Source organism: Anopheles stephensi, chromosome 2, assembly GCF_013141755.1.
Source record: "Anopheles stephensi strain Indian chromosome 2, UCI_ANSTEP_V1.0, whole genome shotgun sequence".
In the NCBI taxonomy this organism is placed as follows: Eukaryota; Metazoa; Arthropoda; class Insecta; order Diptera; family Culicidae; genus Anopheles; species Anopheles stephensi.
In genome coordinates, this window is record NC_050202.1 from 28,623,467 (window position 1) to 28,860,635 (window position 237,169).

At 46.0% G+C, this 237,169-nt stretch overlaps 28 protein-coding genes and 1 non-coding gene across 67 annotated transcripts; 15 read left to right on the forward strand and 14 right to left on the reverse strand.

Annotated features, from left to right (window-relative positions):
- The first annotated feature begins 1,839 nt into the window (after positions 1-1,839).
- On the forward strand, positions 1,840-3,447 carry LOC118507186. The gene is made up of 4 exons (XM_036045258.1): positions 1,840-2,709; positions 2,779-3,178; positions 3,244-3,370; positions 3,415-3,447. The coding sequence occupies exons 1-4, from the start codon at positions 2,571-2,573 to the stop codon at positions 3,445-3,447; spliced, it is 699 nt and encodes a 232-aa protein (XP_035901151.1). The 5' UTR covers positions 1,840-2,570.
- An 11,548-nt stretch (positions 3,448-14,995) lies between these two features.
- Positions 14,996-23,765, reverse strand: LOC118506061 (alpha-L-iduronidase). Of its 2 annotated transcripts, none has more exons than XM_036042714.1 (7): positions 23,340-23,765; positions 22,690-22,895; positions 22,521-22,616; positions 22,116-22,437; positions 17,632-18,483; positions 17,363-17,559; positions 14,996-16,344 (listed from the first exon to the last, which is right to left on the reverse strand). In XM_036042714.1, the coding sequence occupies exons 1-7, from the start codon at positions 23,678-23,680 to the stop codon at positions 16,241-16,243; spliced, it is 2,118 nt and encodes a 705-aa protein (XP_035898607.1). In that variant the 5' UTR covers positions 23,681-23,765; the 3' UTR covers positions 14,996-16,240. The 2 variants fall into 2 exon arrangements, with proteins under 2 accessions (XP_035898607.1, XP_035898608.1); XM_036042715.1 differs by having other exon boundaries at positions 14,996-16,393; positions 23,340-23,715.
- LOC118506064 (PRADC1-like protein) lies at positions 23,036-25,882 on the reverse strand. Of its 2 annotated transcripts, XM_036042718.1 has the most exons (4): positions 25,457-25,872; positions 25,290-25,383; positions 24,937-25,192; positions 23,036-24,055 (listed from the first exon to the last, which is right to left on the reverse strand). In XM_036042718.1, exons 2-4 carry the CDS (start codon positions 25,357-25,359, stop codon positions 23,761-23,763), a joined length of 621 nt encoding a protein of 206 aa, XP_035898611.1. In that variant the 5' UTR covers positions 25,360-25,383; positions 25,457-25,872; the 3' UTR covers positions 23,036-23,760. The 2 variants fall into 2 exon arrangements, with proteins under 2 accessions (XP_035898611.1, XP_035898610.1); XM_036042717.1 differs by having other exon boundaries at positions 25,290-25,882.
- Positions 25,883-27,091: 1,209 nt separating this feature from the next.
- On the reverse strand, positions 27,092-79,233 carry LOC118506060 (serine/threonine-protein kinase 10-like). 11 transcript variants are annotated; one of them, XM_036042702.1, is made up of 16 exons: positions 79,124-79,230; positions 74,909-75,960; positions 45,232-46,567; positions 43,921-44,119; positions 43,514-43,824; positions 43,271-43,414; positions 42,865-42,906; positions 42,018-42,093; positions 38,875-41,960; positions 38,528-38,773; positions 37,766-37,920; positions 37,514-37,682; positions 37,335-37,441; positions 37,072-37,204; positions 34,529-36,322; positions 27,093-28,572 (listed from the first exon to the last, which is right to left on the reverse strand). In XM_036042702.1, the coding sequence occupies exons 3-15, from the start codon at positions 45,553-45,555 to the stop codon at positions 35,273-35,275; spliced, it is 6,042 nt and encodes a 2,013-aa protein (XP_035898595.1). In that variant the 5' UTR covers positions 45,556-46,567; positions 74,909-75,960; positions 79,124-79,230; the 3' UTR covers positions 27,093-28,572; positions 34,529-35,272. The 11 variants fall into 11 exon arrangements, with proteins under 11 accessions (XP_035898605.1, XP_035898606.1, XP_035898595.1 ...); XM_036042712.1 differs by lacking the exon at positions 34,529-36,322 and having other exon boundaries at positions 27,092-28,572; XM_036042707.1 differs by lacking the exon at positions 27,093-28,572 and having other exon boundaries at positions 35,273-36,322; positions 74,909-75,957; positions 79,124-79,233.
- LOC118506063 (antigen 5 like allergen Cul n 1-like) lies at positions 31,529-32,808 on the forward strand. The gene is made up of 2 exons (XM_036042716.1): positions 31,529-31,975; positions 32,083-32,808. The coding sequence occupies exons 1-2, from the start codon at positions 31,688-31,690 to the stop codon at positions 32,572-32,574; spliced, it is 780 nt and encodes a 259-aa protein (XP_035898609.1). The 5' UTR covers positions 31,529-31,687; the 3' UTR covers positions 32,575-32,808.
- Positions 79,234-84,372: 5,139 nt separating the features above from the next.
- On the forward strand, positions 84,373-85,361 carry LOC118506066 (NADH dehydrogenase [ubiquinone] 1 alpha subcomplex assembly factor 2-like). Its single transcript, XM_036042724.1, has 2 exons — positions 84,373-84,901; positions 84,984-85,361. The coding sequence occupies exons 1-2, from the start codon at positions 84,654-84,656 to the stop codon at positions 85,183-85,185; spliced, it is 450 nt and encodes a 149-aa protein (XP_035898617.1). The 5' UTR covers positions 84,373-84,653; the 3' UTR covers positions 85,186-85,361.
- LOC118506065 (poly(U)-binding-splicing factor half pint-like) lies at positions 85,217-96,327 on the reverse strand. Of its 4 annotated transcripts, XM_036042722.1 has the most exons (7): positions 96,177-96,321; positions 95,398-95,587; positions 93,850-95,292; positions 89,168-89,875; positions 87,987-88,272; positions 87,152-87,655; positions 85,217-87,092 (listed from the first exon to the last, which is right to left on the reverse strand). In XM_036042722.1, exons 5-7 carry the CDS (start codon positions 88,100-88,102, stop codon positions 86,144-86,146), a joined length of 1,569 nt encoding a protein of 522 aa, XP_035898615.1. In that variant the 5' UTR covers positions 88,103-88,272; positions 89,168-89,875; positions 93,850-95,292; positions 95,398-95,587; positions 96,177-96,321; the 3' UTR covers positions 85,217-86,143. The 4 variants fall into 4 exon arrangements, with proteins under 4 accessions (XP_035898615.1, XP_035898616.1, XP_035898614.1 ...); XM_036042723.1 differs by lacking the exon at positions 93,850-95,292; XM_036042721.1 differs by lacking the exon at positions 93,850-95,292 and having other exon boundaries at positions 89,168-93,218.
- Positions 96,328-96,569: 242 nt separating this feature from the next.
- LOC118506067 (bifunctional peptidase and arginyl-hydroxylase JMJD5-like) lies at positions 96,570-98,615 on the forward strand. Of its 2 annotated transcripts, none has more exons than XM_036042725.1 (5): positions 96,570-96,964; positions 97,028-97,196; positions 97,269-97,398; positions 97,445-97,883; positions 97,966-98,615. In XM_036042725.1, exons 1-5 carry the CDS (start codon positions 96,677-96,679, stop codon positions 98,221-98,223), a joined length of 1,284 nt encoding a protein of 427 aa, XP_035898618.1. In that variant the 5' UTR covers positions 96,570-96,676; the 3' UTR covers positions 98,224-98,615. The 2 variants fall into 2 exon arrangements, with proteins under 2 accessions (XP_035898618.1, XP_035898619.1); XM_036042726.1 differs by having other exon boundaries at positions 97,463-97,883.
- A 117-nt stretch (positions 98,616-98,732) lies between these two features.
- On the forward strand, positions 98,733-126,859 carry LOC118506068. 2 transcript variants are annotated; one of them, XM_036042729.1, is made up of 7 exons: positions 98,733-99,357; positions 120,882-121,228; positions 121,764-121,935; positions 125,528-125,639; positions 125,757-125,941; positions 126,117-126,197; positions 126,686-126,859. In XM_036042729.1, the coding sequence occupies exons 1-7, from the start codon at positions 99,303-99,305 to the stop codon at positions 126,757-126,759; spliced, it is 1,026 nt and encodes a 341-aa protein (XP_035898622.1). In that variant the 5' UTR covers positions 98,733-99,302; the 3' UTR covers positions 126,760-126,859. The 2 variants fall into 2 exon arrangements, with proteins under 2 accessions (XP_035898622.1, XP_035898621.1); XM_036042728.1 differs by having other exon boundaries at positions 126,633-126,853.
- A 2,938-nt stretch (positions 126,860-129,797) lies between these two features.
- On the reverse strand, positions 129,798-131,615 carry LOC118506069 (B-cell receptor-associated protein 31-like). 2 transcript variants are annotated; one of them, XM_036042730.1, is made up of 4 exons: positions 131,456-131,615; positions 130,900-131,182; positions 130,520-130,809; positions 129,798-130,440 (listed from the first exon to the last, which is right to left on the reverse strand). In XM_036042730.1, the coding sequence occupies exons 2-4, from the start codon at positions 131,126-131,128 to the stop codon at positions 130,261-130,263; spliced, it is 699 nt and encodes a 232-aa protein (XP_035898623.1). In that variant the 5' UTR covers positions 131,129-131,182; positions 131,456-131,615; the 3' UTR covers positions 129,798-130,260. The 2 variants fall into 2 exon arrangements, with proteins under 2 accessions (XP_035898623.1, XP_035898624.1); XM_036042731.1 differs by having other exon boundaries at positions 131,504-131,607.
- A 969-nt stretch (positions 131,616-132,584) lies between these two features.
- LOC118506070 (ER membrane protein complex subunit 4-like) lies at positions 132,585-133,523 on the reverse strand. Its single transcript, XM_036042732.1, has 2 exons — positions 133,308-133,523; positions 132,585-133,175 (listed from the first exon to the last, which is right to left on the reverse strand). The coding sequence occupies exons 1-2, from the start codon at positions 133,361-133,363 to the stop codon at positions 132,713-132,715; spliced, it is 519 nt and encodes a 172-aa protein (XP_035898625.1). The 5' UTR covers positions 133,364-133,523; the 3' UTR covers positions 132,585-132,712.
- Positions 133,524-143,066: 9,543 nt separating this feature from the next.
- Positions 143,067-144,637, forward strand: LOC118506071 (general transcription factor IIH subunit 2-like). Its single transcript, XM_036042733.1, has 2 exons — positions 143,067-143,281; positions 143,384-144,637. Exons 1-2 carry the CDS (start codon positions 143,223-143,225, stop codon positions 144,588-144,590), a joined length of 1,266 nt encoding a protein of 421 aa, XP_035898626.1. The 5' UTR covers positions 143,067-143,222; the 3' UTR covers positions 144,591-144,637.
- A 2,626-nt stretch (positions 144,638-147,263) lies between these two features.
- On the forward strand, positions 147,264-157,372 carry LOC118506072 (cationic amino acid transporter 3-like). Of its 2 annotated transcripts, none has more exons than XM_036042735.1 (4): positions 147,264-147,444; positions 154,732-155,125; positions 155,198-156,223; positions 156,301-157,372. In XM_036042735.1, exons 2-4 carry the CDS (start codon positions 154,753-154,755, stop codon positions 156,765-156,767), a joined length of 1,866 nt encoding a protein of 621 aa, XP_035898628.1. In that variant the 5' UTR covers positions 147,264-147,444; positions 154,732-154,752; the 3' UTR covers positions 156,768-157,372. The 2 variants fall into 2 exon arrangements, with proteins under 2 accessions (XP_035898628.1, XP_035898627.1); XM_036042734.1 differs by lacking the exon at positions 147,264-147,444 and adding an exon at positions 153,148-153,284.
- Positions 157,373-158,017: 645 nt separating this feature from the next.
- LOC118506076 (cationic amino acid transporter 2-like) lies at positions 158,018-162,981 on the forward strand. 4 transcript variants are annotated; one of them, XM_036042744.1, is made up of 4 exons: positions 158,018-158,224; positions 160,669-161,043; positions 161,104-162,132; positions 162,198-162,981. In XM_036042744.1, exons 2-4 carry the CDS (start codon positions 160,689-160,691, stop codon positions 162,590-162,592), a joined length of 1,779 nt encoding a protein of 592 aa, XP_035898637.1. In that variant the 5' UTR covers positions 158,018-158,224; positions 160,669-160,688; the 3' UTR covers positions 162,593-162,981. The 4 variants fall into 4 exon arrangements, with proteins under 4 accessions (XP_035898637.1, XP_035898636.1, XP_035898635.1 ...); XM_036042743.1 differs by having other exon boundaries at positions 158,019-158,198; XM_036042742.1 differs by lacking the exon at positions 158,018-158,224 and adding an exon at positions 158,240-158,566.
- Positions 162,982-164,146: 1,165 nt separating this feature from the next.
- LOC118506074 (cationic amino acid transporter 2-like) lies at positions 164,147-176,928 on the forward strand. Of its 6 annotated transcripts, XR_004905484.1 has the most exons (8): positions 164,679-164,817; positions 170,614-171,052; positions 171,119-171,403; positions 171,476-172,202; positions 172,864-173,054; positions 173,123-173,398; positions 173,684-176,011; positions 176,153-176,928. XR_004905484.1 is itself a non-coding variant. In XM_036042737.1 (7 exons), the coding sequence occupies exons 2-7, from the start codon at positions 170,821-170,823 to the stop codon at positions 175,879-175,881; spliced, it is 3,909 nt and encodes a 1,302-aa protein (XP_035898630.1). In that variant the 5' UTR covers positions 164,147-164,394; positions 170,614-170,820; the 3' UTR covers positions 175,882-176,928. The 6 variants fall into 6 exon arrangements, 5 of the variants coding, with proteins under 5 accessions (XP_035898630.1, XP_035898631.1, XP_035898629.1 ...); XM_036042737.1 differs by lacking the exon at positions 164,679-164,817 and adding an exon at positions 164,147-164,394 and having other exon boundaries at positions 173,684-176,928; XM_036042738.1 differs by lacking the exon at positions 164,679-164,817 and adding an exon at positions 164,147-164,362 and having other exon boundaries at positions 173,684-176,928.
- Positions 176,929-180,794: 3,866 nt separating this feature from the next.
- On the reverse strand, positions 180,795-192,832 carry LOC118506077 (transcriptional activator protein Pur-alpha-like). Of its 11 annotated transcripts, none has more exons than XM_036042748.1 (3): positions 192,712-192,832; positions 190,251-190,498; positions 180,795-188,260 (listed from the first exon to the last, which is right to left on the reverse strand). In XM_036042748.1, the coding sequence occupies exon 3, from the start codon at positions 187,583-187,585 to the stop codon at positions 186,737-186,739; it is 849 nt and encodes a 282-aa protein (XP_035898641.1). In that variant the 5' UTR covers positions 187,586-188,260; positions 190,251-190,498; positions 192,712-192,832; the 3' UTR covers positions 180,795-186,736. The 11 variants fall into 11 exon arrangements, with proteins under 11 accessions (XP_035898641.1, XP_035898643.1, XP_035898639.1 ...); XM_036042750.1 differs by lacking the exon at positions 192,712-192,832 and adding an exon at positions 191,885-192,108; XM_036042746.1 differs by lacking the exon at positions 192,712-192,832 and adding an exon at positions 190,587-190,693.
- Positions 192,833-194,747: 1,915 nt separating this feature from the next.
- Positions 194,748-195,812, reverse strand: LOC118506079 (ORM1-like protein). Its single transcript, XM_036042758.1, has 3 exons — positions 195,528-195,812; positions 195,286-195,437; positions 194,748-195,220 (listed from the first exon to the last, which is right to left on the reverse strand). Exons 1-3 carry the CDS (start codon positions 195,696-195,698, stop codon positions 195,085-195,087), a joined length of 459 nt encoding a protein of 152 aa, XP_035898651.1. The 5' UTR covers positions 195,699-195,812; the 3' UTR covers positions 194,748-195,084.
- A 3,217-nt stretch (positions 195,813-199,029) lies between these two features.
- Positions 199,030-205,196, reverse strand: LOC118506081 (cationic amino acid transporter 4-like). The gene is made up of 4 exons (XM_036042761.1): positions 204,900-205,196; positions 204,434-204,686; positions 201,174-202,673; positions 199,030-201,096 (listed from the first exon to the last, which is right to left on the reverse strand). The coding sequence occupies exons 2-4, from the start codon at positions 204,573-204,575 to the stop codon at positions 200,699-200,701; spliced, it is 2,040 nt and encodes a 679-aa protein (XP_035898654.1). The 5' UTR covers positions 204,576-204,686; positions 204,900-205,196; the 3' UTR covers positions 199,030-200,698.
- Positions 205,197-205,323: 127 nt separating this feature from the next.
- Positions 205,324-207,153, reverse strand: LOC118506083 (lipoyl synthase, mitochondrial-like). The gene is made up of 5 exons (XM_036042763.1): positions 206,993-207,153; positions 206,485-206,835; positions 206,133-206,347; positions 205,772-206,046; positions 205,324-205,692 (listed from the first exon to the last, which is right to left on the reverse strand). Exons 1-5 carry the CDS (start codon positions 207,059-207,061, stop codon positions 205,415-205,417), a joined length of 1,188 nt encoding a protein of 395 aa, XP_035898656.1. The 5' UTR covers positions 207,062-207,153; the 3' UTR covers positions 205,324-205,414.
- Positions 207,154-208,926: 1,773 nt separating this feature from the next.
- On the reverse strand, positions 208,927-208,998 carry Trnaa-cgc. Its single transcript has one exon. It is a non-coding gene; the product is annotated as a tRNA-Ala (tRNA).
- Positions 208,999-209,042: 44 nt separating this feature from the next.
- Positions 209,043-214,233, reverse strand: LOC118506080. 2 transcript variants are annotated; one of them, XM_036042759.1, is made up of 3 exons: positions 214,112-214,233; positions 213,297-214,055; positions 209,043-213,001 (listed from the first exon to the last, which is right to left on the reverse strand). In XM_036042759.1, the coding sequence occupies exons 2-3, from the start codon at positions 213,808-213,810 to the stop codon at positions 209,142-209,144; spliced, it is 4,374 nt and encodes a 1,457-aa protein (XP_035898652.1). In that variant the 5' UTR covers positions 213,811-214,055; positions 214,112-214,233; the 3' UTR covers positions 209,043-209,141. The 2 variants fall into 2 exon arrangements, with proteins under 2 accessions (XP_035898652.1, XP_035898653.1); XM_036042760.1 differs by having other exon boundaries at positions 214,134-214,221.
- Positions 214,234-214,320: 87 nt separating this feature from the next.
- Positions 214,321-216,851, reverse strand: LOC118506082 (protein LTV1 homolog). Its single transcript, XM_036042762.1, has 6 exons — positions 216,523-216,851; positions 216,247-216,365; positions 215,971-216,150; positions 215,098-215,894; positions 214,756-215,016; positions 214,321-214,683 (listed from the first exon to the last, which is right to left on the reverse strand). The coding sequence occupies exons 2-6, from the start codon at positions 216,247-216,249 to the stop codon at positions 214,437-214,439; spliced, it is 1,488 nt and encodes a 495-aa protein (XP_035898655.1). The 5' UTR covers positions 216,250-216,365; positions 216,523-216,851; the 3' UTR covers positions 214,321-214,436.
- On the forward strand, positions 216,346-216,933 carry LOC118506085 (protein PET100 homolog, mitochondrial-like). Its single transcript, XM_036042764.1, has 2 exons — positions 216,346-216,481; positions 216,549-216,933. Exon 2 carries the CDS (start codon positions 216,566-216,568, stop codon positions 216,812-216,814), a length of 249 nt encoding a protein of 82 aa, XP_035898657.1. The 5' UTR covers positions 216,346-216,481; positions 216,549-216,565; the 3' UTR covers positions 216,815-216,933.
- A 192-nt stretch (positions 216,934-217,125) lies between these two features.
- On the forward strand, positions 217,126-219,366 carry LOC118506087 (testis-expressed protein 10 homolog). The gene is made up of 2 exons (XM_036042766.1): positions 217,126-218,017; positions 218,078-219,366. Exons 1-2 carry the CDS (start codon positions 217,230-217,232, stop codon positions 219,339-219,341), a joined length of 2,052 nt encoding a protein of 683 aa, XP_035898659.1. The 5' UTR covers positions 217,126-217,229; the 3' UTR covers positions 219,342-219,366.
- Positions 219,367-219,511: 145 nt separating this feature from the next.
- LOC118506088 (retinoblastoma-binding protein 5 homolog) lies at positions 219,512-221,503 on the forward strand. Its single transcript, XM_036042768.1, has 5 exons — positions 219,512-219,664; positions 219,730-220,157; positions 220,217-220,398; positions 220,465-220,584; positions 220,659-221,503. The coding sequence occupies exons 1-5, from the start codon at positions 219,646-219,648 to the stop codon at positions 221,416-221,418; spliced, it is 1,509 nt and encodes a 502-aa protein (XP_035898661.1). The 5' UTR covers positions 219,512-219,645; the 3' UTR covers positions 221,419-221,503.
- Positions 221,504-221,548: 45 nt separating this feature from the next.
- On the reverse strand, positions 221,549-227,440 carry LOC118506086 (inositol polyphosphate 5-phosphatase OCRL-like). Its single transcript, XM_036042765.1, has 9 exons — positions 227,067-227,440; positions 226,143-226,323; positions 225,528-226,041; positions 225,283-225,442; positions 224,993-225,171; positions 223,673-224,030; positions 222,852-223,605; positions 222,534-222,767; positions 221,549-222,065 (listed from the first exon to the last, which is right to left on the reverse strand). Exons 1-9 carry the CDS (start codon positions 227,142-227,144, stop codon positions 221,893-221,895), a joined length of 2,631 nt encoding a protein of 876 aa, XP_035898658.1. The 5' UTR covers positions 227,145-227,440; the 3' UTR covers positions 221,549-221,892.
- Positions 227,441-227,694: 254 nt separating this feature from the next.
- Positions 227,695-228,980, forward strand: LOC118506090 (mitochondrial genome maintenance exonuclease 1-like). The gene is made up of 2 exons (XM_036042770.1): positions 227,695-228,545; positions 228,611-228,980. The coding sequence occupies exons 1-2, from the start codon at positions 227,773-227,775 to the stop codon at positions 228,906-228,908; spliced, it is 1,071 nt and encodes a 356-aa protein (XP_035898663.1). The 5' UTR covers positions 227,695-227,772; the 3' UTR covers positions 228,909-228,980.
- A 61-nt stretch (positions 228,981-229,041) lies between these two features.
- On the forward strand, positions 229,042-231,434 carry LOC118506089 (probable tyrosyl-DNA phosphodiesterase). The gene is made up of 5 exons (XM_036042769.1): positions 229,042-229,168; positions 229,240-229,320; positions 229,390-230,452; positions 230,524-231,109; positions 231,182-231,434. Exons 1-5 carry the CDS (start codon positions 229,135-229,137, stop codon positions 231,308-231,310), a joined length of 1,893 nt encoding a protein of 630 aa, XP_035898662.1. The 5' UTR covers positions 229,042-229,134; the 3' UTR covers positions 231,311-231,434.
- Positions 231,435-233,739: 2,305 nt separating this feature from the next.
- On the forward strand, positions 233,740-236,275 carry LOC118506091 (neuronal acetylcholine receptor subunit beta-2-like). Its single transcript, XM_036042771.1, has 7 exons — positions 233,740-234,048; positions 234,132-234,329; positions 234,412-235,214; positions 235,290-235,458; positions 235,535-235,675; positions 235,759-235,925; positions 236,007-236,275. Exons 1-7 carry the CDS (start codon positions 233,940-233,942, stop codon positions 236,121-236,123), a joined length of 1,704 nt encoding a protein of 567 aa, XP_035898664.1. The 5' UTR covers positions 233,740-233,939; the 3' UTR covers positions 236,124-236,275.
- Positions 236,276-237,169: the final 894 nt, after the last annotated feature.

Here is a 237,169-nt window from a genome sequence, read left to right on the forward strand (position 1 = left end):
ATGATGCGACAGTAATGATAAGCCAAACAAAGAGCTCCCAACCGACCATTTTGACACCGTCCGTCTTACCGTTCGTATGCCGGACGCTTATGACGAAAGGAAGCTCTCCCCATGGACGGTCCGGCATGTCATGGCGGCGATAGACGTCAGACGTATGACGGACGCCCATCTCTCTTAGAAGCTATGCAACGGGAAATCGATCAACTGCGAAAACAGGATAAAATAAATACAAAACAAATAGCACTCCAACGAACAATGTTGGAGATGCTAGGTGGTGCTCGACCGGCAACGGAGCAGCATCCTTTGATGGAATTCAAACAAATTGAGACCGCCCAAGAGCTTGCGGAATTGAATAGCCGACTTGGGAGCGATGTGGATAACAGAGTTGCTTTCGAAAACTGGCTGAAAATTAAAAGCTCCTACACTAGCAAAGTGCAAGAAGGAACTATACTCCGACGCCTTCCAATAATTTATGTCCTGAATGTTACGGAAGGAACGGTGTATTTCGTTAGGCAATTTTATCGCTTTCAGAGCTTTGGAAAATGCGATGCACTTGGCAGTAGACCATTTGGGTTGCCCTAACCGCCCTAAAACCCATCCTTTTAAAAGTTTCCGCATAATTCCTAAATCTAATAAATGTAACCGATCCGATATTATTATATCTTGCAGGACTCGATATTCCTAGACACCAAAACCGATCAGATAACAATCAGTCGAGACGCTCAGTTTTTAGAGAGGAGGCACAAGTCGACAGAGGCTGAAACGTCTACTCCAAAGGTTAATTATGAACTTATTGTATCTAACCTCAACACCAGTCAGTCCAATGACATCGGCAGTGACGTTCAGGAGAAGTCAAATGATGTACTTGAGTCGGAGCCCAACGGGGGCAGTTATTTCTCAAACAAGAGTCCAAGCAAAACGGGTGGTTCTGATGATGGTGAGTGGGAAAGTGCAGAAGAGGAACACGCATTTGACGATGAACGATCTACTGATACAGTTGAACAAAGTTTGAAGCGAAGCACCAGAGGAGTTCTTGCTCGATAGTTGAAAGATTATGAGGTGAATTGAGCAGTTGCCATGACGATGATGAACCCGTCAGTAATGAAGAAGCTATAAGTGGTGCAGAAGAAGATTCACGGAAAGCAGCAATGGCTGAGGAATATGAATCGCTTCAAAAGCACGGAGCATGGTGTCTAGTAGAATTACCATCAGAACGAATACCTATCGGTTGTAAATGGGTATATAAGAAAAAGGAAGATAGTGAATGGTAATGTGTATGTGGCTATGCCGAAGCGTGGTAGAAGGAGGAGTAAGAAGCCAGACTCGGTAGGATCGAGCACCGATTCGGCCGAGTCCAAGCGCTCGAGAAGCGTGGTTTCTTCCTCTTCGGAGGAAAGTGATGATACGATGAGCGTGGACAGTACGGAGTCACGTTCATCCACCAGCGTGCAGGAGGAAAACCTGGCACAATTCGTCACCGTAAACCGGCGACAACGGAAGGCAGCCCCGACTACGAAGCCTTCCACGACACGAGCTACGCCCGCTGTTCCTGCAGGGCGTACATCGGCTCCGGCTCCCGTAACCGCGGCAAAAATGCCTCCGATCACGGTGAAGTCGCTTCCAGTTGCTGTCCTGCGTCCGGAACTGCAGGCGCGAGGTATCACACCAGAGTTCCGTATCTCCGGCGTAGGCACGTCGATTACCGTCCGATCTCCTGCTGAACAGCAGGAGGTCCTTAACTACCTGCAGCAGCAGAATGCGGAATATTTTTCGCATGACGCTAAAAACATGCGTCCCTTCAAGGCGGTGCTTCGTGGGCTTCCGGAAACGGACCTCGCGGAGATCGTCAGCGAATTGAAGGAAACCCACCTGCTCGACGTTTTGAGGGGTGTTCGAGATTAAGCGCCGCGCAGAGGGCATACAAACCAGGTTGTATCTGGTTCATTTCAAGCGAGGAATGTGCTCGCTTACAAAGCTGGAGGCCGTACGGACAATCCAGCAAGTCATCGTGCGATGGGAGCCGTACCGCGGAGGGAAGAAAGGCCCGACCCAATGCCATCGATGCCAGGCTTTTGGGCATGGTACTCGCCACTGCCAGATTAATCCTCGGTGTGCCATCTGCACGGCGGAGCATCTCTCGGAGCAGTATCCATCGGGTTCGGGCACAGTAAAGTGCTCGAACTGTGGTGCTGCTCATCGCGCCGATGATCCGCCGTATCCAAAGCGGGCAAAATACATCGAGATTCATAATATAAAATAAAAATAATAAATATTCTTTATTTTGAACACATCTAACCTATTACCGATATGAGCAGTGCCGTGGAATAACAAAAATTGCTTCAAAAAAGCTGTGTGTGTGGCTGATACTGATCGCTACAATCGGTGTCTTGATCTGTGCGCGTGACAGTGTTACAAACTACCTAAGTGAAAAACATAGTTAACAAGTGTGTAGAGAATTTGTTCTAGCTTTGCGTTAACTATCAAGTAACTTACATACGTTTGCGCTTAAGTGACGCAAATTGCTTCCATTTCTCAAGTACATTCCTTGTAGTAGTGTTCGAAGTGTAACAATGTCGGTCAAAAGAATGCGTCGAACCGGCCAAACCAGCAAGATTATCAAAGCTAATAACGCTAAGCTAGAGGCAGAAGTATTTGGCGAGAGTAGTTCATTCGGTGCTAACATCATTCCTGCAGCAACCACGTATGAAGGTAAGAACAAGATTGACTATATGAAAGCATATTTAATTGCAATATTAATATCCATCGTTTGCATTCCAGATCCGGAACCAATTAGCCATCGTTCGTTTGATGAAGAGGTTGAAGCAGAAGCAATTATCATCGACTGGTTAATTTCCGATGATTGTGACAATATAGAAAGCTACGATAACATCAACGATGCGGAAGATGAAATTGAATCATCCTTGGACAACGTGCAGGAGTTCCTAGATGAAGAAGAACCATTTGAAGAGGTTACAAAAAAGTGGGCATTAAAAACGTACCAAACCCATCAAGCACTGAATGGTCTGTTAGCCATTTTACGTGCAAGAACCAACTACACTCTTCCCAAAGATGCGCGTACATTACCGGGAACAAAGCAATGCGGAAAAGATATTGTTCCAATCGAAGGAGGAGAATTTTGGTTCCCGGGAGTACGATCGGTGCTTAACAGACACTTTCGGTAAGTTAAATACGTTTGTAAGATAAACTTCAATTACATTATATTTTACTCTTTGTTTGTTACAGTAACGTGCAACCAAATGTGAGTTCATTCTCATTGAACCTCTCCATCGATGGACTTCCCTCGAACAAGAGTACCCGCAAACAGTTTTGGCCAATACTGATGAGCATTCAGGAACTGCCTGAAGCGCCAGTGCTAATGGTTGGAAATTTCTTTGGATCATCTAAACCAAAAAGCGTCGAGCAATACCTGAGGCCGCTTGTAAATGAGCTGAATGAGATGATACAGAATGGCATTGTGATAGCCGATAAGCTCATCCAAATACGCGTTAGAGCTATCATCGCAGATTCACCAGCGCGTGCGTTCATAAAAGGTAAGTTAGAGTAGCATTTACATAGTGTAATTTGCGCATAACTAGCACAGTATATTAATTATCTTTTCTCTTTTAGGTGTTGCATACTTCAATCATAAACATGGGTGCCAAAAATGTACAGTAGAAGGTACAGTAGAACCTATTTTCCGGATATCGACGCTCCAGTAAGAACGGATGAAGATTTCCGTGCATTGAAATATGGTGACCATCATAGAGAAACATCACCGTTCATAGATTTGCTCGTCTTTGACATGATCAAAGGTTTCCCTACATCAGATTGCCTGCATCTGCTTGACTACGGAATAACCAGAACATATGTTAATTGTTTGAAATCAGGCAAATTGGGATTGCATCGCAAGTGGTCACCAGATACAATTAGTAGGATTAATAATGTTCTTCAAAACGTGGAAATACCTATAGACTTTCACCGCAAGTTCCGCACTATCGAAGACACAGGCTTGTGGAAAGCCAGTGAATTCAATATGTTTTTGCATTATGCTAGCTTCATAGTGTTTAAAGGCATACTAACAGAAGAAGAGTATAATCATTTCATGTTATACTACTGTGCAGTTACACTGTTCTCAACCAATGTGTAAAGAGAACATTGGCCTGAGGCAGATCGTATGCTAAAACAGTTTGTAGTACAGTATGGTGTATTGTATGGTGAACATCGTTTAACCAGTAATCTACACAGTTTGGTGCATGTTTACGATGATGTATGCACATTTGGAGCCCTTAAAACTTTTTCTACCCATCCTTTCGAGGATAAGTTACAGCATGTGAAAAACTCGCTTCGAAACGGGCACAAGGTTTTGGCGCAGGCTTACTTACTTTTATTTATTTATTTTCCAGCTGAAACTGCTGTATTGAATTTGAATGCTGCTTTGTGCTTTGAAATCTCAGTGTTTATGTTTATGTTTTCAGCTGTCACTTTCAATAAAGGATAACAATCACACGCACAATGCGACATTCATGCTAGATGACACGCACACAAGAGAAAGAAATCGCGACGAAACAGCCAAGGGGCGAAATGGACGAAATCGGCGAAAAGCTGTCGAAATTTGGAAATCGTCATAAAACGCGTCCAAGTGATGGCTTTTATGACGGATTTTTGCTTCGGGATTTTTCCCCCATTTCGCTCGAATTCTACGTACCCCTGGCCCTCAATCGTGCTAGCCGGGGTTAGCGTTACCGCTCACCTAGAATGTAAGCATCTTGATTAATGTCAAAACGTCAAGTAATTAAAAAAAATCAATCTGTGTCCGACTGTTCGACAAGAAAGTTGTTTTGACTTATGTGAAATTAAATCTCAGAAGTGGGATTCGTACGTGAAAACCTATGCAGAAATGGTGACAAAAGACGAAATGATTTGTGCCCTGGAGAATGCTGGAATTGCGGTATATTCGCAAATGTGTGGATTATCGGGCACTTAATAATATAACGATAGGAGATAATTATCTTCTGCCTCTTATCGAAGTTACGGCACGTTGCAGTTACCTGAAACCCGCAAGGGCACTTCACGACAATTCCACCCGAAAACCAGCGCATGCAACGGACATCCACGCCGCCTGCACGTGGCCCGTTGACTCGACAGAACGTCAATTCAGATTTTTTTTTTATTATTCAGATAAAAGAGATCTAAATGACATTAGATCATCAGGTTGAAGTCCACCGCACGAATGCGCGCTGAAAGTGTTGAAGCTTATTACAGTAGAATTACAGAGTTGACTAGTTCGGTTCTAGAGCTCGTACGAATCAGACGTGTTTTTGTGTACTCGCTAGTGAAAGATAACCAACACATATAAAAACAGTTTGTAAAGACCGACTTCGAGATGTCGGTGAAAAAAGTCTCAACAATAAAGTTGGACTTCTCGAATTTGCCGACGAAACCTCCAGCAGGACAGGTAATAGAGTTTATTTACTCCAAACTTGGACTGAAAACGGAGCAGCTCAACAGAATTCATCTGAGGACGTCATCAACATGCACGCATGTAGAAATAAAAGATCCGAACGTTGCTTTGGAAATCGTCGATAAACACGACGGTCGGCATGTAATCGAATGCCAAGATAAAACCTACACAATCGCCGTCTCTACGGATGACGGTTCAACGATCGTGAAGATTCACGACGTTTCAGTGAATGTGACTAACACTGACATTGCCAAATATTTGAGCAATTATGGAGAAGTAGTGTCAGTAACTGAAGGTGTATGGAGTTCAGCATTCCCTAGTGCTGGATTACCGAACGGATTTAGGTACGCTAGAGTGATAATCAAAAAACCAATACCTTCTTATATACGAATCAACGGCGAAACGACGCTAGCCACATATAGAGGGCAACAACCGACGTGCAGAAAATGCGACAAGACGGTACATCACGGGATGACATGTGTGCAGAACAGGAAACTATCTGCACAAAAGTCAAACATTAGTGAGAGACTCAACACATATGCAACCATCACTGCTACAAACACCACGAATAATGCAAACGAAACCACACCATCGCTAATTGTAACGGCAGCACCAACACAAGCACCTGGTACGGGAGGCTGCATCAGTACAGCATCCCAAAAACCGGGTACTTCGAAACTCAACACGAACACGACACCAGATAAGATGATATCACCAATACGACACACAAATACGGAGAACAATAGACAATCTCGATCGCTGTCCGCAAAAAGACAAGCTGATAAAAAGCTGACAGACCAGATACAAATAGTGACCAAGAAAGGAAGGACGCGGTATACGAACTTGACAACATCTGACGCAGAAATCAAAAAAGGTAGGAGAGAAAGCACATAGTGAAAAGTAATTGAGAAAAAAAAAGAAAAAAAATCAAAACCGTTATGATGTCCAATAATCATAACAGCAATAGATCATACCGAATTGCCTCTATAAACATAGCTAATATTTCAAATAGGACAAAATGTGAAGCTTTAATGACCTCTGCTCTAAAACTAGACTTAGACGTAATTTGCATGCAAGAGGTTAACGAACATTCGTTAATTTGTCTGAGAGGTTACAACATTACAACCAATATCGATGAAAGAGAGAGAGGAACAGCTATTGCCGTACGAGAGGAAATAGATGTCACGCACATTGAAAAGAGTTTGGATGGGAGATTAATATCGCTGTGTTTAAATGCAGACACAAGACTCACCAATATATATGCACCATCTGGCACACAACAAAAATACGAACGTGAGCAGTTTTTTCAACACACATTAGCATACTATTTAAGGTTTCCTTATAAGTATAGTATAATTGCGGGTGACTTTAACTGCGTAATCAACAAAAAAGATGCGTTAGGAAGCTCAAACTTCAGTAATGCACTAAGAAACGCAATATATCACATACAGCATATAGACACTTGGTATATCGTAAAAAAAGACGTTGAATTCACTTATATTACATCCAACACGGCCTCTAGGATTGATAGAATATATGTTTCGAAAAATTTGAAAGAATCCGTACGTATGGCTGAGATACAAAGCGTAGCTTTCAGTGACCATAGAGCGTACATAATTAGAATTGCAATACCCAACAGTAGCAATGAAAACATCCATAGACGTAAACTCTGGTCGTACAAAAAACATTTGACAACTCCTGAAATAATTAACGAATTCAATGAAAACTGGACTAAATGGACCAGATTCAGAAGAAACTACGGTAATTGGACAGAATGGTGGACTAATTTTGCAAAACCGAGGATAAAAAGTTTTTTCAAATGGAAAAATAGCATATATTATAAAGAATACAATAGGCAATATGAATCCATGCTAAGTAAAAAAAAAAAAAAAAAGATCACACTAACAAGCTCAGCCATCGAGATGGACGAAACGTGGAAAGGCCACGAACACACGTTTATTAAGCTATACAACATATGATAGCTTTAGACACATTCGTGACAGAGGCTTAGGTGACCCGCTGTCAATGTTCTGTAAGAATTACAAGCCAGAAAGTTTAGCGAAAGCTTACCATTATTGCATTCAGTTTCAAAATGTGGATGCAAGAAATGCGCCATATAGAGGGCGAACAATCGATCCTGTACCTACACCACGTTGTAACGTGCCACAACGACTGCCCAAACCAATGTATTTAAATTTTCCACCAACAGTTCTCTATCAGCCTCCGACTCGATCGGACGCGTCTAATCGTTACCTGCGATTAGTAATATAGAGATATCACACTTACAAACAACAATTATAGTGAAGGGAAAGGGAAAGCTTGCTCGGTCTTCAGCCATGGGCCGAAGCAAGAACAAAATAGCGCCAGGTGATGCAGTCCCGGTCGGGTATCACCACGAGCACGATAACTACGACATCCTCAGTGAAGACGAAGAAGCTCCAACAACGCTGGCCACATCGGTTCCATCAAAACAGCAAAAATCAAAAAGTCCACCAATTGTTGTCACCGGCACACAAAAATCCGTCGGAGGTAGTAAGCTACACCACCGCCAACAGCACACGCAAAGGTATTGTGGTGAACACGACAACACCTAACGACTTCAAACTAGCAGTGGACTTTTGAAAAACGACACAACCATTCGTTCTACACGCACGGTAGCTACCAGAGGACAAAACAACAAAGGTGGTAATCGTCGTGTTACCCGTACAAGAGACAGAATCTGTCAAAGCTGCGCTCGCAGAAGTAAACATCACACCTAGGGTGATTAAAAAGCTAGAGATAAAGAAAAAAAACGGTATGATGACCAATGTATGTATCTCCTCCACTTCCCGCGAGGATCAATAACCCTCAGCGAGCTGAAACAAGTTAGAGCAGTAGACCATCATCGTGTTTACGTTGAGTGCTACTCTAATAGAACACGGGCCCATGCAGTGTACTAACTGCCAGCGATACGGCCACGGTAGCGCCAACTGTTACCTCTCTCCTGTGTGGCGTGAAATGTGCCGGTAAACACGCATCAAAAGCAGGTCCGCTAAGACAATCTACTACCTGTCCAGATGGTAAAATAGCCCCAACCAAGGTGAAGTGTGCGAATTGTGGAGAACACTGTGGCGATCCGATATTCGATCCGAACTAGAGTTCCGGATCGGATTAGGATTATGTTAATCGGGCATCGAGCGGCATCGGCTGTCAAGCCGAGGATGACGAACAGGATTGAGCAGGTTTTACAACGGACGCCATCAATAGCGGTGCGGAGATAACGATACCGCAGCACCTATTTGTGGACGCAAGTCAAAAAGGCGTATTGCTGCGTGCTTTATTTACGAACGATCGACGCTTCAGGAGAAGCCCAATGTTCCCTGGTCAGTGCCAAGGCGAAGGTCGCCCCATTGAAGCCGCTTTCTATTCGCAAATTGGAGCTACAGGCGTGTTTATTGGGATCCCGGTTTGTCGCCAACGGACGGTACAACGGTACAATAAGAATAAGAAATGCTGAACGCGATCGGTCGCCAACGGACAACCGAAGAACTGCTGGCCGCGATCGGTCAGCAATAATTAGGTATAAAACGCGAATAACTTTCAATAAAGATTGTCATTTCACCATCACAACGAGTCTGAGTATTATTGGTCTTTAGTCGGCGTGACATGCGCCGAGTCTAAAGAAACGCGCCGCGAGGCTAGCTTCGCGCACGCGACATGGTGGCTCCAGAGAGGAACATCAAACTCTCACTCTAACTCGTTCTAAATCGCTGAATACAACGCGTTTAGGTGAAGTGACCCACGGACGGGACGAAAACGGTTTGGGACGTAAGGTGTGATCGCAGCATAAAGTGACGCCGGCCAATTTGTACGTGGCTCGGTACATTGAACAATTATTGACAGTTCGATAAATTCGACGCGCACCAGTGAAAAGTGCAATTTCAGCATCAAGTTATGCCGGCCATCTAAACCATCATCGATGATTCGATAAGTTCGACGCGCGACACGATTATTAAAATATACGCAGCAACATCATCCTCTCGGTGGCAAGAGAAGGGTTCTATGGTACTGTTGCATTGGCATGGATAGGAGCTGGCCCAAAGAACTATAAATCATTCGTTGCCCACATGGTGGCGGAAATTTTGGAACATACGAAGGTGTACGGAATGTGGTTTCATGGACCGGACTTCTTACACCGTCCTGAAGATACTTGACCAGTACGCAGTATCGTAAAGCACAGTCCTTTGGAAGAAATGCGTCGATTGAATGTGCAGGTGGAGGACCCGGTCAAGGAGATGCTCCCTATACTCATCGAACGTTATTCACAATTGGAGAGGTTGTATAGCGTCGTAGCATGGATTTATCGATAATTTGACGCAGGAAGGCACATGGACATCAATTGCTCAAGGGAGTTCTAAGACAAGAAGAATTTCATAAGGCGGAAGTTGCTATGTGAAAGCGGGCGTATTCTGAGTTCTGAGACACCAGTAATAGCAGATGGCGCACGGTAGCTAAGAAGAGTCCTGTATACTAGTTACTACCTTTTATAGACGAAGAGGGTGTTCTCCGTATGAGAGGTAGGGTTGGGGATGGCCGCAGAAGTACCGTGGCGCAAGTGGTAAAGAGCTGTGTCTATTGCAAGATTCGGCAATCGTAACCACACATTCCACCGATGGCCCCATTACCAGTTCGATTTGAAAGCTCGAGCAGAGCAGTCGCATTTCGATTCCGGTGATAAGAGAACAATCAAGCATCCAACGCAAAGGCTGCGTCGAAAAGCACGCTAAATGTGGACTTCTCAACAGTGCCCAGAAAAGTCCCTCATTTGGAAGCAGTGACGTTTATTATGGAGAAACTCGGTGTGGAGAAATCGGATGTAGTGCGTTTACACCTGAAATCGTCACACATCGCGTTCCTGCAATTGAAGGACGAAACCTTGGCGCGCCGAATCGTCGAAGACAACGATGGAATGCATTCCATAACCGCCAACGGGAAAGAAATCCCGATATCCGTAAAGATGAACCACAATTCTGTCATCGTAAAACTACACGACCTGTGGAGTTTATGACCATTACTCGTGGTCATAAAACGATAGGGTAACAATCGCCAGACATTGTAACATTACAGACCTCCTACACTAGCCGACGCCTGGCAGGGGTCAAACGCATCAGCATACCGAGTTAGGATAAAGGAGATCGTTGTAATGCTATTTCATGTTCTTTTTCCCACAGAATTTTAGTATATAAGACAGGATTTTTTGAGAATAAAATTGACTTGTAATCCAGACCTCAACGAAGAAGCTTGTGTTTCATTGTTTGGGTATCCATACATGTAAGAAAGGAAAAGCGCTAGTGGTAGTGAGAGAGAGAAATAACGGTAGCGAGATCAGGAGAACGAGAGCGAACTAGGAACGAGTAGCGAGAGAGAGAGCGCGCAGCTTTAAAATCGGGAGCGCGGGTTAAGCGCGGGGAGTTGAATTCGGACCGCGAAGCGAATAACATGTTGTGAACTGAAATCTAAATAAAGCGTTATTTGTCTAAACCGAATAAAGACTTCACATACAGAATCGGGAAAGTTTCACCTTTGCCTTCCCTCCGGATGTTGGTCCCGCACTTTGGTGTCTCCCCACTCCGTCGGAAGAATTAGGCGAAATTAAGCCAAGCAAGAACCACGGTTAGATACTTCTCCTGGTTATCCAGCACAAAAGGTTAATCGTCTCATCGAGCTACGGCATTCCCGTTGTCCACGCCGAGTTAGTGAAGTGCGAGTCCGCCGCTAAAAACTTCTCTTGGTTATCCAGGAAAAAAGGTTAGCCGCCTGATTCAAGCAACTCTGACAAGGCCAGGAATCGGTGCGGAGATCTCCGAATCGACCATTCCTTCGCGTGGCCATCGGACGACAAGAGACACTTGTCACACACAGAGGTCAAAAGCGCCCATGCCGTTATTGCGAGCTATCCGCACACTTTGGTATGACCTGCACGCAAAATCGTAAACTCGTAGCGCAGAAAGCAAACGTGCAAGAGAGGATAACCTCATACGCAGCAGTAGTGGACGGTAGAGGAGCATCATCATCGTTTGAGAGAGCAGTGCCAAAAGCAGCCCACGCACCAACACATGCGCTTAAAGAGACCCGTTAGGCAAGTGCTCCCAGTACATATCAAGTTTCTGATACGATTCCCTCTCCCCCTTCCACATGCGCTAAGTCCCATACGCATGTTCCCGATCCCACTGAGTCCCACAATTCCCGCTCTTCGTCTCTCAAAAGACAAGGGGATACAGTGAAAAAGACGAAATGGACTACTGTCCTGCCAAATAAAAAAAAAAACCTCATAGAGATAACCGAGTACGGAGTGAACAAAAAACAACGGTGATATGGATCCAAACATACCATCAGTTGGTCGTGGCGAGTGAGAAAGTCATCCTATTAAAATGGCGTCGTTTAATTTGGTAACTGTGAATCTGAACACCATACAAAATCAGACAAAACTAGCTTGTTTTGAAACCCTCATGCGTGACTTAGAAGCTGACATAATCTTCATGCAAGAAGTTGCTAATAGTAATATCGCATTAAAAGGATACGAAGTCATAACTAACGTAGACTACACAAAAAGAGGAACCGCGTTAACTATAAAACCACATCTCACAGTAACTAACATAGAACGCAGCCGCGCATTCAAGACTTATAAAATGTGACATACATAACGACATCACGTTGTGTAACATTTACGCACATTCGGGTACACAAAATTCTGAAAAGTAGAACTTAGTTTTTCAATAATACAATACCGTATTATTTGAGAGATTGCAAACAAAAACTAATCGTTGCTGGAGATTTCAATTCGATTATTAGACCTCTCGATTCAACAGGAAATAGTGGAATTTGTCATTCTTTAAAAAATCTAACACAAGCTCTAAATCTCAGGGATGCTTGGGAGTTAATTCATAAAAAAAGAGTTAAAATTTTTCTATATAACTTCCAATTCTACATCTCTCATAGATAGAATATACGTATCAGAAAGCATAAAAGAAGGTGTAAGAACTACTGCATATCACGTTAATGCATTTTCAGATCACAAAGCTCATAGCCTACGTATATGTTTACCGATATCAGTACAAATGTCACGAACAAGAAAAGCGTATTGGACCATAAGAAAACAGATACTAAACGACAAAAAAAAACATTACAGAATTTGAATTCCGTTGGATCAACATTACGAAGCGTAAGAAAAATTACTCAAGCCGGATCGATTGGTGGGTTTATTTTGCAAAACCCAAAATCATAGCTTTTTTTTCAAATGGAAAAGCAATGAATAAAATTAAGGAATGTCGACATCAACAAAACCGTCTTTATTCCGAGCTGAAGCGAGCATATGAAAATTATTTTGGGCAGTCCATCTGAAACGGTTAAAATCAATCAAATAAAAGCTAAAATGTCAACATATTTCAATCCATAATACCACTAAAAGAAAAAGTATCCGATTTAAAACATAGGAATATTGCAACTCATATCTTTCGACCTAAACCAAGCTTTTGACTGAGTTAATCGTACTTATCTTTACAAAACAGTGGAACAAATTGGAATTAACAAACATATAATCTCAATACTAAAATCAACAGGAGACAAAGCCACATCCCAAATACTTATCAATGGAAAATTATCCCAACCTATACCAATTCAAAAATCCGTACGTCAAGGCGATCCAATATCCATGCTTTTGTTCGTAATATACCTAAATCCCCTAATACAGGAACTTGAAAAAATATGTGCTGGTGAAAACGATTGCCTTACGGTATATGCCGACGATATTTCAGTAATATCGTCCGCTCCAGATAAACTTCACAGGGCAAAAGAAGCGATACTTAAATTTGGAGAAGAAGCAGGAGCAAAGCTAAATCTGGCAAAATGCAAAGAAACAGAGGTTGGTTATACAGCCAATCTTAACAATATTAAAATCTCTTGGATAAATACCACCAAAAACGTGAGAATTCTAGGAGTTAAGCTTCTGAACGACATAAGGCTAATGGGGAAAATAAACTGGGAAGAAGCAATACAAAAACTAAAATACCATGCTTGGAATAACAAAAGCCGTCATCTAAATTCGATCCAGAAGGTTAAAATATGCAACACTTACATTCTTCCCAAGCTCTGGTACATAGCGTCGATATTTCAACCGCTCAACTCTCACATAAGCAAAATTAAGGCAGAACTAGCCAGATTTGTTTGGGACAGAGGAAAGCTTAGAATTCCAGCGCTAACTCTATTTCTGCCCCTAAACCAAGGCGGACTTGGCCTGCACATGCCAGAATTAAAAAGCAAAGCTTTATTGATAGATAGGTATATTCGCGACAAGGACATCACTACATTCTCAAAAATGGCTTTAGAAAATCTAAACAATCCTCCCAACATAACCAATTCAAATATACCCTGCATTGCAGGGTTTCCGAGAAGAACTAACGATGTGCGAGCCATTTCTGGGCAATGGCTAGGATGAAGTAAACAACTGCCAGGTAGAACTGGCGATCTGTTGCCCTTTCTGGACTATGGCCAAGTTGATCTAGACACAGGCAAGGTTGAAGTGGACGATGGCCAGGTTGAACTGAAATGTCAAATTTGAAACGATTGCTGAAGCGTTCGCAAACAGTTGGGGTAACGCTTGAAAAATATTTAAAAAATGACCGGTAAAAAGCATATTTTTTGTAATTAATTGTTTTAAAGGATATTAATTGAAAGAGAACGCTTAAATTGCAACGTAGCTTGTATGTAATTATATTATTATTTACTACGGTTTGAAAATGTTTCAATGCTCAAAAACAAATATTTTTTTTAATAACGTTGTGTTTTCTTTCCAATGTATTTTTTTATTTTTCTGTAAAATATGCAAAACAAAAGATAAAAGAATTCGAGTCATTGACTATAAACATAAACTTCAACTGTCATCTTCTGTCAAAAGGTAAAATTTAAACAACATTACAAAACAATAATATTTGTTTTTGAGCATTGAAACATGTTCAAAGCGCAGAAATAATAATTTTATAATTACATACGAGCTGGGTTGCAATTGAAGCGTTCTCTTCAATTAATATCCTTTAAAAAAAATATTACAAATAATATGGTTTTTACCTTTTTTTTTATTTTGTTAAAAATAAAGCGTTACCCCAACCGTTTGCGAACGCTTCAGCAATTGTTTCAAATTTGACATTTCAGTTCAACCTGGCCATCGTCCACTTCAACCTAGCCTGTGTCTAGTTCAACTTGGCCATAGTCCAGAAAGGGTAACAGATCGCCAGTTTTACCTGACAATTGTTTACTTCATCCTAGCCATTGCCCAGAAATGGCTCGCACATCGTTAGTTCTTCTCGGAAACCCTGAAGAAGCAGTAATCCTAGAAGCGGCATATAAACCAATCAATCTGAGAACGACACCCACCAGCAAAACAATTTACATATATCTACTAACTAAGCTAACTAGACCTAGTATATGCGAAACGCATCCTTTGAAAAAGTGGGACAAAATATGGAAAAATGTGCATAATACACGGAAAAATACCTCACAATGAAATTCTCCATAAAATGAATTTATCCAACACGGAAAAATGTTCCCATTGCAACGAGGTAGAAACATTAGAGCACAAATTTTCTAAATGTGCTAACATATCGTCAAAATGGAAAACATTCATAAAGCTAACAAAAGAAATAACTGGAATCAGAAAGACAGTGGAATTCTTTAGTGATAATGGAACAAACTGAGTTAATAAATATTTGTCCCTGAAAGTTTAAGAAAAACCACATTCGATAATATCCATTAACTATCACATCACGGAATAAGAGCATCAAAAAATGACTTTCCTCACGATTTTTTCTGGCCATCCATGAATGAAGATGAATGAAACTGGATGAACCAAAGCGTGCATCAATTGTCAAAGGTCAAAAATAGTTCGACACACTCGTTCTTCCCTGGACGCTATCGACAGACGACAGTCGCAGGATTCCTTGCAGATTGACCTTACTTACGACACAATTCGTAAGCTAGAAGAAGCTTGGTGCAAACGTTAGCGCCATTGGGAATTACCTCTCCTCAACTGGACGCTTTGCCGCATTTAACACGTCTTTCCTATCCGATCGTGGATGGAGTTGGTGTTAATCATTTCCAACCAGCTCTCTTGTCTCAAGTCAAACCAAATTGCGCTGGTGCCCATATGCAAGCGGACTTATACATGTTAATGGACGCGATGGAAAGGGCTGTGGGAATGGTGTGTGTGGCCTGTACTCACATTGGTCCGAACGTCCTAGCTATCACCAGTCCGCTGACCGGTACACTCTCCGCATTCTGGAGCGCTCAACACCTTACCACTCCGGAGATGGAACATCTTTATCTGTTCACTACCACTGCAGGCAGTTTTGTTTGCACTTGTGTTCACGAGTCCGGAGACCAAGCTACGGATTACAGTTTCACAACTGTAGGTAATTGCAGACCTTCGAACAATGAGCGAAGGCATTCGGTATGGAAATGTATGATCGGCAAGTAGAGATCGAATAAGAAGAGTTCCTTTGCAATAAGAGAACCATCAAAGTACTCGAGTACACCATCGTGGAAGATACTGCTGATACTACCAAGAGTTAATAGTTGTTGCACCAGATCTTGTCCCATAATCACCCGCTTAGGTAGAAGAAATTCAAAAAGTAATGCAAATGGTAGATTTTGTAGGCTTCGATACAGGAGAAATGTTGTCACCCTAATCAAATATGGCTTGTAAGAGCATTGCAGAATGGTCAACGCGACCCGGATCTACTCTAACTATTATAGCTCGTTTGCCTCATAGTAAACTGCTCTTGAAAATGGTCCTTTCCTACCGAACAAATCTACAGCTCGCACCTTATAATATCCAGTCAAGTCAGAGCATACTGTTGAAGAGAGAAAACACCAGCAAAGTTTTGTTTCTTCTTAATATGGCTTCACCAATTGAGAAATAGATAGATAATATGTAAAAAAGAAAAAATAGGATAATATGCAAGAAAAGGCCCACAAGTTGCATGGAACACAGTCGTACGCAATGCTCGCGTGGCAGTGCACAGTGGGATGAACACATTAATGAGATAGGACAAAATGATTTTAATTTAACTAACGCTTTATATATAAAATGTGGATAAAACACTCGAGAAGGTCCCCCCCCCTAGAATCTTTTGTGTGCAGCACTGTGGCCTGTCATTTTTATTGCACTGTGGGATTTTTGTATGGTCATAACTCGTTTGATGTAAACATTGTGCATTGTTCCTTAATACTGTTAATAGACAGCGAGTAGAGCATGATAATATACATTGTAAAAAGTGATTTGAAATGCTATTATTCTTATTTTCCCTCCTTTTCGGAATATCTATGCCCGACAACAAGCATCCATCAAACCAATGTTCCGTTACAGTCCGGGAACACCGTGCATGTTGTAAACCTGATTGGATTGGTAACCAAAAATTATTACGCAGCGCCTGTAAGCCAATTTAAATGGTCAGGATGGAGGGAGGGGGATTTAATCGAATAATAAGCAATATTTCATTCGACTTTATTCAACCATTTTTGACCACACTGAAAGCACACTGTGAAGCTTTCGCAACGAGTACTGCGGATTGCATACGCTTAGGCGTAAATCCTACAGTGCCTAACAAATTTGGTCACGAGGGGGCCTTCTCGTGTCCTTTACCAAACCAATACGCGCGCGTAAATCATTCTCGTTGGTGCGCGAGGTGAAAGAGACCCCAGTGGCCCAAATCATCTTTAATCTGCAGAAGCTGATCTCTTTTAAAATCACTGCAGAATATGATGGAACGTTAGTTGATAAAAATGATAAAAAATCTTGCACTTGCACCTGTGGCCCCATACAACTCGTGGACCTATAATTCGGCTCCTTAGCCGCCAAACAGCACTTACCTTCTTTACAGGCAGCTTGCGTACCTGCTGCAGGCGAACGGATGTTGCGCGCGTATTGATAAAACATGAAGGGTGTATGCTTGGCAGCATTGATGTGACGCCATCTGCCCTGCGGTGTACCGGTTTCCTTGCGCCCGTTCCCCGCCACTCGTTCTAGCTTTGTAGCTTTGAACCACACTTCATACGTTTGAATACACCTGAAATCAGTACGAACAGAGCAACAATCAGCAATTTCCGCTCTCCCTCACACAAAACAAAATCCTACTTACCGATTTTGTTGCTTGTTCCCGATTGAGATATGCCAATGAACTATAATCTCGTTGCGAAACACGGTTCTAACGCGCACGTTGTGCACCCGGCCAGGAGGGGCGTAATCGGCGCTGCACAATCTCACGCTGACAATCCAAGGGCCGCGCAAGCTTAGAGAAATGTCTATACCTTTCGACAACGTTCCAAACTGTACCGTCCGACGAGTTTCGGCGTGCAACACGCTCGGAAGCTGCATTTCGCGCATTGCAGCCAGCTGGTCAGTCGTCGGATACGCTGGCCTGCCTTGCAGCTGCCACAATCGAAACGGATCGTTGCGTCCATCCTGGATCCCTTCCACAAGGCAGCTTACCCGATGAACCATGGCCGGGTGAGCACGCGCACCCCGAACCATATCGACCGGGATGGTTATGTTAAGGTACGATCGTTTTTCCCACAGCGGGGAACTATCATTTGAGCGTGATGCCACCAGACACACATACTGCGAGCCTTCATCCACCGACAGGACGTACGAGATGTTTCCGGGCAAAAACTGTGTGGCCGTAGCGACTGGCGCTAAGTTTGCCAGCAGTCCGAGCACGGAAAACACTGGCTTGGCGATGAACTGTACGTGCGGCGGCTTGGTAAGATTCATCTGGAACCGTGCAAAGAGCGTACGCTGCTCGAAAACGTACGGATAGTAGCTGAGAAACGCATTATCGTGCGACAGAAAGTGCAACCGTCGTCCCAGTTCGTTGGCCTGCGTTGCGATTGCTGACCAGTGCTGGGTGACGATGGAGAACAGCATCGCCGCGTACCGTACATCCGCCTGGAACGGGCGACCACTAGACCATCCGGCTACGGGATCGGCTTCGCTGCAACAACAACAACAACGCCAAACAGCAAAAACCATCGAATCAATGAAGCATCGTAACTATTATTGCTTTTTTAGTTTAATACTGGTTGCCTCCGGGGGCTTTACAGTAGCGTCAGATACAATGTAAGTAGCAAAGGACATGTTATGGGAGAAAGGAAGCAAAGGACATAGTATGGTCAAACAAATCACCTACAGCATGGAAGTCCGATTGCGCACGCCCCCAAGGATCATTCTAGGCGAACGCGCAAGCGGTAGGATGGGACATAAATGGGAATGGTCCCCAGGAGGGTAGGGGAGTCAATGTTATCTACAAGGAATGGCAGTCCCAGCAACTGACACCGCACCGAGTATGGAGAAGCAGCAGCACAGGGGTCGTTTAGGAAGCGCCTGATGGCGATTCTTGTACACTTCCGCCGTATCCTCGCCAACCTGCTGCAGACTAAACGACAGCCGGCCTAGTCCAAAAATAGGACGGCCCTGCAGCAGTACAAAGCCTTCAAGGACAACGGATCTCGGTCCTGAGACGCCATTCGGGTGCTGAGACCCAACAATTTGCTGGACCGCTCGAGGACTGAGTTGATATGTGGCTTGAAAGACAGTTTGCCATCGCACCACACACCAAGGTCCTTTACCAAAGTGACTCGTGGCGAGTGGTGAGCCACAGAACTGGTAACTATATAGCTGCCTACCATGATAGCGGCCTAACGAGATTACTTACTTATCAGGCGCTACAACCGCTTTGCGGTCTTGGCCTGCTGCAACAATCCTCGATACCGCACACGGTTTAGCGCCGTCGTCTGCCAATCCGTTATCCCGGCCGTTCTGGTGGACGCATCAACGCCATCACTCCATCTCAATTGGGGCCTACCACGCCTCCTCAGTCCGCGTGGAAGGCCTAAAAGGACTTTACGGGCTGGGTCGTCCGGTGTCATTCTCATGACGTGACCAGCCCACCGGGGCCTGGCGAGTCTAATTCGCTGCACGATGGTGAGAGCATCGTACAGCGCGTAGAGCTCGTCATTGTAGCGGCTCCTCCATTGTCCTTCAGTTTTGGATAGTCAGTCAGTTTTGGCCAGAGTCCTTGTCTCAGAGGTACGTATGTGAGCTCCGGGACTACAAATGTTCTGTCTGTACAGTCCCAGCTTCGTCCGTCGCGACAGGTATTTAGAGTGGAGAAGTTTCCTCAGGCTGTAGTATGACCGGTTGGCAGCCAGCACCCTTGCGCGTAACTCAACATCAATGTTGTTGTCGGTACTGACTTTTGACCCCAGATAGGTGAAGTTTTAGACGACTTCGAAGGTGCGGTCTGTACATCACCCCTGCATAAATCAGTGTTTGTTAGCAGGGCCACTGGTGGTGCCACCATCATTTTGGTTTTTGCCTCGTTAATCTCCAACGCGAGGTTCTGTGCCGCACGCTCGATACTTTGATAAATTTCTGCTACACAGGAGAGCCTCAAACCAATAGGAAAAGGATGTCTTGAGACGAGGACACTGGAAGATAGACGACTTGATATCGTCAGTATACAACGGACATCGTTGGGGAGGAAGAGACCTGGTGCAGTCCGAGATGAAAAAAGAAGACAATATAGAACCCTAAGACACCATCCAGAGGAGCCCCCGACTTGCATACGAAAGGATCAGAGTGCACATCGTCGACCCTTACCCTGTCAGTGCGGTCCTTCAGAAAGAAACAGATCCACAGAAACAGTGGATTAGGAAAGCAATCGAAAGCAGCTTTGATGTCCGTGTTAATGACGCACACCTGTCTACCAGCAATCAAGTGACATAAGATTCGACAGGGACAGAGAGCGTCTAGGCATGTGACCATGCTGGGGTTAGGTTGGGTGGACGATGGGAAGGTGTGAAGAGTGGATGATCACAGACTTGGAGCCCTTAGACTTAGCGCATCACTATGCGATCCAACACCTCTCCAGAGTCAATCAGCTCTGCAGAGGGAATGCCATCGGGACCGGGAGAGAAGGAACGGTTCAGCTGAGCGAGTGCGGGGAGTACTACGGGTTCCTCGATGAGAATGGAGTTCATGTGGAGTTAATGGGCGTCAGAAGGGATGGCCGTGAGTCCCGATGGGAGGGACGAAGCAGAGCCAGCTGGGTCTACCAAAAAAAACCCTTCAAAGTGATTGGCGAGAAAGTTACTGATTGCTAACTGAGAATGGTCATCGTACATGGAATAGTAGTACCTGCGGTGGGTAGATGCTGCGTATTTGAAGACGCGTCAGTGGTAAAGTGAGCTAGGCAAACGGTAGGCACGAAGCGCTCGTTTTTTAAATGGATTGGGTGGTGGAGTACGAAGGGGACAACAAATGGGGAGTAAAGATGAAAGAACAGATGTAAAGTTCGGAACCGGGCTAGGGAGTAGAAAAGGCCCACAAGTTGCATGGAACACACTCGCACACAAGCTTTCGTGGAAGTGCACAGTGGAATGAGAACATGACGAGATAGGACAAAATAATTAAATTTAAACTAGCAACTCAGTTGCAAAGGCTAAAGTCTGAATAGATGCCCCCTTCCCCCACTCAAGGACACTCACTTTTCGCTACTGAGTTACCTTAAATTTAGGTAAAAGTTAAGCCAAAATGTGAGAAATCGTTGTAATAATTAGTTATAATAATTAAAAATAATAAATAAATAAATACTTACACTTAAAAAGTCTGAAAAATATACCCTTTTAGGTAACTTTGTTGCAAGAATGAGTGTCCGTGAGTGTTTGGGGGGGGGGGGGGTTTGGGGAAGCGTGGCATCTATTCAGACTTTAGCCTTTATTTATAATTTATTAATTATTTTTAATTATTAAAAATAATTATTACAACGATTTCTAACATTTTGGCTTAACTTTTACCTAAATTTAAGGTAACTCAGTAGCGAAAAGTGAGTGCCGTGAGTTGGAGGGGCATCTATTCAGACTTTAGCCAATAAATAAATGCTTACAGTAAAACGTCTGAAAAATATACCCTTTTGGGTAACTCAGTAGCGAAAAGTGAGTGCCGCGTGTGGGGGGACATCTATTCAGACTTAAGCCGTTGCAAAAATGAGGGCTAAAGTCTGAATAGATACCCCTCCCCCCCACCCACGGCACTCACTTTTCGCTACTGAGTAACCTTAAATTTAGGTAAAAGTTAAGCAAAAGTGTTAAAAATTGTTGTAATAATAATTTAAAATAATTATAAAAAATAAACAAATAAAAAATTGTAGCAAAAAGTCCGAAAAAGATAAACTCTTGCGTAACTCACTTGTGAAAAAGAGTGCCCGTGAGTGGGGATGGCATCTATTCAGACTGTGCCCAAATATGGATCAGTATTGATTCAAATTAGAATTGAACTTATTAAAACCATTGTAAAAGTTTTTTTTTAAATCTGATAAAATGTCTAATGAATACTTTAACAAGCTTTCATGACAACTTATAATAACTTTTTATCAATTTTTTACTTAACTGTCGGTTAATTCAAATATTCCTTTTATGTCCTAAATACTCATGCACTCATTTCACCGTGAACTTTCACACCACTTGCACAACAGTTGCGCCCCGTACAACATGTGTGTGTGTGCCTATATTGTACTCCTTCGCCGGAAACAGCGTTATAATGATGGCACTCTCCCGTTATACTCACTCGTTGGCAAACTTAAGACGTCCGACGGGCGGAAAACGGTTCAGCACATCCTCCAGCAGCTCACGTCCACCGTCCAGCACTTCCGAGGCCCACCGGCCGCTACCCTTCCGATGAAACGTGATCGTGTCGAACGGGCAGCCGTGCGTAATGTTCGCACTGCAAGCCTTTACCGCGGACCAACAAAACGGATGATGTTGGACCGATTTGAACAGGCCCGCTGGCCCGTACAGTGGGAACAATTTCCTCTTTGGGGCTACCATTCCATACCTTTGAGCCGCTGCGCGCAAACCATCCCGGATGGCATAGACGTAGGAAAGGTAATCTAAAATTAGGTAACGTTTTTCTTTTGTTATAGTTTAACTAATGAATGAACCTACACACACACACACACAAACCACAGCTTACCGTTCACGGTGAAGTTTAACAAATTGTAGCTCCGTAAGTCGGGCTCGTTCCACGTTTCGAATCGCCACCTGCTTACATACTGCACACCGTACCGGGCTAATGAAAACGAGAAGAGGACAAAAAGCACATTTCAATGCGGCCGTATGTATTTTCACCACCCCGCTCTTACCTGCATATCTTCCCACCAGCTGCTGAACCATGTCCGTCCAAAAGCTCGGCGGATAAGATCGCGACACCAGCGCCACTGCTGGAGGATCGCTTTCTTTCGGTACACCCATCAGCTCGAACCCCGGATGCAGCCCAACGAGACGAAGATGGTCCAGGATGGCGTCTAGTCTGGTAAAGTTAAAATAAAACTGTTCCCGTTCGCGGACACTGCGTTCGCGGAATGAAACAAGAAGGTAACAAATGTGAGATGTGAGAGATAATGGTACAAAAAAAGTAAGTACATTTACAGAGGAGATGGGTTTTGCTGGATTTTCTTTCAAACTATAGCTTAGATACGGGTTTAACAATACCTTTTCATTAAAAGAGTCTATATTTTACAACAAAGGTTATCACAATCTGCCGTTACCGTTTATGTCTTTTCTGTTTTTTCGCAAAACTTCGCAAACGAATAGGGGGGAAACACATCTCTTTACCTCATACGAAACAACATGAATAGCCCTTTGCAAGGCCTGTTAGTCAAACTATAAACGTTAAGGATCAGAAAGGGGTTAGATTTTTTTTTTTTGTTCACTATTTTCTAGCCAATAATATTGCAACAAACGTCCCGAGGGTGTAATAGAACACGGCGAAAAAAAAAACACACACACTTACACTTCAAGAAGCTCAAGCAGCCAATGTATCCGCACATGGCTTAGGCCCCGGTTCGGCAGCGAACCAATCAGCTCCAAGTTCATGAACGAATCTTTCGACACCAGGAACGCGCCGGTTGCGTTTCGTGGCTCGGGCGGACATAATCCGGTACTGGTCCAGAACGGTTGCATACGTCGAGCGGTGACTAGCTGTGCGCGTGCAAGTTGCACGCTAGTAGTGGTGGTGGTGGTGGTAACCGGTGAACTACCACCCTCCACAATCGTATGCAGCCCCACCATCGATACAAGCCACGCTACTAACATTTGCTCCAACAGCAGCAGCAATACGCTCCACCACCACATTGCCTTCTGGTTTGTTTGGCGCTCAGTGTTGCGCCGTCTACGAGTGCGTGTTTTTATGCGCCACAGTGGTGTACCCGCACTCACCATGGCAACCAGGGAGGTTGGTTTATCATGTGCGGCTGTATAAAGGTGAGGTTGACGGGAATGTTAACGAGCGCGTACGGCAGACGCATCTTTTTCAGCGTCTGCCGGATAATGATACCGTTCTTGCCGTGCAAAAATCCTGCCGGAATGTTCGTGTCGCGATCGGTATTGTCATGCACCATCTCTATGTAGTAATCAAAGTCATCGATCTCCGTGTCGTACTCGGTCACGATAATCGCTGCACCACCGATCGCTTCCACGTTGATGGCTTTCGTTAGGAACGAGCAATGGCTACAAGGTACAAGGGGAATACATATAGCGTTTAGTTGAGGATGCGTTAAACACGCGAATAATGTTAGCATGAATTATTTTTTTAATATACATGTACAAATTGAGTCAGAATGAGTGAATGAATTAAATCTGAGCAATGAATCAGATGATACAAGTCATCGCGAAGAGTTATTACAACTCACTTGTGATTTAACTCTCCGTCAATTTGTCAAAGCGATATCAAGCTCACGAGAAAATAAAAAGATACTGAGTGAGTGAATTAAAACGAGATGAGTGAGTGAAAAAGTAGTGAGTGAGTGGCGAGCCGCCACGGAGACTTAAATCTTTCCTCGGGATTAAATTCTTACAGAGTGAGTGTAAGATTTAACTCACTAATCTAACTCATTCTCTCTGATTGAATTCACGTCACTGGCAGGTTCTTCCCATCACTAGTTCTCAAGCATTGTGAACTTGCGTAGAACCACAATGCATGTAGAGGTATGCAAAAAATGCAAGTTAAAATTCTTAAAGCCAGGCTACATGATGCGAGATGCCAAAAATATTTCGCTAAAAAGGGGGGGGATTTGCAAAATTTTTCCGTCAAAATCATCTCGGTTCATCTAGCCGCGTTGTTTAGAGCACTTCATGTTCTCTCTCTCTCTTCAACCGAAAACTACCATGGCAACGCATGGGAAGTGACAGAGAGGGCTAGAGAGAAGCGAAATCTTTCCGAGGTTTCAGCTCGAGGAGGCGAAATCTTTTTGACGGTTAGATTTCGCATAACCCGCTCTTTTAAGCGAAATCTTTTTGGCATCTCGCATCATGTAGCCTGGCTTTTAGACATATGCCAAACCAAAAACATGCATTTACAGTGAGTAGAGCACCCGTTCAAGCAAACTTACCCCCGCTCGACGAGTGCAATGTTGCCAACCAAATCATCGGCATTCTCGAATTTGGTCGAACACGCGTCGGCCGGTACTGCCGGTACCAGCTTGCCCTGTGGCGATTTGTACGTAATGCCGAACGTTCCGCCAAAGTCCTTTGCTGGCCGCAAACGGTACGTATATTCCAGCGCCGACGGTTCTAAAATTTCGAAAAACACATCACCAGCAATGATGTCCTGCGTCCGTACGCCATCGTTCATGTGAAGGTTGTTTGCTAAAAGGAACACAAAAAAAAATCACAGTGATGTACATGATGGCAAATAGTACGCAGGCCGGCAGATGGCACTGCCGGGTGTGCACGATGTACATACCACCGCACCAGACGAACGCCAGGAAAGCCAGCCAGCAGATCGTGCTAGCAGCACTGAATTCTAGCCCCATTTGTCGGCGCCATCGTCCAAGAACCTGAGGCACCACAACGGAAAGAGCGTGGCGCGTCATTACTCTTCTTTCCGGCAACCAGCGACCCTTAACCTACCGCAAACAGCACCGGGCACAGCACACTTTCTAACGCACAATTTCCACGCAGCACAGGGCAACAACATCAAGCGATGCGTTTTATATTTTGCCTTCCTGCTTGCCACGCAATGCATTCATTCGACGCCAACATGAACTTCCATGAGTCGATTATCTTACGATGATAATGTAATCCTGCGCGCAGATTACAGCAGCGAGGAGGCACACGACACTAACCGCAAGCGTCTTGCAAATGTTTCAAAACGGCAGCCGGATCAACGGACAACGGATTGGTAACAAGCGCTGCAGAATCGGCTACCGTAACTACGTTTCGATGCACTTCACCGTTAACCTCTCGTCGAACTAACGCCGAGCGCCGGAACACACCAAATGGTCGATTATTCCGCACTTTTTTTTTAGGGGGCCATGTTGATAAATAAGCTGTCATGTGTCAAACTGGCGCGTTTGACAAATCATGTTCGAAAACCCGCGCTGTCCAGATGTTCGAAAGCCGTTTTTATTTCGAATTTAATTTCGAAACCAACGCTTCATTTAAACGAACCGTTGCTAGGTGAATTAACATAATTTAGGAAATTAGTTCTTCTTTCCTTAAAATAACATTAATGCACCGAGCATTACAAGCGGAGCATTTGCTTTGTAAACATTTTCTTTCAATTTCATAAACTCCACAAAATATGCTTTTAAAGTAAAAATAAGAAATTTTATTATACTTCTTAGCCGATCTCCATTGCATAAGCTTGCAATTACAATAAACTTTTCCTTCGCTTTCCAACTATCGCCTACCTTCATCGTCATCATCATCGCCATCATCGCATTTCTTGTATTCAGTTTGCTATTACCGAATTAACCGTGCTGCTTTTACCATTCTCCTATGCTGAAACTATCTAAATACGGTACACATCTCTCTCTCTCTCTCTCTCTCTCTCTCTCTCTCTCTCTCTCTCTCTCTCTCTCTGCAATGATTACTCGCCGTTTTGTCTATATAATATATACGTGTCTAGCATCACGGAAAAACATCCTATTCGGTTGTGTATCACTCAGTTCAATGTTGGCTTTCCACGCGCCACCTCCACGTGGGATTTTCGTGCTGTAGAAGGAAGTGGTGGTGGTGGTGGTTGGTGGCGTGTATATTATTATATTTTCCTTTGCCTTTCCTTGATTCCTTCGTAAATGTACGTAAATGTTGTGTTAAACTTTACCGCTACACTATACACACTAGGATTCCTTCACACCGAATTCCGATCAACGCGCGGCACTCGGGGTAGCTTGCCGAAGGAGGTATGGTTTGCGTGTATTTAATGGGGTTCTTTTGTTTGTACAATAAAGTAGCAGCTACTTACAAACTAAAATGAAAAGCTCTTCAAATGTACATCAAACTGAACTTGTGAACCCGTTGTGACCATCGCGGGCAAACAATTCGGATCAGCTCGTTAAACGCTACCGCTCTCCCTTTACCGATACGGGGATTCGATATATTGCTTATACGGTTGCAACGTGAAAGACTTCACATTACGGGTAGGAGAGTCAATAGAAGCAGAGGCTGAATGAAATATAAAACCAAAGGGCACACACCACAACCCACATACGTGTGCGCTGTGTTCCGCCGGTTTCTCTCTAGAAATATCTACACGAAAGAAGAGATAAAAAAAATACACATTTATAACATACCAAAGGCGATGCAGCGGTCGACAGGCCGACCGTGCAAGGGAAACTATCGTTAAAATCTAAACGTTTAAAATAAAATACACCTTCCTGCTCGATTACGCCACAAAAATGCGTAACTATCATTTGATCACGGGGCCGTGCCGTGTACCGCGCGTGTTGGTGTATTACTTTTCAGAGGGTCCGGATTCAATCTTCGCCAACCAATTCAATGAAACACTGCCCGCTTGGGTTGTGAGACAAAATTTTGATACACATTTACTACTGGAAGCAAATTTACTGAAACACTTGCCCTAACTAATTACTACTGGAAGAAGAAATCGCACACCGCGATCATGTGCGATCACCACCCAAAAGGACGTCATCCTGCAAAACCTTTTTACAACCGACACACCGCTAGGTGAAAATATTTATAAAAAAAAAAACCACACAATTTTGGCAAACAACAACGGCAGCATATTTTTTTGCGGTGTAAGTAATATTATTGTACACACAAGCGAAACGTGGGAGCAATACTTTGCATGAGCCGAATTTTTAAAGTTTTAAAAACCCATTGAATCCCCCTCCCCTATTGTTCGTGTTACATTAAGGTTCAGTTTTGGTAGGTTTAATGCTTGTCGCTTCGTTACGCTACACATGTTGCAGCTATTGATACGTTCAATCCAATCCGTACGCGACTAATTAAGCGGGGAAAATTAATTATAACACTAGACAGTACCAACCATTTACAGTGCTTCAACCGCATGGGTTTCACTAGTCTGCTCCAGCGCCATTGAACGCCGATGTATCTTATATGGAGCCGCCGGGTGTCATGACGTCACTTCTGTTACAAACGCTACTACTACTACTACTCCATCCTGATATATCCTGTTATCCTTCGATGCAACCGTCCCTTCCTCCTCGGAAGCCACTATCAGCTCTCTTTACAGCGTTTGAGTTCTTTGCCACGGCACATATAAGAAAACAATTAGCTACTGATTTTGTTGCTCGGTTTTGTAGACACAGTTTTGCCATTACTTAACTTATGGCAGAACTTCAGGGGTGGGGTACAACTCTGGCCCGGAAAAGCAGCAGGGAAGTGCTAGCACAGGTGCAGCAAACAGTTGCCCTCCTCTATCGACCACACTACTAGCTGCTGCTGTTCCGGAAGCTGCTGCTGCTGCTGCTGCTGCCGCCGCCGCCGCTCGCACCAACGCCACCGCTCGTCGTTCCGGTGCCGCTGATACTGTTGTACCGTGCCCTGAAGCCTGCCGCCCCCTGTCATGCGCCCAATCCATCGGAATACGAAGAAATGCTGCTCCGCGTCGAGCCCCCGACCTGCAGCAGATGATGGTGGTGCAGGTGCGGCGGGTGCGGGTCGTGCGCCTGCGGTGATTGCGGTGGCATCGGCACTAGGCTGTTGCCGTACAACTGTTCCATCTCGTCCAGCTGCTGGGCAAACGTTTCCTCGAGGCGCTGTGCACGGTTGAAATGGGTCGCCCATTGATCGTACGCAACCGGTTCGATCGAACAGGAAAAGGAGAAAGGAAACACAAAACAACATTAGTCTTTAGGGAAATAAAGTAAAACATACAGTACGCATCCAATACCACACAGAGAGTAGACAATTGGGAAGTGGGAACGTTCAAACCTTACGACCAACAGAACGAAACAAAGTAACGAACAAAACAAAACAAATGGACGATATTGCTGTGCAGTCTAATACATGTGTGTTTACGTGTTTATAGACACGACAAGGAAGCACCCTCTGTAAACCATACGTATATAGAGACTAGCGTCTATCCATCACCGTAATGTAGTCTAAATTACCCGTAATAACCGTAAATTAGTCTTTTACTAATAATCCTAACCTCCTTTCTTAGCTGCGGCTCCGTCTGGAGATTGTCATCCGTTTTTAGAGAACCAATAAAATACCGCCTACGGATCCCGGAAACGCAAAATCAACTACTGACCTTCACGATGCTGTAAATCTGGGAGAAAATGGCGGACCAGCAGCTCCACTACCATCTCTTCATAGATTTTAAGCCGCTTATGCCAGCATGGCCAACATCACATAGAAGGATGAAAGTGGATGGAAAACGCTCAGGGTCCTTTGCTACCACCAAGAAGTGCCTACGCCGGGGAGATGGGCTTGCCTGTCTTCTCTTCAATCTGACGCTACAAAGAGCCATCCGTGACTCGGAGGCGGAAACTGCAGGGACCATCTTCTATAAGTCAATCCAGATCCTGGCAGAAACGCTGATGACCAAGACACCATTGGTTTGCGGCTCTCCTATGTAGCAGAAGCTTACCAAAGGATCGAGCGAGCGGCACTAACCCTCGGGTTGAAGATGATTTATTCTTGGCCTAACGACCTCTTAGGTCATGCCTGCCATTTCTGGCTTACTAGACTTATTGTTACCGCATAGTTGGATAGTCAGCCCTCACACTATCGCCCCAGATGAGACTTGAAACCCGGTCCTGCGGTGTGCATCTACCACCGGGCCGCCCCGGGTTGAAGATTAACCGGGCGAAAACGCAAATGATGGTGGCACCACCACCAGCGGTCCTGCTAACAAACACAGATGTACAGATAGATAGACCTTTGAAGTCGTCCTAAACTTCATCTATCTTGGGGTTAAAAGTCACCACCGACAAAAAGATTGATGTTGAGTTGAGGAAACTTCTACAATATCTGTCGCGACGGACGAAGTTGGGTCTGTACAGAACGTTTATAGTCCCAGTACTCACATACGCCTCTGAGACAGGGACTCTGTCCAAAACTGACGAAACCCTCCTAGTCGCGTTCGAGAGGAAGATGCTCAGAAGGATTTTTGGCCCCGTATGTGTCTGGAAGGACAATGGAGGAGCCGCTACAATGCCGAGCTCTTAGACTCGCCAGGCTCCGGTGGGCTGGTCATGTCATGAGAATGACACCGGCTGACCTAACCCGTTAAGTCTTTGTAGGCCGTCCACACCGGACGGAGGAGGCGTGGTAGTCCCTAACTGAGATGGAGTGATGACGTTGATGCGTCTGCCAGAACAGGAACAGAAATCGAGGATTGTTGCAGCAGGCCAAGTAGCGCTCGATAAGTAAGTAAGTGTAAAGCATCAGGCAGAAACCTGCTCAGAGGTCCAGCTCCTCTCTCTATGTCAATTTATTGATCAAACACCCATTCGTTTAGTTCATGTGAAACCCAATGTACAGGATAGTGGTGGGTATCTTCATCATCATCATCATCACCATCGTGCTGCGCGAGTTTTATCCCGAACGGAAATAGATGTAAATAGCGCACGACTTCCTCACAGAGTCGACTGCTCACTGCTTGTAAAAGATTTTAAAAATTGAATAGGTGACAGATGCGGATCACCCAACAGTGCGCTGTAGGCTTCTCCTTTGACATTTGCGAGGCAACCAAGGCTTTATCTGGTTATTATCCAGTGTTATCATCCATCTGATGGGCGAATTGTTATACAGGAACACCCAAAATGAACTGGTTCATGTGATGAAAATTACTCAAAATGAACGTCGAAGGTGAGGATTCCCAACTAACTTCACCACTAACGAGTTTATGAAGTCGGTTTTGGGCAAATGTCTACCGAAGAGACCCTACTGGATTTGACATCTCTCACCACGCCACCGATTCTCCCCCATTTGCACATGACTCCGTACTTCAGTGATAGCAGAGTGAGGTGCCAGAGTGACGAATGAGTATTTTATGCACGTTTATGAACATGTACATACATGCATAATGGTCCCACACCGATTACATCACGGCACAAAATGTGCACCGATGCATTCCGACTCAGGGGCACACGCACAATCGAGAGTGAGGTGCAATTGTGCTGCACCTTTCGCGCATGTAATCGATCATACAAGTTAAGTGGGTTGAGCCAAACGAATGAACCATAGCGCTGCCCATCCGCCAACCGAACATGACTCACAAATTTTCTACTTCCGCGGAATTCCAATAGGTCGAGATCAGGTGTACATGTTTAGTTTTGTCGATCACGATCACTTAGTAAATGAGACACTAGTTTGGACATTTCAATAATTTTATCATTTTCATGCCACTTTGTCATTTTCATAACAGAACTCATGACCCCTCCCTCCCACCGTTGTCACCGCATCTACCCACCCGATACGGAAGTGATGGCTTGGAATTAATTTGACAAAGCACGGCGGGCGCTTGGCAGCCGGATACGCAATTGCGATATGCACGGGTAGTGGTGAGTGGTGATCTTGAATGTTAAGTGTCACTATTCCGCTACCGTCGGTTATCCTTCGACACCTGCAAAGCCCCCTGCCTTAACCTTCTCGACGGTCTTGCGGCGCACGTCTCCACTATCAATCTTATCGTCTCAATCTGTCGCTGCACCGATGACGTTAGCTTTCGCGAACGCACCCATCCAAGGCACAACAGGGTGCGTTAGTTATCCCCGAAGGGTGTCATAAGTAAAGTGTGTTCCGCACACCTTCTCGTGGCTGCACACGTAAAAAGGAGAACTCGAAGTGGATCAGAAGCGCAACGCTGTCTCAGTACAGTGATAGTACCCGTTCAGAACGGATCGCGTTCTTACGATAGACAAAATGCAACTCCTGGCAATCTACTGGGCGTTGCTACTGATGGCGACTGGTCGCGGTAGCATGGCGTTCGATTACTGCGCTGCCTCGAAGGAGCTCTGTCCACTGATACCTGGCGCCCGTCACGTCGTGTGCAATGGGAGGAAGTTTTCGCCCGCTTGCAAAGATCCCAAACTGATCAAAATGAAGCCCGAGTATCGGACACAGATACTGGAGTTTCACAACCGATTGCGGAACAATCTTGCGTGTGGATACTTTCACCGGTACGCAGAAGCGAGCTCGATGGAGCAGTTGGTAAGTTCTGGTCAGCTATCTTTGCCCACTTTTTCCACAACACTATCTTCCCTCTCGATCGGTTACTCTTTCTCCCTCTCTCTCTCTCTCTCGCTCTCGCCACTTAGCACTGGGATAATAAGCTGGCCCGTATGGCAGAATACAATGCACGAACGTGCAGCTTTGAGCACGATCAGTGTCGGAACACGCGCAAGTTTCGTACCGTCGGCCAAAATCTCGCCATCAATTGGTTCTACGGCATGAACGTGACCGTGTCGCAGGCGCTGGAAAAGTTTCAACGCCACTGGTTCCTGGAGTATGGCAAGGGTCGCCAGAAACTGCTCGATCGCTACTCCAAACACTCGATGCAGGCCGGCATAGGACACTTCACACAGATGATACACGCAAATACGCAGTACTTGGGATGTGCGATGGTACGCTTCCGAGGGACCCAGCAAGGCTTTCCGGTGACACAGTACTATCTGGTATGCAACTATTCCGAGGGCAATCTGTACGAGCGGCCCGTCTACCGGAAGGGCAAACGGTGCAGCAAATGCAAGTACGGATGCTCCAACGACACGTCCTACCGCTGTCTATGCCGATCGTACGTGCGGAACTAGCCGACGGTGCGCACTTCAGAAGCGATTCTAAGCCAGAAGAGATCAGTGCGGGACGGCTTCGCTACTCAAGGGGTTTGGGGGCCAGTAAGGCACGGTGAACTTCAAACAATGGGAGGCGCATCAGTATCATCGCACGGTTTTACAACACAATTCTTGATAAGAGTATTCCATTGCATAGCCATAACAGTACTGAAATAAAGAAAAAGAAAACTCCGTCCAATATGAAAGACAAAAGCGTCCTCTTCATTACACTTTGTGTATCAAGGTAAAAACATCTTCTTCTTCTTCTTTCGGGACCTAACGACCTCTTAGGTCATGCCTGCCATTTTTGGCTTACTAGACTTATTGACTTATTGTTACCGCATAGTTGGATAGTCAGTCCTCACACTATGGGGGAACGGTCCAGACGAGACTTGATCTCCGGTCCTACCGTGTGAAGACCGGCGCTTCTGACGTATCCACCTCTGGGCCACCCTAAGCTATACAACATTCTGAAGCTTATTCATCAGGGTCATCGATGCGCTTTGTGTCTTTGTAGTCTCCATGAAACACGTTCTCTTTAGTACATTTTTTCCTTTCTAGTGAAACCTGGCATTCTCTCTTTCAAAGACACCCCCGGTAAATATTGATAAGGATTGATCTTCTTATAAGCTGATCGTGGGTCCGAGTCCTCATAGGGAGTCTCAAGAATTATGAATCTAGACGAAAATCAAGCTCCGCTAAGGTAAGTCTCGTGTTCGTCTACCAGTAGACCCTGCGTTTAGCACGTTTAGCAAGCTTCGCTCCAATGGCTTTAATTGCGTTCAGAAATGCGAATCGTGCAGCTGCCTTGCATTTCACAGAAGACCTAAAAGATGATCAATGTGTTGTGCTATTCGAGGGAGCAGCCACATGCTTTGGAGCCAACCTGTCCCAAACCTAATGCTAAATGGTTCGACCTTAGCCTAGACATCATATAAAAGATTGAACGATCTCCTTAGATGCCTTAGCACCAAAGACTCAAGGACACTTAAGGAGTAAACGAATATAAAAATGATCCAGATCATCTGGCTCCCACATAATCTGTCACCGAGCTATGCACAGAGATTTAGGGACATAAATCGGCTCGTGAGAGATAGGAAAAGTCCAACGTTAGAGGAAGGCCTTCTTCTGGTGCACTCTTTCTGGCCAATTGGTATGCTTTTTACTTGAAAATCGCTTGAGAGTTACGCGAAGAAACTAAGGTTTGCTTTTGCCAAGGTGTGCCAAGAGGGTAACCAACATTTTTTCACTAATTAGTCTGTGCTCAATGTAAACGACTGGCTTAGATTTAACGATTGTTAGATTTTTTTTTAGGATCTCTTACGTGATACCGGTTATTAACGGCAAAGGGAGTTTTCTCGTTTCTGCTTCAAATGTACAGCCTCCCCACCATACAACCATCGACGACGATGCCTATTATCTGCACAAGTTTATCACATCCCAGACGCAAACAAACAAGCGAGATAAATTGCTACCAGCACACAGCAGTGATGCACGGCAAATGCGTCCTCACTCTCTAAAGATCACGGTGTGGCTTGTGTTAGTATGATGATGCATGCGCGATGAATCCTAATGTTGCAGTTATGCACCGCTTATCACTACCGACACGTTTTTCGCTGCGTAAACAATATTCCGATTTCTAGGCTCATTATCATTCAAACGACGATTAGCACAAACACACACACAGTACCGTATAATGATCAGGTTGAAAACACAATAATAAAACAAACGAGTTCTTAGTTAATAAACAATATGAACCACTAGCACACACACACACAGAAATGGTATGAAACACAAATGAGGCCAAAAAAGAAAAGGAAAAACAAACAACGAACGGTAATCAACAACAACCAAATGCACAACACAAGTGTAGTGGGGCGGCACATGTTGTAGGTGCAAAGAAAATAAGTAACATCGAAAAAAAAACACCAACCTGATTGATTTAACGGACGATTGCATAGTGTCAGGCGTCAAAAGAATCGACCATCGTTTCGGAAGACGGTAATGGAGGTACAAAGAGGGGAAGGAGGGGGTTTTCGGTGTAATGGAAGCGCATACGGCCATACTGTCCTTAGCAATCCGTTAAAATGTGTGTATACTTCCGGAGAGAGAAACTAGACTCGCGCACGATCCTGTATCGTCCGGATTATGTTTCTACGGTACTGTGGTTTGGTTGGTCTGCGCATCCTTCGAAGACTCTCCCATACATTTTCTTATGTTTTTTTTTCTTCTTACGGGTAGAACACGAGGTGCTTCTCGGTAGATGTATTAGTAAAAGGGGGGGGTGCTCGTTTGCTATCGCCTTGAAGGTTAGTAGCCATTCCCCGTTCACGATGCGGTTAGTAGTAGTAGTAGTAGTAGCAGGTTAGTACGACCGAAACACATCTTTGGCGTCCTTCGAGGTTGCTCCACACGTTGGATTGCCTGATGATGCTGTTTAAGTGAGTGTGCGCGGCTTGGATTCGATTCGAGTGCTAGGGAGTTTTCGGGAATTAGGATAGGATAAACAAAAGGTCGAGTGTGTGGCTGTAGCGAAATGGTCGATCATCCGGACACAGCTATACACCACCCCATCCGGTTCTAAGATCGGGCCGGACATGCGTCATCGTTGAAACGCGGCAGGGAGTTTTTCTTTGTTGAATTTGCCTCTTTTCGGCTTTGGCACGTAGCCGATAGCTTACACCACCGTATCATCATCCTTACTCGGTGCTAGTAGCACAGGAGTCGAGGGTGATAGTTTCAAACCGGGTGTCGTAGTTTTGCGACCACCGCCGCTACCATTCGCCGCAGGAAGTGGTAGCCCACCGCGGGCAGAACTGAACGTAGTCAGGCGGTTAATGTTTGCGTCCGAGGCGGTTGTGAACGTGTTGTCGCCGAGACGACTCGGTCCCCAGCCAGCGGAGGTACGGCGCGGCATCGTGCCGCCAGTTGCCGTGTAAGGTTGCGGTATGTTGGAACGGTTTGTCATACCCTCGAACATGTTTGCCGGTTTCCGATTGGTGGCCTGATTGTTCACACGGATCGAAACGACACGATCTTTCGAGTCGGAGTAATATGCCACCGGGCCGGTCGGCGTTGTGCCACGCGGACCACCACCATAATCACCACCGTAATAGCTCGATCCAACCGGGGTGTTCGAGTGGAGGAATGATTTGATCGGTACGCGCGTCGATCGCGACTTCCCCGAGAGCATGTCTTCCGATTTGCGTCTCACGTGCACATTGCCGCTCACCACTGGATCGTTGGTGTGGATGTACTTGATGGCGGAAGGTGGACCACCTCTGCTACTGCTACCACCATTAACACCACCACCACGACCCGCACCCATCGACGACGCTGGCAGTTGATTGTCACCCTCGTTCTCCTCTAGCACCGAATCGTACGACGACGCGAGTGAAAGTTTGTGCCCGGAGTTGGGTGTGTTGGGCATGGACCGACTAAGATCCGGCACCGAGCTGTGTATACTGTTCCGGTTGGTGCTACCACCGCTACCGCCACCACCACCACCACCACCACCAGCAACGCCACCGTTTGCCATCGTGGGAAGCGTTAGGAACGTACGGGAGCGCGTGATGTTCAGCAGCCGGAGGGAAAGGGTATTGAGGGAATTGGTGCGATTGCGCAGCTCCGGCGGCACGGTAAAATCGCCATCAAACTCGCGGCGATCGACCGGACCCCAACGGTCCTCGTACTCGTCCACCATGCGGCTAAGATGCTTCTCAATCGCCTACACAACATTGTCCGCGTCGGCAGATAAGGCGTTGGAGCGGGGGGGAAGATTGGGATTGGATTCCGCATAGGAAGAGAGCAAAGGAAATGTTATCCAGAAGGACACATTATGTGTGTATGTGTGTATGTGTTGCGCACATGTGTTCGAGTGTTTGGTAGAGGCGTAAGAAAAAGAGGAAGGAAAAATATATTTCATTACGGTTAGTTGAACTGTACAGCGGAATGTTATTTGAAATACAAATCGGTTACGCGCTACGCTGCAAACGGATTATATGTTAAAAAAGCCAATTAGTTTGTTTTTTTCTTTAGTCTGCACATGCTACATTGCCATTTTATACACTATTCATCCGTGAACCGAACGATTAACGAAGCATATCAGATGCTGGGCGCCGCTGGGCGCAGTGTTTAGCATTTACATTATTTTAGTTAACAAACTTGTCACATTCGAGCTCTGTTAATGCCAGGTTTTTTTTTTCTATTCCTGACCATCCCCAGTAATCGTTCCGGGCAGCAGAATATTTATATTACTAAATTTTATCCTATGTACTGTTGCAAATACGAACGATGTAGCAATTTATCGGCAGTATGTCGTGCAGTGGAAACGCAATAGTTTGCCGTTAAATTTAAACAATTCGTTCACCGTGTTTCGGCGCTCTAAACCGATACACATCCCTCCCGACAACACTCTTTCCCAACTCCATTATTGAGTGGGATTCAGGTCCAAGGCCTCTACTATCGCGCACTTACCTGTTTTCGGGGCATCAGCTGCGCCTTCCATTCGCGCAACTCCTTTTGCAGTGCTTCGTCACACTCACGAAGTTTCGCCGTTTCGTGCTCAAGCAGCTGCTTCCGCTTTTCGTTCTGCAGTTGTTCCAGTTCCCTGGAGGTTGGAATAGAAGCGTGAAAGTGAACCAATAGATGAATTAGATCTTATAGGATCCCGAAGATTTCTTTCTTGTTGCACCAGTGAGATTTATAGGGCTGTAACGCACACACACACACACACTTACCTAATCGATCCCTCTGAGGTAGCTCTTAACTCTTCCAGCTGTTTGCTGTGCTTTGTTTCAAAGCGTAACTGCTCCTGGTTGTAACGCTTCTTCTCCTGCTCCTGGAACTGCGCACATTGGAGGAAAAGGGAGAGCATAATGGTAAAAGAGAACGATAATAAATAAATCGACACCAGTACCTTTTTCAGCTTGTCCCGCTCCACCTCCGGATCGGTGGTCATCGATATACGCAACGACTCACGGAACATCATATCGCGCGCCTTCCGTTCGGCACGGATTCTCTTTGGCAGTGCTCGCCTTTCGATCGTTTGACGCTTCAACAGTTCCTCTTCCTTCCGGGTGATCATACTGGGAGCGGATAAACGGTACACAACAATTTAGTAAGCCGCCAGCATGCAAGAAAAAGTGTAAGGGTCGCCTTCGTTTCTTACCGCTTGATTTGATCCAATTCCTTCTCGTGACGGATAATCATCTGGTGCCGTTGCATGAAACAAATGTCCTTCACGTGACGCTTTGCCAGTTGATGCTTGTCGTGAATATGTTTCTCCTCCAGCTCCCACAGCATCGCTTCGCGCGTTCTCATTGCCTGGTGAGGTCGATTATTTGTTGAAGAAAAAACGGTTAGTTAAAACATGTTTTTCTGATCGACTTTGTACAGCTTCCACGATACAGTGTTTAAAACGATCTAAAAAGAAATAGGAATCGAATCCGGAATCGGAATCGAATACGGAATCGGAATCGAATACGGAATCGGAATCGAATCCGGAAACGAATCCGGAATCGAATCTAGAATCGAAATCGAATCCGGAATTTGAATCGAATCCGGAATCGGATTCGAATCCGAAATAAGAATCGGATCCAGAATCGGATCCAGAATCGGAATCGAATCCGAAATCGGAATCGAATCCGGAATCGGAATCGAATCCGAAATCGGAATCGGATCCGGAATCGGATCCGGAATCGGAATCGAATCAGGAATAGGAATCGGATCGGATGGGATCGGTTGCGAAATTTATCGGTTTCCGCACCTACTCTTAGGAATCGATTCACTACATGCAACTATGCGATATCTATCTTCTGCTTGTGGCGATCGTCACACTATTTTCATTTACGAAAGATCTTTACATAAGTTATCAAAAATCAACTTTGTTTTTGTCAACCCACGATTTCCGCTAGCCTACGTAACCAATTACCGTTTGCTTTTGTTGCAGGTAACCCTTGTCGGTAGCGGACAGCTTTTCGCGATAGATTTCGCTGATTCGCCGCAGCGCCAGCTCGTGATTTTCGGACAGCGACGACAGGAACGATTTTTCACGCTCCTCGTGCTCAAACTCCATCTGTGTTTTTCGCTTGCGGAACTCATCTTTTCGTTTTTCCTTCGGCAGCAGATCGACCTCCTGCTTGAGCAACCGTATTTCCTGCTTCAAACTGTCCCGGAACTGAATTCACGACAAGGAAGAAGAATAAAAAAAACATTCAAGCGGACGATGTAAATACTTCGTTTGCAACTTGCTGCCACCGATGCTAAAAAAAATCTTACCAGCTTCAGGTCTCGCTCCTGTTCCGCCCGGATCTTCTTGGACGTGTTGCGCAGTTCCGCTTCCTGCTGCTGTTCGAACTTCTCCACCGTCTGTCGGTGCTGGCGGGCCAGCACGTCCATGTCTGCCTCGAACGTGCGCTCGAGCTGCAGTCGCTCCTGTTCGAACTTTTTCTCCTGCTGCTCTTTGGCGATCGCTTCCTTACCCTGCAGATCGTAGAACTGTTTCTTCTCCTGCTTCTGTAGCATCTTCAGCTCGCGCAGTTCCTGCTTGCGGAACAGGTGATCATCGTACAGCTTGTTGTTATCCTCATCACTGTAGATCACCTTGCTGGTGGTGGTCGTCACCTGTACCCCATCGATTTCAAACTTACGGGTCCGTTTGCGCGTTTTCTTCTTCAGATTTTGCAGGTGCAATTCTTCCTTGGTAAAGTTACGGTTAGCTTTTTGTCGGATGCCCGCCGTACCATTGCCGCCGGTAGCAGCCGTACCGGCAGCAGCACCTGTACCAACAGCACCAGCAGCCACTACGCCAGCAGCTCCAGCGGGTCCGGGTGCCGTTGCCGTCGTAGCAACACTGCTACCGCCGGCACTACTGACCAACGTGGACGATCCGGACGATACTGGTCCCCCGGCGGAAGGTGGTACTACCTTGTCGTCGTCGAGATCAAGCGAGGGAAGCGGCTTCCGTCGGAGTGTCACCTCTTCTTCCAGCTCGACCGCTGCATGCTCCCGACTATCATGACTAGTGGTGGTTGCAATGCTTTCCGCATCGCTGCGATCGTGGAGATGCTTCGCCAATACTGTTGGTGGAGTCGTACCACTACTACCCGTTCGTTGATGATGGCTCCCAGCGATCACTACGCCAGCCGCCGCACCACTGTGCTGATGATGATTCTGGTGGTGAATGGGCGTACTTGCCGAACGAACCGATCCACCACCATCAAGCGATCCGACGCTACTGTCCGGTGAAATCCGCGACTTTTCAATCTTTCGCTTATTCACAATTATACTAACATCCTCACGGCTTGCATGGAACTCACTGCCACCATTGTATCTATTACCATTGATAATACTCCCTCCACCCGTGGCGCCTTTGCCCGTTTGGCTAGGCAGCGAAATCGAGGAACCGGAGGGCGATCTCTGCTGCTGGTGCAGATGATGATGTTGAGCCTGGTGCTGCTGAGCCAGCTGCTGACGACCGCCTGCTCCCACCACTATGTCCACCTTCACATCGTCGCTCGATTCGCTCGGACCGCAGCTAACGTTCGACAGGTCACTGGTGGAATCGTGATGGTAATGATGGGGGGACGCGTGCGGATTATTGATTAGCTGCGGATGGTGCTGCGAGGAGTCCTTCACCTTGATCTCTTCCTCGCCCACCGTTACTACCGATACATGACTAGTGTCCAGCAGCAGTTTGCTGCTATTATTTAGTAGATTATTGCTGCTCGCATTAAACAGGTCACCGTCGCCGTACGCATCCACATCACGATCCGGCGAACCGGCGTTCAGATCATCCACCACCCGATCGCGCCGTTCGTCATAGCCGGAGGAGCTAACAATCAGCACCTCGCTTTCGTCCAGCTTTCGCGCAATCGCTCGCCCACCGGCTGCCGATTGTGAAGGTGTACGAATAGGATGATGACGGGGAGAAACGTTCTCCAGGCTGTCCAGCGACTGAAAGTCATCGTCCGTCGACGATTCGTTGACATGCGTTTTGTTCAGCTCGTTCGAGACGATAATCACCTCATCGTGGGCACCGGTGCCTGGTGGAGATATGACACGAGAACGGCGCTGCTGCGATGAGCCGAACGATTTCGTCGACGAGGCAGACGAAGAGGTGCCGGAAGATACAGCCGCTGCTGCTGCTGCTGCTGCTCCGGCTGCAGATGCGGCCGCTGGTGCTGGCAAGGGCACAGAGTTATCGATGATCACCGGTGGGTGGCTAGTGACAACCGTCACCTGTGCCACGTTGCTCGCTAGGCTGTTCGATGGGTCGGACAGCACGGTCGCATCGTTGATCGTGATCGACGTCGTGGAAGAGGACGACGAGCTGTTCATCAAGGTGGCATGATGCGGCAGTTGATTTCGTACCGCGGATGGCGTTGAGGTGGTAATCATTTTCACTCCCTCGTCAACCCCAACCTCCTCCGGCAGGGTGGAAGCATGCGGATGAACCGCTCTCGGAATGGCAACGTTGTTAGTACTAGATGCAGCAAATGCTTGATTTGTTTTCGGTGATGAAGGCCGCTCATGGCCGACAGTTGCTTTAGCGCTCGTTGGGGTGGTCGCCTTAGAATGCTCTCTGTCGGACGGTGGCGTCGGGGCATGCTCCTTGCGGGGCGACTTTGTCTGTTGCTCTTCAATCACACCGCTGCTTCCCATCCGCATCAGGGCGGGAGGTGGTGGAGGCATTGCACCGCCCAGCACCGTTGCATCCGGCCGATCGAGTGCCGTGGAATCACTTTCCGGCGGTGTTTGTGGAGTTTCCGGCGGTGTTGGTGGAACCACATCCTTGGACACGGAACCATCGAACGGCAGCAGCATGGCAGGCTGTTGCTTCCCAGTCGGGGAGGTTGGTGTTTGTGGTGGGGGAGGTGCCGGTCCTTTCTTGATGGCGGTAGAATTTGGCGGGCCGCCTGCAACCGCCGCCTTCCTCTGCTCAATACCAACCACCGACTCCGAATGCACGTCGCCCGTGGGGAGCAGGACTGAGGGTGATACTTCAGTGGCAACTTCTTTCGGCACCGGTAACACTGGTGTGGGTACATTTACCGCTCCACCGCTGATATTCGCCGAGGAAGAAGACGCTTTGATCGTTTGCTCTGGCGTTGCGGTGGTGGTGGTGGCGGCGACCGGCACCATTGACGGCGGCGACGGTTGGGATTTTTTGATTTCCGTTTTACTTTCAACGCTGGCAGGTGTTTTATCCAGCGGTATCGGGCCCGGCGGACCTGCCGCACCGACAGCAGCCGGTATTGGGCCAGTTTTTGCTTTCACGCTGGGATCATCTTCGGTGGTAGGAACGGGAGTAGACTCTTTCGAATCCCTGGACGATTTCGAGAGGGACGTAGGTGTATCTGGAACTGGTTCGAAACACTTATTGCAGCTGCTGCCGGTTGCATCGAACGGCCGTAACTTACGCTTGTCAGTTTCTTGACTCTGCAGGGACGAAGAATCATCATCCAAGTCGAGCGGAAGAGCAGAATTGCGGGGTTCCTAAGGGGGAGGGAAAAGGACGAACACAAAAATAAGCTAATGTACGTAACCCACGCTTATATACCGAACTTCTACCTAATGGTAAAACGAAATCCATTCGCTAAAAGAAAGCATATTTTTCACAGAAAGTATTCGATTGAACACAGCCAAAAACTCATACAATTTGCAATTCTATGAAATAAAACAGTTTCTATCAAGTGAAGTACTGATACTTTTTGAGTTGGAAGAATAAACAATGAAAAAACATGCGATTGCAGATAAATTTAAAACAACGAGACGATCAAAGGTAAGAATAAAACTTCTACAAACACGATAAACACCACTACGGAACTATTGCCAGACTAGACGTTTACGCACTACAGGCCGATTTTCCTTTCTCTAAGCAAGGAGTGCTTCAATCCCGGAAAGGGGAACGCGCGAAAACCGAACCCCGAACGGGATCGGAACATTTAACATTGGACGGATATATACACTCGCTCACGCAGACATTCGCATCGCACACTTCAGCTTGTAACTTACTTAACGTTAAATTTCAAATAAAAAAAAATCTACAAAAGGATGTGTGCAAGCAAACAGCGTCGCACAGATGTTCGTGGTAGCAACTTATCAAAAATTCAAAAAAATACTAACAAAACACATACACACACACACACGCAAGCCAACAAAGTAATGTCACGCAAAGTTGCACGCGAAAGAAAGGAGCCTTTTTCAAAATCGGACTGCCGGTTAGTGTTCGGGGCAAAACGCGCTAGTCTGACAAAACTTACCAACCCTCTGATAGAGCGATCTGCGCTTCGCTTGTCGTTTAGCTTTCTAATCATGGTTACGGTATCATGTCAAAAGTATCGTTTGGTTAGCGTTATTCAGTTTTTTGTTTTTGTAAATTCGAGCACACAAGAAGGCTCATTTGTATGGGACGCGATGAGGTTATTAGTAGAGTATTATTGTTATTGTGGCAGCGTGCGAAAGAAGGGAAAAGATAAGGATGATTTAAAGATATTAGATTTGGTGCAGAAACAAGAAAACTGCAACAACAGCATTTGGGAATGTTAGGGTTTGGTGGTTCTAACCCACAGCAGCCTAAACACGTGGTACATCCATCAGTAGGATGCTGCCCTTTTTAAAGCAAAGGTACCAGGTGATGAACAGTCACGATAAGGATCGCCCCTATACGCACCTCCGCTTCCTCGTCCACCAGTTCCTCCTCCACGACGTCCGCTTTATACTCGAGCAGCAGGTCTTTGATCGGTTTCGAGTCCAGATTACCGCTTATAAACGGTAGTCCCATAAGCACGTCCGTTGACGGCCTTTGCTGAGGATCCTGTTGTTGATGTAACGAGACAAAAGGAGATAGCATTAATACGGAATTTGATGGTTTTTTTTTCTTGTTTTTTGCACAGCAGATCGCTGCCAGCCTTACCTTCACAAGCGCACGTGCAAGAAAGTCGTTAAAGTGTTTCGACCACTTGGACGGTGCATCCAGCTTGGGGGGTTCGCTTTTCTGTATTTTGAGCAGAACGCGCATCGGCGACATCTCGCTGTTCGGTGGTTCCATCTGCGCGAACTCGATCAGCGTAATACCGAGCGACCAGATGTCGACCTTGAAGTCGTACGGATTGTCCCGGAACGTTTCGCACAGCACCAGCTCCGGTGCCATCCAGTACGGTGTCCCGATGAAGGTGTCGTGCTTCTGCATCGTGTGCTTGTTTTTGGCCGAAACGCCGAAATCCGCTATCGAATGGGATGGACATTTCATTCATCATTATACCTTCCCACACACGGCTTCCCCTCGCAACTTCGTTTGCAGCTATAGCAAACCCAACGTACCTAGTTTAACGCCACCGTCCATCGTCAGCAGCACGTTGCCGGCCTTCAAGTCTCGGTGTATCACCTTGTTCTTGTGTAAATGGTTCAGTCCGGCGCACATGTGCTTGCATACGTAAGCAATCTGCGCCTCGGTGAGAGGTTTCTCCAGCTCCACCATAATACTATCTAAGGCACCACCATCACAATATTCTATCAGCATCTGCAAAGCGGGCAAAAACAAGGAAGCATGCAAACACGGGGAACGATTAAGTTTCTGAAATGCTTTTCAACCATACAACAAAATCCCTTCCTCCTCCATCCCCGGGTACGCCCACAACTATCATACCCCCCGCCGCTAACGGATCCGGCTTTCCGGCCTATTTGCTTGCTCTAGATAGCAATAAAAGCTAGCAAAGAGAAAAAAATCTGAATTGAATGTTTATGAATGAAGCAATTCCGATGCCTTTGCCTTCGTTGTGCTTGAAAAAGGAAAGCGGTTGAGAGCAGAAAATTCCGCGTCTAGAAATATGATCCGGCAGATCATTCCAAACTGCTCTCACGCGTTGCATATGCAGCTGGAGCATGCATCACGTTCGCATACGCTGCAGCACACTTGCCGCCCGGTGTTGGAAGTATCCTCTGGGCACTGGGGCCACCAAAAGTGTTTGAATATGAATGAACTTTCTTCTTCTTCTTCTTCTTCCTTGGCACTAGAACCTCGAGAGGTCACGGACTACCATTTCTGGCTTTCTGTGACTTAATTTTACCCGTAGAAAAGTAGTCAGCCTTACATACGGGGAGGCGGTCTGGATGGGATTGGAACCCCGGCCCTGCCGTGTGAAGACCGGCGCCGGTATCTCATCGACCACTGGACCACCCCAGAATGAACTTTACTGATCTTAAAATTGGACGAAATATAAGGAAGTGGAGCCACGAAGATGGGAACGAGAAAAGTAACAAGGAGGCCTACTCATAAGATCAGGAAATGATCGTTCGGGTCCTGAATGAAACGCATAAACCCGACAGGAATATGGACAGTGAGGTGGTCTAGAATGTCGGGAATGAAAGGGACGTTTGATAAAAGCCCGGCGTTTAAGAAAGAATGGAAATGACTCATTTGAAGAGCTTTTCAAGTCCTTATAAGTTAGAGCGATCAGCGTAGCAGGAAATGGCGGCTTGCAAGCCTCATTCAGTTATTATCGGATCTCGGGGTGCAAAAGATGCACCATTGCATCCGTGCACTTCATTCAGTTGGACAAAACAAGGGATATCAAATCAGGATTGTATTCATTCCAAAGCTAAACTGATGGCTTCTCTACCGTATTTACTCACCCACAGCTTATCGTCGATCGAGAACGCTTCATACAGACCGACAATGTTGGGATGCTTGATCTCGGACAGTATATCGATCTCGACCATATGATCGCTCAGGTTTTCCTCGTCCTCCAGCGTGCACATCTTGGCCGCAGCCAGCTGTCTCGTTTCCCTGTTCTGTGCTTTGTACACCTTACCGAACGCCCCGTCACCGAGCTCGCCGATCATGTCCCAGAAGTCGGCCGGGTCCGTGTCCATCCGGATGTTGTTGAAGATGCGCTTTTTCTTCGCCTCCCCGCTGCCCAGGTGAAACACCTTCTTCAGATTGTTTAGGAACGACATTTTGAACAACGACAACAAAAAAAACTGTAGGCAACGGATTATCTCACTCTCCCTCTCTCTCCCACTACTTGCAGATTTTTGCTGCTTTATATCTTACACTTCGCTTATCGAGCGATAGCGACGGTCTGCACTAGAAAACACCCACACTATTCAGAAAACCTAGGCCCAGCTGTGCCCGGTACAACATCCGACAGTGGTGGCGACAGTGTTTGCGCGTGTTAGAACAGGTAGAACGGATAAACGCTCGTCACTTATCTACCGTACCGCGCCGCGGTATCACTTAATATCCTCGAGCCTTATCTTTTTTTCTCCACTGTGCTCGCGCGACGGTTAAGCCTCCTCTCTTTCAGAAGCTGTTACAAACAAAATTCACCCCCTTTTTTCTGCTGTTGTTTCACTGCACTATTTCACTAACCCTTTTTCTCTCAGTCTCAGTGTATTGAGCAAACCGTGGAAACTGGGCACACTACTTTTCCACTTTTCGGTACGCAGTACTTTATACGCAACGCGTTAGAAAACTGGGCGCGATGTAGCGATGAGAATAGGGATTGCCCGACCCCTGTTGTGTACACTCTTATCGCACACTGTCCTGATGGGGACACAACGGCCGCCACGATGAAGTTGCGGATTTCGTACATCCGTGCAGTTGTTGCTGAAGATGACCATAGTTATTGAACCGGCACAGTCCTGCCGCTACCGTGCAAACGTTATCGGTGAGGTCAGCTTCAACGAGCGCATCTTCTCTGGGTGCCATTTTTCAGTAGCCGGACACTACACGTGACAACCGCCGGACACCTTCCTGCCCACTGCTGTTGCGCGGTTCTTTGCGGATGCTTCACCGACGACCGTTCGTTTAGAACGTGTGTTGCTCGAGATGTCCCCCAACGATTGGTTATTAGAAGCTCTCGCGGAGTTGTTGTTGGTGATAATGGAGGTAGTGCAATAAGCTGTCCACGAAAGGTAAACGATGATAGAGTACAACCGTTGTAGTATAGCTCTTGTGTTGATACACCTGAATGGGAAGAACAGAGGAAAAAGAGCGAAGACAAATCATATTAGTCATGTTTATTTTGCAATGCGATCGTGATTCATGTTGATGATAAAATTAAACTTATAGCTTTGAAAATTTGGAAAATATTAATTCAACCAACAGCCGATGGTTGGCGGCACGTACAAACGGAAACAATCGGCGGCAAAAGGGTCCGACGGTTAGCGATTTTTCCCTATTTATTTTTATTCATTACCCCACCTAGCATCCCTCATATCCTTTCATCAGTTCAGATTTAAAAAAATGTATATTATCTGTTTATTTGCCTTAGGTGATAAATAATACCCTATCATGCTCGGCAGACAAAAGGCGAACGAGGCTTCGGCATTCGGCAAAGCAAGCAAACAGTCAACGCCGAGAGAGAAAGTTTGTTTGATAGGAAAACAATATAAATTGCATTTTCCGTGCCCCAAAAATGAACAAATTACTCCGTTTTTTTCCCCCAACAAAATTAACCACCACATCGCACCCGCACAACGCATTTCGTTACAGAGCTTTGCCGAGTGCAATGCGCGGATGGCGTAAATAAACGGAAAACCCTCCTCCTCTTCACGATATTAAACGATTGCCCTGCGTTAAATCGCTAATCGTAATTTCCCACTTTCGGGTAAACATTGCACCCCCAGAAACCAATTAATCTACCAACATTCTCCCATAGGCACACAAAAAAAATCACACACACACACACGTCCAACCATAACACAACAATGCACATTATTCGTGCTAATAAAACTGTGAAACCCAATTCGGGCCTCGCTGGCAGTAGGACCCGGGCGGCGCGAAATTATGTTGTTGTTTGCGCCACCACCATTTCGCGACACGCGAGTGTACTGAGAGCGCAAAGGGAGTGTGTGTGCAAAATTGACTGTGCCAATAAACAAAAAAAAGGGCAGAAACAATTGATTGGCGTCAAATTAATGTGCGCCGTTCAGCTCCCCACCAGGTCTCCTGCCAGGTGGCTTAAGCAGGCAGCAGCAAGAAGAATAGAGAAGTCTCAACGGAATTGCATCTTTAAAATGGTGAAGGAAAACAGAATTTTTCTACGTACGTGGTACAGATGCAAGTAATGGGATTTAAACGAGCTGCAATCATATTTTAATCGTTGATCTCTTAATTTTTCGGTCAGGTTTTCGATGCATTCAACCACACGTAGTAGATTCCAACTTGCCCTAATTTTATCTGTAGCTGAATTTGAAGATTCAGTCAGCTGGCCGAGTGCGAGAATGGCGCCAGTCTTCACACGGCAGAATCGAGGTTCGAATCCCATCCAGACCGCCTCCCAGCACACAGTGGTCTGGGGATTTCTGGTAATAGAACGCCAGGAATGGCAGGCCGAGACCTTTCTGAGGTTGGTAGTGCAGTGCCAAGGAAGGAGAAGAATCTGTAGAGAGGGTCTAGACGGGATTCGAATACAACCTACAACCTCACCCACCGAACTCATCCTCAACAGCAGCACGCTCTGTCAATGTTGGCTCTTGCTAATAAGATAGGATCCGAACCTCGCTTAAGGTTCTTCACAGACTCTCCTACAGAGCTCCTATTCTGTCCTCGTCCTCGTGCCCCACTCAAAATCACATCGAAACCCGGACTTTAGCCACGTTCGAGAGGAACATGTTCAGAGGGATTTTTGTTTTCAGGAGACCCGTATGTGATGAAGGATAATGGAGATATCACTATCGGTGCAGAGGATTGAACTCGCACAGGCTCCGGTTGGTTTGTCATGTCACGAGAATGATACCAGACGACCCAGCTCGCAAAATCTTATTATATCATCCGCATGGATAGAGGAAACGTGGTAGGCCCAATCTGAGAATCAGGACCCTGATATTGGATTGGCAGACGACAGGGCTATCGGCGAACGGTATCGAGGACTTCTCTAGCAGCCCAGGACCTGCCCGTGAGCACCTCACATGTCAGTAAATAAGTCAAGCAGCACACACCCACACAAATTCTCTTCCATTTCAATCAACATTGTCTCCCGAAAGGCTAGGCCACGAATGAAGCTGTTACCGGCTGTTGCAAAAATACTTTTGGTCACACCACTTTGTCGACGACAGGTTCGTTGGAGGTTGGACGTGCCGTACAACACACACACACACACACACACACAGCAAGACTGACAAATGTGAGTGACCGGTAATGCGATACGCGATACGGTTGAAAACGATCGGTTCCAAACGATCTCGAATGCGTAGCGGTATCTCTTTACGTAATCGATAGAGCGCGGACATATACCATCGCCAGCGCCATGTGGGGTGGAAGTACAAGATGACGGAGGGGCGGTTTGCCTTCTTACCCATCCAGCAGTCTCTATTCCCTCGACAAGCGAATGGAGCACACACAGACGGACAGTTCGAGTTTGAGAGCAAACGGAGATGCTGCGTGAAGTAATAACTCTTCCAGTACACTTAAGCTCAAGGAGAGGTTAAAAGTGAGATACTATCTACCGAGTGCACCCTGTCATCTTCCGGCACGATTCGTGATGATCAGAATTAATGTTTTACAGCCCAAAAGCCCAACGCAGGATAATGATGTCCATCGTCGAACGAACAGTCGACGATTCTTAGTCTCAAGGACGCTCGCGTCTAGTTATTTGGTGAGTTGTATCGATGAGTCGCTTCAACTAGTAATAGTCAATGCCACCAAAAAAGGAAACGCTTGTTACACCGCGTCCAAAAAGAGTAGGCACTCAAAATTAAAGCCCCGACACCCGTTGCATTAATCGACACACCCCCCGAGCTTTCAAGAGGTTGGATCGTTTAACGTCGTTACCGTGTACGTGGGAAGGGGCAAGATTGCAGATGGACCAACTCATCAGCTTACCGACGCTAGTTGACCCCATCACCGTATATCTTAATGGTTACATTAGATGGTTCATTTAGATTAACACCCAGCAACAGCAAGGGAGACGGAACCAACGGAAATGCTCGAATAGCCACAGCATCTTACCCGCAGCATGCGACGACGTTACATATTAGCGACAGCTCCAACATTTTTGGCTATTACTGGTATGATACTTCCTTGGCCGAGCGGTTACAGACGCACTTTCTTTTTTTCTCTCTTCCTGATCTTTAATTCACTTACAATTAGCCTATTCAACTCCACGATGCTGTGTTAAACTTTCCAGCGTGTACTTTCAATCGTGCTTGAGTGTAGGATCGGTTTGGATCACCCGTTCGAGACAATGTTTCATTTCTAATTTCTGCCCACACGAACCGGGGTTAGCATTAATTCTTGAGGTTAAAGTTTGAAGCTATAGAAACAACTCAACCATGCTCAACCGGAGGAGTTCTTTTCTCACTCTTCCCGCATCGAGCACACAAGGCTAGAGAGAAAATGGCAGGCAACGCCTTTTCTGTGTATTATTTGGCAAAGGTGATTTGGAAGGTGACAGACGCCTCCGGAGCGAAAAATACACATTCCTTACTAGCTTCACATGTCAATCTTAGGCGAACACCCCTAACTCCTTGAAGCGTGTGTGTGTGTGTGTGAGCCTCCACGGAAACCACTGCACCCTCCTTCCTTAGATACACCAAGCCACACAGACATACACACCGGATTGCAGCAGCAGCCCGAGATGTGGAGATGAAATTAATTTCTATGAAATTAAATTCCAATGCGCCAATAATGCGTAACAGGCTAACGAACGAGCACGTAGACCGAACGGCACTTTTCTCCTTTTTTTTCGATGTTGTTGCTTCGTGTCTATCTTATATCCTCTCCTGCTCACCGCCTATTGCGTCGTATACGTCCAGTCCAGTCGCTGAAAGTGAATTAGATTGGAAAGGGAAAATTGTCGGAGCAAAAACTAACAAACCGATTAGCTCAATCAAACTTATGCTCCGCAGCGGTCTGTCTGGGCGCATTGGAGTTCGCCGCGTGTGTCAGAAAGGAGAGTGAGGGATGGCGGGCGTGGTGGCCAGGGGTTCGACAACCCGATCTCTATCGATTTCAATCTAATGCAACGGAAGCGGACACGGGGTGCGTAACACGTGAACGAAAGAGTGAGAGACTTAAAGCAGAATTAAGTCAGGTGAAAATGTGGCCCCATGTAGGCTCGTGAACGGGCGCAGGAAATATATGAGTGAAGTGAAGTGGAGGTGGAAGAAAAAACTCACTTCCTACTACTGCTCTCGATCCCGATGATCTCTGATTCTCGTTGGCCAACGGTTGGTGAAAGCCGCGGAAGGTCATAGCCGCCAGCCGCCACTTCAAGGGTGGTCTTGCCCCATCGTCACTCCATTAGCAAGCGACAACCAAATTAGACAACACATACACATACACACTTGTCTTTCGGTTTTACTCCACAGTCAACCTGCCCTAAGGGCAGACAGCAACCAACCGCTCTCCGTTGACGCCACCTTCTACCTTCGGCAGCAATCGAAACTTGAAGAAAGGCCCTCACAGCCAAACCACTCCCCGGCGACAGTTAGCGACAGCGGAAAGACGGACCGAGCGTACCACTCTCTCACGTGCGGCGCTGTTGCCGTCCACACCGTTTGAAGTTGGACAAATTCCGAACCTCGCCGAACCGAGTACGGAGCAGTGAGGCTGCTTTTTATTTAAGGCAGCTTGGCGTATAGCTGGTACTGGGGCTATCTCGATAAAGCAGCGATTGGAGTGAGTTTGCTTAGGTTGCTTTCGAGACACACACACACACCTTGGGCTTTTCTTAGTTCCAGTGGTGGCGAATGGAACCAATGCGATAAGTACCCGATCACACAGAGGTACGTCTCGTCGGTGAGTATCGCAAAGCTGCTCCGCCACAGCAGCAACTTCACTCGGCCCTGGGGGTGTGCACACACATACCAACTGGCTCGATCATAGAAGCACTCAAGACACAGCGCGCGGAGATCACGGCAACCATTCATTGGCAGCGCCTTTTGGTCTCTTATACGCTCATTCACATTTCTTAACGCAACCCGATCCTATAGCTGGACCCTTATCCCCCCCCCCCCCCCCCCACCTATCACTAAATGGCACGCAAACACACACGCACACCAGACCAGACATCATCATCATTATCAAAATGCCTTAACTCTGTGTCGCTCTCGTGCAGGGTGTGTTTGTCGGTGACACTGCTTCGTGCCGATTATGTACGGAAGGTTCCACAGCAATGGCACACTTCCGCTAGAAGAAAAAGGGTTTAGCCGAATTAAGGTGGAGTGAAAAATCACCCATTCCACCTGGTGTCCCACACACACACACCCTCACGCATGCCATTTATGTGTGTAACAGGTTAAATTGTTTTATGACCAACTTTAAAACCCATCATTCCTGTGGTTCCTTCCTGCTCACCCCTTAACCGAAACCCCGGCTGACTAACGGGGCCCTGTGTGATAGGTTATTAATGGCAACAACAAAAAGAAGTGGAAAAAAACGGAAAGCATGCTCCACGACACGAAGCGTCAAGCAGAGTTTAAAAAACAAATTGTAACAGTTTTATTGCCATGCTGGAGCGGGCATTCCCGCAGCTGGTTGGAAGTGTTGGTGTTGAGCAGTCTCAATGAAACTATCACATCACTTTCAATTGCTTCATTTATTCTAATTTCAGTTCAAAAGTTTAACCGCTTTTAATGTCTTTAAAGCCATGATATGGCTGCCCTGTTCACTCCAATCTTCCAAGACTCTCAAACAACAACAACAACAACGCAGTTTGCTACTTTTGTATGTGTACACACGATAAAGCCTGATAGTCAAGACCTTGGTACGGTGTTAGGGTTAGGATAAGATTAGATCAGTAAGTCTAGTAAGTACTGATAGATTCTTTGGAATGCACCCACAGTTTCACTCCGGATTCGGCCGGTTTGATTACGGTTCCATCGCAAAACCTTTCAGAACCATCCGACACCGTCCGAAACCCTCGGAACCGTTCGGAACCTTTCGGAACCGCTTATACCGTCGGATCCGTCTCGAACCGTTCGGAACCGTCAAAATCGGCGAAACTATCGGATCCGAATCGTAGTCACTCAGTATAAGTGAGCATGAACCCACCTTTGGTAAATGGGCCGACGATTTTAAAAGTTTCTATGTTTTAATCATTTTAAGGAAGTCACGATGCAGGACTTTGATTCTTGCGCGATGCATTGCAATACGGAAGAATCAAAGGATAACAAATATGTTTTTCTACTCATAATTTATTTTTGTTTTATCGTGTTGACGGAAAGATCTGGTATGTGTAGTGACTCAAGCGGAGATCCGGATACCTTAAAATTTAATTATTACTAGACTTAGCCGACTACCGTTCGGCCGACCAAATACTGGTCAACTGCCAACTTCGGATTCAACGGCGGTTCCAACGAATCCAACGAATCTGGGAAGTTCGAAAGGTTCTGACGACTCCCACAGTTTGGACAGTTCCGACGGTTCTAGCCCGACGACGACTAGTTCTGGCCCATTTCTATTGGCATGCAAGAAATAGCAGGCATGACCTTTAGAGGCTTGGAGCGGCTCGGTGGTGGAGGCGACAACGGCGCCGGTCTTCATACGGCAAAGGACCGGGGTTCAAATCCCATCCGAACCGTTTCCCCGTAGTGAGGACTGACTGATCCAACTACTTGGTATCATTAAGTCTTCTTCTTCTTCTTCCTTGGCACTACAACCTCGAGAGGTCTCGGTCTGCCATTTCTAGCTTGCTGTGACTTAATTTTACTTACTTACTTACTTATCAGGCGCTTCAACCGCTTTGCGATCTTGGCCTGCTGCAACAATCCTCGATCCCTTATCCCGGCCGTTTTGGCAGACGCATCAACGCCATCACTCCATCTCAATTTGGGCCTACCATGCCTCCCCTGTCCATATGGACGGCCTAAAAGGACTTTACGTGCTGTGTCGTCCGGTGACATTCTCATGACGTGACCAGCCCACCGCAACCTGGTAAGTCTAATTCGCAGCTGATGGCTCTCTCTAGCGCCAGATTGAAAAGGAGACAGGCAAGCCCATCTCCCTGGCGCAAGCCCTTGGTGGTAGCAAAGGGCCCTGAGAGTTTTCCATCCACCTTCACCTGGCATGTGATATTGTCCATTGTCATTCTTACTAGCCTGGTAAGCTTGGCCGGGATTCCAAAACAGCTCATTGCGTCGTACAGTTTTACCCTGGCTATGCTGTCATATGCGGCTTTAAAATCAATGAAGAGATGGTAGAAGTGGAGCTGCTGCTCCGCCATCTTCTCCAAGATTTGCAGCCTTGATTTGTGACTTGATTCTACCCGTAGCAAAGTAGTCAGCCCTGCGTACGGGGAGGGGGTCTGGATGGGATTTGAACATCGGACCGCCCCGTTAAGTCTAGTAAGCCAGAAAAATGGCAGAAAAAAGGGAGAGTTCTCTCCTTCTCTCTCTGTCGCTCTAAAACATAGCGAATATTTAACGATTAATATATTATCGTTCATTGAAAACTAAACCAAAGTGCGATGAAATTAATTAATAATTATCAAACGATTCTGTTATAATTTTGTATGTTAATGCTGCGTTCGGTATCGAATTCCCGCAGGTATATCGCAAAGATTGGATATCATCGCAACGCGTACAAACACACGCCTGGATGAAATTACATCCCGCAAGCTTCCATTCATTCACCACAATGTAATCACTGGTCGCCAATGTATGAACCGAGCATACAAACACACCTCGCTAAACAGACAAGCGTACGAAATGCAAACGGCTCCGAAGCACGCACCGCTCTGCAACACTTTAACACATGCACCCTATTTCGCGAATGGCAACCAGCAAAACAAACTAAGTACCAACCATACACCATCATGTGTGTCCTATTGCCACGTTTTTTTTCTGTTTTTATTTATTTAGTTAGCACTCTCACTGCTCACTTATCTACAAACGGGGTGGAATTCCCCGGTATACGATAAATCACGCCCCATCAAAGGAAAGCAGGCAGGCATAAAGCCAGACGCCCAAGGAAATCTCCGCAGCTGCACAACGCAAACGCAACGCACACATATTGAAATTGCTATTTCCTTTCAAAAGTGTGAAAGTGAAGATACGGACAAGCGTCGTGAGCAAAGAGGTTGGAACCGGTGGCGACTTGCACATTTTTTTTCCTTATCCCAGACGGTAAGCTTCAAACATCAGGAGCATTGAAGTGATCGGTGTCGTCGACGCAAGCGGCGTGTGCCGAGTGTGACGGATGTCTCGATTACCTGCGATGAAAGGATGGAACGAGAACGGAAGCACCAACCTAATCTGCTTTCGGGGATATCATGCGCATCTGTAGCAGCAGTTGGAGCATCGAATTTCGATTCCCTGTGCTTTGATGCCTACCACCAGCAAACCTCCCTCCACTCATTGAAGTCAGGTACAGTCCAATGAACTTTTGTCCACTGAAACCGTCGGACACACGAATGTAATTTCTTGGCCAGTCTCCAGTAATCTATTACTTTCTGCAGCTTTACTGATGTCTGCTCCCAAGCACACCAGCACACACGTACACGTAAACGATATCGGATCCCCCCTCCCCCAAACGGGGAGATTTTGCAAAACCGAGACACTTTCAACGACTTTATCGATAGACGCGGATGTTGGTGGTGGGTGCAACGGGCGTCCAAACGAAGAGTGAGAGGAAAGGAAACGGAAAACAAACCCCGAGTGGTGCATTTACTTTCCTTTCATCACGCGCAATGATTGCTAATGATTGACTTTCTATCTAAACACTGCACGCGGTGGAAGCCATCACCATAACACTAACCCAGGCACAGACATCATCATCACTCACCGGTATGATTTGCATCGTACAACATCGATATGCCAATAACCTATTCTGCGCGGCTTGGCTGGCATTGTCCTTCACACTTTCGTGAGGTTCCGCCGGGCACGAAGCTGTGTTTTGATCGAAAGGAAATGTTATGATCGATCGGTGGAAGCGGCAATATCGGCCTTCGCTCCAATAATTTTCCTCGGCCGGTGCAGCGAAACCGGCGAAGGAGAATGCAGATCAGTTGCAGAGATGGTATGATGATGAACTATCAGATTGGGTAGGCTCGGTTGAATAGTAATATGATTTATTAGCTTTATTAGTAAAATTTCTCTAGTAGACACATGGCTGCTAATTTAGATTTAGTTGGGTTGGGCTAAAAGGCTTTGGTGGTATCCGTTGCAGGAGTTCTGAAACTACCTGGAAAATGTTGATTGCAGTCATCAGTTCATCTTCTAGCGGACTAGCTATTTTTGGTGTCTTAGAACGAAGGGATATTACTTCTATCAACTTTACTTCGCCTCTCTGCCAAGAGATAATTACACTTACTGTAAAACTAGACCTAGCAAACACTGATTTACGCAGGGGTGATGTACAGATAGGTGACCGCACCTTCGAAGTCGTCTAAAACTTCACCAATCTGGGGTCAAAAGTCAGCACCGACAACATTGATGTTGAGTTACGCGCAAGGGTGCTGGCTGCCAACCGGTCATACTACAGCCTGAGAACATTTATAGTCCCAGTACTCACATACGCCTCTGAGACTTGAACTCTGTTCAAAACTGACGAAGCTTCTCTTAGCCGCGTTCGAGAGGAAGATGCTCAGAAGATTTTTTGGCCCCGTATGTGTGGAAGGACAATGGTGGAGCCGCTACAATGCCGAGCTCTTAGACTCGCCAGGCTCCGGTGGGCTGGTCACGTCATGAGAATAACACCAGACGACCCAGCCCGTAAAGTCCTTTCAGGCCGTCCACGCGGACTGAGGAGGCGTGGTTGGCCCAAATTGAGATGTAGTGATGGCGTTGATGCGTCCGCCAGAACGGCCGGGATAACGGATTGGTAGACGCCAGCGCTAAACCGTGAGCTGTATCGAGGATTGTTCCAGCAGGCCAAGACCACAAAGCGGTTGTAGCGCCAGCTAAGTAAGTAAAACTATACTGTTTTTCAATCACGTGTCCCAAGTGCTGGAACTCTTACAGTTTCCACGTCCAAATTGCATAAAGTGTCGTCTGCATCTAATCTGTACCCTGTTAAATATTTAGAATTCCATTACGATAACATCAGTTTCAAAAATAAAGATATCAAAGCCAATTGCCTAACAACTGACGACGATCGTGTTTGTGTCTTTTAACCTTCTGTGAACAGCTTAGGTTTGTGATCAGATTCATCTTCAAATAAGACTTCTACACAAAATTATTAGACTTTCCCAATCCCGATGCTCTTATTGAACTGTAACAATCACCCAATAACAATAACCCACCTAAACATGCAGCTACTTTAAAGCCTTTGGCAACAATTTCACTGTACAGAAACAACGTTTGTAAGCCTGTTAGCCATTATCATTTCCCTCGCATCGTGCCATCGATTGTATGGAATCTCCTTTCGCTTTCCTTGGGTGTGGGGTGTGGTTGGATGATTTTTGCAACCACAATTAAACACATTAACTTTCTACCGTTTTCTACCGTACCCATGGCAGTATCCTGCCATGAAATCACGTGCCAGCGCCACGTGCTGGGCAAACAATTTCCTTCCCCGGCAACGGTCGGAAATCTATTTGGCAAACCATTTCGCTTGTGTCTGTGTGAGATTTCTGAGAAAAATGTTTGCTTGCATTTGTGTCTCACGAAAGCGAATGAATAATCCGCCAATTTTCCTACTTAGCCGCACATTTTACTTAAAAAAAAAACACGTTATGTGAGTTACATAAAATAAGCATAGCGAGTTGGTACACTTAGTAAGAGAAAGGCCGCAAACTGTACAGAAAATATCGATACAAATTTATTTCCCGTACTTAAATGACGTGTACAGCAGCCGCTGCCGCTGTCGGGTTGTTCTTGCATGACCTAATGCGCTCATGGTAAATGGCACAAAACAAACTAACGAACAACAAACACAAACGATCCCTTTCGAGTTGGTGGAGGCTATTGTGAAGATGCACGGCAGAAATGGAGGTCATGAACGTATCGGTTCGCGATTCATCAGCAACCTGTCTTCATGGGTACCACACCACGTTGAGGGCTCGGTACAGCAACATCCCACTCACTAACTCCCCAACCAATCGGTGCACTTGGTGCACTTGAATGAGTGCTTCCCGCCGTCCAACGTACCGCGATCATCAACATTGATCCATCTCCCTGTGCCATCTCTGGGTCTATGGGAACGTTGAAACAGATGAGAGCACAGCACAGCACTCACACAAACAATCTGCAACCTCTAATAATGGTTCACTAAAAATACTTTGCCGCTACCGATGGGCGATAATCGAGTGGGCTAAGGAAGAAAAGAAAAGGTGGTCGGGAAAAATAGACCTCCAGGCACACCGAGAAAGAGTGTGGGGAGAAGCGTTAAACTTGGAGATTGCACCTTGAACTCGGCCACCACTGCGGCCGGTGGTGTCTCACTTTCTTAACTTCCCAAGCTTGATGAAGATGACGTACGTGTGCGCACACCCAACGCAACCGTAGGTAGTGGTGGTGGGCGTACAATTATCGAAAATTAATGCTAAACGGCAGTAGCTTTGCGTTAAATTGCTGAAAAACGGTAGAGCGCTCCCGAAAACCAAAGCCCCGGCCCATGTAAACGGGCGCAGCCGCGTAGGAAAACAATTGCCAATTAGCACGTACTGCTGCAGCGCGGCAAATAGTTCAGCTAGTGATACATTTAGGCAAGTACTTGTGCCATACACACTTTGTAAAATAAGGAAGAAAAAGAGTCGGTACAAAATAGAGGAAAACAATGGCAAGTAAAAGCGACCATAAACCAAACATGGCGATGAAGTTAAATCATTAAAATATAATCTTGAACAACTGATAGGTCAATTAACAGTTTAGATAGGTCCAAGAATTCCTGCAACTTTTTGTTTCTTTGGCGCTATAATCTCGAGGGATCTTGGTCTGCCATTTCTGACTTTCCATGACTTGGCCTTACCCGAGATTTGATCCCCGGCCCTGCCCGTGTGAAGACCGGCGTTGCCTTCGACTCGGTCACCCAACCGCCCTTATTCCTATCAATTCCTTCAATTCCTATAACTAGTTCATCATCCGGTGGGCGGTCCGGCGCCCGTCTTCACACGGCAGGGCCGGGGTTCAAATCCCACCCAGACCGCCTCCCCGTACGTACGGGTAAACGGGTAAAACTTTACCCGGGTTACTACGGGTAAAACTAAGTCACAGAAAGCCAAAAAATGTAGGCCGACCCCTCTCGAGGTTGTAGTGCCAAGGAAGAAGAAGAAGAAGAAGAAGAAGAACAAGAAGTTCATCATCAACATATTAGCGGATGTAACTTAATATTGGGTGGACCCGATGGTAGATGCGACAGCAGCGCCGGTCTTCATACGGCACAACCGGGATTCAAATCTCTTCTGGGCTTTGGGGCCCCAAAAGTGATGGCTGACTATCCAACGGTCCGGTATCAATAAGTCTTAGTAAGTCAGACACGGCAAGCATAACCTGAAGTGGTCGTTAGACCAATAAAAAGGTAGAAGAACTTCATATCTATGTGACAGAGACAAGCAATAAAGTCTCAAAAAACTACCATTTTATGAAACGTCTTTTTTTTTGTTCTATCCTCGCTAACATTAGCTCCTGTGTGGAATTTTACCTTGTACTTCCAGTCCTACCCACAGCGAGACCTTCGAGCACCGTGCAATTACCAACAGGTGTCATGAATATGGAGCTACCATTTAGCTTTGCACATGTTGATTCAAAATGCATTTATTCCACCTCGCAGTGTATAAGCATTCGAATGCAGCCGAGATATGCCATGCCAAGACAGCGTGAAAATGAAAATCCAGCTCCCTCTCTCTCTCTTAATGCATCACATGGACCAGTAACGCAAACACGGACGGACAAAAGACAAATCTGTGACAAACTATACTCGCGCTGCTGCCAGGCTGTCACCTAATGATGATATAATTTTTCGCAAACATTTACACCACATATCCGTTCGCTGTGGTACGCAATCCGACTACAGGGAAAAGGACAGGAAACACATAACACCGCGAGCAGTCGATCGATCTTATACATAGGTTTAGCACGTTACATAGAGCTAGAAGGTAAAAGAGCAAAATTATCACTCTACTCTGGATATTGGTCAACAGATCCCGCAACCGTTACGATCTGCCCATTTTGTAGGAGATTATGGCGGGCGAAGATGGTTCAAACAACAGTCTGATGCTCATATCACACGCTTAAGTGTCGGTCACGCGGCGGCCTCTCTGTATTTGCCCTCCCGGAAAGCTGCACCACTTATCGGCTGTATGCTAATTGGACGACAGTGGTCGAACATATCGAAGGCAACCAGGAAACTGTAGCAAAACGCTCAATCCACATGCCACTGTGCGGCACACCGTCGTGTAAGCACGCTCGGATTTCATAATGCCCCGGCCGTGTGTAGGTCCCCAAAAGCATGGGCTTGAAGAGTGTGTGCTAACGACGAGAACTGTAAATTGGCGGTCCCCGTGTGCACCAGTTTCGTGTCGTGTGTGTGTGCATTACAGCACACGTCACACCGCCACACCGTCGGTGGTAAGTGCGCAAAATGGCGACGAAGTGTTAGTGCACAAACCCAAGCCAAATGGGCGCATTGGATAGGGAAAAAACTGACTTGTGGAAAATTGAACAGCAGAATCGATCAGAATATCATAACAATATACATCTTGCGTGTATTGTGCCTCTTCTATGTTCGAAAGGATCGATGGCTTTCCGACATATGCCGGACTTGCTTAACATCAAACTCTCCAAAAGCGTCCGTATCGCAGCATATCAATGAACGCTTCTTTTCGATAGCTTCAGACATGTTCCCAAGACCCTAGAGCACCAGGCGCGGGTTATCTAACACCTCATCGAGGTCGAACCATCGGCAGGGACGCCATACACCTGTGACCATATCGTTGGAAGAGAGGAGGGCACGACCGTCCTAACACACTAACCTTACCTACACTAGCGCCCTCTTACGAAACCCGTCGGTTACGACCGTCCAATCACGGCTTATCTCAACCCGCCAGGCCGTGTCTTAAGCCCTTTGCTTTCCTTAATAACACTACGCGTGTAGTACCCGTAAGCCGCGGCACCAAACCCCGTCGAAACACCTCGTGCCCGGCCGAAGGGTTCGCCGGGACGATGTACACGACGACGCTCATCATTCACGACCGATAATAACTGCCCGCGCACTTCTTGATCAAACAAGGCGCGCAACACCAGCCCCGGCGTTACTTCACCGTGTGTTTGTTTGTCAGTCGGTCATGCAGCGGCGATGGGTACAACGAAGCCGGTCGCACCATCGTCTGCTGATGTCAGCATGTCACAAGAGGACTGCACCTTGCGCACTGCGCGTCTAAAACAGGTTAAGATTTTCGTTCATTACTCTCGCCCATTTCCCCCATCGCGTACTGTTTGTTTTTGAGCCTGCTCGACTCTACGATGTTCGCTGGTGTGTTGAACCAGTCGCAGAAACATGATATCGAAAGGCGGCGGGTATGGGGCGTACACCGATGACGTTAGGAGGGAAAGGGGTTGTTCGTTCGTAGCCGTTCGCGCATCATTGACTCCTTTTAGTATGCATAACGCATGTACCCGGGGCCGGGGGCAGTTGTTGCGAGGAACGGGAGCAATGTACCAAACACCCTTGCAACATGGTGGTGCAAGCAAGCAAGCATGGATTAATTGACCTAAATTGTATAACCCCACAAGAGGTCCTCCTCGACGGCCGCACACACTTGCATTGCACACAGTTGCACAGGTAGGTCTGCTAATGATGAAGTCTTTATTTACGGTGATGATCTTGTTGTATTAGACAGTGCAATGCACCGTGGAACATGGTTGGAGGTCCTTGTAATTGAAATGTTACTTTAGCTTTCGCCAAGACAAAAAACAAGTGCCCAACGAGTTTTGCTCAACAAAGAAGTCAAAATGTAGCTCAAAACACCACAGCAAAAAAACACCAATCAAGAATTGCGATGATACCACTCCACTCCATTCTGACTGTTTCAAATTTATCAGCACCACTCATCGATTCGAGCATGCCCCTGTAAGGCTCGTTTTGTTACCGTATTACACACGACACGGTACCAAATTCGTTGATGAAATTAGACACTGCACTGCAGGTCTTGATCGACCGAATGAAGACCTTATGTTTCGGCTAACCCGGTGTCGCTCTATAACTTCAACTACAAAACAACTGCTACGAACCCCAAAGCAAAAAACAAAACCTTCGTCATGCATACTCTTCTGTCCGCACAAGACACGCCGATCCGGATCTAATTTAATTCGTTTCTCACGCACCATCCTGTCCATCTTGCCACATCGCAGCACAGGGCGAACATGACAAACAGACGAAACGGTAAAGTACGAGCCGGGAAGCGATTAACACAGTTGAAGATTCCCCACACATCGCCACATCACACCAAACTTCGGAAGACCGGGCTATAGTGGAAGTACCGATACCGCGAACTGATGTGAAACCTGGAACCGGTTCGGCGTATCAGGAATTGCTGAGAAGGAGGAGGTTCAAATAATTCGGAAGGCTAGAATTGGAACATGGATGATGGTTGTCGATCGCGGAGGACACCCGCTTTGTGAATCGCAGTTTCGGTTTGTTCAACAGGCAGCGCCACGTATCACAATCGAAATGGTCGTGAATTATGGTAACATGAGCCCTCTAGAGGAGGAACCTTTCGTTCCGCGATCGTCTAGAACAGAGCACGCTTGGTTCTTAAAATAGATTTAAGGCAGGATTTGGAAGGCAATTAACACCAACTTGTCCACCGGAATAGATTATGTTCGAGAGGTTTGCGGTAAAGTGAAACGAGCTAAGCGTTTTTCCTTTCCAATACCTTCAAGTCATTAAATTATTGTAGGTTATACATGACACGGGCGTTTGTTTCTACTAAAGCTCAAAAGATCCAGACAGTTTCGAACACAAAACCCGAATCTTTTTATTACACTGGTTAGGTTTCATGTTTGAGGTTGGGTTGTTTTCCGTGAAAAGTTTTTGAAGAGAGTCTGTTAATCTCACAAGATGACAAAACTCATTTCTCAGAGTATCACACAAAGAACAGCATTTTTGAGTTATCTTCTACACACCCAACCTGACTACTACAAATCTTGCTCTCCGTTGACAATAATAATTTAATGTCTGGCAGCGAAGTCATAAGGAAGCATGGGAACACACACACACACTCATTCCACGCACAAGTGTGTCTTGAGGCGGGCTACGCACCAAACGACAGCCACATAATTTCTCGGGACAACCCATTGCAAAGCGTTGTTCAGTTTTCAGCGCTTTCTTCTGACACAACGACCGACGACCACAGGAATAAGACGTGGCGGGGAAAAACATTACACCACTTTTCCTCTCAATAATCGCGTGGCGGCCAGGGGTAGAGATAGGCGAGTTCCGAAAAATGGTTTCCTCCGACATGACGATTTTCACAGCAGGCTGGCGATTTAACGATTCAAAATTTCATTTCTTGTCTTTTTTTTTATGTTCACAACCACCGTAGTTTCAAATGGCTTTCGATCTCGATCGCAGTTGTCGCACAGAGTGCAAACACCGGAAAAGTAATCTTTCGAATGGGACATGATGGGAATTTCACATCGTCAACACACCTGCCCTCGTTCGCTTTCCCTCTCTCCCATGTACAAGCAATTTTCACACGTTGAGATGGAAAAAAAGAATCGGAAAAACTCACACTTTCAATTTGCTCTGGATCGCGATTTTCTGATGGCCATTTTTCGACACTATCCAAAGCTTCCGGAGTGTTCGGTTATGAACGTGCCAAATGAAAGCTTGAACACCAATTTGATTGCTTGCAGGTACGCGAAGCGTACGATATATGACCCCAAGGGAAAGGAGGTTCTATCGATCTCCAACTATGGTATGTTTATTACAGTGTGTTAACCGCTTGAAAGCAAGGATGCGTTTAGCAGTTGTCGACCAAATGTGGTCGAGTGCGAATAGCATCATCCATTGCTATGTAATCATTCCCAAGTGGTGTAGGTTTAAATTTTACTTAAGTAAATATTTGTAACAGTTAGGTGACCGCACCTTCTCAAAAGTCAGCACCGACAACAACATCGATGTTGAGTTACGCGCAAGGGTGCTGGCTGCCAACCGGTCATTCAACAGCCTGAGGAAACTTCTTCACCATAAGTACCTGTCGCAACGGACGAAGCTGGAACTATACAAAACAATTATAGTCCCAGAGCTCACATACACCGCTGAGACATGGACTCTATCCAAAACTTACGAAGCCCTCTTAGTCGCGTTCGTGAAAAAGATGCTCGTGCAGCGCATTAGACTCGCCAGGTTTCGGTGGGCTGGTCACGACATGAGAATGACACCGGACGACCCAGCCCGTAAAGTCCTTTTAGACCGTCTACACGGACAGAGGAGGCGTAGTAGGCCCAAACTGAGATGGTGTGATGGCGTTTCTGAGTCCGCCAGAAGTGCTAAGATAAACTATTTGCAGACGATGTCCCTGGATCGTGAACGATATCGAGGATTGTTGCAGCAGGCCAAGACTGCGAAGCCGTCTTGTAGCGCCGCATAAGTCAGCATGTAAGGACTCAACCTCACTAAAGTTGATTCCCTTTTAAACCCTGCTGCAAATAGTAATACAGCAATATATATATATTAATATAGTGTTCAAGCGAATTCTTATCTGGCTGCCAAACGAAATTCCTGGGACATTCAACATAACCGAGCACATGTCCCGGTTTTCTTGCCAAAGAAACTGTATAACCAAACCGAACACATACCGGTTCTCCGGTTTCAGCCGTTTCACCGTATATAATTCCTTGCTTATCTTTTTCTCAAGAATACCCTCCAAAAATCTCAACCGGGAGAGAAGAGTGTCCCCACGCGATAAGGCGCTGATAAGCCTTGGAAAACAAACATGATATGCGTTTTGGTTATTGTTAGCTGAACCATTTAAAAACTTGTCGAACGCCCTCTTCGCGTGACATGGTTTTGCCATTTTAGTCATAGCGGAAACAACTTTTTCCACCAACTCGTGTCTTGGTGCTTGAGTCTCCTAGCTGTGGAACCTTATCAAAAGGAAGACCGGATATCCCCCGCCCAGGTATCCCCACTGCTCAACTTCACATTTACCCTCAAGCTTCAATCTTGACTCACTTGTGGTGGTTGGTTACACCTTTTTTTTTTTTTTTGAAAATACAAACCCTCCATGAGTTTACTACACTTTATGGTGGATCACAGTGAACACAGCACATCTTCAACCTTCATGATCACATCATACCGAGAAACAGATTTAACACCAGCTGAACCCGGGCAGTGATGCACCCGGAAGCATGGATTGACTGAGCAAAGAAGCCTCACCATCCCGCATGGTAAAGGGAAACTTCGGTAGGACTTCACTGTGATGAAGTTGACTCACGCTGAACACCTGCCGGTTGCTTCCTTACAGCAAATTCCGTCACCGTGCATGACTAAGTTGGCAATAATGTCGTACAATCATTCACCCGGCTGGCTAGCCGTGCGGTGGGGTAAATACTTCATTGTGATGGAATTTTTGATGTCCTGTGCGATATACTGGATTTCGTAGATAAAGTGAGGTTAAGCTGTTACTTTAACCTCTTAAAGAACTGTACCCTTGCACGAGCAAAGAATCTATCAAGTTTTATTTTTATTTTATACGTTTGCACTGAGTTGATGTTGCCATTTTCGCCGTTTATAGCAATGATCATAAAGCAATAAAATCGTACAGCCAGAGACAGATGATGTATCCCACCCGTTCGAACGGTAGGCACGGCACTATAAAGCTGCCAACAGGTTCAGACCAGACGGTGCATTTTGTGACTTCAACCTCAGCACAACAATACTCCGGCACTCCGGAAGCTGCAATTGAAGGCTAAAGGAAGAAGTTGCCCGCCGCCCGGATACAGCTCCTTCCGTACCGCGAGGTGCGCACCATTATCAACTTTATCATAATGTCTACCGGAGGGAGAAAAAAATCGTCACAGTCTAGGCGAAATCGGAATCGAAATCGGAATCACTGAGGTGCAACAAAGCTTTTGTCCCTTTCGGCATCATAACCACCGGCTAGAAGGCGAACCCAGCCAACCATCAATGTCTGGGGGCTTTGAGGGTTGGGCGATGCCTTCCGATACGTAGCCAGCACCACTTATGGAAATATTCTTCCCACAGTGTTCCTCCGCTACACCGACTCTCTCTCTCGGTTGACTCTTTAAACGTTGTGTAACCAACCAGCCAACCAGACCCACCGAATGTGGATGCTGCTGATGTCATTCTACACAGGGCTCATCATCGTGTCTATAGTAGCGATGCACACGAACGCACCAACAAACAAACACACAGCTATGGTTTCTGTTTGTATGCACCCTCGGTGATGCACCCGCGATAACGAGACTATCCCACCAATGTAAGGCCCGAGTCGGCGAGAGACTTCGTTCCCAACAGCACATCCGCATCATCTATCGTGTTTTTTCGTGTGTTTCCACCAATTCTAACTTTAGATCTGGCATCGAGCGGTGGATTGTTGGCTGGAGGAACTGGCTGAAAGAAAGATAAGTTATCCGTCTGAATTTTGGAGCTGGACGTGGGCGAACGCAAAGGGAACCGAAATAAGGAGGTGGCGCGGTGTCCACAGGCCAAAACTGAAAACGACTTAAGAAATCACACACACTCTCACTGTGTCTTTCTCCATCTATTTTCCTTTCCCATTACCGGGTTGGAGTTTTATGGATATGGTGGTGGGAAAAAACAAGGTATGGAAATAAACAAGTTACGGTACATTTCGTCACTTAAACACCGAAACACACACACACACACACGTACACACGGGTGACTATTTTAGAGTTTTAGACACACTTTCCGGTTTCCGATTTCCGGATAAACGAGAAAAGAAATTCAGTCCAGCAGTCACAAGACCAGCCAGTGATCATGCCCCTTGGCAACACCGTTAAGCAGTGTGGAACTTACCGAGGGAGAGAAGCTACACAGCGAATCCAGTTGCGAGAGTTTTGCTTTTGCGGGATGAGGTTTTTGGATGCGTTTGTTTTTCTTGCGATGCACACCTTGACATTGATCACGGTTTTTTCTAGCCGTTCCCATGTTTGTACATGTGCGGTGGGTGGGTGGTACACCCCATATGGGCGAGCTGAGCTTGTATGTGCCCCCCCGAGACGTTTACCTAAGGCGTCGTCGGCGATGCTTTCGAGAAGGTCATGTTCTGATTTGTTGAATAAACAACACACCAACATGCTCTGTTAGGTTCAGACATTTCGCTCGTCAGTCTAAGTCTTTTGGGATAAAAATAACTTTTATGAAGAGCATTTGAAGAATGGTTAAAAAAAAATCATGGTATAAAAATGAAGTGATTGAAAGAAGTATGTTGAATAAAAACTATTTTTCCTGTGAAACTTCGAACAATATTTTACAAAACTAAGCAGAATTTTTTGTTTCCACTTGATGTGTAAATTAGTAAACACACGGGGAATTGCAAATCTATATCTATCTGCAAGATTCCATTATATGATTGCAAACTTCCACCACGGGTAAACCATATTAGAATATCCATTTGAAACATTGGTCTAAGTGATTCAATCAAACATATGGATCGAAACCCTGTGTAAGTAGAATCTACTAATTTTTAAGGCTTACCATTCAACGATTGCTTTGAGGTTGATCCTGATCCTCCTCCTCCTCCTCTTGCTTTATGTTTACTTCAAAGTACGTAATCTAACTCGCTGTAGAAGATGTGTACGATATTAACATGGCTCTCCCAATGGGTAAATTGCTTTCTATCAAGACGACCAACCAAGCTCGTCCGTTATTGAATAATGTTCCACTCTCAAACACCTGACTGTTCAGATCGGCTCACCATCTGCTTGACGCAAGATTGCATTATCGAGTGAGAAGCTAATTAGAAATTGACACCTTCAACGCCACCTTCTGCCTTGCGCCATTGTTACCCGCGTGCTACAGCAACACCGGACGATAAAACGTGTCTCACGCGTCTGACGTGAAAATCTCCCACAAGGTAAATTAGATTTTGCAAAACAACCATCACACCATGAAATGAAAGAGGCATCCCAACCAAACAGCTGTCACCAAAACGACCGACCGTTTGTCCTTCCGCCACAAAATGAGGTACCGAATGCGAATGAGTTATTTTTCATTTTTACCAGCCGAAAAGTGTTGTTCAGTCGAGGTGGTGGTCGTCAGTAACCGGCCAGCGACAATTGGGTTTGCCAATCAAGTGTGCCGTGTTACACGGCGAAGGTGGACACAAAATATCTGACTCTCAGCTATCAGTTGGCGGCGCGTCGCGGAACATGATAAATGGTGTAAAAAAGCACTCCGTCCACACGCTTAGATTAGATAAAGTTAGCGTGGTAATTGTTAGATGAATTCGTTGTTCTGTGCTTCTTCTTTTTCTTTGTGCGAATCACGAACAATTTAACACACACACATTATCTTATCTTAAAGGAGTCTAGAACTTCTTCAGATATTGATCGCGCAGTTTTCATTTTAAAAATTTGTTTAGATTCGCAGACAATTCTCATAACAGTTTCCACACGGACACAGGCTATTGAGTTTTCACACCACTGAATGTGGAAGGAATGAACGCCCACTCGTCGGCATCCTCCCCCCCATTAGAAGCAGGTCTAAACGAAAGGCGCCACAAGGGTGAAGATGGATCGCTAAATGGTCTTCCTTAAATAAACAGCTCATCATTTTTGCCACATTCGCCGACCACCGATTCCACACCGATTTAATGGGATAAACAAGTGGAAAGGAGCCATCTATCATCGGGCAGAGTAAAATGGGTGAGGACCTACATAAACAAAACATCTAACCAAGAGCATCTCTTTTAGCAAAACATACATCATCACACACACACACACGCACCTAAAGACGCGCGTTAGTGTTAACGCACTATGTTTTCAATCAAAAGTTTCAAATATTTTCAAGGCTTTCGATAAGGAATCGAGAAGGAAAGCGAAACGGAAACAACCGAACGAGACCCAACCCACATTTACGGTTTTATGTTAACAATAAAAAAACACACTCACACACACATTAATGGGGTGACAGGTTGTACACAACTCCACAACACACTCTCGCATGACGCAACCACGTTCAAATGACCAGACTACCAGACAGAATTCAGTTGGCAAAATTCGGCTGTAAAGAATGATGATGATCGTACGGAGAAGGTCGAAATTTGAAAGCAATAAAGCATCGCCAATAGTGTGACAAACGAAAAGTTGAATCGTTCAACAGGGAGAACAGGCAAGTCAAAGTCGGCGGACCTGCAGCATATGCTCAAATATGGCCGAATTCCACAGCATGACCTCAGAGCAACAGGTCGCAACGGTATCGTCCGGTCCGACCAGTCGCACACAACGTCGCAACCTTGAGAGGTGGTTTTAGGGGGGCTCTTGCCGAATGCCGACCCGAAATGGACAATATCATCGTGCGTCCCCCCACCAACAACACGGCGAACAGTTTGATGCTCCAGGAAAGTGCTACGGCACATCAAGGTGTTCGTTTTAGGAAACGGTTGGCAAGCAAAAGGATGTTTCAAGAGGATCTCTGATGTTTTGGGGAAGTTGTGTCTATACTGATAGAAAGTGTAATAGCTTACACCAGTCAAATTACTTAAAAAGAGACATTAATTAGCCCAAATTTCTACCTTGCTGAACGAAAAATTGCTCTCGGCAAGAGATGATGTTGTGCGATGAAAAGTATGTTTCTTAACAAAGCATTTAGATCGTCGAGAGACAAGGAAGTAAAGGATCTGGTCAAACAGTCACCAAGGGAACAGGCAAAACTGAAGACGGTAGTGGACTGGCGGTCGACGGTGGCGCACATTTTTGAACGTACCACCCTCGAACGCGAGTTCCGCCGTCCGTTGTTTACACGACAAATTAGAGACACTCCGAAAGCCGTTTTGTACCCCACAACCGTTTTGTGCTGCTGCTAAAATGAAAGAAAAAAAAAGCGAACTAAAATACAAACGAACGCAACGTGAGCCTAACCGAAACGAAGAGAGGAAAAAAAACATCGGAAAACATTCGTATTGGCCACGCCATATAAATGACACGTCGGTGTGTTCGATGGAGTGGGGTGGCAACACTCAGTGGCAGGGCAAAGGTGGGTAAGAAAAAGAAAACATTGGCAGTACCGCAGCCAGCCACCACACACAAGTCGAAATTGCTACCATGTGTCCAGACGGACAGATACAGTCGCCGATACAGTGCGCGAGAGAAGGAGATACGAGGGTTTGGTTGTTTTTTTGCTGTACATCCCAAACATTCAAATCTTGTTTTCATTCATGAAAATGTTGCTGCAAATAGCATTCGGTGTTTGAAAAAGGTGGCTTTCTGTCATCGGAATTCCTATGCCCACCCACCGTTTACATTCGCATTAGAATGTTAATAAACGAATCAGTCCCCTCCATGAAGACGCACTTGTGCAAACAGCGAGCAGATAGATTTAAGCGTGGCACTTAAGGTGTTATCATTTAGCAACAATCAAGCATCAAATGATGAATATAAATAGAAAAAAATTAATGCTATTTTTGTTAAAATAGAAAATAAAATAAATTTTGTTTATAGCATTCCCGAGATGAATTAGTAATGTTCCGGCCATTTCTGGACACTTCCAAAGATGTACTGGAGAACTTGGAGTTAAAGCTTAAAGGTATGTTACTACCAAATAGCTTAAAACAATAATAGAGAATTAAATTTAAAAAAAATACATATTATGAGACTTTGTCCCCCATATGGTAAGCTAAGTACTTTATTGCGTTACTGACAACGAACTAAACCAAGACTGGTCTGAGAAGGCTTAAAAAGTAGAAAAAATAACCCTAATATTTGCCCGGCGGTAGGGTAAGTAGACCGCCCTATGCACTACAACCTCGAACAGACTCGGGAACCAACCGTTTCTGGCTCTCTGTGACTTCATTTTACCGGTGGAAAAGAAGTTAGCAATGCCTACAAGAAGATGGTTCGGATGGGATTTGAACCCCGGACTACTTCTTCTTTCTTGGCACTACAACCTCGAGATGTCTTGGCCTGCCATTTCTGGCTTCCTGTGACTTAATTTTACCCATAATAAAGTAGTCAACCCTCCGTACGGGGAGGCAATATGGATGGGATTGGAACCCCGGTCCTGCCGTGTGAAGACCGGCGCCGTTATCGCCTCGGCCACCGGACCGCCCCAATCAGCCTATCTCATATCACAAACCCGGTCAGCATATCTTAGCCTTTTTGGTGGGTATTATCATGTCAATTCGGAACAACCTCGCCTACGTGGCCGTCTGGTGCCATTCTCATGACATGACCAGCTTACCGACGCTGGACATGTCTTATTATTAGCTTTACAACCATGGTAACTTCAAGATTCTAGGGATCTTCTAGGGGTATTTTTAAGGGATTCTTCATCGTCGTTAATCGCTTGTGACCATACAAAATTCTGAACACGACTTAAAGGATCTAATCGGTTTTGGGCAGAGTTCATGTCTCACAAACGTATGTGAATACTAGGACTTTATTTAAATTGTACCTTAAAAATGAGCTTAAGCTGTTAGCAAGTATCAACAAACGTATAGCTATTTACCTAATCCATCAAGCAGGGCCGGACGGTATCAAACGACTCCACACAGAGTCGTTACAGAGCTCATACAAATAATCACTAACCGATACGACTGACGTACGACCTGGTTGATTGATCTATACAAAATCGACCAATTAATCCATTCATCAACTGAGTCAGCATTGCCATTTCTATTGCAATCGGTAAATCATTTTAGCTGTAAGCAACTGATTGAACAAACAAAATGGTAGTTGAATTCATAACCAACAAACCCTTCTCCCCCTTCTTCAAACCCTTCTTCATAACCAACAACCCCGTTCAGTTGTTACACCTAAGTACGACGCGGAGACGCTTGAAAGCATCAAACGAAATGAATGTTTTATTACGCTTTTAAAAGCTTTTTAATCAGACGAAATGCGCTCGTCTGAATAAAATCTCCCTCTACACAACTGTACTACAACTAACACACCACCCAAAGAAGCGAGCCCGACGAAAACTGTCTGTCCCGACGGCGCAGCAAAACGATCGAACTTAATTCCACTCAATTAAAATGTCATTTTGGCACGATACAGCACGAAAGCATAGGAAAAGTTTCAACTACAAAACAATCAAGAAGGATGTTGTGCGTGCCAAAAGACACTTCACTCAACTTCACTCTATCAAAGACTCATTTTTATAGACATTAATGCCACCTCCGCCCCGGGTGATGTTTAAAGGTTTGGAGACTTCCCACAGCGTGGCATCGACGTTCCCCCCCATTGCCGAAAAATCAATGATACTAACCTACACACACACATATCACGGCAGACCCAATCAAGCTTATGGAGCTCGTATTACCATTATACGGTCGGTGTGGGTGCCACGTTTATTATTAAATCATGCGTTATGTACACCGCCATTTGTTTCGTTCGCCATTTCCTTTTGTACGCGGGGCAAAAAAAAGCCTTTCAAACGTCAATTTAGCTTAATCACACGGCATTACATTATCAATCGGTTAGTCGGCGCAATTTGAAGAGCTTTAAGTGCTTCACGCACTGCACGAAGAGGTAGCAAATGGCCGCAGAGGACAACTTTATTACAGCAAATCAGGGAAGCAATGCATTGCACGTTATCGGAAGAAGGCAATAAGGTAGCTTCGTAGTGTCGTACATTCATCAGAAAAAAGTGATTTTTTTTGTAAAGTGCACGGTAAATGAATGTGACATTCGTAAGTGCTTCAAACATCTTATGGGCTTTACCAAAATCGAGATAGAAATTTAGAACTGATGAGCTAATGTTTAGTTTAGTGTTGAGTGTGTAGTAGCATGACTCTCAACCGCATACACACGCAAAGGTCTATCAAAACGTCAGCTCGATTTAATTAATCGAAGCTGTAGATGCGGAACATCATGCGTGACCTAACTTGCTATAAAGAAAAGGATGACCCCCAAGGGTACACGCCAAGCAGACTAGCAGTTCGCAGACTTGCAAACACCATTTGATTTTAAAGGTACGTGCTCAGGCTCAGATTCGCCACACTGTTATTTTCGTCAGTTGACAATACTGTGTAACGATAAAGGATGCTCTGAAACCATTACCACGTACCATATTAATATATTATAAGTATACGATTCTGAAAGCATATCTCCAGCAACTACACGAAGTACTGCACAGACTTGCTTCAAGAGCACGAACATCCACCATTGTCATTCGGGGCAAGTTTCACTGCAGATGATCCCAGTGACTTCTCTGCATTATAGACCAAACATATGTTTTGAATTTGTTGGTGTGCTTATATAAATAGATAATTCAGTAGAAGTGGAGTTCGCAACTCCATATCAAGCGGCAGATCTGCGACTAGACTTTAAATTTAAAGTGTACGTTTTAAAGTGTCTGTTTTTAGTCTTCGATGTCTGGGACTATGGTTTTACATTGGAAATCTTGTATAATTTTGTTCTACTATTCTTTTTTAGAGATTCAATTTCGAGATATCTTGGCCTGGCATTACTGGCTTCCTGCTTCTTCTTCGTAGCTTAACGATTTGCTACTTCATGGCGGCCGTGCAATGGCTTACTAGGCTTATTGATGCCACGTATTCAGATAGTCAATCCACACTACGGGGGAACGGAATGGACGAGATTTGAAAGCAGGTCCTGTCGTGTGAAGTCCCGCAACGCAATCTCCTCGTCTACCGGTCTTTATTTTATTTTTAAAGTATTCTAAATGAGCAATAGGAATAAGGATTTCCCTGCATTTTTGTCGTTACAATTAAGAAATAAACAACAAGGTCTTAAGCAATCCAATAAACTCGGCGTTAAACCTTTACCATGGACGCACACAGAACGGCACCGAAAGAAATGGGAATAACGGTAGCTAATACCACGCAGCCCTTGACGCATTGGCCATTCATCAACGCCACAATTCCTTTCTGTTATCGAACGTTACTCGAATACGAGCCAAAGTCTCAGCCCTGTATTACTGCCCCTCGGATACACGATCCATCAAACGTGCTATCGGGTGACTAAAGCAACCAAGGACGTTCCGTGTAAAAGAAATTTAGAGTTCCTCCTTTACCAACAAAAAAAACTACAAATTACGTACTTGTTCTGGTTTTCTCGCATACCACGCCCACGTGGAACACCCTCACCCCCGCCGGTCGGAGTTTATAATAAAATAAAGTAAGATTCGCACAAATCCACCGCACGCAAAATATGCCCACTCGCGCCATATAGGGTAGGAAAGGGTGTTGTTTCTTCACCTTTCCATTCCCATATTCAAACACGTGCTCGATTACGAATGTGTGTTGGCAGGCGGCACAAGGCGGCAATACCGATATTGAGTACTTCTTTACATAACTTCACGGAAGCGAATGATGAAACAAAAGGTAAAAGGCTCTCCTCTAGTGGTTTTGGAATGGCAACCCATTTTTGTTGTTGTTGTTGCTTTGCTCAATGGATAATGGGCCGAGAGTACATGGAGTACACCTCACTCCAGCGTGGCTTTGCACACCAAGTGGCTGCATGTCCTAGTGCTAGTCAATAAGACACACGTCAAAATTCAAAAAAAGACGTCAAACTTATGGTTCTACGCCAGATTCAACCTCCACGCAACCTGCGTTTCGTGGGATGTCCAAGAGACATTCGTCAAACGCTACACCGAAGGACAACAGGCAACAAGTTCGGGATGACATATTGAACAATTTATTTGGAATTTTGTAATTAGACAAAAGCGCTAGTTTTAACATGCTTGACATGCGTTTTCATACATTTTGCATCAAGACTTTCTGTTTGTCCTGTTTATCGTACATTAAACTATTCAACCAGATAAGGTCAAGAATGTGGTTTTGAGGTAGCATCGTCAAGAAGTGTTGTTTGCTTAGTGTCGGATATCTCGTAGACGCTGTAGAACCAATTATTAGCTACGGACAATAATTATTAGCTACAGTGACATAAATCCAGCAAAGGGTCGGCTCATTCGAACTCGTTGGAAGTTAAGTTTGACAGAATCCAAGGCAGGCTAGTATAACGTAATTCGCCACAGTTTTTTTTGTTTAGTACCAGACCCCGAGAAACTGAAGCTGGCAGACCAAGACAAGACCTGCTGAGGATGTGGAACCATAGAAGAGGAAAAATAAGAAGAAGAACCCATTCAGGGCATGCTGCCAGGTCATGTTTTGTTGCTGTAGTTCTACACAAGAAGCATAAGAACGCAACCGGAACACATCTCATGTATGATTTCCAGATTAAGTCGAAAAACAGAAGTAATGTAAATTGCAATACTATTTCAAATTAAAGTAGTAGCTGTTTCTGTCCTTACCTTGTAAATGAAGAAAGCATAGGCAGCGAGTTTAACCCAACGCAAAAGTGCTGTTTCGCAGTCCAACCAGTAGCGTATGATACTTCCATAAACTATCCAACACGAAGGATAGCTTCGAATGCCAGAAAATGGCTTTTCCTTTCTTTACACGCAAACTGTGCACACAAACCCGAACCCGGAACGCGCTCCTTTCAGTATTCTGTGTTTTCGTTTGGTTGCAATAAAAAAAAAGTTTTACAACACGATTACACGCACACGGGCACACGATCCCGGTTCTTTACAACCGGAAAAACACACTTTGACGCAACACGATGGCGGCGAACAACGTCAAAACAGGTTGACAGGACGAAACTAACAGAACGCGGGCACACACACACACTCACATGTAGCTACTGGCACGTATTCTTCCTTTCCAATATCACACGCGCACACACACCTCTTCACACTATGATGGACGCTTGAGCGCACACAAGCTCACGTACTCACACACATACACCACTGACGCACGGTGAATAGATGTTTGCGAAACTGAAGCGCATCTTCCGTTACGCCGCCTCGACGGACGTAACGCGGCTTCTCCGCACTGCCATTAGCTGCCGTTTCGCTTTTGCCATCATTTTCCACTACATGTTACCACACTGCTCAAATGCAGCTTTTTGCACGGCTTTTTACAACCTTTTCCCCTTTGCACACTACTACACCTTTTTCCTTGCTTTCCTTCGCCAGCAATCAAGCTATTCGCACTCGGCAAAGAACTTTTCCTGACTGCTGCGTTACATTCGCCTTCCCTCACACACACACGCGCGCGCGACCAGAAGCACTTACGTGTGCACACAAACACACACTCACACTAAACCCATGGAAAACTGTATTATTCAGATGCTGCGGATGCGCTATATTCTTTGTTTACACCGGTAATTTTCCTCTCTGTGTTCTCTTGGTGTTGATGATTATCTACACTCTGCTGTTCACTCACCACACTTTACCATTTCAAAAAGTCTCACTAATAAAATAGGATGAATATTTAGAGTCCGGTCTATTAGTATTAGCTGCTGTAAAATAGATAATGAAAACATTACTGAGAAAGTGAACAAATAATGCAATACGTTCCGGTTTTTGCATGATTTAGAATTTTTTGCACTTATTTTGTTCAAAGCCCCTGGACAAAGAATAAAACCCAGTGGACAAGTATTTCGACGAGTTTGGGATAGATAGATTTTATACTCAACTCTATTATACGTTATTTTAAAGCTCGAAAGTAATCTTCTGAGGTCTATGAAGTGTATGTGAAGGGGAGAACTTAAAGATATAAAACTGCTCATCCACTGCATCGGCACAGAAGGATTGCCAAACATGTATAATACTTTTATCCAATCTTTTTACAAAGCAATAACGGAATCCTCGGCCTTAATATGTTGCCGCCAATCGTTTTTCTTTTGTCTGCGTCGTTTGGTCTTTGTGCCGGTCGCTACACGGAAAGACCGGGGTTCAGATCTCATCCAGACCAGACTGCCTCCCCTTACATCTGGCTTAACGGGTAGTATGAAGTCACAGAAGGATAGAAATGACAGACCGAGACCTTTCGAGGTTGTAACACCAAAGAAGAAGCGAGATAGTCCGAAGAGTTTTCAGATTTGGCCTCGGGATAGCAATGATTCGATTCTTTGCGAAAGTGTGGCTTTTGTAGGAGGCTACCGTATTTTTCGCGTAAGTGTTGTACGACTTTTCCAATGGAACAGATGCTGTTCAGGTAAGCCAAGGTTTTATCTTGGCAAATCTTGGATCTATTGGCCAGAGACAGAGATCTCGTCAAGATTTTCTGCACCTTAGTCCCGCATACACAAGACTATAGTGAAACAAATTTATAAATAACGCCTGCATGAGAACGATAACGTTGGTCGACTGAGTTAGGAAGTAAAAGATAGGAACATCTTAATCTTCAGCTAATGAAAGATGTTGTTGTTTTTTTTCTATTCATAAAGGATGGCCTGGCCGTATTGCTAAAGTGGCTGGTTGATTGATGCATGTAGAAACAACCGAACGTTGAATGTTGAAGCTGCAACGAGATGCTCTAAACGCCAGAGGTATAAATTTATTTGCTGCTCAACAACCTCGATAGGAGTCTGTGGCCTATGTCTGGTTTCCTTGACTTGATTTTAACCGTAGGCTTGGGAGTGGCTGACTGTCCCACCGGACGGCATTCGATATCATCATCGATTTAGAAGGAGGTTTAACACACGACCGTATGACTCTAATCAGCAAAACCCACTCTGAGAGTACAGCTATGGCCGCGAATGGAATGACCAGCCGGGCGATAAATGGATGAGGGAAACCTGGGCCCAATCATGTTTTTGACACATCCAACCAGATTGCGCAGAGCAATGTCACTTTCACCTGCGACACAGTATACGACGGCAGATCGCAGCGGCACACTCCGTTAGACTGTTCGCTTCGTTCCGTTTCCGTTTTAATTGGAATCCAGCAGTAGCAGCATACCAGTTTTGCCAATATTATTCGCACTTTTGCTCATTCCCCTTTTGCTAGCTAATATACCGCACAAATCACGGTTAATTTGTTGCTTCTATGCGATGGCCTGAATGTATGTGTGCGTGCGCTTAGAAGGTTTTGCTTCGTTTCGCGTATGATTTCCCTCAGCAGGCGGCGGCTCACAGCGAACGGCACGATATACTTTGAAGAGGAAATCTTTTTTTTATTATTTCGTTTTGTTGAAGCCGTTTGCGAATACAACACTGGCTGTAACAACAGTGGCAGCAGAAACAACGACAACACAAAAAACGGTGAAAGAGCGTAGTTAGAAGAACGGAACGGAATTTATCGCCTCTTCTAGCAAACACACTACTGGAGACTGGAAACAACAGCGAAGACGACGGAGCGACGATGCGGAAGAAAACCTCACCGACACGATGATGGGAAGAATGTGTGCATACTCGCTCGCCGCGCTAGAGTGGCGCACACACACCCGATCGGCATGGTTCGCACAAACACCACGGCAGCCTTCTGGGGCCAACCAGCCAGCCAGCCAGCCAATACTCTCCACACACACGGCCCATTCCTTTCGCAGGCTAATGAGGTTTCGTTGCTCCCTAAATATGTTGTTCACGCTCGAAAAACCACACCACCGTGTATGTATTACACCGCACACCACATCTGAGCAGGCGATGATGGTAGAATGGTTGTTTGAGTAACAAATTAAAAAAAACTACGTCACCATCTACTTCGTTCTGTGCGAAAAAGGAGTTGTCAAAACAGCAGCATCCGAAGGCCTACCCCCTGTGGGAAAATCGTTTTCCCCAGAGCCCATCTTCACTGCAGACACTTGAACGTGATTCATTCATTGGCACCACTAGAAGAATGCGACAGTTCACATACACGCCCCAGCGCATCATCCATCGCTCGCTCGGTTCGAATTTGCCAAAAACATAAAGATCACTGATGGAGCAGCAGCTGCACACGCAACGGATGGCCATCATACCGCATTAACACACAAAGTTCTAAACTGCATTTCAACCACTCCAACACCGAAACGTTAGTCATCAATTCCATCGCGGTTCGAGTCGCGAAATTCCAGTGCGTTGTGTAGGGGTGATGCCGCAGACTGCAAACGTTATCACGTCACCAAAATTTTCTCCACATACAAACACACAGGAACACGCACACACCCAGACTCCGCAGCGGCAGTTTTCGTCGAGCACGGGAAATGCTCTCACCGAGCTCTGTGCTATGCTGCGAACGATCCAGTGACTTTTCTCAAGCGATTCTGCTCCGCTGGCGAACGACTCTTCATTCCACGCCGATCACAGCGAACACAAAACCCGCGATGTCGTCGCCCGTCGTTGTCGTCGTCAACATCGGACATTTTTTCGATGCCGCTCACACAAACACACACACACAAACGTGCGCGCGTACGCGCCCAACTAGAAAAGTGGTGCTACCGATCCGTGCTCTTGTACACGCACACTGTTGCATCTCTCGATTGGACGACTGTGTGTGAAATGGAACGCGTATAGTATGGTGGCCCCGTCGTACCAACCACACACCACCAACAGACAGGGCGACCGACACACTAATTTTCTGACGAAAAAATGCCACTTGAAATACAACTTATCACTGCTAACTACTAGATATTACGCTGGGTACACTCGTTTCCACTCGATTACGGACGATAGCGCGTACGGCGAATGTAGTTTTTCTTACCGACCACAGGAGTTGCACACGTTTCAACGCATACCTAGCGAGTCAACACAGATTTGCTTCGCGACTGTGAAGAGTTTTCGGATCCTTCCCTAGCGCTTTTTACCCGTGGCTACCGTTTTCTCGCTTACGCTTGGGCGATGCTCTGCTTCTGTTTCTGTTCCTCCTGTGTGCTGTCTCGTTCGCCCTTGTGCCGGGCATTATTCTAACTCCCTCACTCTTAAACTGATTTCAAGTTTTTGGAAAAATGACACTTTTTATGTGAATTTATGGTGATATTTAAAGAACAAAAATGTAATAAAGCTCACAAATAACTCAACTGATAGTTTGGTAAAGTATAAAATTCTTAAAAAAGGCATTTACGGCATGTCATCCACGCTACCTTCTGCACCATAGCAACGCCGTTTGACAGCGTCAAAATTCAAGTGTCAAATGAACGCTCAACACCGGATCACTTTGTTTACAAAATCGAGTCTGTCATTACCAGCGAGTGTCAAAAAACGTGTCTTTCCGTAACGGACAATTTTTGCGTAAAAAAGAGAGGATTTTGATTTGAAAAATGTCGGTTAGCGACAGAACCTTTAAGGTGGATTTCTCGCAAATCCCAAGAAAGCCCACACGCACGGAAATTTTTAGCTTCCTTACGGACAAGCTAAGCCTCAAACCGGAAAAGCTGGAAATGGTACAATTCCTGAACCTTTCCACATCTGTGGTGGTGGAGATGAAAGAGGAGGGCGATGCTCTCTTAATAGTGGAGGTGCATGATAGAAAGCACACCATCACGTGTAACGGTCGGGATCACGCGATCCCAATCACAATGGAGGACGACACCAAAGTCGTAACCATACAGGAGGTATCCGCCAAGGTGACTAACGAGGATATTATATCAGCTTTGGAGGCCTTCGGGGAGGTGAAGGGGGCAAAGGACCTCCTCTGGGAGGAGCCTACGCCTTTTCCAGGCGTAAGAAACGGCAACAGAGCGGTGAAAATGTTAATTAACAGGCCCATTCCATCATACATCACCATAAAGGGTGAGCGGGGTAGGATCACATACCGCGGGCAGGAACAAACCTGCATGTACTGCGATCAAATGGTCCATTACGGTGTTTCCTGCACACAAAACAGGAAAAATAACAGCCAAAAGGCATCAGGTGTCAACCAGCGCCTATACTCGGCAATAGTACAGGGCAACCACACTACGGCCAAAGAGGGCTCAACAGAAAAAGTGGTAACCACAAAAAGTGTCCCCACCCAAGTGGGTACAATTACTAGAAAAAAATCCATTGACGAACCAGGCTGCAGCAAAGCACTGGAACGCATAGACTACGGTAAAAGTGTCTCGAACACTATGACACTTAACAAAAGAGCAATGTCCGACAGCTCCTATCCAGACACAGACGAGGAAAAAGCAGGGGTCTCCCAGCATGATTTTAAAAAGCCACACAAAAAAAGCACCAAAACGAACGAACGTAGCATACTATAAACTGCCAAACAGGTTTTTTGTTGTATAGGTTTTTGTTAACATATAAAAAAAAAGAAAAGATAAATTTGTTCAATATTATGACATCCACATTAAAAATACTACAAACAAACATAACCAGCCTCATTAAAAACAAAGACGAGTTAGAAAGAATTCTACTCGCACAAGACATCACAGCAGCTTGCATCTGTGAAACTTGGTTAGACGACAATAATCTACATAAATCCAAAATCCACAACTACAACCGCATAAACAGCAATAGATCGGACGGCTATGGAGGCACTGCAATTTACCTCCAAAAAAACAAAAAATTTAGAACAATCAATAGACTTAGTAACGAAAACATACAAATCACAGAAATTGAACTCATACAGGATAAATTCAAAATAATTTGCATCTATGCAGCCCCTAGGACCCCGATTCAAGACTTCAAAGACACCATTACGCAAATAATACACAATACAAACAACAGGAAATGCCTAATAGCCGCAGACCTCAACTCGCATCACACCTCATGGGGAAACCCTTGGAGCGACAATAAAGGTACGTTTATAATTAACGAAATAGACAATACTCAACTAACAATTTTGCACAACAAAGAACCTACATACATCCCCACAGACTTAAACAAAAGAAATACAGCAATAGACTTAACATTCGTAACAGAAAACATAACCGATAAATGCACAAGGGTAGTACTAGATCACCACATGGGAGCCACCAATCACAAAACAATTATCACAACTATAGAAACAATCAATCACAAACAAGCCCGACTAATAACAAACAGGAAAAAACTTTACCATGAATTAAAACAAATGGAAATAGAGGAACACACCTCAGTGAAACAAATTTTCCAGAAAATAGACACACTAGTAAAAGGAAACACCTCTAAATCAAAAAAACCACTAAAAATCTGGTGGAATAGAGAAACGGAAAAAGCTTGGAAGGTAAAAAACAAAAGTAGACAAATTTTCAATAGAAACAAAACAATAGAGAACGAAATTGAATTCAAGAAAAATCTAGCTAAATTCAGACTAATTAAAAGAAAACACAAAATCCAAAAATATGAAGAGAAACTTAGCGAGATAAACAATTACACCAACACCACAGAATTATGGAGATTTATAGGAAAAATCGAAGGCAAAAAAACAAACACAAAAGATGAAAATCTCATCCACAACAACAAAGAGGCAGCAAAAACATTTTTAGAAGAAAATTTTCAAAAAAATAAGAAAGGGAACAAAAAACCTTATCAATATGCTAGGCCATTAAACAATATCATGGACGAAGAAAGATGGCATAACATTCTAAAAAAAAAGAAAAATACAGCCCCAGGGCCTGACAAAATCTCCTACGAAATTCTGAAAAATATAAATAGACCATCGGTCAGTAAAATAGTAAAGGAGATAAATAACATGTGGGAAAAAGGAAATTTAAAAAAGCAATACAAACACATAGAAATAGTGGCGATCCCCAAACCAGGGGCTGATAGAAACAACGCTAAAAACTATAGGCCCATAGCTATGATTCCGGCTATCACTAAAATCATAAATTCAGCAGTATTAGAAGACCTCAACAGACACTGTCACAACAACAACATTATACCAACAACTTCTTTTGGCTTCAAAAAAAACTGTACCACAAACCAATGCGTCAACTATTTAGTGAATGAAATTACATCCAACAAAAGAAAAAACTGGTTAACTGGAATAATGTTTATAGATTTAAAAAGCGCGTACAACAACGTACACACAGACTCGCTCATACAAATTTTGGAGCAAAACCAGATTCCGATAGAAATCATTAGATGGGTAGGAAGTTTCTTAAACAACAGAACGATAGAAATAAAATCAGAAGGAGAAAAGCTAAAAAAATTAGTGTCAGACGGTTTACCACAAGGGGATGTCCTCTCACCCACCTTATTTAACATCTACACCAAAAAAATCCACGAAACACTCAACAATAGCGACGGAAAAGTTTTACAGTATGCGGACGATTTCGTAATCATTCAAAAAGGGAAAACAGCCACAGAACTGGAATATAAGATGCAAACAGCGATCAATAGTTTTTCAAATACAATCCAGGGACTAAAGCTTCCAATTAACATAGACAAAACAAAATTTATGATCTTCAGCAAGAAACCCCAAAACATCACTATACAAATAAGAAACCAGCGAATAGAAAAAGTTACAGTTTACAAATATCTCGGAGTGTGGATTGATGGCAACCTATTTTTCAAAAAACATGTAGAAGAACTCAAGGATAAAGCTAGAAAAAGATTACAGTTAGTGAGAAGGATATGTAACACCAAAAACAACCTCAGCCCTACGAAAACCATTACTGTACACAGAGCCATTATAAGGAACATTTTGGAAACTGGCTCCCTGTACACTCTAAATGCAAAAAAAAACTTACTAAACTCAATGAATTCAATTACAAACCAGTCACTCAGAAAAGTAACGGGTTGCTCTAAAACAACCCCTATTAACACGCTAATGGCGATTGCAGCCGAAACCCCACCACACATTAGAGCAAGTTATATAGCCAAAAAGGACATGGTCAAAACATTAATTTACTCTCCGATCCATAGGGACCAAATGAGAAGAACCATGAGAGAAAACTCAAGAACCAGATCAAGAAACAAATCATACATGGAGAATTTATTCCAGAACAATCTGAATATTTTTGAAGAAACAGCAAGAATCAAAACAAATGACATCAATGGAAGCACAAAAATTCGCTGTGAAATCGAACCCAACATATCAAAAAACTCTACAGCAGGGAAAGTATACCTCAAACAATTTTGCGAACAGGAAATAAAAAAGCTAGGAACAACGAACACTCTAATTTTCACTGACGGGAGCAAGAGCGATGAGGGATGCGGAATCGGAATATACATAAGACCTCACAATAATAACAATAACAGATACTGGGCACATAAATTCAAAACAAAAAACATAACTCCAATTACGTCCATAGAATTAGCAGCCATAGAAAAAGCCATTAACATCATAACGATAGAAAAAATAGAAAACCCAATCATCCTTACAGACAGTCAAGCTGCATGTAAAATCCTCATTAACGCACAAAACCTCGATCACATCGACGAAATAGTCTATAATATACTCAGAGGATGCAAACACTCTAACGCTCAAATAAGATGGATTCCAGGACACTTAGGTCTATATGGAAACGAAAAGGCAGATGAACTAGCAAAAAAAGGAGTGCACGCAAAAGACATATACAACAACAAACTACGTTTGGCAGATGTAAACCATATGTTAGTTGAAAACATGAAAAAAGAAACTAGAGAATGGTACAAAAAAACGTGTGAGCAAAAGGGAAAAAAATTCCAAAGATTCCAAAAAGAGTTCGAAGACAAACCGTGGCACCACAATCTAAACATCACACCCCACGACATCAAAACAACAAACAAAATCATAGCTGGACATGATCTCTCAAAATATTGGCTCAACAAAATGAGAATCACCGAAAACGGAAACTGTGATGCATGTAATATTCCCGAAACAGGAACACATAACATCTTTTACTGCAACAGATACCAGACCCAACGAGAAAAATACGACATCTCCTTCGACGCATTTTTAGAGAAATGGAAAGAGCCGAACGGACGCATGGTCAAAAATATAACCAAATTCATACGAGAAACAAAAATCTCACTTTGAATAGAACCAAGCAAGACATGAAACATGCAGCATAAACGAAAAGCATAACACCACTCATCTGACAAACAGACCAAGCAGAAAAACAACAGACTCCGCAACCGGGTAGATGACTCTTGAGCAGTCCTAGGACTCAGTCGAAAGCCCAAACGAAACAGTTAACCTTTGAATATGTGGGGGGAACAATAGTTGCTCATACGCATAGAAGGCTATACCCTGTTTCAACAAAATAGAAGAAGAAGAAGAAGAAGAAGTTTACAAAATGCTTTAGAAAATTTCGACACCGTGGTGATAATAGTGCGGAATCTTGCTGTTTATATAATTATTGGAACAGTTTTAGCACGCCCCAACATTTCCAACACCAAACATGGCAAACGGTCCACCTACGCGCAACCTGTTGCGCATTGTGCTGGACAACTTTCTGAAATCGTTTCGACCGCGGCAGATGAAAGGAAACTACGTCGGGGAAGATTATTTTGGCAACAAATATTATGAAATTCCGCCCGATCCGTCCGTTGGTCGGCGCCGTGCCTCTCGCTGGTTCGAGCCAACTGCGAAGGAAGCGTACGATCAGGAAATAACCGCCGAATGGGAAGCATGGCTAAGGGGCCGCAGGTACACACATATGCACAGATAAATCTACTTGTGTCTTCGTTCTGGATTTCCATTTACTATACGCTTCCGCGCTTGCTTGCAGGAAGGAACCACCGACGGAGCAGGAACTGCTGAAAAATTTAGCCATCATGAAAATGAAGGAGCGTAACGCGGCTGAGCTAGAAGCAAAGTTCAGTAAACCGAAGGATGCGGCCGCGCTGGAACAGCAGAAAACCGGCATGGGATCGTTCCCGCAGTACGACGACTACGAAGTAATGCCCGGCAAAGGAAAACACGAAAAGTAGAGATAGAAAAAAAGTCACGACACGCGCAACGTTTGTGAGACATTAGTCCTATATTTGCTTGATCAAGTAGAGTCGGAAGTTCTAACGAGTTGTTCATTAGACCCTCCCATATGTGTATATACAATTAAATGATAATATATTATACCGGGGCGACGTGGTGTGACGCTCAAAATTTATGAATATTGTTAATTCCATGGGTTTCTCTAAATATTGCGTTCATGTTACACACAATTCGTCTCAATGTAGCATACTTATGGTTATCCTTAAGAAGAGACTAATCACCACATCAATGAGAGAAGGTGTGTGTGTGTGAGAGTGTATGTATGCATATCTTAATGTATCCACCTCCTGCACTGTAATGCGCTTGCTAAATGACGATGCACTCGATGCTCATTTCAAACGCATTCAAATTTCTTCCTTCCCTCGGAATTCAAAACTCGACAGTGCCCGTATGCACTGTGTTTAGTTATAAAGGTGTATATTAATCCTCTCATCTTATGCTTGCGTTATTCAAAAAATGAAAACGAACCATACAACTGTGGTTCAACGAAAAAAGCAAGGGGCAGCAAACCCTTATTTTCCTCATTTCAAAAAGGGATCCAAGTTGAGTGGGGCCGGTAGTATTGGTGGTAATGCAATGGTTCAAGTGACACAAACTGTTCGGTACAATCTCTCTGGCAAATCGACGACGCGGTCGCACTGCTCCCTGGACAGAGAAAGAGCATGGCATATTTTTGCATCCAATTGGACAGCACAGCATGAAACGGTTTGTTATTTCAATAGCAAATGACCAACACACGTACATGACCCATGCAGTTCCTTCTATCCATGTAAACAACACGCACACACACACATTATTCGCTTCGCAAGCCGATGCACGGATCATCATCGTGCTGCGAGAGCGGCAATAAAATGCGGGATGGTATTCTCTCGCCCACACGCCCCCCACCCCATCGGTTTAGCCAGACAAATCGCCGTGGTCAAAGAGAGCTTGATCGTAAGACTCCGCCTTGACCAACCGGCCGCCGAAATAGCGACCGTTCAGTGACTCGCGGGCTCTATCTGCTTCGGTGGCCTGCGAGAACTCGACGAAGATCTTTACGATCACGTCCGTATTGTCGTCCTCGGCGAAGTTGCCCTCCGATTGGCGCTCCTTGTAGATAATAACCCGGTCCACGGCACCATACTTGCTACACTCATCTTGAATCTCCTCCTGCAGCGTCTCGTCCACGTCCTCCGGTCCGACCATGTTGCGCAGTATCACCACCTTGCTTTCGCGCGGCCGCATTAGCCGCTGCATTACCAGATGCCGAGCGCTCTGGCCCTTGATCGACATCGATTCCTGCTGCTGCAATGTCTGTGGTTCACCCTCCTCGAGCAACTTTTTCTGCAACTCTTCCTGCTGCTTCTCCTGTGCCTTCTTGTACACATCCTCGGCGGTTGCGTTGGGAGCGGCAGCCGCCGCGGCTGCTGCTGCTGCTGCCGCGGCCGCCGCCGCTGCCACTGCTGCCGGATTCGCTTGGCTCAATACTGTGGGGAGAGGTTTGGCTGCGGCACCGAGCACCGGATTTACCAGCAGCGAGGGCGCAAGCGAAACGGGCGGCACCAGCAAACCCGGCTGACTGTTGATGGCGGCGGCGGCCTGTGTCGCGGCGGCCAACTGTGCTTGTGCGACGAACCCTGCGCTGGCTGCCGTCGTGATGGCTGGATTAAGCGGAAGGCCGGTGAGACCCACCTTGAGCGCTGGCGTAGTGGCGGACAGTCCCAGCACCGCATTAGTGGCCACGGCATCCATCGCTTGTATTTTGGCTGTAGCAGCAGCGGCCGCCACGGCTGCCGCCGTAGGCATGGCCGAGTTTGCCGCTGGTCCCATTAGTGCGTTCGGTGGGGTAATTGATCGACCAACCCTGGGAAATAATACACATCATTAGCTAAGTGCAAGGCGCATCGGTCACACGGCACTCACCTTAACAGCTGTCCGCCCAGATCAAACAAATTCATACTGGCTATCGCTTCAATCGCCGACTGGTTCGTCTGATACTCGATGAACCCGTACCCTTTGTGCGTATGTACGGCATTGCCCTGCGACATCTTGCACGTCATGATGGGCCCAAACGCTTCAAACACACTCTTGATGTCCTCCTCCGTCAGATCCGGATGGATCGAAGCGATGTAGATGCGATTGTAACTTTTTGCCTCCTCCTGAATCTCATCGATCACCTGCTGCGCCTGCGGCATATTGCTTGGACGGCCAACCTTAATGTTGCGCCCACCGAGCATAGCGCCGTTCATCTGCTCCAGCGCTAGCTGCGCCCCTTCCGGTATTTCGTACTCGACAAACGCAAACCCTTTGTGCTTCTGCGTGAACGGATCCCAGGACATGTTGATCGATTTAATCGGTCCAAATGGTAGGAAAGCCGCACGGATGGTGTCCTCTTTGAGCTCGAAGGAAATACTGCCAACGTACACACTGTAAAAGCGAAGGAGAAACAGCGCGTTCAGAAATGTGTGCTGGCAAAGCAAGAAGCATCCTGCAGAGCTCTCGGGGACACACGATTAGTGAAAGACGATCAGATCTTATCAGCTTGCAATTAGATTGGCATCAACGGAAGCAAGAAAATGGATTCACTTTCGCACTAAATGCACAGCAACTCAACGTTTTCTACCTTTCAGCGTTGTATCATATAACATAACATCATATTCGTCTTCCAACTTGTTCCGCCAAGCATTCCGCAAGCGTTAAGGATCGCTAACAATTGGCAGATCCATCGAAAGAAATCCAACACACACACACAACTTACCGACACATAAGAGCCAGTGCTTGCTGGCGCTGCACTTGCGTGCGCTGGCTGGCCAGCTGCTGCTGCTGATGGGCCAACGTTTGCTTCATCAGCACCATCTTGATGCTCTGCTCCATGGCGTACTTCTTGGCGCGCGACACTAGCTCGATCTGCTCCGTTGTCAGCCGGGGCAATGCGCCACCCAATATCCCGAGCAGGGCGGAACGCGTGCCCGGTCCGAACGCCACATCGCCGATCTGCCGCAGATCGTACACCGGCTGCGCGATGTACGGTAGAATTTTCGGTTCTGCGAGTGGGAGGATGGAGGAGAAAACAGTGCATTAGGTAAATCCGTACAAAGACAACATTGCGTTTTTTTGCTTTCTAAGCCAAATGTATCGCGTGTAACGACTGGATCATCTCTACACACGCATACATCTTCATCATCTATTGATTCTCGTATGGTTTCGAATTTGTTTCTCCCTGATTTATTCCTTTTAGTTTTGTTTGGTTGCCTTAACGGCGAAAGACTTGAGGCATTAAGGGCGGGGGGGGGGGGTATATGATCAGAGATGCTAGAAGTAAAACCACTGTTTTTCACTGTACGAAGCTAGTAATGGTCGGAAGGTAAAGCTTTCACAATTTTTGCTGTAACATATTGTTCCCTCGACAATACGGCATCAGTCCGTAATAATAAATAAATAAAATAAAATAAATATATTGTTCCCTCTCCCTCAAAGGCAGTAGTTGAACCATTTGCTGTATCGAAAACATGTGAAGGCATGCTGCCTTTTAGTGTGCTTTTATCAAATAATAAGTAGCAGCATTCGAAAATATATTCCATAGATTTTCACGGAGGAAAGAGTAATATTATAAGCACATTTGAGATGATAGGAAAGTAAACCATAACCCGTAAAAATTATCCACTTCTAGCAAAAACGCAACTGTCACGGCCTCACGAGGATCTCAAACGTGAAACTTGAAGGAGAACAATTGGTATGCGCCAAACAGCTCTTTGAATATCATCCTATTTGTTGAATGATATCAACCATAAAGGAAAATGATTAAGCGGGGTGGGGTGGGGGGCTTTAATTTGCCCAGACAACCGAGGGGGGGGGGGGCACTTCTTTTTTAACTAGTAGAGAACACGTAAAAATATATGTATATAAAGAAAAAGAAACAAATTACAAATCAATTCTAACCTCTTCCATGGATCAGTAGGGGGGAGGGGAGTCAACTTGCGCGTGAGGCTGTGCACACACAAGTTCACACCTGTTCATACATTTCGCGCCATGTGCTGTGAATGTGTGTGTGTGTACAGGATACAACCTTTAGGTTCATTTCTGTTCATTAGCGCGCTACGGACTGTTCAGCGAGCGGGGGCGCGATTTCGAGTTCTTGTTACCAACCAATCGCGACCACGCGCAGTACACGCATCGAGGCGTGATGTACGTGTGATGCAAAAATCATCAAAAGGACGAACGAAACGAACTTTGGATTATGCGTGGGCAGTAGTAGTAGTAGTAGTAGTGGTGGTTGATGGTGATGGTAGTAGCAGTAGTAGTGGAGATATAGCAGTAGGCACACTAGGTGTTGGTGGTAGTAGACAGGCCAACGGATTCAATGTTGGGCTCTTGCATTGCAAACAATCAAAATGTATCATGATGACGAAGGAACAATAGTTGTTTTTTTTTTTCGTGGTGATAGTAGTAGTAGTAGTAGTAGTAGTAGTAGCGGATTGCTTGTATATCGTTCTTTGGGCGGTATGTTTTGCATAGAAAGCGCGGTTTTGCGCCTTCGGGAGGCACACGCAAGAAGGTGGATGGAACAAAAAGAGATATAGAGAAAGATAGAAAGAGAGAGAGAGAGAGAGAGAGAGAAACAAAAACAATACGAGATATACATAGATCCTGAAAATAAATAAAAAACAAGAAAAAATAATGTGAATTAATTAGTGTGACTCGATGATGGCGAGAGGCGAAAGCGGCCCAATCGATACGGGGGGGGGGATTAACATGAATCACATGGACACATCCATACACATGTATACATGAAGAGCGCGCTTGGTGGGAAAATGAATGTTTGGCAAGCGGGAAAACTATTTCCCCTGCCGAAAACGGAAAAATATAACAAAACAGAACAAATCACACATGTTCCGAAGTGTTGGGAAAAAAGTCCAAACCAGAAACAAAGTATCGTGCAATTTTTCAATGAACAGGTTCGCTCCAAAATTGCACAACCATATTTTTGTGCATTAAATGCAGCACAAAAATGTTGAAACTTGTAGCATAAAATAATGCCTCTCGATCCATGGGTATATTAGTTATGAATGCACACAACGGTAGTAGTAATACAGTCAACCCTCTCATAACGAATTTGTTCCGAACCAATATTATATAATTAGCCATTTTTTGGCGAACTGTTGTGGCCTTAGCCACAATTGATATGAAAAGTGAAATAAACCGTTCCACCCATGACAATTAAAGCCATTATGCAAAATATTTAAATGATGTAAAATTATACTTTTCTGTTGTTACAAAATCTTTTGTTCAAATCTTTGAAGGAAAATGTGAAGTATCATTTGTATAGTCGTCGGCGCCATTAACTCGTAATATTAATATTACGACCTGTTTACAGTTATAGTCGAATCGCTCACCGTTTGCTTCGACTTGCGTGCCATTACCATCGAAAGAGCGACCCTATGGTCTAATCGCTAAACGCAATGGAAAGCATTATTTTAAACTATTTCACACGTGTTTTACATATTGTGTCAAAGTAAAAATGAACGATACAGACCAACTATTGCCAAGAATTCAACGAAAAATTCACATATTGAAAAAGAAAAATGTAAACTAATAGCTTCATAAACTTTTCTAAATTTTCTTCGCCGTTCGAACCCATTTATTTCCGCTAGTTTAATGTATAGATCACCACTAAACTCTGAAAACTGGTCTTGTGTACTGTTCGATGTTGGTATTGTACTGCACAGTTTTTCGTCATTTACGGTTTATTAGCCGTTTGTTCGTATAAAATTGCCGACGAAATGTTTTCTAATGGTAACGAACTAACCGGTCTGTTCATTACACCAAATACTTCATACAGGAGCAATCGAAAATCCATGTACATCGGCACGTGATTCCATGGTAAAGGCATATGATTCGGTCTTCATGTCGAGCATTCGATGGAAACGGCACGCACGCAAATCGAAGCAAGCAGCTCATGAGTCGCAGCAAACGGTGAGCGATTCGACTGTAAAAGCCAGGATACATGTTGCGAGATGCGAAAAAGTTTTCGCTAAAAAGGGGGGGGGGGGGGGGGGGGGTGGTTATGCGAAATCCAGCCGTCTAAAAGATTTCGCCTCCTCGAGCTGAAATCTCGGAAAGATTTCGCCTTTCTCTAGCCCTCTCTGGCACTTTCCATGCGTTGCCATGGTAGTTTTCGGTTGAAGAGAGAGAGAGCATGAAGTGCTCTAAACAACACGGGTAGATGAACCGAGATGATTTTGACGGCATCTCGCATCATGTAGCCTGGCTTTAACTGTAAACAGGTGTAACGTTCGGGGCCGAGGCGATAACGGCGCCGGGCTTCAAACGGCACGACCAGGGTTCAAATCCCATCCAGACCGCCTCCGCATACGTAGGGCGGACTGCTATGATACGGGTAAAATCAAGTCACAGAAAGCCATAAATGGCAGGCCGAGACCTCTCGAGGTTGTAGTGCCACCGAATAAGAAGAAATAAGAACATAAAGGATAATGTATCGTATGCTTTTTTTCAAGAATCATCTAAATTACGAAGGGAGTTGACTGTAGTTAGAGTGTTGGGTAAGAGCCCAGAACATTAAAGCGAGCGATGGGTCGCAGATTTGTTATTTCTTCCACAGCAGAACAGGTAAACGGGGTTCCGGACGTAATGAACATTTGTTTTTTTTTAAGAGAACGCTACATTTATAAACATAGTTACAGCTTAGATAAGGGGGAGAGAGAGAGAAAAGAGAAGAAAAAAACCAAAACTAAGACAAAAAAAAACAAGAAAAAGATCCGCAAACAACCCCGCGTCACAGGCACCGTAATGTACGTATATAGTTGCGATGTCGAGATGGTGGTTGGGCGATGATAGTTGATGGTTCAACCAGGACGGGAAGCACCGCCCCACACGGACACAGGATGTCCTTGCTGAATTTCGAGTGATAGCGGTTCCGTACCGTGCCTACAAACTCTTCACACATCCCGTTTTGCGTGGCCCCATTCCGAGACGATGGCTGAGAAAAAGCAGTGGAAGTACTACTACTAGTAATTCAAAAGGATTAGATAGACTACCTTTTCTCGTGCCGCGTGTAGCGTGAATTGGATAATTATACTCAACGACAAAAGCGTGTACATGGATGGTTCGGAATGTCAAAATATTGGGCGACGAGCCAAGCGCGCATTCGATTCGACGAAGGTACGGAGGTTTGTTTCCTTCGACACATTTACTAACTTCACGTCATCTAATTCACGAACATAAACCCAGTTCGCTGAAAGTATGGTTAAAGAAAACACGGTTTGAGCGGAAAACAAAACAGAAAGACAAAGAAAGAGAAAGAGAAAGGACAAAAAACATGAACCAATTATGATAATATACACACGCACACACACACACACAAACAGTCGACGTGTTTGCCGCAATTTGCCGTTCGTCAGGGCCTCTTCCCAGTGCGTGAGGTGGGATGGGAAATTTCTTAAACAGTGACCCCCGTGTCTCTTTCTCTTACACGCAAGAAAGGATATATTGAGACGATAGGGTGAAGAGATGCCGCCGGTTTATGTTCAGTTTGTTCGTACGTCCCCCGTGCTATGCCACCCTTTCTCTCTGTACGTGGTGCGCGGGACACACTGCGCGTATGGCTCGCTCATGTGACGCAATTATATCTTTCCTCTGTGTGATAGATACAGTCAAATGTTAAGAGGTGTTAAGAATCCACAAAGAAAGAGAATAAAAAGAGAAAAGAGAGAGAGAGAGAGAGAGAGAGAGAAAAAAAATTGATCGATCATTTACACACGATCGCTACTAGCGCCTACTCTCTGTTTCCCTCTCGGGAAGGTAAGGTTGATTCGTAACGATTTGGGGTAAACGCCGACGATGGTTACAGCGAATGACGGAGAAGAGAAGCCTGTGTCCTCGCGTTACGCGCGCCGTTCAAACTGTGTGCTGTGGATGGTACTGCCCGTATAGAGAAGGATGGTAAGCATAGAAGGAGAACAACCCACTCGATCTCCACATTGAGTTTCGACAATATTCAGATAAAAAAGAAGAATTAAGAGAGAAAGAGAGAAAAGAGAAAAGAGAGAAGGACATTCGTTAGCCGGTCCCTAGGACGAGAACGTAATTTAGTGTAATCAGCATTGAAACAATCCGGTAACAGTGTAAACACGCAACAGGTGTGTGCATTACCCATGCGCTCACACATCCGACATCATCGCTCGCGAATCTGCTAAATACGCAAACCCCAAGTCGCCTGCCGATCGGTCGGACCCTTAGCGCACTGGGTCCCGCGTATCGGCAACCATTTCCGCTCCCTTTGCGATGGGGCCCCAACGGTAGGATGAATGCTTAAATAAAGATACATAGAAATTCTGCTGCCCCATTATCAAAGTTTAGTCGTATCAACGAAACAAGTCCAATCACCGACACCAAGCGATGACTAGCAAACGTTGATTCTTTCGTACAACTCTCCTCATGGTGAGATGATTCCTGGTATGCAACAGCATAGCAGTATACCAATCATTCCCAGGCTAGTGCAGTATGTAACGCGGTTTCCGGCCGTTGCTCGGAGCGTTACTACACCTGACATTTCCCCCCGATCCAGAACAAAGTGCTATTACAGTACGCTAAAAGTATGTTACCTCCCAGCCACACAATCGTTCATCCATGCACCAACGGATTGGAAAGGCATGCACCAACTGATTCTCCTCTCGGAAGGATGATGGGGTGCGCATATTATAGTTTGTTTTTTTTTTTTTTGGTGGAAAGCATTATGCATTCTGAATCATGTACAATATTTTTTTAGAAATGTTCTCTCTACTATAATAACTTTTCGATATCAAAACCGCTGAAAGTACAGAAACAAAAAAAAAAGAAAGAAAGAAAAACGAAGAAATCTTATGAATTGATTTGGCAGTGTGCAAGAAATGAGCGGTGGAAGGGAAGCGACAGTGGAAGTTTACGGTATGTATGGTTCTATAAGAAGAAATTATAAACTAAGGGTATCTATCTTTCGTGTGATGTTTTTAAGGCTTAGAGTCTTCAAACTCAAAGCCATTGAATATAACTGCAAACCGAAGATCGATCGATCAATTCTATCTTTAAAAAAGCCTTAGGCTTACTCTACCTATTTTTTTACTAGTGAGTGTGTATAAACGCTCACGCGTTACGGGCAACTGGATGTATGTTTGGCGTAATTTTTCATAAGCATATAACAGAAACATAAATTAAAAGTGTGACTAACTGTGACAACGATCGCTTGCTTATGCTATCATTTCACCATTGCCACGAGCGAAATGATGTTTGTTTTCGGGTGGTGTGTTATGGCAATAATAAAAATCTGATACTGATACGCCTATCGTTAAAACAAAAGAAGATTGCCAAATTAAACGATAACGACAACTTTCTTCCGCAACGAATAATACCGTCAGATGATGGTTGGAAAGGGAATGAATACAAGGCACAGGGGGCAAAAGTACAAACATACACACACAAACAATGAAAGGATTGGAATAAAGATGGCTAGCTCATTTTTGGTATGATTTGGTGAAAGTAACGCACGATTGTGCTTATGATATTGTACTTTACCTATAATTAAAAGAGAGAGAGAGAGAGAGAAAGAAAAATGAGAGAAAAGAGAAAGAGAGAAAGAGGAGGTGATGCACAGTAAAAAAGACACATCTGATTATTTAATGACGACTATTTACAGTAGCATATGGTACATGATCAGTATATCCCATTTTACACTATCATTTTGCATACATAGCTTCCGGTAACTGTATGAAAAGAAAAGACAAAAGAGAGAGAGAGAGAGAGAGAGAGAGAGAAAGAGAGAGAAAAAAAACAGAGGCATGGACGCGAACTAAGAATCGATATCCGTGCGAGAGCACCACCAGTTTTGTTTTTCTTTAATTCCTCATGTCAACGATCGCGCAATCATTTGCCCGCCAATAAGCTATTCCACATTGAGCCGTTCACAACATGTTACCATCAAATCGTACATTAATACGCATGCTTTTTTTTATGGCCGCTCTTACAGGTGGTGTGTGTCCCCCGCGAGCGGATTGTTTCTCTCGTGTTCGATTCTCGGGCGAAACGTGGGAATTCAAGGGGGAAAGGCCAAACATTTATTAGACGATATCAAATGCAAAAAAAAAAAAACATAATCCCAAACATTTTTAGACACTTACCTCGTTCACGTTCCTCCCGGTCGCGATCCCTTTCGCGACGCTCTCGACGCTCACGATCGCGTTCGCGTTCCTTATCGCGCTTCGAAATCTTAACCGGTGGTGGCGAGCTTTCAGCATCCTTGCGATACTCTTCTCGAACCGGTGAGGCTTCGCTGTTGTTATTGTTTCCGGTATTGTACTCGTTGCTACCCTAAAATGGCAGACCCAGAGGCAAATATTAATATTGAAGCATTACTCGTCTCTTTTCTTCCATGGCGCTACAATCGCGAAAGATTTCGATAATCAGTCCGTAGCTGGATAATCAGTACGGGAAGGCGGTTTGGATGGGATTTGACCCCCGGTCTTGCCGTGTAAAGACCGGCGCCGATGTCGCCTCAGCCAGCAGACCGCCTTGATGTATCTCTAAACAAGCTAACAAGCCAACCATTATCTACTAGGAAAGAATTCATAGACGCGAAGGACCTTCATGAAGGACAATGAATCTTGAAGGTACCGGACATAATTATCCACATTCCATTTGTTGCGCACTCTACATGAACTCTCACTTTATGATTGCACACACTACACTACCATAGAAAGCATACGCACTTTTCTATCTTTGAAACACTTGAAACCCGGTTCCATAATTAATTCCCTTCACCCTCTCCAGAACCAGCACAAGCTCAAAGCAGCCGCCATATTGGTTTTCGCATTGCAAGTCTAGCACGGATGCGCCCAACTTTTCAATCCATTTTCCCGACCAGCAAACATCGCTACCGCGGAATGTGTATCACACTTACCATTGTTACGGCACCATTCATATTCTACACACCACACAGAAGCGTGAAATTCGGTTTTTCACGATTTTATTGCTAATTTAACAACGAGCTGTACTTTGCGTGCTCTTGGCTGCAATCGCTTCTTTTTTGTGCTTGACGTTTCCCATGACAGTTGGTGACAGATCTCGATTAGGCCGCGGCTCAACATGTCTCTTGAAGAAAATCGAGAATAAATAAATTAGATTGCTAAATAAAGTGTGAAGGCTTATGTTTTTATTTTATGTTAATTTACAAAATGTATTCTTAATATTGCAGTTTTTTCTTGGAATCTTAACGTAAATTTATGCCTTAAGTTAAATTAATTTAAACTTGGTCTGCTGGCAACCACGGCACGCCACAATGACGTTTGTTTGTTTGAATGTTTTTGTTTTGTTGCTATCTGTGCCGTAAAGTTTGCCGGGTGTGAACGCTTTTTGGATTGATTTTACAAGCAAATAATACTTTAAAAAGATCATTGTACAATGGAGCGGTGCATTCAAGCGATACTGTCTATAATTCCCGATAAATCATTGCTGCTAAACCGAGATTGTGTAATAGTAAACAAACTTTACCATAAAGTTCTTTCTGACGTACTAGAACCATTATCGAATCGATTAGACCGGTGCAAAACTGATCGTAACAGCTTTTCTACAAATTTAGTAAAGATCGGTCTAATGTATGATGTGGTATATAATCGCTTACACACTGGCCAGTGGAATGCCGTTGAATCGGGTGATAGAGAAATGTTTACCATCCTAACGTACGTGAGGGTAAGTTGCTGGTAAGAACTATCCCGCAAATATACATATTTTTAATATTGTAATATTTCGTAGATCGTTTATACGTTATGCGTATCAGAAAATGATGTTGATTCCATAAAGGATGCTATTTATTTGGCCGATCTCGGTCTCATGCTTGGATGTCCTATCGAAAAAGCGGACACGAGCGCTACCACTACCGACATACTCACAGAGACGGCATCAAAACTCACCAACCATTTAGGTACGTTCACAACGAAAGAGGTTTTACTTTCGGAAATTTGATTTAAAATGGCTACTATTTTCGCAACCAAAGCTAAATTCAGCACACAGGAACCCCCTTTGAAACGTTTGAGGTTGGATGTGCAGGTAGAAAACATTATCGCGGGCGAAAGTGATTCGAACACCGTTCCAGTAGTAAGCTGTCCTTCGATCGAATACTTTGGGTAATTGTGTGGCATAACACTAGCAACACAAACACCATTGAACCAGATTATGTGTTCTTACTAGGAAGCAATTCTACGACCTGAAGCAGCCGGCCATACTTAAAGGAATAATCGATGGCTGGCCGGCAATGGAACGATGGCATGATCCCAACTATCTTCTGAACATCGCAGGCGAACGGACAGTACCGATTGAGATTGGTTCACAGTACAGCAATGATGATTGGTCTCAAAAGCTTATGAAGTTTCGAGACTTCGTCAAGCAAAACATCTGCAACGAAGAAGCATCCAATCCAGCAGGAGAGCAACGTGCAGCCTATCTAGCGCAGCATGATTTGTTTGATCAAATTCCCGCCCTGCGTACGGACATAGCCGTCCCCGACTACATCGCACGTACGGACGCACGTCCACGCATCAAAGCGTGGTTTGGTCCGAAGGGCACCGTATCACCACTTCACACCGACCCGTGCCACAATCTTCTGTGCCAGGTAGGCAATTCGATCGTGTGCCGTTCGCCCATTAAATATGTGCATTGTTATTGAGTGTTCGTGCCGGTTTCGTTTGCGGTAGGTTTTTGGCGCTAAAGTTATCATCCTCGCACGACCCGAAGACACCGAAAAGCTTTACCCACGCGAACACTTCATACTGAGCAACACCTCCCAGGTGGATGCGCGCCAGCCCGACTTTGAACGGTTTCCACTGGCGCGTGATGTATCGTTCTACCGGTTGACGTTGCATCGCGGGGAAGTCCTCTACATACCTCCGAAATGGTGGCACTATGTCGAATCACTGTCACCGAGCTTCTCGGTTAGCTTTTGGTTTGAATGATTCGTGCTGATTGCTGCTTGTTATGCGACGTGCTGCAAGTGAACGGTACCCCCGGCCTAAACACTTATCAAAACAGCATCCCCAGCGTAGAATGGTATGAGTTGGTCGGGGTGGACGAATCGACGAAACCGGAAACGAAATCGAATATGCTGTTGCTTCGTCAGCGCTCTGAACGCACGAAGCGAGAACGACGGGAATTGTAAGCACATGCGCCATGGTACAGCATCCTCAGGATAACAGAAGTCCTTACCACAGTGCCCAACGAGAAATATTCGATAGTCGTACATCCGAACTTTCTTAATACATTCTAAGGTAAGTACTGAAAATAGTATACTTAGGCAAATTTCAAATAATAGTTTTGATATAAAAGACAATGCCCTTTGGATGCACCAGACTCGTCTTATCGGAAATTTTCTTTGCCAACACTGTAGTACGCTGTACTGTGTCATACACTGTGGCGTCCGAACAGCATCGTTCCTTTTAAAATGCTCTCCTGCCACAAATTATCTTCATCCCAACGCGAACCTACCTTTTCAGTACGCTCAAAGGCCTCGGGGTGAAAGCACTCGCGCTGCTCGGATAGATTCAGCAACCACGCGCGGTTTAAGGCCTCCGGTACCGGTGCTCGGTGAAGCCGAATGCGGACGAAAACAGCCGTGCGTGTATGGTAGCCGATTTTTGGCGCCTTTAATCCCACTTAAGCTGAACGTTACGGTGCGCGTATACAAAAACAAAAAGGAAAAAAAAGGCCCAGCTGAGGCCCACAACCGGTAGCCTACACTGTGCATACCTTGTATTGTCCGTTGTCCGTTCGGTCATCTTCATTGTACCGTCTTTTCGAGTTGTGCTTGTTTTTTCTACTTACCCTTTATAACGCAGTGTGCATTCTGCTGTGGCAAACGGTGGAAAAAGCGTGGCCCGGTTCGGTCAGTGGAAAATTGAATGTGGCGCGTAAAAATTGTGCCGATGAGCGCTGGTGAAAACAGACGTGGCTGACGGGTACAATATCAAACCACACACACACACACACGTGCGCATACATTTCTCCCTTAACGAAGTCCCGAACCGAGGCGAACGAAATGTTTGGTATTAATTTGTTCAATAGCGTGTTGACAGTTTTCGTATTTGCACAAGGTGAGTAGCACAAAGGATTCGGGGCTAGGTGGAGTGGCATGAATAAAAAAACGCAGCGAAAACACATCAAAACCAAAAATGGGACAAATAAAAGCCCCCACCCGCTCACATCCAGCGGCGTCGTAGGTAATCCGGGTACGGGAGAGAAAGGGGGTTATACCGGATTGGGTTGGCGGGCACGAGGGCGTGTTTTCAAATTGTGACGACGGCAGTGGCGCTCGTTTGCCGCCAGTCGGTTAGACAAATCCCATTTAATACATTTTTGGGTTTTGTGGTTTGCGGATGATTTTGGTGGCGCTACCGGAAACGTGGGTTTCAGCGCATTCGCCCATTCTGCCCCCTTACAACCGTTTCGGGTTTCGTTTTTGATTGCCAACGGCATATTATTCCAGCTTGAGACGATCGCGAGCACTTGAATGAACACGATGAAATCCAACACGGGGTACCGTACACACACACGTGCGCCACGTTTTCTCAAGCAACCTGCCAACCTGATGAGCGGGTTTGGAAACCGCATTTCTATATCGCTATTCCGAATCGTATTTCCAAAACCACGGCCGGTGCAAGCTTTGAAAGCATTTCGTTTGAGGTTTTTATTTTGCGCCTGTACACATTCAGCTTTATTGTAGGACAAGCGTGGGCAGCGTACTCGGACGGACGCAAACAACAATCGCTGTTTGCTGGAATTGCGCCAAAACAAATCCCAACCCCAGGCACGCCTTCCGCTGACCGTAAGCTAGGATCGGCAAGGATTAAACGTTAATTCGCCCTGTGTCCTTTCAGACTGGCGACTACAAAACGGAACCGCCGCAAGTGGAGGTGAGAGTTTGAACTATTTGTTTTAATCCCTGAACCCGGTGGAGCGTGCTGCTTTCGGCTACCGTCCGTCCGTACCATTGCTATCATGACTACGAGCTACTGGGCGTCTCCATCCGCATTGCGCACCGCAATAACCGATACCAGACGGTGTGTCGTTGTTGTTGTTTTGTCATTTTTCCGGTGTTTTTTTGTTGTTGTCTTCTTTGTTTGGTCCATCATTGTCTCTCACCCGGACCAGGTTGGTCCGGGCGTTCGGCGGCCGGGTATGATGGGACACTGGGTTGACCATTCAATTCCAGATTGCTAATCCTGCGGCTTAACGGTGTGGAAGAAATCCGATTTTATTGTTTATTTGCCCTTTTTATGGCATTTTAAACGGTCCCCTTTTGTGACTTGCAGGGCTGTGGGACTGTGGCTTTTTTTTATTGGCTTGGATTTTATTTGGGAGTAAAAGTCACCAGTGCACGGTGGAGGCGCTGTTGGTTTGGAGCGTTGGTTTAAGGGTTGACTGAATTATTTACTACTGTCGGAAATAAAAATAATGCGCACCGTGTAATGGGTCAACGCGGGAAAATAATTGCAAATGTAAATATCGCTGAGTGGGAAAACCGGATGTGCGACGTTGCGTATGTTGAGCCGGGACGGTGCGCATGGTGGGAGTGTAAAAAGGAAAATTTATGTTTCTATCAATCTGCCTTCAAACCCATTACTTATTACTGAGCTGGGCATTAATGTGTTGGAAGATTTTTTTTTTCATAAAGCATACTAAACAATTATTTATGTTAAATGAGACGTGAATTTGATCGCTATCGGGCGTTTGTTTCTAATGCATCAATCGTTCGCCAGTGGAAATAAAAGTTTCCTTAATAGCGGTTTCTTTGGTCAAGTATTAAGTATAAAAACTTGTTTCTTTTAGCTAATGAATTTCAAGAACCAATTCACTATTCAGCACATAATCCCCGCTTCCCGGAAGCTCTTTAGTTTAAATCCAGCAAACACTATCTCTCTCTCTTGCCCGCTTGCCCGCTCACTCACGAACGTTCCTTAACTTCATGAAAGCAATTGAATATTTAATGATTCAATGACTTCCCAGCTACTAAAATCCGAACTAATACCTTAACACCGCCATTTTTTTGTTTTGTTTTTGGATTAGCTTTTCATTTTTCAAACAGCCTGCATTGCTTCCACTCCATGCAAGTGCCGGGTTAAGCGGAAAGGTGTGTACACGCTCTGGTACGGACGGACGTTGTACAGTTGCTCCCCAGCGTGCTACCCAGGCACGGCCGTTTTGTGTTTCGACACTTCAGCATGTGAAACCATTTAAAAAGCAATTTTCCAATTAGGTTGGTTCGAATGGGTCTGACCGGTGAGGGGGCCGGCGTACAATACTGTAACCGAATGCTTTGCAGACACCGAAGGGCAAGAAAAATCAAACATTGTCGGTGTGTGTGTGTTGTGGAAATGAGCATCGATGCTTGTACGAGACAGTACGAGTACGAGCGCCAACCTGCTTCAGGCCGGTGTTGTTCATTTCGTAGCTAAGGATAAGCTCTGTCCGGCACATTCACCAACGCCAATCCTTTTCGAACCTGTCGTGCATCGAGCATTTTGGTAGGATCAAAGGAGAGGCGAAAAAAGTCAGCTATTGATAGTAAACTACCTATGCTACTGTAACTATTTTTCAGTTACGCTAAAAAATCGATCCACCAACTCTCGCTCTCGCGTTGCCTTCCTCTCAACCAGGGCAATAATAATCGCACATGAATATTTAACCATCTTGCTAAAATTAAAATCTCTCGACCTCGCCCCTGCCCTTTTATTTTCCTACCGAAACGAAAAGCTCACACTGACAGTTCAGCTCACAAAATTGTTTCAACGCTGAAGCAAAAGTTTCCCCCTTACAGCTGGAAAGAAGCGTGGGAAAAAGAAATGCAGCGTAAAAGGAGCGGCAGCAACAGCACAAAAGATTTACTGTAATTTTTGTCTGCACAGAAGCAAAGCCCGTGTGCTGCAACTCCTTTTTTCCCCTTGTGTTTTTTTTCTGGTTTGTCTAAAGTTTTTTTTTTGTTGCCGTTCCGTTGACTGACGTCCGACCCCGTGGAATGGTTTTTTTTCTCTTCTGTTGGTTGGTTTTTGGGTGTCTCTTTTGTGTGTGAGCGTTGCAGCACCGACGAACGCATCAAAAAGCCGGGTCGAGAGACACACATTTGCAGTGAATTTTAATGAATTTAAACCTTTCGTCCATGGTGCTCTGGGGACGGGTGGGAAGGTCATGGTGGTGTTGACTGGTGCAAATATCAAAAAGGTGTCGTACCGCGCGCACTGTGGTCTCATTTGGTGCGGAATGAATATTTACGCGGCGGTCATTAAGGTTTGACGTTATGACTTCTTCCACAAGAAAAATAGATAATATTAAGGCGCTTTAAAGTGTGGTCTCCATTGAAAAAACAAAAAATATTCCACTGTCTATTTAATTTAAGTGAAGTAAGCTCATCGATTTGCGAGTTGTCAGCAAAATCGTTATAAAGGGTACGAAAGAATAAAAAACAGAAGTCGTTGTAATATACACTACCATAATAGAGATCACGGCATTACGGTGTCCTCGGGTGGACATATCTTAGGTTAACTTTATTATTTTCCTCTAACAGGTCCACCCCTGCCCCCATTCATCTTAGCAAGTTATCGCAATCCACCACACGATCCTACCCAATCGTCGCCTCAACCGAACAGAGTGGTCACACAAGCTCTTGGGCTATCGGAAGCATCGGACAAGGGTTGCTTGCCCGTTCTACCGGCACTACCAAACCGTGCAGAGCAGTGCTAATAAGAATGACCCATGCCTTACCCCTTTCGAGCCCTTGCTACCGTTCCTCATGCGTCTGCAAGAGGTTTGAAGCGATCTACCACTACCCGGCATCATAAATTCCCTTTAGAGTCCGGAAGGAAGCGGAAACATTCCACCAGTTCCACACCCCGCCCCAAACACAAACGCACACAGAGAAACTTTCAATAGATCCGATTTGATAAGTGCTGCCTTGGGTGGGGCGTTGCAGTATTTAGCAAGGAGAGACAAGAAAAAAAACGGAACGGGAAACCCCATTGTACTTATTCCACACTTTGCACCTTCCATTGCTGCACTCACCGCTCAATGTCTTGTGCTAGTTGCACGCTGCTTTCCCTATTGCACTGTCATCTAGCCTATTTGTTGTTGGATGCTGTGACGAACGATCCAGTGTGAGTTTTTGTATGTGTGTTAGCACTCGCATGTGAATGGTTTTGTCACCGAAGATAAATAGCCTCCATTCATTTGTGAGACGTTCCTTGCTATCGCGTACACCCCGAGGACTAAGTCGGTTAGTGCTCTGGTGGTCAACAGCAACGTTGGCACCTTGCGGCAGGGTGCCTTGCGACGCCCGGAACCTGTTGGCCGCATGTGCTTTGTGCTTTTCTCACTTGCGGTGCCCACCGGTGCCCCGAAGGCGACGAAGTGACCTATAGCGATGCATACTTCACACCGCCACACACACACACACACACACACACACACACACACACATTTACTATACACACAAAATACCTAGGGATGGTCATGAACAAGCTGACCATAACTTGGTGCGGTGCAACCATGCGTTGCCGGCCGTTCCTAAACCGGGTTGTCCAATTAAATTCTTCAAATAAAGAAAAGCGTCAGGTATGGTAGGCGCAGTGTTTTATAATCAAATCGTTATAATGATAAGAAATTTATGACGTTTGACTACTATAGCTAGAAAGTAGGCTTAGGGAGGTCTTGGGGTTTTTTTTCTCGTAACAGATTGCGTCGGGCAGAATCGTAAAACGTTCGCATGTGAAGGGTTAATAACAGCTTCACGTAAGGTTCGGCACAACCATCTGGAGGTGGTTCCAGGTTTCCAGGTGCTCTAATACCCAAGACTCAATTCTCTACCCAAACCAATCCTTACCACCACAGTTAATGATGTTGTCTAGAAGGACCTGGAACGGTTAGCCTCTCATGACCGACGTTGTCCTCCAAACGTTGCCAGCCGCATTCTACTACATATGTGTGTTCCTTCACAGTCTTTAAACTGGCAAAAGATTGGAAGCATTTCTTCGCTCCTGTTTGCTTTTTTCTTTGACCCATTCCATAACCATACCACAACAGCTATTTTCATGATGGTGACATTTTATACCTCAAGCATTTTCTCAATTTCTTCTGCCCACAGCGCTACACCACTTAACGAAATGTGTATGTGCCTGGCCTTTTTTTTTTTGGCCCCATTTTTCCCGATGGGGAACAGAAATCTAAGCCAAGCTGCTACCAGGACGCTCTTACGGCCACACAGCCACACACACACACACACACACACACACACACTCTCACTGCCCGTCAATATTTTGACCTTCACGCGACTCCCGGCCCTCGGTGCTGTTTGCGGGAATATGCGCTGAAATATTGCATTTGCGGCGAAAATCCGGTCGCTATCGGAGATTGGATTAATTTTCGATTTTTCCGTACTAGCTCGAGCGTTGACGTCGGTTTTGGCCCGGCTCGAGATTGCTTCTTCCAACCGGCGCGGACCGACCGACCGGGGCCAGTCTTTGCGAGTGAGTGTGTGGGAGCGATAGAGCGGAAGCTGATACCGATGGACCGAATTTGTTGCAGTGATTTCACAAACGAACACGGAAAGAGATTTGCTTGATGACGGTATGATGAAGGAAATTGTTTGATTGTGGTAGAGTTTAAAGCAGTCTGGCGGGCAGTGCTGCATGAGTAATCTGATAGGAAGGACCGGACCCGTTCGGTGTCCAGATAACCGGTACAAATGTACAGCAATGTAGACGGTTGATTGGAATGGAATTGAAATGTCCCGTGGCCTGGTATGTCTGGAGCGTGGAAATGCGTTCGGAGATGGAATCTTAAGTGTCAGAGGTTGAGTGAGATCGTTTAATACGGAACTGCTCTGTTTAGCTCGGTGCTTGGCGAGCTGCGAAGAAATTATGAGCGATGTAATTGCTCTTCTGATTATACCGCTTTGTAATCTTTGAAATATTCGATGGAACATTTGTCTGTTTCTGTATTTAAAAAGGGGATAATTTATACTTCTTCTTCTTCATCTTCTTGGCCTAACGACCTCTTAAGTCATGCCTGCCATTCCTGTTTTACTAGACTAATTGATATCGCATAGTTGAAGAGTCAGTCCTCACTATGAAGGGAACGGCCTAGATGGGATTTGAACCCCGATCCAGCCGTGTGAAGGCCAGCGCCGCTGTCGCATCTACTACCGGGTTGCCCTTACTATTTTTTAATTAATTTATGCTCATTTTTCTTAAAGATCTAAATGGTTTAATTTAAATTAAATAGAAATTGATTTAATGATTCTTCATTTTTAATTGTTTGTTCTTATTGTTCTATTTTATTATTTTATTGTTTATTTAATTGTTTATTTATTTGTGTGAAAATTATATTCTTTTGCTCAATATTAATGCTTGTTTTATAAGTTTAATATTTTCTTAATTTTTCTTTCACTGAAGAATCGTAAAAATATATTTAAAAATGTCAATTAATTATAGTATTTTATTACTATACTGATACGCTATACTTTTTATAATGAAATTATAAGTAAAATGTTTATATCCATCGCCCCAATCGTATGGTAGTAATAAATACTGAAACTTCATCCACAGCCAGTCGACCTTCCATACAGCGGCTTCCACCCGCTATATCTACTGAACTACAACACTTTAGATGTAACTTTGACCCGTCGGACGACCGTTACCGCGCTGCTTATCAAGTCAATTTATTAAATTTAATTGGCACATTTAAGCTCATTTCCGGAATGTGCCAGCTAGCGAACAGTGTTATCACACAGCCGGCTGAACCCCGCCAAACACCAAAGCCACCTCACAGGAAACATGCAGAAAACGGTGTGAACGGAGGAGTGTTTGGTGAACAATTTTTCCATAAACTTATCGCCCCCTGGCGCTGGCCCTTAGTAGTCGAGTAAAGTCGCGCACGACTGAACCCTGCACCCAGGGAAGTGGCCCTAATGGGAGTGTACATAATTCCGACTCGCATCTCGATCGGTTTGTGCATGTTTGTATGCGGTGTGCAGTAACCTGTACGATGTGGATTTAATTTGAATTTTGTTTAAGCATACAATTGTGGGTATCAACGCAACATGCATTACGATGCTATCATGTTTCTAATGCTGGTAGCAATTAATTGTTTGTCCTTTCTCACAAGAAACTTTAGTCGTTGCTGTTGTACGGCTTGGGGAAAATGTTAGCTTATTAATTAACTTAATTCCTTTTTCATTATAGTGTATTGTTTTCTTTAGACTGTATCCTGACATACATCAATGAACACAAGAGTTGAGCAGTACATTTGTCAAACATGGTAAAAGTTAGATGATGCATTAATTTTGGGGAAGTCGAATGGAAAGATTAAACTAAACATTAATATATCTGTTAAAAATTCAGCGAATATCTTACAATATTTAGAATGTCCTCATCCCTATTACTTCTTTTTGGCTTAACAATCTCATAACTCTGTCATATTTCTGTCTCACTACATGTATCAATACCACGTGGTTGGATAGTCAGCCCTCACTACGGGGTGATGGTCGGAATGGGATTTGAACTAGTGATGGGTACGTCTGCCCGAACCTACCGGGTCTTAGCCATCCGTAAGTGATCGGAAATCGTTCGGGAGTATTTCTAGTTCCAACGAGTTTAGGTCGACCCGTTGCGATTTATGTACGATCCATGGATTAACTCGAACTCGTCGAACCGAACTCCGTTACACCCACGGGTCGACCAGAACCTACGGGTCGCACTCGCGTATGTTTTGCTGCACCTACGGGACGACCCAAACTCGTTGCACCTACAGATCAAACTCGATTCCTATAGGAACGAGCTCGACTCCGGGTCGTTCCGTGAAAAGAGTCGAACCTATACCTAGTTTGAAGTCCTGCCGTGTGAAGACCGGGGCCGCTATCCCTTCTACCATTGGGCTGCTAATGCCATATAAATAAACTTCTAATTGCTTCTTTTTTACAAAAAATAGCTTCTTTATAAAAATATCTTAGTTTTCGAATTAGATACTACTGTTATAACAAATATATGTCAGGTGTGATAACTCCATACCAGATTTCAAAAGTTAATATAATATTTAATCCTTGATTTTTTTTTCTCTTCTTCCTTGGCACTACAATTTCTGGCTTTCTGTTACTTGGTTTTACCCGGTGCAAAGTAGTCGCACCCTACGTACGGAGAGGCGGTCTGGATGGGAATTGAACCCCGGTACTGCCACTAGCGCCTCGGCCACCGGACCTTCTCTTACATGTTCTTAAAAATAGCTCAAGATTTTAGATGGAAAATTTGAGACAATAATATATTCTAATACATCCTAGATAAGTAGTGGAGATTTTTTCAATCGTGTTGGAATGAATTTATACAGAATGACAGATAACAGAACTGCTACGCAAGGATGGTTTGCTGAGCCGACGTCCAGAGTTCTGTTTGATGTTGATATTGTGCCAGTTTTAAAGTTAATAATGCTTATAATAATGGAAGGAAATATGGATTCCGTAGAAATTCAGCGCAGGATTGATGGACTAGATGGAATTTTATCCCAAATTTCTCCAAAGAGTTCTGCAAGGATTCAATGGGGCGATACGAATGTTTCAGCGAAAAATAATCTTCCATTGGACCTTCTAGCTGACAATATGGCTTCAAGCCGTCATTATTAATAAAAAATGGACTTTTTAGCCATTATATCTCGATCCTTATAAGCAATACATTTACATAGCCAAATTGCTGATTCTATTTTAGTCTTGAATGTTTTTTAGATGAAGGTACACATATTGCAAGAGAATCCGATTCGTCGCTTTCGAGATGAACAAGATCGCACGAATTAACGGATTGACTCCGTTCTTGTCGACAATCCAACAGTTACAATTGTGCTGCATAAGACATCAACTAAGCTTGAGCCGGTTGATATGCTGTTAGAATTCCACCGGCGTCGACCAAAACGTATTTGTATGCGTTCACGAGAACGAAATAATTTTCAAAAATTGGAACAAATATTTGATAGCCACGAGAAGGAAATCGTTAGGTGGTTAGGCATATAATCTGGGATGCTCTTTAGAAAGTGCATTTTGAATAGCTTTTAATCACAACCAAAAACACGCATTCTGTGCAATATGCAGTTCCAAACCATACACTATAATAGCTTACAAAATGGCGAAATGTTCGCTGCCTCCCGACAGGACGTGAATCGTGCATTACCACACATGCATTATGTAGATTCCATTCAATTATTTTATTTTATTACCTTTTAACGACATTGCGGTGACGATGATGGGATATAATCCCTTTCGCCTGCGTCATCCTAACGCCCGCGGGCTTATTATAATTTAACTGCATTGCATCAAGTTTCGATCCACGCTGGCTAAACCGAAAACGTTGGACGGATGTTTTCCTTCCCTCCCTAACTCGTTCCACCCTCGTGTCATCCGTCCGTCCGTTGCGTGGTTGCCGTGCAAAAGCAGCAATTAATTTCCAATAACATATTTAACATACAATTCCCATCATTTTAGTTGCACGGCGAGCCGTCGCTAATCAAAAGTGTGGAGCATCCTTTGTGGAGCATGTCGGTGTCGAAAACATGGTTCATCCATTTCGATCGATTTTCACCCATGCCAACCACCCCCCGATCCATATCGCCCCGGAACCCGAATGGACACGGGCGTCTTGAACGGGTCGGAAGTGCAAAGCCAGCATGGGGAGGGTTGAAGCTTTTACCGGAGGTCACCTAATCCAATAATCGTTATTATTGCAAAACACTTTGCGAGCGGTTTAATTAGCTCCGACAATTCCAACAGGGCCGGCCGCGGTGGTATAGGGATTCATTAAAATGTGTTGTGCTTAATGTGTTCGGGATGGCGCGGCAAAACAGCTTACGCTGCTGCTGCTGCTAGCGTCATTAAAACACGCCAGCAAAGGCAGCTCCTTTCTGTCGGGGGGTTAACGCTCCATCCAACCCCTTTCGGCACAGGGCTTCAGCAGGAGATTCGGGTGGATGATGGGGTTCGGGTGCGATGGAATAATATAAATTCCAAGAACGATCCTGAAGGTTAGACCGGAAAGGGGGGGGGGGGGTGTAAGCGTTTGGGGAGCTCCTCAAGGAGCAAAGGCTAAACTTTGAATGAGTCCCGAATGACTTCTTCCCACCAGGAAGAACCACTTTCGAGAATGGCAGCACGGGGCAAAAGCATAGTCGATTAACACGGTGGCCGAGAAATAAATGCTTTCATCATACTTTGGCATTCCAAACCGGGCTTGCGCTACAGTGTGGCGCAGAATTGGAGCGGGTTGAGTTATTTGAAAACTTGAATGATTATTTTAATTGCTTTACAGCAAGCAAGTAAAAAAAAAAGCGCGAAACATTGTGCACGAAAAGTTGACGAGGTATAATTTTTTGTTATAATTTTAATAAGACTATTTAAATTTTTATTTAAAAATAACGATAAATACCTCTTGTAATCACCGTAAGCAAACAAGTTTTCCACTTTTACATAATTCATTTCTTGCTCAAACATTTCTTCACAACTTATCGGTACACGGCGCAGTGTGATGAATATATCCATCAGCGAACCAGTTGCGAGCGCCCGATACTTTCTTGCCGCAATCTCAAAGGCCAGCACACCATGGTGGCAACACTTAGTAGACGATAGACGAAACAAAGCACAACAACAACTCATTCTACCACCCGTGTGAATAGATAGGGATATACAGGGTGGGTTAAGTTTTTGAGATTTTGTTTGCGATAAACTAAAGCTTAGGCGGATGCTTGTGATGCTGATGGTGCTTTTAGCGTGCCACTTCTAGTGCTTCTCAGGCACCGCGCCAAACTACTACCACGTTTGGGAGCAATGTGCCCGGGTGAAAGAAATTTGCCTATCTCTCCGTCTCCCTCTATCCGGTCGGTGACGGGTACGGATCGGATGCTGACTTTTGACGGTGAAAGGCTGTGAAAGGCCCCCCAAAAACCCGTTCCACCAGTGCGGCGGGGCTTAAGACAATAAAAGGAATCGCTTTTCTTTTGCTGGTTCGCCCGTTCGCGTCTATGGGTGTGGGTTAGTTTGTTTACTTTTGCTAGCCAATGTTTGCACTAACGTACAATTTCTGCTACTTCTGCCCATTTTCTTACGCATCCCACGGTTTGCCTGGGTACAGGGGAAGATCCTGTGAGATAAGCTATGAGGTTCTCTCTGTTTTATTTTTTTGGTTCTGCTTCGGTATAAGAGGAATTGTAAAACTTTTGCTGGCCGCTGTTTTGTTTTCCCTGATGTCCACTCATACCGGGTATTTTGAGTTTGCAGAAGCGTTCCATTCTTTTGTGGGGGGATTTTGTTTTATTAGAGGGAATTATTAAAAATTATATTGTACGCAATTTATTGGAATATCGTTTAGGTAAATTTGTGGCCCGTTTGAGGAGTTTTCAACGTGTTACAGTACCACACGAATTGAGGCATCTTTATATGGACCTTACACAGCTCCTTTGATTATATGAGTATATCATTCTCATTCTCAGTGAAAACTGCAATTATTAAAGTAATGGATTTCTTATAAAGCAGAAGCTTACTGAAGATTGAGCCTATCAATCGATGGCCACCACTATCAGTAGTGTTCGGTAGTGATCTCGCGAGCTACGTTGAGGCCTTAATAAGATCACGAAAAAAGTGCACAATGAAATATTTGCATGATCATATAGGACATAGAAGAAATATTAAAATTAAACACGTTAATGAAGGAAAGGAAGTGTATAAGAATTCGTTATAATTTGTAATTAAAGCTTGTTAAAGTATGTAAATAATATTACACTAATTTTAATTAATTTCCTCAATTATTTTAATACGTTCAACCACATGATTAAGGAATTAACTCAATACGGATGCATTTTTTAAAATAAATTTTAATAGCTTAATAAATAATTATTTTTTTATTCAAGACTGAAATAAATACCTAATAAACTTGCTAACACTTCATGTTCCCAGCGCAGCAAGGCAATAAACCCCGGGAGCTCTCGGACCGGAATATGATACTCCGACCGAGGGTGAGACGTGGTAGCGGACTTGATCAACAAACACCGCAGCCAACCAATACAAATGTGCAAGTTCTGAGTTGGTTGTGAGAGAAGGTGCCTTTATTTGAGACGACGTAACCATAGGCCCTTTTTTGTCGCTTGCTGCGGTAGCAATTCACAATGCATTCATAAATCCTTACAATTGATTCTTATTTCTATTCTTAATTTCTAATCTTAAATAATCTTAATTTCTACACCTTGCTCCTTAACTTTAATTATAATACCTAACTTTATTTAAATTCCTATCTAATCTACAATTAACTTAATTCTAGTTTCCCGCATAACGCATCATCATCAGCGTTCTTTTGTTTGTTGGCGCCAAACCCTATCAATGGCCGCGTAAGCATCACACACCCACGGGCGTAAGTGAGCCAGATTTTGCCTTTGTAACTCCTCGCTCATCGCTCCACTTATGGAGCGAGCCAAGATCCTAAGCGCACGCATCCTGTTCGACTCTCTCGGCTCAGGATGCTTAGACGCGCGGCTAACCACTATGGGTTTTTGACGGACATTTCGTTCCGTCAGCGACACTTTAGATAAACTAGATGAAATAGTAAATTTTAGCATTCTTAAAAATAATTAAAACAAATAACTCAACTAACAACTTATACCAATTTGCTATGAGCCGCCTTCTTCTCTTCTTCTTCTTCCTTGGCACTACAACTTCGAGAGCTCTCGGCCTGCCATTTATGGCTTTCTGTGACCCGTGATCTGTGATTCTGTGATTTTACCCATAGTAAAGTAGTCAGCCTTACGTACGGGGAGGTGGTCTGGATGGGATTTGAACTCCGGCCCTGCCCCGTGTGAAGACCGGCGCCGCTGTCGCCTCGGCTACCGGACCGCCCCATCATCACGAGCCGCCTTACTCATTAAATAAATGAAAATAATACATATTTTAACCCTCACTTTTATAGAAAATTATATTAAAACTATTACAACCTTTCACATCACCAAATGATGGAATGATTTACATACGTTGTGTATAAAACTAACTGAGAGTTGATTTTTTTTTGTCCTAACAGCTATATCCTCACGGTAAAAGTATGTCTCCTCAGAGTGAAGTTATGTCGTCGCTGTGAGTCTTTACCCTCACAAAGTAGCTGTGCCATCACTGGCTTGCTTTGCTCTAAGAGCCTCATCGCCCTCAGTGAGAGCTGCACTGGAAGGATCTTACGCACTAAAAGTTAGTGAGCGATTGCCATTTCTTCCTTTAAAAAGAGAGTCCATTTGGATAGGCGTGATGTATACAAACGGGGCGGGCCGAACGTAACGTAACCGAATATTTTTTTTTTATTCATAAAGAACGGCCTGGCCGTATTGCTTGTTACCGAATATTCAATGCTATTTAAAAACATCCCCTATTTTCGATAAAAATCAACAACTGAAAACAGCACTAATGTTGACATAAACCTGCAGGCTACCTGGTGTTATTACAACCGTTTCAGGGTTCAATGACTTTTCATTTACTGAGAAGGTTAGAGGGCTACAGTTTTAGGCTTCCTTGCTAGAAAAGAAGTGCAGTTCGTCCTAGTCTCGACAGTCCAACGTTCAGCCTCATAAGCTGTAAGATAAAAGCTTTCTACTGAGCGAATTAGACTCGGTCCGATAAAAGGGACGAATCCAACTTCACCATTTGCGGATTGAATTTTGATCATGTTGTAGAAAACGAGTCCACCAGGCATTAAACCTAATATTTGTGAATATGTTTCCCATACTATTAAGCGATTTGCTTTAAAAATCAATCGAAGATCTCATGTCTGTTATTGTCTTACTTGTCTCTTGAATGAATTTAATGTTTAGTTTTTGTTACATACTAACGAGTGTCTATCGACCCTGTAAAGTGTACATCAGCATGAAGTCCACCTCCGGGTAAGCTCATGTACAGCAAATGCGATCATTTGTGTTCAACTAAATGCATTTCGAGCTATACATAATAAATCTACCTTTAATGAAACAAACCGCTTCCTGCAATCCAGTCCGATTCACAGTGGTAAAACCGGTAAAACAAAAACAAAAAACCCCTTTCCCATAAAACTACATCGAACTACGGCTCTTTTATTTCCCCAGCTTGCCATTACGACCCCCTCGTGGGATCGTCCCACAGCCCATGCAGCCCAACCACCGTAAGAAACTATCCCTTTTCTTCAGCTCAGACGGCGATGTTGTACGGGATTTTGCAACTCAGTGTAGCACTTGTTTGAACCGTATCTTGAACCGCAAGCCGTCGGTAGACGACAGCAGAGGGCAGCAGAATTTCAATAAAGGCTAACATATCTTCCTTTCCTCCTCTCCGGTGGTCTGCTGTCGCTGCTGCTACTTCTTGAGATGGAATTTAGCTTTCGCCGCTTGGCGGACTGGCAGCAGCATAAAGCCCCGCTTCAGGTTGACTGACGACGAAAAGGGCAAAAGGCCGGCTGGCTGAAATCATGGCGGGCGGTATCCCCACCGAAACAGTGTACAAACTTCATTTCGAGCTTGAGCCAACCGCCGAAGCGTCGTCATCCAACCGCCCAAGACTGCCTCCGGACGGTGGCAGTGGTAAGGTTTGGTGTTTTGGGGGTTCCCGGACCACAACCGGGGCACATCGTTGTGCGCTTCAGTCGCTCCAGATCTGGGCAAAGGCTTCGGTTCACACCATGCTTGATTTTCCATTTCCGCTCGCAAACACACACACACACCCGTAAGGAACAAAATAAAAATCGTTTTCTACGGTGAATGAAGATGATACGTGTGTGTGTGTGTGTGTGGATGTGTGCATGCTGGTCGGACATAAATAAACCATCTTTCGCTGCGTCTACCCCGGTCAAGCCGCCAAGGGTCGCCACATAAATAGATGAAAGGCCAGTGCAACAGAGGGTTTGCAGAGTCGGGTTTTGTTTTCCTTCTTGCTTCTCTCGTTCGCCCGCCTTTGTGATGATTGGTTGACGACGGTCGGTACACGGGGAGCCCTGTTGGAAGGGATGCCTGGAAGAACCTGGGTGGTTGATAAAATAAACATACCCGGCTACCGGGTAACTGCCACTACTGCTACTACCACGACTCCTAGGTCACCGATCCTGGGTTACTGAAGTCGGATACATATCAGACTTGACGGTCGGAACTCTCAAACGCAGCGCAATAACAAAAAAATGGCTGAAGATACAGATCAGTTCCCATCCCTGGTTCAACAAGAAGAACAAGAAGAAGAAGAAAAAAGCGCCAAACCATTCTTCAATGTTGCCTTTAGAAGCTAGAGTCTAGATGTGTTGAATTTTATTTTTAGTTTAGTAGAACATCGGTTCTACTGGCCCTGCCCTACCAACACTTATTTATCCCTGCGGACCCATTCTGTCTGGAGCGTAGAAATCTGCTTCCTTTTCTTTTTTTGCACAAACCCTCGCACCAGCACACCAACAACAAGCCGAAGGGGTCACTGGCCGACGGGCGTGAGGCCGCCGGCTGCCAAAGGTGCATTTGGCTGGAATGTACGGTAGCCGAGGGTAGTTGCCCTCTAGCCGGCCTTTCAAAAATCAAGTGCTCCACAATAAAATAGAAAGGCAAAAAGAAGGCTCAAAGACATGATCCCACCCGGTTCGTGTAGATTCGCATGTGTGTGGGTGGGTTTTTTTTCGGGAGGCACCCCTATTCTACCCTTCGGTCCAGTGTGTACACATTTGCACATTTTCCTGGGTACGGGCAAGTCAGCAAATTGAATTCGTGTGGGCCAAAAATTATCCTTATATAAATTTTTTTTGCTGTTGCCCCCTTTCTCGCTTGTGCAAAGAACCTTTGAACTTGTTCTTTGATATGCCGAGGATTCGGACCGGGGTTTTTGGTGTGCGTCACTGTGTATGCTCAAAAACCCGGGATGGGTCAGGATTTCAGGGTAGGAGCGCTGGTAATAGTCAACATTCGGTGGCACGCCGGTGTTCAGGCCTGATGTCCTTTCGACGCGTCCAGCGGGGCCGAAGTTTTATTTTTGGGAATATGTTATGGAACGATCCAGCCCCCCGATTCCCGATTCCCGAAATTGGAAGTCGATCAAATATTTAATACACTTACCCCGTCACCCGGGCGGTCATCGGGCAAAAGCGGATGGAAAATCTGTTCGGTTCGGATTATTGATTTTTATTTCCACTGTGTTATTTTGTTTTATTATTTATTCAAATCAAGCGGGTATTATGCAATATCGGGTCGGGAAATAGGATTTCCCCGACCAAACTGAAATAAGGTTCATTGATATGCCGATCCGGTCAACACTTTACTGGGCATATTTAATTAAAGTCTTGGTGTCCACACCTTTGTGATTGTATTAAGTTTGACCAATTTGAGTATTTTTTTCCCACATCCTTATTTTCTTGCTTTTTTACTACACTTTTCTTCCTGTTCTTTAATTAATTTCTTAATTTTTTCCCCCCATAACATTTATTTCCATTCAAAAATACATTATTTACGCCCAACTACTCTCTTGCTCTTGCAACAGAACATCCTAGCCAAAACTTTTACCTCTCAAAACTTCAGCCAAACCATCGTTTCTTTTTCATGGCTCATTAGCAGCGTTCGGAAAAGCCAACACAGACGAAGAAGAGAGAGGAAAAAATGCCACCATTTGCTGTGTGTTTATTGGTCAAAAATAATTTCAATCAAACTTCAACACCCCACTGCCAACTGTGCCACGCGCGCTGCCCACGTAATTTTGGTGTCTTGGAGCAGGAAACTTTGCGGGCTGTTTGATCTTACCGTTTGCGGAAAAGCGAAAACATTGTGAAGTTGCCCATCGCAACCATCGGAGCTTATACCAAAGAAAGAACGCGGAAGAAGTGTCCAAAAAGCAAAAAAGAGTTTGCCTTTTTTTTGTCCTGTTCATTCGATGAAGCAACTTGCAAACCACAACTTCGTATGCAAAACGCATATCAATCTGTTTCGGAGGGGTAAACAGTGGGACAGATGTTGAAGTGTGGATGGGTAGTTTGAACGGGCGATCTTTCCACAGAGAAAACGGAAAAGAAAGAAATAATAAAATAGTTTTGTTTATTTTATTAAAAACTACTTCAAACAATAGTTATTAAAAGGATAAACAATTTTATTTCTAGAATTTCTGAAACCTTATTTGACTCTATAATTTTATTTCATTGACTAGCTTATTGCTTTAGTTTTAGTATAAATTGTAAACTAATATGTTTCATTTATTTATTATTCCTTCGTTTTTTTAATTATTTTCTTTTATATGTTCAAGGGGCAATCCGGAGGCGACAACGGCGCCGGTCTTCATAGGGCAGGACCGGGGTTCAAATCCCTTCCAGATCGTTCCCTCGTAGTGAGGACTGACTATCCAACTACGCGGTATCATTTAGTCTAGTAAGCCAGAAATGGCAGGAATAACCTAAGAGAGAAAGATAGAGTTCAGGCAGTAGCAGAAACTATTGGAACAAGTAAAGAAATTCTCAAAACGTCTCATAAATTAAAAAGGGACATATGGCCAAAGTAGCCGGTCGGTTTATAATAGAGGTTTTTGTGATTACAAACTCATGAAGTAGTGCAGGAAGGCCAAGGAAGCTGGATTCTTGTACCGAATCGTTGTACACCTCGACAAAAGAAGAAGATAAATTTTGGTAATTAAGAATCGAACCATATTTAATATATGTGTCGGTTTATATTTGATTAAAAGCCATATTTATCCGTACTGTAATGAACATTATTAGACACAAATCGTGCTTAAGTTTGCAGTGTATTTTGCAACAGAAAACCCTTTCGCGTAATCACCGCTTTCGCTGTGTTCGGTGCGCTCGATGGAGACGCCTGGTGGTTCTGCTATAAAATAAACAATGCCGATATCTCACCGATACTGACCGCCGGTATAGCGCTACGTTTGCATTCCACCTGCCGTGCACCTCGAACTGTAAGCTATACCATTCCCCCCCCCCCCCCCCAAAAACCCAACCATGACAACTATGACCCACTTGACCGTTTGCTCTGCTGCACTCGGTGGTGTGGAATGAAATTGAATTAAACTTTCCATCCAACCACCCAGTTATCTTTTGTGAGTGTGTGTGTGTTTCACTGCTTGTGTCGCCTAGCTCGCACACAGTTCGGGATGCTGTGCAGCACGGTAGTAAGTTTATCGTGCCTTTTTTCCAATTCCCTGACCAGTCCCTGGCCGGTCCTCCGGATGGGAGCGGGCCGAATCTCGGTGGCCAGTCACAAACTTGCACCGGACTGTGCATCGTATTGATATTGCTTTAATTGCACTAAAAGCAAACCGAACCAGGCAAAGGCCCACCCCGAGTGCTGGTGGCGGTTGGCTTTCCGTTCTGTAGCACGGGAGCGGTCGTTGTTTTACCCCGAGAAAGCATTGCATTGCATAAGCTGCAGGCGCACTGCCGGACCGGTACAGAATGAAAGGCATCGGCTGATGAAACGATGAAAAATGATGCAACGGCACATAATGGAAGCAGGATGTTGGAAGGATAAGCAACACTCCCTCGAAAGAAAGAAAGTGGCTGGCAAATCAAATCACGTTTGCGAGTCGGCGAAGAAAACAAAAGTGCTGTAACAATAAAATTGAAATGAGCGCCCAAGGGAGGTGTAACTTTAGCCGTGCCACTAAAACAATGATCAATCATCGGATGCGGGAGTGTAAGCAAAACACTAAAAAAAAAAAAAAATGGTATCAAATTTCATTAGTGAGCCAAGCGGGACTCCACCTTTTTTCCCCTTCGAATGGTGATAATGGTTATGGTTTTCTGTCCATTTTGTACTTTATTTCCCGGCGAGTGCGCTCCCTCACAAACAAGCTGCCGCTTTCAAACGTAGTGGATGAATTGCAATGCTTGGTGGGAGGGCTTTTTTTTAAATTCCATTTTCGTATTCACCATCTTGCTCCATTAATCGTAGCGTTTGCAAACGGGGAAAAACAGCAGCAGCACAGTCAACAGCAACAAAGAACGACAAATACAGTGCGTAACAGCGCGATACTACCACTTGTTTTTAAGAATAACTCTAAAAGTTTTGCAGGTGTTCTGAAAACGGTATACTACTCACTTACTTACTATCAGGCGCTACAACCGCTTTGCGGTCTTGGCCTACTGCAACAATCCTCGATACCGCTCACGTCTAATGCGCTGCAGGATGGTGAGATCATCGTTCAGCTCGTAGAGCTCGTCATTGTAGCGGCTCCTCGATTGTCCTTCCACACATACGGGGCCAAAAATTCTTCTGAGCATCTTTCTCACGAACGCGGCTAAGAGGGCTTCGTCAGTTTTGGACAGAGTCCATGTCTCAGAGGCGTATGTGAGTACTGGGACTTTAAATGTTCTGTACAGTCCCAGCTTCATCCGTCGCGACAGGTATTTAGAGTGGAGAAGTTTCCTCAGGCTGTAGCAAGATCGGTTGGCAGCCAGCACCATTGCGCGTAACTCAACATCAATGTTGTTGTCGGTGCTGACTTTTGCCCCCGGATAGGTGAACTTTTAGACGACTTCGAAGGTGCGGTCACCTATCTGTACATCACCCCTGCGTAAATCAGTGTTTGTTTGCAGGGCCGCTGGTGGTGCCACTATCATTTTGGTTTTCGCCTCGTTAATCTCCAACCCGAGGTTCTGTGCCGCACGCTCGATCCTTCGATAAGCTTCTGCTACATAGGAGAGCCTCAAACCAATGATGTCTATGTCTATGTCTATGTCCCCGAAGTTTCCACCTCTGAGTCACGGATGGCTCTCTCTAGCGCCAGATTGAAGAGGAGACAGGCGAGCCCATCTTCCTGGCGCAGGCCCTTGGTGGTAGCAAAGGGCCCTGAGAGTTTTCCATCCACCTTCACCTGGCATGTGATATTGGCCATTGTCATTCGTACAAGCCTGGTAAGCTTGGCCGGGATTCCAAAAGAGCTCATTGCGTCGTACAGTGTAACCCTGGCTATGCTGTCATAAGCGGCTTTAAAATCAATGTAGAGATGGTAGGAGTGGAGCTGCCGCTCCGCCATCTTCTCCAAGATTTGCCGTATCGTGAAGATCTGGTCAGTGGTTGACTTTTCGTTTCGGAATCCTCTCTGATAGCTTCCGACTATCTCTTCACGTTATAGAGACACAAAACACGTGTTTTGCAACAGAAACAAGCGTACCTGTAATTAAGCGTAAGAGTTATTATTGTTGTATAATCATGTGACACATTCTAGTAGCTAGCTTGATAGCTTGATTTTACCCATAGCAAGGTAGTCAACCCTGCGAACGGGGAGTCGGTCCGGATGGGATTTGAACTCCTGTTCTACCGTGTGAAGACCGGCGCCGCTGTCGCCCCAAGATGATTAGTTTTACTTTCGATAAATTTGAACCTTAAGGTTTATAAGGAAGACGAGATAACTGGGGAAAAAATGCAAGCGAATCGATGGTTTCGGTTGTACTGTTCGTAACCGATTACTCACGAGTTTGTGCTGCGTTTCTGGCGCTGCTGTCGCTGACCTAATGAAAAATCTGTTTTAAAAAATATATATTCTATGATTCATAAAGGATGGCCTCCTGGCCGTATTGCCAAAAAAAAATTTTTATGTGTCCTAATATGCAAAAGTCCTAATACAAAAAGGCCCATTTCTCACTACATTTATTTATCTCCTGCACATCTTATAGTTACTGTACCCCTGGTTTATGGAGCAATTTTCAGCTCAGTGGAAAGATATATATTAGTGTGCGTAAAAATATATATTTTTTTAAATTCACTACAACTTTACATCACATAGTTTTTACCTCTAACTTTTCAAGTTCTTCTCAAAAAAATGCGTGCCCTTACTGTTTTGTTACGCACTGTATCACGCGGGCTTCATCGCCGTCTTCACGGCACAAGGTACGCGTCGATCCAATATGCGCGTTAAACAGAGCGTAAGAAAAAGGGAACGAGTTGAATGAAATATTCATGTTCTTCAGCAAGCAGCCTTTTCCACCGGTACCACCCGCTGTGTCCCGGATGGAGCCCGGTCGGGCGGAGGACAAAAGTTGAAAGGACGTGTGATAGTTACGTTTATGCTTTTCAACATCGCCACAACAACTTCACACCAGGCACCTTTTGTGCGCTACATCAATCTCACCGCGAGCGAAACGAATTTTCATTCGCAAGCTTTTCTCCAACCACGCGCAACAACCCACCGCCATCAGGGTGGGGCGTGCTGAAAGTCTTACCCGGTGTTGTGCGCCGCCATGGGCTCGTAAAACCATCCGCCATCACGTTTGCTGCGCCACAGCCAACCAAAGTCCGCCGTGTGATTAAGATAAATGAATTTACATGCAAATGATGATGATTATTCCGCGTGACATCGCGACATTGGTAGCTTTGCTTGCGATGCAATCGCTTCATATTTCCTGCGGGGACGCGTAACGATCGTGGATGCCGCCAACCGCCGCGCACGGGTCGGAAAACTACCAAACGAATCCACCCAAATCCACGCCAAATGGAACCATCCAGCCATGTGTGGAATGGGAATTGCATAAAATTATAATCTAACCCACATATAGCCACTCCACCCCTGGCAGGTTTGGTACCTGCCTGTCTTTGCGCCAGCATTTTCCAACGCCCGGTTTTCTCCCTTCCATTGCAGCGTACCACTCCGTGCACATAACGAACCTAAACGTACCGAAGACGTACGTCCTCGATCGGAGCACTTACAATGCTGCCGGTTCGGGCACACTGCCGACGGTACGGTACGGTGGCGAGCACGTTACCACCACAGGCCTGCCGATGACATCGACCACCGAGGAAGACACGCGCCCCGGCCTGCCGGTGCCTGCCGAAGCCCTCAACCTCACCGACGACGCCGGTCTGAAGCCACTCATCATGGACTGTCAGTACGAGATTAAGGCACGCGAGTGTGGCTTCGTGCTCAAGTGGTACTTCAACAAGAAGCTCATCTACCAGTGGATTCCGTCCCGGACGCCGGTGGGCATGGTAAGTGGGCTGGGTGGGGTTGGGTTTGGGGAAGCACCGAGCTCTCCGGGCTTCTTGCGAAGCTAAGTGAAGAAATGCTCTGGGCTTTGCTCTTCATTAACGTCGTCGATCGTGAAGCGGCGCACCGGTGGCAGGTCGTACAGTGTGGCTCAGAATGGGTTTAGTTTCTCATATCAGTTAGTACAAGCGCCTGAATGTATGCTTTGCTCACAACATTGCTCGTTAATGTACATCAATGTGTGAGCTTTTTCTATAGCATCATCTTCAATAACTCATTTTTCTTAAATTAAAGTTTCATCCTACAGGGAGTTAATAACCTTCAATATTCTACACACATAGTCTGCGCCACACTGTACACGCACTCGAAGCAATCCATAATTCTAATTCCACCCAATTCCCATGCACAGTGACAGCCCAACAGCAGCAGTGTAGTGTAGGTTCGAAAACGGTTTCAAGCGCCTCATGCCATTCCAATGTTCCAATTTCCTTTCCTGCAACACGCTGCCTCGGCCATCTCGCGGCGGCGCGAAAGCAGAACCAGTTCAAGAACGAGCTGCAGACCAACTACTCGATGTCCGATTCCATCAACTACAAGTACCGTGCCTTGGTGATACGCAATCCGAAGCTGAACCACAGCGGCGAGTACATGTGCTCGGTGCAGACGTACGATTCGTTCGATCGGCGGATGGCACGGTTTCAGATTGTCGGTAAGTGTACTCATCCTTCTGCCCAACCACGACGCCCTGACGTCTGTCATAGACGGCAAGATTTCGGTTCCCAGATCGCTCCCAGAAGAACTTCACATCCGTTTAGCCTGTGCCCCGTGGGTGTGGTATGTGATTCGATTAGACTGGGGATGTAATTACCTTTCCTGGCCTGCCTGAATGTGGCTCGTACGCTCAGTAAACGTCAGCTGGCGGATCGTGTTGCGTTGTGCCATTTTACGATGTAATCGCATCTATTGATTTACATCTTGGAATGTTTCATCGGCGTGGGCAAGCGAGTGTACGGGCGGTATATTATGTTACTTCAGTCGTTTCATCTTAGCCACTGTCGAGCGGGAGATGGACGTTTATTTATAGTTAGATGGTCGTTTAGGCCGGATGAGCGCAATCTAGTAAGTGACGGAAATTGTTCCATAGCAATGGAAAAAAGAAAAATGAATTATTGAATGCTATCAAAATTTAAGCTTTTTCTTAATGCTTCAAGAAAAGTTCTGCCCAGTGATCGTTAGCGATTGCTGGTCAATTCTTTGTAAAGCCTTGAAAGCGACCATTAATCTCATTAACCTTACAAAGCCCTGGTAACGTTCTAACCGCTACCTGTGATCAGCGTAGCAGCTCGTCCATTGCCTTTTCAACAAATACGAGATCAAAAATACTTCTGTGCATCTTCCTCTCAAACACGGGTAAGGGGGTTTCGTCAGTTTTGGACAGAGTCCATCATATGTCTTAGAGGCGTATGTGAGTCTTCCTGGCTTTATGTGACTTGGTTTTACCTGTAACAAAGTCGTCAAACCTGCGTTCTGGGAGGCGGGGTCTAGCTAGGATTTGAACCCCGGTACAGCCGTGTGAAGACCGGCCCCGCTTTCGCAAAGGCCACTTGATCGCCCCAAACTGTATGTGAATGCTGGGACTATAAATGTCCTATACAGCTAGGGCGGCCCGCTGAGAGAGGCTACAACGGCGACGGTCTTCTCTCGTTGCGCGAACTGACTGATCCAACTACGTGGTATCATTAAGTCTAGAAAGCCAGAAATGACTTTTAAAGGGGTTATTAGGCCAAGAAGGGAAAGAGTCTCAGCTTCGTCTGTCGTGACAAGCATTTTGTTGACCATGATTGTTAACCAACACCCTTGCACGTTTCCAAATCTCTATTTGTTTGTTGTTACTGACTTTTGAAAAGTGCGATCACCTATCTGTCTGCATCAACTCTACGTAAAGTAATATACGTCTGCAACTTCATTGTACAAAGCTTCTGCTAAATTGGGTAGCCTCAAACCAGTGATGTCTATGTCATGATCGTATACTAGTATCAGGATCAATTTGTAGAAGATCCTATCTGAAGCGCCCGATTGAAATGCAACTTCGTCCTGACATGTGATGTTGATCATTGTCATTCTTACAAGCATGCGCTGCAATCTTCTCCCTGGTTTATAGCATGGGGAAGATCTGCTCATTAGTTGATAAATTCTGATAGTTTCCAACTATCTCTTCGACGAATGGGACAAGTCGATCGTTCAACATTAGGGGGAAAAATCTTTGCTGACGGTATTTTATTCTGTAATAGTCCTGTAGTTGCTGCACTCTACCCTATCTCTTTTCTTTATATGTGGGATAGATGATACCAAGTTACCAATCACAAGGCATCGATCCTCTCTGTACTCATAACTCCCATAACTCAGTAATATTCTTCTTCTTTGGCACTACAACCTCGAATGAATTCTGGCAGGCCATAGCTTTCTTTCCTTGACCTGATTCTACCCGCAGCTACGGATGGTCAGTGTTGCGTATGGGAAGTCTACGAATCCAGAATCCCCGCCAAAAAGAAGACGATCTTTCTTTAGGCCGAACGTGCCGGCTTGGGGAGTTTGAAGATTTTGAAGCCCATTCTGAGTCATTAAGAGTGTCCCGAAATCAATCGAGAAAAGCCTCAAATAGGATATCCGCGACTTCCTGTAGAATAATAACTAGAACGATGGACGAATCCAGACAAATTCGTAGGGTGTCTCATGTTATGAACTGCAAGTCTCATGTTATTAAGTAGCTAAGAGCTTTTCATCTGGTTTTTGGGATCTTTGTTCTATATATCTAACATGCCTTCTCAGAGTATTGAGACTACAAATGTTGTACGTAGCTTTAAGATAGTTATACTCGAACCAGCTCAACATCTATATAAGTCAGGGGCTCCTCATGGTAGCGTCTTAAGTCCTTTATTCCCAGAGGATATCTGTTGTATGCAGACGGTGTCAAGTCGTCTATCTTCCTGTGTCCTCGTCTCAATACTTCCTTTCGCTTCCAAGATACGCTGATGCATTTGTGGATTGGTGTTTCTTTGTGAAGAAAAATGCTGCGTAATCTCGGTAGGCCGCTATCATGGTACCATGCTCACCACTCCCACGAATCTTTCTGGTAAAGGACCTCGGCGTGTGGCTCGATGACTGCCACATATCAACTCAGTCTTCGAGCGGACCAACAAATTGTTGCTCATCACCCGAATGACATCCGAGGTCCGTGATCCGCTGTGCTCGAAGGCATTTTGTTGCTGCTGGGTCCATCCTTTTTTTTGACTTCGCCAGCGTCGTTTGCTCCCCAGCAGGTAGGAGAGAGTACAGCAGAAGTCATCAGGCGCTTCCTAAACAACCCCTGTGCTGCTACTCCTTCATACTCGGAGCAGGGACTGCCATTCCTTGTACACAACGTTGACTCCCCAACCCTCCTGGCGGCCATTCTCATTTATGTCCCTCCCTACCGCTTGCGCATTAGTCCTCCACTCCTCATCCTATTGCGACGCTCGTGGTTCGCCGAGAATGATCCTTGGGTTCGTGCGCTGTCGGACTTCCATCGGACTCCGATCACTGTCGGATAAGACGCCTATCGAGTCTCGTCCCTTTCTTGACCATTTTTAAATTATATTGTATCCGACGCTACTGGAAAGTTCTCGAGACAACCAGTATTAAACATATAAATAATAAATAATATTGACGTAGGTTCTAACTACTCTGGTCTAGTGATGATTGCTCTACAGCTGACAGGTCTTTCTCCATTAGGCAGTCAATTGCCAGAGCTGCTTCTGATATAACGACTCTATGGATGAATTTCCAGATTCATTTTTAACTATTTCTTTAAATTGATTTATATTGTCTCTTACGTTTTTTGCACTTATTCAGCATTTAATCTTCGCATATACTTTGATAAACACTCAACACGGAAATTCACACAATCCAAAAACAAACGACTGACGCATCCCTTTTTTGGATTATTCCCGCGTTGCTTGCATTTGCTTGCCTCTAACTTATGCATGTAGTGAGAATTATGCAAATGAATCATTAAAAATATAAATAACCCACGTCCATCGATACCGGGCAGCCGGAAAAAAATGGGGACACAGAGATAAAGTAAGGAGGACGACAATGCGACCGTCGATTTTACTGCTCCCCGAACGACACGACGGTTTCCGCTTCCGAGAACGAGCGACAAGCACAAAATATTTCTTGCACGAGTTTGCCAATAATTTATTAAAATTCGTATGAAAAATATGTATACAAGCATGATAGCGCGCATAATATCTTTCTTACAGTGCCGGAAAAAACGTTACTCCTGCACTACGAAAACGATGGCGAAAGTGAAACTATGCTGCTAATCAAGTGCAGCGCGTTCATGATATACCCCGAGCCGAACCTGCTACTGATGTAAGTGTAATGAATCGATCCTTTGGGGCGTACAGTACACCGTCCTCTGACCACAACAGAATCGCTCATCGAATCGCTTTCGTATCTTTTCTTCTCACCAAACACACACACGCCCAGCGTTAGCGGCAATCTGTTCCTGGTCAGCTCGCGCACACTGGTCACCGCCGATGCAAACCACATGTACAATAAGACCGTTTACGGCAAAATCGATAAACATTTGCTCATCTCGCCGACCTCGATCAGCTGTGTGCTGACCGTACCCGATTCCGGTTACATCCGCAAGCGCGAAACCATCTATTACGGTAAGTGTGGGCCACGTGAGGTTTTTCTGGATGGATTGTAACTGTCCCACAACGGAAGGAGCTCAGCGAGCTTCACCACAATTGGACGCTCGATTTTTGACAGAAACCCCCCCTTCCAGAAACTCTGCAAGGTTCTATATTCTGCCCCCGTTTTGTTTCTCCCACCGCAAAACAGATCCAACGCCGCTGACGAAATGGAGTCGCTTACGGATGGACGAACGGGGCCACTTTCAGCTACTGTCCGACGATGGTGCAGGTCAGTACGGTCTGCAGGGTCCGGGGTGCTTGATTGGTCCATAAATTTTCGATCCCTTCCCAGTCCTTCATTCGATTCGGCCGGAAATGACAGTTTCCATTTCACGCGCACGCCGGCCAGTGCCCGTGCCTGGCCTCGGTCGCGGCTAACGATTGATTGGAAAGCGTGCGGTTTTGGGGTAGTGTTAAAATTTTGATCCCATATCCTATTTTCCTACCATCCACAAAAACCACGAACCACACACGGATGGCTTGGGGTTAAATCCGTCCCGCCCGTCCGCCGGATGCACATCCGGGGCGATGCGCGTGAATTGTATGCATTTTTCAACGGAACACCTTCTCATTTTATCGTATGTTTTGCATTGTATCGGTTTGAATGTGTTTTCTCTCCCTCTCTCCCTCTCTCTCTCTCTCTCTCTCTCTCTCTCGTTCGCAGGCCAATTAAATCCACTTGCCGGTTGGTTGATTAGTTTAATTGTATTTCTACAGCGCGCTGTTCTCTGGCGACACGGCACGGATTCAATCAAATAGGACCGGATTCGTACTCGACACCCATGCCGTAACCGTGTATTTTGGATTTCGTTTAGATGATTTGTTATTCGTTCGATAGAAAAAGAAGAAAAAGAGGGAGTCAGCGCGATACTAGGCGGTAGGTGACATGGATCAGCACTTTAGTATCTTTTGTTAAGCGTGATGACAGTAGATAGATGGAATAATTAAAAGTATAAGGTAAGTTGAAATTAGTACAACGTATGTTCAAGGTAAGATAAAATTATCTTAAAAATCTTAGTATTAGGTAATTATTGCAATAAGCTCTTTTTTCAAGGAGTATAATTTCTCCTTTCAATATTTTTTAATTTTAAATTTGCTTTGTTTAAATGATCTTACTGCTGAACAACTGATTAACTACTGATTGGTAGGAATTGCATTGGTGGAATGTTTGGTTTGGTGTAAACGTCGCTGGACAATCAATCCCTATCGTATTCGAAGTGACAGAATAAGGGTCCCTTCGCGTAAGTAGCTATCAACGCTTCCAACTGGACCACCAGGCGCCTCCATCATTGTCCTAGTCTTAGCTACATATAAAGAAAAAAAATAAAATGGCATTCCTGACTTGGCCTGCCACTAAGATTTTACATTGCCTTGAAGGAAGTAAAATAAAAAAATAGAATAAAACTTTTGTAACATTATTTATTTTCAATAAAATATTAACAATAAGACATCGTGAAATTGTTCGCGATCGTGGAGGTAGCGTGATCGACTGACAGATGTGCCAGTTGAAGTTGGGTTTGTGGTAGTTTCATCAAGCTAACCAATTTACTTATAATAAGCCTAGATTCTTCTTCTTCCTTGGCACTAGAACCTGGAGAGGTGTCGGCCTGCCATTTCTGCCTTTCTGTGGCTTGATTTTACCCGTAGCATAGTAGTCAGTCCTGCGTACGGGGAGGCGGTCTGGATGGGATTTGATCCCCGGTCCTGCTGTGTGAAGACCGGCGCCGTTATCGCCTCGGCCACCGGACCACCCCATTACAAGCCTAGATTATATGATGGAAATATCTTTTAAAATACAAGTTTTTCAGCAACAGAAGAACACCATACGACGTCAAATAATACGTTGAACCCAGTGCAAACTAAAGCCCCAAAAATATTTTGGAAAAAAAATCACTAATATCGTTACTTTCAAAAAACGACTGTTTGTTTTCAAAGGTTATGAAATTATGAAAAAACGACTGTTTGTTTTCAAAGGTTATGAAATTATTTAATTTTATCAGTTTTACTGAAGTCTATAAATTTTAAAAGTCCAAATAAATGTCCGATTGCTTTAGTGACCTGAGTAGACAATAGAGTGGCGGATCTCTCTCAGGTCTCATGAAGCCCCGAGCGAAGTGAAAGTTGAAGCCTCTCTAATTGTAACGGTGCAAGTAAGATCAACAGGATTTCCCTCGTCGACGAGGCCCTAACCGACCAGGTCCGAACAGTCGCCCCTTCCGCTTCTAGGTTGATCAGCCACTGAAACAATACAGTGCGTCCCACAATTTTACAATACCAGATTTCATAACACAAAACAAACATTAGATGAAAATCTTTTTAGCTAGTGAGCTTAATAAAATATAGTACTTGTGAAGAAACGGCGTCAAACCGTAATAATATATAAATTAAATACTATTTTTAATGACATTTGGTCATAGCTATGTGACATTTGATCATAGTAGCCGTTGGTATTGTACGTACTTGCAAGTACGCTGGGAGGTCGTGTACAATTTCAACGGCTACTATGACAATATCATCCGAGGACATCTCAATAAAAGGTATTTGATTTCCCTGTCACCTGAAGCTGTTTCCATATCAACTAGCTTTGTTTGCCATTCCATCTAAGAAGCCTGCCATAACAATGGATGCTATTGCCTTATCAACTGAAAAACCTTGTATAGAGCTCTTACTTTGAAACAAAATGACTTTTCGTTTCAATGTTTCAACTTTGACATCTCATAAAAGTTTTTAACTCAAAAAAAAGTTAAAATGGTAAAACTTGTATATTTCAACCCCACTTGACCCAATCAAAAAGCTCAAGAGTGCTTTTCTCTCGTAAGAATGTACTTTGTCCCCGTCGCATTGATCCTGCGCTAATCGTGCTCCAGACGTCCTGTCGAATGCTGCACTTCGCATGACACCTTTTTTCCAAATGCTCTTTTTTTTAACTAACATTAGTTCATGCAAAGGTAATCGCAGCTTTGAAGTCAATCCTAAACTTCAATTATCTGGGGTCAAAACCGATAAAGAATACAGAAGTTGTCGACCTGACTACATTCTGAAGGAAATTCCCCACTCAAAAAACTTGTAGTGACGGACGAAGCTACTCACAAACACCTGTGAAACATGGACTCTGTCCAACACTGACGAAACCCTCTTAGTCGCGTTTGACAGAAATATTGTTGATCCCGAACAACGAGCTCTTCTAGGTGATCTCACCATCATGCTGCGAATTAGACTCCATTGGGCTCTGGTTATGTACGGAGAATGACACCAGACGACCCCGCCCGTAAAGTCCTTTTAGGCCGTCCCCATAGGCAGAGGAGGCGTAGCAAGTCGAAATAGAGATGTCGTGATGTCGTTGATGTTTCCACTAGTATGTCTAGGATTGGCAGACGACGGCGCTAGACCATGAGCGATACCGAGGACTTCTGCAGTAGAGCCTGATAGTGAGTATTGCTGAAAGAAGTGCAGAAGCTCTCACCTTACACTGCTCTTCGTCCATTGTGGTTGGTCCTCAACAGACTCATTAACTTCACAGGAATTCCATACCACTATTTGCTCTTCCTAAGATGCCTTGCGATTGTTCAGTATTATCCAAAATGAACTGCACGACTCCCATACATAGATTTACTCGTCGTTCATTATCGCATGCAAACCCACCAAATCTTATCATGGCCAGCATTCGGTAGATTATGATTATCATGAGAAAAGGGCACACACACACACCATATCTATTGGAGCTCGTGTGCCTGTTGTTATCAATCGATGATGAAACGGACTGCTAAAATGATGCATGATGCATCAAAATTCTTTACCGTTAACATTAAATTACCCCAACTCCGTTTGGTGGTTTCGTTATTAAACATTTATTTTATCTCAGTGTCTTACATTCAATAGGCTTGTGTTTTCATTTGCAAACAGTATAGATTTGTGTTGTCGCTCGAAATTCAGTACTTTCGTTTTAATATCACCCTGTCTCGGAAAGGATTTCCTTTCTATGCTGCATTGTTGCTCTGTTCGCGACGTACCCTGTCGCCCCCAGGAAAAAAACTTATTGAACGTAAGAAGCATTAAATCGAAGGAAATGCAAACGCTTCTATGAAATGGGAAACCAGGAAGGACCCTGAACTGTTAACGCAAACCGTGAATTAGTCGAAAGATACCGTAACGTGTAGAGGGAAAAAGCACTTAAATTTAAATGACTGATGAACATTAGAACACGCCATAAATAAACAAAATCCTTTAAACCGCAGGAAGAAATGAAAAGTTAATGCCGATAATTAGCGGAAGATGATCCGCCTCCGGTCTTCTTAGTCGCTTTTGTCCGCACTGGAAATGGTGATTTTCTTCTGCAGCTTGCTGTACTCTTCTGTTAGACGGTCGTATTCTCGGTTAAGGCTTTCCGATTGCGATTTCATCGCTTCCTTATCCTTGCGCTCCTTGGCAAGGTCTTGCTCAAGCTCGGCAATCTTCTTCTTCAGCTCTTCGGTCTAAAAATGCAAGCAATAGTAAATAACAGATTGTTAATCGCAGCGAGCCATGAGTGAGGCGTGGTTAAGGTACACTTACATTCGAAGCATCACCGCCTGCCGGTTTGTCCTTGGCGTCAGCTTTCTTATCGTCGTCCTTCTGCTGATTCATCAGGGTGCGTGCAGCGCTGGTTGCACTTTGTGCCTGCTTCATCGAGGCTTCGGCCTGTGCCAACAGCACCGCCTGGCCACTGATGAGCGACACCAGGCGCCGGATTACCAGCGACAGGAAGATGGCAAAGCCGGAAATGTAAAAGTTGCGCTGGGCGCGGAACAATCGCATGCTGTGCTGCATCTCCACGTTCAAGTGTGTTTCGGTGTGCGAGTGATCTACAACCGGAACCAATCGGGCATCGGGGAAAAGCATGAGTCAATCAAGCCGCTCGTGCGGAAGTGTTGTCGTTCGTTTTCACCACTTACCATTGGACGAGTATTTGCGCATTTCGCGGATGGCTTCCAGCAGGAACAGCACCAACACGGCCAGCAACAGATAGAAATAGGTCTGTGCCTGGCGGCTCAGCATCGCCAGGAAGCGGGATTTGAAAAATCGATGCCATTGCTGTGGGCTCCGGAGCGGTAGAACGAGCAGCAGCACGACAAATATCTCCACGTACAGAAACGATGCAATGATGCCCCAGACAAGAGTCATTCTGGCGATAGTGTAATGCGCTTTATCAAGATTTCAGAATGGGTTCGGCACGATCTATAAATATCACAAACGAGAAAGCCTTGTTTTTTTGTTGTTGCTATTTGCACGACACCAATTTCGTTCCGGTAGTGCAAGGGTTCACAGAGACAAGTCACAGCAGCACGACGTACGGTCAGAATGGAAATGGCATGCACCGAACATACGGATGCACTTCAAATAGCCTCCTGTGCTAGAGACACGTATGTCGCTGATGAAACTTTGAACCCAAACAACACGCTGCCTTCGGAAGGCTGACGATATTGGGGTGTCTCGGGAGAGGAAGCATACCTGTATTTGGCCGACGAAACAACAGATTGTAGGGTGCGCTTGACTCACCGCGGTCCAACAGTTGAAAATTGCTACGGGAGAAAAAAACGTTTTTGCTGCGAAGTTGGCCTTGATTTGTTGTTGGTACGCAGTGTTGCAAGAAACGTCAAACGTCAAATGGAAACCATTTTCGAAAACCAGCGAATCGGATATTCAGCAGTTTCGAAAATGGAAAGAAATGTATTTTTACTCGTTTTACTCAATTCATTATTGTCAGAATTGATAAAATTAATTTTAAAACGGGTTTCCTATGCGCAACACAATATTGAATCAGAAAAAAGCGAGAGTTTTTGGAAAGTTTCCAGCAGCCTTCGAACTAGATTCGTTGGCGTTTGACAGTCTGCCTTTGTTTACAACGATTTCCAATAACAAAAGATTCCATACCGCTGGTTGCATTTTTCCTTTCTAGTACCCCAAGGGTTAGCGAATAGCTGTCCAAAGTGGATCCATTCGGAGTATCAGACATGCTGAAGTTTTTGGTAAGTTTTCTCCAGAAATTTGGAAGAGTTTTTCCTGTTGGCGCCCATCACATGATCGTAACGCGTGCGGAAATTCGTTGCATAATCATCGTTCGTCGATCGAATCAACGAACGAGCGGCAGGTGTACCGCTTGAACGGTTATTTTTAGATCGTAAAAGCTTGATGCTTTACGATCAAAGCAGAGAGGGAAAGTTTTTCGTTCGATTAAGTGACCTTTACTTCTTTTTTCTGACTCTTCCCAAACAGCTGACGTTCGGTGCCGGTGTTTACACCGGAATTTACGTTTCACAAAATTATGAGGTTGGAGGAAAAAAAATCCCACCCATTTCCATGGGAACGACGCAATGTACAATTTACTGATCAAACCTTTCGCGTTCTTCCTATCTTTTTTAGGTGCCCAGAGTGGACGAACCGGGAAAGTTGTTGGAAAAGGCGAAAGAATTCGCCGATCAGTATAAGAAACCGTAACTCGTAGTTGGTGTCACGCGGACCGTACTCGTTGCATACTATACTCAGGATGGCTCTAAATTAGTTTCACTCACCGCCAGGTCTAGGACCATTTTTCGTTTGATTAAAACTGACTACAAATGGATGCAGCTCAAAGCCTCACTTCAATGTATATGCATTACGTCTTTTTATTGTTGCCCCGCTCACCATCCTCTATGTGGTAGTGAAAAATAAATACAAACTGTTTACCAAAATGCACTGCCGGATGTTGTATTACTGGTGGTTTCCGGCTCAAAGTAACGAGATGCCTCCGCCGGAGTACTCCAACCGTTTCTGCGGTTCGACGAACGCCAACCAATCGGACGCATGCGTTGGAAGCAGGCCCATGCTGTGACACTTGTACAGGGCCAGTCCAATGTTGACGAGGTTACCGAGCAGAAAGACCAGCTTCTGGCCGGTGGCGGAGATACCTTCGATCACTTTGAACGTGGAATGCGTCGAGAGCATCATCTTCATCGGCCGGATGAACATCATCACCACCATCATGATGGGAAAGATGCTGATCGAATTGCCCGACATGTACATGATGACCAGGTTCATCGGGAACTGCTTGATGGGCCCGAGCGCAATCTCCCACGATTTCTTCAGGATGAGGTGGCTCTGGTCAGTCTGGTTGACCACCTTGCTGCTGATCACGTCGGCCGACGGATTGTAACCGGGCGGTGCGGCAATATCCGAACCGCTGCTGCGAGGTCTGCAAGAAGCACACAGAAGGGGGAGAACCAATTAATACCAAAACAAGTATTGAGGACAACAGTGAATGTGTAGCCCTTCCGCCGCGGCAAGGGAAACACCGTGCGTAGCTAGTTTCTAATGCTCTACGAACTTGGTGTTGAAATCCAGCGCCCATTTGAATTTCTTCGCTGCTACTTTTGTGGTCATTGTTAGTTCGCTTCGGTCAACACTACTGGGCAGTAAAATCTATTGCACAAAATTTAGAATCCTGCACGGTTGTGGGAAAAACATGCACTGGATGGGGTTGTGTTGTTTTTTCTTCTAATTTGCTGCTCCACTCGTGACGTTTGTCTGACAGCAGCTGTCAGTTGTGTCGATGAGCTGTACCGTACTTCACCACCTGGGCACAAAGCGTGGTAAAAAGGTAAAATAGAGTCCCAAACCAAGGTGTATGTATTTAGAAGGTGGATTTTTATCGATTTGACAGGGCGACATTTTAGTCGAGTTATGTCAGAGTTTGTTTACAAAAACATATGGTATGGGGCTACCAACATGAACTAACAGCCTCGATTCTTAGTCCTTTGAGCAATTTCGCTAATTTATGGGTCATCTTCGCATATTAAGTGTTGTCCCACAGACGATTGACGATATTTGGTTGCATTTTTCGTCAAAAAATCGCAAGCGATACCACCACCGGCGCCTCCTCCGACGCTGCCATCACTCTTCTCAATACCCTTCCCAAAGTGAGTTGAGAGGAGGTGCCGTAAAAAGCCCGTTTTGACACATGGAAAGAAGTAGAAGACCAGGACCAGTTTGACGTTTACTTGACCGCATTGAATCAGCTGGTCATATGTGTTGTTTATCATTCTCGAAGCAATAACATCATTATATGATTTGTTTTCTTCCATTCTGCTGTTCAATATCGTTCGGAAAGCTTAGATCAAGTGAAGATATCAAGATATTGTAGTGTGTCAGTGCTATCTGAGGTGATTCTGTATTATATTTATAACTGTTTTTGGTGGTAACGATTCTGCGCCTATATGGACAGGGCAGCTGACTGTATCGGCGTCATAGACGGAGCCGGTTTGCATCCCCGAACTATTGGAAGATCCGAGATATAGGATCATTCCACTTTTTTGCCGATCTGCAAGCAAAAAATCATCAAGAGCACAGCAGATCGAGCTTATTCAATGTATGCTAGAGATCACTTGCTTGACCAACAAAGAATGCTTGACCGCAGTTTGTTTACATTTCAGTCAAGTAAACGTCAAAAATTTTTTCAAAATGTCCGACCGAGAAATCGCTATTCCGACACCTCCTCTCAACTCACTTTGACCCTTCCCCTCGATCACCTAGGAACTGTTATGTCAGGTCGAGAAATGTCAATTTGCTCTAAACAACTCTACCTTCTATATCTACATACCTTGGTCCCAAACAAAGATTTGACAGTTCGAAAATGGTCAGGTCTATTGCACACGCGAATCGTGTTTTGTCAATCGGAGGGGGGATGTTTGTTTACATTTTGCATTTGGATTGTTATTGTGCAGGGAAGTGATCGTTTATTTTCCTCGACCTTTTTTAAGATTTGTGACTAATGAAGCACCTATATCGGTTGCTGTTTTGAATTGTTTCAGTTATATTCTACGATACGTTAATGATACGTCGCATACATTTAGTGAAAACGTGTTTGGGCTGCGCGTGGACACTTTGCTGCTTTGCTGCGGGCCGGTTTAACTTCCGGTCGGATGTTTGTTACCGGAGGATGCAGAGGTGGCTGTTTATAGCAACAGTGGCCGCACCGTAATCAGCGCTAGCATCTATGACGATGCGCCTTAACAGCCGGCAATTCTATCAGTATGCGTTTCATACTGGTGTACTGGTGGTACAATGTGCAACCGAATTCTTTCCATCGCCGGAAGCAGCAGCATCCCGTTGGATGTTTGTCCCCGGATTATGGAGCAGTATAGGTTAGCTCCTAGATGTTTCTTACCTTTGGCTAAGCCGGAGAAGAGCCCCTGTTATATATTAAAAGGAATCGCTGTGCTGTCGGCATGTGCACCATATCATACCATTGTATGATTGTGCACTTGCATGCAGACAAAATATGTATGTATAAAACCCGTGATAAATTATATGTAAGATTCATCAGTAATAAAAGATGTTATCGTACACCTAACGCGGTCGTGTTTTAAACATCTTTTAATGTGAGACATCCGAAACCGTTTTGGTAATTAGGCTCTAGTGGATCCGGGTGTGTTGTATTCTTTAACTTTTTAACGGATGTAACGTTATGCAATCACCGGAAAGGATCGGCGGAAGGCTATCATACAGAAAATTACGTACGATATTCATATATCTGTCCTGCTTTACAAGCCGTCTACCATGCTGATCGATTTCCTTGCAAGCTGGGCAGGTCATTCTATTTTAACATTACAGGATCGCAGTCTAACACATGGCGGTAGGTACCGGCTGCGTTAAGGTAAAAGGTTCGCGCCTTCGTCTCTGATTCTACTGGAATTTCGAACCGTTTAGCAGTTCGTACGTTAATTAAACGGACCGGTTAGCTTACTGGCTCAACAACTGGCGCCTAACAGTGGACCTTGTGCTTGCTGATCATTATTTCAAAGTTGAATAAGACGGACAGCCTGCCTTTATTCAACAGACTCCTAATAATTTCATTCCATCCATCCAAAGAAAAAGTAAAAATTTTATCAAAAATTGAATATACAAGTCGTTTCTGAATTCTGAAAAATATTTTTTTCATGCTCACCTTCCTGATCGAGTTACCTAGGCACCACCTCTTGGAATAAAGACAAACGATGCCACTTCATACATTTATCAGATTTTTTTCAATATCCACCAATGCAGTGTAGTCATGAAAACTGATGAGACTCTATAATGAAATGAAATGATAAAATAAGGTTTTATTCGAACACAAAAGTGTTACCAAACTGAAATGAAACTTTGGATTGGTCTATTTGATTGAACTTTGGTTTTTCTAGTTCTCGGATTAAATTGAAAGTCTATCTATTTACCACGGTTTAATGTAATGGTTGCTTGTTTAAAAAAGAAGCAAACAATTGAACTTTAATTGAATGCAGACGTATAACATAAAATAGAAGCGCATAAATGATCCCTGCTGTATTTCTTTTATTTTTCGAACCTCACTAGCATTTATTCCCAATCTGCTCGTTTAAGGATCTTGCTACACGTGCCGGCTTCTATTAAATTCCGGCACTATGTTAAATCGTTCAATGCTTTTTTTTGGTTTATTGCACAAAAAACTACTCGAGTGCTCAATACATTAACATTATTCCAATGCGTTGATGTTCTACATATATATGCCAACTGTTGATCAAAGAGTCCAAAATATTACCCAGTATGTAAAATAAATTGTTAGATATTTAAGTAACAAAACTTGTTTTTATATTCATGTACAACGGCCCCGCCGTAATGCTACAAAACGATAATCTTATCTAGTAAAAATAAAATTAGCAATACTTCACTGGCAACTCATGGTTTCATAATATAGCAGAGGTTAATTATGTCAAACCCGATGTTTGTTTAATTTTCATTTTACAGATACAATTTCTTTATTGATTAACTAATCCTGATTTAGATCCAGAGTAACAATACAGGGCTCATGCTGTTCCTAAGTTACATCAACGCTCTCACCATCATCCCATCCCACCAATGGGATGTACAGCCGAAAGTGACGCCAGTTGTGTCCGACCAAATACCAAGTTATAAATTTTTATTAAAGCATGAAACATCGGCCTGAATAACTAAATCATTTACATTTTATGAAACATTGCGTGTCACAAATGTATAAAGCAAAAGAAAAACTATTCCAAGTAATTTTTGTTCCATTGTTGCGAAACCAAATCAACACATATATACGCTCCAAAAAGTGGAATGCGAATGGTCTGATGTTTCTAACATATGAAATGTCCTGAAAGATTTTTATCCAAAGCCTTCTCAGTCGTGTTTATTCGTCGCGTATCATTCAGCCACGTGTTTACTGAGAATTTTCTGAAAGTATTTTCTACTAAATGTTAATGGCTAATCCAACCTTTTCTTCTTCCGGCAAAAGGCGCTTCCGGGTAATGTGAAAGATATTCATTAACAAATCCTAGTTTCCCAATCATTTACTCTTAGTTGTGTTATTCTAAATCCGACTCTATGCTTGGCTCCTATAGGTTGGTGGCATTTCGTGATGGGAATCGAGGTTGTTCATTAAAGACTATGTTTTCAGCAAGTATTAAGGAATTTAGTCAGTAATTTAAAATTTATACTGTCGAAGTGTCTATTTCAAAATTCCTCGATAATAGTTCTACCGATTTCAATTTAATTTAAAGTACACCTATGGTAAGAATGATAATAATGTTTGCTGTATTTATTATGCCGCTAAATGTTCCGTATGTTTGCTGTGCTTCTCTATGTACCATATTACTAGACGAGATACTGGGGAACTTTTTTTTTGCATTCTATACATGATTCTCAGGGTAAGAAGGAGACACAAGTGTCCTCATTACAGCAGAAACATTGATATTCTTCTTGTATATGTATTTGAGATTTTTCTGTATTGTCTCTTATTTTTTGAGAAATGCATTCAACCCTCTCCATAAGCTATTATTTTTTAGCGTATATACAAATGCTTGTTATAATTACATGGACGCAGAAAGGCAATGGAGTGGTTAATACTACCATGCAAATACCAAAAAACCCTCGAGTTCATTATTATTTAGGCATTCGGTCAGGTTGTAGAATCCATCTCTAAATATTTAAATATTATTTACATGAACTGGTAAGTGGTTGAAAACATGGTTTCAACCTCGAACATATGCCTTGAAAATGAAATAGAAATTATAATAAATTTTGATGTAAGTTATCAAATGTCAACTGATTATTTACTGACTGGTTTTTCACAGAATCATTCACAAAATGTCGTACCATACACGCGAAGCTTGTCTTTACGGGTTGTTGTAATTATAAATATTGAATTCTATCTAGTAAATTCTATCCATCTAGTAAATTAATTTTTAAATAGAGCTCATGTCTACGATATGTTTCATCTAACTAATCAAACTAAACAAGCATCTGATTTTGGGAATAAAACAAAAGCTTGATGTGATAGCTAAATGTAATAATGACGTATCGTGCTTTTTTGGCATGCTATTATGCTATTGGTGCGGTCCGGGGGTGTGCAAGACTGACTATCATCCAGTTACCGGTAACAAAAATCATAGAAAGCTATAGAAGGCCAAATAGACGTGTTAGAAATTGTGAATTTGGGTTTAAGTTTTTACGATCGACGATTTCTTTTTTTTTTAATTTATAATACTACATTAATTTTTATTCAACACTCATTCCATTTTTTTATAAGGCCTTCCTTATATATTTTCAAAATTGGATGTGGCATGGAAGATGCTCAAAAAGTTGGAAAAATATGGAATAATTTATTAAATTATCTTATCAATATATTTCGGGGGTGAGCCGCGGAGAAATCTAAGAATAATGTCTTAAGAGGTGTTGTAAGAAACGTGTGCACTGCTTGATTGTTCGTTTTTGAGGGATCTTTATTCCTATTCTAGACCCATAGCATGCATTCCATTAATTCATTCGATCGTGACCGCCTTCGGGAATGGCATGCGGGTTGCCTATAAGGCGCAAATAATCGGTTTACATGAATTGCTCAAATCAAGATTCTAGTGTGAAAATAACACAATACACTTTTATAGTCTTCTTCTTTGGCACTACAACCTCGAGAGGTCTCGGCCTACCATTTCTGGCTTTCTGTGACTTAATTTTACCCGTAGAAAAGGTAGTCAGCCTTACGTACGGGAGACTTTTATAGAAATACTTAAAAATAATTTACTGATTAAAATAGAGCAAAATAATCAGTCAATCAAAGCGAGCTAGGCACTTCACTCCTTCAATATTTAAGTCTTTTCTAGAAGCAAAACAAAAAACCCTTAAGCTCGTGTAAGTTAGTTGTGTTTTAAAAGCTGTTAATTTTGATGAATTCCTGAAACTTTATTGCTGTATTATACTTTACTTTCTATAGGTTTAGCTTTCTGAAAATTGTTTTTGCTCTTATATGGTAGGTTTCCGATTCCGAAAGGTACTCGTGGAAATCTATATTTTAAAAATGTCAAATGATCTCTACGCTTTTGTATTCATCAAAAAAAAATCTTTGGTTTCCATCAATTTTAGATTGGATAAATTTTAATAGTGCAAAAAAGGAATAATTAAACTGTGTGTAGAATTGTGACGTAAGTATAACAGGTGTATTTCAAAATAAAATGTTTTATGATTTTTCAAAACTTTTTATTGATTTATTTTAGAACAAACAGGTGTCAGTATAACTCTGGTGAGGCCATATCTGAACCACTTATCTGTCCCTTGTAAATAATATTTACATGTTTGGAGATGGATACTACAACCGAAATAATAACCTAACACATAATTGTGTATTTGCATGGTAATTTAACCACCCCATTGTCTTTCTCATCTCAAGCGTGTATAACTTATATTTGTACACAGACAAATAAATAAAAGCTTCTCATGCATAAAAAAATTAATAATAGCTTATGAAGATGGTTGAAAGCGTTTCTAAAAAAAAAAAAAAATGAGACAAATTCAAAACTGGTGCACACAGATATGCTTGATGAATATCAACTTTTCCGCTGCATTCACGAAATTTTTGTCTCCTTGATGTCCTGAAGTACATGATTACCAAATGAAAAAAATGCATTTTAATTTTTCAAAATTGTATCGATTCAACTTAAATTGTTAGTAAAATAAATATTTCAAATAACCTTACGTGTGTGTTTTATTTATTTATTTTTTTCATTTGATTGTAATATAGTCTTCAATAGCGGAGCATAAGGTAGCACAGTATGATCCGACTTATAGATCACCTATCGGCATAAAAACTACTATAAATCTTATTCTCATACCTACCATATACGCAGAAAAATTTAAATTCAAATCGGTACAATGGTTTTGGCAAAGTGTAGCAATAAACAATGCGAGATTATTGATTTTGAATTAAATTTATTGTTTCCTTAAAAAGATTAAATTTTATAGATACTCATTTTAAAAACTCGTCTCATAGCCATAATGAATTGCAACCAAGCTATACCCAAGAATTAAGAATAACAGAGCAACAACACACCTAGCAGTAAATGTTTGAAAAACTTGGATTTGTTAATGAATATCTTTCACATTACCCGGAAGCGCTTTTTGCCGGAAGAAGAAAAGGTTGGATTAGCCATTAACATTTAGTAGAAAATACTTTCAGAAAATTCTCAGTAAACACGTGGCTGAATGATACGCGACGAATAAACACGACTGAGAAGGCTTTGGATAAAAATCTTTCAGGACATTTCATATGTTAGAAACATCAGACCATTCGCATTCCACTTTTTGGAGCGTACATATGTGTTGATTTGGTTTCACAAAAATTGGAACAAAAATTACTTGGAATAGTTTTTCTTTTGCTTTAAACATTTATGAAACGTAATGTTTCATAAAATGTAAATGATTTAGTTATTCAGGCCGATGTTTCATGCTTTAATAAAAATTTATAACTTGGTATTTGGTCGGACACAACTGGCGTCACTTTCGGCTGTACATCCCATTGGTGGGATGGGATGATGGTGAGAGCGTTGATGTAACTTAGGAACAGCATGAGCCCTGTATTGTTACTCTGGATCTAAATCAGGATTAGTTAATCAATAAAGAAATTGTATCTGTAAAATGAAAATTAAACAAACATCGGGTTTGACATAATTAACCTCTGCTATATTATGAAACCATGAGTTGCCAGTGAAGTATTGCTAATTTTATTTTTACTAGATAAGATTATCGTTTTGTAGCATTACGGCGGGGCCGTTGTACATGAATATAAAAACAAGTTTTGTTACTTAAATATCTAACAATTTATTTTACATACTGGGTAATATTTTGGACTCTTTGATCAACAGTTGGCATATATATGTAGAACATCAACGCATTGGAATAATGTTAATGTATTGAGCACTCGAGTAGTTTTTTGTGCAATAAACCAAAAAAAAGCATTGAACGATTTAACATAGTGCCGGAATTTAATAGAAGCCGGCACGTGTAGCAAGATCCTTAAACGAGCAGATTGGGAATAAATGCTAGTGAGGTTCGAAAAATAAAAGAAATACAGCAGGGATCATTTATGCGCTTCTATTTTATGTTATACGTCTGCATTCAATTAAAGTTCAATTGTTTGCTTCTTTTTTAAACAAGCAACCATTACATTAAACCGTGGTAAATAGATAGACTTTCAATTTAATCCGAGAACTAGAAAAACCAAAGTTCAATCAAATAGACCAATCCAAAGTTTCATTTCAGTTTGGTAACACTTTTGTGTTCGAATAAAACCTTATTTTATCATTTCATTTCATTATAGAGTCTCATCAGTTTTCATGACTACACTGCATTGGTGGATATTGAAAAAAATCTGATAAATGTATGAAGTGGCATCGTTTGTCTTTATTCCAAGAGGTGGTGCCTAGGTAACTCGATCAGGAAGGTGAGCATGAAAAAAATATTTTTCAGAATTCAGAAACGACTTGTATATTCAATTTTTGATAAAATTTTTACTTTTTCTTTGGATGGATGGAATGAAATTATTAGGAGTCTGTTGAATAAAGGCAGGCTGTCCGTCTTATTCAACTTTGAAATAATGATCAGCAAGCACAAGGTCCACTGTTAGGCGCCAGTTGTTGAGCCAGTAAGCTAACCGGTCCGTTTAATTAACGTACGAACTGCTAAACGGTTCGAAATTCCAGTAGAATCAGAGACGAAGGCGCGAACCTTTTACCTTAACGCAGCCGGTACCTACCGCCATGTGTTAGACTGCGATCCTGTAATGTTAAAATAGAATGACCTGCCCAGCTTGCAAGGAAATCGATCAGCATGGTAGACGGCTTGTAAAGCAGGACAGATATATGAATATCGTACGTAATTTTCTGTATGATAGCCTTCCGCCGATCCTTTCCGGTGATTGCATAACGTTACATCCGTTAAAAAGTTAAAGAATACAACACACCCGGATCCACTAGAGCCTAATTACCAAAACGGTTTCGGATGTCTCACATTAAAAGATGTTTAAAACACGACCGCGTTAGGTGTACGATAACATCTTTTATTACTGATGAATCTTACATATAATTTATCACGGGTTTTATACATACATATTTTGTCTGCATGCAAGTGCACAATCATACAATGGTATGATATGGTGCACATGCCGACAGCACAGCGATTCCTTTTAATATAGAACAGGGGCTCTTCTCCGGCTTAGCCAAAGGTAAGAAACATCTAGGAGCTAACCTATACTGCTCCATAATCCGGGGACAAACATCCAACGGGATGCTGCTGCTTCCGGCGATGGAAAGAATTCGGTTGCACATTGTACCACCAGTACACCAGTATGAAACGCATACTGATAGAATTGCCGGCTGTTAAGGCGCATCGTCATAGATGCTAGCGCTGATTACGGTGCGGCCACTGTTGCTATAAACAGCCACCTCTGCATCCTCCGGTAACAAACATCCGACCGGAAGTTAAACCGGCCCGCAGCAAAGCAGCAAAGTGTCCACGCGCAGCCCAAACACGTTTTCACTAAATGTATGCGACGTATCATTAACGTATCGTAGAATATAACTGAAACAATTCAAAACAGCAACCGATATAGGTGCTTCATTAGTCACAAATCTTAAAAAAGGTCGAGGAAAATAAACGATCACTTCCCTGCACAATAACAATCCAAATGCAAAATGTAAACAAACATCCCCCCTCCGATTGACAAAACACGATTCGCGTGTGCAATAGCCCTGACCATTTTCGAACTGTCAAATCTTTGTTTGGGACTCTATTTTACCTTTTTACCCAAAGCGTGAGGATGTAAACAAAACAAAGCTGGTGCCGGTGTTGCAACGCACATTCTGTACGATTATTTCTTAAAATAAGTGTGTAATTCTTGAATTTATTGCATTCCAAACGAGAAGCAGTAAAATCTGAGACAATGGCGGACGAGGAAGACCCAAAGGAGTACCGCTGGGAGACGGGTTACGAGAAAACATGGTAAGAAACATCGGACCTTCTCCACCAGAAAGCTCCCATCCAGGAAATGTGCCTCCGAATGTGGTGTAGATTGATTACACATTTTGCAAAAACTCTTCTCAGGGAAGCAATCAAGGAAGACGACGATGGGCTGATCGAGGGATCTGTGACCGACATCATTCAGAAGGCAAAGCGCAAGCGGCAAGCAATGAAACGCGGCTTCAGCAAGCTCGGTATGATGCGCCATCTGTACGTGCTGCTCGATTGTTCCGAAGCTATGACGGTGCCGGACCTAAAGCCAACGCGATTCATCTGCTCGCTCAAGCTACTCGAGCTGTTTATAGAGGAGTTTTTCGATCAGAATCCCATCTCCCAGCTGGGCGTCATTGCAATGAAGGCAAAGCGCGCGGAAAAGATCTCCGAACTGGGCGGTAGCTCACGGAAGCACATCAAAGCGGTACACGCGCTCAACAACGGTGTCCAGCTGGTTGGAGAACCATCGCTTCAAAATGGTCTGGAGCTAGCGCTGAAGACGTTGCGCATGATCCCGCAGCACGCTAGCAGGGAAATTTTAATCATCATGGGCAGCTTAACCAGCTGCGATCCCAACGACGTCCATTTGACGATAGAAAGTCTTAAAACCGAAGGCGTCCGATGTTCCGTGCTTTCGCTGTCGGCGGAAATTCGAATCTGTAAGTTCCTGTGCACCGAAACCGGTGGGTTGTTCGGTGCCGTTCTTGACGATGCGCACTACAAGGATCAGCTGCTGCAGCACATCGATCCACCGCAGGCCGGCAATCAGCAGGAATTTTCGCTCATCAAGATGGGCTTCCCACACGGCAAGACGGAGTCGGGCAAGGAACCACCGTTAACGATGTGCATGTGCCACATTGACAGTGCCGACGAACCGGCCAAGCTTACCTCGGGCGGTTACCACTGTCCCCAGTGTTACAGCAAGTACTGTGAGCTACCGGTGGAGTGTTCAGCGTGCGGGCTTACATTGGCTTCGGCACCCCATCTTGCCCGCAGCTATCATCATCTGTTTCCTGTGCCACATTTCAACGAGCTACCGTTGGAGCAAGTGCAGGTACAGGAACCACGCGATCCCCCGGTCACCAACTGTTACGCCTGTCAGAAAACACTCGCGATCGGCACGGACAAAATGGTGTACGAGTGTGGTGCCTGCCAGCAAGTGTTTTGCATCGATTGCGACATTTTTATACATGAAACGCTACACTCGTGCGTCGGCTGTACGACGATTCCGGCCTCCGCGCAAAGCTTACAGGCCCGCAAACCAGTACCACCACCGCACAGCCTTTCCGTTATTTGAACGAGCGGCAGTAACGGCATGATGGTGAATAAATGAAGTGAATATTATATATAGAAATTGTGTCGGCTGAAGACATCCGAAGCAGAGAGGCAAGAACAAGAGCAGAACAAGATAAAATGGAGGATACGCTACAATGACGAGCTTTTTGAGCTATACGATGTTCTGTAGACAGTTCGTCGATTTGGAGACAGCAGGCTCATGTGAACTGATAGTGTTATGAGAATATCATTGGAAAATCCTGCCTGAGAAGTATCCTTATGTCGGTCACCTGAACTGAGTCGTTGTCGTTAGCCTGAATTAATAGCAGGATGCCGTTTATGTGTTCAGCCCATATGGACTTCCTCTTCGTTCACTCGACTTCACATCCCAGCTGCGGGTATTTTAAGTCAAGAAAGTAACAAACGACGACAGACTTCAAACAAGAAGATGACTGCGATCATCTGAGAGCTGTTACAGGATCTCCACTGCCAGCTAATGTATGGCTCGTAGCGAAGATCAGAGTTTTGCTTACATTAGCTAGCAGGGAAGATATGGTTCCAATTCCTTTACAACAAAGTATAAAAATTTTTAAATTTAAGAAAGTAACTCTGAAGTACACAAATTCAACGACATGTAGCAAAAAATCCAGTGAGAATCCTTTTTCTTCCTGTGTCAATCGAAATGACTGCAACTCACCATTTTTCTCACAATTAATTCACAACTGAAAAGCAATTACGAGCAAAAAGCTTCCTCCTGCCATTATTTAACCATCAGGAGGAGATAGCATTCGTCCGAATCATAAAAAAAAGAAATACTTGTCTTCATTGTAAGCACAATTTATCACATTTTTTTTGCTTGGTTTGGGTCTGCATGCCACTTCACCTTAATTACGCCCAAAAGCACATGGTACAACCGGTTTCGGTGGTTGATAACAGGGTATCCGAATGATAACCTCGACTAGCTCGACATGCGACAGCGCTAGTGAATTTATTGCATCTCCGAGTTGAGTGTACTCGGACAATTTTTGGTGGCATTATGCACCTGTTCGGCCCATCCGCAGTGCCCGCGAGCACGCTTCCGTCAGCTGTACCGAGCTGAAGTGTTTGGGATGAAGATGGCAGAAGAAAATTTGACTTTGAGTAACTTACACATTTGTTTAATTTCCTGCTGTTTATAAACATTTGTCGATCATTATTATTTTAGGGTAAGAGTTTTATCTAATCAGTTAAGAAGAAGGTACAGCGTGTGCGTGTGTCTATCGCAAGTCCGGCCATAATCTGTATATCAGCCAACTAATCTATATCAACCGCAACTAATACTCCGCTGTTTACTAACAGACACAGTTTATGGTACGGGAGACGACAGTTGTATCGTTTATCGGGTTGTTGTAAGATTAGCCCACGTCAATTCGCCCAAAAGCCATCGCAGCGAAAACAATTCCTCCACGCATGTAATAATCGCGCTCTCTACTATCACAACGGCCAGATCGGACGCGTTGTTGTGGCGACCGCTGATAATATGGCGATTACCATTGCCCAATCACCAACGTCCAATCTACGGTTCGGCATCAATCAAACCGACCGTATGAGCGATGATTGGGTATTTCGAAAATGGCCACCCATCCCCCTACGGTACGGGTCGGTCGAATCGAACGCGAGAGTTTTAGTACTTTTGTTTGGTATTTTTTTCCCCATTCATTAATCACCCATTCAAACGAACGACCGAGGTACCATTAGCTTTTTAATTCCGTTCTTGTTATCGGTAGGCTCGTGGCGATTAAATCTGCATACCGCAAACACACACACACACTTTTAGGCATTTTGGGTGATTGCAGACATTTTTCGCCAATGTGATAATCCATTATCTGTCTGCTAAGAACTAAGAGGGTAATTAACGTTCGAGTGTTTTAAACCATCTAATGGGTTGTGTCGTTTAACGCTGCAGATAAGACAATGGAGTATTAAACCCTGGGGGTAAAGGAAAGTAAGGTAATAAACGCAATTGTTTACTCAGCAAAACTTTCGATTGCTTTGTGGATGGGAATATTGGTTTTGCCTTAGGGCAAGCCGATCTAAAATGGTTTAATTACCAGTCGCCCCCCAAAATGGGTTTAAATCGAGCTCACGGGATAGGCGCTACTGTTTCTAGCCATGTAAAGCGCCAAAGCGATCGTTTAACGGTCCACCAAAATTTACCAAAATCACCAGAAATAGGTTTTTTATATCCTTAAAAATGATTTAATTTCACTACATTTGATTTAAATTAAAATTTTAGATTATCTTTAAAAATTAATTTAAAATTTCGTTGCTTCTCGTTGCATTGAAATCTCTTGATTTGCTCCTTGAAAGGATTTCCTAAAGGCTATTTAACTGACACGCCGATGCGAAAAAAAATCAAAACAGAGAAAAAACCCGTCTACGCACGTTAATACATTTATCCATCCAGAATCGCTCTCCACACGCATCAACGTCACGGTCCGACAGAACAGATATACAGAGACCATAGCCTTTGCTGACAGCTTTAGTTTCAATGTATTGTACACTACTTATCTACTAGCAGCAAGCACCGTCGGCCGTCAGCTTCACACTATGCCAACACTGCGATGGTGTGGTCGATCTCCCCTCCATCGGGCATATGGCCGTTGCGTGCCGACGAGCTGCAGCACGCAGGTGTGTGCACCTCACCTGTGGAGTTGCTCGCAAAAACGGTGCACATTTCCCGATCGGACGTCGACCGGTACAGTTGACCCGTCGCTTTTGCTGGAGCTGTGATCGACCAAATCGGAACAAGCCGGATCTTGGACCGCGTCGCCCCGTATCGTGTGCAGTTTTGTTTCAAATTGTTTTAAACCCCCCCCCCCCACCTCTCGCTCATAGTAAGTGCCACGTGTTGCTTCGTTCTGTAGTTATTCGAGTGTGTTGTTGTGAGATATGCTGATCGGTTAGAACACCTTTAAAAGTGAGCGAAACAAATCGAAGCGACCTGGGCGGGGAAAATCGCCGCTACCGTTACCATAGGGACCCCCCGGTAAAAGTCCGACCAGGGGGGGGGGGGGGGGGGGTTTAGAAGCAAAAGTGAAAGCTGTTTGGGTGGCTAACTAAATTCGGTACATTTAACATGGCTGCTTTGTTGTTGCGAAAAATTCAATCTCCAGCTCTATTGCTGCTAGTGGAACACTTGTGTGAGGTGTTGAAGCGCCGTAGCACGGTAATACTGAGGTTCCTGCAGCCATGGCTCAGAATTCTAAGCAGCAGTTTCGTTTGAGGTTTGTTTTTTGGTACAAGGATAACAACACCTCTGGTAGCAATGTCATCTGCCCCAGTGTGTCCAGCTCCTTCAAAGTCGTCAAGTTTGCATGCACGCTGCTACTTCAAGTGCCTCTCAGCGTGGTGTTTCCCGTGTTCGGATTTGCCGTGCTTTACGACCCAATAAACCATGGCCATTGACTTTAGGAAAGGTTCCCCATTGCTACTTACAGTTTGCACCGTGTTGTTACTATATCGAATCGGCGCCCATTAAGCCCTTTCGACCCCCATTCTGTGTCCACAGTCAATCACCTTTTGGAAACGTGACAAACATATGCTGCCTAAGCGCCTAAATTGTGCAACAGTGTGTGTGTGTGTGTGTGTGTGTGTGGTGTTTACTTGTATTAAAGCAGCTTGCCTGCCTGGCCTGAAACATCAATTACTGAGCACGATACTCCATGAAGTTGCATCGAAAAATTTGTCCACCACAAAAGTAATAAAAATGGGCAGCTTTTTTTTTTGTCGTGTCGGTTGATCGTTTAAGGTTTAAGACATCCATTGTACCAAATGCGCCATGTAATGCCCTTCAGCAGAACGTGCGGTTGGATACTGTGGTCATTGAGTGGCTGGTTGAGTATGTGGCCGGATACCGGTGTTATTGTACTTCGGTGGGGGATTTTTTTTATATTTAATTATTAACGATGATAAATGGAGTGTTGATGATTGTCAGTCGTCAATCTCAGTCCGTCGATAAAATTGCATCATTTTGGGATTTTTAAATAACTTTTTGTTTTTCGCACATCCATCTCATTTAAGCTTGTTTGGGGAGGGAGCTTTCATCCTGCATTTTATACGAATGTTTGGGTCAATTCTTTATTTTGCTTCTCTTGGGGCCTCCCCAAAGTCCACCCCCCCCCCCCCCCCACCCAAGCAAATTGTCGTCATCAATCGGTCAAAATAGAAATGAAGCGGGGCTCCAAAACATGGGTTCGTAAGGCGGCCGTGGCAAAGGGAACCTTGCGGGGTGTATATTAATACAGGTGTGCGTCCGGAACGAGTCGCGCTGATGACTGTTCGGCTATAGGCTTTATTGCAGAATCCAACCTACCCGTCATGCCATTTTGAAGCTGGTTTTGTTCGATTTTTTGTTTGTATGTGGGCCCATTCTCTACCGTATTATTAACGCTGGGGCATGGAACACCCCGAGACAGACAGAAAGAGAGAGAGAAACGCGATGAGATGATTTGGATGTTGTTGTTGTTGAAGCCGCAAGGCATTTTTTTCGAGACATCACCTCGTAGTTGAAATTGATTGTTTCGGTTGTTGAAATTTTTTTTATGTTCCTGTGAACATTCAAAACAAATGGCTTGGATCGCTTCAAAATGGCGCTCGTGCTGACTGAAGTGCGATGATCGTACGGAGATCGCGTAGCTAATGGAGCTGTGCGGCCTTCACCATCATCAGCGTGGATTTTTATATGGTGCCGGGGATATAAAGTGTGTAAGAGATGATAGAACATAAAATGGCCGGGACGTTCCCAACGGGCTAGAAGAACCATTCTTATGACCCGCGGCAAAAAAGTACGAGGAATGGTGAACCTATAGGACCGATCGTACAAACAGGACAGGATGAAAAAAATTTCGCCCAACGTCCTCAACCGGTGGTCAATCCCTTTCGTGGCAATTATTTTTGCTTCTCTGTACACATCGCTGCCCGTTTTTACTATTGGCAGTTATTTACGACCCATACACTTCCCCTTCAAGTGCTGGAGATGTTTGCTGCTGCCAGCGAAGAGTTGAAGTTTTTGAAGTGTTTTTATGTGCTGACTTCCCCACGTCAAACAGCCATAAAGTGAGTGCCGTACGGCTGGAATTGCATACTTTCTAGCCGCATAATACCGCAAAATCCCGTGCTTGATTATAGGGGTTTGCGACTTAAACCGACGTTAGTTTGTCTGTGTAAATGACAAACAAACAAAAAACAACATGTAAGTGCCCTACTTAGGGGTGGGGCGGCCTATCTTTCGGTGGGCTCGAGGAGTGTACGGCAAAACCGGTTATATTTTACGATTGAAGCACACGGGTCAATTTGGGATGGAATTAGCATCGGCAAACCTTGACGAACGACCCGCGCGCCCCCGGGGGGTAATTTTATTTTGGCTAATAAGCTGCGCGTGAGTCTACGAGCCGGCTAGAGTGGGTTGCGCGGTGTTCGATGTGTAGGATGTCGATGGCCAAATGCCAAATTGGAGGGAACGACAAATCAAATTCAACATTCGGTGTGTTTTGTATGGCGTCTGTGACCCAACACAAGCTAGACAGACCAAAAACAAGCATCCAAGCTTAGGTTTGCATAATCATAAGCTTTTATCCATTTTTTAAACCGCCATGATCATCCTCTTTAATGTGAGCGAAGAAATGCCTCTTAATACTCTAAATCAGGTAGGAGATACATATCGGCCTACAATTAAACTCCTATTGAAACGAGCATGTGTTCTGGAAAAAATGAGCTCCTATCTGACGTACACGATCCGATATCTCATTATACGGCGCAAACAACGCATCTCACTTTCGACTGGGTAGAATGTATCCACCACAGATGCGACCTTCGTTTCGACCGTTTTTTTTCTCTCTCAATTCTCCCTCGCGCAATTAACCCACTTTGACGCCCTCGATCGTTCTTAACTGGCGATGAAGAAGACGCCACATGCTGGAACCGGCGCAATTCAACAATGAACCCCGCAGTGTGAGTATGCGTTATCAGCGTCACTAGCAGTCACGAGCCCGGGGTGGCTCTGGCAAGATAAAGCCCCGAGCCTCGGCGTGTACCTCACACGATGGCCACTTGCCTCCGTAATGATTTACTACCTGATCTGATCGATGGCCAATTTGGGGTGGGTGGGCGTTGAAGGCGGAGACTGCGCTTATCTGGGCTAGGGATTGTTTACTACAGACATTCAGCAAGTCCCAGCTTGATTAAGGATCGATCCATCAAAAATGCGCGGGTAGTGTAGTGCGCGTCATAGTCACCGTCCGCAAGAAAAAAAAAGTTTCTGTTGGGCAATTTGTCAGGAAAAGCAGGAAATGTCTGTATGGGCGATGATGGTACCGTTGTGATAAACCACCGGCCATCGTTACTTTGGGACGACCATCGCAGTGAGCTCTGCGTTCCGGTTCCCGGATCCGTGGCGGTCGTGTGCGCTTTTATGGAATGCAATTAAGTGTAGCCTTTCGCGAGATTCGCTCCGCACGAGCTGGCACGAAAATCTGCATATTTAAACGGCGAGCTCTCTCGGCTGACCACGACCTACACGGTTTTAGAGTGCCGCTTGTTGAAGGAGCATTGTGACGCGCCTCACTGTTTCGCAGTAAAAGAATTGTTGACATTCCTCTAATCTATCTCTAAGCACAGAATCTGCATTGGTGAGCCGTACTGATCGGGGTTGCTGTAGAGTGTCTTGTTTTCCCGCCCTCGCCCTGTTCGTCACCTACAAGTACGCTGGCATGCCGAACGTAGTCGAGAGAAGTAGCATTTGGACACGTTTTTACGCTCCCACTTAAGAGGCGGACGATAACGCGGCTAACAGTCCCGCACGCGTCACAGAATTCTTGTCTGCTAGGAACTTGAACGTGTTATCGCATACCTTTCCAAGCTGATCCGTTTATTGAGCAAGCTGTCATACGATCGACTATCGGATCAAGTAGCTGCCGGAGGGGTTTTGGTGAGCCATTCGATGAAAAATACCCATCCATATAATTCATGAGATTCAAGGGCGTCGTTCAAAGTTTGCATTTGGAACATGCATTTGGAACGCGCGCGCGTGTGTGTGTGTGCACTTAAATGATATGTGCTTAATCATCCCTTTTATCAACTGACGACCACCCGACCATCAGCTCGGCAGCTTCTGCTGCGTGAGCGGTTTGAGGGAGCAATCTTCTTCCTGTGGGTGGTGGTCCGTCTTATCAGGTGATGCCCGACGACGCTGGACGCACACGAATTTACACAGTCCTTATTTTTTAATTGAGCTGTCCACGCCAATTCGAATGTAAATGGGTGCGATTATGCGTTTGATGGATACGATTTGGTGGCACACGCTATCAGCTGGCATTATTGCCCATCGGTATCAGCTCAGGTCGGTCTGGCCCGCGTGTGTGTGTTGAGTAATCGAATGGCGAGAATGATGGAACTGGTGCTGAAAATAATGGGCTAGAGTCATTGGTAATTGTCGCCTGTCATCAGGCATATTCTTAAAGTCATAAGACGACTTTCAAGGGTTATTTCCTGTTCGGGGGGGAAACAAATGGACATTCGCTGTGTATATGTAAATGAGCGCGTACCATCAACAAATCATCCTTTACAGCCAGACTTCCGATAATCCCTCGCCATGTTCTTACCGCCCGATTTGGATGTCGGACATCTTTGCTTTTTAATGGTCAACTTCCTGCAATCGTTGACAGAGGTCATCAAGTGGGTCCGCTTTCACCAGCCGATGGTCGTTAACCTTACTGGTAGGGAACTGCAAAACCACGGATGGTTTTCCGAGGCCGGATGACACACTGGCACACAGTATCACGGGCGGTCTACTGGCGAAATGAAAGCGAATGTGACGAGCAAAACAAAAGCTGATAGGGCAGTAAAGTCTGCCCGCGTGTCTGGCCTTATGGCGTTCCGGCGATGCCAATGAAACTTGCTGGCGGACGGCGCATAACCAAACCAAAACAAGGCAATCGCTCGAAAGCTGTCGGGCAGGGCCAGCTGAACGAGACTGCCATTTGTCATTTTGGGCAGGGAGCTGATGATCGGAGAGAGAGGGGTTGCATTGATCAACAAACAAGATCGGTGCATGCACCGGTTCACTGACCGTCCTTGCACTCGCTCAACTCTTGGAGCTCATGCTTTTCGACATTGGTTCGACAGCGCGCGAACCGGAGTCTGATGACGATCCCGATCGACGACACACCACCATTATCTTGAATTGTGGGGGTTTTTTCCCTCCCTATTTATTCTCAAACTCTGCACTGCGCTTGGAAACTGGTTCTAATCGACGAATGAGATGACAAGTCACGAAAAACCCTGGTGGTACCTTAGTGCTGCTGGCCACTGTGTGGCACATTGTGTAATAATTTAATTACACCATTCGCGCCGAACGTAGTGCATGAAAGATGTGATCATTTGGTGGTGGTCACCGATCACAGTAGGCAGCCGAGCACCTGCAAGCACAGGTGGACCGTTGTTGCTACATAGGCTACTGTGATGCGGGGACCTTTTTTCTCTTTAATCTACCTCGTGTTTTTTTCTATACGGCCCAGTAGGCCCCCTTTTATTCCCGTTGTATGGCAATACAAAATTAGTGAAAGCTGTTGTGCAAATACTTCTCGCCAGTGTCATGGCAGCAGAAGACGGATTTGTTGCTTCGGTGGGAACCTGCTGATGCTGCTGAAATCACTGGATCGTTATGGATAATGGAAAGGTACAGCCCGTTTAGCTCCACACAAAACATACCGTGGGAACGCACATGGTAAAATAATCAGAACAGTCACCCACAACCGGTTGCAGCACGCAATTACAAGCAATCAAGCTAAACGATAACACCGTAATCAATCGGTGGTGAGGCTGCTAATGTGTCCCATCACACGCATTCACTGTCGATGCCGTTCATCATTCATTCGTACCGTGCTCCACCATCCATCCGTCGGCATCCAGATGCAGATGTTTGCGTAAAACGTTAGGCGTAATTTACACCTCCCTTTTCATTGCGGGCCACATTAAGCGCACGCGTTTGCGTAGCGAGAAGTGTTAATTCTGTGGAACAAACGACCGTTGTACAAATTGGAGTGTTTGGTTTCCAATGTGTTCCAACCACGAAAATGAGAGTTCCTGTGCGGCGGAGTCTGTCGTGCGATCACTTGAGGTTGAGTTTTTGTTTGAGTACCTCACTGTGTCTCGGGGAGAATTGATTTATTCCTTAGTACACAGCAAATCCGTCTGACAGCCAACGTTCGCAATAGGTCATTGTGATTCAATATCATGAACAGTGGTTGGCCGGCCGCCGTCAAGGTTTTTATCTCGAGTGAGTTCTCAACCTTAGCCACGCAAGCTGCCGGTATGGAACGCTCAATTAGTACGCTTGACGAGTTTCGTTCAGTTCCAGTCAAACGAGTTCGACTCTGGATTGGATTGCATTGACATGCAAATCATAGTAATAGGCCGCTGTATCTGAAAGGAACCTGACATGTCGATGGCGTCAGTGGACCACGATTCCATTTTGATTCCTGCTTCCAAGGTGGATTTCTTTCGCTGACCTTGTTCTTCACACACTACTCCCACACCCTTGTGCAATGGTTTCGAAATTACCGTACAGGTTTAACGAGACTCCAAACAAGACCCGCGAGATTGGACATTACTTGGCGCTCGTTTCGTGGGTAGCTAATTTCCTTTCCTTCCGGTGCGCCAGTGCGATGTTCACTGATAAGCTTTTACGCTCCAAATGGCGTCGAGTTTAAGTTGAGTGTGAATTTGAATATTTTACTAAATATGGTAGAGACTCTCATTTGGGTGAAAGTGGTTCGTTAATATCGTCACCGGAGAGATGATGGCAAAAAAACAAAACAAGATGGCCACTAAAAATCTCAGGTGCCACTGGGGGGGTGGGGGTACGTTGTGCTAATGCAATTTACCTTCTCTCGATCCGCTTTACACGCATGGGCCGGCCCGATTTGGTAGCCAAACGAAATTGATCGACCGTTGCCAATCGTCGTAACTTCCGCCAGACGGGTACGGCAGTTCGCTGCCTGACTAATGTATGCGCGTTGTGCCATAATGTTGGCCCACGATTACTCTCATCACTTTCTCCAAAGCGGAATCATGAATTTTTTTTTAACCTCACTCGGCCATCTTTATCTTCCTACCCTTTGCAGATATTCTTAACGGTGCGGATCATGCGAGCGGAAGGCCCCTTACGTCGGTTCTGGTCGGCGCTGACGCGAAAGAAACAGAATGAGGACGACGGTTCCGAGTCGAAGTTGGCCCGCGTCCTGACGCTGCTCGATCTGACCGGGCTCGGTGTGGGCAGTACGCTCGGGCTCGGCGTGTACGTGCTGGCCGGTTCGGTCGCACGCGAACAGGCCGGCCCGGCGGTCGTCGTTTCGTTCCTGGTAGCGGCCATCGCTTCCGCCATTGCCGCCCTGTGCTATGCCGAGTTTGCGGCCCGCGTACCGAAGGCTGGATCCGCCTACGTCTACAGTTACGTGAGCATCGGAGAGTTTACCGCATTCACGATCGGCTGGAATCTGATCTTGGAGTACGTGATCGGTAAGTGGATGTTCGCAATGCTGAATCTATGGTGAGTTGAACACTAACACACCTGCGACTGTATCCCTGCAGGCACGTCCAGTGTGGCCCGTGGTATGAGCGGCTACATTGACTCGCTGGTCGACAACAAGATCAGCAAGGCGATGCGCGAAGCACTGCCGATCGACGTCGACTTCCTGTCGGACTATCCGGACTTTTTCTCGTTCGTCGTGGTGTTGATACTGGCCGGGCTGCTAGCGTACGGTGTGAAGGAATCGACGCTGATGAACAACATCTTCACCGGGGTCAATCTGATCGTGATCGGCATTGTGCTGGTGGCGGGCGGCATCAACTGTGATCCGGACAACTGGACCATCGACCCGAAGGACATACCGGAGGGATACAATGGTGGTGCGGGCGGGTTTGCACCGTTCGGGTTTGCCGGTATAATGGCCGGTGCGGCCAAATGTTTCTACGGGTTCGTAGGGTTCGATTGTATCGCAACGACTGGCGAGGAAGCGAAAAACCCGGAACGCAACATCCCGCTCGCAATCGTGATCTCGCTCATCATCATCTTCCTCGCGTACTTTGGCATCTCGACGGTGCTGACCATGGCTTTGCCGTACTATCTACAAGATCCGGAAGCACCGTTCCCGCATCTGTTCGAGTCGCTTGAATGGCACGCCATCAAGTGGATCGTGTCGATCGGGGCGATCTTCGCGCTGTGTACCAGCCTGCTCGGTGCAATGTTCCCGCTACCTCGCGTCCTGTACGCCATGTCCTCGGACGGAATCATCTACAAGAAGCTGCAGACTGTGCATCCCAAAACGCAAACACCCGTGCTGGCTACGCTGCTGTCCGGACTGCTGGCAGCCATTATGGCGGCACTGTTCAACCTACAGCAGCTGATCGACATGATGTCCATCGGTACGCTGCTGGCCTACACGATCGTCGCTGTGAGTGTGCTGGTGTTGCGCTACCAGACGGAGGAGCTGCTCAATAGCTCAGAAATCAGTGTCACTGTGCCGGAGGTTATTCGACAGCTTGTGAATCGCGAGCGTCACGAAGCACCGACGAAACTGTCATCGGCGGTGGTTAAGTTTAGTGTTTGTATTTTTGGTAAGTGATCATTGCCGTGAGTGGGGGCATCGTTTAAAGATGTTTTTTTTACTCTACGCTTCATTTCCCCATTACAGCTGTGTTCGTCTGCGGTGCCTGCGGCATTCTAGTCCCGGCCGAGGACTACATCAACACGGACTATCCGGGCGTCATCGTTGCACTGGCGCTGCTCGTCGCGCTCCTCGTCCTGCTGTTCATCATCATCTCCCTGCAGCCGACGGACAGCATTAAGCTTACGTTCAAAGTGCCACTGGTGCCGCTGCTGCCACTGATCAGTGTGTTCTTCAATCTGTACCTCATGTTCCAGCTCGACACCGGTACCTGGATTCGGTTCAGTGTTTGGATTGCGGTCGGTTACTTCATCTACTTCAGCTACGGTATCCGCCACTCGATCGAGGGTGAACGGTTGCTCACCAAGGCCGAGCTTGCCGAATCCAAGGCGAACGGTATCGACAACACCGGGTACGACGGTGCGTCGGATGTGTATGGCCGGAAGGATTCGCGCCCGGCACCGACGTACGCGATCGCGCACGAGTCAACGTAGACAGTGGCGGAATTGTTGGGCCGATTGTTGCTGGCCTATCCGTCCCATTGTACCACTGCAAATCGTGCGCGACCTCAGTTTCGGGAGGGGTCAGTATTATGCCGACATTAGCAGCATGATTCCTAGCCGAATCAAGCAGTCCTTTCAGTGTAAGAATTAGCTAAGTACAAACACGAACAGCGAGAGAGAGAGAGAGAGAGAGAGAGAGCATGTAAAACAAAACAAAGCGACCTAGTGCGTACCACAAAACAAGACAAGAAAATTCGCACTTAAAGTGATTGTGATAATTATTGCATACTAGTGGTTTAAGGTTCGAAATAGAAACACATGAAACAACCAATAGCCCTAGCGGGTTTTGTATCCTTATCGTTCGTTATCCTTCGATTGGGGGTTTTCTTTTTTCTTTTGGTAGCCAGTTCCCTCCACATCCCGAGTGATATCTTTGCAAAGCCCTTGCTAGGACTTTGAGCTTTGCGAGCTTATCAAGCTTTAGTCCATCACACTAATCTACCTTTACCGAAGAGTCGGACGCTTCCTTTACCATAACGAGCATGACGAACGAGACGAAACAATAAATCAATCAATAAAAACGCGTGCCTCCAAAACATTTTACCATGTAATTCAACTATCGCTACTGCTCCGATGCATCGATACATCCGATAAGCGCTGGTCGGCCGCAAGTAACGCTGCCCATTGTTCGGTGCCTATAATTTACTCAAACCAACTCATTCATCAATTATGCGCCCCGTTTCGAACAGATTAAAATGATGACGAAATTACCAACGTCCAATCGATAGGCTAGGTTTGTTTCTTATCTACCGAAGGGTACCGACCATTGTACATTAGCTGCTAATTGATAGCATTCCTGCTAAAGCTAAAGATAGCAAACCGTAGCCCGCGTCTCGCCTGCGCTGCTTAGCACATGCGCCTACACGTATGCAACGCGCATTACATCGGTTGTGTTTCCTTTGCTGAACTATTTTTTCAGTAAGATCGTGTCACACCCACCGTGTTTTTATGTTTTCCTCACCAAACCACCATCACACGTTGACCGGTGAGAGTGTGAGGGTGAATAAAAATTTGCATCCGGATATAAAATGGTACGCCGGAGCTACACGTATCTGACCCACACCCGTAAAGTGCTGCCCGATCGTTGCGTCAGCTGAGCGCAATGGTCATCGCGTCCCGGTGTGTTTGTGAAACAGGTCCTTTCCATCGGATGCTACCCGTATCGAAGCTACCTATTTTCCCGTTTCGCTCTAGAAATAGTCTCAGTCTTCGAGTGTTGTACATCGCGCTAACATTGTTCAACTCGCGCCCGGAAAGAGCCCGTTCCTGAGCACACGCATCGAGTAAAACACAACAATTTACAGTTTGACCACGTGAGGGAAAGTGTTTGGCACTGCTATCAACAGTTACGGCTCAGGCACGGTACGGAAGGAAGTGGAGGAAAATCGGTGAAGTCATGATTTAGCTACGCAATTTTTTTTTTTGAAGTTGTGAAATCGAATCGCGATTGAACTGAGGAGGATGGCATTATCTATAAAATAAGTTTAGTGTTGTTTGTATTGTACGTTTCCGTTAGCTTTTCTATGGTGTTGAATGTTACATAAACGGCACATAACGGGTGGTGATAGGCGAATAACCGTTGAAAATTTAGAGGAACCGTGGAAATGTAAAATTTACCATCCCGTGCTCGATTATCTGGCTGGCTGATGTGTCAATGGCGGAAGCAGAAACGCGATGGAGACGCATGGTGGCGCACGTTTTTCGCTGTCCGCCCGATCCTCTCGCCATCGGTGCGTCATTCTTGGAAAGCAATTCGGGGGGACAAATCGAGTAGAAAGCACGCGTTTCGGTGATTGCATTAATGTAGGAGTCGTTATCGTTCCGAGACAGAGGTGGCATCATGCGAGTGATGTGGTGAGGGGGGGGGGGGGGGTCGATTTGGGAGCTAGTTGAAGGTCTCGGTCGCCAAAATCCTCGGCCATAATGCTTTGAAATGTGCGATCGGGAGCGGCAGGCAGCGGCAAAGCGGGAAAGCGACACCCGGATTTGCGACAACGACTCGATTCGATTTCATGCGCACGGGTCTCGCTATAAATAGTGCAATTATTTACAAACGTATTCAAATCATGAAGCGACCACGCGACCGTTGGCAAACATTTTTCTGCTTCTGTTTTTGCTTCACACGATGCTTTAGGTGCTGGGCCAGGGAGCGTTTGCAAATCTTAGAGCTTCGTGCGAAAAAAAAAAGCCAAAAAACTCTCTCAAACACGGACCGCTCCGTCGTCCATTACTTTGTCCTAGGTCAATGGCACTCAGCGAACCCGTGTAGGGATGGCGGGTCTTTTTTTTGTTGTTGAGCAGGCATACTAAATAACCTCGAAAATGCTTACAGCTCCTTTTGGGCGGCGTGACAAACGGTGACGAACGAGCAGGAATGTGCACCGTGGAACGGCCAAGGCGCGATGGCGCATAAATCGGCCGCGAACGCATTTTGCTATTTACAGAAAAAACAACAAACGGGACACGATGGCACTGCAACTCGCATTCGAGCAATATCCGCCTCATACCGGCATAACAGACTGTATGCGTGTGTTCAATTGTATGGGTTTTTTTGCATTAATTTTATTGTTGTGACAAATCAGCCCCATCTCACCCATCCGCTATGGAGCACGGTGGGCGGGGGGTCGATGTTTATATTGTGACGGGGCGGGAAATTGGAGCATTGGACTGTGTTTTTCGAGACACTAGCTAGTTTGATGGGGCTGCTCGCACAACAAAGAGGTTCATTGTAGCGATAATTGGAGCACGGCTGAGAACAACTATCGACGTGCGGTAGTAGTTCTAGAACCGTGTAGTTGTGCGATTGACTCTGCTTTGCTCATTGTCAGCGCTCGCGGATCTCTATGATTGATTTGACAGCCGAAGAAACTGTGCCAACATGTGTCAGTCTTAGGGGGGAAACATATTTCTCGGTTTCGGAGAGGCTACCAGAAGGGCGTTACGACATTCTTAATAATAATTTATCCTCGCGAGTGACAGCGATTTGGGGATAAAGGAAGAAAATTTGAGTTATTAGTTATTATAGATATTATTGTATAAGTACAAATTCAAATTATGTTTTTTCATTTTGGCCTAACGATCTCTTCGGGCCATTTCTGGCTTACTGAACTTAATGATACCAAGTAGTTGGATAGTCAGGCCTCACTACAGCGGGACGGTCCGGAAGGGATTTGAACTGCAGTCCTGTAATGTTCAAATTCAACCAGTTAAATAACCGTACTTGAAAATAGGGCAGATGGTAAAGACGGCAACGATGCCGGGCTTCATACGGAAGGACCGGAATCAAATCCCATCCGGACCTTTCCCTTGAGTGGAGACTGACCCTCCAACTGCTTGGTATCAATAAGTAATGATCTTAAGAGGTCGATAGGCCAAGAAGAGAGAGAAAGCGAGAGATTTGATCATACAATTTTAAGGTGATGTCATAAGATGCTTCTTCTTCTTCTTCCTTGGCACTACAACCTCGAGAGTTCTCGGCCTGCCATTTCTGGCTTTCTGTGACTTGATCTTACCCGTAGCAAAGTAGTCAGCCCTGCGTACGGGGAGGCGGTCTGGATGGGATTTGAACCCCGGTTATCGCCCCGTACCGTTGTAAGATGCTAGCGATCGACAACTCCTAACGATCGTTTCAGAATGTACACCACTTATTGATCCACCGTGTCCAACGTTTTCGGTGGTTTGTTTTAATCAATTACATCTCAAGACAAGCGTCTGTAAGCAACCAAACCAAACACTCGATACAATTAAGCTAAATGATTTCTAGCATTCCTGTTGATAGCTTCGTACATTCTAACACCTTATCTCATCACATTCCACATTTGCCCTTGGACAGGTGACGCGTCGAAAAAAGTTATGGAAACTTTTTGGAAAGCTGTCAGCCGCAAGAAACCCAACAACGACGACGGAAGCCACTCGAAGCTAGCGCGCGTACTGACCCTGCTCGATCTGACCGGGCTCGGCGTGGGCAGTACGCTCGGCCTGGGTGCGTACGTACTGGCCGGGTCCGTAGCGTACGAGCAGGCCGGTCCGGGTGTGGTCATTTCCTTCGTCATTGCAGCGCTAGCGGCGGCCATTGCCGGCCTGTGCTATGCGGAGTTTGCATCGCGCGTACCGAAGGCGGGCTCCGCGTACATCTACACCTACATTACGATCGGCGAGTTTGCTGCGTTCACGATCGGCTGGAATCTGATGCTGGAGTACATTATTGGTGAGTTGGAGCCGTTTGTGTGTCCCCGAGTGTTGACTTTGACTTTGCTTTTTCCACCAGGCACAGCAAGTGTCGCGAGAGGCTTGAGCGGCTACATCGACGCACTGATCGACCACCGGATGGGTAACGCCATCAAAGATGTGATCCAGATGAAGGTTAGCTTCTTGGCCGAGTATCCGGACGTGTTTTCCTTCCTGGTTGTGCTGGTGATAACGGCCCTGCTAGCGTACGGTGTGAAAGAATCCACCCTGCTGAACAATCTCTTCACCGGCGTCAATCTCATCGTGATTGCGGTTGTGCTCGTGTCGGTAGGCATTAAGGCCGACCCGGCCAACTGGACCATACAACCGAACGATCCGAGCGTACCGGCCGGCGTTGACATCGGTGCCGGTGGATTCCTTCCGTACGGGATCGCGGGCGTAATGGCTGGTGCGGCTAAATGTTTTTACGGCTACGTAGGGTTCGATTGTATCGCTACGACCGGCGAGGAGGCACAGAATCCTTCGCGAAACATTCCTCTAGCCATCATCATGTCGCTGGTCATCATCTTCCTCTCTTACTTCGGTGTGGCCACCGTGCTTACGATGGCCCTGCCGTACTACCTGCAAAACCCGATCGCACCCTTCCCCCGGCTATTCGACTATCTTGGCTGGCAGGAGATTAAGTGGATCGTCTCGATCGGTGCGATATTTTCGCTGTGCACCAACTCACTGGGAGCGATGTTTCCGCTGCCCCGCGTACTGTACGCCATGTCCTCGGACGGACTAATCTACAAGCAGCTGCGCACGGTTCACCCGAAAACCAAAACACCCCTACTGGCCACTATCCTGTCCGGGATCTTCTCCGGCACGATGGCGATGCTGTTCAATCTGCACCAGCTGATCGATATGATGTCGATCGGAACACTGCTCGCCTACACGATCGTCGCGGTGAGTGTGCTGGTGTTGCGTTACGAGCAAAACACCAACTTCATCGTCAGCTCACAGACGAAATCGTCCACCGTCGTGAAGCAGCTGTTCAATCTGACCTGCCTCACGGTTCCGAGCAGCTTGTCGTCCGATATTGTGAAGGTGTGCGTGCTTATCTACGGTAAGGTTAGGCTGCTGGGTCTGCTGTGAACTTTTCTTAATCCATTTCTGTTATTCTTCAAACAGCGATCGCCATCAGTGTGATCAGCGCAATTCTAGTACACGCCCAGACCCATCTCAACGACTACAATCCACTCATGTGCACCCTGCTAGCGGCTATGACCGTTGTAGCGATACTGCTGACGCTTATCATCTCCTGCCAGCCGACCGAGGAGCGGCAGCTTACCTTCCGCGTACCGTTCGTCCCGTTCGTACCGCTGCTCAGCATCTTGGTGAACGTGTACCTCATGTTCCAGCTGGACGCGGCCACCTGGGTACGGTTTCTGGTGTGGCTGCTGGTGGGCTTCATCATCTACTTTTCGTACGGCATTCGCCACTCGGTGCAAGGTTCGGGCAGCCAAACGCTGTCCGAAAGTCAGCTAGACATACCATTCGCCATGTTTACGACGGTGAAGCTGTAGCGGGCTCTCGCGCGGCAATCGCCGTCACACCTATTTTAGTGCGATCAAGACATTAGGGATGTACGTTCGGTAGTTAGACAGTTGCATGTAGTGATGTAGCGCGGTAGAAAGCATTAAACTAGTAGGGAGCCGCAACGGAAAGCAAACAAACAGAAACATTCACTGGTAAACGTGTAGCATGGAACCGTTTTAGGTTAGGAATCTCGGGAAAGAGGGGGGGGGAGGGACTTCTTTTTGACGTTCATCACTCACAGTAGACGCTCTGCAGGGAACACTTAGTATATCGTAAGCAACCCATTACTCATTATGAGCCTTGGGGGGAATTAGTTTTGTTTTATATTTTGCACAAATAAAATCAACAGCTCACAATTAAGTGCTTGTGCTCGTGAGTTCGGTATTCGAGTCTCGTTTGAATCACAAATTACGCTATTACGTTACACCGAAACCAAAACAACGGGGCGGTTGGAATGCTGTAGTGCGGTTAAAATTGGGTCACCCGTTTGCATCGCTGCTCATCGCTCGGCTCGGTTCAAGATCGCTTCCCTGTGTGTGTGTGTCGAACGGCGATGCTCTTGGAGCTCGTGTGACCATTGATCTCTTCGTCGCCAGTCCAGCACGCTGCCAGCACGTTCCAGCCGCTGTCAGAGCCAATCACGCACCCAACCGTTCATCCCCGACGGCTTTTGGCGGTGTGATAATGCACTGCGCGATTCCGGTGGCAGAAATGGGATGAAAAGCACATGGTGGTAACCGATCGTACGTCAAGGTTGCGCGAGTGTGTATGTAAACTCGTCACTTTCTCTTTCGGTGTCAATGTCAGCCGGCGTGGGATGATTGGGTTAAATTAATTGGCCACCCATTCGCTCGCCGTCTGCCTGCGAAACTGTAAAACAAGACCAAAGGGGTAGATAAATTTGGCTGGGAAACAATTTTCCCAGTTTTAGCACGCCGGTTTGGCTTTAGCAGATATAAGCGCCTAAATGTAGGCAATGCGCATAGCACCGTGCTGTGAGATGACAGGTGCACTCAAACGAATAACGATCATTTTAAATTTCGTCTCATTCTGATGGCATTAAGAAGTGTTTTAAGAAAAAAGAGAAAGAACTTGCTTGTTCGCTGCAACTTCAAACGTATCTCTTATCGACTTACAGCCCTTTGGATGCTGGCCTTCCATACGCGCCCTAACCTTGAATTGTTTCATCGTACCTCGCACTCGCATGGTGCGCACACCAGAACAAGCAGAACACCTCTGAACTCTGCCGGCTCCGGCTCGCGGTAGTACAATGTCAATCGGTGCTATTGACTATTCGGGTTCTGGGTTCTTTGCGAGATAAGTGTAATCTCAAACAACCGGCGCAGTACAGCAACAAAAACGGAAGCCATACGATTGACCAACGGGAGAGGGAAAAGCTAAGCCCGCCACTATAACAGTAACCGAATACAGATTCTCAAAGAGAGCGAGAGAGAGAGAGAGAGAGTTAGCTCTGGTGGCTCTAAGACGCTACTACTACGGTCGGTTGCGTGCGGTGCGTTATTCCGATCGAGACACACGCCTGTTAGTCGTGCTCCGTCGGCGAAGGTATCTGGACCGTGTGATGTACAGCACAGAAAAGTTGGTGTTTGTTTAACGCTACCGTTAGGCAATCGTGGTTGATCGTGGTATTGGTTCTCAGTGACAGTAAGCGGTGTTGTCGTTCGTGTGTCCTAAGATGCGGCTCTGTTATACAATCGTGCAGCAAAGTGCCTAAATGATCAGTTTACCCAGTAAAAGTAAGAAAAGCTTGTAAACGTGTAAACAAACGGTTAGTGTCCGGTCGTGGTCGTGATTTCGGGGGGGAAGGCTCATAAAATAAGCAAAACCGTTGTGAAAAAGTGGCAAACCTGATGAGTGTGCCCTGGCACAGCGCTGTATACGTGCAATGTGTATCACCTGATAATGGACTTCTATTGTGGCCAATAGTGGGCGATAGAGGGTTGTGCATTGATTGCCCCTGTATTTCAAGTGATGTTTATCATTAGTCACCGGTGACGATAACGAACGACGGGGTGGCCTTTTAAACACCCGAAGGAGAGGAAGAAGAAACATCGACTACGTGCTGATCACTTGTGTTGTTGGTAAAGTTGCTGCTGCCGTTAAAGGACCTCTCGGCGATCCTGTTCGCTGTGCCACCAAACATCATACCCCAAAAGCAGCTGTGCATTAGAAGTGGAGGCTGGATTTTTCGGTTGGTATCTTGCACACCTGTAGTACGATCACCTGACGAGTTGAGTTTAGGGTTTTTGGGTAATGCACACAAACAGAACCTCAAAAACAACAATATCTTCCAACTGACTCCCGCGCAGTACGTCGTGTTCACTGAGATAAACAACCGCAAACGATTGATGAAACGAAGCGTACGAAGCGTGTTGCTGCGGACATGGCATAGGACCTCCGCTCCGCTCTTATCAAGCATTTGCTCACCCGGGCGAACAAGCGTGTTGATTGCGGTACAGGAATGTCGCTTCTCGAATCTCGTCACAGGCGTACCGTCACCATGCAGCATTCGAAACAGATAATATGATGCGCACAAACAATTATATTACACCATGCTAGATACTGCAGATACTGAGGGCCACATACAGCTCAGCGAAGCCCTTTTTTACTTTCTACAAATATCCCAATATTCTTTTTTAATATCCCAACTTGGGTGAACAAAAATGGTCGGATTAGTTTAGCTTTGTGTCACACGATCTAATTCATTTGCTTTCCGCAACGTGAATCAGACCGGTTACCGGTTCTAGGGGAGCTACCTGTTTCTTATCTACGCAAGATGCTACTCATGCGAGATTACGATTAAAGCTAACATGGCTCGTATGTCATCTCTTGAACCGAGCAAGGGTAGTGTGAGCGCATTACACAACACCACAAAACCTGTTGATGCTAGGGTTGTAACGCGCTAGAATTGAGGCGAGTTGTATTTTGCTGAGTGGATGTTTTGTTTTTTATTGCAGTGAAAAGACCTAAGGGCAGTAGTTCTCTTGATGTAACTGGGCAATAATATAACGAGACAAATCGGTGTTCAGTGCAAGCAACGGTCTGCATACGTTGACCCATACGGAAACCTTACAACTGACCTCAATCTAGGTCGAACGCCGGCATTAATCGGTAGCCTGTAACACTTCGTTTTCAGAGGAGACAAATGAAGTCCAATGCCGGAACGCCTCTTTAAACTAGCCGTTTGGTGGACTACCAAACGATACCAGCTTCTGAAAACTATGTATCATGTACATCATAGACTTTTATGTTTGATGAGACTAAATGTGGTTGAAAAGGACCAAACGAGGATCGCGCTTGTGAACAATACGAGTTTTTCATCAAGATTTTCAATTTGTTTATGTTCGTAACATTCAGCTTATTGCTGCCAAATAGCAGTGAGATCAACAGTCGAGTTGAAACTGATCTCTAATTATTATAATTCTTTTCACATTTCACTTTACTTACTTACCTATCAGGCGGTACAGCCGCTTTGCGGTCTTGGCCTGCTGCAACAATCCTCGATACCGCTCACGGTTTAGCGCCTTCGTCTGCCAATCCGTTATCCCGGCCGATCTGGCGGACGCATCAACACCAACACTCCATCTCAATTTGGGTATACCACGCCTCCTCTGTCCGGTGAGGACGGCTTAAAAGGACTTTACGGGCTGGGACGTCCGGTGTCATTCTCATGACGTGAGTCTAATTCGCTGCATGATGGTGAGCTCATCGTACAGCTCGTAGAGCTCCTCATTGTAGCGGCTTCTCCATTTCACTTTAGACAGTGTTTAGTAAGTTTGGATTCAAATTTACATCGTCGTGTTGATATGCGCCCTGAATTTACTTCGATAGGTTCGAGATATTAGGACGTTGGTGGTGTGTGGTGGTGATATTCTGTTAATAATTGTTCTTGTGCTACGAGCGATGAAAGAGTATCGTAATTAGGTTTTTCTCTAAACTGTGTGACTAAGTCATACGTTAAGAGTGAAGTGAAGATTAAATATTCTCTCGGCCAAGACAGCTGAAACACTTGTTCAGGCTACTCACTTTGCCAAGACTCTATATTAATAAGTAGAAAATGGGGCTTGTTAAAGGGTATCTCTTTCCCTTTTACATTTGGTCACTCTACAGAGCATATAGCAGCAGAACAGTTTGTTTACATTTGGATGTGTCCAACAAATTCTTAAACATTCAACTCCATTTTCGTAGTTTAACAAAATTTCTTGAAATTAAAATCTCATTATTCAAAAAGTGAGAAAGTGAGTGCTGAAAATGATCTTCATGTGAGTACTAATGTCGTGGCCGGAAAGCTTATGGAGTCTAGCGAAACTTGATTTAAACGATCGCTATCAAACGACTGATGATCACATTCAGAGGGGAGCTCGGTTCTAAGCCTTGTGAAAAAGTATCGCTCAACACTTTTCTCAAGCTATGAGCAGAAGCGAATGGCGCTACGATGATCCTCTCTCAACATGCTGGCCAAGATCCGTATGTGGGCGCCATCAGTTTGATTTAGGATAAACATGGTAAAATTCTGTTAATATTCCTTTTAAAATTGTATCATTAACTGCGATTTTGGAGAAGCTTATCGTGCTTCGGAATGCTCTTCGTAGATGAACAATTTCCAGGAGGAGGATCCAAGCCTTAAGAGGCGAATAAGATCTCTGAGATCCAAAGCCTCTATTAATAAACGAATAAAAAAGATCCAAGCCGGGTGTTGAGATAATTTACCTGTCTTACTAGATCGTCGCATTTGAATCTTCAATACTTTTTTGCTTGTTTTGTTTGTATGATAGAGAAGCTGAATAAATACAAGGTTCAACCATTGGGTTAGTTCAGTTCAAAAAGAAGTTCAATTTTTTTTTCAAGTAATCTCGACTTTTTTGAGCACCTTGTAAAACAATTTTAAGATAATCTCAATGTAAGGCTTTAAATAGATTTTTTACTTAAAGCTGTTCCTTTACAAGAGATCTCATATTTTTACTCCATTCAGGTCGACAAGGTACAAGGGTTTGCAGGTACATTTAAATCCCAACCATCGGTCTGTACGATCGATATCACGCATTACATAAAACCGAAGCGTCACGCCATGATAGTGACATCTTTAATCGAACGGCTTTTTCCGGTTGTATATTACATGTGTACCGAACAATAAATCACACACAGAGAGCGTGCTTTAAATTATGCTTCCGAATCCGTTACTCGACATCGAGAATTCACCTTTTTGCTTCCACCTATGCCACTTCCCCGCAGTTAACACCAGACAGTGTAATGAAGCACATCAAGGAAAGTTTTGGAAAGATCGTATTGTATAACACCCAATCCCTTAATCAATAAACATATCAACCCCCAGTTGACGCTTCGACCGTCTCGTCGCGCCCATCCTTCACGCGGTCATTTGACTTTGACTTCTTGACGGTGCGCTTTTTGCGCGCATTGCGCGTACCCCAATGGTGGATGCCGATGAGTGGGCCCAACCCTTATCGACCAACCCTTTGCACCCGCACATTGCACATCGTTTTTGTTTTTTTTGGGGTCTTGAACGCAAGACACATAGTCTAGCACCGGCGTGGGAGGGCGTTCAACACCGCATCGAGGTAACATCGATTATGCGTGCAGTGACGCGAACCGTTGCGCGCGAAAGTGAAGGAAAGGAAAGAACCACTAACTTGGGCCCGGCGCCGCCGTTTGTTTTGCTCACTTCAAACACACGAAAAGGTGGAAAGTGTAATAATTAACGCGCAACGTGCATTCCACCAGGTCCAGCAGGCGGCCGGCACCGTTTGCTGGACGGGGTCTCCGTGAGTTATCGGATTAACAGAAATGCTGCGGTGGACTCCCCCTGCCCACCTTACCTTAGTGGCAAGTTCGTGCTTGCGTGCATTTGAAAGTGAAGCGTGATGAGTCTGTTAAGTTGCAGGGCGTATCGAGAGAACGTCCTCTTCTGCCGCTGCTCTCGATGATCGAGCGTCTCGGATGATCTCTGGTACGCACCGGTTCAGGGCGATTGGCATGCCAACGGTGGGGCGGTAGAACGCAACCTCCAAATTCTGCGACCTGCCCAACACAATACAATTATCGATCCCCACCACCGTGTGTATCTCACGCAACGCGTTACCCGCCTTCGAAAGCGTCTTGCATGCGGGTCTCTACTATCGTGCTTCACGTTATCACGCCTAATGTTGGTAACGTGCCCGGATCGCTTGTTAGCGCACCAGCTGAGCTCGGGAGAACACGAGCTACAAGTCAGATGCACCACAAAGTACAGCAATAATATTTAGTTAAAGAAACGCCGTACCGTACCGGCAGCTCTGTGCTGTGGCTCTTCGCAAATTGGCAACCTTGCCCGATTGATATTGAGCCTTTCCGTTTTGCGATAATGGTATAGTAGGCGCTGAGCGTGGTAGTAGCAGCTTGTTTGTGTATGGTTGTCATGCTGTAGTAGCCTTAGCAAAATGAACCATCTCTCTCTCTCTCTCTCTCTCTCTCTCTCTCTCGCTTTCATACAAACATTTTCCATCTCGTTTCCGTTCATACTATGCACCGTTTATTAATTGCAAGAGAAGCAAAAGCCCGCGAACCGTATCGCGCGATGATCGCATAATTGACGGACGCGGTTGAAGAAGCCGCCCGGCAGTGACTTAACCTGCACCAGACCCCGGCGGCAAAGATGCGTACGTACGGGACCGTAACTGTCGCACCGGGGGCAGATGATGCAGGCGAAATGACCCACTGATTGGGATTGGATTGACTGTACTCAGCATTCGCGAACAGCGGGGATTGTGAACATGGTGGCCATGTTTTGTTTGTTAGAACGTCAGGGAATTTAGAACACACACTCACACCCCGGAACAGTGTCAAGGACGGGATGGTTCGTTCTTTGGTAGGTACACTATCAACCGGGCCACAATCGTACTGGTGATTGTCGGGCATAGAATCATCATAGGGGCCTTTATTATTTGTTACTGTCTTATCATTGCCCTTTTGCGCTGCGTACAGTGGTTTTGGGTATCGCTGTAGAAGGTATCGCTGAACTGTAATTTGTTTGCCCGTTCAAATAACTCTAAGCGAAGCTGCGCGGTCAAAATGGAGTCTCCATTGGCCGCACTTGAATTGTTTTTGCAAACATGGTAATCAAAACTGCTTCCACGAACATCAAAATGTGCTACACAACATTGTGGGCTAGTGTTGTCCCCTTACATTAAGCGAGCGTCCTTCACGGATGAGCGTTGCTGGGAAAAACAAAATGCCTTCCATTGGCTTATGTTGACCGGTTCATCGGGACAGATGAGCCCACCAGCAGCTATCAAATCTGGGTGTCGCCTGACCAGAACTGATCAGGTCCGGCACATTTGCCTCCGGCCGTAATCTAATCACCACCGTCGGTTCCGCCGAAGAGTTCACAACGGTCCACAATGTCTTCGGAGCAGCGTATGTGACAGATGTGGACAACATGAGTCAAGTGAAGGAGCGATAGGCGGCTTATCGCTGTCGTATGCAAAATGGATGATTTCATCCGTTTAATAAACCTTAAACCGAAAAGACCATCCACTCCCCGCAGGCGTTCTTGGCAAAAACAAATGGCGCGTTTCGGAACCTGGACAGTATGACACATACACGCCTCATACCGCTCATTAGTAGATGAGCCCCCAGCAAAGGGTGCTGGTAGTGCGTCTCATTATCAGAAAGATTAGGGAGCAAGCTTGTCCGCGTTTGCAGCTACGACACCGATCGTCCATTCCCTGGCGAGCGTCAATCGGGCTTAAACAGCTGATCGGATGAGACATAGTGAGCGGTATTCGGCCGAACGTATCACGTGCGCACTTTTTACAGCGCTACGTCCGGTGTGCAGTGTACGCTGGCGAAGGTACTTTGTTTCTTGCGGTGGACAGGTGGTACAGCCATGCCAATCAGTGTAGATAACCTAATTGAAGAGATACGTTCGCAAACACCACCGAAGGGGTAGGCAATTGAATTTCTTGTTGTCGTTCTTTCCTTTCCTCGGCAGGCACCTATGATAAGGACGTACCGGAGCACTGGGCACGTCAGACACACGATAAGACGCAGACGCACCGTTTTGTGACCGTGGAGCAGCCTGCTGCAGTAATTCGGTGCCCGATCGGTGAGGCGAGACACCTTCCAGAAGAACGGTGCTGGGCGGCCACCATCACGCGTGCGTACAGGGACGGTGTAGCTTAAAAGGGGCTTTGCGGTCATGGCCAGTCCTTCGTGTTGGCGTATACTGACCCGCAGGAAAGTGCTGTCGTACGATGGCAGCTCGGAGAAGCTGGGCCGGATACTGAACACCTTCGATCTGACGGCGCTCGGTGTCGGCGCAACGCTCGGTGTCGGGGTGTACGTGCTGGCAGGCCATGTTTCGAAGGATCAGGCAGGCCCGTCCGTCGTGCTGTCGTTTTTGATAGCGGCCGCGGCGTCCTTTCTGGCTGGTAAGTATGGGAGCACAATCAACGATCTGAGAGATCTGGACTAATCGCGGCATGTTCCCGCTGCAGGTCTGTGCTACGCTGAGTTCGGAGCGCGTGTACCCAAGTCAGGATCGGCGTACATCTACAGCTACGTGTGCATCGGCGAGTTTATGGCATTCATCATCGGCTGGAACCTGATGCTGGAGTACATCATCGGGTCGGCTAGTGTGTCGCGCGGGCTGAGCCTCTACATCGACACGCTGGTAAACGATACGATGAAGACGCGCTTCCTGGAAGTGGCGCCCATCGAGTGGGACTTCATGTCCAACTACTTTGACTTTTTCGCCTTCTCCGTCGCGATCTTACTGGGCAGTGAGTATGCTAAGACGCTTCCTTTCCACCCCACTATTCTTATCACTCCCACTGCCCTTGCTTTCCCCACAGTCGCTTTAGCATTCGGGCTCAAAAAGTCTACCATGGTCAACAATGCGTTTACCGTGCTGAACATCTTTATCGTGCTGTTCGTCATAGTGGCCGGTGCGATCAAGGCGGATCCGGAGAATTGGCGCATCAGGCCGGAAAACGTGCCCAGCCAGTACAATGCCGGCGAGGGAGGCTTCTTCCCGTTCGGGTTCGAGGGTACGCTCCGCGGGGCGGCGACCTGTTTCTTCGGGTTCGTCGGGTTCGACTGTATCGCCACGACCGGCGAGGAGGTGCGCAACCCGCGCAAAGCCATCCCCCGGGCGATCCTCTGCTCGTTGACCATCATCTTTCTTGCGTACTTTGGCGTGTCGACGGTGCTGACGCTCGTTTGGCCCTACTACAAACAGGACGTTAATGCCCCGCTGCCGTACGTCTTCAACGAGATCGGATGGCACTTTGCGAAGTGGATTGTAGCGATCGGCGGCATTATCGGGCTGGTGGCAAGCTTGTTTGGCGCAATGTTCCCACAGCCGCGCATCATCTACGCCATGGCACAGGATGGTCTAATCTTTCGGGCGCTCGGTGAGGTTAGCCCACGGTTCAAGACGCCGGTGTTTGGGACGCTCTGTGCCGCACTGCTCACCGGCACGATGGGTGGTTTGTTCGACCTGCGAGCGCTGGTCAATATGCTGTCGATCGGAACGCTTATGGCGTACACCGTCGTTGCAATCTCCATACTCATTCTAAGGTACGTACAGCGGAAGGGACCGTTCGTTATGATTGTATCGAAACAAACAGCAAGCAAACATTAAATTGTCTCCATATGCACAACAACGCCAATCAACCTTAGAGCTATAACGCAACCGGTGAAACTCCAAAGCCATTCGCGGAGCCGTACGGCAAGCGAAACTGTCAGCCCAATTCCCCGTACCGTGCTGGCGGTATAACCTTCACGCGGGTGAAATGAAGCCTGACTTGGTGTGGGTTTTTTTTCCAGCTGCCTCTTTCCTTCTCGTTAGCCGAACTACTCCCAAGCTGAAGTGTTTTATTAGCCCCAACGCCCCACAGCTGGTTTCGGGCTTGGGTTGGAAAAAAATAGACCGGAAGGAAGCTGTTTGCACACGTGTGTTGGTACACTCTTTATAGCCGATTGAAGGCTTGCTGCTTTCAAATCTTGTGCTTTGGAACAAATTTGTTGGTGCGAGCTGTCAAGATATTCAAAAAGCGAAAAGCCACCCAAAAAAAGGCGGTGTGATGAAAACGGTTTCGGTAGATGTTATCTTCATTACCCTCCCCATCATACGCTACTACATCCGAGCGAACCGAACGGCGGAACGTAACGGTGCTCCATTTCGTGCTGATCGTCGATGTCATTGTGATTGTTTTCTCCGTTGCGCTGTCACACGCAGATTCTCCGAATACCCCGATCCGGCCATCCCATCCACAAGCACGCGGGACCCGTACGAGTCGTCGAACCTGCTGAAGGCACGGGAACGCGTGACCGGTTCCGCTTTCTTCAAGCAGCTGTTCAACCTGTCCTGCATTCGGCTGCCGACGAACGTGTCCAGCAGTGTGGTCGGAGTGCTGGTGACAGTCTACTGTAAGTTACTGCTTCCCGCCAGGTGGAAAAAGCTTTCCCCTTCTGACACGCGACACGATCTTTCGCAGGTCTGCTAGCCATTGCCCTGTCGCTGACGATCTTCTACGCCAAGGACGCCATTTACGAGATGGAACCGTGGGCCTGGACACTGTTCGGTGTGCTGCTGGGGCTAACGCTGCTGGTGCTGCTGCTCATCTCGATACAGCCACGCGAGCGGGCCGAAGCACCGTTCCGGGTGCCGCTGGTGCCACTGCTGCCCGGGATCAGTATTTTCGTCAACATCTATCTGATGCTCATGCTGGACGTTTACACCTGGATACGGTTTGGCATATGGATGGGAATTGGTAAGCGCTCTGTGATGCTTTTCTTGCAACTCTTCTAACCACGGTACTCACAAACACACGCACACACACTGTCCTTGTAGTGGTAGAGTAGTGTAACACAATGACACTAATTTCCCAGCGCTAGCTAGATCCCTTCTTCCTGTAGCGTCACTAACTGGCATGGCATGCAACATTTCTTTCCCTTCTCTTTCGACAACCCATACCATACTGACTGGCTAAATCCGAACGCCCGATCATCCTTCCATCCCGGACCATTTCCAACAACCCCCGCATCAATTACGATAGGACTTGTAATATACTTTACGTGCGTAAGCTGCAACATGCGTGCTGCCAAGAATCCTGACGTACGCATACCAAAGTTCCCCGCGGCAGAAACGTCCTCCGAAATGGGCTACCGAAGAAACGATGATGATGATGCGGAGCTAGAAAATGGCTCGGTAGTGAGCCGTGAGCATATGAGCTTCCCACAGCAGAATGGGTACTACTCCCAGAACCTTAGCACAGCCATATCCGTCAAGACGGCCGATAAGGAGGCACGATTGATCGAGCTTAAAGCAAGTGTCCCCGCCAAAGAGCTGGCTGTTGGTTCGGCGCTAGCAGTGGCTGGCAGCGGGTCCGAGCCGGAAGAAGAACAGCGGCAAACGAAACAATCCCGATCGAACACCTCCACGCCCAAGAGTAGCTTCGATGAGATCATACCACTATCCGAAGGGACAGTGCGAGGATTTACGGAAAAGGTAGAACCGAACGGGAAGGTTTATTTTGTGGCACAGGAGGGGGACACCGCACCGGGGCACGGGGACGATGGGCGAAAAATCACACCTCCAGTGAGTGGGGAGCACACCGAGCAGCCGGGCTCGCTGACGGATGAGAAGGAAACGTCTAAAGCGATCGCATTCCTAGACCACATTCTGGACGATGAAGATACGCTACCGTCCGGCGAGGAAGCGCTCAGCTCGGCTGAGTACATTGGCCGGGCAAAGGGAGACGATGATGAGTCGCTAGCGAGTCCCGTCTTTCGGGAGCAGTCTGTCATTGCCGATATCCACCGAGCGGATGATAGTATCGTGGAGGTGGAGCAGAGCTCGCAAGAAAACGTTACGGAAGAACCGAAGATCTCTACCTCAGATGATGATCAGCAGCAAGTACAGGAAAGGACAAAGGATCAAGAAGTCAATGAGGAGGCAGATGAAAATGCACAAACTCCAACGATCACGATAGCGTCCAGTGAAGACCCTCCTCGAGTGGATTCTGGGAACAATAAGTCTAAGCTAAAGCCACGAGTGATGTACATCGCAGGGATGGAAGCGGACGGGGAGCCCGCTCCGAAGCTGCTCACCGAAGAAGAGCAGGACCAGATCAACTTCCGAGCGGCAGAAAAAGAGCGGTTCATGAGCCGGCTCAGTACATTGCTTGTCAATCCTGTGAAGATACCGCTCAAACGACTTCATCCACCCGATGAGGAGCAGTTGGAAGGAGAACACGGGCCACGGTCTGCAGAGTCCAGCCGACAGCTACCCGCAATGTCTCCACCGACTGGCCCGGGCATTATCCGCTCGACCAGCGAACCCAGCTTTGTGCTGTTGCTCAACAAACTCAGCCATTCAAACTCCCCGCAGGAAAGTGAAACGGACGAACCGGAGCCGGATAGAGCACGGTCGGAGCACAGTAGCGTCGTCATTCCACCGGCGCCCAAGTTCGACGAAACGCTGTTCAACACAATCCGTGCCGGGTCAGTCATTCCCGACACTCCGCGGAGTCCCATCCCGACGGCTCCCAAGTTCGATCCGGTGCTGTTCAACACGCTCGGCAAGGGAAAGGCTCAGCGGGCGTCGATTTTGCCTGCGGACCCCGAACCACCAACCCCAACACCTGTAGCTCCCGCCGAAGCACCACAATATTACGAAGTGGAGCTGAAGAAGCTCAAACCTGTGCCCAGCTCGGCGGCAGTACTTCCTGCCGCACTCAAACCCACATCGCCACGCAAAGAGCCGTCCCGCGATGAGACTAACCAGCTCGAGAACGACTCGGAACCCTCCAATCCCCGCGCAGCTTTCAAGTCTCGGTTGGAGAAGATCCTCCAGCGAGGACCGCTCGATGCAATGGGACGTCCGAAGTCGTTGCAACCGATCGCTATGGTGGCGGTCAGCGAGGAAAACCTTCAGCGCACGATCGCCGATCAGCAGCAGCCGGCTTCGAGCACCGATTCCGGGCTCAGTATGGGCTCGTCTAAAGATTCCATCGCGTCCACCACACCGATCGCGACGAAACCGCGCGACGAAAGCTTTCGCGATCGTGCCCGAGGATTCGATACGGCGAAAAAGAAACAGAAGCTCCTGTTCGATGACGTGCTGAAGTCGATCAATCCCGAAACGCGCCCCAGCAGTATACGCAACTCGGTCGAGCACCGGGTGTCGTTCCGTAACTTCAAGGAGGGCCTACGGAAGACGGTCCCGCCAAAACAGTTTCTGCCCGATGCGTAGCCGAGTAGGTGCCGGCTGACTGTAGATTGTGTTGACGCTAGTCCCACCCATTACCCTACACTGTATTAACCTGCCTACCTGAACACCCCTTTGCTACTACTGATGACCGCGGTCTAACACTCGCCACTAAGTAAGAAACCTGGCATGCAAACCATTAAACCTCTACTCATGCTGGTCTGTGTTCCCTGCGGATGCGGACTTTGCTCTAATGTACCTTCCCTTAATGTTTTCATTAATTTTCTCCTCACGTACTTGTTTACGGCGCTGGCAGGTTTGTCACTGTACGCGTTTTATGGGTTCAAGAACAGCTACAGAGAGGTGTACGCAAGCCAGCTTGGTTGGACCAAACTGAAGTACGTTCAATAGGCAGAAGGCACGCCGGCATGCGGTAACGTGATATAAACAGGGGGCAAAGACCCTCCCCGTGGAGGTGGACGATCGTATCCTGTTGGTTGTTTAGGAGACCGAGTACTTTCTTTAGTAAAAAAAATCCAGCAGATCACAGAACAAACACACGTACACAGCCACAATGGTGAGGCTGTCCTGAACCTGGCCCGAAGGGGCAGCGTCACATTCGCTTTCGTATTCGTTTTGCCATACCACACCATTTACCTAAAAGCTCACACGATATGTATAGGCTGTATCGCGGACTTGTGACGAGTCCTGTCCTGGGACGAGTGTGGATCTAGGAGACAATATGTTGTTTTGTTTGTCTGTTTTCAATTTTTTTATTTTAATTTATTCGTTGTCCGTTTAAACACCGCGTGAACGCACTCTAGCAGGTAGTGCTGTGAGCTGCGTTAGAGGAATATGAACAGATATGCTTAGGTTAGCGTTCAATTCTACATAGGATAGGATCACCGAGTAGCACATAGTGGCGAGCTTCAAGTGCTCGAGCAACAAACGAAAACGTGTCGCCCCGTTCGCTCCACGGTACACTTCGTACAACTGCGCCTGCACTAGCGAAGTAACCGAAACCGAGCGTATGGACCGAAACGTACGAAAATAAACGAACTCTTTCGATCAACTTTGATCGACAAAATGGTAGCTATAGAAAGTGGTTGATCATTCCGTTGATGAAAAGAGGTCCAATTATTCCATGGTAGGTATAAATCCAAGGTAGGTGTCGATTCGGTTGGGATTTGAACCCTGGTTACACCGAGAGAAGACCCGCGCCGCTGTCGCTTCAACCATCGGACAGCCCATCCATGTAAGCATATGGATTTACTTATAGAAGATTCCCGAGAGTCCCGAGAGATTCCAACTACGAGTTACGGATGGTCCTATCCATCGCCAAAGTTAAAGAGAAAACAGGAAAGCTCATCCTGCTGAAGCAGATCCTAGGTGGTAAAAAAGGGCCCTGATAGTTATTCATCCATCTCTTCCTGACATGTGATGTTAGTCATTCTTACAAGACTGATAAACTTTTCCTGAATTCCTGACAACAGCTCATTGCATCGTATAGTTTTCCCGTGGCTATGCTGTCATATGTGGAGTGTGGCGCTGCTGTTCCACCATCTTCTCCAAGATTTGCCGCATCGTGAAGATCTTGTCAGTGGTTGACTTTCCGCTTCAGAATTCTCCCTGATAGTTTCCAACAATCTGTTCGACGATTTTTATATATCAGAGAGAAAGCCTATCTCTGTTTTTGTACTTTGGAAAGATGATGCCAAAATTCCAATCACAAGGCATCGATTTCTTATCCCATACACCTCTGTAATTATACGAAGGATTCGAGTGCTACACCCTCATTTTTTATCAGTTCTGCTACATTCCTGGTGCCTGGTGCTTCGTTGTTTTTGAGTCAACGAACCATGGAACGACGACTCTAATAGCAAAAATGGCCAGGGGATTTAAATTCAGAGATCTAGTGGATCAAAAAGCATTGTCCTGGAAGACGGCTAAATTATGCCACCAGTCTTGGGTCACATGTGCCGGGTGAGCCAGTGTTCCGCCTGCCTCATGTGTGGAGCTCATCTCCGGAGAGGCTCTGAGATTTGTTTATTCAATTAAAACCGACGAACTGATTAGCACTGTCAACATTGTCTGTGAACATAAATTTACCTTTAACATACCTTTAACATAACATACATACGTCTCAGAATGTTTACGCGCATCAGTGTCTCTGCCGCAGATATTCCCGATTCAAACGCCTCACCTACCGATTTGAGGAGACGACACATAGAGACAAATGGGGAACCAAACGAGGCCCGAGGCTCCGCGATATCAATCATTCATATCAATCATTCCCCGAGACCGGAGCGACCTGGATGGTACGTATACGCCAATGCGTTCGTCGAGCTGTGGCAACACAACACCTGGTTCTATAGTACAGACTACGATCACAGCAGCATAGGGCGAAGCGGGTAGCTCTACGTTGAATGGACTCGAGCCGCGCTAAGAAACGGGTTGAGAAAGGCCACCACACTGTGTTCGCATATTCCATCAACGATCAATCCAGGGAGCGGTGTAAAGACCAGGTACAGAGGAAGTCACGGAACTCCTGCGTCATGTTTTTTTAACAATCCTAGCAGTTGGTGACACCTAGCCACGACATGATCCAGCTGTGGCATAGACTCAGGGCGTTTCGATTGCACCAGGAATCACAAGTAGATGGTCCTCTTGCGTATGGATATCCCGGAATGTTGAATAGTCGGCGTATAACAGAAAGTTTTCGTCAGGAAGCACCATCGACAGGTCGTTGATGTTGAGCCTAGTATTGAGCACTACCCCAAAGAACACCGAATTGTTAACGAACTGCACTGGGTTCGTTGTTCTTTACCTTCTTGGTACAAAACCATGTTGATAAACACTAATAAAACTGCGTTCATAGGCTAGTTGAGGCTTATGAACCAGTAGCTCAAACATCTTGATAACGGCAGTTATGCCACGATAGTTCGAAGTCTCGCTTTTGCAACCCTCCTGTGTATAGGTGTTAGCCAAGATACTTTTTAGGAGACTGGCCAAATAACTGAGCGTATTTAAATATTTTTGACAATACTGGGGCGATTGCTGGGGCGTACTGCTTGAGAATCGTCGCTGGGATACCATCGGGACATGATGTGAACGATGGCTTAAGGCGATCAATGACATGGACATGAGTTTAATACCGAAGTACTTTCTGACCTTCTTTTCTCAATGTCAAATCTTGGAGCTCTGTGGAATAGTAAGTAGCACCATCATTTGCTAACACGAACACGACAGCCATCATATCCCAACGCTTAGTATTATTAGTAGTGATGGGCGGATCGACCCGTACCTACCGGGTCGGTCTCATCCGTAAGCGACCCGGAATCGTTCGGGTCGGGTTCTTAGTTCCAACGAGTTCGGTTCGTCCTGGGGGTGCAGCAATTTCGGATTAACCCGAGGGTCTACTCGAACTCTTTACCCCCACGGATCGACCCGAACTCGTTGAACCTTCGGGTCGAACTCGATTCCTATAGGAACGAACGCGACTCCGGGTCGATCTATAATTATTTGTTACAAAAACGGTGTCCTCAGTTATTAAACAATCCCCTGTATCCACAAAAAAGAAGCAAAAAACCGCGACACACCCATATTTAGTTGATAACGCGCAACTTTTGTTGATTGGTTGGTTTTCGTTTGTTGGTTGGTTTTTATTTTTTTGTTCCATTTTTATTGGTTTGTAATCACATTTATTAGTATATTTCCTACTAACATTGTAACACCTGAATCAAATAATCAAAACACCTTGAAGCTGTCGACTCTTTTATTCCTTCCCGTTCCGTTACAACTCAGCAGTGCAGTTTCTTGTTCTTCTGTAACATTTCTTGTCCCGCTCTGGTGCAGTACATAGTGCCACGCGGATTTTGTTCGTGGCCAATGCACGCCGTAACTTTCTCTCTCTCTCACTCTCTCTCTCTCTCTCACTCTCTTTCTTTCTACCTCTTTTCATCGTCCTTATATTGTTGTTATCCTTACGGGGCTTTGTTCGATTTTTCCCCATTCCTGACACCGGTTCTCTGTTTCAGTTATTGTTATTTGCAATACCGTTTCCCAACGTTGTTTTACACATTTATCCACTTTTGTTTGCTTGTTCTGTTGCACTTGGAGTTGCTTTCATTCGCCGGTCTTTTTCACACGATTCGTACTTGCTCTGGTGGTTCATTTGCTTTGCTAGTTGTTGATTGCTAGAAAAATATTCATTTAATTAAGTTTAACTTCAACTCTTGCTGAACCTCGCTCCGGTGACCTTTTTCCATCATGAAGCATGCTCTCATTTAAAATACGCGGCATCCGTGGCTAGGTGTTTTGGTTGTTAAATAAACCATAAGCAAACTATGAAACACATAGGTAAGCACTAGAGAATCTAGAACCTATACCTAAACCTGAACCTGAACCTAAAATGTAAACCATTTTGATTACAATTTTGGAGTGTAAAGCCGCTACCGAAAGAAATCATCTCAATTCTATCGAAACCACCACCACGATCGGCGCTGCGTTTGGTAGTAGTTCTACGTTGCAATGCCAAAACCTGACCGTTGGACCTGATGGACGCCGCACACACGTACCGGCCCGTTACCTGCTACTCGCTTTAAATTACTGATCTATCAAAGAATGGTGGCTCTGAATGCATAATGGTAAAGTGACGGCTCATTGCAGCAAAAACAATGGAACCCAAAACGAAAGGAACTCCGTCATCGTCATCTCTTCATCATCTAAAAATATACTTTCTTTTCCCATTTAAATTGTTTTGTTTTTCCTCTATTTTGTTTGTTGTTTTGTTTCTTTCTGGTTGTGTTTTTGTTGCTTTATAATTGTTTTGTATCTGTTGTTCTTTCACCCAAATCACACACATACTCGGGAGGTGACTGTGTTTGTTATAGTTTTCTTCTCCTATTTCTTTCTCTTCCATTTTTACTTCTGCACATCTAATAATAATTAATTAATTCTTGCCTTTTGCATCTTCTTCCACGGTGTGGTTCTCTTTTATTAATCCAGTTTTTCCGTCTCCGCGTTGATGTGTCTGTTCGTAGCACTATTATTTCGTTTGAGTAGTATATAACGACCGTTTTCGTTCTTTTTTCTTTAATTCGCATACGTTTAAACTGCTATTGCCTTCCTATATGATTGAGAGTGTGTTCTATGTGTGTGTGGTTTTTTTTTTCGTTAACCCCTGGGGGAGGTGTGATGTAGAAGAAGTAAGTGAATGTAAAAATAAAATTAAAAAAAAAGAAACATAAAAACATCATGTTACAAGTGGTTTAAAAGATAAAAAAGTGAGTTTTGGAACAGAAAGAACAAAAAACAATACAGGGGTTTTTCAGTTGACAAGGCAATATCATTCATTTCTTTGACAGGCTTCTTAGATGGAATGGCAAACAGAGCTAGTTAATATGGCAACGACCTCAGATGGTAAGAAAATCAAATACCTTGTATTGCGATGTCCTCAGATGATATGGTCATAGTAGCCGTTGATATTCCACGCACTTACCCGTGGCATTGAAAGGACGCGTACAATATCAACGGTTACTATAACCATATCATCTGAGGCCGTTGCCATATCAAATTGCTTTGTTTGTCATTTCATCTAAGCTACAGCCTACAATAAAAGTGAATGATATTGCTTTATCAAATGAAAACCCCTGTAAAACATATAGCAAAATGTGAGCTAACGTGTAAGATAACAAGAGTTTTGCTTGCTTGTTAATGGTGAATTTCATTCGTTCGGAAAAATCTGTACTACGCGCATGAACCAACACCCAGTTTTACATTGCTAAAGGTTTGCGAGACGATCGCTCTTGCTACATGTAATTGTTCAACTTTACTTGTCATATCCAGTTTTCTCCGTTCTTTGCTGTTGGTTATACAGTGTTGTTTTCTCCTCTATTTCATTCTGCTTCCTTTTTCTTTGCTTTTTAAACCTTGCACCTTGTTGCACCTTACAGGTAAGGTTCTGCTCTGCATCTTGTTCGGGAGAGCGATTGCGGTGGAGCCACCATTTAATGGTCTTGTTTTTTTTTCTTGGTCGTTCTCTAGCTTTACGTATAAACTAACAGCATTTTGCCCTCTTTTTTTTCTAGATGGCGATTCCCAATCGATATGACCACGCGCTAGACTGCCGGTAACCCATCGGCGCTGAATGCTCTTGCCCCCATTTTGTGCCTTCCACATTTCTGTTATGGCAATCATCCTGACCACTGATTCGCGTAATCGAGCGTGAGGGGAGATTTGATCTCCGAAATGCGGGGTTTTGCCCTCAAAAGTCACGTTGTATGGTCTCTAGTGTCTATAGCTGCTTCACCACAGAGGACCTGATCACGGTTTGTGTTTCGCTGTTCCATTCGTTACTCACTACTGTCTACCATGACCATGCACTTGTATTACAGTACAAGTAATAATAATAATAATAATAATAATATATTCTTTTTCTCACATTAATTAAAGCTACTACGTAGGATGCAGAGTTTCTGGGAAACTCGTCGCTTTTCCCCTCACCCGCGGGTTTCGGTCCGGCTGTTACACAACACGGAACGAAAAACACGGAACGGAAATGTCATATGCTCTAGGTGTACTAGGGTTCTGCGGGAGTGGGGAGCTTCTTATTTGAACCGGTTCCGGTCCACACCCGGGAATCAGATTCCGATAACAACAACGGATCGAACAGATCGAACGCGTCGAGTGAAGATTTTGAAATTGTACGTTGCCATTGCTTCGTTTCGTGTGTTTCGTGTTCCTCTCCAAACTGAAAATTGTATTTAGCTTTACTTCCGTAAAGCTGCTGCACCCCCGGAGGGTTTTTTTTTCTTTGTTTGATCACATTTCGAAGGTTTTGTGTGTAAATAAAATTCGAATTTCCAGGGGGGGATTTCTTGTTTGCGTTTCGCTCACTTGGTCTAAAAAAAACATGCGCCATTTTGAATGGCCATTTTGAATTGGGGTACGTTCCATTTCCCGTACGGATCGTTGGCCATATATGATAGGAGATATCCGAAAAATTTAATAAAAAAACGAACCTTACAAAGACACAAACACACACACACACGCACATCGAGCCATACCATCGAAAACTTGTACACGAGTGCCTGTGACCGTCAGGTGCCGCTTTTGTGGGTGAGTGCTGATCATGTGCTAAGGGGGGCTTGGGGGGGTGGAATTTTCCATCGAATTTTCTTCGTTTTTTTTTCTACAATGCCACGTACATCGATCGACGTGCCACGCCGGAACCCCCGGGCCCGTTTTCCGAGATACATTTTATTCGTGATCGCTTAAAAATCGCACTACATGCGATAGTGGGTAGTTTCGTATATAAATTCGAGAAAAACCGGTTACTATTGTTGCATTCGCTTTTTCTTCTGAGTGCAGGGAGGCTTCTGCATCGATCGGGAAACAAACTATTGCGATTAGTATTGCTATTATTATTATTATTATTATTGGGAGGCTGCTTTCCTTCAATATGGGTGAACTGCTGGTTTGATTTCGTTCGTTCTAAGGTGCTCTAAGTGGGTGGGGGGGGGGGAGGGGGGTGTTCGTAAAGGCGCGCGCGGTTGGTTGGTTGTTAAAAAACGCTCGTAACGTAAAGAATGGCGCTGGCGAAATGCTGGTGAAATGCGGGTTCTGGTAAATTAGCGTGTGCTCTCGCGGATTGATCATCTATTTCTTTTCCATTTCCTTTTGTTTTGTTTTGTTTTTTTTTTTGTTTTGTTTTTGCGCATCATATGCCTTAAATCGATACCTATGGTATTACTTAATCTTAACATTAGTTCTTCTCTTCTTTTTTTTCTCTTTTTCTGTTTTAAACATTTTGTTTTGTGTATTTTCTTCTCTTTTTCTCCTTGCTTTTGCTCTACTCAACAGCTTCTATATGTACTGTTGCATTGGTTTTCGGTACCCGGTTCGCACACGTGGTTGATCTTCATCGTACATCACCACACCCGCCTCGTTATAGTTTTGTTCTCTCTCTCTCTCTCTCTCTCTCTCTCTCTCTTTCGTTTGTTGCTTTGCTTTATTTATTCGCTACAATAGACTTGAAAGGAAACAACAGAATTTAAAATTTCACAATCTTTCATAATAGTAGATAGGTTTGGTTGGTATTTTGGTAGTTACCAAGAGTAGTTGCTTAACTTGTTATCCGTGTTTGTTTTTGTTTCCCTCTCTCTCTCTCTTGTGTGTACGTTCGTTCTGGTCGGCGTCCGCTTCATATTGCCATTTCGTTTTGGTTGTTTGGTAGTCGGTTACTTAGAACCACCGTTTGTTCCATCGTTCACCACCTTCTCCGTAAATATATTCCATCGAGTGTGTTATAATGTGTTTTTAATTTGCTTCTCTTCGATCCGGGACGTTTTTTAAGCATTTTTCCAGCAATAACAATCGACAGATTAAGACCCTAAGCAGTGCAGCAAAGTATGGACAACTCAAACGGGCCGCGCTCAGTACAACATAGTGATGCCCCAATAACACTTATTTTAACGATAGTTTGTACTTCCGTTCGTTACGTACTTGAGTGGGGGGGGGGGTAGCTAATTAAGGAGAAAAACAGTGTACATCGTTTGTGTAAGTTTAAAATATTTTCTTAAAAACAAAAAACAAAAAATCAACACCACAAAACTATAACAAGAAGAAGAAACTTTACGAAAAATTAGGAGCAGCACGCTCATTTGTATGCTTCGCTAGTTAAGTTCAATTCTTTTTTTCAGCTGCCATCCTTACTTCGCTCATCAGTTGTTATGATTTGCATGCTTCTATTTAAAGGAAAATATTTCAAGTTGAATTGGTTTGAATCATTTTAAACTGCTCTTTCACATCCCAAACGCACCATGTTTTGTGCTTGGCGATGTTAGTTTTCCTTTTTTTTCCTTTTGTCACCTTGTTTTCTATCTTCTTATAACATTTAACAGTAATATATATGTATATTGACTTCGTTATAATTTCCGTTTTTCACGTTTTCCTTTGCTTCTTGTTTCAATCAACCACACGCTTCCGTTTCCATCTGATGGTCAAGCTCAGATGCTGATTGTATTATACACTAGGGGCATGCCACCGCCACTACCAGTAAGAGATTTACACCGCACTTTTGTAATGTTTCTAACACAACCGTATTTAAACAAGATTCAACGGGGGAAAAAAGCCAAAAAATTAATGATTTGTAGTTTGAAGTCGAAGCGAAAAAAACTGCGAATCCTTGCCGCGGCCTGTTTGAAGTGTTTTCCACGAGGGCGCAAATGCACCTGACACATGGCACATTACCTTTGCTTTAAATTGCTCTTCTACACTCTCTCTGTGTGGTATCTTTGGCTTCACTTCGCACGAGTATGCTCCAATAACGCACAAACGAACAAGTACAACGTAAACTAGCAGTACACAACAATTTATTTTAACCTTTCTTTTTGTTTGTTTGTTTGTTTGAATAGTTTTCTTTCCACTTTTTCGCTGTCAACGTATCCATATATGGTCAGATTTTATCTGACCCTTTTTCTTGATTAGTCTCTTTAATTTTCGCGCGATCGTATCCGCGGTGTGGTAGGACCGGGGGGGGGGGGGGTTGTTTCCCGTTTTCTTCACCCCCCCCCCACCCCCCGCTCCATTCTTCGCCCAACATTTTGGCGAGCCCTGAATTATGTGTTTGTCATTGCTTTTCTCGCTTTGCCAGCCCCACCCGTTTACGGGAGCTCGCGGGGACTGTGCGCGGGGTTTTAAAATGGTTCGTACTTTGCTTCGTACGCTAATGTATCGATCGTTTAAACGTTTTAGCGCTTTACGTTGCTTCTTTACACACAACTGAACAGCAGCCTCTCAACGAATCGCTACCGTTAGACTGTGAGCGATGAGCCGTCTTCTTGACGGGCCTTGGCCAGATGGGCATCAGCATCAGGGAATTGTTGGAAACGATTTCACATGACACGTCTTGTCACGCGCCCATTCGCTTGTAGAAAGGCGCGGATTTTTTTTTTTGTTATATAGCACTCCTTCCCAGCACAATATAGCCTATCTGCACCTCTCGTATGGTGTTGTTGCGCGAGAAGCACAGCATGAGAAGTAAGTAAATTAAAACAAACAAAGAAAAAAAAACAAACTAAACAATGTAACAGACGGCAAAAAGTAAACAACCTTACACAACGAAAAGCCTAAGAACAACGCAAAACCGGTAATGGGAGGGAAGGATAATTGTCTTCCAACCGGGCCAACCACATCCTCCAGATCCGATACTCGCCGCCATCGTGCGTGCCACGTGTTCGATCGACCATTTTCCAACTACACACACACACACATGAGTTACTTCCGACTTGCTTGCTTGCTTTAATATGCGCTTCCTTTGCACTTGTTTGCTATTAACTGCCGTTTCCACACAAAACTACCTCCAACCACCACCATTTTGTTTTTGTTTTGCCTTTTCAATTTAGCTTCAAACTACAAACCAACCAATTCGTTTGTCCTAGATTTTAACTGAAGTTGCTCCGAACCACAACTGCTGCACTCCACTCACTCCTCTAAATATTCCCAACTGGATGCTTTTTTTTCCAACCTCGTTTTATTATTTATCTTCTCCGTTTGTTTGTGTTCGATTTTTAATCCATTTTTTCCATGATCTGCTCTCCTCGCTATTTGATCTACGCTTTATCATTATTATAATCTTTATTATTATTTGTTTTGTTTTGCTTTATATTACTCTCTCTCTCTCTCTTTTACCTTCTCTCCACTACGGCTTTTATGTTTGAATCTGGTTTTGTGTTGCGGATTCTGCCTTTTGTGTGTGTGTTTTGCGCCAGTTGGGATGCTCTTGCTACCATCGCGCTCCTTCGCTGCTTACCACCATCGCGTTTTTTTTTCTCTTCATTTTTGTATTATATTATGTGTGTGTGTGTGTGTTTTTCTTCTCTCGTAACGCAAATTTTTTTTACATATTATTTGATGTTTGCTTTTGTAAAGTATTATCGGCAGTGATTGAAGAAGTAGTTGACTCGGACGTTTTCTTCATTTTGTCACAGTAATCGTTGAGGATGTCGCGGAACCGTGGCCAGCACTTTTCCGGCACCGTGATCGCGGTGCGGAAGTTGCTTTTAACCTCCGACACGCGCATATATATTCCCCGGCTGTTCTGGCCGATGTCGAAGTAGAAGTTTTTGTTATCGACCCGCATATGGCGCCCCTCGGGCAGCTCGCCCTTGTAGCCACCGTCGTTCGTGCCGAACTCCTCGAGCAGGTCGGTCAGTGCGTCGCGGAACTCGATCATGCCCTGGGCCGGGATCGCGATCTGCGAGCGCGGACCGCCCCGCGTAATCGTCTGCGACACGCGCAGAAACCGGCCCCGTACGTTCTCCTTCAGGTCCAGGTAGTACCGCCGGTTGTCCTTGATCATCATCTCCGACTTGAGCTTACCGTCCTCGGGCACGTTGTCCGGGTTCGGTGGGCCGAGCGACGCGTAGTAATCGCTGAACGTCGACAGATGGTCCCGGAACTCGGCCGCGGTCGACAGCGCCAGAAAGATCTGGCTGCGCCGCCCGTCCGCACCGATTTCCGCCACCTTGATGAACCGGCCGCGCCGGTTCTGCTTCACGTCCAGGTAGAAGCGCTTCGACTGGATCTGCAGCATCTTCGTGGCCAGCTCCTGCTCGGTCTGTTGGCTTTGCTGGCCGGAATCGAAGTCGCCGCTGCCGCCGCCACCCAGCACACCGCCACCGCCGTCCATCTTCTGTGAATAGTCCTTTTGGGCGCCTCCGTCGTGTCCACTACCAGTGTCGGACATTTCCGAGGTGCCACCGAACCAACCGAGAGTCAGATTAAAGTTTATTTTCTATGCCGCTTTGGAACCGGGAAAACAAGAAAAGTGACAGGGATAAGGCCCCTGTGTACTAGCAGTAGCCCTCACGGGAAGGTACTGCTGCTGTGGTAGTGCACTACCACACCACCTCTGCGCTTCGCAGCCGCTCGCCACGCACGCAAGAGCAACTACTGGCTTCGAAGTGGTTTGTCGGGCTGGGAGCCTCGAGTGCAGGCGCCGATCGTTGTCGTGTGAGATTTGCCGGCCTGACTAGCCTTGTGCGTAAGTGTAATTTCGTGTGTGTGTGTGTAGGTGTGTTATGGGACGTCTAGCGATTCCTCCCGATCCTACGCCTCCGCCGGCCTCCTCCAACATATACCGTCCACCCGGCCCGGCTTACAGCATCCAACGGTCTGCAACGCGCACCAGCACCCGCACGTGTATCTTCGTCTCCTGCAGCAGCTCCGAATCGGTATTGAGCGTGGTTACATCTGCCGTACTGCTCCTCAATGCGCAACGCTACACATTCCACCTCCGATGCTATTGGTCATCTGCCGGACGCTGTACGCCACGCATTGGTGAAGATGTGGTTTTGCAGCATTCAAAGTAATTGTCCACGGGCGTGCTTCACTCTCTATCCGAGACCGCCTTAACTATGCACTGCGCACCTGAAAATGTCCATCAAGTTGGGTGATACATTAATATTGAAACGAACTATAATATCTCAAGCATAGTAACGTACGTAAGAGCGATTCCGGGGTTGATATTGGCGACGTCGTTCAGGTTGTTGTCAATGACAGCATTGAGATGAATTTCCACACGAAAAACCCAAACCCAAAGTTTGCATGTATGATGATTCAATCCAATCCAAGCAGCACGTTGTTGTTACGGCATACCGTTCAGCAAGAACCAAGAAAAGAAGGAGAAAAGAGTACATAAATACCAATAGAATTGTACAACATTTTTGAAGTCCGCGGGGTAGGCCTTTGATTAAAATCATTCCCGAACTTTGATCCATTCCCCTGCGAAAACTGCACGGCTGCTAGCTGAGCCACATCCATATACGCCAGTGTTTTGTTGGGGGCCTACAGATGCCAAATGCAGGTGTGTACATGAGCGTGTACGCACACACTTATTGCTGTGTTGTGTTCAAACAGGCACATATTCAAACAAGCACGTACACTTTTCACACCTGACGGGTAGACCTCCGATACACATAACCACTGTGCTGTGTGCCCTTCTTTAACATTCACCGATGGGTTTTGAAAAATTCGGGAAAATTCGACAGGAGGGCAGTGAGCATCGTTCCAACCAGATTTCAAGCTTGCTTCGCTCACATTTGTTAGTGCCAGCCGCGGGTATTCTCCCGTGTCCGGTCTCGATTATGATGATGTGTCTTTTTTTTTGCCCAGTCCACACGCGTGACACTTCACGCTTATAATACACGCACGTTTTTCTCCTCCTTCTTTTTGGCACCGTTCGACGTGTGGAAGCAGAAGCACAGGAGGATGGATTTCTTTCCCTTCGAGTATGTTTGCAAAATTAGACCAAACCGATCAGCCGTAGCAGCAGCATCCTTTTATGCGAAGGCAAACATTCCATCGCAGTGTGCGTGACACTTGGACATAGCAGGCATTCCTCTTCCAGACTGCTAAGAATCGAATGCCGAAGGGGATGGTGATGTGTTTGAATGTTGCCGCAGAAAGAATACTTGCTAAATCAGTCTTCTTTTTCGCGTAAGGGTTTCTATTCCACCGCGCCTAAACATCTTGCCTTTGTGGCAACGGGGCTCACTGGCTACACTTTTTTTAACACCCACCTGAATCACAATTCTCACCCGGTACGAAATATTTCTTCCCGTTAATATTCGTGCACTGGAAAAGTTGCTAGTTTCACCGAACGAGCTGCAAACTAATTACCGCGCCGAGTTTCGTACTGTCAAACATGCTAGCTTTGCTGCCAAGATGACGGCTGACGACAAAACCAATTCGCTTGATTCGCTTCTTTTTTTTTGCCCCACACACAGCCAAATCGTCGACACCGCGATCATCTGCGTTACACCGAAACTGACACGCATACAACCGAATACACACACACGCGAGCGCGCTCCCTTTCTGCTCTCTCTCTCTCTCTCTCTGTCGCGCGCGCTCTCGGTACGTGCGTTCTCGTTTCGTTCTCGTCTACGCACTTTTTTCTTTCCTTCACGCAAAGCATTTCAAATGCTCAACGCATTGCAATACAGCAGCGCTTGCACGGCGACAGTCACCTTCGTGCGCCAGCACGCACACGCACGCACACACACACTTACACATGCACGGAGGCAAACGCACATTTCGATACAGCTGCCATTCAATTCTTCTCTCAGGCACTCGCTCGCTCCGGATTCTCACTCGCTCGCTCGCTAGCTCTCCCGTCTGAAAACACGACCACCAACAGCAGGCAGCACTGTTACGTTCCTCTTTTTTTTCTCACCCATCTTATGCCAAACTTTTCCACCTTTTCGCTATGGCACGAACGTGTGGGGAAAAAACCATCCCCCACCACCTCGATCCTAGAAAAATAATCCTTTTTCCACCCAGCTCATGGCCGTCGAGGTCGGCCACCTTTCGTCGGTCTTGGCTTACCGCGAGCGCGAGCGGACAAAACGTACCGATTTGTTGCGGATCAGCTGAATTTGCTCGCTGGTGCTGCTGCTGCTGCTGCTGCTACTGGTGCTACTGCTCCGGCGGGGTAGTACTGCTTCCAACCACAACACCACCTGTCCAGCCTGATTCGACCCTTTTTGTGCCGCAGCCACACGTCCCGCCAGCGCTCACGGGCGCTGCTCCTCCTTCTTTACGCTGAGCGGTCGCTGTAGGTCTTAATCGTTCCAGCAACACCGGTTCAACAACAACACACCTACAACAACGGTACGGAAAAGAATGGGATTAGCAAAAAACTGCGTTAAATCGCTTTTCCAACTCCAAGTACAGCCAGGGGAACCCACTCGTATTGCTTGCCAAACTACCAAACACTCTGACGGATGGTAAATTTTCGGCCTCACAAGAAAAGTCACAACTGTCAAGTGAAATGAATGGCAGAGAGCGTGAGAATGAGAGCGGATGTCACCGGATGAGAAAAAGGGCTCATCGCTCGCTCTTTCTCTCTCTCTCTCTCTCGCTCTCAAATTTTATGCATTTCTTTGTTACGCACTCTCTCGCTCCCGTTTATTGACTCTTTCAATGCTGGGAGGAGAAGAAAAATATTCAAAATTTTCTCCAAATCATCAAGGATATCATCTCGGCTCGGCATGTGTTCCATACCGAAAGGAAAATAATAATCCTTTCTTGGGGAAATGTTTTCTGTCCTCCTGCTGCGGCCAATGTTGTGGATTGGAAATTGGACCATCGGCCATTGCATTTCACAAACGCTTTTAAAACGCACCAGGAGTCTCCACCAGCATTGTGCAAAGAAAAGCGAGGAGAGCACGCAGTCATCGGTGACACCAGTATCGAGCCATCCGGATCATGGATCATCAATAAGGTTAACGATCTTAAGGTTAATGCTCAACGACGACGACGACGACCGTGCCGTTAGCCTGGTGACTTTGGGATAGGATTAATAAAGAAAACGAAGAGAACCACCCCGATAAACGATCAGGCGAGCGAAGCCGTACGAAAGATTTCTAATCGCGCTCGGCTAAATAACTTGTCCATTTCCCACACGCGATAAGCACGCGATTTTCGGTGCAGTTTTATGTGTTCCCACTAAACGGACAGCATGTCGCAATCAATTGCGAGAAAACGGGGCTGCAATAGTGCTAGTACAGCAGAGACAGCTCAGGAGAAAAATCGATATGATACTGATTTTAATTATACATTCAATGTCACGAAGCGAATGGGCTCGTGCCTGCTTCTCAAGTATGCATCATGTTCGCATGGAATGCAAAGAAGAGGAAGGAGACGAAAAAAAACAGTCCTGGAGAGAACTTCATCTGTGCATGCTGCTATCCATGAATGGTGCTTCCACCGAGCCATTTTTCTTTGTTGAACAAACAGAACAACCCTCACGAGTGTATCGTTTTGTAGCAATGCTTGACACTTTTGGCCAACACTTTCTCACACTGTTGGCCAAGGATGCAGCCAATGAAATCGATACCGTCCTCTGCACGATTGGCACCCCGAATTTGAGCAGCTAATGGAGATGCTTAGACCTCCCCAAACACTCCGTAGGATATGATTTGAATCAACAGCTAACACACACTAACGTTTGATCATCAAAACCACCCTCAAACACAGAACATACTATTCGCCACATCAACCGAGCCTGCTGCCATACACTGTCCACTGTACACTCACTATGACTGCCGTAAATGTCATTGCTTTCTCATCGAACAACAATGAAAGCAACACACAAAAAAGCACTCACACACACACAATATTCACATCATATGGGCACCGTTTTCCCGTTGGAAAATAGAATCTTTATCCTTGTCCTGTGTAGCACATCTATGTTGCGTGTCGTGTCGGATGGAGAGTGTCGTGATCGACGTGAAAATCCGCCACACTGAGAGGCAGCTCCATCGAGCGAGGCTGCGCTACGTACGGTTGAGCGAAGGAGAGCCAGTTCCCCGAGAGCCGAAGCCAACGAAAATGCGGACGCGTGCAAGCAAAAAAAAAAAAACGGCCCCCACCGACAGCAAAGAAGGGAGGACATTTTTAAGACATCATTTCATAACTTCACACACTGGGTCACAAACGAATGCTTTGGTTTAAGCACACTGCACCGAGGCTCCCGATTCCGATACCGTTCCGTAGTTTGGACCAGTCCTGCCTGCGCCCATACGTACTCAATTTTTTTCTTCCTCCCTATACCCGAAGGACACTGAGAAATGAGGACTTTGGTGAGGAACGGATTAGAAACAGATTCCTTCACACTAAACACTGCACGTACATGCACGTATGATGGTGTGTGAGCGTAAGATCCGCATCGTTTGCACGTACACTCACACGCTCAACCACCAGGCGCCTCCATCAGCGATGGTTTCGATCTTCTTCAGCTAGAGCTCGTGGCACCGTTATTTTTTGCCCCCCCGAGCCGGATATAAATGGTAATTTCGTTGCTGCGCTTACTTTTACACCTTGTGGGGGCAGTGTACTGGAAGTACTAGCCTCTAGTACAACCAGTGTACCGCGTTGTCTACGGACGAACACACCGCTTTACCGTGCGCCAATGCTTCCGAACGACTACTGCGAGAGTTGGCTGCTTGTTTGGCCGAGCAGTGTAGCAACGAGCGGTCCGTCAAACTTTCCGTGCTCCGAGGATCCAGGACACGAGCGCCCAGCAACTTTGTGTTGCATCGGAGCGGAGAGGGCATGTATCTCCCGATGATGGTAGCGACTTGGCGGAAAATACTATAATCAAATGACGACACCGCACGTGCAGTGTAACGAAGCAAACAATCGCCTAGCATGGTCCCGAGCATATGAACAGATGGTTGCTCCAAAGGTATAGTGTGGTTGGACGATGTTTTTTTTTTCTTCACGATGGAGTAGCTGACCGAGTGTGGTGGACATGTCATGTGAATGACACACCGTACGGGATAATACTAACAGCCAGGTGGTGTTAGGAAATTATTGTTAGGAAAAGTCAATTTATCCGCCATCTTGTGACGAGTCTCGGCATACGATAAAACCGCACAAAACTGTCCGTCTCAATACGCACTTCCAGGCGTTATGCTTCTCATGCGTACGGCTTCGACAGCGCCAGCGAGGAAGATCACGCGCCCCACACGCTTCTTCTATCTATGTCGATGCTTTTCTTTTCCCTATTTCCACCGGAACTGTCGCGTCAAACACCGTATCCTCTACAGCCTCTGTCTGGCTGCCCATGCCCAAGCTGATTGGTTGTGGTCGATCGGTCCCTACCGCAACAACCTGCCAGCTCCCGAACCCCCCACACGGTAACCACATGCAGGTGCGGTGCGGTAGAGTTTTGCGTGCGAGCTTTCCCATGATGGGACTTTTCCGACTCGCGGTGCGTGTTTTCCTTCCCCAAACGCCTTCGCCCACCACTTCTTCGGGATTGTATGCGTGCGCACCACCCACAATTGGATGCTTCAGGGGCGTTGTGGGTGGGTGGAACAGCACAATGCCCTTATTTTAATGTCACGTCCCTCCGTCCGGTCCGGTCGTCCCCATCGACCCCGAAGCCGATCAAGAGCAGCTGAAGCTAACGGGGTCAACGAACTGCGACGCACGAGTCAGTTCTCTGGTCAATGTCATTACAAAACGTTTTGGAGAGAAGCGTCGATGCTAAGTTCCGCTAGTCAAGGTAGTGTCAAAATTCCGCCAAGAAATGTTCCTTGCCAGAATGACTGTTCCCTATCGAGAATGATTTTAGAGGCTCGTCCTTGGACAATGCAATCCGATTCGTGGCAAAGAGGGGCAGCGCACATTTTTTGGACGAGATTAGGTTTAAAAAAACTGACCTAATACGAAAACGAATCACTTCTCTAGTCTCTAGTCGACCATATGTAAGTTTTGCGTATGTGGCAGACAAAGAGGCGAGAGAGACAGAGAGAGAGAGAAGGAGAGAATTATTTCCAACGGGAGAAACGTTTAGAAGAGCGCATTGGAATCGTAATTGTAACAGTGTACTATACCTCACTGGCAAAAATGTGCGAAGAGCGAACTTGCTTGACACAACAAAACCACTGTACTAGGAGCGCGTACAATCGTCTTTGTTTCCATGCGTTCCATAGGAGCATAATGTTGCAAAATACAATTCCCTAAAAGCGACGCAACATTACCGCGCGCGCTTACGACATAGCTCTTTCTCCCCTCCTGTATGGCTAAGAATTGGATGAAAAGGGTTGTCCTGTTCAGTGGTTTGTGTCTCAATTCGACTGGAAATGGGATGAATCTTATTCGCAATTAATATATATACATACATGTGTATTACTATTTTATTCGTTGCCCACTTTAACCTCGAAAAGGCCTCGCAGGGGGTGTAGAGTCCTGCGTGTACCGAGAGAGAGGCGTTCCTCCCCGCGGGATGGGATTTGATCTCCCCGGTCATGCCGTGTGACGACCAGCGCCGCTATCACCTCGACCACCAGTCCGCCTCAAGAATTAATGCGTAATAGATACGAAATACATACAGCAAGCTTGCTTCGTCATAAACTGACCTAATTTTATTTCTGTATAATATACACAAAACACATCACATCGAATTAGATGATATATGGATCATCTCAGATCTTGCAGATCGCGTGAAAAAACACACATTTAACATTCATACGTTTCTAAACATCTATACGAGTAAATCTCTTCTTGCCTACATACCTACTGTCTACAGTCTTTCGTCCATGACGAGAATAAATGCAGTACTTCAAAAGTCCAACTGGTTACAATTTTAAATGAAACATTTCCCCCCGAGAGATCAATCCAGGACAGGGCTGGGGGCTGGAGATGGGGTATGGGATGGTTCCGATCCCTACCGATTTAGTATCGGTTAATACCAAACAAGCGTACGCCATGCAGTTGCGGAAGCTTCGGCACCAGGACCGTTACCAGTGAGATCAAGTTGACGGTAAAATGTTCAGCATCGTTGCGGGTGTAGAGACTCGTCAAAAGGAACCTGCAGGAAAAAAATGGTTGAATCGACTCCCCAACGATTCGTACGCGGCGAGAGGAAATACTTACAAGATAATTGGAGCGGCGGTAAGAAATTTTCTCGTCGACGTAAACTGCTCACCACAGTCAATCTGTTCCCAGTGCGTGTATTTACGATTTTCGCCCGCATCGGTGCTCATCCACGGTGCGCCCTTGATCAAGTGCAGGAAGTACAGGTGGGCCTATCGTTTGTTGGCAGGAAGCAGCCGAAACGGGAAACAAAGACTCATAATCAAATGTCCACCCGTGCTGAAATTGATGCACCAGCTTACCAGATTGTGAAGGAGGTTTGTAATGGTCCAGGCGCACGGAATCTGCACGAACGGTATCGAAAGGACGCACAGGTGAAAGATAGTTAAGCCCAGCACGTACGCAAGCCACAAACCACGCGAATCGAGCCAGGACGAGTTGGGATTTGGATCCCCATTACCACCGGCAATCATTTTGCGTTGGTTTTTGTATGTGCGTGTTTTCCTTTGTTTAGAGACGCTTCGGGTGTGCGTACCGCGAGTCGCAGCAAATTTTCCTCCAAATGCAACAAATTGTCAGCTGACGTTTGTTTGTTTCTTTGTTTGCGTTTTGTGCGAAGGTAAGGGTGTGTTCTACCGATCACTTGCTCTGCGCAGTAGAGTGAACCGGGAGCCCTCTACTGGAGGGTGGTTTGAAAAAACCGTTAACGGGATGTATTATCAAAACTGGTAGATTTTCTATGTCGTATGAGGAGTTTCCCTCATCCTAATGACATCTTTCCCATGTACAAGAAGGGAGATAGGCTAGAGGGCAGCAATTACGGGGGTATTACAGAATGGAATATCGCCTGCAAGATTTTCTCCCTAATACTCCAAGATGGACTAGTCCCATTCGTTGAAGAGATATCCGAGAGAATTCTGAAACGGGATATCAACCATTGACCGGATCTTCACGATGCGGCTGACCATGGGGAAAATGGCGGAGCAGCAGCTCCACTGCCTTCCATCGCTTGAATTATTTTAAAATCGCATATGACAGTACAGCCAGGGTAAAAATATACGACGCAATGAGGCTTGTAAGAATGACAATGGCCAACCAGGTGAAGGTGGATGGAAAACTCTCACGGGCCCTTTGCTACCACCAACGACCTGCCCCAGGGAGATGGGCTTGCCTGTCTCCTTTTCAATCTGGCGCTAGAGAGAGCCAACCGCGACGAAGGAGGAGACTTCGCGGACTATCTTCTATAAGTCAATCCAGATCCTGGCATACGCTGTTGACATAGATATCATTGGTGTAAGGCTCTCCTCTCGAACGAGTGGCACTAAATCTCGGATTGGAGATTAACGAGGCCCAAAATTATGGTGGCGGCCCTGCTAACAAACACTGATTTACGCATGGATGATGTACAGATAGATGACTGCATTTTTGAAGTCTTCCAAGACTTTACCTATCTGGGGTTAAATGCCAGCACCGACCACAACACTGATGTTGCGTTACGCGTAAGGGTACTGGCTGCCATCTGGTCATACTAAAGCCCCCAGTACTCCCAGATCCTCCAGTAGCGCCGAGAGCGCCAGATCCCTACGCACCACCTCTTTATCGACTTCAAGGCGGCCTACGATACCATAGATAGGAATGAGCTATGGAACATCATGCAGCGGCACCATTTTCCAGGAAAGTTGATCCGCTTGTTAAGGGCCACCATGAACGGGTGCAGTGCAGAGTGAGAGTATCGAACATGCTGCCGGAGTCGTTCGAAACTCACAGGGGTCTGAGGCAAGGGGACGGAATCTCCTGTGTACTGTTCAATATAGCCTTGGAAGGTGTCATACGAGGCGCGGGGCTAGACAACGACATCCGTGGCATGATTCTCTAGCGGTGTCTTCAATTTCTTTTCTCTTTACGGACGACATAGACATCGTTGGCAAGACGACAGCGAAGGTGTGTGTGAGGCGTACACCCGACTGAAACGTGAAACAGCTAGAATTGGAATGATGATCAATGCGACGAAGACGAAATACCTGCTTGCCGGAGGCTCCGGTCGTGATAGAGCCCGAGTGGGAAGCAGCGTGTAAGTCGACGGCGACAACCTCGTGGTGGTTGAGGAGTTCTGCTATCTTGGAATAGTCGTTTCTTCGGATAACGACGGCAGCAGCGAAATCCGGAGTGAGATCTATCGCACACTGATTCGCCCGGTGGTTCTATATGGCCACGAGTCTTGGACCAACCGAGCGGAGGATGCAAACGCTCTGGGTGTGTTCGAGCGACGCATCCTCCGGACTATCTTGGGCGGTGTGTTCGAGCATGGAGTGTGGAGCAGAAGGATGAACCACGAGCTTGCTGAGCTATACGGCGAACCGGGCATCCTGACGGTGGCGAAGACCGACAGGGACTTCTAGCAGAGGGGATCGCGGATTTCGGACGATAGCCTAATGATCAGACCAAGTGATTTATCAGCCTTGCTGATAATATAATCATTGTGGGAACTGAAGGACAGCGTGTCGTCGAGCCACACACCTAGATCCTTTACAGAGGATACACTAAATATAACTGTATCATAGAGGGTGTAGCTAAACGAAAAACGAGAACGAGAAAACGAGATGACACAACACTTATCGAAGAACAGGAGTAGGCCATTTTTACGACACCAAACAGAGAAGGAATTTAGTACAGATTGGAGAAGACAACAGTCAGCAGACGAGGACACAGGAAGGAAGATCTTGAGATCATCTGCGTAAAACAGAAAACCTAAACCTAACGTGTTTATCTTCATTCAGTCACACTAACCCTAGAGAGGTTCATCAGTCTTGGGAGGCCATCTTCCATGTGTTAATGCAGATCCACTGACATAGACATAATTGATTTGAGGATCATCTGCATCGTTACAGAGGAAAGTGCTCCGAAGGATTTTCGGTCTCGTATGAGTAGAAGGAGCAATTAATTATGCTCGGCACCAGGGAGCGTTCAGGAGTGGGTCATCGCCTTAAGAATGACACCGTAGCTCCTAGATCATCAAGTTTTTCGTAATCCGTTCACATGGCGCAAAGCAAGCATGATAATCCAAACATTGTGATGACGTTGAAGCATACTCCCGCAAGTCCGAGATGTTGGATTATCATGTATTCGCTTTTATTGTTTGCCTTAAAGGCTTATCAAAAAACCCCTTATATGATAAATAACCTAATCAAACCTACCCTAGTACCATGACCTACACTTAATTAATTAAGAGGGGAAAGTGTTATGACGAGGAAAACATACGGGAACGGAAAGAGGATAACGAGCGCGTACTAGTGGATCGCTCCTACCCACTGATGTACGACGAGGGGGTTTCAAACACAGGGGGACGTGAACGGAGCAATTACGAAGGCACATGTAAGGGAGTCGAGGAGCATAGGACAGGTGCATCAATCAGAAGCACCGCTGCAACAAAGGTGGACTGTGAAAAGGATCGGCGAACTTCAAGCGACTGTAAGCCAAGTAACCGACATCAATGCTCAGTGCAAGGCAAGCCAGTAGACCAATCACGGTGAAGGACCTTTGGATTCGCTCGATGCGGTCAATGTGGGTCTCCTGGCGCTAGGAGACCAGATCACTTAGCAGCATGCTAACGATGATCTGATCAAGGCGCAAAGTAAGGTTTTAAGGCATCTGGTGTCCAGCCAAACACCAAGATCCTTGACGGCGGGCACACGATTAACTGGAACACAATTAACGGCTTAGGGGCAAACAATAGGAGAACGGGAACGGGAGAACGAGATGGCATTACACTTTTCAGGACTAAGAGAAAGTTGGAAAGAAACATGATTTAGTTAAATTCGTCATATGTGTGTATACTTTATTGTTCCTTATGTTGTGGTTTTGTGTGATTAGTTGCGTTATGCTTGTTCAATATCCGTTTACTTTTAATACGCTGTAAAGCGATGTATAATTTGCCATACATGTTGCAGTTTGTTGAGTGGTCGTAATAAAAGGGTAAAAAAAGAGGGTGGGAAAACGTTGCCACAAAACCCAGTAGAGTAGAAAAACACATCGGTAGTCGGCCACTACTAATTGAACTAGTTGTGTACTTTTGATGGATCCGACTGTATGAGTGCGTCTACCGTTGTACTAGCGTATGGGTCTCTCTCTATGGTGGTTTTCGTGCACAGGTACCGCGCGAGTATCGGCTGGAGTGTAGTACCTTGAAATACGGGATGCGAATAAATAGCTTACTAACGACGGTTGGTGATGTTGCTCTGATCGCGCCATCCATTAGGTTGGTAATATGAATATGTATCTCTTCATTGACGGTGCATTACTTTCTACTATAGGGTCATGTGTTAAATATACAATATGGCCGATTACGGCTCGATTCGCTACACGTGCACCAGTGTGTTGCAGTGTTTGTAGTCTAATTAGTTGTTTTCATAATGATACTTCTAAATTTAGTTTGCAAACAAACCTAGTGGACAACTCTAAAGGCAACCATCGAAAGCAATTATAGGTGGTGCGTGCGTGTTTCTTAACGTTGACACAGCTCAGAAGTAATCAGAAGTTTGTGTGGGGATAATATGGGAATTAGCTATGGCAGAAAGTACCCGTTTTAAGGTTTGGTTTCCCTCGTTTTCTGTTTTTTCAAACACATAGCGACTAAAGCTTACAACTTTCGGTGGTTACGAATTACATTATAGACATTGCAATTATCATAGTAAAACCATATGTTGGAAGCATAAGTTGTGCGTTTGACCTCGATAATTACATCCTAACGGGGCGTGTAGTCTAAACAATCTTCAGTGGGTAACAGTTTTAATACTAATCCTGTTGCTTACTCTGCTGTAAGTATTTGGAAGGTGGAAGAAAGGCAGGAGCTACCTCCAGTGGAGGGAAATGAAGGAAACTTAAAAACACAGCGCATTACACTTACTTTATGCAGACACATTGTTTGTTCTAAGGCAATCGTTAGTAGCATAATATCTAATACTGTGCATTGAAACGGTTCTACACCATTCCATAGAAGATGTACTATAAACGTTCATTCACTTCATTCCGCGCTCCGTGTAGACCGACGTACAGCAGAGTAGTCAATGCTTAAATTAGACGTGTAATAACAGTACTGCCGTGCACTGGCAGGACACAGATTTGTGTTGGGATTGCGCCTGGCCTGGCGATAGATTCTTTGGTAGATAGCATCGTAAAAATGTTAACAAACTTGTTGTACCTACAAATTTTGCACTGATGAGATATATCGCCTATGGTATGACAGAGTGGTTGCCATTTTGGACCGTTTTAGTTGCTCTCTCTCTCTCTCTTTCTCTCGTGTAAGAAGTACAACAAATACCTCGGAAATGGTTTTGTGAAACAAACAAACATCTTAACAAATACATTGCTCGCTCTCTGCTGGCTCTCGAACGCGTACCTTAGACTAATCCCCTACCCGTACAGATGGAATCCTTACAGGTGATCATATCGAAGGGCACCTGCCGCGTTCCGGTGTTTAAGAATCTTCATCATCATCATCGTCCACTATCGCCTGCCTGTCACCGGCTGTCTTGCGGCTGATCCTGCCCTTGATGATCTTCGTTACCGTTACCTTTGTCCCGCCGCCAAGGGCGGTACTGGTGGAGCCCCAGCCACGGATCGCTTCGCTCGTCGACATCAGCATCGAGTAGGACGTACCGAGTTCGCCCTCCTTGCTGTTGTGAATGCCGTACAGGAAGTACACGAGCATACCGATCGACAGCCAGATGAAGAAACGCAACCAGGTCAGGAAGCTCAGATGCACCATCAGCTCGATGTTACAGAAAATGCTCAATGCCGGTATGTACGGTACGAACGGTACCTTGAACTGCAATCCACGCTTGTTCTGATGATGAGCCGAGATGACAACAACGCCTGAAAGGAGGAGAAGCGATTTTTCACTTTCGTACCGCCAGTCTGTGGCTTAGATTCTGAGCGAAACTTTAACTTACACGCCACGAGACAGAACAGAAGGAACCCGTAAAGCCCTAACGCCCACCACGTTCCGTTGTACAGCTCGTCCCAGGAATTCTCCAACTGAAAGCAGACGGCTACACTCAGCACACAAAACATTAGCACGGCACCGGAACAGGCCACGCCCGGTTCGCACCGTCCCAGCACCGGTTCCAGCCACCGGAACTGTGGCCGTAGTCTACCGGCCAGCGCAATCTCAATCATTTCGCTCGTCGGCGATGATGGGTCGATGGTGCTCGACTGAGAGGACGAATCAATGCCGCCCCCGGCGGCACCTGCGGTCGTGCCAGGCAGGGCTGGTCCCCCATCTTCCTCATCCGTGCCGGGTGTGTCCGGTGCCAGGTGGACAGTTTCCTCTACCGATATTGGGCGGTAGCGCAGTACGATCACGCTCGCCGAAACGATCGTATAGGCGAGCAGCGTACCGATCGACATAAACTCGACCAACTTTTCCAGATCGAACAGCAGCGCCAACAGTGCACTACAGATGCCGGACAGGGCGAGATTCAGCAGCGGTACCTGCGTCTTCGTGTTAACCTTGCCGAAGCACGAAAACAGCAATCCATCGCTGGCCATCGCATACAGGCAGCGGGGCAAAGCGAAGAGTGATCCGAGCAGAGTCGTCGTCATCCCGCAGATGGCACCCGTGGAGATCGCATACTTTGCCCACGTTATGCCGCGCATACCGAACGCATCCGGTAGGGCCGCGGCCGGGTTGATTTCGTTGTAAGGAATCATGAGCGTTAGGGCGGCGCTCACCAGCACGTACCCGACCGTCACCACGCACAGCGACAGGATGGTGGCCAACGGTATGGAGAAACTCGGATTTTTCGCCTCCTCACCGGACGTGGCAATACTGTCGAAGCCGACGAACGCGTAGAAACAGGTGGCCGCCCCGGCCAGCACACCGCCAAACCCGTACGGCATAAAGCCCTGCTCCGGCAGGGACCAGTTGTCGGGGGAGGCGTACCAGAAGCCCAACACCACCACCAGCGCCATGACGGCCACGTTCACCGTGGTCAGGATGCTGTTTATCATGGCCGTCGCCTTGACACCGGCCGCCAGCGCTACGGCATAGCTGAGACACACGAAGCAGGCCAGAAAGTCGGGATACTTGGCCAGCAGCTGTTCGTGCATCTCGCCCGTAATTTCCATCGTAATGTTGGCCACTATGTTGCCCAGCATCGAGTCCACGTACCCGCTCCAGGCACGGGCGACCGAGGCCGCACCGAGCATGTGCTCCAGGATAATGTTCCAGCCGATGACAAACGCCCAAAATTCGCCGATCGAAACGTACGTGTAGACATAGGCCGAGCCCGCCTTCGGGACACGGGTACCGAACTCGGCGTAGCATAGGGCCGCCAGCAGTGAAACCAAACCGGCCAGTATGAACGAAAGCACGATCGCAGGGCCAGCCATCTCGCGTGCGACCGTACCGGTGAGCACGTAGATTCCTGCCCCGACCATGTGACCGATACCTGCAACGGAAACATTCAATTAGTGGTTTGTGAATTTATTAGCTTCGGTTATTTATTCAACGAACGATTCAGTGTACGAAGAAAGCAGTAATTCACGAGCTGAAGTACACTTGGGCTACAAGTTCTGCATCATCATCACTAACAACGGATCCTTGTGGATTAATCGCTCATCTCCGTAGTTGAGAAGTCTTGGCTAAATTCTACCCCAATTTCGGTAAAAGCCTCGAGAAGGCCCCCGCCCCTCCCCTCTGACAAAATTTGTTAGGCACTGTAGGATTTACGCCTGAATGTATGCAATCCGCAGTACACGTTGCGAAAGTTTCACAGTGTGCTTTCAGTGTGGTCAAAAATGGTTGAATAAAGTCGAATGAAATATTGCTTATTGCCATTTATATTGGCTCACAGGAGCTACGTAATACAACATACACGGTGTTTCCGGACTGTAACGGAACATTGGTTCGATGGATGGATGGATGTTAACGGGCGTAGATATTCAGGCAAGGAGGAAAAATAAGGATAATAACATTTCAAATCACTTCTTACAATGTATATTGTCATGCTCTACTCGCTGACCAGTAACAGTATTAAGGAACAAGTTATGACAATACAAAAATCTCACTGTGTAATAAAAATGACAGGCCACAGTGCTGCACGCAAAAGATTCTAGGGCCTTCTCGAGTCTTTTACCCCAATTTCTCTGCGTTCTCTCAGGATCGTATGCATTCAATCGAGCCAGCAAGTCAAGGGCGTCAATTTAAGCTAATCAGCATTATCTCAGGACTGTTGCAAGGCATAAGAAAGCATCAGTTTTCGGAAGCCTCAAGAGTAGCAAAAGATTTGCTGTTAGTTTGCTCTACTACTAAAAGATGTCTTTAGGTGAAAAATATTCTCTTCTTGGCACGTCCTTGAACATGTTTGGTTCCATATGTTTACGCCCGTGCCATAGATACGGGGTGCGTGAGCAGCTGTGATTACTGCAGTTGTCCAAAAAAGATGTTAATCCAGATTTCCTGATCCGGATTTCATCAAACAATCAGGTATTTATAGAGATCAATTATGTATCAAGCAATCTTACGTTGTTTTGTTTATTTATTTATTTATTTATAATTCCAGTATTACGGCATGACGCCGTATTGTAGCGTTGTTTTGTTTGTTGTTTTTTCTTTTCATTATACCACACCAAATACTAAGAGCAATTTCCAATAATGCGCTCTTTTGATCTGACATTCGGTGAAAGAAACTAAACACAAAAACACTACAAGCTAGGGACACTTAAAATTGCCAGAAACATTATAATGTAAGGGGCGGACCGGTGGTAGAGGCGACAGCGGCGCCTGTATTCATATACGACAGGACCGACCGCGGTTCTAATCCCATCCGGACCTTTTCAGCGTAATAAGAACTGACTTTCCATCTACGTGGTATCCTTAAAATTCTAGTAAAACAGAAATGGGACAGGCTTTACATGGCCGAAGAAAAGAGAGAGAGAGAGAGCGAGATTATAATGTAAACAAAAAGGGATGTAAACAACACAATACAACTGCCACCTGTTTACTTTGACGTAACGTAGGTTGTTTGTACTGTATCCTTCTGCGCTTCACTACGGGGTGGTAGTAGGCCATGAAATGCTCATGTGTGTGTGTGTGTGTTCAGGGGTGCGTATAATAACAGAGCACAGGAGGAAGATTAATTATGCTGTTTTTGCTTCGCCCTCTCTCAGAACTCGACCGGAACGAAACTCCCTTACAACTAAAACTCACCCAGCAGCGTTATGTCGAAGGTGTTTAGGCACCGATTCAGCGGAGTTTCCATCAGATCCGCCGGAAGCTGTTTGGTGCGGTTCATCTTCGTGCACAGACCGGACATGACGTGCCCCAGGATCATCCTCCTAGCGCTGGGCATCGTCACGTAGGGCGCGATTCAGCCTAATTACGATTCAAATTCCAGCACTCACACACACGCACACGCACGCACACGCAGCCTCCTGCTCGTATCCGGTCGCGTCGCACAATCCTGCCATATGGAACGAACAGGTGGAAGGTAAATACATTTTATCTTTGGCTTCTATATTGCGATTATGTTAGCCGTTTGCCAGCGAGCGAAACACACACAAAATGCACAAATTTTTTGTCCCTTTTGAAGATTATATTCTTCGATAGGGAAAAATGAAAATCACCCTCGGTATTATGTTATCACTTGTTGAGAAGGGAAATGCGCTTGGCGTACCTTGCAAATTACGAACTAGACCAGATAACCAATAAATAGCCGAACGAGATCCGCCGTCACTGTCTGCGGTCGTCGCTTGGTCGTTCGCAGCAGCTGGAAGCACCTTCGGCCCACGGTTTGGAGGAGCTCCTACCCAGCAGCAGAGCAGGAGTAGAAGGACCGTCCAGTTCTGTTCACCTTTAAGGTCTGTTTGGTTCTGCACCGACACGTCTGGCGCACGGTGAGTGGCAACTTGTTCGATTTTTTGGGCCCGCGTACCTTACCTTCTCACACCCGCACACATTGCGCGACATCGGTATCGGACGTAGGCGGTCATGCGCAAACGCAAAGCCTTCACCTTTCTTGAGGAAGTTTTGCGGGTGGCACGCAACGGCAACTGTATGTGTTGTTGGGATAGGAGCAAGAATGAAATGTTGCCTTCAAGTCTTCGTTAGGAAGCGAATGTAACATTTATTGCACCTATGGTCAATCAAAAATATAACAATTTGCCTGAACGCATTGCGCCTTCCCGAGCATTACACATTCTTTGTCGCGTCTGTGCCATCCTTTGCCTTTTTGGCGGCCTCTTCCGTGGCTCGGTTACGCAGTATGCTGGTGATGAAGAATTCGCCCGCCTTGTAGGAACTGCGTACCAGTGGACCGCTGGCTGTGTACAGGAAGCCAAGCTCGTTGCCACGCTCCTCCCAGTGCTTAAACTTTTCTGGCGTCACGTACTCGATCACCTTCAGATGGCGCTTGGTGGGCTGCATGTACTGTCCCAGCGTAAGACAATCGACACCGACCGAGCGAAGATCTGTCGAGGAACGTAAAGGGGAGCAATTAAATGGGGTTTTTTTTTTTTTGTACGATGGCCCTAAACCCGATGGCCGTACCGATGAGTGTTTGTTCCACTTGCTCGTCCGTTTCGCCCAGCCCAAGCATAATGGAGGATTTGGTCATGAGATTCGGGTTGAAGCGCTTCACACTCGCCAGACACTCCAGACTCTGGCGGTAGCGGGCCCGACGATCGCGGACAAACGGTGTGAGGGCTTCCACCGTTTCGATGTTGTGCGCGTACACATCCAATCCCGACATGGCGACCGTTTCGATGCACTCCAGGTCACCTCGAAAGTCCGGTGCCAGGCATTCGACGAAGATACGTGGATTCCTAGGGGGAAACTCAGAATATTCAGTAACGGTTTGTTAAGAGGCTTGGGGCTGTTTGAATTTAATCCAAAGCCCAGTAACACTTACTGCTTCTTGATTTCCTTAATCGTTGCAGCAATATGCCTAGATCCGCCGTCGGGCAAATCGTCCCGATCGACGGATGTAAGCACAATATAATCCAATCCCCACGATGCTATGGCCGTGGCCGTATTTAGCGGTTCGGCCGGATCCAGGGGCGGTGGTGCGCGTGCCGTCTTTACACTGCAAAATCGACATCCTCGTGTGCAGGTGTCACCCATCAACTAAAACACAACCATTAACCTTGGATTTGAGTGTGTAACCTAACCACGTTCACTTTCATTGATAAGAAGCGTCTCTGTAAGTGGCGCTGCTTATCAGTGACGCAGTAGCGAAAACATCTTCCCACCATGCTCCTCACCATTATAGTGGCCGTCTGTGTGCCATGCTCGCCACCTCCCCAACATTCGCCAATGTTCGGACACTTTGCTTCCTCGCACACCGTTGCCAGCTTGAGCTCGCGCAACTGTTCCTTGATGCGGGTAAAGTTTTTACCCATCGGAATCTTTGTCTTCAGCCAGGGCGGCAAACGCAGCCGATCATTTTCACCCTTCTCGCGCCGCAGCTTCCCTTCGTACGCGGACCAATCCTCCTTGTTGTAGTCCGGATGCTGCACAAAGTCCTGAAAGTTTGGACCACTTTCGAGCCGCTCGCGTATCTTCTCCAACTGGTTGGTGGCACTTGCCGCACTGTGTTTGCATTGCTGAGGGATCTGAAAGTATGGAACGTCAGTCAGTAGAAGACGCATTTTTCCATCGGGAGATATGTTTCATAATCAGTACGATTCGCGGGGAGGGGGATTTAGGGGTGAATCGTACGATGTGAGGATGCTGTAATGGGAAATATTATTCAAGTTTTGGAAAACTTACCCACAACGGTGTAACGTATTTTCCTTTTTGCAGCGAATTTCGCAACAGTGGCACACTGCTGCTAGCCATCGTGAAGGAAAATTGGAGAAAAACAACACTGACTGCGAGAGAGTGTTTTTATGGTTGTTATGACTTTCGGTCGATTCAAAGCAGCAGGTTCGACCCTCTGTGCTTGCTGTTGACGTCATATTCGAACAAGCATTTTTGACAGCAAGTGTTTTGTTGTTGTTGAAGTTTGAATTCAAACAGGGTAACTGTACCAGTTTTCGGCACGTTAGTGCAGCTGATCAGAAATAAATACAAATACAATTATTAAACTCAGTAATTTTGATTAAAGGGCGTATTATTTTGGTTGTAGAACTATCGAAGAATGTTTCAGCATTCATGATTTATTGATTAAACTCAGTTTTGTAGAAATATTAGTAAAAAATCAAACTTTGGGTTTGCTCCTATTTTGGGCAGGCTGTGTTCCTTAAATTCTTATTTCGGCATCACGAATACACGATTTGAAACACTCGAAAAGGTGTAATTAGTTAAAGAAAAATATTTTAAACAATTTTCTACTCTTACTTTGCTTAAATTCTTGATTAAAAGTAGTTAAATAATTAATTTTATGTTGCCTATTTTGGATATCAAACTGCCAGATTGATGAGGTCTCTCGAAAATCGCTCTGAAATTGCACTGGATTGAGCTGTCAAAAATCAACATTTACCATGTACCTATTTTCGGTAGCCTTTACAGTGAAAAAATAATCATTTACAGGATTTTTAAATTCTCAAAGAGCTTTGCATAAATTTTAAACTAATTTTATTGTTCAGAAAAATCGAAACCCCAATTTTTTAAACTCTAGTTTGCAAAATCCCAGAACTGCCGAACTATCGGCAAAAAAGCAGATAGGACGAAAACTGGAGCAGTTACCCAATTGCTTATCTCAACCAAAAATTACAATTGCCTGTTACACCTGTTTACAGTTACATTCGAATCGCTCACCGTTTGCTTCGACTCACGAGCTGCCTGCATCGATTTGCATGCCATTACCATCGAAAGAACGACCCTATGGTCGAATCACATGCCGTTACCATGGAATCACGTGCCGGTATCTATGGATTAGTAAATGTTAGCACATTTCAAATTCGCTTCTTCTCTCGAAGAACTTACGGAAAATTTTAACAGGATAATTTTAACGACTAAACGCAATGGAAAGCATTATTTTAAACTATTTTACACGTGTTTTACATATTGTGTCAAAGCAAAAATGAAAGATGCATACAAACTGTTTTTAAGAATTCAACGAAAAATTCACATATTGTAAAAGAAAAATGTAAACAAATTGCATCAAGATTTTTCCAAGTTTTTTTTTTGCCATTCGAACACGTTCATTTCCGCTAGTTTAATGTATAGATCACCAATGAACTCTAGCTAGAAAAGCTAGTCTCGCTACGTTTATCGCTACTGTTCGATGTTGGTATTGTACGACACATTTTCTTGCTATTTATGGTTTATTAGCCGTTTATTCGTATTAAAATACCAGCAAAATGTTTTCTAATGGTGACAGCCTAACCGGGCTATTCATTACACCAAATGCTTCATACAGGAGCAATCAAAAATCCATGTATATCGGCTCGTGATTCCATGGTAACGGCATGTGATTCGGTCGTTATGTCGCGCATTCGATGGTAAGGGCATGCAAATCGAAGCAAGCAGCTCATGAGTCGAAGCAAACGGTGAGCGATTCGACTGCAACTGTAAACAGGTGTAACATTACCAAAGTAATAAAAACTTTTTTTGTTCAACCAAGTCGAGTTTGGTTGAACAAAAATAAAAATGGTTGAAATGAAATACTCTAAATGTTAACCTTGAGTAGATTAAATAAGGTATTGATGATGCTAATCCAATCACCAAACTAAACCCACCCCACAACAGGAAAAAAGTTCTGGAGATGCCGGGGATTGAACCCGGGACTTCTCACATGCGAAGCGAGCGCTCTACCACTGAGCTACATCCCCGTTGATGATGAGAGCCCGTCCGGTGCAGAACGAGATGAGCGGGGATGAGTGAATGAGTGAGATTACGGGCCAGGCGTGTCAAACCTGTTACATCTCTTCCAACACAAAACACCTCCGCGTTACTGTTATCAAAATACAAACTTTTATTCTTCTTCTAACATTTCCGCTGTTTTACCGTCATCGTCGACTAAATCCGTTGGAAATTGGAGCTTTTTAACCAAATACTCTACCACCCGAGGTCGTTTCTCGAGCGTAAACTTGTGCAGCAGCGTTGCATTACGATGATTTTTAAATCGGTAGCCATATGCACTCTCCGGACTGGCTCCGCTGTGTAGCAATTGTTCCACGATCGTAAGATGTTCGGCTTCCAGTGCAACTACCAGCGGTGTACGGCCGAAATTGTCCTCTGCCTCACGGTCAACCTGCGCCGCTAGGAGCACTTTTGTTATACCCGACAAATTGTTTAACGCCGCCACGTGCAAACAGTTCATGCCAAGCAGATTCACCGCATTACGATCGGCACCACGATCGAGCAGGTACTGGACCGTGGTAGCATCGTTCAAAATGACTGCTATCATCAGAGGACTGCGCTGCAGAAAGTCTTTCGCCGATATGTGTGCTGGCTGACGGTTGAGGAACAGCTGCAGCATGTTCCGCTTCCCCTGCAGGCAGGCGTGTAGCACGTGCTCGGCCTGAACCGTCACACCGGCCGTGGTGAGCAGGAAGTCGATTTGCGCTTCAGTTTGATCGGACTCGATGGCGATACTGAGCGCCGAGCGTTTATCTCGCGTTACCGCATTCACGTTCACCGCCGGGTTCAGCGCTAGCAACAGCGAAAGGATGGCTCTATTCCCGCCATGTACGGCACAGTGCCAGGGGCTGGTATTGGTTTCATTTTGAAACAACCCATTCGCACCATGCTGTAGCAGTAGCTGCGCAGCTTCGAAATGTCCGGTGGCACATGCCACCATGAGCGGGGTAAAGGAAGTATCCGGACTGATTGAATCAACTCCGGTCGGCCCGTCCGCGCCCTGAGTTTGCCGTTCCGTTAGAATGTACTGCAGAAACTGGACCCTGTTAAAACGAGCAGCTACATGGAGCAGATCTCCTTTGTGAAGCTCATACCGGAACCGTTTATGCAGCTCCACAAACAATTCGTAATTGTTTGCTTTAATGGCCGCCGTGAGCGGATTATTAGTGTGGCCGTCCGCCTGTGCAGCAACGATCCGACCGATATCGACAGGCATTCGTTGTAATAGTTGCCGCCTGTTTTGCGTTGCTATCGTTTGTACGATTTTTGGCTCGATCCAAGGATCGGCACCGTGAGCTAGCAGCAGCTCCACTACCACGTCCTCGTGATATCGGACGGCGATCAGTAGCGGAACGTCACCGAACTTGTTCTTCGACCTGAGAAGCATTTTGTAGCGGCACAGCACAAATTGCAGCAGCTCCAGATCGGAGCGCAACACCGCCCAGTGAAGTACCGTGTTGCCGAGATGATCGTACAGCTGCACGAACCATTCGGCCGGGAACAGGAGCACGAGCTCGCGTATCAACTCTGACGAGTATCGCATAAAGATGGTAGACATTTCGGTGGTAATGATCGATTTCATTGCTTGCTCGTTCACACCACGGCTCCACAGCGACCGTAAAACCTCCACCAACCCATACCTTAGCGCTAGGTTCGTGCAAAACCGTTCGGGACTGTCTAGCAACAGCCTTATCTTTGTAACTAAATCGTCACGTTTAAAATACCGGATGAGAAGGTGGAAAAAATTGGAACTATTCGCTTCATAGTTGAGCAGCTGGTCGATAAATTGAGAAGGGTTTGCATGCAACGCAATGGTCACGATTTCCTGATCGAGAGTGTTACGTCCCAAGAGCAGCAGATCGACGCTAGAATTCGTTTCGCTTGCGTCGTGAATGCGTTGCTGCAGGACGGAGGTTTGAAAGTTTGTAACAATTTGGAAAAACTCAACCTGTTCCACTGTCCACTCGGTTTGCTGTTGAAATATTTCTTTAAAATGCAGCTTTTTGGCCAACGTTTCTCCGGGCGGGTCCTTGCACGATAGGATCAGTTTTGTCGCTGCTCCAGCAGCACCATACAACTTAAACCGATGCTCTACCAAATACCGTGCATTTAACACGACCGCGTTCGTGCAGGGTGTGAGTGTGTCGTACGCCAGCATATCGTGTGCCAGATAGTTGCGCAGATTTCGCCCCGTAACGACGGGGATGGGCATCGTCGCTAGGTCCGCTGCATTATCACGGAACAGCGCCAAGTTGCAAAGTATTTCCGACGCTTCCAGCAGACAATACTCGAGCGCTAGTTGATCGGTAACGGCGGGCAGGATGCCGGTGGTTCGATCGCAACGGCCCAATATCTGCTCCATGCTGTCGAGCAAACCGTCAAACATACGCTGGAACATGTGTTCGTCCTGCTTGCGGAGCGTTTTCAGCTGCTCCAGTAGCGGCACAGCACGCCTGTCGGCGGTTTGTTGCGCCCGTCGATCCTTCACGATCTCCTTCAACACCCGATACTTGTTATCCAGCACAAACACATTGCCGTAGTAGCTTTTCGCCAGCCGGCGGTTCACAAACTGCACGTACTCGTCATCGTCCAGCGGCAGATGAAGGGCGTGCATCGTTTTCACCGTTGCATCGAGCGCCACATCGACCCGTTGCTCGGTCCGGCCCACCAGTGTGTCCAGCCCGCCGAACTGTTCCTTCGATAAGCGTGTCCAGATGGTGCTCCACATGTAGCGACGCGTGTCGTCCGGTTCGGCCAGCTGTAGACGGGCCAGCAGCTCACGGGCATACATCAAATCCGTCTTCTGCACCAGCTTGTGGCGACGGGCGAGCTGCGTGTGGGACAGTATGTAGCGGACGGTTTGTCGCACTCGGTCCACCGTTGCCGTCGGTTGGCGGATGTAGCTTTCGAGGAAAAAGAACTCATCGATCGTGCGTCCGACCGATGCATTCTCCATGCGAATCGCGTTGATGCGCAGCTGTAGATCCTTTACGATGTACTTTAAGTCGTCCTTCGTTACCGGATCGATGAGCGATGATTCTGCCGAGCTGTCCAGCATGTACTGCACCAGCAGTTTGGCCTCGGTTAGCTGCTCGGGAGCGTACGTTTCAATCAGACTGCCCTTAAATTCCGTTCCGACGAAAGCGATATAGCTGCGCAGTGCTTCGATGGTGCGAAATCTCTTCAGGTACGCCAAATACCGCCGATAGATCAGTAGATTCTGCTGCGTCTGAGTGTACACGAACCAGCGGCGCGCTTCGCGTAGATTGATTTCTATCTTCTGAAACACCGCCCCCAGCTGGTCACACCGTTCCGCTTCCAGCTCCCATTTGGCGAGCGAATAGCCGTGGCTAAAAAATTGCCGCAAATCCTTCGTCCGCTCGGCCAGCGCTTCGGATGTGATCAGCTGCAGGACGCGACTCAGCTTGGCCGTTATGTTGGGCGATTCGCGGGTGCTTTTGATCATCTCCCCAATCACCTGCAGCGTGCGCTTAATCGCACGGATGCGTGTCGGCGAGGGTGCGACGGGCGGTTGCCTGTGCGGTGGATCATTGCACGGACCTTCCCGCATACCGTCGATGTACTCGATCACCTTACGGATGGAGTAGTGCTGCTTCGTGATGAAGTATGTTTCGTGCAGCTCCTTGAACGTTCGACTCGATCGCTTCCGATGGTCCCAATCGATCGTTTTTTCGTACAACGATTTTAACGTCTGTTTCGAGGGCGGCGGTAATTCAGCGAAAGGCAGTACATGCTTCCGGATGTCTTCCAATGTGGAGGGATTAATCGTTTTCACTTGCCGCTGGATGTAAGTGCGAATGCGTTTGGGGGGCGCGCGAGAGAGCTGTTTAAGGGCAGTGGGGCCGGTAGCTAAATGTTGAACGTATTGCACGTAGTGATCCTCGCTTATCACCGGCCGTGTAGCATGCGTCATGGCATCTCGAATTGTTTTCAGGAAGCGTATTAAGCGCTCTAAAATGGGAAGAATCATCGTTACCGCCCCTACAATTCTTCTTTTTTCTTGACCTAACTTGGCTAAGGAGTAGAGCAAGTCCACAAGAAAGTTCGTGGTGGAATTTGAGCATGAGCAGTCAGGACAAAAGAGTAATATTTAAACTAACCGTAAATTATTCGAACAAAAGAAAGCTTGCGTGTTCCTTGCAACTTATGGGCCTTTTCTACTCCTTATCCTTTTGCCCGCATATAGTTGGATAGTCCTTCCTAACTATGAGGGGACGGCTCCCCGCCTCCGTCAATTACCACCTACCTTTATCGATGGTGAACGCGTACACGTCGAACCCGTTGACCGGTTTGCCTGTAACCAGCTTCAGAAACACGGCGATACAAAACTGCAGCTGCATCAGCGGCAGCCTGCGTAGGTGCGTCTTGAGAAAGAACACATGGGCATAGACGTGCCGTAGCCGCACCACCAGCAATTCATCTATGTCCGTGTACGAGTCCGGGCTGTGGTCGGTAAGGATAAGATCAATGCACTGCACCATATGCGCAGTGCGAGCCGCTAAATCCGCACTCTTTGCCGCACCGGACCCATGGTGCTCGTTAGGAGCATTTCGATAGCTACCCTTCACCAGCTCATACTCGACAAAGTGTTCCATTGCTTCCGATAAGACTATGTTGCGATGGGTCAGTTCGGCGTACGGCCCGGATAGTTGCGAATGTATCTCCCCATCGGCTATCTGGTGGGTCGCTAACAACTGTTTCAGCCGATCCACGTTTCCTTCGAGAATTGTCGCTTGTATTGCTTGGTACGTTGCATCCATTTCGAATTTGAATGGATGTGTATTGGTTTTGTAACGGACACTCGCACTGCACTGTATCAACCAGCCGTTGCAGACACCACACTGCAATCACAACTGCCGGCGTTGGTTTGTTGATTTTCAATAATAGGAAACATGTTATCTGCTTTTTCCCACTTGAGATTGTACAAGCAGAGAGAGTTGAGAATGTTTTCTCTTCTTACTGTATACAGGAGTTTTCATGATTCACTCAGACACTCTCACTGATACTGCAATGAAGAGCGAAGATTAATGCTGCTTGAAGGTGTTTAGTAAACCATCTTACCTTACACAACGTTATCACTTACAAACGTGCAATAGCAAAATCAATCAGCAACTTTACTGCAGCACCATTTTTACACACCGTCTTATCGTGCACTGAACACACAAACTGTGACTCATCGATGGATCGCATTATTTTGATATGATCACTATGGGCGCTAGCCTGGACATAATGTGAATTACTATTTTCGGTAGAAGTTGAAAGAAAAATGGTGGAAAATTAAGCGAATATATTTTTTTTACATGGAAGCAAAAGCAAACTGCAGTTTTAATACAAGTAACATAGATGGAAAGGCTTTCACAAAACAATTCGCCCGTGCTCGCCAAACTCAGACGATCCTTTGGGCCGAAATTGCGTTGCCGTTAATCTTGCTCTTTTCCTGCATTTGCTTTTCCAGCTTGAATGCGAGTGTGTTTGCCTTGCGCTCTATCCTACGCTCGGCACGGTACTCTTTGAGCAGCTTTTTCCGCTCACGCTTTTCCTCGGGCGTTTCATCCTTGGGCCGGATCGAGAGCACGCTCAGGGTGGAGATGACACTGCCGTCGCAGAGAGATTTTGGACCGGTTGGTTTATCGCTGTAATGTTCGATTGATCGTACAGTTAGTATGCATCGCTATACGGGCAGAATGCAGCAGCATCTCAGTTACCTTTCGCCCTGTTCGAGCTTGGCAATGGATTTCATCGTCAGCTTACCGCCCTCTGCACCGAGCACATTTTCGGGCAGACCCGTTTTGGGATTGATGAGAATTTTGCGTGCCTTTCTTGGTTCCTGGATCAGCTTCGGGTGGTTGTAGATGTTGCTGTACGTGGACAGGATACTTTCACAGTCCCACTTTTTTTGCTCCCCAACCTCCACTACCATGTCGACCTCCTCCTCGTCGGACTGTTCCTCTTGCAGCTTCGAAAGACTGCAATGAAAGATGAGAATGTTTCATGGACTGAAGGGTATCGGAAATCCACACCACACGATAACGACGGTCCCCACTTACCGCGCACGGATCCACTGCTTCTCGAACTCGGTATCGAGCTTTAAATCCCGATTGCGCTTGAACTCTTCCGCACAGTTCAACAGTACGTCGTCGTTCGTTTCCACGTACCCTTCGATTTCCTCGCAGTCCAGCGGTCCCACCTCCGGGTCGTCGTACTGCTCGTAGAACTTTTCGAATCGATCGTCCAGCAACGTTAGCTGCTCGTTGCGCCGGATCACACTGCTAGACATTGAGTATTCGGTAAAGCGTGACTTTGTTTCCTCCCTGCCGAAACCATCCTCGAGCGGTCCCAGCCCATCCCGTTCCTCCCCGTCCGAGTAAGCGTCATCCATATCGTCCGAATCGAACTCATGTTCCATGCCTTCGCCATCGAAATCGCCGCCGAAATCATCATCCTCATCGTCATCACCGTCGCCCGGCTGCATCGCTAGCTCCATGAAATTATCCTCCAACGCGTTGTCGGGATCGGCGAAATCAAAGTCTTCGTCCAGCGCGGCCACTACGTCCGGATCCCAGTCTGGACGGGGACCGCGCGTCACCTCGGCCGCCTTCTTCATGATACCATCCTTTTCTTCAAACTCGGAAGCGAACACCGAACTGGGCAGCTTGATGCGGACATCCTCTTCGTCATTTGTTTCGGGTTTGATGGGCTGCTGCTTGGTGGAAGCTTTCGCATTTACCGGTTCCCAAACCACTTCATTACGGTCCGGCTCCCTGAGATGCTGCAGATAATCGTAATCGTCGTCGAAGAAGATTCCGTACTTTGCTTGCTCTTTCCTCCGTTTTGCCGCATCAATCTAAAGTAGAGCGATTACTGTTCATTATTAGGGGCATCCTGAGCAACACCTCACCTTAGGTGTGGATTCTACTTACCTTCCCTTCGGCCACCGGACGGGTACTGTTGGCAACCAAATTCGCGTACTTTGGCGGCACACGCACCGGTACCAGTACGTGCTGTGGAGCCGTTTCATCCACGTACAGCGGATCGTGCTGGCTACGGTTTACCAGGCGGAAAGTGACCGCAGTCTTTTTGTCGATAAACTTTTTCTTACCCTGCAAGTAAGTACGATCACAACAAAGCGAGGTGAAGGTTAGGATTGTTCCAGCTTGTAAGGTAATGCATATGAGAAACCGAATATCAATAGTTACCATTGTTTATGAGGGCCTTGGACACTGCTCACTACCGGGATTGCCGTTTGTGGTTAATAAACAACGCAGAAAATAAAGTTTTCTATCGCGCAGAAAGAAAACTCGTGCTGGCGTGCGAACTGTTTTTAGACAAAAGAATGAAACGTCAAACGGCTCGCGGAAATGTCAAACGCTGCACAAAAACAACAAACACAATCCACAAAACACACGCACTTCTTGTGAAATTAAACTTTATGTAAGTATTGCTGTAGCAATTTGATCAACGTAGAGCTTTACCTTCACGAAACTTTGTGCACTTGCAGCGGCCGGACCGTTCGAAATGGGAGGATGGGCGTTGGAAATTGGCAAAATGGCACTTTATATGACCTTCCCGGTGGCAATGTTCCACTGGTTCAATCAGCCGGAATACTTCGAGAAGTGGGTAACCGATACTAGGCGGCAACTGTACCCGCCAGAGAACCCGCAGCATCGAGCCGAAATCGAAAAGTGCATCCGCAATGTACGGGAGCGCCACGATCAGGAACTGCTGAAAGCGCTGGAAGAGATGGAGCAAAAGGAAAAGAAGTGATCGGAGGAGCTACGGCACACCTTCGCTTATTGCAATGTAAATAATTTGTTTTTGCTTTAGTGTATTATCAAAATTTAGCAAAAAAATATAGGGCGCGTTCCTGCAGGACGTTTTAAATTATAAAATGTGATAGTTTTCATTCCAATGTTGTAATTACTGAAAGAAATACAATATTATTTACGATCGGATTTTTTTCAGAGCGAGAACAAATAACATTGGCCCGGTGAAAAACTTACAACAATCGCTCTGCATTGAAAGCCCGGTGAAAAAAGCGCAATAAACGCTTGGGATAGTCAAAAAACGTGCGCTAGATGTCAAAATAACCGAATCACGCGTGTTTTGTTTAGGTTGCCGGTGCGGTGAAACCACTGCGGAGTGCTCGCTTTTGCATTTTCCCTACAAATCCCTTTTTAAAATGGGTGGAAATTCAAGAAAATTTAAGAAAGCAGAAAAATCCAAAATTAAGCTCAAAGCAGCCAAACTTCCCAAGGGCACTAACGTTACCAAGACCAACTTTAAAGTACGCAAAATCGTCGTACCGGATCAGCTGAAGCAGCGAAACCTCACCGATGCCGCTGTATTGTCGAGCAAATACCTCAGCCTGAAGGATTGCCTCGCCAAGCTGAAGCTCAACAATGTGTCGTCCAAAGTCGACGGTTTACGAGGTGTGCGAGAAATCATCACGAAAATGCCGTCCGAGCTGCTGCGGATGCTTAGCTCGGTGGTGAAAGACGTGGCAAGCTTGTCCATCGACGTGGAGCATGACGTGCGCAAGGATTCGTACAAAACGCTCGGCTGCATACTGACCGCGTGTGGACCATCGGTAATGGTACCGTACTACGAAGTGCTGCTGTCCTTTTTGCGCTGCAGCATGACCCACATTCAGCCGCGCATCCAGGAAGATTCGCTCCTGCTACTGGACGTGCTGTTGCAGTACCTGCCGGAGCTGGTTGTGGCCAATCGGGACAAGATTTTGCCACAATTTTTGGACATGATTTCAAAGCTACGAACGGAAACGAAACCGGGCCGTACGTTAACGATCAATCTGGACAAACAATCGACCAGTACGCGTTGGCGTGTGAAGGTCCTGTCCCGGCTGACGGGAATATTGAAAATACTCATCGACAGCAAAACGTTGAAGGATCAATCGATGGAACCGCTAGAAGAATCACTCTCCCGCCCAGCGGAAGATGCAGACAATCCGTAAGCATCATTGAAACATATTTGTCATTGAAAAATCTCAAATGGTTTTTGTTTTTACAGATTTGCTTCGAAAGTTTCCGATTATCAACCGAACAGGGCGGTTCAGGTGAATTACGTCTTCGATGGGACATCAACCATGTTTATGCCGCTGCAAAGGCGACACTTGTACACAGTCTGCCCGATGGACGTACTGTTCCGCAAATCGACAGGAACCGACAAAGAACTATCGCTCGGTGATCGTGTCGACGACGGTCGAAAGCTAAAAATGTACGTCGAGATGCTGATGCCCGTGTTGCTCGAATCGTGGCTAGAGGTTCGCCCACTCGGCACCGGATCCGATGCGGTTCAGGAGCATGCCCTAACACAGGAAGCGGCAGCAACGCTCGAACTGTTAATGGCCATTTTCATCCAGCTTTGGGATTTGATCGTTCTGTACTGCGGGGAAACGAATAACGAGGACATGAAGCGATGGTTCCGTGGGGAGTACGGTTCCAAATTCTGTAACCACATCCTCGGCGGGTTTCCCTACTACCAGTCCGGCACGGAGGTGAAGAGCCAAGCGAAACGCTCCAAAACGACCGCACCGCTTGTGGCCGAACAAACGGTGGATGATCATTGCTACCGGCACAATTTCAACATCTGCTACTTTTACTGCTGCCTTCACGAACAGTTTCGCGGCACAAAGAAAAAGTCCCAGGCGTACACGAAGATTGTGGAGTACGTGAAACGGTGCGTGTTGAACTGGAAGTTCCGGGGGGCCGAAGCGACCAATCTGTTGCTGCAGGTGCTTCGCTACATGCTGCTCGACACCGACGGTATGTCGGTTAATCAGGAATCCCGCGAACTGCTCAAAACGTTGCTGGAGGTGTACATAACGGCGAAGCTTCCGCAGGACATTCGCAACCGCATTCTGGTACTGTTTTGCGACATCATTGTGCTAAACGATTCACTGTGGCGTCGGTACGGCCAGGAGCTGTTTACGCTCTGGTTAAAGATGTTGCCCAATCTGCTGTGCAAACCTGCGATCGATCAGGCGGTGCTGAAGGCACTGCTTTGCTTGGGCCAACGGGGTAACGTTCCCTTTCTGGAGGTGCTGGAAGCGAACGCGAAGCAGATAGTGGCCAATCTGGGTACGATTCGTGTGACGAACGAAGCGAACCCAGGCGACGGGTTCACACTGATCTGCAACTTGCTGTTTTTCATTCGTAAGCGAGAGCTAATTAAAGAGTTGCTTGCCGGTGATGCGCAGAGTTTAAAGGAAGGCGCCCAAAGGGAACGGCTTTGCAGCACGCTAGAACTAAAGTTGGGTATGCTACAGTACTAAATACACTGAAAAGGTGGTAAAAAAAGAGTGTTGGGTTTGATAGGGGAAAGAAAATTAAATTAAAACACCCGAAGGAAAAGATTTAAATTCGAAAAACGCTTCAAACAAACCTTCATAGCGTTTTCGGTAAAACAGCACCATCTGGCAACACTGCCAAAGTGCGCCAAGCGTTTGTTTACATCATAAAGCGTTTGTTGATTGTTGTTGCCCTGTCGCATTCGGGATAGAGGGAAGCCATATTCGGCTTGTGCTTTCGTTTGTGATCTACCTGCATAAATCGTGCACCTTCCCGCATGAAACAGCGATGAATCTAGAATTGCTTGGTAAGGCGAAGTGTCCGCAAGCAAACCGCACCGGCTGCTAAAGCTGTACCGTGTCTCATCCACAGAATCGTTCGGCCAAAACTATCCGGAAGAATTCGATGGCTCGCTGGATTGCATATCGTTGGCGGTAACGTGCGCCTTCAACAAGTACGGCACCCTGCTGGCCGTCGGTTGCAACGATGGTCGGGTGGTCATCTGGGACTTTTTAACGCGCGGTATCGCAAAGATCATCTCTGCCCACGTCCATCCGGTGTGCAGTCTGTGCTGGTCGCGCAACGGTCACAAGCTGCTGTCCGCCTCGACCGACAACAACGTGTGCATCTGGGACGTGCTGAGCGGTGACTGCGAGCACAAGTACCGGTTCCCGTCGCCGATACTGAAGGTACAGTTCCACCCAAGGAACGATCACAAATTTCTGGTCTGTCCGATGCGGTATGCCGCGATCCTGGTGGACATCGGTGGTAAGCACGAGTGTCTACCGCTGGATAATGATGTAAGTGGAGGTAAACGAAACGGGAGGACAGTTTTGTAAGTTTTGATCCCATCGCGCAGGGTGATTTGAATATTGTCGCTGCATTCGATCGTCGAGGGGAACACATCTACACAGGCAATGCGAAGGGCAAAATTCTCGTGCTGAATGCCAATACGCTCGAGATCGTGGCCAGCTTTAAGATCGTGTTGGGAAGCTCGAGTGTGACGGCCGTCAAGAGCATAGAGTTTGCCCGACGAGGAGAGTAAGTGCATCAGGGGTTTAACGAGCGCGAAACGTTCGAATGCCAATGTGCTTTTCTTGTTTGTAGGGCATTTTTGGTGAACACATCCGACCGTGTCATTCGCGTGTACGACTCCAAGGAGGTGGTCACGTGCGGGAAGGACGGTGAACCCGAACCGATACAGAAGCTACAGGATCTGGTTAATAAGTAAGCCACACATCGCATTTGCCGCAATGAAACAGCTACACAAAATCCCCTCCTTGCGATTCTTCCCCTTGCAGGACAACGTGGAAAAAGTGTTGCTTTTCGGGCGATGGTGAATATATTTGTGCCGGCAGCGCCCGGCAGCACGCGCTCTACGTGTGGGAGAAATCGATCGGAAATCTGGTAAAGATTCTGCACGGCACCAAGGGCGAGCTGCTGCTGGACGTGGTTTGGCATCCGGTGCGGCCGATCATTGCCAGCATCAGCTCCGGGCTGGTGTCTATCTGGGCCCAGAATCAGGTCGAAAATTGGTCCGCCTTTGCGCCCGACTTTAAGGAGCTGGATGAAAACGTCGAGTATGAGGAGCGCGAATCGGAGTTTGACATTACCGACGAGGACAAGTCGGTCGATCTGGCGGCCGAATCGAAGCAGGACGAGGAGGTGGAGGTGGACGTCGTATCCGCCGAACCGATCGCCGCCTTCTGCAGCTCGGACGAGGAGTACGAGGATGAGCATGCGCTACAGTTTCTACCGATGGCACCGGAGGTGGAGGATCCCGAGGATGGCTGGGGTTCGCAGGACAACGATACGCTCGGCGGTGGATTTGGTGCTTCGGTCGGAGGACTCGGCGGTGGTGGTGGTGGCGGCGGCGCCAGCGGTGGCCCGGATTCGATGAAGGAAAACGAACCGTTAATGAAGAAGCGCAAAACGAGCCAGTACGAGATCGCGCTCGATAATGCACCGATCGACGATGTGCACCCACTGTTGCAGAACAAAACGAACAAAGACAAGCAGTCGGCCACGAGCAAGAAAGCAGCCGGCCGTCCTCGGAAGTGAAATAATGTGTTTCTTTCCGCCGTTGCAAAACCCCTTATCGACAGTGCAAAATGAAGTCTTAAAAAAAACCCGAACAACAAAAAAAACAACACACGTGTGAGTAGGTTTTTTGTTTTAACATCATTCACAGTTCATTTATCAATTCTTTGTATAGCGCCTTCCTTCCTTCTTTCCATTCATAATGTACATGAGAATGCTAGAAAACAACAGCACATCACCGTGCACAACGCTCGCCGCGTTACTATGGCGACGACGGCGGGATTTAGGGTTCGACACACTGCTGGCGTGGGTTCCTTTGCATACAAAAAGCCTTTCGACTGCTACAGGTGTGTGTCTGTGTGTGTGTTTCTGGTGAGATGAGATAAGGTTGTCGTTTCCACAAAACCAACCTATCGATATATGTGTGTAAAAACGCTACTATTGCTCTTTATCGTGGCTTCAAGGCTCAATCCTGAGTATACAATTCCACACGCTTCAGTAAGTGCTCATCTCCTGACGGGCAAACTCTCGCACATTATTGTTAAGTAGTGTCATCATGAACCGTCTTCGCTGGTCACGTTCACCTTCGGCATACGCATAAATACTGTTGCTAAACTCGGGCTTTGCCGGCAGCTGACTTCGAATCATTATTCGACCAAACAGTCCCGCTAAAAATCAACGAAAAAAACAAGCATTAATTATTTTTTCTTCTTTTTTGTGCGATTGTTTTGTCTCGTGATGGGAATGACCGCTCAGTAACGTGAACTCCAGCAGAGTGAATGAGTTAGAATAGTAAGCTAAATCTTATATTCACTCACTCACTATGTTCACTCTGTTCACTGATTACGTTTTACCTCACTCACTATATTTTAACTCACTCAGTACGTCTCACTCATTATGTTTCACTCACGCGTGAGTTAAATATCCCTTCGATACAGCAAAACAGGATGGCTAGATGAGTTCAGTCAATGCAACTTGTTTTTGCAACACAAACAAACAATACAAACGTACTCGATGAGTTAAAACGCAGTGAGTGAGTGGTTCGTCGGCATGGAGCGTTAAATCTTAGTGATTGCTCAGATTTAACTCATCCTCTCATTCTGACACACCGTCTGCACATCGCTGTCGCCACCTACCGATCGTTTCGATCCGGATCGATTTGTTTGCGTTCCAGAGATCCTGCAAAAAGAGACAGATGTACAGAAAGAGAAGCCGATTGACGGACTTTAGCTTCGTGCGCAGTAGCTCCTTGCAGCGGTCAAAATTGTCCGCCGCAATGATGCACTCCCGTTCGCTGATCGTGACTACCGGTTCTGGAAGGGCTTCGAGCATCATTAGTAGTGCTTCCGCTGTCGAATGTGGTGTGCCGGCTGGAATCGTAAAACCTTAGTTAAGGAAAAAAAAAGAAAACTTCACCTAAAACACGCCAAAAACATCTACAAAAAAAAGGATACGAAAATCGTCCGTTGACCAGGCGTCCAACCAGTCACGGATTTCGAGTAAGTTGGCCGCATCCGACTGTCCAATCCTTCGGTCGAGCGTGAACAGCTGTGGCGTCTGCAGGCCCATCTTGCGCAGATTGTCCACCAGGCGCCAGATTTCGCGCGGGAATCGCAGATTGCTACCGCCCACATCGTCCCCAACCAGATCGATAAGCTTTTCCTCGTGATCCAACGCTACCAGCTCGTGGATGGCGTACAGCGAGACGGGCTTGTTCAGCTTCATCAGCGTGTCGAGCGACACACCGAAGCAGCTCGGCCTGTACTCGCCAAAGATGGTGATGAAAATGTCCCGCCCGTTCTCCACGTGCAGCACCAGAATGTCGAGCGGTACCTTGATGCCGGCCTGGGCGTCCTTCAGCTTGCGCAGCATGCGGGAAGCGGCCGGCGCATCCACCAGTATGTCGATGCGTATGCTTAAGCTGCTGCCGGTCAGCAGCTCCCCTTTGCTGTGGCTGATGCGGATGAACTCTTCGCACACCTGGCTGTTCCGGTCATCCTTGCAGGCGAACCGGAAACGCACCGGCAGATGGCAGTTGTTCGCTACCAGCAGCTCGCGCGAGTACTTTTCATTGAACCGTATCAAACCAAAGTCGAGATCGGTCTGCTCCACCGTAATCTGGGGCTGGTTATCGTTCTCATACTTGTCGACCGTTTTCAGTACCTCTTCGCTTATTTTTTTCAGCATGGCCTGATCCTTTGCTTGAGCCTTAAAAAGAAATGTTGGTTGTTGTAGATCCTGCAGCAGGCTTACTAAGAATTCGGTCCACACTTACATCAACCTTAAAATCCGCATACACCGGCTTATGGTCGCTTTTTCGCAGCTGCATCACACTGCGGTACCGTAGCAGCTCTATCCGCTGCCCTTTCCACAGGATGCGATCACACCAGGCGGGCGTCCGGCTTTTCTCGCTACTGTCCCACTCATCCGTGCCGGGATTGTATTTGTACGTAGGGGGGAATATAATCTTGCCCTCCTTGTAGTCGCGAAAGATACGGTTCCGACGCTTTTCCACGTACAGTTGATCGTGCTGGTACAGCTGATTGTAGTCGCGATCCTTCCGGTTGACGTACTCCTGTGACACTTCCGGACCATCGAGACGATAGTTTAAGTCACCGATCCAAAATATGTGACTGCAAATGAAACATAATGAAAGGAGGGGCGGAAAGACAATGTTAGAGAGTCTGAATCGATCACCTACAAATTTAGGAAAGCTTTAAGAGTGTAAGAGGCAACAGACACTCCTCCATTCGTGGTTAGCGTCATTGCAGTCGATGCCACTACATCGTATCTTGTGGCACAGCCAACGAGCTTACTCAATGTAGACAAACCAGAGTACCTTCCCCTTGAAGAAATATGTCAAACGTTCATGCTATGTATGATTCTACAAACCACTGGCCACTAATGACCACTGGCGAACGGTCATAAGCATCTTAACAGGCTACTGAGTGCGCCACATATTGCACACTGATACGCTCGGTAGTCCTCTACGGTCACGAGTCCTGGACTATGCCTGGCGGATGACACCAATGCACTCGCCATCTTCGAGCGGCGGGTGTTACGGACTATCTTTGGGGGTGTGTGGAGAATGAGAATGAACCACGAGCTAGCTGAGCCGTATCTGACGGAGCAGATATCCTTGATGGATGCCAACGCCGGAAGGATACGCTGGTTAGGGCACGCGATGAAGAGGCCGGATTCATACCCTACCAGGAAGATGCTCGTCAGTTCGGCCCATTCGGCACGAGACGTATTGTAGCACAGCAAGCACGATGGCTGGATCAAGAGCAGTCAGACCTGACGGACTGGACACCGGATCATGTCTTTTAGACGTGCTCCATAGGACCCAAGAAAGAAGAAGAAGAAGAAGAAGGTCCGCCGGACAATACTTTGCATTCGGGGTCAACGATTAACGCTATTGCTACACGGCTTACAAATGCCGCAATACTTCCGATAAGAAAAACTGTTTGTACAATCGCGATATCTGTAAATCGCCTTTCGCCTGTTTCTTATCTATGCTTTTATGACGGCAATGTGGCTTGATAAGCAAAACAAAAAAGAGCCCTCGTACCTTCACTTCACCCCCAATACTTACTGATGTTCGTCGATCGAACGCATCTGAAACCCATTTTCGAACGACATGCGGCGTATAATGTCGTCATGATCGTCATTCCTACGCTCCACTTCCTGCGTGTGTGCGGCCAGGTGCGTGTTAACGAAGCAAAACAGGGCTTCGTTTAACTTAAAGCTCACCCCAACGCCACCTTTATTGCCCTGCAAGAGAAACAGAACAAACAGAGGAAGAATCAATCGATAACATTATTTATAGCCGGATCGGTTCGGGGCATCGATATGATGGTATGGCGAGCGCCTTCACCCATTTACCCATTTTAGCGTTCCGGTACCGACGGCAGATGTGAGACAATCGTTTATCTTCGGATAAATCGTGCTCTTAACAGCGACGGTTAGCATCATGCCCACCAACCGTACCGAGGCAAGCTCGGTATAGATGGCTCCCTTGTGAAGACCGCTCATCACCTTATCACTGGAAGAAGTAAACCACACCGAAGGCAATCGGTATAGAAAGCGTTGGTTTTACCGGTTTTACCCCTTCCAACAAGCACACTTACACCCAGGTCCGATCGATTTTGGTTTCGTTCATCAGAATCTTCTCCGGCGTCCATTCGATCTCCTGAAAGCCGACCGCATAGATGTCGGGCGGACTGTCGCTGGTGGCAAGCCATTCCGGTAGCTCGATCGTTTCGGACGTTTGCCCGTTCACATTCCAGGTCGCGGTGTATACGTGGTACGGTTCGTAGACCGTGTACTCATGCCGCCGCCGTTCGAGCTCCTCGCGAAACTTTGCATCACGCGTCTTTGGCGCCTGGCTACCGTCCGCCACACTCCGATCGATCGCCAGCAGGCCGGTCCGTTCGTCCGCCGGTTTGTAGTACTGCAGCCATTCGAATGCCGCCGGCGAATGTATCGGTACGGCACGGTACGAAGCTTTCAGATTTTTCACACTAATCAGAAAATGTTCCTTGGCCACATTGGTTTCGTCGGTCGCGTGGTAGTAGAAGGTGGTTGGTTGATTCTCCGAATACACGGTAAACTGGTGACTAGACACCGCACCAAAGCTGGACTCTAGAACGGGAAAGTGTGATGAAATTTGTAGCTAACAGGTAAAAGCGATGGGGGCAAATGGGAGCGTGCGAAACTGCGCTTTCGCGCCCACCTTCGCTTACCTGTGTTGACGAAAAATGATTCATTGATTGGGAAAACGGCCACAATCGTTAGGTCGGATATGCTTTCCGGCGGTTCGCGCGAAACGGAAAACGAAAACAAGGCAGCCGTTTCGCTGGAGCTGACCGTCACGAGCAGCCGGTTTTGGAAGTTGTTGCCGACGATTTGGTACGCTGCCAGTATCTACACAGTCGTTGTTTGATCTACTGGTTAAGGAAAATAAACTAACCCAGGCCCAAATATGCTTATGCTACCACTTTTTTGCGAAGGTGGGAGGGAGGGGGGGGGAGGAGGGATTTCCTTTCCGGACCGCCAGATGCCTTGCGAAAAGCAGAAACACACATGCCCCATGTGCGTCATCAAAATGAGAATCAATTTAGAGAATATCATGTGCTCGCTGCTAACTAGATTGTGTGTTCCAAAATCATCCAAACTAGTTTGGAGAGCTGCTGGAACAAGATCTGATCCAAGTAGAAACGCGAAAAGCCCTGTCCTGTCCTGCGGTTACTAAGATCACCCACAACAAAAAACCGCAAATTTGTTGCTCGCAGTTCTCGATGTTCTCCCATCCTCTTACTTTCCATTGGCAAAGGCCCGTCTTTCCTACCTCGAGTAACATTCTTATCGTTGGGCAAAACGTAAACAAATCATCAGTTCGCCTTGCATTCGACCGCGAAAAGTGAAAACGCAATCTCTTTCGTCACGACTGTGTTTGTTTTTTTCGTCAATGACCAGAACGCATTGCCTCACCCAAACAGAGAGCATGCGTTTGTGCTGTAAAGCCAATTTCGGTTTCTTATCGTGTACAATTGTAATAAAAAACAACACAGCCTCATACGGATATTTTTCTGATCCTTTACGCTCAGACTACAGGATTACAATATACGGGTTTATCACACACTTTTCCCCCCTTTTCAAAAGGATACGGCCAGTACGGATTCGCCTTCACGGAACTTTTGTGTCACCGTTCGGATAATAATCGAATCATGGTTGGAACTGTTCATTTTCACATTCGCAAAAGCACAAAACCTCACACCACAAAACGCTAATCACTAGCTAATGCAAGCTTATCCTTTGCACCTTTCCTTCGCTTTGTAACAAATTTTCCACAATTGGCTTTCCTTCTTCTCGAACTACACTTTAACAACCGTGTAGCGTTTAGCGTTAACACATTGTTAGGTGGAAAAACCAACGATTTTAGAGGAAAGCGATTTGCGTGACGATACTTTTCTGGGTTGAATCTCTACGGCTTCGTATTTTGTTGGAGTTGCGTGTGTTTTTTTTATTTGCACAATTTTGACAGATGATCGATGGTCACCAATGCGCTGGTTATGGCTGAGGGTTCGATTCTTACACACATGTCATCCATGTCGTTCAACAAAAAAATCCTTCTAAGCAAAATAATTTAATAAAAACGAATCAATACTAATCATTTGTGCATTAGATAAGAATGTATTTGTAAAAAGTTTTTATATGAATTAAAATAAAATAATAATTCATTCGTAAAATGTCACTCACGTGTCCGTGTTGCTCGGTGGAACGCGCGTACTTCGGTTGATTTGTTTACAAACAAACAGATTGTCCTGGCCGTCGCGCGTGCTGCGTTTCGTAATTTTGCTGCCCCAAGGAAAAATGTTCAAATACAGCATTTCCCGCGTATATAGTACGGCCGCAAAGCGTGCAAACATAAAACTATCAAAAGCAGATGTTATCAAACGGTTAAACTACGAAAATAAGGCACTGTTCGGTGCGGTAGTGAAGCCGGCTAAAAAGAAAAAGAAATCCACACCAACCGATGTGGAGTCAACAAATGTGCCGGCTGCTGAAAGTGAACTCTCGTCCGAGATATACTGGCAAACGCGTAATGTTTCGCGTGCCTCCAATTCCACCTCCGATTCCTCCACCAACGAGCTGGTGGAAAATGTTCGCACGGAACATTCAGTGATTCCATTCACAGAGAAAGAATTGCACCACATCACCAAGTTCCCGATCGTTCCCAACGCAAAGGGGATCATTGAAAAAGGTTGGATGCTACACGAACAACACGAAAGCGATCAGTACAAATCGCCATCGGTTAACCGGATACTATCGGCAACCATGCCGGACGCATCAAGGCAAGCGCTGCTACGCTGGAAGGCGGGTAAAATCGCCGAGCTAGGAGAGGAAGGTTTTGCACAGCTGCAAAAGGACATATTTGCCCGCGGAAGTACATTGCACGCTACACTGGAAACGTGGCTATCGGGCGTCGATCCTTCCGAGGAAATGGTTCAAAAGACCGGCACACTGTGGAAAAGCATCCATGGTGCGCTAAAGAATGTGGAACGACCGGCAAAGCTGATTGAACAAAAGCTGTACCATCCCTACCTACACTACAACGGTGTCGTAGACTGCATTACCTCGATTAAGTAAGTGAGAAGCTGGATGAGTAGATTATGTGGCACATTAAACAAATGATCACTCTCATCCGTAGGGGCCAATATCATGTCATTGAATGGAAATCATCGGACAATCCTAAGGCAAGCGTCGAAGCCACCTACGATGCACCGATACAGCTGTGTGCGTACATGGGTGCGCTGCAAGCAAATGGCGAACTGTGCGATGCGCGCGTACAACGGGGTGCAATATTTGTAGCGTACACTAGCGGAAAACCGGCCAACGTGCACATGCTTACGGTCGGTGAGATGCGTCGTTATTGGCAGCTTTGGTTGCAACGCTTGCAAGAGTACTGGACGCGCTACCGAGACGGCACATTGCCCGAACCAATCTAAGGGAGTGTATGATAGTATTTTAAGTAAACAGTAGACAGTGCCTCAAATATAGAATCTTGAACAAACAATCGATACTGTCTCTTTACCGGCGGTTTGCCAATCAGCTGATTTGAAAAAAGGCGCCACAATTTGACAGCGTGACACAAGCCTGTTTGGCAACACTGCCGGGTGTCATGATTCGAAACCGTTTTCTGCGTTTGTTTGCGTGAGCCTACTGTTTATTGTTATGGAAAATAGTAAAAGGAAAATGATCTCCGATGGTAAGTGAATTTCCCGAGTCGGCATTGTTAGTGATGCTGTTCGCTAACCAACTCTGCAATTTTCCCCACAGCACCAACCAAAGTGTGCCAGTATGGAGGTGACTGCTATCGTGTAAACCCGGTCCATTTCCGCGAATATTCGCATCCACACAGTGAGTTCGACGCTTATGCCGGTCGTTTCTACACCACCTTTATGCATTGCTCCCTATCCATCTTTGCAGTCGAAAAATTACTTGCCAAGGCCACTACGTTCTCGATGGTCGAAATTCCGGACGATGTCAAAGTACACAAAAGCGTGTTTGCCGAGCAGCTCAAAATTGTATCCAGCCTGTTTCCACATCTTTCGTGTGATTCGACAAACCTCGAAAAGAAACCGAAAACGGTGGATGAAGCGTCCCAACCGCTTCCAACGACTTCCGCACTTTCGACTGGCGCAGTTCCGAAACCAACGGATCCAAAACCTTCCAGCACCGGGAAGGACAACCGAAGCACGATTGAATCGCTGTTTGCCGAGCGTAGGGCGAAAATGCAGGCCGCACAAAGGGACAAACCAGCAGCAACAGTGTTGGCGCCACCGAAAGCCGAACCTTCTGCCAGCGTCCCTTCGACCGATACGGGCATATCCTTAAAGCAAGCCATTCCACGCGACATCAGCACGTACTTTCCGGTGGTGGCACCGCGGGGCCGTATGGCGGAAAAGCTTGCGGCGGCCGCACCGTACAACTTTTTCCTCACCACCATCACCGCGTCCAAGCCGACACACACGGAACCGCTTGCCGTAACGTTTCAGGAGCTGCTCGATTCGAGCCTGGGTGAGCTGGAGTGTTCGGTGCAGATGAACTTCATGGTCGACATCGGCTGGCTGCTGGCGCATTACTTTTTTGCCGGGTACGAAAACGTCCCGCTGCTCGTACTGTACGGCGATGAAACGCCCGAGCTGCGGATGGTGTCGCAGAAGAAGCCGAACGTTACCGCCGTGAAGGTGGAGATTAAAACACCGTTTGGAGTGCACCACACGAAGATGGGCCTGTACGGGTATCGGGACGGTTCGATGCGTGTCGTCATTTCGACCGCCAATCTATACGAAGATGATTGGCACAATCGTACACAGGGACTGTGGGTTAGCCCAAGGCTGCCACCCGTTCCGGAGGGATCTGACACGGCGTACGGCGAAAGTAGAACCGATTTCCGCTCCAGTCTGCTGGCCTATCTCGATGCTTACAAGTTGCCCCAGCTGCAACCCTGGTTGGCACGAATCAGAAAAACTGACTTTTCCGACGTAAAGTATGTTTCCGTTCGGTGCTCTTGCACTTGGTACCTGTTCTCACTGTCCTTCGCTTTAAATGCACTTTCAGAGTATTTCTCGTAGCTTCGGTTCCGGGTGGTCACACAAACACCGCGAAAGGTCCGTTATGGGGCCATCCTCGCTTGGGCCACGTGCTCGCTCAGCATGCCGCCCCGATCGATGATGCTTGTCCGCTGGTGGCGCAAAGCTCCAGCATCGGTAGCCTTGGCCCGTCGCCCGAGTCGTGGGTGTTGGGAGAAATTATGGCCAGCTTCCGGAAGGATAGTGCCCCGGTAGGCATACGCCGGTTGCCAGGCTTTCGCATGATTTATCCCAGCTACTCGAATGTGCGCCAAAGCCATGACGGTTTGCTCGGTGGAGGCTGTCTGCCGTACGTCAGGAGTACGCACGTAAAGCAGGAATGGCTGAAGGACTATCTGCACCAGTGGTGTAGTCGAGCGCGGCACCGAAACAAAGCGATGCCGCACATCAAAACGTACTGCCGCTGGTCCCATCGCGGTTTGTACTGGTTTTTGCTCACCTCGGCGAATTTGTCCAAAGCGGCATGGGGTGTTTACAACAAGACCGGTCGGTTCGAAAAGCCGCTGCGGATCAATAGCTACGAGGCGGGTGTACTGTTCCTACCCAAGATGCTGGTAAGCGCTGCATAGTTGCTTAACTTGTATTAAACAACCCCCCCTTGTATGATGCCAAATGTACAATTCCAGCTGGACGAAAACTTTTTCCCGATGGAAGCGAACAAGAAACATCCCCCGTTTCCGATGCCCTATGACATCCCGATCATTCCGTACGCCCCAGAGGACACGCCCTTCTTTATGGATTACTTACATCAGTGATTTTGCGAGGTGGCAAACAAAAAATCCGTTCAAATAATGCTCACTTTGTCTCGGTTTTAACTATATTTGTGTAAGGGTGTGTCGAAAACGATGCTTCAATATAATTGATATTTATCAAACATTATACTTGGGTTGGGGGTGATGTACAGATCGGTGACCGCACCTTCGCAGTCGTCCAAAACATTGCCTATGTGGTGTCAAAAGTCACACCGACAACAACATTGATGTTCAGTTACGTGCAAGGGTGCTGGCTGCCAACCGATCTTGCTACAGCCTGAGGAAAATGCTTCACTCTAAATACCTGTCGCGACGGATGAAGCTGGGACTGTACAGAACATTTAAAGTCCCAGTACTCACATACGCCTCTGAGACATGAACTCTGTTTAAAACTGACGAAGCCCTCTTAGCCGCGTTCGAGAGGAAGATGCTCGGATCTTTTGGTCCCGTATGTGTGGAAGGACAATGGAGGAGCCGCTACAATGACGAGCTCTTAGACTCGCCAGGCTCCGGTGGGCTGGTCAAGTCATGAGAATGACACCGGACGACTCAGCCCGTAAAGTCCTTTTAGGTCGTCCACATGGGCAGAGGAGGCGTGGTAAGCCTAAATTGAGATCTGATGCGTCCGCCAGAACGGCCGGGATAATGAATTGGCAGACGACGGCGCTGAACCGTGAGCGGTATCGAGGATTGTTGCAGCAGGCCAAGACCGCAAAGCGGTTGTAGCGCCTGATAAGTAAGTAAGTATACTTGGATACTCATTAACCTCTTATAAGGACGCTACAGCCGCTTCGCGGTCTTACTGCGGCAATCCTCGATAGCCCAAAGGACACAGTACGAGAGATTTTACGGGTTACGGGTCGTCCGGTAGTATTCTCATGACATGATCAGCTCATCTAGATCCAATGAGACAGGTGTTTTGGGTAGAGAAGAAAGATACGGCAGAGTCTATAGTAGGATCGGTTGCAACCAGCGCCCTTGCGCCTATTTCAGCTTCCATCTATATTTTCGTCCATGCAGACTGCTGGTAGTAAAAAGGTATATTTCATATTCTACTTTGAGTAGCTTTATGTATATCGAACACATTCGTGACACCACTTATCTACACGAGCAAAGTGAGCTGTCGGTTGGTGTCGCTACGTTGGATGACACAGCGAGAGAGGAAATTGATGCCCGTATTTCCAATCTGGACCGTCCCGGTGGGCGAAGGGTAGCGGCGCCAGCCTTCACACGGCAGGATCGGGGATCAAATCTCATCCAGATCCACCATACGCATGGCGCATGACCTTTCAAGGTTGTAGTGCCAAGAAAGAACAAGAAGATTTAGATCTGGATGAAAAAAGGACTGGTAGTCGCACAGGGCTTGAATGTCGCAAAACAGGAACGGCTGCTTCCGTTCCTCTACACAACTTTTTCCATACCACCATAACGGAATCTGATACGCATACGGAACCACTCTCGATCACGTCTCAAGAGCTGGTTGATCCGGCGAGCTGGAGTGTTCCGGAACGACCCGGTGCTAGTGGCGACAGCGGCGCCAGCCATTACATGGCATGGCTGGGGTCGATAGCCCATCCGGAATGTTCCCCTCGTAGCGAAGACTATGACAATGACAAGCATGATCTGAGAGAGACAAGCAGAAGAATCTATACTTGGTTAATGTTTGCTTGGCTGCTGACGCACAACGCCCTCGCAGGATATGCAGATATTTCCACCACAGCATGCCGTCCAAATCACTGACTCCTGGCCGCTGGTGGCACAAAGCTCTGCAGCCAGCGATTACGGAACACCTTTAAAATCCAGAATCTCTGATTAATTTAAGACTAGTTTTGGAAGGGACAATGTCCCAGCTTCCGGTTTATTTTTCCAACCTATTTCCCATCGGAAAATTGCTGGCTGCCTAACTTTCTGTACCAGTAAGTTTGCTGAGAGCGGTATTGAAGTAGGACGATCCCGCAAATCACTTCGGCCAACTTTTCGAAAACCAGCCCAAGGTTTCGTGTTCCGATAAACGTTTGCATATCAACAACTACGAGGCGTGTGTAGTGTTTCTTCCGAGTAGTAGAAACCTTTCTAGTTGGAAGAAGAATTTTTGTCGATGAAAAAAAAACCCGGGAAGCATCCCAAGATTCCGATGCCTTACGACGCTTCTGGGGGTAGTCCATTCCTCATCGACTGCTTGTACTGCGATGAATCATATTAACCCCAGTTCGGGTTGTACGAACTGCAGTAAACAAACTAGGTGCACTTGGCGACATTTATGCACAATCGTTCCCAGCAGCTAGTGAGGGTGGGCACACACCGAACGCATAAATCTATTCGCCTATGCTTTTTCTGTCCCACTTTAACCCATTCTTCTCGGCGGATGGGAACATGCGCTATGTGGAATGCGTTCGTTCAGTTCGTTCTTATCACAAATCGTAAGCCACACTGTGTGCTGTGTGGTTAGCGAGAGCATGGCCTACTGCTTTTAAAAATCGTCCAGTTAGCAAATACCCATTGCCACAGCATGTGCTGCGCTGGTGGCTGTAGAACAATATTTTGCTACAGTAAGTTGCATATTTGAACCGACATCACTTCACTTTCATCCGGATCCGGACACTGTACCCTTGGTGCGGAACTTGTTCCAGAGATGGGTCGCACAAGTGGTACCGTGGTGGGAACAGTGTTGCTGCTGCTGCTGCTGCTGGCACTTGCTATCGAGTGCCACGCCGACACTCGGTATAATGTCAGCTTTGACGGTGAGTAGGGAAGCCGGGATTAGAATTCGTTGCGCTTAATCGGTCGCTTATCGTTAACATCCTCGCCGAACTTAACCGCACAGAATTGCACAAATGCAAGCAGCACAACGCTATCAATGGGTACAACTATCAGGCGTTCTTCAAGCTGCATGAGCTGCAGCACCACGATCCGGCTGACTCCGATCTGGTGGTCGATCTGCTGGTGTACGTGTTGGCCGCCCGCGATGGCCATATCCTGCTGTCGGATCAGAACAAAACTGGTGCAACTGCATTGGAGATAGGTAAGGCAGGATCGGCAGGATCCCCATTTCCTGTTCCAGTTCCGCTAATCGTGCCGCCCTATTGTTTTTTTTTCTGTGCCAGTGCTCGGTGGAGGGGCAAACACATTTTCGCAGATTCGCGTCGGCCAGAAGGGTTCCCCGATAAGGACGAAGGCAAGCGCTGGGCTGCTGTCTCCGATTGATCCACTGCCGGTGCGGCTTCGCATCTATTCGGAAGGGCAGATCCGGATTCACGCCGGCAATCTAACGGGCGAACCGTTCATGGAAGCGATGCTGCCGAGCAAGAACGCTAGCGGGCTGAGCTACGTCAGCTTTACCACGTGGGGCACGGCATTGGCGAAATGGTTCTACGACTGTCCACTGCCGACGACCAACGGCACGGCGATGATTGATGGTAGCGAGCTGCAGCAGGAGTACGATGGCAAGCAGCGGTTGCTGGACCATCTGAAGGCGGTACCGCGGTGGATTGATCCACCGGTCAACTTTACGGGCGTTCAAATTTCGCACATGTACGTGCAAGGGTTCGTTTACGACCAGACCACCAACCTGATCGAGCTGTCCGGTGCGATGGGACTGTCGTGGCAGGATAAACGCTACCGCTGGAACGCATCCGACTTCGACAACGTAACCGTGGTCGGTGACGTGTGCCGCACGATCTGGACACCGGCCTTCGAACCGGTGAGCCTGTTCACGGGACCGCTCGCGCTCTGCTTCCTCTCGCAGGAAGGCACGGTAATAGTGGAGATCGAAGAGTTTTCCTGGATCAATTTCTGCACCCTGTCGGACAGCTATCGGTGGCCGTACGATGTCAACGCTTGCCAGTTGCAACTTATGGCGGCCAGCCATGAACGTACCGTACCTATACGGGTAGTTATGGGCATGGTGGTAAGTAGTGTGGTAGGAAGGTAGGTAGCTCTTCCCGCCTAATTAATCCTTATCATTCCGTTCACGGTGGTGTAGCTGTTTGATCCGGACTTTGAACAGTCGGAATGGTCCATAAAGACGATCGGTAAGCATGAGTACGAACAGGCCGTTACGCCGTACGGACGGCAACCAATGCTTGAAATGCACATCGAAATGGTACGGAAGAGTGACATACATTCCGTCTCGATCTATCCATCGTATTTTGGTGAGGTTCATTCAGTTCAATCAGTTCTAGACTGACGACATAACACTCATATCTCTTTATATATTCTCTATGACAGTGGCCAACCTGCTGATATCCATTTCCTTCCTGGTCGATGGACGATCGCGGCTGTTGCTGAACTCGCTCGGGCTAATCGTGCTGCTCAATTCCTTTCTGAGCCTCTCCGTCATTGTGCCACGTGCTGGAGTTCCGAAAATATGTACTTTCGTCCAGTAATGCTAGCTACATCTACCAAAAACCTTTTCTAACCGTCTGTTGTTTTCTTTCTTGCCCAACGATCAGACATCTATTTCCAGTGGTCACTCGTGTTCTACGCACTGTCGTCGATTCTGTTCGTCATCGAGCTGTGGTTAAAGCGAACGCGTGCAAACATATCGCCCGGTTCCTGGATTGCGCGAACTATAAGCTTCCCGGCATTACGGTATGCACTCGCAATGGATCAACGGAGTGTAAGTGCTTTGCAGGGTTTGGCCGTCAAAGTATCATATTCGATTTATAACATTACCCTTATTTTCTCAATCCATTTGTAGAACTATAACACGTTGGAGCATAAAAATGTCCGATGGGATGAAGTGACCTGCATTCTGAACCGACTCGTAATGGTTGTTGCGGTGATCGTGTTTGCCATCGGGTTCACCAAACCGTGAAGTTTGGATATGAAAAGCAAAGTAGTAGTATAGTGTACACTTAAGTCACTGTCGCGCTCGGGTACACTACGCACAATTCCACAAGCAAGTTGTTTGGAGAGGAATGGTTAAAATGGCGCCCATATTAGTTCAGTAATAAAGAGGATTAAGCTTTCAGGTTATCAATTTTATTGCTGGTTGTTCGCTAAGTGAGAGGCAGAAGAGAACTACGATATTAGAAGACTTCCGCCATTGCTAAAGTAAGTCATTAAGTCCATCAGACAGACAAACCTCAACATGCCCACTGATGTCGATAGATCAGTGACTAGACTCTTCAGGATCGCCGTACTTCCTTCAAGCGCCAAGCGCCTGACTATTGCTCTCCTGGTTTGAGTCCCTCACTTTAGGATGCTACTGTGTTCAGAAGTGTTCAGAAACGGGCCTCGCTGCCACCAAGCCACCCGGGACGCCCCATACGTAATGACGTTGTTTGTCAGCTGATGGATTGAAACGTACACGTTCCACATATAGAACTCTGACACCATGTTTTTTTTTCTTTGAATCAACGCAATTGCCCATTATTATGACGTTAAAAGTTATCCAGCATGGGGAGCCACTTCCGATCACGCTCTTTTAATATTCCCTTTTTGCATTCTGACCCGATCGAACCTTGTTCCCGGCACCATGAACATCAAGTTCCAATCGAACAGCCCTACCTAAGTTGATAAAAAAACATCCCGTATCACGAGCGTCACAAACTTCATTAGACCGTCGCATCGTGACTTGAGGGTGAAGTTTTGCCCGATCATCCCTATTCCCTGCGACTGGCTGACTGACAGGCTTTTGAAATTATAGTTTTCGGTCAGGTAGGAAGTAGTGTTTTCTTTGCCAGTTTTGATTGTTTTTGTGACAAAATGGCTCCCATTAAGGGAGGCACAAAATTACCCACTGCTTGAAAGCATGTGCGGGCACAACCCACCCGATCGTAAGTCATCGCATGTTGGTTCGATCGTCTCGCAGTGGGCTAATCGAATGTCGCTTTAATAGTCCGTTATTAAATGACAAAC

Coding starts and splice junctions, on each gene's coding strand:
- LOC118506064 (XM_036042717.1), bottom strand. CDS start 25,419: ATGACGCGCCACGCTCTTTCCGTTGTGGTGCCTCAGGTTCTTGGACGA. Junction 25,193..25,289: donor GGCGTTCGTCTGGTGCGGTG/GTATGTACATCG, acceptor TGTTCCTTTTAG/CAAACAACCTTCACATGAAC. Junction 24,056..24,936: donor ATTGCACTCGTCGAGCGGGG/GTAAGTTTGCTT, acceptor TGTACCTTGTAG/CCATTGCTCGTTCCTAACGA.
- LOC118506077 (XM_036042748.1), bottom strand. CDS start 187,585: ATGTCCGACACTGGTAGTGGACACGACGGAGGCGCCCAAAAGGACTAT.
- LOC118506070 (XM_036042732.1), bottom strand. CDS start 133,363: ATGACCACAAAAGTAGCAGCGAAGAAATTCAAATGGGCGCTGGATTTC. Junction 133,176..133,307: donor GCGCTGGATTTCAACACCAA/GTTCGTAGAGCA, acceptor TGCTTCTTGCAG/ACCTCGCAGCAGCGGTTCGG.
- LOC118506061 (XM_036042714.1), bottom strand. CDS start 23,680: ATGTGGTGGTGGAGCGTATTGCTGCTGCTGTTGGAGCAAATGTTAGTA. Junction 22,438..22,520: donor GTTAAACTTCACCGTGAACG/GTAAGCTGTGGT, acceptor ACCTAATTTTAG/ATTACCTTTCCTACGTCTAT. Junction 17,560..17,631: donor GGGAACAAGCAACAAAATCG/GTAAGTAGGATT, acceptor TACTGATTTCAG/GTGTATTCAAACGTATGAAG.
- LOC118506091 (XM_036042771.1), top strand. CDS start 233,940: ATGGGTCGCACAAGTGGTACCGTGGTGGGAACAGTGTTGCTGCTGCTG. Junction 235,215..235,289: donor GGGTAGTTATGGGCATGGTG/GTAAGTAGTGTG, acceptor ACGGTGGTGTAG/CTGTTTGATCCGGACTTTGA. Junction 235,926..236,006: donor TCGCAATGGATCAACGGAGT/GTAAGTGCTTTG, acceptor ATCCATTTGTAG/AACTATAACACGTTGGAGCA.
- LOC118506066 (XM_036042724.1), top strand. CDS start 84,654: ATGGCAAACGGTCCACCTACGCGCAACCTGTTGCGCATTGTGCTGGAC. Junction 84,902..84,983: donor GCATGGCTAAGGGGCCGCAG/GTACACACATAT, acceptor GCTTGCTTGCAG/GAAGGAACCACCGACGGAGC.
- LOC118506074 (XM_036042737.1), top strand. CDS start 170,821: ATGGCCAGTCCTTCGTGTTGGCGTATACTGACCCGCAGGAAAGTGCTG. Junction 171,404..171,475: donor CGTCGCGATCTTACTGGGCA/GTGAGTATGCTA, acceptor CTTTCCCCACAG/TCGCTTTAGCATTCGGGCTC. Junction 173,055..173,122: donor AGTGCTGGTGACAGTCTACT/GTAAGTTACTGC, acceptor GATCTTTCGCAG/GTCTGCTAGCCATTGCCCTG.
- LOC118506071 (XM_036042733.1), top strand. CDS start 143,223: ATGGCGGACGAGGAAGACCCAAAGGAGTACCGCTGGGAGACGGGTTAC. Junction 143,282..143,383: donor ACGGGTTACGAGAAAACATG/GTAAGAAACATC, acceptor AACTCTTCTCAG/GGAAGCAATCAAGGAAGACG.
- LOC118506079 (XM_036042758.1), bottom strand. CDS start 195,698: ATGATTGCCGGTGGTAATGGGGATCCAAATCCCAACTCGTCCTGGCTC. Junction 195,438..195,527: donor CAAACCTCCTTCACAATCTG/GTAAGCTGGTGC, acceptor AACAAACGATAG/GCCCACCTGTACTTCCTGCA. Junction 195,221..195,285: donor ACCGCCGCTCCAATTATCTT/GTAAGTATTTCC, acceptor TTTTTCCTGCAG/GTTCCTTTTGACGAGTCTCT.
- LOC118506080 (XM_036042759.1), bottom strand. CDS start 213,810: ATGGATGCAACGTACCAAGCAATACAAGCGACAATTCTCGAAGGAAAC. Junction 213,002..213,296: donor CGCGTTCACCATCGATAAAG/GTAGGTGGTAAT, acceptor TTCCCATTTTAG/AGCGCTTAATACGCTTCCTG.
- LOC118506060 (XM_036042702.1), bottom strand. CDS start 45,555: ATGTCGTTCCTAAACAATCTGAAGAAGGTGTTTCACCTGGGCAGCGGG. Junction 44,120..45,231: donor CGATCGACGATAAGCTGTGG/GTGAGTAAATAC, acceptor CCCGCTTTGCAG/ATGCTGATAGAATATTGTGA. Junction 42,094..42,864: donor GCAGATCGCTCTATCAGAGG/GTTGGTAAGTTT, acceptor CCTCCCCCTTAG/GAACCCCGCAATTCTGCTCT.
- LOC118506087 (XM_036042766.1), top strand. CDS start 217,230: ATGGGTGGAAATTCAAGAAAATTTAAGAAAGCAGAAAAATCCAAAATT. Junction 218,018..218,077: donor GCGGAAGATGCAGACAATCC/GTAAGCATCATT, acceptor TTGTTTTTACAG/ATTTGCTTCGAAAGTTTCCG.
- LOC118506082 (XM_036042762.1), bottom strand. Junction 215,895..215,970: donor GTCCGGTGGCCGAAGGGAAG/GTAAGTAGAATC, acceptor GCTCTACTTTAG/ATTGATGCGGCAAAACGGAG. Junction 215,017..215,097: donor AAGCAGTGGATCCGTGCGCG/GTAAGTGGGGAC, acceptor CTTTCATTGCAG/TCTTTCGAAGCTGCAAGAGG.
- LOC118506090 (XM_036042770.1), top strand. CDS start 227,773: ATGTTCAAATACAGCATTTCCCGCGTATATAGTACGGCCGCAAAGCGT. Junction 228,546..228,610: donor GACTGCATTACCTCGATTAA/GTAAGTGAGAAG, acceptor TCTCATCCGTAG/GGGCCAATATCATGTCATTG.
- LOC118506067 (XM_036042725.1), top strand. CDS start 96,677: ATGGAGCGGTGCATTCAAGCGATACTGTCTATAATTCCCGATAAATCA. Junction 96,965..97,027: donor CCATCCTAACGTACGTGAGG/GTAAGTTGCTGG, acceptor AATATTTCGTAG/ATCGTTTATACGTTATGCGT. Junction 97,197..97,268: donor AAAACTCACCAACCATTTAG/GTACGTTCACAA, acceptor TCGCAACCAAAG/CTAAATTCAGCACACAGGAA.
- LOC118506081 (XM_036042761.1), bottom strand. CDS start 204,575: ATGCCCAGCGCTAGGAGGATGATCCTGGGGCACGTCATGTCCGGTCTG. Junction 202,674..204,433: donor CTTCGACATAACGCTGCTGG/GTGAGTTTTAGT, acceptor TTTCCGTTGCAG/GTATCGGTCACATGGTCGGG. Junction 201,097..201,173: donor TCTGTTCTGTCTCGTGGCGT/GTAAGTTAAAGT, acceptor TCCTCCTTTCAG/GCGTTGTTGTCATCTCGGCT.
- LOC118506068 (XM_036042728.1), top strand. CDS start 99,303: ATGTTTGGTATTAATTTGTTCAATAGCGTGTTGACAGTTTTCGTATTT. Junction 121,936..125,527: donor GGCACGGTTTCAGATTGTCG/GTAAGTGTACTC, acceptor TCTTTCTTACAG/TGCCGGAAAAAACGTTACTC. Junction 125,640..125,756: donor GAGCCGAACCTGCTACTGAT/GTAAGTGTAATG, acceptor ACACACGCCCAG/CGTTAGCGGCAATCTGTTCC.
- LOC118506083 (XM_036042763.1), bottom strand. CDS start 207,061: ATGGCTAGCAGCAGTGTGCCACTGTTGCGAAATTCGCTGCAAAAAGGA. Junction 206,836..206,992: donor AATACGTTACACCGTTGTGG/GTAAGTTTTCCA, acceptor CCATACTTTCAG/ATCCCTCAGCAATGCAAACA. Junction 206,047..206,132: donor ATTAAGGAAATCAAGAAGCA/GTAAGTGTTACT, acceptor GTTTCCCCCTAG/GAATCCACGTATCTTCGTCG.
- LOC118507186 (XM_036045258.1), top strand. CDS start 2,571: ATGTCGGTCAAAAGAATGCGTCGAACCGGCCAAACCAGCAAGATTATC. Junction 3,179..3,243: donor GTGCTTAACAGACACTTTCG/GTAAGTTAAATA, acceptor TGTTTGTTACAG/TAACGTGCAACCAAATGTGA. Junction 3,371..3,414: donor AGGAACTGCCTGAAGCGCCA/GTGCTAATGGTT, acceptor TAAACCAAAAAG/CGTCGAGCAATACCTGAGGC.
- LOC118506072 (XM_036042734.1), top strand. Junction 155,126..155,197: donor GATCTTGGAGTACGTGATCG/GTAAGTGGATGT, acceptor GTATCCCTGCAG/GCACGTCCAGTGTGGCCCGT. Junction 156,224..156,300: donor GTTTAGTGTTTGTATTTTTG/GTAAGTGATCAT, acceptor TCCCCATTACAG/CTGTGTTCGTCTGCGGTGCC.
- LOC118506069 (XM_036042730.1), bottom strand. CDS start 131,128: ATGACTCTTGTCTGGGGCATCATTGCATCGTTTCTGTACGTGGAGATA. Junction 130,810..130,899: donor GCGCAAATACTCGTCCAATG/GTAAGTGGTGAA, acceptor TTCCGGTTGTAG/ATCACTCGCACACCGAAACA. Junction 130,441..130,519: donor CAGGCGGTGATGCTTCGAAT/GTAAGTGTACCT, acceptor TTGCATTTTTAG/ACCGAAGAGCTGAAGAAGAA.
- LOC118506086 (XM_036042765.1), bottom strand. CDS start 227,144: ATGAACAGTTCCAACCATGATTCGATTATTATCCGAACGGTGACACAA. Junction 226,324..227,066: donor AAGGCGAATCCGTACTGGCC/GTATCCTTTTGA, acceptor ACGACTGTGTAG/ATACTGGCAGCGTACCAAAT. Junction 226,042..226,142: donor ATCATTTTTCGTCAACACAG/GTAAGCGAAGGT, acceptor TTCCCGTTCTAG/AGTCCAGCTTTGGTGCGGTG.
- LOC118506089 (XM_036042769.1), top strand. CDS start 229,135: ATGGAAAATAGTAAAAGGAAAATGATCTCCGATG. Junction 229,169..229,239: donor AAGGAAAATGATCTCCGATG/GTAAGTGAATTT, acceptor TTTTCCCCACAG/CACCAACCAAAGTGTGCCAG. Junction 230,453..230,523: donor ACTGACTTTTCCGACGTAAA/GTATGTTTCCGT, acceptor ATGCACTTTCAG/AGTATTTCTCGTAGCTTCGG.
- LOC118506063 (XM_036042716.1), top strand. CDS start 31,688: ATGCAACTCCTGGCAATCTACTGGGCGTTGCTACTGATGGCGACTGGT. Junction 31,976..32,082: donor CGAGCTCGATGGAGCAGTTG/GTAAGTTCTGGT, acceptor CTCGCCACTTAG/CACTGGGATAATAAGCTGGC.
- LOC118506065 (XM_036042720.1), bottom strand. CDS start 96,197: ATGAATGGTGCCGTAACAATG. Junction 95,588..96,176: donor TGAATGGTGCCGTAACAATG/GTAAGTGTGATA, acceptor CTGCCATTTTAG/GGTAGCAACGAGTACAATAC. Junction 88,273..95,397: donor CCGGGAGGAACGTGAACGAG/GTAAGTGTCTAA, acceptor TCCCACTCGCAG/AACCGAAAATTCTACCGTAC.
- LOC118506088 (XM_036042768.1), top strand. Junction 220,158..220,216: donor GTCTACCGCTGGATAATGAT/GTAAGTGGAGGT, acceptor CCCATCGCGCAG/GGTGATTTGAATATTGTCGC. Junction 220,585..220,658: donor CTACAGGATCTGGTTAATAA/GTAAGCCACACA, acceptor TTCCCCTTGCAG/GACAACGTGGAAAAAGTGTT.
- LOC118506076 (XM_036042742.1), top strand. CDS start 158,491: ATGGCGGAAGCAGAAACGCGATGGAGACGCATGGTGGCGCACGTTTTT. Junction 158,567..160,668: donor GCCCGATCCTCTCGCCATCG/GTGCGTCATTCT, acceptor GCCCTTGGACAG/GTGACGCGTCGAAAAAAGTT. Junction 161,044..161,103: donor GATGCTGGAGTACATTATTG/GTGAGTTGGAGC, acceptor TTTTTCCACCAG/GCACAGCAAGTGTCGCGAGA.
- LOC118506085 (XM_036042764.1), top strand. CDS start 216,566: ATGGGAGGATGGGCGTTGGAAATTGGCAAAATGGCACTTTATATGACC.